The sequence below is a fragment of the Lithobates pipiens genome, unplaced genomic scaffold (genome assembly GCF_037356315.1).
Source record: "Lithobates pipiens isolate NorthernLeopardFrog02 unplaced genomic scaffold, aLitPip1_a1.2 Scaffold_22, whole genome shotgun sequence".
In the NCBI taxonomy this organism is placed as follows: domain Eukaryota; kingdom Metazoa; phylum Chordata; class Amphibia; order Anura; family Ranidae; genus Lithobates; species Lithobates pipiens.
In genome coordinates, this window is record NW_027507784.1 from 306,370,800 (window position 1) to 306,659,157 (window position 288,358).

The window sequence follows — 288,358 nt, forward strand, 5'->3', positions numbered from 1 at the left end:
AAACTGGGCCAGTGCTCAGGATCAGTGCTGCTTTGTCTTCAGTCTCCCATGTATCATACAGTATCTTACAAAAGTAAGTGCACCCCTCACATTTTTGTAAATATTTCATTATATCTTTTCATGCGACAACACTGAAGAAATTACACTTTGCTATAATGTTGAGAAAGGGAGGCATACGCACAAAAAACATTTTGGATGTGCTGTGCCCCAGTTTTTTGAAGGACTATCTTGATACCACAAAAAAAACATTTAAGATTTAAATTTTTATTACATAGAAAATTAAACAATATTATATCATACAAAGAAAAAATATAAATTAAAAATACAGAGCCTAAAAGAATGCTTTGTCACATTCATGTAGGTATACAACCATGATGCAGAGGCGTCTCCAATCTTGTTGTACAGGAGAGGCCAGTGCTTCACAATGAAAATTGATGCCCAAAATCAAAGACGGTGTCAATTGCTCTCAACTAGTTTCGCGAACAGTAGTCGCTTCTTCAGGAGATATCTAGGACATATCTATTTTGGGTAGATAATAATTTCCAGTTAAAAGCAGGAAAAATTGGAGATTACAATAACAACATATGAATCATATATATTAATTATAGGGAGTTTTAGTAAGAAAATGCATTGACACAAAGAGAGGTGAGGCTTACCGGCCAGGGACACCACAATGGTCGCACAGCTAGGGTGATACCCAGGTATTAGGCTGGGTTAACCACCCTTGGGGGCGGACACGGGAGGACAAGATAGTTGTCCAGGCACATAAACTGCAAGGGAAGTTAAAAATAGCCACAATCAGCAATATGGTGGATTTAAGTGCGTTTGAAGGTAAAAAAATATATAGAGGGGGGATAGGGAGGGGGGGGGGGGCGAGGAAAAGGAAAAGGAATGGGAGAAAAAGGGGAGGATGGGGGAAAGGGGAAGGAAGGAAGGGGGGGAAGGAAAGGAAAAAAAAAGGGGGGGAGGGGGCAAAAAAAGGGGGGAAGGAAGGGAGGGGAAAAGGGAGGGGGGGGCGGGGGGGAAAGGGGAAGGGAGGGGCAACATATTATGCCTATATATATAGGCGCGCCCCGACAGATTGGTACAGAGTGGTGTCCCTGGCCGGTAAGCCTCACCTCTCTTTGTGTCAATGCATTTTCTTACTAAAACTCCCTATAATTAATATATATGATTCATATGTTGTTATTGTAATCTGCAATTTTTCCTGCTTTTAACTGGAAATTATTATCTACCCAAAATAGATATGTCCTAGATATCTCCTGAAGAAGCGACTACTGTTCGCGAAACTAGTTGAGAGCAATTGACACCGTCTTTGAGTTTGGGCATTAATTTTCATTGTGAAGCACTGGCCTCTCCTGTACAACAAGATTGGAGATGCCTCTGCCTCATGGTTGTATACCTACATGAATGTGACAAAGCATTCTTTTAGGCTCTGTATTTTTAATTTATATTTTTTCTTTGTATGATATAATATTGTTTAATTTTCTATGTAATAAAAATTTAAATCTTAAATGTTTTTTTGTGGTGTCAAGATAGTCCTTCAAAAAACTGGGGCACAGCACATCCAAAATGTTTTTTTTGGGTTTTTTTTTTTGTGCGTATGCCTCCCTTTCTCGACTCTATGCATTATAAGGATGAGGATACCTACCCCTAATTTATGATTACAGTTTTGTACCCCAATACTATTATTACTTTGCTATAATGAAAAGTAGTGAGTGTACAGCTTGCATAACAGTGTAAATTTGCTTTCCCCTCAAAATAACTCAACACACAGCCATTAATGTCTAAACCGCTGGCAACAAAAGTGAGTACACCCCTAAGTGAAAATGTACAAACTGGGCCCAAAGTGTCAATATTTTGTGTGGCCACCATTATTTTCCAGCACTGCCTTAACCCTTTTGGGCATGGAGTTCACCAGAGCTTCACAGGTTGCCACTGGAGTCCTCTTCCACTCCTCCATGATGATATCATGGAGCTGGTGGATGTTGGAGACCTTGCACTCCTCCACCTTCCATTTGTGGAGGCCCCAAAGATGGTCAATAGTGTTTAGGTCTGGAGACATGCTTGGCCAGTCTATCACTTTTACCCTCAGCTTCTTTAGCAAGGCAGTGGTCATTTTGGAGATGTGTTTATTTTTGTTATGTTGGAATACTGCCCTGGGGCCCAGTCTCTGAATGGAGGGGATCATGCTCTGCTTTAGTATGTCACAGTACATGTTGGCATTCATGGTTCCCTCAATGATCTGTAGCTCCCCAGTGCTGGCAGCACTCATGTAGCCCCAGACCATGACACTCCCACCACCATGCTTGACTGTAGGCAAGACACATGTGTCTTTGTACTCCTCACCTGGTTGCCACCACACACACTTGACACCATCTGAACCAAATAGGTTTATCTTGGTCTCATCAGACCACAGGACATGGTTCCAGTAATCCATGTCCTTAGTCTGCTTGTCTTGTTTAGACATTAATGGCTGTGTGTTGAGTTATTTTAAGGGGACAGCAAATTTACACTGTTATACAAGCTGTATAATTACTTTACATTGTAGCAAATTGTCATTTCTTCAGTGTTGTCTCATGAAAAGATATAATAAAATATTTACAAAAATGTGAGGAGTGTACTCACTGTAGTGAGATACTGTATATGTGTACCGCCAGTTGGTAGTAGTTAAGCTTCAAAGGCAGTCAGACAGGAGTGAACATATGCTGTAGTCATGATGCTCTTCTTCAGCCAGGGCAAAATCTGCAAAAAAAACTTTTTTTTAGCTCATGGATAGAGTACAGAACAAATTAAATGTTTGCAGGGTTTATTTTTGTTATCTGTGACCCACAGAATGAATATCTCTTCAATTCCTACCCTATAGACACAACAGGAAGTGAGAGGAAATCTATCCTCTCTCAACTGTCACTGAAACAGGTATCCCCATTGTAAAATTTTCAGTCTATTCCTGTTTAAGTAACAACTTACAACTTCAGATTATCCTTTCTTTTATCACCAGTGTTGATGGTCACCGGGGTAGAGCTAGAGAGCGTAAATCTCCAGCAATAAGTGAGACATTAGGGGTCTGTTTAGACCCCTGATATTTAACCAAAGCCCCCAAATGGGGCTCCCAAAAAATGAAAAAAAAAATATTGTAAAAAAATTTGAAAAAAATAAAATTGTAAAAAAGTAATAATAAAAAAATTATAAAAATAAACTACTGACACCAACCTCTGCCCTACTGACATCATCCACTGCTCTACTGACACTGCCCTACTGCTATATACTGTATATATATATATATATATATATATATATATATACACACATGCGCGCACTCATGTATTTTGGGGTGCACAGCCTAATGCAAACACCTATGACAAAACTCCATTCTGACACCTCTGGCTCTCACCCTCTGCTCCCCACTGTCACTTGTAAACACAGAAGCCTTCTCTCCAGAAGCCGCCTACACAGCGAGGTATGTAAAAAGCCACATACATGGATACTAGAGAGAGCCGCTTACACAGGGCAGTACTAGAGCCGTTACAAGAGCCAGGCCAGGTGATGGTTTTGAGGGGAGGGTTGGTGTTGCACACTGTGCATAGTGCACCCCTGAACACTGCACCCTGTACACAGTGGCCCCCTAAACCCTGCACCCTGTACATAGCGCAACCCTGAACCCTGCACTCTGTACATAGCGTAATCCTGAACCATGCATTCTACATAGCTCCCAACTGTCCCTGATTTTGAGCACTGTCCCTCTGTCCCTCATTCCTCCTCATTTGTCCCTCCTTTTGGTCTGATCTATATAGATGTATATAAAATGCACTTTTTATCTATCAAAAAGTGTTTTCCAGCTCTAAACCTTTCATCTGATTTCTAAATTGCTGCATTTGTACATTCCAAAAGCCAAAATAAAGGAATAGTAGTGGTAAAAAAAATCACTTGTGGGTTTAACCAATCCTGTTTTTTTGTACAATTCTCCTTTAAGGGGGCATGGTAAGGGGTGTGTCCTATGCCTGCATACTTTTGCCGATAGGTGTCCCTCATTCCCATTTCAAAAAGGGAGGTATGATTCTGTATGTAGTGAACCCATGAACCCTGCATTCTGTATGTAGTGAACCCATGAACCCTGCATTCTGTATATAGCAGACCCCTGAACTCTGCACTCTGTATGTAGCGTAATCCTGAACTTTGCACTCTGTATGTAGTGCACCCCTGAACCCTGCATTCTGTATGTAGTGCACTCCTGAACCCTGCATTCTGTATGTAGTGCACTCCTGAACCCTGCATTCTGTATGTAGTGCACTCCTGAACCCTGCATTCTGTATGTAGTGCACTCCTGAACCCTGCATTCTGTATGTAGTGCACTCCTGAACCCTGCATTCTGTATGTAGCACACCTCTGAACTCTGCACTCTGTATGTAGCAGAATCCTGAACTCTGCACTCTGTATGTAGCTTAACTTTAAACTCTGCACTCTGTACGAAGTGCACCCCTGAACTCTGCATTGTATATATAGCGTAATCCTGAACTCTGCACTCTGTACATAGCCAAACTCTAAACCCTACACTCTATATGTAGCGCAACCCAGATAATCTGGTCTTTTTAGAGCATACAGCTGATGTAGCCCAAGATGAAATTGAGTTTGAAACCCCTGCTCTAGACATTTCAAATCACCATAGTAGACACTGCTATTCCAGTGATCTCCACTAGCTTTTGGGTACAGTGCCAAGTGTCCTGTTCATTGTGAACCCAGTAGGTCCCATGCTTGGCAGAGGAATCATCTAGAGATCACTTTGCATTTTCTCAATGCAAAGCATTTTATAATTGGATGCAGTGGAGTGGTGGGGCTGTGGCTTCACACTCTTCACCTCATTCAATCAGGGAATGCTCTTTAATCATTCAGAAAATGCAAAGCATTCTCAGAAGGGCACCCATGCCAAGTGGGCAACCTTCTTTGTTCAGTAAGCAACAGGGCAACCGCTCAGTACGGTACCCAGAAGCAAGTGGAGATCACTGCAGTAATTGTGCCTACTACACAGATTTCCAGCTTCTAGAGGGATCCCACAGGCATGGTATATGCTTGATTACATTAGTCCAAGCTAGACTAATGTAACTAAGTAAAAATATCAATATCTGGAATTCTTCTTTAACTTTTCAAAAAACAGGAATTTTATTCGGAGGTTGATAATGAAGGACTGGGAAATTTCCAGGGAAAAAGCTTCAGGGACAGATCTCCAAAGTTTGAAACTGTCCCCGTAAATCAGGAACAGCAGGCATCTATGACTCCCCTTTTTTTCCAGACTTTACACATCACAGCATTTTAAGGAATGAGACAGACATAGTTGCTATTATTTAATATAATTAGTTATATAACCAAAAAAATATTAGCTTGTTGTTTTGAATGCTTTTCTTCCAGTTCAGAGTTCAGTCCAATATTCCATTAGGGATCTGCTTCATCCTTTTAAATCTTCTCTTAAAATCTGAATCGCACCCCTTGAATTTAAATGGAAGCTTATTTTGCAACTGAACAGTCTTGGATTAACCATTGCTCATCCGTACACAAGTAGCTCAATGTCAATAAATTCTTATCTAATTATTTAAAATGCACTAACTATATTGTTTTTTTGTTTTTTTTTAACTAATAACTGACGACTGAAGAACAGACTTCCTCCCTCTTCTGGCAGTCTTGGTTTTGCAGTTATTAAAAAGAATGATTGTGCTATCCAATCAAAATGCTTCTTTCTGCCCACCTTCGGGAAAAAGGTGACACAGAGCCGTATGTTCTGAGTTCTCTGATTGGCTGAGACAGTCTTCATGGATACAGTGTACTTGTCACCTCCTCCACACCTGTCAAAACAGCACTTTAAATTCCTCTCCAAACTTGCGTGGGGGAAAGCACCTGGTATTAATATTCCGAGCACACAAGTTTCGTCCTACAGTTGTTGTTTTTAAAAATAAAAGAAATATGAATGTTAATAGCACAAGTCGTGAGACTTACCATAAGCGAATCTTGACTGTGTTAATTAATCCTCCAAATCAACATAATCTTTGCATACACTTCCACTTTTACAAGATTCTTAATCTTTACCCAATTCTCAATAAAGTCATGATCTAGAATATTAAGGGCTATATTTAGCAGTATAATCATTAGCTTAATTATAGTCCCATAACCACCTTTCGGAAAAAAAATATATATATTTGGTTTATACAGTATTGTAATTTGTTATTTTGTGTTAATCCAATATGATTTTTTTCAGAACTTCACAATAAAATAGCCAGATTTGTTTTGCATTTACTGCTTGGTTGGAATGGTTGTCAAAGTTACGAGGCCTGTGCTAAACTGCACTTAACAATTCTAAAGAGTATACAGCCTAACCGCCCTTTACGATTATATGCCTCCTAGTACTTCAACAGTGCACCTTCAAGACGTACCTACAAAAGGCTTTCTATTTCATCCTAAAAACACAATCACTTAAATAACATATACAATCTCCATCTTTCTAAAGGTTGCTTTTGGAATGTTTCATTACAAGTCATCAAGCCAGAATCGCGTGCCGATTGTGGCATTGTTCCAAACAGGAAGTGATGTGATTTGTGTGTTTTTGTACATCTTGCCTCTCCATGGTTTGTGGTTCTATTGATAGGTTGTGTGTTAGAGCACCTCTGTGTTTTTCTGAGATACACTCCATGTTTAACTGTGCTGCAGGCCCCATAATTCCTTTGGTCACAAACCTCAGACTGGTGTTGTGCGCCTGTTGGAAGGATTGTTATGTAGAGACTCTTTGTAGTCTTTAGGAATTGAGTTGTGAACTTGGAGAAAGTTGTGCTCTCTTTCAGAGTTTAGTAAAGAACCAACAGTCATCTTGGTGGGATCCCGGGCTGTTAATGTATAGAGGGAGATGTCACTGGTGGGAATGGGATTGAAACTTTTGCCAACGGGGGAAGGGTCCCTAGAACGGGGCTCGGTGGAGCGAGAGCTGGAGCGCCGGCGGAAGCGATATCGGTAGCTGGGTATTCGGGTGAAGGCAGATTTCTTGAAGAGGTCGGAGTGGGATTTGGCTCTTATTTGCCGATGCTTTTCAATGAACATATGTACTGCTAGAACGCCAACCATCTCTGCAATAATAAAGGAAAGTGCTCCAAAATAAAAGGACCAGCCATAGGAATAGTTGCTTTTCTTAGAGTCGCTTTGACCGGGGTCACCAGCGTTGGCTGAAATGTAGACAATTATTCCAATTATGTTGCTTAGCCCTGAAACAGAGAAAATATATTAAAGTGACACTAAATTATATTCTTCTTCTCTAAAAATGATCTATACACATCCCCTGCATAAAGTGGTTCTAAAGCCTTAAAGTGATATTAAAGCCTTGCTTTTTTTGTTTAAAAATAACAAACATGTTATACTTACCTGCTCTGTGCAAAACCACCCAGATCCTCCTCTTCTCGGGTCCCTCACTTGCGAACCTGGCCCCCCCTCTTGCGGAGTGCCCTCACAGCAAGCAGCTTGATATGGGGGTACCCAAGCCGAGCTGCTGGTCTGTGTGTCTATTCAGACAACCCTTGAGAAAGTCACGTGATAGTGGCAACATGTTGGGAGGAGCCGAGGCGACGTCACTATCTTAATACTACACCATAAGAAGTTTTTTTTCCTTAATTCATGTGCAATGATCTGAGACGGATTACGCTATATGGAGATTGCTCCAGCAGTTTGATGCTTATTGTCCTTTGGAATGGAGGTGAGTGGCCATTGAACATGGTGGTGGTGTATTTGTGTCTTTAGATCTAGCACTGGATTGTGATCGCTGACACTGGGATTTCTTCTGGAAGCACTTTATTTCACCAATAAGAACTTTATTTGTGTTCACTATTTCATTTTTGCACTGGAATTTTTTATATTCACTATTATTACACCAGATGTGTTTATACATTTTTTTATATTGTATGTCATTGATTATTTTAATGTTTGATTTAGCGACACTCTTTTTATTTTATTTCAACAAACATGTTATACTTACCTGCTCTGTGCAGTGGTTTTGGACAGAGCAGCCCAGATCCTTCTTTTTTCAGGTCCCTTGACGGCGCCCCTGACCCCTTCCTTTTGCTGAGTGCCTCCAGAGCAAGCAGCTTGATATGGGGGCACCCAAGCCAAGCCGCTGCTCTGGGTGTTCATTCAGACATGGAGCCGTGGCTCAGCCCCACCCTCTCTCTCTCCTCATTGGCTCACTGAAGTTGATTAATAGCAGTGGGAGCCAATGACACCTACTACTATTTCAGCCAATAAGGAGGGAGAGCCTCAAGGAGAGCCTGGATAGCCGAGGCTCTCATGCAACACCACTGGATCGAGATGGAGCTCAGGTAAGTATTAGGGAGCTGCTGCACACAGAAGGCTTTTTTATCTCAAAGTGGAGTGCCACTGGAAAAAAAAAAAAGTCAGCAGCTACAAATACTGCCGCTGCTGACTTTTAATAATCAGACACCTGCCTGTCCCAGGATCCAGCAATGCGGGGGAACAAAGCCCTGCTCATCTCTCCCTCCTCTCTGCGGCGCCAGCATTGTAACTGTAGGGCGCGAGCCCCGCGGCACATCTGGGGCCCGTGACATGAAAATCTGCCTTTAGAACCACTTTAAAGTGGAACTTTACTCATAACAATTGATAAAAAATAATGTTCTTTAGCAAGTTACATACATTCCACATTAATAGTTTTGGAACCAAAATGAGTGTGCTGTAACTTAACCTCCAGTATTTTGTTGAAGCCCAGAGCCCTGAGAAGCAGTTAAAGCAGAACTAAACCTAAATCCTTTTCAGCCAAAGAAGCTGCCATTTGTTTGATCTACAACTGCCATGGTGCTGCACATATGATCAGTTATAACACCAGACATTGGATGGTTTGACAGTTTGGTTGAGAACACAAGCAAACGTGACAGTTAGCAATTCCGGCATTCCAGGAATGTAACTGTTTTTTAAAACTGTTAAATTAATAGGTTTAGTTCCGCTTTAATCTTTAGACCAGTGTTTCTCGACAATCTCAAGGCACCCTTTAAAATTATGGACAGTCTCGAGGCACCCCATTCTAAAATATAAACTATTCTAATACTTTAACAGAATGCAGCAACATCCACACCTAGGACACCCAACGTTAGAGGTGATTTATTCTTCCAAAGCAAATACACTTTTGCACACTGGTACTGTCTAGTATTCCTGTGTTTCTCTTCTCCCTCTCTTCTCAGCTAATGTGACCCCAGTGCCGAGGGAAAGGGGCAGAGGAGGGTCAAACAAGGATGCTGTGGAGACAACAGACATCCTTCTTATCAACTGAGGACATCATTGGTTGTTACCATCTAGAAAGTCATAATGAAAACCTGTGGCTAAAAGCCAAACTTGGTCCCCCTGCTGGCTTGTATACAATTTTTGATCAATTTTTAGGCATTTTGCCAAGGCACCCCTAAATAAAAACTGAAGGCACCCCAGGGTGACTGGGCACAGGGCCGTTTTTAAGGCAGGGCAAAAGGGGCAGCTGCCCTGGGCCCTGTCATTGTTGTGGGGCCCAAAGCAGCTGACTCATACTTGCCAACTATCCTGGTTTAAATTCCCTCGTCCCTTGAGGTTTTAGTCCTGTGCTGTTTCTCGATATCTCAGTGTGAAGTGCTGCTACTAATGCTGCCCAGCTCTGCCTTATTGTTGTGTAAAGAAGACTCACCTTCAGACCCTGTGTTTACATGTAAATTACCGGCATTCATATGTAAATAGGGGCAGCCAGCGGCATTGATATGTATATCATGCACCCCTGAGGTCATATCCACAGTAATCTCTAGCAACCAATCAACAAGCAGATCATGTGCTCTAACCTTTAGCAACTGATCAGTGAGCCATAATGTGTGCTGTAACCTCTAGCAACCAGTCAGTGTGTGTTAATGATACACTGTAACCTCTGTCATCCAATCGCAATAGCTGCCTGATTTGATTCAGTAAACTTATTTTGAGTCTAGCTGCTATTTATTTTATGTCTCAGAGCAGGTGGAGAGCAAAAGTGCGTGGGGGGGGGCCAAGAAAAGTTTTGCCCAGGGTCCAATAAATATTAAAGAAAGCCCTGCCTGGGCACCCTGGTTGAAAAAAGCAGATTCAGGCTGTCAGAAGATCGGCCTCTACAAATTCAGCACAGTGCCAAAAAATGTAGGCAAAAATGCCTAAAAATGGAGAGCAACTGAACACGCGCAGAGCAGGGAGAGGCAGCGTTTTACTGGATTTTAAACAGTATAAACACTTATTTTTAATGTTTTACATAACTATACCTGCAAAAGGGGCCAGGCTGGAATGACCTAGCAGGATCTACATTTTCTGACTAAAGTTCAACTTTAAAGGAGAAGTCCAGCCTGACCTCATTCGCTCCAATGGGTCACAGGGGTGCAAATCGTTTTGGGAGTTGAGTACAAATGCACGCCATACTTTTCTGACATTTATTCGTAAAACATTTTGAAAACCATTTATCATTTTCCTTCCACTTCACATTTATGTTCAACTTTGTGTTGGTCTATCACATAAAATCCCAATAAAATACATTTACCTTTTTGGTTGTAAAATGACAAAATGTGTAAAATTTCAAGAGGTATGAATACTTTTTCAAGGTGCTGTACTATTCAAAGTGATCTGACCTGACCTAAGATGAATCTGTAGCACCCTCTAGTGTGTGCTACTAGAAGTGAAAGTAGGTAAATTATTGGCTGGCCCAGGGATAAAACATGACTCATCCTGGCAGCTCTCTAGGGCCTCCCCCTGTTTCTAGAATGCCGGAGAACATTCTAGAAAATAGTGGGAGAAGGCTAGAAGATGTTTCCTTGAATATTTAGGGACCTTTAGCCAATCCCCAGGTTGGGGGCCTGGCAAGGAACTAAAGAAGCCCTTAAATAGATATGAGCCATGCCAGCAGGGGAGTTGGGTGAATGATGGAGAAAAAGTGCTGAGGGAGGCTGTAGCTGGCCCTTGAGGGACCCCTTACTGGGTAGAGGGGGGTTCACCTCAGGCTGGAGCTCAGGAGGTTGGCCTGGAAGGATCCTACCAGAGGAGGCAGTTGGAGGGACCCTACCTGGAGTGGAGCAGAGAGAGCAAGGAGAGACAGTGAGTAGATCAGCACGGTGCAGGGACAGACAAGGGGATAGACTGCCACTAGGTGTGGCTGGTGGCAGCCAGGTGGGCTAGCAATTTCTGCAAGCAGTAGAACTGGGATCAATGGCCATAGGGAAACAGAAGGGGATGTTAACCACTTCAGCCCCGGAGCATTTGACTGTCCAAAGACCAGGGCGTTTTTTGCGATTCGGCACTGCGCTGCTTTAACTGAGAATTGCGCGGTCGTGCAACATGGCTCTCAAACAAAATCAATGTCCTTTTTTTCCCCAGAAATAGAGCTTTCTTTTGATGGTATTAGATCACCCCTGCGGTTTTTATTTTTTGTGCTATAAACAAAAACATAGTGACAATTTTGATATATATGAGAACAGAGCAAGCCATGAAATGAGATGAAATGCCATGTTTTCGACACATTTTTTAAAATATATGGTACACAAATGTAATTTTTTTAACTAGCTTGAGAACTCAGCTGAGATGGGATACATTATATTCCAATTCATGCTACTAATTGCTATACTTTTGTGGCACATACTGTGAAGTAGTGATGAGGTTTCTTATAGGTTCTGATCTATGTTAAACACCTCAGCCCCGATCCATTTTGCTGGCCAAAGACCAGACCACTTTTTGCGATTTGGCACTGCGTCGCTTTAACTGACAATTGCGCGGTCGTGTGACGTGGCTCCCAAACAAAATTAACGTCCTTTTTTCCCCACAAATAGAGCTTTCTTTTGGTGGTATTTGATCACCCCTGTGTTTTTTATTTTTTGCACTATAAACAAAAAAAGCGACAATTTTGAAAAAAAAAAAGGCATTACTTTTTACTTTTTGCTATAATAAATATCCCCAAAAAATTTATAAAAAAACATTTTTTTTCCTCAGTTTAGGCTGATACGTATTCTTCTACATATTTTGGTAAAAAAAAATTGCAATAAGCGATTATTGATTGGTTTGCGCAAAAGTTATAGCGTTTACAAAATAGGGGATAGTTTTATGGCATTTTTATTACAAATTTTTTTTTTTACTAGTAATGGCGGTCCATCAGCGATTTTTATTGTGACTGCGACATTATGGCGGACACATCGGACATTTTTGACACATTTTTGGGACCATTGTCATTTATACAGCAATCACTGCTACACAAATGCACTGATTCCTGTGTAAATGACACTGGCAGTTAAGGGGTTAACCAGGGGGTGGCAGTGTAGGGGTTAAGTGTTCCTAGGGGTGTGTTTCTAACTGTGGGGGGCTGGGCTTTGTTTTAGTGAACACTGATCTCTGCTCCAATCACATGGAGCAGAGATCAGCGTCACTTGTTGCTAGGCAGAACGGGGAGATGCTGTTTACAACGGCATCTCCCAGTTCAGCCGCCCCGTGAGACGATCACGGGTATTCTCGCAGCGATCGAGTCCGCGGGACCCGCGACCGGGGGTCCCGACCGGTCCACGCACCCAAAGGCAGGGCGGCATTTAAAAATGGACGTACCTGTATGCCAATATGCCTGCCCGTGCCATTCTGCCGACGTACATCGGTGTGCGCCGGTCGGGAACCGGTTAATATATATTTTGCTCTATTGCTGCTTATCTTGTAGTACCTAGAACAGTGATGGCGAAACTTGGCACCCCAGATGTTTTAGAACTACATTTTGCATGAGGCTCATGCACCCTGCAGTGTAGTTGAGCATCATGGTAAATGTAGTTGCAAAACATCTGGGGTGCCAAGGTTCACCATCACTGACCTAGAACCTAAGAAGAGTTATTTTTCCACATCTCATAAAAAAAAAAAAAATCCCATTTTGTGCACATCTATCACTTGCACATATGCAATGGTCCCTCACTTTTATGAGCCACTTCTGGAGCTTACCTGCTGAGACGAAGAAGATTCCTGCACTTAGGATCACATTGTGCTTATTCTTATAAAACTCACTGGCAGCCACACACAGTCCTCCAAAAAAGAGAAGACCCACACTAAGGATAGGGAAGATACTGGAAGCACGTACAGCACCTGAACGGAGAAGAAGACATGCATTATTAATATAGTAAGGAAAGACGCTTTGAGTCTAATTTACGAGTGTTTGTCTCTTTCCACCTCATTGCACTAATGGCAGGATCAATGTGATGTGATTATTAGCTGGAAGAGATTTTCCAGTTGGTTACATGAACAATTGCCATTGTGTTCATAAAATACTATTTTCAATTTTTTATTTTTAAATCTTAGTGTTGCTGATGTTCTCCAGCCTCTTTCAACCACTTCTTGTAAAGCAGTCTCTACAACAATAGTTGCACATCATTGCTTTGGCTTCCTGATAGTGATGATGGCTGACAATGCCTGCACAATATACATTCAACAACCAGCACTTAGAAAATGTCAATTGTCCTTAAAATCACATCAAAATGCTCTCACAATGGTCTTCATCAAATAAAATGAGAGCCTCTTCATTCATGAATCACAATAAAGTACAAGTGTGATGAATAAAATGTGTCCTGTCTCTGTTTCTCCTTTCCTCCATGAATTCAATACAATTCTTCATATTATTTTCTTCCTTCTATACCCACAGGTGACACTCAAAAAAAAGAAAAAATACAACATATAGTGTAGTGTGTTCAAACAAAAGTGCACTGTAATGCTAGTCAATGTGCTCACATTTCAATTGTGTGATCGAGTGCCATGCATCACCAAAACATTCGTCTCATGCCGCGTACACACGATCGGAATTCTCGTCGGTAAAAGCTCTGATGGTTTTCCCTTCGGAATTCTGACAGAATTTCACTCAAACTGTCTTGCCTACACACGGTCACACCAAATTCCGAAGGTCAATAACACCGCGACATACAACACGTTCGGCGGCACTATAAAAGGAAAGTTTAATGCTTCCGAGCATGCGTTGAATTGTTTCGGAGCATGCGTCGAAATTGCAATCACATGATCGAAAAATCCGATAGAAAGGTTTTCCGTCTGAAAAATTAAGAACAGACTCTCAATCTAAAGACCGTCGGAAATGTCGACAGAAAAAGACTGATGGCCATACACACGGTCGGAAAATCTGATGAAAAGCTCCCATCGGACTGTTTCCATCGGAAATTCCAGCTGTGTTTACGCAGCATAAGAGCCAGATTTAGACCTTGGGGGCTCAGGGCACTTTAGGTTCAGGGGGCCCATTATACACAAAATTGGTTTACATTCTCAATGACAGTAACACTTTTTTAAAGGGGAGGGCCAGCTTAAAAAAAATTTTTTTTTAAGTCAGCAGCTGCAAACACTAGCTGTTGACTTTTAATAAGCAGACTTACTTGTCCAGGGCGCCCACGATGTCGGCCGCCCGAGGCTGACCCGTCCCTTGGCTCTTGGGTCCCGGCGCCGCCATTCCAACTAAGGGAAACAGGCATTAGAGCCTTGCAGCTTCACTGCCCGTTTCCTACTGCGCATGCGCGAGTCGCGCAGTGCTCTGTGAATGGGGCGCGCTGTGTTCTGGGACAAACAGTTCCCAGAACACACAGCGCCCCATTCCCCAGAAGACACCGCACGAAGGAGAGAAGACCGAAGATCACCGTGGAGTAGGAAGAGGCAGATTAGGACGATATGCCTAGCAACAGGCATTTCTGGTAAGTTTAGAAAAAAAAATTCTTTTTTTTTCATATTTTTTGCAAAATTTTAATGTACTTTTGTTTTTCAGGGTGGCCCTCCACTTTAAGATGCATGATACAATGTCACACACACAGTCATAGTCCGCTATGTGTGGTTTGCTTGAGCTGCCGAAATCATTTTTTGAAAAATGAAATATACCAGTCCAGAGTTTTACAGATGATGGCTGGCAAAATATTAATTCCCAAAACACATTTAATAAAAGAAAGTACTTTTTTTTAATGATACATTTTATATCATTTTATTATTATTTATACTGTATTATTTTATACATATTTTTGTAATATTGTTTTAAGTAATTTTTGTATAGAGGGGGACCCCTTCTGTCAGGGGGGTCAATTGCCCCTCTTACCCCTTTATAAATCTAGTCTTAGTGCGTCCTCTTGTGACAACTCTTATGCCGTGTACACAGGATCGGAATTTCGGCCAGAAAAAGACAGATGAGAGCTTTTCATCAGAAAATGCGACCGTGTGTATGCTCCATCGGAAATTAGCTGGCGGAATTCCCGCCAGCAAAAATTTGATAGCATGTTCTCAATTTTCCAGATGGAAAAACTTTCTACTGGAAAATCCCGATCGTGTATATGCAATTCCGACGTGCAAAAACTCACGCATGCTCAGATTCAACTACGAGATGGAAGGTATTGGCTACTGGGTATTGAACTTCCTTTTTCTAGTCCCGTCATACATGTTGTACGTCACCGCGTTCTTGGCAGTCGGAATTTGGTGTAACCGTGTGTAGGCAAGACAGTTTGAGTGAAATTTCATCAGAGCTTTTTCCGACGAGAATTCCGATCATGTGTACGTGACATTAGTCCTTAAATATCTACCTTTTCCCCCTGGATCATCATTCGCACTTGATATAAATCCACTACCACAGAGAAAGGAGAAATTTCTTAGAAAGTGGTTCTACTAGCACAAATTTGTTTTCTCTGAGGAATACAAGGAGCTGCTGACCTAAATCCCTTAAGAACATATTACTGGTGGTGGGGCATGTGGCCTTGGAGCACTGGCGGATGGACTGGTTCCCTTTCTTCCCTTTATCCTCTCCCCCCCCTTTTTATTCCTCTCTCTCTTTAGTTCCCCTTTGATTTCTGCTACCCTACTCTTCTGTCTTCCTCTTGTTTTTTGTCTTCGTCGTTTCGTGTGACACAAGTGGTCGTCCCCTTCATTCTCCTTTTTATAATAATGGCACTTGCCATGTAAAAAGACATACGGTGTACAGAGACTCCTCAGTACTTGGCATTCTGGGTCGTTCCTTTATGCATTTATCTGCCTAATTTGTACATATATACTGGTTGACATTTTTTTTTGGAATTGTTCCATTGACGTTTTGCCAGAATTGTGGTTTCTATACTTACCGTGTGTTTCTTTGAAATAAAGTATTGGAAAAAAATATAAAAAATCCACTACAAATTCTTCCTTCCAGAATAATCATCTTCCCTTTGCATTCACTATTAGAAGTTCCGAAAACAAAATAACAAAATATAGTGTAGTACGTTTTAAAATAAGTAGCCCATAGAGTACATAATTGTGCCCACATTTCCATTATGTGCTTAGTGCCTTACTAAACCAGTGACAGGCGTTCTCAAAAAAATTTGCTTCCTCATGCAACTATTGAATTCCTTCAGTATCTTCCCTTACCTTTGAAATGACAAATCGTGTGTTGTATATCACTATACTAAAATAAAATAGTGTCATACCACTTTAAGAAAGCTATTACCAAAAAGTGATAAACCGTAGCTCCCAACCGTCCCGGATTTCGAGTGACTGTCCCTGATTTGGAGCAATGTCCCTCTGTCCCTCATTCCTCCTCATTTGTCCCTCATTTTGGTCTGATCTATATAAATGTATATAAAATGCACTTTTTATCTTTCAAAAAGTGTTTCCCAGGGCTAAACCTTTCATCCAATTTCTAAATTGCTGCATTTGTACATTTTAAAAGCCATGGTAAAAGAATAGTAGTTTTAAAAAAAAAAAACACTTGTGGATTTAATTAACCTTTTTTGTGGTTAAGTCTCCTTTAAGGGGGTGTGGAAGGGGGCGTGTCCTATGCCCAGGGCATTTTTTTCAGGAACGCAGTTCTGACACGGGGTGCTATGGTGTGTTGGAGGGTCAATTGATGCCGGCTGCTAGGGGATCTGTTGTTTCTGGAAGAGATCTATTATTGCATGCCGGTCTATTGTTACTAGTAGGGAATCAATTATTGCTTGGGGGGTCAGTTGTAGCATCTAAAAACTATGGAATATTTTTATTTATTTTTTACTAGCAATGGTGGCAATCAACGACTTATAGTGGGTCTGCGATATTGCGGTGGATATTCTGACACTTTTTGGGAACCACACACTAATACAGTGATCAGTGCTAATAAGTCGCTGTACTAATGACACTGGCTGGGAAGGGGTTAACATCAGGGGCAATTAAAGGGTTAACTGTGTGCCTAACCAGTGTTTTACTATACTGTATGAGGTGCTTTTACTAGGGAAAGATATGGATCCTAGTGCCTGCTTAGCAGAGGCATGGGATCCATGCCTTCCCTCCTGTCAGAACGGCAATCTGTCTTGTCTGGCTGGTGATCGTCGGGTGCCGATCAACATCAAGTTCACGGGAACCGCTGCTCGGCTGTGTTTGATCACAGCAGGAGGGAGCCCCCTACCCAGAAGTGCCGGATCATGTAAATATACATGACCTGGTACAGAGGTGCCACCCTGTTGTAGAAAATCTGCTACAGGGCGGACCTTAAGTGGTTAAGGACAATTGGCATTTGCTGTTTGTTAAATATATATATATCTTTCTGCTAGGGAGCAGAGACAATCCAGCATCTGGAGTTCGTTTTTACTGCTTAAAGGATTTTTAGTCCTTTTGCACAGATATTTTGGTAATATAATGCCTGCACAATGTACACAGCTGCTTGTGGTGTTCAAAAGGGATGCAGTCTCTGATGGTTTTAGCAACAAACCTGGCTCCCTTAGTACCCCCCACCACTCGAACGATTGCTCAATCGATCGCTCATCTCCCGCCAGGATGCCCATCAGCCCCGCACTTACCCCATCCAGGTCGCGGCTTCGGCAGCTTCCCCCCTGCATCCCCTCCTGAGTCCCGGTGGTCGCTTCTCCTCCCAGCCTTATGGTCTTAGGACTCCCGGCCAATCAGGTCTCAGGAACCACTTCCTGATTGGACGGGAGGAGAAGCAGGAAGTGAATATTATTTTGCTGCCACACAAGTTGGTGGGCTCGGGGTGCAGTGCTCTGTGCCCGGAGCACACCCTTTTTGAAGCCAATTAAATTTTCACGCACATGGTTAGGCCTTAGGCTTCAGGCCTCACCCAACGTTGCTGTTCCTCACACATCCACACCAGACCAAGGTCTGGCCGGGAGGACCCTGATCACTTGACAGCCCCAAATATATATATATATATATATACAGTGGTGTGAAAAAGTGTTTGCCCCCTTCCTCATTTCCTGTTCCTTTGCATGTTTGTCACACTTAAGTGTTTCGGAACATCAAACCAATTTAAACAATAGTCAAGGACAACACAAGTAAACACAAAATGCAATTTGTAAATGAAGGTGTTTATTATTAAAGGTGAAAAAAAATCCAAACCATCATGGCCCTGTGTGAAAAAGTGATTGCCCCCTAAACCTAATAACTGGTTGGGCCACCCTTAGCAGCAACAACTGCAACCAAGCGTTTGCGATAACGTGCAATGAGGCTTTTACAGCGTCCTGGAGGAATTTTGGCCCACTCATCTTTGCAGAATTGTCCTAATTCAGTTACATTAGAGGGTTTTCGAGCATGAACGGCCTTTTTAAGGTCATACCACAACATCTCAATAGGATTCAGGTCAGGACTTTGGCTAGGCCACTCCAAAGTCTTCATTTTATTTTTCTTCAGCCATTCGGTGGTGGACTTGCTGGTGTGTTTAGGATCATTGTCCTGCTGCAGAACCCAAGTTCGTTTCAGCTTGAGTACACGAACAGATGGTCGGACATTCTCCTTCAGGATCTCTTGATAGACAGCAGAATTCATAGTTCCTTTTATCACGGCAAGTCTTCCAGGTCCTGAAGCAGCAAAACAGCCCCAGACCATCACACTACCACCACCATATTTTACTGTTGGTATAATGTTCTTTTTATGAAATGCAGTGTTCCTTCTACGCCAGATATACTTGGACACACACCTTCCAAAGAGTTCCACTTTTGTCTCATCGGTCCACAGAATGTTGTCCCAAAAGTCTTGGGGATCATCAAGATGTGTTGTGGAGAAATTGAGACGAGCTTTGATGTTCTTTTTGCTCAGCAGTGGTTTTCTCCTTGGAACTCTGCCATGCAGGCCATTTTTGCCCAGTCTTTTCCTGATGGTGGAGGCATGAACGCTGACCTTAACTGAGGCAAGTGAGGCCTGCAGTTCCTTGGATGTTGTTGTGGGGTCTTCTGTGACCTCTTGGATGAGTCGTCGCTGCGCTCTTGGGGTAATTTTGGGCGGCCGGCCACTCCTGGGAAGGTTCACCACTGTTCCATGTCTTCGCCATTTGTGGATAATGGCTCTCACTGTGGTTCGCTGGATTCCCAAAGCTTTGGAAATGGCTTTATAACCCTTTCCAGACTGATAGATCTCAATTACTTTCTTTCTCAATTGTTCCCGAATTTCTTTGGGTCTCGGCATGATGTGTAGCTTTTAAGGATCTTCTGGTGGACCTTACTGTGTCAAGCAGCTCCTATTTAAGTGATGCCTTGATTGTGAACAGGTGTGGCAATAATCAGGCCTGGGTGTGGCTAGAGAAATTGAACTCAGGTGTGGACAACCACAGTTATAGTATGTTTTAACAAGGGGGGCAATCACTTTTTCACACAGGGCCATGATGGTTTGGATTTTTTTTCACCTTTAATAATAAACACCTTCATTTACAAATTGCATTTTGTGTTTACTTGTGTTGTCCTTGACTATTGTTTAAATTGGTTTGATGTTCTGAAACACTTAAGTGTGACAAACATGCAAAGGAACAGGAAATGAGGAAGGGGGCAAACACTTTTTCACACCACTGTATATATATAAATATATGTAGTACTAACCCCCGAAGGAGCTGTTGGTTTTTACTGGGCTCACCTCACCTGCTCACTGTGTCCGTCTTAGGGGTCCCGTTATAGAGTGGATTAAAGAACATTAACTCCGACACTTTGTCCTTTTTCTCAGTATTTATTTAACAAGAACACACACTTTTGCAATAGAGGGGTAGAGGATAAGGGAAATTCAGGTACCTTTGTAGTTTTCCGGGTTAAAGGTATTTTCTTGATCCAGAGGACAAACGATTTCCACAAGCTGGATCTAGCAATCACCGGATTTGCCTCTCTCACTGACCTAGCAGCCGGTGAGATGCTCGAACAAGGTCTCTGCCACAGACTTGATAAATTTAGCGATCTTGTCATGCAATCCTCTGCCACAGGAAGGCACGATAAGCTTCTGGTTGAAAAGATTAAAGAATTTCCCCACAGTACCTGATTCTTTCAGCCGACACAACGATACTGTGTGATAGACAACCCAGGATGCATCCTCCAACTGAGTCTCCAGGCTTCTCCACGAGGTACCAGCCTTATTGTTCGGTCCTCCTCAGAAAAGTCCTCCCTTGGATCCTCCAGTTGCTTTGCTTCTCCCCGCAGGCAAGACAGCACAGAATCATCTCTGGATCAGTAGGCCCCAGAGCCACTGGGTCTACCTTTCAGTTGCAGAGCCTCAGGCCAGGAGGGCCACGAGGTCAGGAAAACGAACCACTCTTCTAGATAATATGGCGTCGGTACCTAAAGTACCTCTACCCAGAATGCACAGCGGGCAGTCCACTCCCACCGGGCTGTTTCTGAGTAAAAGGGGTACCCAATACATTTAGCTTGTTGCATTTCCAACACTTACCAGTGGTGACAGCGGCACCCACGGTCAAGTGGAAACTAACACAACTCAGCCAAACTGGTACAGAAGCCAGAACTTTAGCTTTAGACAAATACTAGCACTGGTATTAAAAATACCAGTGCTACATATATATATATATATATATATATATATATATATATATATATATATATATATATATATATATATATATATATATATATATACACACACGCACGCACGCACGCACACACACACACACACACACACACACACACACACACACACACACACACACACACACACACACACACACATTCTCTCCCAGCATGCTCAGTGGCCAAGAAACTCCTACTGATTGCCTGAGAGAAGTATGCATATTCATAACTCCACAATTAACCCTGCCACTGATACCAACAATGGGGCCATATTCCTTCCACTAATATCAACACGGGGCATTATTCCCATTCAAATGGTAACGCCAATTTTGTACATATAAAAATAGCAAATAAAGAAAAAATAATATAGCGTATACAATTGCTACACAATATTGTAATTGAATTACGCTTTAAACAAACCACAGGTGCTAGGCTATTTTTACTCCCATGCTCAACAACCCTGGAACTGACCACCAAGCCTGGGCATTCTGTACTCCCATTGGCTCCCCCAAGGGCTATAGAACGGTGTTCCTTTGTTTAGAAAGTTTGAGGATCCCTGCGTTAGTGAGGGCTCCGATGTCTCGGGGAAGTGGAAAAGGAGCATAGATGGTTGAGTACAACTTTCTGAGGTGTAATAAAAGCTCCAGATTGAAAAAGATTGAAAACGACATTAATATATCAAAGCTTGTATTAGATTAGTGATTAGGTCTTTACATGCAATTTTTTAAGAGTGGTAGAGTCCTGTTATAAATTTTGCAATGTGTCCCGGGGAGTTAGAAAGACTATGCCCTGGACCACATAACATTATCGCCCAAGCGATTTTGCTTCAACTGCAAAATATTCCCCCCATGGTTTTACCCAAGCAATTCTACTTGCTTCCATGAAAGTTTCAGGATTGAAAAATAGGGCAATACTAGTCATTTTTAATCATATTCCGCTAACTGTAGCACCTACGACGATTGTACTGCAAGCCTCTGAAATCTGTATGTAACACCACGGGTAAACCGCTTTTGACGGTGCATATGAGTGCCTGAATTTGCATTCTGTCTGGAGTATCCCTTTGACAATCCAATTGCGGGTTACATTTTTCACCTGGGTGACATAGTAGGACCATGGCTCCTCTGATGTATATTTTCCAGCTGTGACAGCATTGCCTGCAGGCCATCTATCCTCAGTGCTATGTCTACCTCTATCCTATCACTGATGCAGAAGAAAAAGGTTTGCAGAGTTTCCAGGATATCAAAGACACAAAAAAAATAGACATCTGTCTCATAATAAACTGGATCTCTCTGTAGCCATCCCTAGAACTGCCAGGGGGCTCCAGAGTCGCAAGAAACCTGTTAGAGAATATCTTTATTTATCCAGAAATCCAGCGAGCATCTCGCTCTTATCAGCCAGGTCGCTCGGGGCAGCTCTGTGCGCTCCACGCCATTGGTTCAGAGCTGGCAAGCTGCATGGACGAGGATGTCATTGATTATTGACTGTTGAGTGGCTGAGCTTTAGAGCTTGTTCTCTGCGTTCTGGCTATTATTTAAATGCAACCAGCTCAATAGCAATATGCAGAACCATTGATTTGGTGATCCGATGAACCATGTCCCCACTGTGAGGCATTGTGTTATAATGACACCTTCTGTCTTTTTTTTCTTCCTAACATTTAATTTGTGTATGGGCATCAAAGATGATGCAAAATTCATCTTATTCTTAAAGTGAACCTTTTGTTTTGGCGATTACCAAGCCACAGGTTCAATGAAAGTAGATCCAAACCCAATCACTACATTTTCATACAAGTCTTAAAGTGGATGTAAACCCAATGTCATCCTTTCTAAACTACTGCCATAGGGGTTATCTAGAGGGATATACATGCCTCCTGCATGTATCTTTACCTGTCAAATGTCTCCCCTCTGTCTGTTATGAAACCCGAAAAACTGCAGATTTTGTGGGTGGGTCTGTTGTTTGGAGCTTGATGGGTGGAGTCGTGATGTCAATAGACTCCCCACCCACCTCTACACTCCCCTTGTCAATATGCATTTTCTCCTGTGTATTTCTTACACTGAACTCCTGTTAGGATCTCTAACATCCAGTGAAAAGACAGGAAAGTAACCACATGAGGAGTGGGAAGGAATTAAAAAATAATGCATGTCTTAGGCTAGTGCACGAGATATGTAAATCACCTGTCACTCACAGCAGGGGGGGGGGGGGATTTCACAAAGTTTTTCTCTGTTTGTCAAGATTTATCTCACTGAACAATAAAAGGATTGCTCAGAGCTGGATTAACTCTTTGTGGCAAGACTGGGCTCAAATGAAAGGAAATCTTATACTCTACATCATGACATAAAAAAATAAAATAAATAATAATTCGGGTTTACATCCACTTTAACATGTTATGGCCTGGTTCACTCCTATGCAGGTTGCAGTTTGCATATTCCAGCTGCATTTTGTGTTTTTCAATACAAATTTTTGATCCATTGACGTCTATGGAACCAAAAACACAACCTGCTGGTCCTTGGTTCTTTCCATAAAATGCACAGACGTGAACATGACCCATAGGAAACCATGTTAAATGAACTGTAGTGTGTTTCCGCAAAACGAAAAATGCACGAAAAAATGCATAGCTGTGAACCAGGCCTTAAGTAATGTCAAAACTAAATATTTTTCTAGTTTACACTTTAAAGTGATTGTAAAGGTAAAATAATAATAATAAAAAAAAAACATAACTAACATATCATACTTACCTCCACTGTGCAGTTCGTTTTGCACAGAGTGGCCCCGAACCTGCTCTTCTTGGGTCCCCCAGTGGCTCTCACGGCTCCTCCTCACATCTGATAACCCCCTCGGAGAAGTGCTTTTTACCTTGCGGGCACACTCCGAGTCCAGCATTCGGCATCCATAGAGGCAGAATGCAGGACTTGGCCCCGGTGCTCGCATTGGATTTGATTGACAGCAGCGGGTGCCAATGGCTGCGTTGCTATCAATCTATCCAATCAAGAGCCGAGAACCCCGGGCAGAGAGACAGCGCGTCCCCGTGGGTAAAATTCCAGGGCTCAGGTAAGTAAAACGGGAGGGGGGGGGGGCTGGGGGGCCGGAAGGTGATAGGTGTTCTTGTTTTTTGTGTTTTATCATAGGATGCATTAAGGTGAATAAATATGAAGGATTACAACCCCTGTAAGGCCTCGTTCACACCTATGCAGGTTGCAGTTGATGCATATTCCAGGTGCACTTTGCAATTTTCAGTACATGTTTTTCATCCATTGAAGTCTATGAATCCAAAAAAACAACCTGCTGGTCCCTGGCCCTTTCCATAAAATGCAAAGGAGTGAACTACATCCATAGAAAATCATGTTAAATGGAATGTAGTGTATTTCTGCAAAACTGAAAATGCACTAAAAAGGCATGGATGTGAACCAGGCCTAAGGCTCGATTCACATCTATGCATGTTGCTTTTGAGCGTTTCTGCAGTGCTTTTTGCTGTGCTTTACGTGTTTTTTTAATGGGATGCAGCATCAGAGGAGGGTCGTCGATGGAAGCGACAGCAGAGGAAGAAGAACACCGAACTAAGAAGACAGAAGAAAGAAGAGTGGAAGAAGAAGTAGGAGAAGGAGAAGCCCAAGGAGGAAATGTAGGAGAAGATGGAGGAAGACCGGAGGACGAAGCGGGGAAGAAGAAGAAGATATTTTTAATAAAAGACTTGTCAAAAACTGTGTACTATATTTTTTCACACAACACTACTTTTTTTGGTGAATGGGTAGGGTTATTGTACCCCATACTCATTCACATAGGGGGGGGAGGCCAGGATCTGATTCTGATAAGCCCCCCCACAGACCCCGACAACCGCCATCTAGGGTTGTCGGGAAGTGGCCCTTGTCCCCATCAACATGGGGGCAAGGTACTTGCCCCAAAGCACCCACCCACCCATGTTGAGGGCATGTGGCCTAGTACGGTTCAGGAGGGAGGACAATCGCTCATCCCTTTCCTTTCCTGACCTGTCGAGCTGCATGCTCGGATAAGGGTCTGGTATATATTTTGGGGGGGTGGCCCACGCCATTTTTTTTTTACATTTTGGTGTGGGGGAGGGGAGTCCCCCTCCGAATCCATACTAGACCCGAAGGGCCTGGTACAGACCTGGGGGGGGAGGAGCTGTTTTTTTTCATGATTTTTTTTGCCGGCAATTCTTTTTTTACATTCAGCAGAAGCCCGCTGACATCTGATGACTCATCAGTTGTTAACCACTTGCCGACCGCTGCACGCCGATATACGTTGGCACAATGGCAGCGGTGGACAAATAGGCATACCTGTATGTTCCCTTTAATTGGCGGGGGTAGCGGCCGTGTGACCCTGCCCGTGGGTCCCACGGACTTGATGTCCGCCGGTGTCTGGCGATCGTTTCACGGAGCCGCAGAAAGGCATTTCCCCATTCTGCCTAGTGACTTGACAGGGATCTACTGCTCCCTGACATCGGGAGCAGTGATCGCTGTCATGTCAGTGTCAGCCCATCCCCCCCCCACAGTTAGAATCACTCCCTAGAACACACTTAACCCCTTGATCGCCCTCCTAGTGTTAACCCCTTCCCTGACAGTGTCATTTACACAGTAATCAGTGCATTTTTATAGCACTGATCCCTGTATAAATGCCAATGGTCCCAAAATTGTGTCAAAAGTGTCCAATGTGTCCATCATAATGTCGCAGTCACAATAAAAATTGCAGATTGCCACCATTACTAATAAAAAAATGAATAATAAAAACGCCATAAACTATCCCCTATTTGTAAGCGCTATAACTTTTGCGCAAACCAATCAATTTTTTTTTTACCAAAAATATGTAGAAGAGTACGTATCAGCCTAAATTGAGGAAAAAAAATGGAAAATTTATATCAAATACTTACCGTAATTTTCCTTTCCTGATGGGCTCCATGGCAGCATACGTGTGGGTTAGCCCCGCCTCCATAGTTACCCAATAGGACCTCTACTCCCATAAATCTTTGCTCCAAGCTGCTATCCGTGTTCCGTAACTAGCCTACTCCAACATTTGGGAGGGAACTCCTGCTGCCATGGAGCCCATCAGGAAAGGAAAATTACGGTAAGTATTTGATATAAATTTTGCATTTTCCTGACAGGCTCCATGGCAGCATACGTGTGGGAAATAACTCGCCAAACACACCTGGGTGGGCTAAAAATGTTGAGCAAAGAAACTAGAATTTTATTTTTCATTGTCCACTGACAATACTTGTAAACCAAAATTAACAGAAGAAAGCGCAGCTGGCTCTACACAATAATGGGAAACAAAGGTATTAATTGAAGACCAGGAAGCTGCTCTACAGATAACTTCTGGTGCGACATGTCGAACTGCTGCCCAAGAGGTCGAGATGCCCCGAGTTGAATGAGCCGTCACTGCCTCAGGAGGAACCATGCCCTTTGCCTTGTATGCCCTTTGAATCGTTTGGACCACCCAAGATGAGATTGATCTTACTGATGCTCGCATCCCTTTATTTTTGCCATGAAGAAGGACAAAAAGAAAGTCTGTTCGTCTGAACGAGGCTGTAGCGTCCAGATATTGTTTCAAGGTGCGACCAACATCCAGGGGATGAATCTCTTGGTTGTCTGACATTCTAAACGTAGGTAGCACGATCTCCTGATTTTCGTGAAATACTGATGTGACTTTTGGATTTGATCCAAGCATAGGGATCAGGACCACTCTGTCCGGAAAGAAAGTTAGAAATGGTTCAACTGACCCAAGATTCCTAATTTCCGACACCCTTTTGGCTGAAGTTATTGCCACCAGAAACACCGTCTTGATAGTGAGATCTCCTAAAGACAGGGGAGCATCCAAACCTTTCCCAAGATCAGAAAGAAAGTCCAATACTAACGGAAGGTCCCATTTGGGAAACCTGGGCCTCTTTTGAGGCCTAAGCCTGATGGCTCCTTTAAAGAATTGTTGAATTAAGGTGTGATTCGCCCACGAAACTCCTGTAAAGGCTGAAATGGCTGAAACTTGTACTCTAAGAGAGCTAACTGCCAGAGACAAGTCTAACCCTGACTGAAGGAAAGACAAGATATCTTGAACTGCTGGAGAATTATATGAATTTGACCTAGAGGACATGTGGCCCATAAACCTGGCCCATATACGTTCGTACACTTTATTGGTACTCTTCCGTCTGGCACTAAGAAGGGTTGGAATCGCTTCTTCTGGGCAACCTAGAGCTTCTAGCCTTCCCCTCTCAAGAACCATGTCCGAAGGAACTGTAGGATTACAGGAACTGGAGGGAAGGCATAGGCTCTCTGGAACTTCCAACAATCCGTGAGAGCATCTATCCGGAACGCCTGAGGATCCCTGAACCTCGAGTAGTATCTGTGCATCTTGCGATTGTATGGCGAAGCGAACAGATCGACCTCTGGAGATACTCCCAGAGTCAGAAGCCACTCGAAGACATCCCTGTGAAGGGACCACTCGTTGTTGTCTATTTTGACCCTTGACAGAAAATCTGCTTGAACATTCTGGACTCCTGGGATGTATACAGCAGAAATGTTGACCACATTCTTCTGAGCCCAGTTCATTATCGGTTCTACTTCTCGTAATAGAGACCAACTGCGAGTCCCTCCTTGTTTCTTTATATAGGCCACTGCAGTTGTGTTGTCCAGTCTTAACATTACTGACGACCTTGCCACCAGATGGCGAAATGCTATGAGTGCTCGAAAGGCTGCTCTCAACTCCAGGATGTTGGAGACCACATACCGCGACGGGAACGACCACCTTCCTTGAGCTACTTCCGTAAGGCAATGGGCGCCCCAACCTTTGTTGCTGGCATCTGAGGTTACTATTATCCAGGAAATGGGGACTATCGAAAGATGGTTGCGTAGATTCTTTCCTTGAAGCCACCAGAGGAGAGACATCCTCATCGCTGGTGTAAGGCGTATGCGCTGTGTTTGATTGGACGAGTCCCACTGTTGCAGAAACCCTTTCTGGAAGGGACGAGTGTGCCACTGGGCCCACTTCACCATAGGGATGGTGGCCGTCATTGTGCCGATCACTTTCAAGCATTGTAGAGCCGAAAGATGAGATGATTCCCAAGCCTTGTGAATCCTGTCCCGGTTCACACTGATTTTTTCCTCCGGCAGGGAGATAGTGCCTTTTAATGTGTCGAACTGAGCCCCTAGAAACACGATCACTTGAGTTGGAACCAGATGGCTCTCTCTAGGTTCAGGAGCCAACCAAACGTCTGCAGAGTGGAGATGACTAAACTCTTGTGTTCCAGAATTTGATCTCTGTCCTGAGATAATAGGAGCAAATCGTCCAGATAATGATGGAGACGAACTCCTTTGACTCGTAAAAGAGCTACTATCGCTAGGAGTACCTTGGAGAAGACCCGAGGAGATGTCGTCAACCCGAATGGGAGACAGGTAAACTGGAGGTGTTGATCGCCAACTGCGAAACAAAGAAATTGCTGGAAATCCCTTGCTACTGGCACATGAAAGTATGCGTCCTTCAAATCGATTGAGATTAACCAATCCCCTAGCTGCACTGACTGTTGGATTGTAAGAAGAGACTCCATCTTGAACTTTTCCTTGCGAATGAAGGAATTGAGGTGGGTCAAATCTATCACCGGCCTCCATGCGCCATTTCTTTTCTGAACCATAAACAGAGGAGAATACATGCCTTCGCCACGTTCGTCTTCTGGCACGGGCACGGCTGCACCTTGATCCAGCAAACAACTTACGTAGGTCAATAGGACCTGTTTCTTTTCCTCTGAGCCTGGAATTGTTGTGGGAATGAACCTTAACCTCGGAGTGTTGATGAAAGTCCACTTGTGACCCGAGGAAACCGTCTTGACGGTCCAATAATCTTGAATTGAGGCCGCCCAAACATGTCGGTAGTGAAGAAGGCGAGCCCCCACCTGACATGTTTGAGCGGGCCCAATTTCAAAAAGATTTGGTAGAATCTTGATTACCTGCGGAAGCCCCCTTTGAGGTTTTCTTAAGGGAGGATTGTCTGGACCTCCAAGATCTAGAGAACTCCCTGCCAGGCCTATAACTGCGCGCTTCTCTAGCGCGATCCGAGGTCTGCCTTCTTGAGAAAATACGTTTTTGGTTTTGAAGACGTCTGTCTTGAGGGAGGAACACAGACCTCCCACCCGTGGCCCGGGATATGGCGCTATCTAGTTTATTACCAAACAAGGAGGTACCCTCAAATGGTATACGACACCATGCCTGCTTAGATGTTGGATCCGCCAACCAGGGACGGAGCCACAAAGCACGGCGTGCCGAGACTGCTGCCAACATAGCCCGAGACAGAAGGCGGGTAATGTCAATAGATGCCTCCCCCAAAAAAGCTGATGCCATTCTGATCTCCTGAATAGGAGAGTCTTTAGCCGTATTCACTGAGATACCTCTCAAGAACTCTTCAACATTGTCGGCCCATGTCTCAATAGCCTTTGAGACTGCGGCTAAAGCCAAAGTTGGTTTACAAGCCATCCCTGAAGTTAGATAAATTCTTTTCAGATCTGAGTCAATTCTTCTCTCTAACGGATCTTTGAAAGATACCGTGTCTTCCAAAGGGAGAGTCACGTATTTAACTAAACGCATAAGTGCTGCGTCTACCAGAGGAGCTGATTCAAGGTGCTTCACATCATCCTCCTTAAAGGGGTACAATTTAGACACCTTTGATTGCATGGAGCTCTTCCTATCAATCTTGCTCCACTGTTCAGTAATGATTTCTCCCAATTCAGATAGGAAAGGAAAATGTTGCCGTTCCTTTTTGAGTTGTTTGAAAAACTTTCTTTGTTTGGGGAGGGGGGAAGAAGTGGGTTCTTCCCATTTTAAAGCTTCTTTCACTGCCTTGACAAGAGCAGGTACTAAAGCATAATCAAATCCTACTCCTGGATCCTCTGGATCCGATTCGCTGTCAGACAAGAGCACAGAGTGGTGGCTTGGTTGAGAAGATTCCCCAGTCTCTTGTAAGAGCCCTTCACCTCCTAAAGGACATAATGGGTCTGAGGGGGATTCCATAGCGTGATGAGCTTCCCTCTGCTGCAGGGATTCCTTTACCACTCTTCTCACCATAGATTCCAAGCGTTGATCCGCACCATCTCTTTCATCTGCGACTTTAGAGAAGCAATGATCACAGAGCGATTTGTCTGATGAAATGGGCATCTTAAAGCCCCAACATGAATTATCTGGTCCTCTGCTTGAGTGCGAGTGACCACTGCGTTGTCCAGATCTGGAAGACCTGCGGTAACCAGACTTTGACGATGATTTGCGGTGGTGCGATTTTGACGATCCACTGCGACTATGCGCACTGTAATGCGGTTCAGACCTAGAAGGGCTATAAGGAAATATACAAGAAAGAGAGAGAGATACAGACCAGGCTGGTATCAAATGCTAAGGAATACTCCACATATACACAGCAATCCAGCCATGCACATACCTGTTACAAGCGGGCAGGTCACTAGTAGGCAGTGAGGCATCCATGACTAAGAACACTGACTGTAACAACAATAGACCCTCATAAGCAGCCATACAAAAACACAGGAGCAATAATACATCAGAGCAGATCATAACCTACCTTACACCGACCAGAGAATGGCCCCGGGAAGTCGCTGAATTTCCTGCAATCATTCCCAAATTCTGACATCTCTCACTGTGTTTTAAATATGGCGCCCATGACGTCATCAGCGGCGTCAGACGCGAGATGCCCGCGCGCATGCGCGGGAACCAAGCCTCGCTTTGGATTTGGGTCCGCGCATGCGCAGAACGCAGCGCTGGACCCGGAAACAGGGGGAGAAAGGCTGCTGGAACGCGGAAGCGTCAGCGCCTATGCACAAGAACCAGCTGGCATATGAAAGACACAGATAGAAAAAAGAAAAACACATAAACACTGCTGCCATGAAAAACGGAATTTTTACAGCTCACCACTCCACCAACGATCGTCTGGCCGAACAGGTTCAAGCACACACCACCGATCCACCGGGCAGATAATGGCCACCTTACATAGCAGGTAATAAGCCGTGCGCACTTTATCTTCGGACAAACCAAGCCTTCAGCGCTACTCTGCCATACACTCCATACCCATGCTTAACAGACAGGGCCTATCGGAGGAACAAAAGCTTGATAGTCGGCCGACTTGATCGTAGTGAAGATCTCTTCAGATAGGAAACACCTGTCCTATGGAGGAGGACAAAAAAGGAACACGGATAGCAGCTTGGAGCAAAGATTTATGGGAGTAGAGGTCCTATTGGGTAATTATGGAGGCGGGGCTAACCCACACGTATGCTGCCATGGAGCCTGTCAGGAAATATATTTTTTTATATATTTTTTGGAGATATTTATTATAGCAAAAAGTAAAAAATATTGCTTTTTTTTTTCAAAATTGTCGCTCTTTTTTTGTTTATAGGACAAAAGATAAAAACCACAGAGGTGATCAAATACCACTAAAAGAAAGCTCTATTTGTGCGAAAAAAAGGATGTCAATTTTGTTTTGGTGTAACATGGCACGACCATGCAATTGTCAGTTAAAGCAACGCAGTGCCGAATTGCAAAATGTGCTTTGGTCAGGAAGGGGGTAAAATCTTCTGGGGCTGAAGCCGTTAAGGACGCGGCAGCCCCCTCCTTAGAAACCAGTTATATACATTGAATGCACAGCAAGTACTTGCAATTTGGATGCGGGTCCATTGAAGTATATTACATACAAAACGCTGCATTTTGCAGGAAAAAAAGTCCCCGAAATGCAGAGGCACACAAATGCATTGATATGAACGTGTTCCATAGGAACTCATTTATTTCTGCAAAATGCATCAAAAAACGCATTATGCTGGATTCACACCTATGCAATTTTAGTGCTTTTTGCATTTTGCAGATTTGCACTGCAGTCCATTTAACATTGTTTTCTATGGAACACGTTCTGTAGTGCAAATCAGCAAAATGCAAAAAGCACTAAAAATGCCATAGGTGTGAAACCAGCCTAAGTGGGAATCAAGCAAAACAATTTTTTTATAAAAATGTAGAAACGTATACAATAAAAAATAACTGAAATATAACTGACCCCATTTTAGTTTCCTTTAAGAGTCTGTTTTAATGTCAAACGAAATTACTTTTCAACATCTACATTCACAGACAGCTGCAAAATGCGTAATAGAATTCTTAGTCAATCTTGTACTCTTGACTCAGAGAGTAGTTTCCTTTGTTATTATAAATAGATAAGGATGTTTGGGTCTGCCTATGTCACAACCCCACTCCTTCCCAATCGCTCCTTTTCATTCATCCAGAAATTGCTAAAGATCTATGTGGTGCTTTTCTCTCTATGCCCTGCATTGAGGTTGAACAGCAAACAGCACGATCATGCAAAGTAAAGTCCTTACGCAGTAAGTACTCCGCCGTGTCCTGTTCATAATCGGCATCCTCAGGAAAATGGTCAATTTTCTTGCACATTCCTCGGAAGGCTCCTGCAGGAGAGAGATAACTAGTTACACAAAGGCAGCAACTGGGCCAAAAATCACACTGGGACTTAAAATTCTCTCTTGCGAGATGAGTTGTCCTGCGAGGCATTAACGCACACAAACACAAAGCAGAACTAATCTCCCGTTTAACCCTTCTATACTAACAGTACTTCTTAATTTTATCTGGTTCAGAAATAGGACCGAAGACACTAGTGGGCCTTGTTTAGTTACATAGTCAGGTTGAAAAAAGACACAAGTCAATCTAGTTCAGGGGTCAGCAACCTGTAGATCATGATCTACCAGTCGATCGCGGACAGGTGACTGGTAGATCGCGGTCTGGGCTTGCTGATCTGCCATCAAACAGAGTGCAATGCAGAGGGACTATTTAAAGTTAGAGCTTTAGTAGGAAGCAAGAGTCACATAAGCCGATGCCTCCTCTGTAGTGCTGTGTACACATATTGCAGCCGCAGTCAGGTCCATTTTTAAGGCAGGTCAAAAGGGGCAGCTGCCCTGGGCCCTTTCACTGTTGTGGGGGCCAAAGCAGCTGCCTCATACTTGCCAACTATCCTGGTTTAAATTCCCTCTCCCCTTGAGGTTTTAGTCCTGTGCTGTGTCCCAATATCTCAGTGTGAAGTGCTGCTACTAATGCTGCCCAGCTCTGCCCTATTGTTGTGTACAGATGACTCGCCTGCAGACCCTGTGTTTACATGTAAATTACCGGCATTCATATGTAAATAGCGGTGGCATTCATATGTAAATAGCGGCGGCCTGCATTGATATGTATATTATGCCCCCCTCAGGTCATATCCACAGTAATCTCTAGCAACCAATCAACAAGCAGAAATCATGTGCTGTAACCTCTAACAACTAACCAGTGAGCTGTAATGTGTTCTGCAACCTCTAGCAACAAGTCAGTGAGCAGTAATGATACACTTTAACCTCTGGAAACCAATCGCAATAGCTGCCTGATCTGATTCATTAAACTGATTTTGAGTCTAGCTGCTATTTATTGTCTCAAAGCAGGTGGAAAGCGAAACTGCATGGAGGGGGGGCCCAAGAAAAGATTTGCCCAGGGTCCAATCAATATTAAAGAAGGCCCTGGCTGGAGTTATATGCCCTGTCATGGTTGGTGGGCATAGCACCTGCCGAGCATGACCCATTCAAGTGAATGAATCCACTCTGCGAGTACCCTGCAACCTTGTGAAGTACAACAAACAAGGGGTTAAAGCAGGCAGCGTTGTGTTGCTTTTTCCCCATCCGCTTCGACCCCGCAGAAGCATGCAGTTTTGGGGCGATTGCAGAGTGACACTACGCCATTGCAGTGCATTGCTGGCTCATGATTGGCCAAGCATGCACTGTGACCCCGCAAATAGGCCATTAATGCTGCATAACGAGGAGTGGACTTAAAATCAAGCCAACATACCCAAATCTTAGTGAAAGTGGACTGTGCATTGGGGGGGTTCACAGGTAAGGTCCTCCATTGCACAGATGTGGTCTACAGCCTGGCAGCACCCTTTCAGAGGAGGAATATCCTGTTTCTTCCAGTATAGGGGAATCAGGAATTTAGGATTGAAAACCTTTTTCTGGTTTTCATTATGGTGGTGTTGCCACCTGCTTTTTTCCCATCTGCCCTTCCTCTCGTATAGACATTAGCGCTCAGTTGACCCATGTGTTAATGTTTATGCGGCAGGTTGCATCCAAAGAAATCTAGAGATGATTTAATATTGCCTGTACATCTGACTGTGCTCTCTTACCTATGGTAGTGATTTTGATGGGTATAGGTGGCTTAAGAAGCAGATTGCTTGGCACTCGACAAAGCTAATTTTTGGAGATTGTTCATCTCCTCCAAACTTTTGATAAATAAGAGCCACTTTAAGGTAATTGCAGTTAAAGATGAATTCCAGACAACACCCGAAAATAAGTATGCACTGACAAAAATGTAGTAAAAGTGCACAGTACCGTTTGAGCAGTGTCCTCAGTAGGCAGTGATTAGGGATTGGTAACAAGTATAAACAGAGAGGGATCCATATACTAAAACAATCGGAAAAAGAGATAAGAGTGCATGGATTCCGTTCAATAAAAATTGTACATTTATTGGTTTTAAAACACACTGGCAACATACAACTCCTTTAGAGGAACAGCCTATCTCAGCCCAGAAGAAGGCAATCAATTATAGCTCATATACCATGGGCAATGGTGGGGTAGAGTACAGTTCTGTGTTGCTGCCAATTCTTCCAACCATACTTGCTCCAAGAATCTAAGGCAGTGATGGCGAACCTTGGCACCCCAGATGTTTTAGAACTACATTTCCCATGATGCTCATGCACTCTGCAGTGTAGTTGAGCATCATGGGAAATGTAGTTCCAAAACATCTGGGGTGCCAAGGTTCACCATCACTGATCTAAGGGGTACTGTCAATCTCTTTCTCATGATGGCAACCCTAGGAAAAAAATGGGTGCAGGCTGCTTCGGAATGGAGGGCTAGGCAACACATTTCAAGCTCTTGCTGCTCTTTTTCAAGCTTTAAAAAAGGCCTCCCCCCTCTTAGATCCTTGGAGAGGGTAATGTTGGAATAAATGACAGCTGCAAAGAACTGTACTCTAACCTCTAGCCTAGTACTCTGGCCATGACGTGCACGCTATAACTAACTGCCTTCTTCTGACCTGAGATGTGCTGTTCCCCAGAAAGAGATTTTGAAATGCCATTTTGTTTTTAAAATGGTAAATGCACTATATATAATTGCACAGGATCTGTGTATTCTTCACCCGTTTTACTCATAAAGCATCAGGACACCTCATATACACTCGTCCCTGACTTACTACGGTAAGTAAAAAAGCAAGAATAAGGATGTATATATGTATATATATTTTTAGCAGACATCCTATGGAATAAAATGGTGGTTGTTGCAACTTTTTATGTTACACGGTATTTGTGCAGCAATTTTTTAAACACGTTTTATTTTTACAAAAAAAACTTTCATGACTAAAAAAAAAAACCCACTAAAGTTAGCCCGATTTTTTTGTATACTATGGAAAATGATGTTACACCAAGTAAATAGATAACTAACATGTCACGCTTTAAAATTGCGCACACTCGTGGAATGACACCAAAGTTCAAGAACTTTTTCTAGGTTACATGTTTAGAGTTACAGAGAAGGTCTAGTGCTAGAATTATTGATCTCATTCTAACATTTGGGGCGTATGTAACCTGTGTGTATCTGGCTCTGATACTAGCCAGTGCCTCACAAGCCACTGACCCTACCGCATGTTCCTGCTGCAGATTAGTGGGAGGGTTTTAGCAACAGAGGCAGTGCTGTCAATCCAAAAAACAATGTGCAGGACTAGACGTGGCCGGGTGTTGATTGACAAGGTACAGGTTTGTGAATTAGTAATGATGCTGAGAGCCATGTCCCCTGCACTTCATCTCTTCATCCCACTGTAGTGCAAGCAGGAACAGCCTACATGGGAATGACATATCTGCTCTGAATTCAGGAGCAGGGCAGCATTGTTGTCACACTACCACAGAAAACCCTATAAGGTGGATTTCACTGCCAGACTCAAGAGTTATTTGTGGGACTTTATATGGGGGCTAAGAAAAAAACATAAGTGTAGATGCACTTATTACTAAAGCAGACCTTCACCCTCCCCAGCCATTCTCTTTCATCTCATCCCTAGGCCCTCCTCACTCAAAATGGCTGTTTCAATGTCTTTTAAAACTTCCCACACTTCCTAGGTTCTTGCCTAGATGAGAATGATGTGCCAATTGTCCACAGCTTTAAAGAAAGCCCCTGAGTGCGTTACTGTGCATGTGCCATGGTGCTTCATCAGGGGGCTGGATGACTCTTTTTGCAATTTGCAGCTGGACAAAGGTGAAGAATGGCAGCACAGGTACGCAGCAGCAGTGCAAGAGATTCTTACAGAACACCACTGGAATGCTGAACATGTATGTTTTTTGTGGATTATTCAGCAAAATAGGTAAAGGGGGAAGAGTGAGTGGGGGAGTGAAGTTTTTATTAGAGTGCTGCAGTGTCCTATTTGTGTTTTCAGATCTCCAACGAACAGTAGATGTAACTCATAGATTGTGATGTCATCTTTCACAAATCAACAATAAATCAGTGCTGTTAGTGCATGCATGTAAACATCACATGCAGTGGCCAGGGCAGTCTTTAATATTGATTGGACCCTGGGCAAAATGTCTTGCCCCCCAACCCCCCCCCCCCCCCCCATGCAATTTGGCTCTCCACCTGCTTTGAGACATACAATAAATAGCAACTGGACTCAAAATCAGTTTACTGTATCAGATCAGGGAGCAATTGCGATTGGTTGCCAGAGGTTACAGTATATCATTACCGCTTACTGACTGGTTGCTAGAGGTTACAGTACACATATGGCTCACTGATTAGTTGCTAGAGGTTACAATGCATGATTTCTGCTTGTTGATTGGTTGCTAGAGATTACTGTACTGTAATACTGCTCACTGATTGGTTGCTAGAGGTTACAGCACACCATCTCCCCACTGCCTGCACACTATGGACTGGGGTGGTGAACAGACCCATCAATAGACAGAAAACTCCAAGGGATCCTAGAACTCTGGGGATCAGTGGCAGTGCTGTAGGGGAGAGGAGGGTGTGATCAATGGCAATGCTGATTTTTTTTTACGGACTACAAATATAAAGAGGAGTTTCAACACTGGTCACCAATGTAATAGGGGTTTACACTGACCACTAATGTAATAGAAGCATTCACAGTAACCACTAATGTAAGGAGGGCTTTACACTGGTCACTAATGTAAGGGGAGCATTCACACTGGCCATTAGTGTGACTGAAAGGATTCTACACCAAGCCCCAATGTAATGAGAAGATTTACACTGACCACCAATGTAACTGAGACATGTAGCCTGCGTCCACATGTATTAGTAGCAGCACTTCACACTGAGATATCAGGACACAGCACAGGACTAAAACTTTAAGGGACAAGAGAATTTAAACAGGATAATTATCATGTATGAGGCAGCTGCTTTGGGCCCCACAACAATGCAGGGCCCAGGGCAGCTGCCCCTTTTGCCCTGCCTTAAAGACGGCAGAAGGTTAACTACAAGGCAAGAAATAACAAAATATCCTGGTTATATAATCACTCCTATTTGTTAGAATAGTTTAACAGCCTGCAGTAGAGTATGGACACGTTAGAGAACAACAAAGTACAAGCTGGAGTTTCCACTTCCCTTGGTTCCAGGAAAAAAATGTCCTTTTTTTTTGCCTTGTTAAAATAGATTTGCAGTGATGCTGTAGCTTTTACAATGCATGTATTATTGGAGAAGGGGAATGGTTAATCCAGTCGAATACTCCAGCATTATCATGTGCTTGGGTACCTTCCATTGTGTGTGAAGAGAGAGAGAGAGGAAAATCAATTCTGTGCTGGAGGGAAGGACAAATGTAATGAACCGGACAGAGTTCTGAAGTGCCCACATTTTTGTTGCGTTAAGTGGGATGGCATTCCTTCCTCTTATTTGTATGTTGTTTACAACCACGTCAGCAGCTTTGTCCAATCTCACTGGTTTTGCCTGAAGATGGGATACCGGCCCATTCTCAAAATAAGACATGCAGTGCCACATCTGTCCCACCAGGACCGAGCCAAACATTATCGAACATAAATGAAGAGTCAAATGAAAACATATCTTATGCTGTCAAATAGCTGTTCTTAGTGTATGGCTGTATGAACCATACATCAGAGGTCTCCAAACTTTCTACACAAAGGGCCAGTTTACTATCCTTCAATCTTTATGGGGGCTGGACTGTGACCAGTGGGAGAAGAAAATGTTCTGGCGTCAGTGGGAATAAACAATGCTCCATCATTGGTATTAGGGGGATTAGTAGTGCCCCATATTTGGTATTAGGGGGAATAATAGCACTCCATCTTTGGTATCAGTGGGAGGAATAGTGCTCCATCATTGGTGTCGGGGGGAATAGTGTCCCATCGTTGGTGTCAGTGGAAAGAATAGTGCCCCATCATTAGTGTCAGTAGGATAGTGCCCCATTGTTGATGTCAGTGGGAGGAATAGTGCCCCATCGTTGGTGTCAGTGGGAGGAATAGTGCCCCATCGTTGGTGTCAGTGGGAGGAATAGTGCCCCATCGTTGGTGTTAGTGGGAAGAATAGTGCCCCGTCATTGGTGTCAGTGGGAGGAATAGTGCCCTGTCATTGGTTTCAGTGGGAGGAATAGTGCCCCATCGTTTGTATCGGTGGAAGGAATAGTGTCCTATCGTAGGTGTCAGTAAGCAGACTAGTGCATTGTTGGTGTCAGTAGCAGGAGCTTTTACCCCGCTGTTGCTGATAGAGAAATGTACCAAGGGCCAGATATAAGCAAGCAAAGGGCCACATACGGCCCCCGGGCCACAGTTTGGAGACCACTGCCATACATAATTGCCCAGGACTAGAGCCAGATCATACACAAGTCAACATATATTGTGCAGAGTATTGCAAAAAGCGCTGGAAGCTTCTTGGATGCAGTAATACAGCTTTACTTTCATGGAAAAATATATTACATGTTTTACTGCATGGAGAAACATGAACAGGAAGCAGGATGTAGATAATACATCCTGTTATATCATAGAAAACATGAACTATACACTATAATACTACAGTGCCACCTGCTGCATAGATAGCTATAATGCATACAGTATTGTAGACATGTGCACACTGAAATATTTTGTTTCGGAATTTCGTTTTCGTCTGAAAAATACATTTATTTAGTTACTCCCGAAATTCGTTTTTATTTATTTCATTTTTCGTTAAAAATTGCAGTCCGATAATCCAAATGAATTAAGGTCGAATATGTCATTGAAGGCTTATGGTGTCTGTTGAATGTTCAAAGAAGATTCGACGTAGCAGCTAAACTATACAGAGTCATACAGTTTAGCTGCTCCATTGAATCTTCTTAGAACTTTTGACAGATACTATAAGCCTAAGATTTGATGTTTTTCGCTGCTTTGTCGAATCTTTGTGATTTATGTTGAATGTATATAGTTCAAACAGAAAATGGACTGGTGATAGTGATCACTGATCAGACAGGTAACAAGATAGGGTATATAGAATCTATATAGAATCTCAATCTATAATATAGAATCTATAATAATAAATCCCCCCTCCCACAACATGGGCAGCCTCCGAGGCTCTCGCAAAACACTAGCAACACTAGTATCACTATCAAGTTCACAACTCTAACACAATAGCAGCAGATTATTATGAAAAAGTTAAGTTGAACTAAAGCTTCCTTCACTATTGTTCTGCTGCTGTGCTTATGTTTAATTGATAAATAATTCAGAGTTCTCTGACAAACGGACCAGCTAAGATTGACTGTCTTCTGAAATGATTCAGTGTGTGTGTGTGTGTGTCTCTCTCTGCTAGCAGTCGTAAGTGAAAGTAAGTTGGCTGTACGTGTGTACTCCTCCTCTTTGGTTACAATCAGCCACATTCATCATCATCATTTTTATTTTACTTCCCCCACCCAATTCAAGCAGCGATCTTTTCTCTATGTCGAATCTTTTCTCTCTGTGTCAAATCTTTTCTCTCTATGTCGAATCTTTTCTCTATGTCAAATCTTTTCTCTCTATGTCGAATCTTTTCTCTCTATGTCGAATCTTTTCTCTCTATGTCAAATCTTTTCTCTCTATGTCGAATCTTTTCTCTATGTCAAATCTTTTCTCTCTATGTCAAATCTTTTCTCTCTATGTCAAATCTTTTCTCTCTTTGTCAAATCTTTTCTCTCTACGTCAAATCTTTTCTCTCTATGTAGAATAATCCTGGACTAATAGAGTTAAGGTTAGGCACATTTGACCACAGGTTCGATAGACACAGATTGTTATTGTCAGCGTAATGTTGAATCTCCTATCTATATCGAACTGTTGTCACAACGAAAACAAAAATAAAGCATTTGTTTATGTCGGATCTTTTGTTTTTTGGATTCTTCACTTTCGTTATCGTTTGTTAAAATGATAACGAAAATACCTGAAATTCGGACGAAAATGCATTCGGACAAAAACGAATGCACATGTCTACAGTATTGTCAGTTTATTAATAACTTTACATTCCATGCTGTTGTTCTTTTTCAACACCCCTTCTCAACAGCATGAGCTTTGTCAAATTATATTCACCTTTTTCTGGAAATAACTATGGCGTTCCTTCAATAAAGGCATCAGCAGTCATCTCCTCTGATGGGCAGTATTGAATGTCAATAACACCTTGCTCTTGATTGTCCCTCAGTAGGTAATACTTGACATCAATATGTTTGGTCCTAGGATTGACCCTTCCCACAGCCAAACAGAAAATGAGAGGAAATCCCTGCAAATTAAGGGAATTCCTTGAGGACCCCCAGGTAACCAGAACTAGTGTCCCCACTGGAAAATGTCCCCTCTATTACTTTTCTGGGGACAACCCAAGATTTAGAATTTTCTTTTAGGCCGCGTACACACGGGCGGACTGTTCGCCCAACCTTGTCCGCTGAACAGTGTTTGGGCGGACAGTCCGCCCGTGTGTGGGCTTTCAGCGGACAGTTTCAGCGGACAGTTGGACGGACAAAGTCTTTCGGAAATTCCGAAAAACTGTCCGCTGAAACTGTGTTTGAGCGAACAGTCCGCCCGTGTGTAGGCTACTTTCGAAATGAGCAAACTGTTCCCGCTCGGAAAGTCCGCCCATTTCGAGCGCGTGTACAGGTAGGCGGGGCCCGCGAAGGAGACGTCGCGGGCTCCGCCGCCTGGAATGGGCTTAAAGGGGAACCCCAACGCCGAAAAAAATCGGCGTGGGAGTTCCCCCAAAGTCCACACCAGACCCTTGTCCGAGCACGCTACCCGGCCGGCCAGGAAAGGGGGGCGAGCGAGCGTGCCCCCCCTCCTGAGCCGTACCAGGCCGCGTGCCCTCAACATGGGGGGTGCCTTGGGGAAGGGGGGGCCGCGCGGCCCCCCCCACCCCAAAGCACCTTGTCCCCATATTGATGAGGACAAGGGCCTCTTCCCGACAACCCTGGCCGTTGGTTGTCGGGGTCTGCGGGCGGGGGGCTTATCGGAATCCGGGAGCCCCCTTTAAGAAGGGGGCCCCCGGATACCGGCCCCCCACCCTATGTGAATGAGTATGGGGTACAATGTACCCCTACCCATTCACCTGTGAAATAAAGTACAAAAAAAAACACAACACAGGGAAAAAATATTTTATTGCACAGCTCCGGGGGTCTTCCGTCTTCGGGGGTCTTCTCGCCGGACTCCTCCGCTATCTGTGTGTAGCTCTTTTACTAGCGGAGGAGTCCGGCTTTCTTCCTCCCCGCCGCCGGCCTCTTCTCCCGACTTCGGGGGTCTTGTCCCCCTCTTCGGTTCTTCTGCCGGGCCACCGCGCCTTCTTGTAGCTCTTTTGCAGGCGGTGGCCCGGTCTTCTGTCGCCGCTGCCTTCCGTTCTTCTGTCGCCGCCTTCGGTTCTTCTGCCGGGCCACCGCGCCTTCTTGTAGCTCTTTTACAGGCGTCGCCGCCGCCGCCGCCTTCCGTTCTTGTCCTTCTTCTTGTTGTTCTTCTTCTTCTCCTGGAGATGTTGACTCGATGAGCTCTCCGGCCGGAATGCCAGGGACACGCTCCGCTGCCACTTATATAGTGACAATGGGGCGGTGTCACATGGTATATGTCACATGGGTTGGTCACATGGTGACCCCGCCCCCTTACGATGTCATAGTCCCCATGTGACATCAACCCATGTGACCAACCCATGTGACATATACCATGTGACACCGCCCCATTGTCACTATATAAGTGACCGCACAGCGCGGCTCTGGCATTCCGGCCGGAGAGCTCGTCGAGTCAACATCTCCAGGAGAAGAAGAACAAGAAGAAGAACAAGAACAAGAACGGAAGGCGGCGGCGGCGGCGACGACAGCGGCGACAGAAGACCGGGCCACCGCCTGTAAAAGAGCTACAAGAAGGCGCGGTGGCCCGGCAGAAGAACCGAAGGCGGCGACAGAAGAACGGAAGGCAGCGGCGACAGAAGACCGGGCCACCGCCTGTAAAAGAGCTACAAGAAGGCGCGGTGGCCCGGCAGAAGAACCGAAGAGGGGGACAAGACCCCCGAAGTCGGGAGAAGAGGCCGGCGGCGGGGAGGAAGAAAGCCGGGCTCCTCCGCTAGCAAAAGAGCTACACACAGATAGCGGAGGAGTCCGGCGAGAAGACCCCCGAAGACGGAAGACCCCCGGAGCTGTGCAATAAAATATTTTTTCCCTGTGTTGTGTTTTTTTTGTACTTTATTTCACAGGTGAATGGGTAGGGGTACATTGTACCCCATACTCATTCACATAGGGTGGGGGGCCGGTATCCGGGGGCCCCCTTCTTAAAGGGGGCTCCCGGATTCCGATAAGCCCCCCGCCCGCAGACCCCGACAACCAACGGCCAGGGTTGTCGGGAAGAGGCCCTTGTCCTCATCAACATGGGGACAAGGTGCTTTGGGGTGGGGGGGGCCGCGCGGCCCCCCCTTCCCCAAGGCACCCCCCATGTTGAGGGCACGCGGCCTGGTACGGCTCAGGAGGGGGGGCGCGCTCGCTCGCCCCCCTTTCCTGGCCGGCCGGGTAGCGTGCTCGGACAAGGGTCTGGTGTGGACTTTGGGGGAACCCCCACGCCGATTTTTTTCGGCGTTGGGGTTCCCCTTTAAGCCCATTCCAGGCGGCGGAGCCCGCGACGTCTCCTTCGCGGGCCCCGCCTACCTGTACACGCGCTCGAAATGGGCGGATTTGCCTCCTCCTTACGTGGGCGAGTCCGTTCATTTCAAAAGTTGAGCGGACTGTTTGGCAAACAGTTCGCTGAAACAGTCCGCTCGTGTGTGGGCAAGTCCGCTCATGCAAATTTTGAGCGGACTGTTTGCCGAAACTGTTTGACGAACAAGGTTGGGCAAACAGTCCGCGCGTGTGTACGCGGCCTCACTTTCATTTTCAATGATAAAGGTAAACAGGACAAATAGAGCGGATTAATCAATGGGGGCGCAGACAGAAATAAAAACTGGCAAGCATTCTAATCCCTCTCAACTCTATCTAAAATGTAAAAAAATAAAAAAAAGTTCTGCCTTTAGTTATTTATTTATTTTTTTGCAAAATCATTTTTATTAGATTTTTCATTGGCATACAAACTTGCCCACGCAGGGGCCAAACATGCCTTTAGTTATTTTTTAAAGTGTCACAAATGTAAAACTTTTAAAAAATTTTGGATAGGGTAAAAGAGGGTTATAACTCCTGTCAGGTTTTTTGCTATCTCTGTCCTATTGGGCAGATTTCCCTTCACTCCCTGTTCCATAACCAAAAAAGGAAGTGACAGGAAATTGCTCAGAAGAGAAGGAATCCCAGTGTGTCACCAGAACTAGTGTCTCCATTGGAAGATTTGACCTATTCTTATTTCGATGTCAACCCAAAATTTTGAATTTTCTTTTACTTTCAATGATAATGGTAAACAGCACTAATAGAAAAGAAGAATCTCCATGGAGGGAGTACAGACAATAGTGAAAACTGACAGATGTTCTAATTTCTCTCCACTCTATCCAAAACTAAATAGCAAAATAAATATGATCGGCTATTGGGGAGGTACCACATCCATGTTAACTACTATATATCAAAAAAACACCTTGTTTGGACTTTACTGGTACCCCAGAAGGACAACCACACCAAATTGTAAAAAGTTACATTGTATTGCAAATCATTAAAAAAGCATCTAAAAACACAGAAAGCCAATCCCTTTGGTTTGGTTTACTATGCGCTGTATGCCAATATGGTTAGGACTTATAACATATGGTTATAACATCCAAGAGGTTGACGCGTTTTACATCTACATGCTTCCTCTGGATATTTTTATCTTGGCAGCAAAGAGAAATAAGCTAACTGAAGAAAGACATACCAAAATAGTACATGACAACATCACTACATATATATTAAAGAGTGTTCTATATGTTCAACTTACACATCGCTTAAGAGATATAACCTGAGGATGCTTAGTACAAATGAGTAGCCAGTGTATAAGTTGAGACAGAGAAAATCCAAAGCCCAGTGAAGACTTAGCTCAGAGGAAGATAGCACTGGACCCCATGAGCTGGTACGTATTATTTCTCAATTCAATCTTATTTTTATTGAGATAGAAAAATCGAGATCGAAAAATTATACAATAGACATATACGTCTTACATTAACACATAAACAGATATATTTAACTTTGCTACAGTGGTGTCACACTGTCTCATGTTTTAGGTGATTTTTGAGCTTCGGTTGATTTAGTGTGGTACATGAGCCTGTATACCTACAGCGTCTAATCTGAATTATTGTGGGTATGTGCGCACCACTATCTACTATCTACTCAGCGAATGGTGCCCACTCATTACAGGTAGGCTAGGGCTTTTGTTCCTATGCTGGACATGTTCTCTCCGAGGGGGAAGCTCTGTGTGTGCCACCATTCCGGTCTGATGACACTAGAGATTGTGAATGAAATAATCGGGTAATACTGCAACATTTAAAAGGGAAAGGAGAAAAGGAGAGAGAAAGTAGGGATAGAGGGGTCAGGGCAGTAAAGAGTTTTAGGGATCAAGAGGTAGATATTCCACTCTGGTTACACAGGGGCATCGGTGAAGTCCTCTGTGGCCCATAGAATAAATTCTGAGGAATATCGTAATTCGTTCCACTTCAATTGCCCAATCCCCCAGGGAAGGCATGCTCGTCGACTTCCAGTTTCTGGGCAACACCGTTCTAAAAAGTGATGCAGAACGTCTTTCTTGACCGACTTAAGCGGTCCCGGGAGCAGAGATAGCAGAACTACCACAGGAGAGGGTGTGATTGAGGTCGCCATGGGTCTGCAGTACAAATCAAGGACCCTTTGCCAGAACTTCCTCAGAGGGGGGCATTCCCACCAAATGTGAAGTAAGGTTCCCTTGGATGACAAGCAACGCCAGCAGGTATCCAGAAGCGCAGGGTTTATCTGGTGCAAAGTCGAGTTGCATCTGTACCAACGGGTCAACAACTTGAATCCCTTTTCTTGAGATTTGGAGGCTAAGGATATTTTGTGAGTCAGGACGAACGTACTATTTCTTAAAAGTCATCAGCTACAGTATTTCTAGCCACTGACTTTTTTTTTTTTTTTTTTTATTGAGTTCCTCTCTTAAGCCTAAGTACAGCCAAAAAAAGTAGGATGTGTCCCTTGTGCTGATACCTCTTCTATTAGGTGAATTAATCCTCCATCCATGCCCTCGCAGCACCGCCACTGTATTCTTCCAGCTTTCATCAAGAATAGCCTGGTCTTTTCACCAAGCCGCTGCATTCATAAAAGCCATGCCACAGCTGCTATAAATGATGCACAATCTATGTATGGTGGGGGGAGCTATCAATCATCCACCTGTCCTCCATTCATAGATCACTTTCTCTTCATACAAGCTTTATTACAGATTCTATGAATCGTTGAGCTTGGCAGCAAGGACAGGCATGGTCTGGCACTCTTAATGAAACTCTGTGACAGTCTCTTAGTCCCTAACCACCCTTAGTTGGAGCATGGATGGAGGAGGATTTCAGCTAATAGAAGAAGCATCGGCACAAGGGACACATACTACTCACTGTAAGTCATGCCTCTTTCTCCATCAGTCCCTCGGGCTGATTTTTGTATTTTTTTTTGGCTGCACTTAGGTTTTAAGCATGCAGGCATGACCAATGGGTTAATAGTTGTGTCAAGAGTTTCAGTTGCTGTTTAGAATAGGGAAGATGTGGGATGAGCAACTCTGACCATGAAATGATTGTTGATGCCTGAAGTGGTGGATGCCACATTTCAGAAACAGCTGATATGTGAATTTTATCGGTTATAGCCTTTAGCGTTCCCAGAGAATGATGCAGAAAAACTATAATAAGAGCATTTATAAGGGCAAAACACCTTGATAATGAGAGAGGTCAACAAGGAGTAGCTAGAATTATTCATATTAAGTCACCAGCCTTCTGAATTACTGCTCCATACATGTCAAACCTTGAAGAGAATGAACTACAGCAGCCCAGGGTCAGGCTAGGTTCAACTCCTGTTGGCTAAGAATAGGCAAAGGAGGCAACATTGGGCAAGGAACATCAAAACTGGATGAATAAAGATTGGAAACATGCTACCTCCCCTAAAGAAATATCAAATGCAGAAAAAGAAGTTAATGCAACAAATTATGCATTATGAAGTTCACACGGAGGAGCTCCCAAAAAAATGTATCTAATACTTTGTTCACTACATGACTTAAAGAATTCAGACAGTTCTTGAAACAAAAGACCCGATAAGATTGATGTCCTAAACAAATTGACTACTGAGTGTACATTATATGTCAAGTAAACATGCCAACCACTCACATTGATTTATACCTACTAAATATGAATGGTGTATGGGCTGTACAGTCCACGAACCAATACAATACAAAAAATACCAGCTAGGCTGCACACAAACTAAAGCGCAATGTGATCTATTAAAATTTGTTATTATTTTTATACGTGCCTAAAAAGTCTATTATTTCCAATTTCAGTATTTGCAGATTATGTAGGATGTGGCGCATTTATACTTAAGGTGTTTGATTGCCACCTCAGAGCATTGCAATCAATTGAATTTTGTAAAGAGCAAACAATGCACTCACCCGCATCTCCCCGGCAGTCGGATGGTCACCAGTCCTAACCTTAACCCATCTATCTGTAGTGCTTCCTCCAGGTGATGGGCAACAGCTTCCCCTGCGTCTCCTCTGCATCACGGTGGCTTCCGCCTTGTGTCTCCCTCCTCCTAGGGGGGCAATAGGATTGCTTCTCCTTTGGGTGAATCAAGTGACGGCTCTCATGACCCACTTCCTGACTGGCCAGGAGGAGAATCAGGAATACAATAGCAAAAATAATTCTCTATTGTCACACAACTGGGTGGGCTCGGGGCACAGTGCTCTGCGCCCCGAGCCCACCCTTTTTTGAAGCTTATTAGAGCCTCTGGATTTCTCCAGCGGCATGCTGTCTCTACTGAGAGGGATTCCATCTTTGTCTGGTCTTCTCTCTGGGTTCTTGGGCTCCAGTCGTTTGGCCGAACTGCGATGATGTAACTCCCACGCATGCGTGTGGGAGTCATGGTCACAGCACAGCTCTCAATGGATGGTATGCTGTCCATTGAGAAGACAGTGCACATGTGCCGGAGCTATCACCGGCTGCTATGTTTAGGAGATATTCACTGTGCCTACAGGTAAGCACTATTACAGGCTCACCTGTAAATACAAAATAAAAAATGGAGTGTACTATTGCCAGATCAGTTCGTAAATGGTTAAATAGAAGGAGATGATACATGGATTATCAGAGAGAACTGGCAGTGTAGGGGAGAAGAAGCAAAGTTTCATAGGTCAGGAAGCAGTCTGGGGGAGAGGAGTAGGAAGCCCAGCTACATAAAGCACACTAAACTGCACTGAGACAAGATAAAAAGCAGCTAAGGAACCAGTGTAACAGTAAATTCTTCACCCCATGGGAATGCAGCTGATCAGCTGTGGCTGTGTCAGGGAGAGAGAGCAACAGGGAGAGAGACGAAAAAATATACAGGCTGGGCAATTGGAGCTCCGGGATAAGAGAGACAGGGAAGATGAGATGGGAGGAACAGCAAGGAGAGAAACAAAGTTACAGAGCTAACAAACTCACCTAGCAGAGCTAACATTAGAGACAGCGCTGATAGGGGGGGCCCACACAGGGACGGGGATAAGTGGGAGACAACAATTGCTTTCATCCGGGGAGAGTTGGAGAGACCAGCTTTCATTCGGGGAGAGGGGGAGAGACCAGCTTCCATCCGGGGAGAGACCAGCTTTCATTCGGGGAGAGGGGGAGAGACCAGCTTCCATCCGGGGAGAGATCAGCTTTCATTATCTGCTGGATGAAAAGAGAGGCACAGTTGTCATCCCTCACTAATTCCCATCCTTGTGTGGGCCCCCTGTGTACTCGGGCCCACTACAAGAGAACTGGTGGTCCTCCCCTATCAGCGGCCCTGAACATTAGAGTCACTGAATATTATCTGTGGCCCATTTGGCGATGTCACACAGAGAATTTGAGGCCCTCTTCATGAGTGAGTTGACCACCACTGGCACACACACTAAGTATTACCCAGTAAAAAGTTCACTTAACCCAATATTTCACACCCATCATTAGTCATGTGGCAGCACAGTGGTGTAGTGGTTAGCACTCTCACCTACTAGTAAGAAGGTCACTGGTTCAAATCCCAACCATGACTCTACCTGCCTGGAGTTTGCCTGTTCTTCCTGTGCATGCGTGGATTTCCTTCGGGTACTCTGGTTTCCTCCCACACTCCAAAGACATGCAGGTAGGTTAATTGGCTTCTGTCCAAGATTGGCCCTTGTATATGAATGGGGACCTTGGATTGTGGGCTCCTTGAGGGCAGGGACCAACATGAGTGTGCAAGGGATAGGGACAATTGTAGACACTCACTCAGGATGGACTGGTGTCTTTATTCAACCTAACTAACTATGAAACTATAAACTATGTGAGCAGTTTTTAAATTCCCCTGATTTGACGTGAACATATATTTCCTGGGCTATGCAATCTATCTATTCTTTTTGTCCATAAAGCTCTTTTTTTTCAGTACACTTTGTGTTCATTTTCTATGCAGTGTTTTTGTGACCTTTTGTTGCTCATTTTCCAAGCACTGCATATATCTGTCTTTTCTATAACATTTCCTGTTTATTTGAATTGGAAATCCATCATCTGAACACATAGCTGCTGGTCCTAAATTGTGAATGCACCAAAGCTACTTTTATGTAGCGCAGCCCCTAAGGAGCCGCAAAAAGACTGGGATCCCCCACCCTGCACAGCCAGCCACACCCAATTTTCACAGTCTCCCAGAGTCAGAAAACAGTTTAGTACTTTGTTTTTGTTATTTATTGGAGGGATTAGAACTTGGATGGGATTTGGGAATTATGGGATGCCCATTTCACTTTGGAATCAGCTTCAGGGACACTTCTATATACAGCTCCAAGTCCTTGCTATGTCACTTTAAAAGGATTTGTAGCAATGGCCCATTACAGGCAGGGACTTGAAGCCCGTATACTTGTAGAAAGTTGGAGTGACACAGCTAATACATTTCCAGCAGTTCCTCTCTGTGGTCACTAGGCCCAGTACCACCTCTTTGGGCACTTCCAGCCTGTCTGGCTGCAGCTGCTCCTTTCAGTAGCCCTCCCGGATAATTTCTCCACAATCCTCCCATCCTGACACTCTCTCCACAGTCCTCCCAGACTGATCACTCACCAGCCCACCCAGCTGACTTCTCAGGAGATCTCCCAGACATGCTGACCTGCTCCCACTGTCCTCTCACTTGCTCCTGTGCCCAAGCTCATCGCTCCCCCCCCCCAAAAAAACTAGGTGGCACCCTCAAGGGCCACAGACAGCCTCCTTAGCACTCTATCACCATCTTCCACCTGACTACCCCTGCTGTCATGACGCATGTCTATTTATGACGAGGGGACCTCATAAATATGCCACACAGCTCCTCCTAACCTCCACCCACTACATCTGGAAGCTTCTCCAAGGTTCCAAAAAACAGGGGTAGGCACCAGAGAAGCTGTTTGCTGAGTCACCCAGCCTCCTTGAGTCATTCAACCCTGACCCAGACTCAACCCAGACCTGGCTCTCAGCAAAAAACTATTTTCCTACACTAACAAACCTATTTACATCTAGCATAGTAGCTAGAGGGTGCTACATGCATGTTGGAGGTATTCAATATTCAGGACTGCAGCAGCATGAACCCATTGTACATTTCTTGTTGACAAAATTAGAATGCAAATAACCCAAAGCATTTCACACGCCTCAAGTAAAACAGAGGACAGACTATTTGAAATATTTGAATTTTAAAACAAACCATAAGAAGGCTGCCATTGCCAAGCTCTCCTTCTGAAAATGCTAGTTGTCTGGCTCTCAATATTTTTCTTGATGAGTTCTCTTTAATCCTGGCTCAGAATCAGATCAGGACTATCATGCTGTTGGCATATCCTCATGTGATTTACTGGAAACATAATAGTTATGCTGGCCATACACGGTTCGAATTTCAAAATAATTTTCTTTCGAAAATTGCATCTAAGAATTTTCGGACGATTTCCGCACCATTAGTGGGCTGCAGCAACAGCTGATTTTCATGCAGCAATCAAATTTGAAGAATCAGACATGTTGGAAACTTTTAGAAAAACAAACGATTTTCTAATCAATGATGGGAGAACCATGGGAGAAATGTAATAAGAAGAAAAATGCGCATGTGCAAGAAAAGAAAAATTTACGGAGAGAAAAGAAGATTTCCGTCCACGAAAATTATTTTCTGTGGCAACATGAGGTGAAATTTAAGGCTTGGTCGGCCAAATTTCAAAACTCAATGGTGGCATCATCGGATCACAAAAAAATTAACTTTCTGATTTTGAAAAGAAAATTACTTCGAAATTCGACCACGTATGGCCTGCTTTACTGACATCTCATGCAGAGAAGGTTGTATTTGGACCTGCTTTCAAACAAACCTAAGAGGTCAGTGTGTTCCCATGCAGTGTGGGAAACATGCATGAATGTGGACATTTCCCGCACAACAAGTGGTATGAATGGGTCCCAAGGGCTCATGCATACAGCTGAAAGGGGGCCCCACGGCATGCATGAAAGCCCAGAACCTCTTTAAAAACATCCCTGTACCCACTAATTTGCATGCCCTAAGGTCAGGTGGATAAGGGTCTATAACATGGTCAATTTGGTGTTACATATGAATTTATGAAAAGACACTTGGGAGGTGCTCCTACACAAACCTACCAAGCGAGAGCGCACTCTTGTGACCAATATATTTTCAGACACGAAACAGATGATTGCAAAAGCGTGGAAGATGCCGATTTTCAACTTCTACGAAGTGAAAAGTCGGGTGCACGGTACCCTGGTGAATGTGATATTGATAGAGATATTTCCTCCAGCACACACTTGCTTGGATCCCAGCTGTGTCACTCTAAAAGGATTTGTAGCAATGGCTCATTACAGGCAGGGACTTGCAGCCCGTATACTTGTAGAACGTTGGAGTGATACAGCTAAAACATTTCCAGCATTTCCTCTCGGTGATAAATGATACATTCTTACGTATCTGGTAGCCCTGGATAGATTAATTCCCATCAATGCTTTATGGAACTGTATTTGAATATGACATGTTAACATATGCATATTGATTCTCCGGGACAGGGACGTTCTCCTCCTCTTCCCCCTCCCTTTTTCTCCTCTCTTCTTCCCCCCTTCTTTTTCTTTTTCTCTTACCTTTTCATCTTTCTCTTCTGACCTTCTTCTTCTTCTTGACCCTCTCTGCCTCAGTACTGTCTTTTTGGTCCCATTGATGGCTGTACTGCTCTAACTAGCTCCAGGGCCCCCACTTGAATGGCCTTTTTTTGGAAGAAATGCGCATCGATCATCTAATGCCGCGTACACACGAGCGGACTGTATGGCGTACTTAGTCCGTCATACAATCCGACGGACAGTCCGTCATACTTTCCACTGAACGGACTTGACCACACACGGATACCCAAACAGTCCGACGAAAGCTTGCGCGATGACGTGTACAGCACGTACGACGGGACTAGAAATAGGAAGTCCAATACACAGCAAAGCACCCTTCCGCCGTGTAAATCCTTTCTGGGCATGCGCCATTCTTAGTCCGTCGAACTAGCATACTGACGAGCGGATTGTCCGCTGAAACCAAAGTACGACGGACAGAATTTCAAAAAATCCGAAATTCTTAGTACGCCGGACTGCACGCTGAAAAAGTCCGCTGAAGCCCACACATGAGCGGACTGTCCGCTGAAATGTGTTTCGACGGACTAAGTACGCCATACAGTCCGCCCGTGTGTACGCGGCATAACAATTCAATATTGCTTGGACCTATTCTCTTTAATTTCTACATTGTTTATTGCTCAGTTTCTGTGGAGGGAAACTTCGTTTGAACTTGTTCATGCTCTCGCATAGTATTTTTGTAATTATCTACTTTTCTTATAATTTCTAATAAAATTCAAGTTAAAGAAAAGCTACCCAGGACCCACAGCTGCTGTATACAGCCACCCAAAGACAGCAATTCAAGAAGTTGTGCACTGGCATGGACCAGTACTTGCATGAGCACATGTATATAGATATGTGCCACACTGCAGACAGTCTGCATTTGAGGCATATCTCTATGTGTGACCCTGTGCTTTATGTATCTACCAGCAGTTTTTTCTTTTTCAGAGAATGGGTGCAGGAACTCCCCCTTCTAAGTCATTCCATGTATCTGTCCCCTACCCTTGGTTCCGCCCTTACCCACCTCTGAGCACCGTACATTGGTTCCAACCCCTACCTGGCTCCCAGTATGGCCCATTTTAGAGAATATACAGCCAAGTATTGTTTTGTAGTGCTAAGTAATTTGTATGGAGGTTGGTAATGATAACAAGAAAAGCAATAAAATAGATCCCCTGCAGCAACAATAGAACTCCAGCAGCAACAGCAGATCTCCCAGCAGCCAGCATCAATAGACTCCCCATCAGCCATCAACAGTAGGCCTCTTCTTAAAGAGCAGAGATCCCTTCCAGCAACAATTGACCCCCCCAGTAATAAAAGAGTCTCCACCAGAAACAATAGATTGCCACGCAAAAATAGATCCCCTCCAGGAATAATAGATAACCCCAGCATCCAGCATCAGTAGATCCTCCATTACACCACAGCACCTCTTGCCATTGCATGCATTCAGTGATGGAGGTGCCGGTGTTCTGTTGAATAGTGCATTCAGCCAAAAAATGCCTCAGACGATCAGCTGGCGTGGCGTCAACACTGCGCATGCGCAGATCATTGGAGGCATTATCTGACGATCAGCAAAGCGCGGAGGCAGAATCTGATCGTTGCTCTCTGTGAGCTGGGCGCAACATTGGCGGTAATGGGGTTAAACCGGGCGCTAAGAGACAGAAAGTAAATAGGGGCAACAGGCATAAACTGGGCACAAGATAGGCGCTATTAGAGGTAAACAGGGTGTAAGACTGGCACCAAATGAGCACAAACCAGGCGATAATTAGACGTCCGATAAACAAAAAATTAGCAATGTGCATGAATCCAGGGACTTCGATTAGCTGTCCTGCAGATCCGTTATCACCTTGCATTGTCTGCAGCTCCCAGAGTGAGGCAGAATCTGACAAGCACATTCATTCTCCGCACTTTTCTGATGGTCGGATAACGCCATGACGATCTACCCATGCGCAGTGTTTACGTCACGCCAGTTGATTGGGAGATGTAATGAATGAGTCAGTGCCCATATATAAGCCAGATTGGGAGGAGCCCAGGGGCAGTTGGGGCATGGGAGCCAGAGACCCCAGCAGTGTGCAGATGCAGTCAGCTAAGTGGAGCGCCTGGACAGGGCTGGAGGGCAAGGAGAGGTAGACCCGTATCTAGAAGAGCCGGCTGTAGACTTCCTGACCCTTATGGTGGTGGAGACTAGGGTGGGTTGCAAAAGGTCTTTTAGGCCAGGCGTTCCCTGAAGTGAGGCTATCCCCCTGGAGCACATGGAAGAGGTTACATAGTTGGTCAGGTTGAAAAAAGACACAAGTCCATCTAGTTCAACCAAAAAAATATATATATATAATCCTATATACACTATCCTTCACCCACAGTTGATCCAGAGGAAGGCAAAAAACCCCAGCAAAGCATGATCCAATTTGCTACAGCAGGGAAAAAAATTCCTTCCTGATCCCCCGAGAGGCAATCGCATTTTTACTGGATCAACTTTACCTATAAATGTTAGTGTAGCACCCTGGGATTTAGTCAGGGAGCTCCCCACAAATTTACTTGCCAGGAGTAGTTACATAGTAGATGAGGTAAAAAAAAGACACAAGTCCATCAAGTCCAACCTATGTGTGTGATTATATGTCAGTATTACATTGTATATCCCTGTATGTTGCGGTCGTTTAGGTGCTTATCTAATAGTTTCTTGAAACTATCGATGCTCCCCGCTGAGACCACTGCCTGTGGAAGGGAATTCCACATCCTTGCCGCTCTTACAGTAAAGAACCCTTTACGTAGATTAAGGTTAAACCTCTTTTCTTCTCATTTTAATGAGTCTTATTAAACTCCCTTCTGCGAAAAAGTTTTATCCCTATTGTGGGGTCACCAGTATGGTATTTGTAAATTGAAATTGAAATCATATCCCCTCTCAAGCGTCTCTTCTCCAGAGAGAATAAGTTCACTGCTCACAACCTTTCCTCATAACTAATATCCTCCAGACCCTTTATTAGCTTTGTTGCCCTTGTTTGTACTCGCTCCATTTCCAGTACATCCTTCCTGAGCACTGATGCCCAGAACTGGAAAGCATACTCTAGGTGCGGCTGGACCAGAGTCTTGTAGAGCGGGGGAATTATCATTTTATCTCTGGAGTTAACCCCCTTTTTAATGCATGCCAATATTCTGTTTGCTTTGTTAGAAGCAGCTTGGCATTACTAAATATGTGTGCAGTAATCCTATCTCAAAGGGACTATCTGCAAGGAACAGTGAGTGGACACAGTCTAAAGCCCCGTACACACGATCTGACTTTTTGACAACAAACATGCAAATTAGCTGTTTTAAGGCAACATTCGACCATGTGTACGCTCCATCGGACAAACTTTTTCGGTTTTCATGGGACATGTGTTGGCTGTGCGAACAGACAAACTTTTCGACAACATAAGTCCGATGGAGCAAAGTCCGATCGTGTGTACAGAAAACCATCAGACTTTACAAACACGCATGCTCAGAACCAATGCAAAAGATCAGACAACAATACAGAAGTTGGCCAAAGGTGGCGGTAAAGAGCAAAAAAAACACGTGATTTGGTGAAAGTTGGCTGAAAAAGTCAGATTGTGTGTATGCTTAACAAGTTCACAGCCGATGCCCTTTGTACAGAAATCCACAGGAAAGTTTGTTTAAAGTCCGATCGTGTGTATGAGGCTTAAGGCAAACCAGGACCTCTGAGTGAGTATTAATTACCCCGGGTGGAGAAAGACTGAGATAAGGAACATGGCTTGCTATATGTGCTGCTGGATCCTTTCACATGTGACTGCTACTGATCATCCACTATATGTGATAGTATGTTGATGTGATGTGACTGCATTTGCCATTTTTCAACTACCTCAGTAAAGTACAATAAACCTACTTCTGTGTGGACATTCCTTCCTTTGGGATATAAAGGTTAATGGCAGCAATTTTCAAGAGGAAACCTCTGGAAAGGCCTCTGGAGAGGACACAAGATGGCAGAGAGTTTAAGCATCAAGCAGGTGGGTTGTTGTTCTAAAAAGGGAAGAAGCGGGGCAGGAACTTGTTCCATTACTTGGCTCCATTACTAGCCATTCGCAAGCCCCTTACAAGGGTGAAATGTATTCATAAACAGGTTGCGGCGGTGCATATTGTTTACATCTGGGCCCTGAGTTTACTAGGTGCAGGAAAACAATACATAGTAGGCATCTCAACACATATGGACGTGTGTGTATTGGCCCATACACACGATCAGACTTTTTGACAAGCATGTAAATTAGCTGTTTTAAGGCAACATCCGACTGTGTGTACGCTCCATCGGACAAACTTTTTTGGTTTTCATCAGACTTTTGTTGGCTGTGAGAATGGACAAACTTTCCGGCAACAAAAGTCCGATGGAGCAAAGTCCGATCGTGTGTACAGAAAACCATAGGACTTTTGTACAAAGTAAAAAAAAAAAGACAGAAGTCCAACCTATGCATGTGATTATATGTCAGTATTACATTGTATATCCCTGTATGTTGCAGTCGTTCAGGGGCTTATCTAACAGTTTCTTGAAACTATCAATGCCCCCCCGCTGAGACCGCATGCTCAGAACCAATGCAAAAGATCAGACAACAATACAGAAGTTGACCAAAGTTGGCGGTAAAGAGCAGAAAAACCACATGATTTGGTGAAAGTTGGCTGAAAAGGTCCTGCTGTGTGTGTGCAATACAAGTTCACAGCAGCCTAGGCTAGTAAATCGAGACACCGTGGATTACCAAAAATCCCAGTTTGTCTGCTTTTGGGGCTGCATCACCTTACCCGTCTAATTGGAATGTGCAGGTGTTTCCACACAGCCGCTGCATCTCCATTCACTAACGTACACAATTTGCACGCAGCTTCATAGGTATAAGCAAATGCTTCATTTGTGCTGTATATCTGGCCATAGATGGATCAAAATTCAGCCAGTTCAGCAGGGACCAGCCAAATTTCCATCCATCTACGGCCATTCTCACTCAACAACAGTCGATCTAACAATCGAGTCCCTGCTGTCATCCACACAAGCATTTTTTGTTTTTTTATCAGCCCGCTTAATGAAAATGACCCATCTATGCCTACCCTAAGTGCCTCTGCGCCCATGTCAATGAGGCCAAAGAGTTTTGTTTTTTTTACAATTACAATTTGTCATGTTGATCTAAATTAAAACAGAATGTAGGTAAGTCATGTTTAACAAAGCAGTGCAAGATCTGGTGTGGAAAGATGAATAATCTAAAGCAGCTAATCAGAATGATCAATAATAGATGGCTGCTGACTCAACTTCATATATTGCTCCTTGTCAATGACCCCGCTAGACCGGTTTTTCAGCTGCTTCCTTGAAATTTCCCCATCAGTGTCATCACATCAATCCACCCAAAGACGTCCCAGAGCTCCCCTCCGCTGCCCCGATGTCTCATCCACAAGAGCACATTAGAGCCTCTTTGGGGACCCAGAGTCGTGTGCTCGGCGTTGGTGAGATGCATGTGACCTCCTGTCACATCAGGGTGAGATTTCCACAGAGCCGGCGCATTAAAGCAAAGCTCCTTCTTTCAGAATGGTGACCTTTAAATGATTCAGCCACATTAGAGGATTTAAAATAAAATAACCCTGGGGCAAGCCGTGCTGTAGATTCGTGCTGTATCGCTGCCGAGGGAGAGCCGGGTGATGGAGAGCAGGCGAGAGATATATTGCTAACCCTGCAGTAGTAGGGATGCCGATAGCAAAGAAGAACAAGAGAACCGTACATTTATTTAATGGAGAATTTAATGGCACACTCCAGTCAGACATGGGAATTTCGCATTTAAACCGATGCACAGAACTCAGCCATCTTCTTCAACATTTCTAGATTTCAACCAGGTTTCTATCTGCTGCACTTGTTTGTCTGCTCACTTAATCCCAACAGTCATCAAGACCTTTGGAATATCCCTAAAATTAATAAGTAATGGGAGTGGAGTTGATTTACTAAAGGCAAATAGACTGTTCACTTTGGAAGGGAAATTCTACTTTGCAAATGAAGTTGCACATTGCAAGGGAATTTTCCACAGAGCTTAGTGAATGAGAAGACTGCCATCATCCAGTCATTTTTAAAGCAGAGTTCCACCCAAAAGCGGAACTTCCGCTCATTTGTCTCCTCTCCACCTCCAGTGCCACAATTGGCACCTTTCCGGGGGGGAAGGGGGACAAGATACCCGTCTTTGACAGGTAACCTGTTCCCACTTCCTGGAGTCCGGGTCACGGCCTGTGACGTCACCGTGGGGCTTCCTCCTCCTCTCCCTGTCGCTGGGCCAGTAGGAGAGAGGAGCGGGGCTTCGCGCATGCGTAGTAGGGTTCCCGGCATGAAGCCGTAGGGCTACACTGCTGGGTACCCTTACCCGCAATAGCGGGGGCAGCAGCAACCGACAGCTGATGCAAACTCAGCTGCAGTGCCAGGACAGGTAAGTGTCCTATTGTTAAAAGCCAGCAGTTGCAGTATGTGTAGCTGCTGGCTTTTATTTTTTTATTTTTTTGGGTGGAACACCGCTTTAAGCAAAAATGCTGTTTTTTTCGCTGCATATGATTGGGTATTTTTTGCAAAGTGAAATTTCACCACATTTACTAAGCTGTGGGGAAAATTCCCGTGGAAAGTGAACAGCCTGTTTGTCTTTAATAAATCAACCCCTGTGTGTTCACTGGTTTAGCCCCTTGACGCTGGCTCCTGCTGGCCCTTTAAAGGGTTTGCCATTCCAGAAGGTGGGGCCACATGATCGGAAAACTCCCAATCGTAAGCTTTTTGTGAACCGCCGGTGACTGTGCCGGGAGCGCTCAGGGCACGCGCTCTCCACACAGCTCTATTGGCGCTAATGCACGCAAATATGTGGCCCCAAGGCCCGGCCACCGAGAGGCCACATTTTTGCATGCAGTCAGGGCCTAGGGTTAAGGAACATTTTCTATAGGGTGGGATTACTAAAGGCAAATAGGCTGTTCAATTTGTAAGAAATCTAGTGAATATGAAGACTGCCTTGCAAAGTGCAATTTCCACTGCAAAGTGAACAGCTTATTTGCCCTCACCCACCTGCAGCTTCATTTGAACACATTGGGGTTGATATACTAAAGGAAAATAGACTGTTCACTGTGCAAGGGAAGTTGTACTTTTCAAGAGATTTTACCTTCAAAGCTTAGCGAATGAGGTGCTGACTTCCATCATCCAATCATGTGCATGCAAAAATGCAGTTTTTTTTTTCTTTGCTTATGATTGGGTACTCTTTGCAAAGTGAAATTTCAGAACAGGGGTGGACTGACAACTCATGGGGCCCCCAGGCAATCAGAGATTATGAGGCCACACAGTATACACAAACACAGTATACACATACATGTACACAGTATACACAGACATGTTTCTATTGACTGAGAAGGCACTGGAGAGGTGGGGCAGCTATGATCTCAGGATTTTTACATACTGCCCCTGGTTTTACTGAGGCTAGCAACCCTGATGGGGCCCCCTAGTGGCCCGGGGCTCTCGGGCAGTGCCCGAGTGGCCGAGTGGTCAGTCCGCCCCTGTTTCAGAACTAATGCTAACCTCTGGGAAAAGTTCCCTTCCATAATGCATGTTGTCATGCAAAGTGAACATCCTATTTGCCTTTGGTGAATCAAACCTATTGGAACAATATAGAGAGAGATGTAAGAATCAAGTAACAAAGATGCAACAGTCCCTGGAAACTGAGTATACCTTTATATTTGCACAGTTCCAGTGGATATCAAAAGTCATCAGCTATTGAATTGGAGAGTTGTTATGATTTGTGTTTTACAGAAAAAAAAAGGTATTTGAACAGTGTTGTTTTGAAATTTTTGGAAAGTCCTTTTTCATCAATACGATATTATATATTTTTATGAAGTAGATTATATAATAATCAAAGATTTAGCTAACTAAATGTCATCCATTAGGGTTTGGATACCTGGTGTCCAACATGCAGCCTGCTGGCTCTTGAATTGTGACCCGTTATGTGCTGGATTGAGTCTGCCACCTGTTGGGCACCAGGAGGCAGTGGGGTACAAGGCTCTGAAATGCCCTCCATTTATTAGTACTGATTTAAAGACTGTACTATCTGGTGGAGTACAAGTAAAATCCTGGCCTCCTTGGGGAAATGGGGAGAGAGCGGTGGAGGAGAGCGTGATGAGATAAGTAACCTCCTTTTGGTAGGGGGGGGGGTCAATTTCACAGCCACTAACCACTAATGTGTGTGTGTGTTGGGGGGGGGGGTTAAAAACACTGCCTCTGACCTCAGTGTTGGGAATTTTAAATAGCACTGTTGGTAACAACCAATGGGGGGGGGAGGGGGGGGGGCAGGGATTTAGTAGTACTGCCACTGTCACTAATGCTGGGGTTATTATTAAGGTCACTTACCAACAATGGGGTTTATTATTGCAGTCTCTGACATGAAGTCTGGGAGTTATTATTGAGTCCATTAAACCAAAGCTGGAGGTTATTATGGAGGCCACTGACAGCAATACTGGAGTTCATTATTGTGACCACTGACCAATGCTAAGGGTTATTGTTGTGGCCACTGACCAATGCTGGGGATTATTGTTGTGGCCACTGACACCAATAAGGGGGGTTAATTATTGTGACCACTGACCAATGCTGGGGTTTACTGTTGTGGCCACTGACCAATGCTTGAGGTTATTATTGAGGCCACTGACCAATACTGGTGTTAATTATTGGTGGCGCAGGTTTTAGGCCATTAAGTGAACAAAAAATGTGCATGTGCAACACACACTAAAAAGTGCAGTTAAGAGTGTGCTTTGTCTACCCCACAAAGGAGTAGGACCTCTACCCAGATCCCCCGGGACCGAGGGCTCCTGACAGGGGCATAGGGTATGACTGGTCTGCCTAGCCAAAAGGCCTGGCAGACCTCGTTCTTTCAGATTAGCTGAAGCTGACCTTTGATTTCTAGGTTGAGGGGCTCCCACGAAGAGAAACCCACCCAGAGTCAGAAGAGGAAGGAGCCTGAAGGCCACACATCCTCCCCCTGGACATTAGGGCAAGCCTGAGGACTCACACCTGTCATTTAAGTGAACAAACATAAAAGTGAGTGACAAACGTGGGGAGAAAATAAATGAAGATAAATAAGTGACTGTGCAATAATTGCTCCGGACTTAGCCAAATGGTCCAGCCCTAAAAGGCGCACTGCAGAAAAAGTTTTGTGACTGTGACCGTGTGCCTGTTCACACAGTGAGGTCCAACACCCAAGTGTTACTAAGAAAACCCTAGGGCAACCACTCCCAGGGGGCACAGACACAGTGGACTCTCTAACTTCCCAGCATATACTTTCCTCTTCAGCAGTCCGCATGTCCTGCCTTCCCCTTGTTCAAATGCTGCAACCTCCATAATCTTAAATGGCATTCAACACTTCGGGAATATCAGATTCCTGTGTACCTTGCTTTACACTGTGTTTCTTTCCTCCAACCCTTCTGTCACTAAGACAAAGTGGTATTTGTAGGGACTGGAGAATGGAACCACATCACATAGGGTGGCAGGGGACCCAGGCATCACACCCGAATGTGCAACATAGCTCTTCAAGCCATCAAGACATACATTTCCTTGAAAAAGTATTCAAACCCCTTGAGATTTTCCACATTTTGTCATGTTATAACCAAAGATGTAAATGTATTTTATTGGCATTTTATGTGATAGACCAACACAAAGTGGCACATAATTGTGAAGTGGAAGTAAAATGATAAATGATTAAAAAAATGTTTTACAAGTAAATATCTGAAAAGTGTGGCGTGCATTTGTCTTCAGCCCCCTTTGCTCTTATACCCCCAATTTAAAATCTAGTGGAACCACTTGCCTCCAGAAGTCTCTTAATTAGTAGAGTCCACCTGTGTGTAATTCCATCTCAGTATAAATACAGCTGTTCTGTGAAGCCCTCATAGGTTTGTTAGAGAACCTTAGTGAACAAACAGCATCATGATGGCCAAGGAACACACCAGACAGGTCAGGGATAAAGTTGGGGAGAAGTTTAAAGCAGGGTTAGGTTATAAAAAAATTATCCCAAGCTTTGAACATCTCACGGAGCTCTGTTCAATCCATCATCCGAAAGCGGAAAGAGTATGGCACAACTGCAAACCTACCTAGACATGGCCGTCAACCTAAATTGACAGGCCAGGCAAGGAGAGCATTAATCTGAGAAGCAGTCAGGAGGCCCATGGTGGAGGAGATGCAGAGATCCACAGCTCAGGTGGGAGAATCTGTCCACAGGACAACTATAAAGCCCCGTACACACTATCAGATTATCTGCTGAGTTTTTCCTTCAGATTTACCAAAACCATGTAGTAGAAGGGCCTGCCTGATTGCATACACATTGAAACTCCTAAGGTTTGTCCTCATATTATATGGTTTTGATAAATCTGAAGGAAAAACTCAGCAGATAATCTGATAGTGTGTATGGGGCTTTAGTCGTACTCTCCACAAATCTGGCCTTTATGGAAGAGTGGTAAGAAGAAAGCCATTGTTGAAAGAAAGCCATAAGAAGTCCCATTTGCAGTTTGCGAGAAGCCATGTGGGGGACACAGCAAACATGTGGAAGAAGGTGCTCTGATCAGATGAGACCAGAATTTGACTTTTTGGCCTAAAAGCAAAACGCTATAGGTGGCAGAAAACTAACACTGCACATCACCCTGAACACACCATCCCCACCGTGAAACATGGTGGTAGCAGCATCATGTTGTGGAGATGCTTTTCTTCAGCAGGGACAGGGAAGCTGGTCAGAGTTGATGGGAAGATGTATGGAGCCAAATACAGGGCAATCATAGAAGAAAACCTTTTAGAATCTGCAAAAGACTTGAGATTTTGGGTGGAGGTTCACCATCCAACGGGATAACGACCCTAAACATACAGCCAGAGCTACAATGGAATGATTTAGATCACAGCATATTTATGTGTTAGAATGGCCCAGTCAAAGTCCAGACCTAAATCCAATTGAGAATCTGTGGCAAGACTTGAAAATTGCTGTTCAAAGACGCTCTCCATCCAATCTGACAGAGCTTGAACTATTTTGCAAGAAAGAATGGGCAAAAATTTCACTCTCTAGATGTGCAAAGCTGGTAGAGACATCCCCAAAAAGACTTGCAGCTGTAATTACAGTGAAAGGAGGTTCTATAAAGTATTGACTCAGGGGGGCTGAATACAAATGCACGTCACACTTTTCACATATTTATTTGTAAAACATTTTGAAAACCATTTATAATTTTCCTTCCACTTCACAATTATGTGGCACTTTGTGTTGGTAATTCCAATAAAATACTTTTACGTATTTGGTTGTAACATGACAGAATATTGAAAATGTCAAGGGGTATGAAGACTTTTTCAAAGCACTGTAGGTGGCTGGACAGGTAAGTGGTATACCTCTTCTATTATGGGGCTTTTATTTTTATTTTTTTTATTTTTTTTGACAGCCGCGCTTTAACTGCATTGTAATCTACAGGGAAGTCTAGGACCTGGATAATATTTCTGGCAGAGGTGCCTAAACCATAAAACAGAATTAAAAATTTGCACAGAATTAAAAATATTGCAGTAGTTTATAAACAGAGCAAGAGTGAAGTGACAGAACAGATTTTTACATAATGTAATGTACACACGACCGGACTTTCCAGCAGACTAGGTCTGACGGTTAGTGATGGACGAACCTCCGACGGGACGTTTCGCGGCCAAAAGTTTGCGAACCGCAAAGTTTGCGGCGGGCCCCATTGACTTTAATGGCAGGCGAACCTTAAAAGCCTACAGGTCATATTTTCAGCCACAAAATACTTACTAGATGTGCACACATAGTCCCACCACATGGACACTGACATAAATAAAAGTATGAAGTGAATCTGGGATCGACAACGACAAACATTCTTTTTTTATCTGTGAAATTTTGACAATTCAGGAGTGCATGAAGGCCATGGAGGAGAGGAAAGGTCAGGGCAGGCTATGAAGATGGTGCAGGAGATGATCACCTGAACCGTGATAGAGAGCACTGACACCAGAACCCAGATAGAGAGCACTGACACCAGCACCCAGATAGAGAGCACTGACACCACACCAGCACTGTGATAGAGAGCACTGACACCACACCAGCACTGAGATAGAGAGCACTGACACCACACCAGCACCGTGATAGAGAGCACTGAGACCACACTAGCACCGTGATAGAGAGCACTGACACCAGCACCATGATAGAGAGCACTGACACCGGCACCGTGATAGAGAGCACTGACACCAGCACCGTGATAGAGAGCACTGACACCAGCACCATGATAGAGAGCACCAGCACCATGATAGAGACTGTCCCTCAGTCCCTACACTGATAAAAGACAGCTGCAGAATCGGGCAGCAGTCAAGTATAATATTCTTTCTATATTTGAAAGAAAGTAGATTATACGTGTACAACCCTATATACTGTACACCTATACCAGTCCTTAAAAGGACCTTTGTTGACCTAGTAGCTAGTGATTTTCAGACTGTCCCTCAGTCCCTACACTGACAAAAGACAGCTGCAGAATCAGTCAGCAGTGCACTCAGCAATCACCAGCACAGAGTGCACCAGAACCCTATATACTGTACACCTATACCAGTCCTTAAAAGGACTTTTGTGGACCTAATAGCTAGCGATTTGTGTCACTACAGACTCTCCCTGCTCCACACAGCAACCTTTCCCTACACTGACAAAAGACAGAATGTAAAATGGCCGCCAGATCAGGTCTATTTATAAGGTAGGGGGAATGTCCAATTGTCCATGTGCTGAAATGTCTCAATTGGCTGTCCTGTACCCCATGATGGATGTGTCATCATGGGTCAAAGTTCTTTCACAATGTAAACGCATATATCCGCCGGGTGAACAGCGTCAGAAGTTCGCCGGTTTTGCGAATCGCGATCATGCAAAATTCGCTGCGAAAACCGACCGTCGGCGAACCGCAAGGTCATCTCTACTGACGGTCTTCACGACAGACTTTCTGAATGAACGGACTTGGCCACACACAATCACACTAAAGTCTGACGGTTTTGACCGTGATGATGTACGACCGGACTAGAATAAGGAAGTTCATAGCCAGTAGCCAATAGCTGCCCTAGCGTCGTTTTTTGTCTGTCGAACTAGCATACACACGAACTGATTTTTTGAACAGACTCGAGTCCGTCTAAAAAATTTGAAAATTTGAAACATGTTGTAAATCTAAAGTCCGTCTGATTTTTTTGACAGCAAAGGTCAGATGAAGCCCACGCACGATTGAATTGTCCGACGGATTCGTTCCGTCTGACTTTTGCTGTCGAATTGACCGGTTGTGTGTACGCAGCATAACATTTTCATTGACAAGGTGTGGCAATGATCACATTATCAGGAGATACACTCAACTGGTTCCTAATGGAAATAGAGTAAGGGCTGGTTCACACCACAAAAAATGCATTCCATATGCGTTTCTGCATGCGTGTTTTTAACACATTTTTGGCACGTTCTGGTGTGTTTTTGATGTGTTTCCGGATGCGTTCCAGATGCTTTTTTTCACTGTACTGAGGTCTGGTGCATTTTTAAAGTGTGTCAGTGCATTTTGGTGCATGTGTGATGCGTTTTACCACGTTCCAGTACAGTCCAGTGCTGGGAAAATGCAGCATGTTCTACTTTTTCTGGAACTGGAAAGCCCTGGAACTGACTGCACTGGTGTGAACTATTCCATTGGAAACCATATAACCTACTTTCCATGTGTTTTTGATGCTGAAAAAAAGCCGCACTTGACTGTGTGTGGTGAACTGGCCCTGAATAATTTCCAGTAACAACATCAACAAAGATGTCAAGTACACAACCTGGAATCCTTGACCTAGACTATACTGTATATACATGTAGCGCATTACCCCCTTGGGAGCTGCTGATTTTGTTCATTTTACCTTATGCCAGCTTGTTCCGTTTCCAATCCTCCCACACGATTCTGTAGAAGTAGCACTTCACACTCTGAACTTTTTAAATGGCTTTATTTGGGACACATTTGTAGGGCAATAGAATGAAGCATATGAGATGCCATGTTGAAACTCAAAGTCCTAGACCTCACCACCTATTTCCGTGACTTGCAGTGTCCAACCTCCTCCACTAACCCCAAGAAGTGTTTCATATTGTGGTCCTTGGATACACAGCAAAGAATTTCTGAATAGCTCCACTGGGTTTACACTCCCTTTGCACTTTCCCAACAACAGTCCATGTTCTACTCATAGAAAGCTATTCCCAGTATTCTTCTTCCGCTTAGCTGCTACTTCCTCCTGCGTTACATGATGACTCCTGCTCCAGGGAACCCGACCTTGGCCTCCCTAGAATCGCCTTTGGCTATCTGACTCCGGGATCTCGGAACGTCCGGGCCTTCCAGCCTCCTCCCCGGAGGCACCGGGGTCTCTGAACCGAACCTCTGGACCTCGAACCCTTTCCTGGAAAAATCTCCCGAGGACATGTGACCCCACCCCCTTATTGAGAGACCTCCTTCCAGACCACAAAGATTAAATATTGGTCACTTCTCTCACATGGAGTTTCCTGCCACTCAGATCTCAGTCCATCCTCTCTTGCCACTCCCAAGCAGAGGAGGAGTCCAAGTGTAGAAGGCCACACCCCCTTCTACTCTATTACTCCCAACCTCAAATCCACAACCAGGCCCAGCAAAAAACACATAGTCCTGGTTAAATTGACCTATTTCTACCTCCTACACTATCAAAAACACCACTAAGAATCTACCAAAATGATAGGGGCGCTACATACAGTTGTGCTCATAAGTTCATAAGCTCATAAGTTTACATACCCTGGCAGAATCTATGATTTCTTGGCCATTTTACAGAGAATACGAATGATAACACAAAATATTTTCTTTCACTCATAGTTAGTGTTTGGCTGAAGCCATTTATTATCAAATCAACTGTGTTTACTTTTTTTAAATCATAATGACAACAGAAACTACCCAAATGACCCTGATCAAAAGTTGACATACCCTGATGATTTTGGCCTGATAACATGCACACAAGTTGACACAAAGGGGTTTGAATGGCTATTAAAGGTAACCATCCTCACCTGTGACCCTTGCATCTTTCATCCAGTGTTGTACTGACGTTTCTGGATTCTGAGTCATGGGGAAAGCAAAATAATTGTCAAAGAATCTGCGGGACAAGATAGTTGAACTGTATAAAACAGGAAAGGGATATAAAAAGATATCCAAGGAATTGAGAATCCCAACCAGCAGTGTTCAAACTCTAATGAAGAAGTGGAAAATGTGGGGCTCTGTTGAAACCAAACCACGGTCAAGTAGACCAACTAAAATTTCAGCCACAACTGCCAGGAAAATTGTTTGGGATGCAAAGAAAATCCCACAAATAACTTCAGTTGAAATACAGGACACTCTGAAAACATGTGGTGTGGCTGTTTCAGGATGCACAATAAGGAGGCACTTGAATAAAGATGGGCTGCATGGTCGAGTCGCCAGAGGAAAGCCATTACTACGCAATTGCCACAAAGTATCCCGCTTACAATACGCCAAACAGCACAGAGACAAGCCTCAAACCTTCTGGCACAAAGTCATTTGGAGTGATGAGACCAAAATTTAGCTTTTTGGCCACAACCATAAGGCTACTTTCACACTGAGGCGCTTTACAGGCGCTACAATGCTAAAAATAGCACCTGTGTAGTGCCTGTAAAGATTCGCTCCTGTGTTCACACTGGAGCAGTGCGCTTGCAGAACGGTCAAAAAAGTCCTGCAAGCCGCATCTTAGCAGCGCTGTAGGAGCGGTGTATTCACCGATCCTAATGCGCCCCTAGCCATTGAAAACAATGGGGCTTTGCTGGTGCTTTCAACCCTTTTCCGGGCCGCTAGCGGGGGGGGGGTTAAAACTGCTAGCAGCTGAATAGCGCTGTTAAAATGAAGGTAAAGCGGCGCTAAAAATAACGCCTTTGGGATGATCTAGAGTGGAGACTGTGAGCCAGGCCTTCTCATCCAACATCAATGCCTGACCTCATAAATGCGATTCTGGAAGAATGGTCAAACATTCCCATAGACACACTCCTAAACCTTGTGGACGGCCTTCCCAGAAGACTTGAAGCTGTTATAGCTGCAAAGGGTGGGGCAACTCAATATTGAACCCTAAGGACCAAGACAGGGATGCCATTAAAGTTCATGTGCGTGTAAAGGCAGGTGTTCCAATACTTTTGGCAATGTAGTGTATATAATGTACAGCGCTGCATAAATTGTTGGCGCTATATAAATACCTGTAATAAATAAATAATAATAATAAATAAATAATACATACAAGTATCTTTTTATCACGTCTATCAACCATGAACAGTTGTAAAGGGCTCATGCATTTTTAACCTGAGCCCATAATTTGGGCGCCGCTGGTTTCCGGCGCATTACAAGGCCGTGTCCTCATTAAAATTCCAAGACTCCAGAAAGCGGTTTTGACGGATGCTCTTTGGGTTGAGTGTGTTTTCTCTCTGTGTGTTTATAACTGTCACTGTCTGTTTACAGTTTGCATGTAAGAAAGATGCACATGAGTGTGCCCTAATACGGAGTGCCACGGTTACCATGGCAACTGGCAGTCATTACCGATGCAGCGTTAACTCCCAGCTTGCTGACAGGCTCAGCATATTTTAATTAATATTGCGATCTCTCCTCTCCGAGAGCTTGTTACCTGTCGGCTTTTAAATACTTGCCCGCTCGCACTTTCAGGTTGAATTTGCTGCTTTGTGTGACTGGGAGACGAGGAGGACCCCGGGCTTTGTTTTTTTAACAGAAGGAGACACACTTTTCTCGCCGCAGTCTCATACATGTTCAACTCAATTATATACAAATGAATACCCCTTAACCATCGTCTGTACCATCGCTGTCAAAAACAACTTAAAACGGCATGGAACCCAAAAAAACTAAATTTTATTATATCACAGCTTACCAGTTCTTAAATGTGATGGCTGCATTTGTTTTCTTTTTTAGTCCATCTTTTCTTTTATTTTCAGCTGTTGATCCTGCCACTAAGTCTGTTAGTTTTTTGCTTCATTTAACAGACAAAGCTGTACAGCATTTTTATTTTTTTTATTTTAGTAATGGCGGAGATCAGCAACTTATAGTGGGACTGTGTGGTAAGCAATCTGACACTGAGTGGGAACTGACTAACTGACACTGACAGTCATACAGTGATCAAATGTGCTAATACTACACACTGTCACTGTACAAATGACACTGTATTGGAAGGGGTTAAAGTGGAGCTTCACCCAAAAGGGAAAGCTCCGCTTTCCTGCCTCCTCCTCCCCTCTCCACTGCCACATTTGGCACCTTCTTGTGGTGGGGGGAGGGAGGAGCAGGTACCTGGTTTTGACAGGTACCCCTCCCTCTTTCAGCTAAGTTCGCCATGGCAAAGTGAGCCGAAAGTTTGAACCTCCTTCCCTCCGTAGCCGGCCTATTCAGAGAGCGTAGCACGATCTGCGATTGCACAGTAGGGTTCACCACCTGTTTTGATTGGCAGGCATCCATTGTGGGCACTGATTGGTATCCATTGTGGGCACTGATTGTTATCCCTGGTGGCCATGGGTGGCATACCTGGTGGTGACTAGTGGTGGGCATCCCCGGTGTTCCTGGTGGCGTCCCTGGTGGTCCAGTGTGGGCATCCTCGGGGGGGGGGGGGGGAGGCTTTGTGCTAATAATCAATCAGCACAGACCCCGATCGTCTCTCCTCTACTCACATCTGTCAGATGCAAGTGAGGAAAAGCCGATCAACAGCTCTTCTTGTTTACACTGTGATCAGCCATGATTGGACATGGCTGATCATGTGGTAAAGACTCTCCATTAGAGACTCTTTACCTAGATTGGAGTTGCGGTGTGTCAGAGTGATAATCACCGTGATACGCACCCCCGGTGGCGCGCAGCGGCTTGTTATCCTGAAAGATGTCATAGGATGTCCGGTCAGGGTAACACAGCCACTTTGCTGATGTCTGTTTGTGTCTGTGTATAAATAGTCAATGAGTTTGTTAGCTGTCAGATGGATGCACTAAGCAAGCTAGATACTGAGCCATGAGGAGGTAGAAAAGAACAGTCAAAAGACCTGCATAACAAGATAATGAAACTTTACAAAGATAGAAAAGGAAATAAAAAGATATCCAAGTTTACACTAACCATGAGTGAAAGAAATGTTTTTGTGTTATCATTCATATTCTCTGAAAAATGGCCAGGAAATCATGTAAACTTATGAGCACAACTGTATATGCATGGGGCAATCTGCAAGTGGTTCATGATTGGTAAACTGCAATATATAGCAATTTTGTTTTGGGGATTTATACTGCTTTAAACAAGGCTTTAAATGGAAGCTGTAATGTATTACTACTGACATACATTGGTGGTAATTATCAGGGTTTTTTTTTTTATCAGAGAATAAAAGGCAGGTACTATACCCCTCCTGCCCAGAAACAAAAAATTATTGTAAGGGTTTTTTTTTTTTTTTTTTAAATAACAAACATATCATACTTATCTTATCATACTTACCTCCACTGTGCAGCTCGTTTTGCACAGGGTGGCCCCGAACATTCTCTTCTGGGGTCCCCCGGTGGCTCTCACGGCTCCTCCTCGCATCAGATAACCCCCTAGGAGAAGCGCTCTCCTGGGGGGGTTACCTTGCGGGCGCACTCCCGAGTCCAGCATTGGGCATCCATAGCTGCCGAGTGTAGGACTCGGCCCCACCCCCGGACACCTGCATCATTGGATTTGATTGACAGCAGCAGAAGCCAATGGCTGCGCTGCTATCAATCTCTCCAATCAAGAGCCAAGAACCCCAGGCAGAGAGACAGAGCGTCCCCGCTGGATGAAGTTCCAGGGTTCAGGTAAGTAAAATGAGGGGGCTGGGGGGTCGGTCACTGCAAGGTGAATTTTGACCTTAATGCATAGGATGCATTAAGGGGAAAAACACAAGAGTTTACAACCCCTTTAATTAACAATAGTTCCCTAGAATACCTTTAATTTTTTTTTAATACAATTACAGAATCGCGGTGGAACGTTATTTCTTAATGGCACCCTAAACGTGGTGCGATTTTGACGCAATTGTCAGCGACAAATCGCGCTACGCTCCAGGTTCTGTGCCAAGGTTTGGTACGTGAGCTTCTTTGGAGTGGAAGAAGGGCCATTCAATTGAATAGTGCCGCTCCAGAATTGTGCTCTAAAAAATTTAATGAATTTAGCTGCAGCAGCAGTCGCTGTGCTACGCTCAGGTGTGAATGAAGCTTAAAGCGGAGGTCCACCCTAAAGTGGACCTTCCACTCATTGGAACCCCCCCCCCCCCCCCCGGCGCCACAATTGGCACCTTTCAGGGGGGAGCAGGTACCTGTACAGTACAGGTATCTTCACCCACTTCCGGCATAGCTATCTGCGGAAAGGGGCGTAGATTACGCCCCTTTCCGAAAGTCCCCCGCTGCCTGCTGGGAAACACACAGATCCCAGAGGCAGCGGGACCATCCTTATTGCGCAGCGCGACTCGCGCATGCGCAGTAGGGAACCGGGAAATGAAGCCGAAAGGCTCCACTTCCTGATTCCCATACCCAAGATGGCGGCGGCAGCACCCGAGAGACGATCGAGAGATCGGCTTCGGGTGCCGACATCGCGGGCGCGCTGGGCGTGTAAGTGTCCTTATTTTAAAAGTCAGCAGCTGCAGTATTTGTAGCTGCTGGCTTTTAAAAAAAAAAAACGGCGGAACTCCCAGCGGACTTCCGCTTTAATAGAGTTTTAATGAATACATAATAGTCATTTTATATATAACTAGATTTCAGTTTTCATTTCTTCCTTTTCTTTCTTGGGTTATTTTTCATACATTTATAAAAATGTGTTTTTATGGTTGGTGCACAGGGATTTGTTACATTTTCTTCAGTATAATGCATGCGTAGGTCTTCCAAAAGTAATATTATAAAACTCATTAAAATAAAGGTTTTGCTGAAAGGGGGCAATTGGTAAAGAAAGGGTTACCAGCTGTAAAATGGAGTTAAAGCGGTATTAAACCCAAAACCAAAAATGTGTTATATTGCAGCTCACCAATCACTAAATATGGTGGCTGCATTAGTTTTCCTTTCTTTTGTTTTTTTTTCTCTCTTTTTTTCATCTGGTGATCTGGTCAGTAACATAACTCTTGTATTATAGTGTCCCCACTCTGGAGCACGGCAACATTGTCATTCTGAAGGGGGCGAGTGTTAAAGCGTAACTCCACTTTTGTTAACAAAAAAACATTCCCCTCTGGGTGACCTGTGTACTTTGCAAAGATTTTACCAAACTTTGTTGCAGATTCCTACCGATTGTTAATCTGAAGAAATCAATGTTTGTTCCTCTGTGCCCAGGGTGGATAAAAATCAATGATTTAAAAAAATATATATATAAATAAATAAAAAAAATAGTTTTTGTTTTTTTAATCAGGTTTTTTAAATTTAAATCACTTTTGTTTAATTTAAAATGTTTTTTGTCAAATTTCTTTAAATAAAATGTTTTTGGAGTAAAAATCTATCTAAAGATAGTTTTCTATTTAAGATGCATTAATAATTTAGTTTATTCAGCATGAAATGGAGCTTATTTATATAGTATGAGGCTTAATATTCTGCAATATTTATGTAGCGGCAAGCTCCTGAAGAGCACGCGCTATGCGTTTTTTTAAATTAAAGCGGAGCTCCACCTGAATTTCAACCTCTATGCCCTTAAGATTGTAATAGGGTGTAATTTCAATATATCCCCATTACCTTGCTGCTACCATCTTCTGTGTTCGTTTATTTTTCTATTTCCTGGTCCTGGAGTCTCCGGATATGGGCGGTGCGGCTGCGGCTAGGGGCGGGGTTTCAGCGGCAGGTCTGCACTTCCTTTTGGGATCCTGGGATCCTTTTTTCAAGTTTCCAGGAGTCTGTGCGACAGCCAGTTATTGTCAGCGCTCGGATTTATTTGATCTGCGCATGCGCGAGATCGGGGCTTGAGCGGGCGGTGCATGCTGAGACATCAGCAGCACAGTGTCCCGGAAGAGAATGCCGGTGGGCTTCACATGCCCACAAGCAAGATGGAAACTGTCAGGAGACAATTTTATCAAGTCTGAACAAGTCGGAAAAAAGGCAGCATGAGAGTTTTATAATGGAACAAGTAAGTGGAACAATTCAAAATCGTACTCCTTGTCATTTCCTAACAGAAAAAAAAAAAAAAACGGCGGTGGAACCCTGCTTTAAATTTTACCAAACTACAGTTTGGTTTGGGTCTATTTGCCTAAATTTGACTTCTGTGTCAATCTGACTGGGCTGTAAGATGTTCAGCCTGGCCACAGGGGGGTGCTGTCTCTGGTGGCAGGTGTAGAACTATGGTCTGGTGAGGCGCTTAAGTTACTCTCTTTCAGAGCCAGGTCAGTGGGAGTGGCCCTCTCGCTGTGCCCTCTGGGAGAGGGTATTTAAGATATGGACGTTACGTGGTTCAGGGTTCCGGTCCAGTATGATGTGCTGATTACACGGTCCTGGTCCTCCTGACCAGCCCACAGGAAGGCTATGGCCTGGGGTGCGGTTCCACCCAACTTTAATGTCTCAGGGCTGGCTAGCAAAAGGCAAGGAAACTAAAGGAGAATTCTGAGGTGGTTGGGTGCTGTATCCAGTTCGGGAGAGACCCATTGTACTTCGAGCATTCCAGGGGAGGACTCTTTAGAAGAACACCACGACGGGTTGGTTTTCTTAACAAGAGCCTGGAAGGGCTGAAGTTACTGAAAGAATCCGGTCTTGTGGATATCGCCAAGCAGGCGGAAAAATACAGGTATCCTACAAGTGTTCTACAGCTTAGTTTCCTACGTGTTCTGCAACAATGTCGGTGATAAAGACTTTGTTCCTGAGTAAACACCTTGTTGGCTGCTAGGCCTTGTGAGCGAGGGACTGTCCAACCTGAGTGATCAGGGCCGTCTTTAAGGTAGGGCAAAAGGGGCAACTGCCCTGGGCCCTGTCTCTTTTGTGGGCCCAAAATAGCTGCCTCATACTTGCCAATTATCCAGGTTTAAATTCCCTTGTCCCTTGAAGTATTAGTCCTGTGCTGTGTTCCGATATCTCAGTGTGAAGTGATGGTACTAATGCTGCCCAGCTCTGCCCTATTGTTGTGCACAGATGACTTACCCGCAGACCCTGTGTTTACATGTAAATAACTGGCATTCATATGTAAATAGTGGCGGCAATACTAAGTAAATAGCTGCAGTTGGCGGCATTGATATGTAAATAAAGGCGGCATTCATATGTATATCATGCTCCCCTGTAGTGAGGAGATGATGTGCTGTAACCTCTAGCAACTAATCAGTGAGCCGTAATGTGTGCTGTAACCTCTAGCAACCAGTCAGTAAGCAGTGATGAAATGCTATAACCTCTGGCAACCAATTGCAATTGCTGCCTGATCTGATACAGTAAACTGATTTTAAGTCTAGCTGCTATTTATTGTATGTCTCAGAGCAGGTGGAGAGTAAAAATGCATGGGGGGGGGGGGGCCCAAGAAAATGTTTGCCCAGGGTCCAATCAATATTAAAGATGGCCCTGTGAGTGATCATCCAGCTACGAATGGCTATTCTCTGGATGCAGTCAAAGTAAGTTCCATAACGTTTATAGACTTTGACATTGAGAGTCCCTGAATTCCTTCCCAACCCTCTGATCCCAAGTCTCAAGACTGTTCAATGGTTTGAGTCTTTGCAAATAAAATCCATTCAAGTGGATCTATTGTCAGCCTCAAGTTACTGGGCCATCTACCACGGGACATCCCCTAGACGTGCACAAAGGAGAACGGAAGGTAACGGTAAGCCCAAAAAATAACCAGCAGCTCCTTCGGGGGTTAGTGCTACATTTACATTTCTGGTAAACTCATTCAATAAATCCAAGCTCTGCAAGCTGAGATAACATGCACTGCATTGATGCATTCACACAATTTCACAGTAGTCAAGTTCAGGAATATTCCTTTATCCCATTGTTTTGCAAATCTATGTACACTACAAACTGTATGATTAAAGCTTATTATTCTAAATAGGAAACTTCATTTTGTTTGCAAACATTAAAGATTCTAATTACCTTACTACATTTAAAGAGCAGCTGTGATTTCAAATCCATCATGACCGCACCTGTTAGCGACATCTACTCAACTGCTGCCACCACATCTCTCACCTTATTGTGTCATTGCCGCATCACCAGCCGTCCCATTAAAATGAATGGGACTGTCGGTGAGTCAACGGCGGGTCAGAGGAGGAGGAGCTGCTGCAGGACAGAGATGACAGTTGCTCATTAACCACTTGCTGCTCAGCCACTACAGTCGTACTTTGTAACGTTGCTTTCCCCTGTGGCCACTAGGGGCACGCGCACGGCCCCTGCTCGCCCACGGAGCCGATGCGAGTGCCCGGTGGTCACGATCACCGCTGGGCTCCCGTGATCGCTCGGGGGACACCGTTAACTGGGATCTGTGTGTGTAAACACACAGTTTCCGGTTCTCTGAGGGGAGAAGCGACAGATCGTCTGTTCATACAGTGTGAACAGCGATCTGTCATCTCCCCTACACAGTCCCCTCCTCCCTTCAGTTAGAACACACACTAGGGAACACATTAACCCCTTGATAACCCCCTAGTGTTAACCTCTTCCCTGTCAGTGACATCTTTACAGTAATCAATGCATTTTTATAGCAGTGATCGCTGTATAAATGACAATGGACCCAAAAATGTGTCAAAATTGTCCGACGTGTCCGCCATAATGTTGCAGTCCCAATAAAAATTGCAGATCGCCGCCATTACTAGTAAAAAAAATAATTAATAACAAAAATGCCATAAAACTATCCCCTATTTTGTAGACGCTATAACTTTTGCGCAAACCAATCAATATACGCTTATTGTGATTTTTTACCCAAAATATGTAGAAGAATACATATTGGCCTAAACTGAGAAAAAAAAATGTCATACATTTTTTAGGGATATTTCTTATAGCAAAAAGTAAAAAAGTTTTGAATTTTTTTCCAAATTGTCACTCATTTTTTGTTTACAGCACAAAAAATAAAAATTGCAGAGGTGATCAAATACAACCAAAAGAAAGCTCTATTAGTGGGGAAAGGTGCAACGTCGCACAACCACGCAATTGTCAGTTAAAGCGATTCAGTGCCGAATCGCAAAAAGTGCTCTGGTCAGGAAGGGGGTAAAATCTTCCGGGGCTGAAGTGGTTAAAAATTATGATTTAAATCGAGTTGATTTAAATCAAGCCTTTTTACTAGTGATTTAAATCACGATAAAGTCCCCTTTCACACTGAGGTGGTTTTCAGGCGTTTTAGCGCTAGAAATAGCCTCTAAATAGCACCTGAAAACCGCCTCCCAATCATTTCAGTGTGTTTTTCAACACTGGGGCGGTGCGCTTGCGGGAAGATAGGAAAAGTTTTGCAAGCAGCATCTATGGGGTGGTTTGGGAGCACTGTTTACAGCGCTCCCAAAACACCCTGCCCATTGAAATGAATGGGCAGCGCTTACAAAGCGCCTGAAAAGTGGTTCGGAAGCGCCGCAACACGGGTGTTTTAAACCCTTTTTTGTAGTTAAAAGTGCCCCACTAGCAGCCGAAAAGCGTCGCTAAAACGGCTAACGGCCGCAGCTCAGTGTGAAAGGGGTCTTAAATCGTGAATTCGTAAATCCACCCTTTGCAGAGTGGCCCCAGTCCTCCTCTTCTGGGGTCCCTCAGTGGCGCTCCTGGCTCCTCCCCGCCTCGAGTGCACACGTCAGAGAAACGTTCTCCTTGGTAGAGACCCAAAACCTTGCACAGAGCAGGTAAGTATACAGTTGTGCTCATAAGTTTACATACCCTGGCAGAATTTTTCAGAGAATATGAATGATAACAGAAAAGCTTTTCTTTCACTCATGGTTAATGTTTGGCTGAATCCATTTATTCTCAATTAACTGTGTTTACTCTTTTTAAATTATATTGGTAACAGAAACTACCCAAATGACCCTGATCAAAAGTTGACATACCCTGGTGATTCTGGCCTGATAACATGCACACAAGTTAACACAAAGGGGTTTGAATGGCTATTAAAGGTAACCATCCTCACCTGTGATCTGTTTGCTTGTAATTAGTGTGTGTGTATAAAAGGTCAATGAGTTTCTGGACTCCTGACAGACCCTTGCATCTTTCATCCAGTGCTGCACTGACATTTCTGGAGTCATGGACAAAGCAAAAGAATTGTCAAAGGATCTGCGGGAAAAGGTAGTTGAACTGTATAAAACAGGAAAGGGATATAAAAAGATATCCAAAGAATTGAGACTGCCAACCAGCAGTGTTCAAACTCTAATCAAGAAGTGGAAAATGGGGGGTTCTGTTGAAACCAAACCAGGGTCAAGTAGACCAACTAAAATTTCAGCCACAACTGCCAGGAAAATTGTTCAGGATGCAAAGAAAAACCCACAAATAACATCAGGTGAAATACAGGACTCTCTGAAAACATGTGTGGCTGTTTCAAGAAGCACAATAAGGAGGTATTTGAAGAAAGATGGGCTGCATGGTCGAGTCGCCAGAAGAAAGCCATTACTACACAAATGTCACAAAGTATCCCGCTTACAATACGCCAAACAGCACAGAGACAAGCCTCAAACCTTCTGGCACAAAGTCATTTGGAGTGATGAGACCAAAATTGAGCTTTTTATCCCCAACTATAAACGCTACATTTGGAGAGGAGTCAACAAGACCTATGATGAAAGGTACACCATTCCTACTGTGAAGCATGAAGGTGGATTGCTGATGTTTTGGGGATGTGTGAGCTACAAAGACACAGGAAATTTGATCAAAATTTATGGCAAGATGAATGCAGTATGTTATCAATACTGGAGGCAAAGTTCAGTTAACCCGTGGGATAGACACAGTTCATCCTCTTCCATCTGGCTGGATCAGATCGGAGGGCCCATAGAGTAGCCGTACCTGTCATCTGCCAACTCCGCTCATTGTTGCCCCGCGACTGGTTACCAAGTTGCTTAAGTGGCCCTTGCTCTTTAAAAGGTTGGGCACCCCTGATTTATATTCTCTGAAAATTGCCAAGAAATCGTAAATTCTGCCAGGGTATGTAAACTTATGAGCACAACTGTAACATGTTTGTAAAGGTTTTTTTTTTAAATAACAATCACTTTAATTCGTCATTTTCTTACAGCTGCCCCCTCTGTTATTGCTAGATTTTGGCGCCAACTGGCAACTCCCTCTTTAGCTGATTAGGCTTGTGAAATAGACAAGGTTGAACACCTAGAACATGTGGCTATCATATGTTCTAGGTGCTCAAACTTGTCAATTTCACAATGATGATGCTGGGATGCTGATAAGAATAAATCCCATACCATTATGTGGACAGTGTGGTTACATGTCCGGTTTTCCTCTGGTTTTGAAGTTTTGTAGCAGATAAAATGGACAATGCTTCCCCTGGAACCTCCCATGTCTAGGTGGCTTCCCTTCCTTTACCTATGATAACATAAGGGACCTTTATGTTATCATAACCCCGTGCTTTTTAGACCTCTTATTACTATGGTTTTAATGTATACCTATACATTCTCTGGACATGGACTACTATGTTTATACTATGTACTGTTTAACCACTTAAGCCCCGGACCATTTTCCAGCTAAAGGTCCAAGCCCCTTTTTGCGATTCGGCACTGCATCGCTTTAACAATTGCGCGGTCGTGCGACGTGGCTCCCAAACAAAATTGGCGTCCTTTTTTTTCCCACCAATAGAGCTTTCTTTTGGTGGTATTTGATCACCTCTGCGTTTTTTGTTTTTTTTAGCGCTATAAACAAAAATAGAGCAACAATTTTTTAAAAAAATTCAATATTTTTAACTTTTTGCTATAATAAATATCCCCCAAAAATATATAAAATAAACTTTTTTTCAGCTTAGGCCGATACGTATTCTTCTACATATTTTTGGTTAAAAAAAATCGCAATAAGTGTTTATTGATTGGTTTGTGCAAAAGTTATAGCTTCTACAAAATAGGGGATAGTTTTATGGCATTTTTATTAATATTTTTTTTTACTAGTAATGGCGGCGATCAGTGATTTTTATTGTGACTGCGACATTATGGCAGACACGTCGGACAATTTTGACACATTTTTGGGACCATTGGCATTAATACATCAATCAGTGCGATTAAAAATGCACTGATTACGGTAAACATTTCACTGGCAGTGAAGGGGTTAAGTGTGTGGGGTTTTTTTAACTGTAGGGGGGGGGCGTGGCTTGGCGTCTGACGTCACTGATCGTCTTTCCCTATAACAGGGAACAGACGATCAGTGACACCCTCACTAGGAAGCACGAGGAGAGGTTTGTTTACACTTACCTCTCCTCGTTCTTCAGCTCTGTGACCCGATCGTGGGACACCGGCGGCGATCGGGTCCGCGAGTCCCGCGGCCATGGTCACGGAGCTCAGGACCGGGTCGCAAGTGCACCGCCGGCGGCGCGCTCGCGATCCACGGCTGGGCACTTAAAGTCAATGTACAGGTACGTGATTGTGCCCAGCCGTGCCATTCTGCTGATCTATATCGGCGTGAGGCGGTCCTTAAGCGGTTAAAACGTAATAAACAGATTCAACATAAAAAGGAAAAAAGAAAAAGGGGACTAAGAGTAAATTGGATGCGCTTGCCATTGCATTGCTTTGCACCCTCTGACCATATTTTATTCAGCAAATGTACCAACTAGCAGAAAACACGATTGTATAATCTTATTCCAAACCTTTCTATAAAATGCAAATTTAATCAACATTCACTAAAAGAATGTCCTGTGTCTATTAATATGCTGCATCCTTGGTCTCGTTGACCTGTATTTCCGTTGATTGCCCATGTACATGAATTCAGCTCCCTTTTGATTGGATCGTCACAGGCCGTTGATTTTTTGTTCTTTGTCAGGCAATGCGCCAGAATTATCCAAAGGTTTCTCCTGCTAATCCTGTTACATGAGTGGTCAGGCTTTGATTGTTACAATGTAATTTAGGCCAATATAGAATAGGTCACATGTTCAGCATGGAAGATTTGCTGAGCCCCCGGGCATACAGTGCAGCCAGAATGTCTGTTATAGAAGAGAATATTTTACTGAATGCTGACAACAGCTGAGAAAGGAGAAGATTATTGAGACTTATTACATCATGGTCTGTGACATGGAGTTTGCTCCACTTAAATCTCTAAAAGGGGAACTCCAACCTTTTTTTTTTTTTGATTGATTGATTTAGGATGGAGTTGCTAAGGGTAAAAACTACTGATGGATTTCGGTTTCTGTCTAAGGGCCCATTCACACCAGAACACCGTGAAATCGCGCATTATGCGCTTTTCCCTTTCCGCATTCAAAACCATTGAACCAGGGACCCAGTGCTGACCTGAGAAAAAGAAGTAACGGTACAGAGAAGAGTAAAGGTAAAGAAAGGGGGGCAATGATGATGGATAGGAGAACAATAAAAGGAAGGGAGTCGGAAAAGTGGAAAGGGAGAGAGAAAGGGAAAGAATGGGTAAGGGGGTCAGACAGGTCTTGCTAGGTCCAGAGCTCATCAGATAGTGAACAATGTTTGGTCAAAGCCATGGCATCTAGACCCTTGGAAATTTAGGCATTAAGTCATGCATTATCGCAGAAAGCTTCACATTTGTCAAGTACCAAGACATTTATCGAAGAGTGTGAACTTTACATTGTAATACAGTAGATGTGCAGATCACAGGACAAATACCATCACAGGGTCAGGGCCATATGGCTGATATATACGTCGAAGCAAAAGTAGCCTAAGCCCACTTAGTCTGCCAATGCATTAAAAGAGATCTATGGGGTATTTTGTTATTTTTTTTAAGATTCTTACTTACCTGGGTGGATGCAGCTTCAGTCCCCCCGTGCCTCTAACACTGAGAACTGAGCAATCAAACACTGCCGATCGCTCGGTATTCACAGCTCTGTGAGTAGAGAGCTGGTGACTGTCAGTCAGCACCTCTCTGCTCTTCCCCCTCCTCACTTACTGGAGCGCTGGGCTGTGGAGGGGGCAGGAGCGTCCGGCTGAGGCACTTAGGGGCTCGCATGCAATCCAGGCATGTGGGTGGATCCCAACCCATGCCAAGACCAGTTCTGTGATGTCGGCCAAAAACGGGTCACAGGAGTGCAGAACGAACTGCACTCCTTTGATTCACAGGAGACGTACAGCCAAACAAGCTTTAGCTGTACTTCTCATTTAAAGCAGAAGTAAGGCCTACCCTTAAGCTTGTGGGGGTAGGGGGCAGAGGTCAAGATGACAGGGTGGTCGTCACGTCCTCCATGTTTCATGGGGCACCAAGCAAGGGTTACATGAGAAGCCTACCCCAGGGTGGGTTTTTCTAAGCTAGGCTAGGCACTTTGTACAGGGTCACTGACATACGCATAGGATATCCTAACTTGAGTCACATTCACGACCCGGACAGATGACTAAACATGAGCATACTCTAGTAGACTCTCTTGATGTCATATACACCAATATGGTCACTTGAGCATTTATGAGGGACATGCAAAGTCAGTGCCCTCTCCACCTGTCCATTGTATCATTGCTACCTCACTCCCAGTAATGGTATGGGGTCCCGCCATGCACCTTGTGCAGACTCCATACGTGCACTTCACTTACCTCTTTCTCTTTGGTACCTGTGTATAGGATGAGGACCCCAGTGGTGCAGATCGACTCCTGTTGCTATGGGAGACAGATAGTGGCTGAGTGCCGACAACATCTCCCTTGCTGCAAGAAGCTGTCTCACCTGCCACATGTACATGCTTAATGACAGGCTGCTAAAGAAACCTTTGTTAACCTTGGTAACCAATGTATCTTCACACTGTGTTAACTATAGTACAGATGTCTTCTTTAGAGGTCGACTGATATATCGGCCGATATTTGGCGTTTTTTAATTAATCGGCATCAGCCGATTGTGCTGATGAAAAAGGCTGATTATCAATTGCAAAAGACTTCTGTAAGGCCCCTATCACACATATGTCCGTATTTCATCCATCCTTTTTGGGGATGAAATACGGACATACATGCATCCCTATGGGATAGCGGGAGTGGGTGTCTGCGGATGATCATCCGCAGACAGCCGATATCGTCTGTCTCCGCTATGATCCGATTCTGCAGACAGAGGAAAATCCTATTTTTCTACCCGTCTGCAGAGCGGATCGGATGAACATGGACAGACGGTCCGTGCTCATCCGATCCCCCATAGAAGAAAGCGGAGATCTGACAGGGCGGTCCCTGCACAGTGTTCCGAGACCGCCCTGCAGTGGCGGCTGGGGAAGTTTTTGGATGGGGGGCGCCAGACCCCCGCCCATCATGACCCCGCCCATCATTTTGGCCCCTCCCACTTCTCATAAACCACGCCCCTTATGTAATCTGAAAAAAAAAATGGCGTGGGTTCCCCCCTCCGAGAGCATACCAGGCCCTTAGGTCTGGTATGGATTCCAAGGGGAACCCCCTACGCCGAAAAAACGGCATGCGGGTCCCCCCCAGATCCACACCAGACCCTTATCCGAGCACGCTACCCGGCCGGCCAGGAAAGGGGGTGGGGACGAGCGGGCGCCCCCCCTCCTCCTGAGCCGTACCAGGCCACGTGCCCTCAACATGGGGGGGTGCCTTGGGGGAAGCACCTTGTCCCCATGTTGATGAGAACAAGGGCCTCTTCCCGACAACCCTGGCCGTTGGTTGTCGGGGTCTGCGGGCGGGGGGCTTATCGGAATCCGGGAGCCCCCTTTAATAAGGGGGCCCCGGATACCGGCCCCCCACCCTATGTGAATGAGTATGGGGTACAATGTACCCCTACCCATTCACCTGTGAAAAAAAGTACAAAAAAACACAACACAGGGTTAAAATATACTATTGCACAGCTCCGGGGGTCTTCCGTCTTCGGGGGTCTTCTCGCCGGACTCCTCCGCTATCTTCTTGTAGCTCTTTTGCTAGCGGAGGAGCCCGGCTTTCTTCCGACTTCGGGGGTCTTGTCCCCCTCTTCGGTTCTTCTGCCGTGCCACCGCGCCTTCTTATAGCTCTTTTACAGGCGGTGGCCCGGTCTTCTGTCGCCGCCGCCGCCGCCGCCCGTTCTTCTTCTTCTTCTCCAGGAGATGTTGACTCGACGCTCTCTCCGGCCGGAATGCCAGGGACGCGCTGCGCTGCCACTTATATAGGGACAATGGGGCGGTGTCACATGGGTTGATGTCACATGGGTTGGTCACATGGGTTGATGTCACATGACGACAGTCCCAGCATCCTCCGGGACTGTGACATCGTAAGGGGGCGGCGTCACCATGTGACATCAACCCATGTGACCAACCCATGTGACATCAACCCATGTGACACCGCCCCATTGTCCCTATATAAGTGGCAGCGCAGCACGTCCCTGGCATTCCGGCCGGAGAGATCGTCGAGTCAACATCTCCTGGAGAAGAAGAAGAAGAAGAAGAAGAAGAACGGGCGGCGGCCGCGACAGAAGACCGGGCCACCGCCTGTAAACGAGCTATAAGAAGGCGCGGTGGCCCGGCAGAAGAACCGAAGAGGGGGACAAGACCCCTGAAGTCGGAAGAAGAGGCCGGCGGCGAGGAAGAAAGCCGGGCTCCTCCGCTAGCAAAAGAGCTACAAGAAGATAGCGGAGGAGTCCGGCGAGAAGACCCCCGAAGACGGAAGACCCCCGGAGCTGTGCAATAAAATATTTTAACCCTGTGTTGTGTTTTTTTTGTACTTTTTTTCACAGGTGAATGGGTAGGGGTACATTGTACCCCATACTCATTCACATAGGGTGGGGGGCCGGTATCCGGGCCCCCTTATTAAAGGGGGCTCCCGGATTCCGATAAGCCCCCCGCCCGCAGACCCCGACAACCAACGGCCAGGGTTGTCGGGAAGAGGCCCTTGTTCTCATCAACATGGGGACAAGGTGCTTCCCCCAAGGCACCCCCCCATGTTGAGGGCACGCGGCCTGGTACGGCTCAGGAGGGGGGGGGGGCGCCCGCTCGTCCCCACCCCCTTTCCTGGCCGGCCGGGTAGCGTGCTCGGATAAGGGTCTGGTGTGGATCTGGGGGGGACCCCCACGCCGTTTTTTCGGCGTAGGGGGTTCCCCTTGGAATCCATACCAGACCTAAGGGCCTGGTATGCTCTCGGAGGGGGAACGTCAATTTTTTTTTCAGAAATTTGGCGTGGAGTTCCCCCTTCAGAGCTCATTCTCTGATTGGCCACGGCAAAAGTCGCCTGGCCTGGGGAAACCTTTCTGGCTGTGAAAGCTTTTTTTCCATTCATTCAGCTAAATGCATGAACATTCTCAACAAAGTAGAAGCTAGAAAGCCTTTATGCAGTGACTCACCTCCTACCTCACTGTCTTGCAGCTCCGCTCGGGCTGAGGAACGGAGCTGCGGACGTCACTTCCGGGTTTCGTGAAGCAGCCGAAAGCCGGAAGTGACCTGCCTGTCTAAGAATGACAATGCTCCCGCCCGTAGAATCACAGTGATTTTACGGGCGGAAGCTAGTCGGCGTTCTGCAGTGCGCCGCAAGGCGGGTTTTTAACCCGCAAATGAAGCGCCATGGATGCAATCTTGTGATTGCATCGACGTGGCGCTTCTCATAGTGCACTGTGACCGGCGCCACAGTACACTATGTTAAATTGTTAAATGACATATTTTTTTTTTTTAAATGTCTTAAAGGGCCCGTTTTTTTTTTTTATTATTATTATTTATTTATTTATTTATTTTTTTTACACCTAGGGGGAGGGGGGGCGGCGCCCGGGCGCCCCCTATGGGCGGGCCGCCACTGCCGCCCTGTCATCCGCCGGCTCAGCGAGGATAAACTAAGCGATCCCCGCTGAGCAAGCGGATCATCACTGGGCGGATCATTATGGATCTGTCCTGTGTGAAAGAGGACTTATAGAAGTCAATACAAGTTGCCTGAAGTCTGTGGAGTGACTTCTCCTCTCTGGGCAGTCTGCTAAGAAAAGAGCAAAGAGATACAATGTTTCTTCTTCTTCAATGAACTGAACTCATAAGGAGTTCATTTAAAGACTAAATCTTTTCTGACACTTGTTGCTTACAAGTAAAAATCCTGTATTTTCTGCTAGAAAATCACTTAGAACCCCCAAAAATGATATATATTTTTTTTTAGCAGAGACCCTAGGGAATAAAATAGCCGTTGTTGCAATATTTTATGTCACACGGTATTTGCGCAGCGGTCTTTCAAATGCAATTTTTTTTTTTTAAATACACTAATGATTAAAAAAAAAAACTAAAACAGTAAAGTTAGCCCATTTTTTTTTTCGTCCAAAAGTTTTTAGTACCTGTTTTTGTGTATTTAATATTTAATATATAGTTTTTTTTTTTTTTATCTAAATTATACATAAAGTGAACTGATTGGAGGTTTGTTTTGTTTAATAAATGTTTAAATGTAAGAAATTTTCTGTATCAGTTATTACTTAAGGCTGCTTTCACACTGGTGCGGGCGGGTGTTGATGGTAAAACGCTCCTAGTTTTAGTGGCGCTTTACCGTCATTTTAGCGGCGCTATTCGGCTGCTAGCGGGGCACTTATAACCTAGCTAATGGCCGAGGAAGGGGTTAAATGTGCCCATGAAGCGCTGCTGCCAAATCGCATAGCAGGCGCTTCGCCAGCAGTGCCCATTCATTTCAATGGGCAGGAGTGGTGGAGGAGCGGTATACACTGCTCCAATGATGCTGCTTGCAGGACTTTTTTTAACGTCCTGCCAGCTCATAGCCTCAGTGTGTAATCACTCGGGGCTTTCACACAGACTGCAGGGGAGCAGTTTTGCAGGCACTTTACAGGTGCTATTTTTAGCCCAAACGCGCCTGAAAAACGCCCCAGTGGGAAAGGTGTCTAACTGTTAGATTTTATGAGATGAAGGGGAAAAAAAAAAAAGGCCTACCATATTGGCTCAAAAAAATCGGCATCATATATCGGCCGGCATCGGCCAGAGAAAAACCTATATCGGTCGACCTCTAGTCTTCTTACACCAATGTGTCTAGTGACCCGAGCTGTAACTATTAGTGATGGACGAACGTTTCGCCCGGCGGTCGTTTCGCGGCGAATTTCCGACATTCGCGGTCCGCACGTTCGAACGCCTTTTTCCGTCGTTCGCCGCGGCGGACTTACGTGTTTAATGTATACAAGAACTTTAACCTTTGGTGACACGTTTATCATGTGATACAGGACAGCCAATTGAGACATGACAGCACATGGACACTTGTACATTCCCCCTAACCTATAAATACACCCGATCCGGTGGCCATTTTACATTCTTTCTTCTGTTACGATAGGGACAGGTTCCTGTGTGGAGTAGGGAGAGATAAACCACTAGCTATTTGGTACACAAAAGTTCTTTTCAGGACTGGTATAGGTGTTAGGTGTTGATAGGTTTGCTGTGCTGCTGATTCTTGCAGCAGCCTGAGTGTCTTTTGTTAGTTTAGAGAAAGGGAAAGGACGGTGTATGCTACAGGGACAGCCAGATTAGTCTTTCATCATCATCATCATCATCATCATCATTAGCTGTTACTATCAAGGTCCACAAAAGAGCTGTTCCAGTAACCACTAATCGTTCTCTTTTTTTGCCAATTTGTATAGGGACAGGAAGGAAGCAGTGTTGTCAGGCAGTGAGGGTAATTTTAAAGACTTGCTGTTATTATTAGTTCCACAAAGGTTCTTTTCAGGACTGGTATCAGTGGTACAGTAATAGGCTTGTACATGTATAATATTCTTTCTTCCAAATATAGAAAGGATATTATACTTGACTGCTGCCCTTCTGCTGCAGTCTGCTAAACATTCACAACTCACTTGTTCCACAAAAGTTCTTATAAGGACTGGTAACTTGGTATAGGGTGCTACGGTACATAGGCTTGAGTGCGGTACAGTCTGCTGTTCTGTAAGGACCGCTATCGGTCCACAATAGATAGGGTTGACGTGCACCACTGCTGACCGCTCACCTATACTGCAGCAGTCCTTCAGCGGTATAGGGACTGACGTACAGTCTGCTAATCACTAACACACAACCTGCTTGTTCCACAAAAGTTCTTATAAGGACTGGTAACTTGGTATAGGGTGCTACGGTACATAGGCTTGAGTGCGGTACAGTCTGCTGTTCTGTAAGGACCGCTATCGGTCCACAATAGATAGGGTTGACGTGCACCACTGCTGACCGCTGCCCTATACTGCAGCAGTCCTTCAGCGGTATAGGGACTGACGTACAGTCTGCTAAACACTAATACACAACCTGCTTGGTCCACAAAAGTTCTTATAAGGACTGGTAACTTGGTATAGGGTGCTACGGTACATAGGCTTGAGTGCGGTACAGTCTGCTGTTCTGTAAGGACCGCTATCGGTCCACAATAGATAGGGTTGACGTGCACCACTGCTGACCGCTCACCTATACTGCAGCAGTCCTTCAGCGGTATAGGGACTGACGTACAGTCTGCTAAACACTAATACACAACCTGCTTGGTCCACAAAAGTTCTTATAAGGACTGGTAACTTGGTATAGGGTGCTACGGTACATAGGCTTGAGTGCGGTACAGTCTGCTGTTCTGTAAGGACCGCTATCGGTCCACAATAGATAGGGTTGACGTGCACCACTGCTGACCGCTGCCCTATACTGCAGCAGTCCTTCAGCGGTATAGGGACTGACGTACAGTCTGCTAATCACTAACACACAACCTGCTTGTTCCACAAAAGTTCTTATAAGGACTGGTAACTTGGTATAGGGTGCTACGGTACATAGGCTTGAGTGCGGTACAGTCTGCTGTTCTGTAAGGACCGCTATCGGTCCACAATAGATAGGGTTGACGTGCACCACTGCTGACCGCTGCCCTATACTGCAGCAGTCCTTCAGCGGTATAGGGACTGACGTACAGTCTGCTAATCACTAACACACAACCTGCTTGTTCCACAAAAGTTCTTATAAGGACTGGTAACTTGGTATAGGGTGCTACGGTACATAGGCTTGAGTGCGGTACAGTCTGCTGTTCTGTAAGGACCGCTATCGGTCCACAATAGATAGGGTTGACGTGCACCACTGCTGACCGCTGCCCTATACTGCAGCAGTCCTTCAGCGGTATAGGGACTGACGTACAGTCTGCTAAACACTAATACACAACCTGCTTGGTCCACAAAAGTTCTTATAAGGACTGGTAACTTGGTATAGGGTGCTACGGTACATAGGCTTGAGTGCGGTACAGTCTGCTGTTCTGTAAGGACCGCTATCGGTCCACAATAGATAGGGTTGACGTGCACCACTGCTGACCGCTGCCCTATACTGCAGCAGTCCTTCATCGGTATAGGGACTAAGAGTTTTGTCACAGGGTCATTTAAAAAATGACAGGCAGAGGAAGAGGCAGGCCCTTCCGCAGGGGTGGTAGGGGTAGGGCAGGAGCAACAGGCTTGAGCCAAAGTGGGAAGTTGCAGAAGGTGCGTTCAATTACTTTAAAGGATGCACCAGACTTGGTTGAGTGGCTCGCTCAGCCTTACTCTTCTGCACCCTCCTCATCCTCTCGATCTGCACCCTCTTCTTCACTCTCTGCTATGTGCACCCCCAAAGACACTACCACCAACAACACGACCACCACCACCACCACCACATACCTTCCGCTTGAGTCACTGGAATTATTTTCCGATCCATATCAAGAGGACATTTCTGATGCGCAGCCACTCTTGGTATTGGATCAGGAAGAGGAGGTAGCAACAAGCGCTACTCAGCAGTCTGACGCCAGTACCCAGATCAGCCCAAGGAGGAGGTTGGTCCCCGGTGTTGCTGCCTACTCCGAGATCTCTACTTATAGCGGTGGGGAAGGTGACGTTGATGATGACGTGTCTAGTGATGTCACGTGGGTGCCCACAAGAGAGGAAGAGGAGGGGAGTTCAGAGGGAGATATGGACCAGCAGATAGGGAGGAGAAGCAGCAATGACTTACATTGCACAGCAGGGACAAAGCAGACTGCAAATGTATCAGGAGCGAGTCATCGACCATGTACGGTCACATCTGGCGCTCCCAGGACACCGGCACATGGCTCCGCAGTGTGGGCTTTTTTTAACGTGTCCGCTGCTGACAATAGCGTTGCCATCTGCAATCTTTGCAGTCAACGCGTTAGTCGCGGTAAGCCCAATACTCACCTAGGGACGACCGCCTTAAGAAGGCACATGAGCAGCCATCACCGAGCCCAGTGGGAGCAACGGAACACACAAAGCCACACTGCAGGCTCTCACCGTCCAGCCTCGTCTTCTACTTCTCCTTCTCCTCTCTCCTCACAATTGTCCTCCACTCCACCTTCCATCACGCCAAGCTCACATTTTTCTGCAAAAAGGCAGGCTTCCGTGGGCCTAATGTTTGAGCGTAAAAAAATGATGACGCCGGATAACCCTCTTGCCCAACGGTTGGCGGCTGGCTTGTCAGAACTCATAGCCCGCCAACTACTGCCATATAAACTGGTGGACTCGGAGGCCTTTCGCAAATTTGTGGCCATTGGAACACCACAATGGAAGGTCCCAGGAAGGAAGTATTTCTCAGAGAAGGGCATCCCAGAGCTATATGGCCATGTTCAGCGGCAAGTGAATGTATCTCTGGCACACAGTGTCGGTGCCAAGATACATCTGACCACAGACACGTGGTCTAGCAAACACGGGCAGGGAAGGTATATCAGTTTTACTGCCCACTGGGTGAACCTTCTGACGGCCGTCAAGCATGTAACCCGTGGCACCCGTGTAGATTTGGTTTTACCGCCACGGATTGCATGCAGGCCTGACTCTTCTTCTCCTCCTCCTACTCCATCCTCCTCCCTCTCCTCCTCAGCTGCCTCCTCCTTTTCCGCTGCTAGCGTCTCTTCCACTGCACCGCCCAAGCTCCCCAGAACCTATTCCACATGCCAGGTGAGACGTTGCCATGCCGTGCTGCGTCTGTTGTGCCTGGAAGCAAAGAGCCACACTGGCCCGGCACTCCTTTCAGCTTTGCGTTCACAGGCAGATGAGTGGCTAACACCGCTCAATTTGACAGTTGGTAAAGTGGTGTGTGACAACGGTGCCAATCTGCTTAGCGCATTGAAACAGGGCAAAATCACGCACGTGCCGTGCATGGCACACGTCTTAAACTTGGTCGTGCAGCGATTCCTTGTCAAATACCCTGGGGTCCAGGACATCTTGCGGCAGGCAAGGAAAATCTCGGCCCATTTCAGAAGATCTTACACGGCCATGGCTCGCCTTGCTGACATTCAGCGGCGACACCATCTGCCGGTCAGACGTCTTATTTGCGATTGCCCGACGCGATGGAACTCAACCTTCTATATGCTTGATAGGCTGCTCCAGCAGAAACGTGCAGTTAACGTCTACCTGTATGAACTCTGCGAAAGAAACGGTTCTGGGGAGCTGGGTTTTTTTTCACCGCGCCAGTGGCTGCTCATGCGCGACACATGCAGACTTCTGCGGCCATTTGAGGAGATCACCAAACTGGTCAGTCGCAGCCATGGCGCCATCAGTGACATGGTACCTTATGCCTTCTTTCTGGAGCGTGCATTGCGTCGTGTCATTGATCAGGCTGTGGAGGAGCAGGAGCGGGAAGATGAGGAAGTCGCAATGCTGGATGAATTCCCAGGGGGGGCTACTCTATCTGAGACAAGTCAACAACAGGAGTCTGATGAGGAGTCAGAGGAGGATGGTGCCGGGGCGGATGAGCAGGAGCAAGAAGAGCATGCTTTAAACCTTTCTGGGATCCCTGTTGTGCGAGGATGGGGAGAGGAGAATGAAGAGGACGACATTATCCTGGATGATGAGCAGGAGCCAGGCCACCACACCGCTTCCACTTTAGTGCAAATGGGGGCCTTCATGCTCCAGTGTTTTAATAGGGACCCCCGTATAAAAAGCATGAGGGTCAAGGACCAGTACTGGGTGGCAACGTACTTAGACCCCCGGTACAAACACAAAATGGCGGAAATGTTACCGCCGTCGCAGAGGGCTGTCAGAATGCAGCACTTCCAGGCCTTGCTTCGAGAAATGCTGCATTCTGCTTTTGCGTGCGCTGGCAGAGGAGCAATTCCCACTCCCAGAGAAGGATTTGCGGGTACCAATCCAACAGCGCCTGCAAGAAGAGGCCGGTTTGAAGATGTGTTGGTGACTTCGGATATGAGGTCATTCTTTCAGCCGACCCATCGACAGGTGTCATCCGGATCCAGCATCAGGGAACGCCTAGACCGTCAGGTGTCCGACTACATTGGGTTAACGGCCGATGTGGACGCTCTGAGGAGTGATGAACCCCTAGACTACTGGGTGGGCAGGCTTGACCTCTGGCCAGAGCTTGCCCAATTTGCAATCGAACTGTTGGCTTGCCCCTCATCCAGTGTCCTGTCCGAAAGGACGTTCAGCGCAGCAGGGGGGATTGTGACCGATAAGCGTACTCGCCTAGCTCACCACAGTGTTAACTACCTCACATTTCTAAAAATGAATGAGGCATGGATCTCGGAGGAATTCAACACATGTGACCAGTAGACCATGTATATGTCTATAAACTATTTTTTTAATCAAGCACACAGACCTTCTTAATTCATTTGGCTCACTTCCTTGACCCAAAAAAGCACACCGTACTATATGCCCCTACCCTCCTCTTTGAAGAGGTTGAGCGGTGTCATATTTCTACTGGGGCTGCTTATGATATCCCTGTGCTGTGCTGACTTCCTCCTGGGGGTTCTTATTATGAAGGGATCACACTATCCCTGTGCTGTGCTGACTTCCTCCTGGGGGTTCTTATTATGAGGGGATCACACCATCCCTGTGCTGTGCTGACTTCCTCCTGGGGCTGCTTACGGTGCTGCTGTCAGTGCTGTATGTCACGGTGCTGCTGTCAGCGCTGTATGTCACGGTGCTGCTGTCAGCGCTGTATGTCACGGTGCTGCTGTCAGCGCTGTATGTCACGGTGCTGCTGTCAGCGCTGTATGTCACGGTGCTGCTGTCAGCGCTGTATGTCACGGTGCTGCTGTCAGCGCTGTATGTCACGGTGCTGCTGTCAGCGCTGTATGTCACGGTGCTGCTGTCAGCGCTGTATGTCACGGTGCTGCTGTCAGCGCTGTATGTCACGGTGCTGCTGTCAGCGCTGTATGTCACGGTGCTGCTGTCAGCGCTGTATGTCACGGTGCTGCTGTCAGCGCTGTATGTCACGGTGCTGCTGTCAGATGCCTCTATCACGGTGCATGTGTCATTCCGGTATGTCACGCTGCTGGTGATCATCTCCTGCACCCTCTTCTTTGCCTACCCTGGTCCCTGACCTTCCCTCTCCTCCATTGCCTTCATTAGCTCCATAGTCCTGAATTGTTAGAACAATTTCCCAAATAAAATAAAAATGCTTGTAGTTATCGATCCCAAATTCACCTCATACATGTATTATGTCATTGTCCAGATGGTGGGACTACGTTTTACCCCCTAATAATTACCACGTGGCCGCAAATTCGACATGAAGGTTTGCAAAGTTCGCCTCCCATTGAAGTCAATGGGGCCCGCGGCGAACGTTCGGTTTCGCGAACGTTTGGGTCCGTTCGCATTTCGCGTTCGCGAAACGTCCCGTCGGAAGTTCGTCCATCACTAGTAACTATATGCGCTGGTTACTTGCATTACACCCCTTTGGTAACTTCAGACCAGAGGAAGGCAGCTTCAAAAGCTTTACATGAAATACAAATTAACAAAATAATATACACAGGTAACAGTTCAGAATAAAGTGCAGACATTTCCGTAACAACCATAGTCCTTAACTCGGGCTTGTGGCTGCCCCAGCATACCTGCATAGGAAGAATTCAATCTTTGGCAGAGCCTGAGTCCCCCCAGGCTCTGGGCCCTCATCCCTTTTATAGCACACAGGACCGGAGTGTCAGACTCAAGAAAAAGCCGCCAAGAAAGAAAATCCAGGAATGCAGTTAACCCCTAACTTCTCTCTGGGGCAGCAGAAATCCCCACCTGCCTACAAAACTGGTCATAGATGGATCAAAAGCTTGCCAGTTCAGCAGAGACCAGCCAAATTTCGATCCATGTATGGCCATCCCCGTTCAACCCAAGTTGATTAGATTGACTTCTGTTAAATGACAATGTTAGGAAACTTTTGATGATGAGTTGCTGATCAGTGTATTCTGACAGTGGAGGTGTCCCGCTGTCAGAATATAATCTCCCAGTGGGGAGGATTCCTCATCTATGGCCACCTTTAGTCTGCCTATACATTTAAGCAAAAGTAAGCCTACCACTTAGTCTGCCTATACATTTAAAGAGAACTAGACCTATAACTTAGCCTATAAAAAACACCATGGTGTCAAAATCATTAGGCCGCGTACACACGGGCGGACTGTCTGACGGACTTGGTCCGCTGAAACGTGTTTCAGCGGACAATCCGCTCGTGTGTGGGCTTCAGCGGACTTTTTCAGCGGACAGTCTGGCGGACTAAGCCTTTCGGAATTTCCGTAATATTGTCCGTCCAAACTTGGTTTCAGCAGACAGTCCGCTCGTGAGTAGGCTAGTTCGACGGACTAAGTATGGCGCATGCTCAGAAAGGATTTACACGGCCGAAGGTTGCATTGCAGTGTATTGGACGTCGTATTTCTAGTCCCGTCGTACGTGCCATACACGTCATCGCGCAAGCTTTCAGCGGACTGTCTGTTCGTCGTGTGTGGTCAAGTCCGTTCATTCAAAAGTAGGACGGACTGTCTGTCGGATTGTCTGACGGACTTAGTTGGACGGATAGTCCGCCCGTGTGTACGCGGCCTATCTCTACATTTAAAGAGAAAAAGACCTATAACTTATCTATACATTTAAAGAGAAGTATGCCTACCAACTTTATTTTTATGGAAGGATTTCACAAAGAAAAGAACAATGACAATAACGATTCTGAGCAATACACAATTTCTGCTATAGGAAGTACTCATATCAACTATAGAAAAAGTTTGCGTTTTTATTCAAACAAGAAAGATCTTGAACGGTCACTGCAGCACTTCTAAAACGCAATATGCGTTAAAAAAAAAAATGAATAGCACATATTAAATGCGTTGCAGGCAGCATATAAGTGGTGAATATCTGGTTGTTAAGGACGCCGTTGGGTGTTGGCTCCTTAAAGTGGGGTACCCCCTAAAAAAAAAAAATTAAAAGTCAGCAGCTACAAATACTGCAGCTGCTAGCTTTTAATAATCGGACACTTACCTGTCCCAGGGTCCAGCGATGCGGGGGAACGAAGCCCCCCCTCGCTCCCCGCTCCGCTCGCGGCGCCGTCATGCATACTGTGGGCACCCGGCTGTGGCTTCACAGCCGGGCACCCACTGCGCATGCGCGAGCAGCGCAGGGCGCCGTGATACGCTGTACAGTCACCTGGGACACATGACAGGTCCCAGGTGAATGTGCGGCGTGAGGGGAAGTGATGTCACCAGCCCGGGCAATGAGGAAGGCAGATTACGAGGGACCCCCTAGCAACCGGTATTTAGAGGTGAGTAAAAAATTTTTTTTTTGCCAATTATTTTATTTTTATTTTTTTAAATAGTGTGATATGACCCCAAAAATGCACCAAAAAAAAAACACACCTTGGGTGTGTTTTTGGTGCATTTTTGATGCGGTTCCCATTGACTTCAATGGAAGGTGCATCTTTTGTACGCTTTTGGAAAGTGCACCAAAGATGCAGCACTCAGGACTTTTCAGAATGCAAGGCAAACGCAGCGAAAACACTGCACAGCGATGTCAAACGTCTCATAGGGTTTAAAGGGAAATAATTCTGATGCGTTTTTGGCATGCTGGAAAGGTGCTTTCTAGTGTAGCAAAATCATATCCCTGTGAAGGGGTCCTAAGGCCACAGAGGAGAAGTCAAGACATATACCCAACAGAGAATAAGGAAGATGAGGGAATAGGTGGCATACAAGGGGGTAAATGAGTAGACAAGAGAAAAGGGTCACCTGGGCAACAATTTCTCATTATTTGTTATATTTTAGTGCTGCCGGTATCTTCCACCCTCTTTCTATCTACATAATTGGAAATAGAAGTCAAGACCTGATGCTGAAATTTCATTCCAAGTCTTCAGACTAGTTAGTTTGAACTGTGCTATATTCTTCCATACGAAGCATTCTGAATTACCCAGCAGATACATGGAGACCTGTTCATTCTCCTCTCTACCTCTCTGCACTCAGGGCACAATTAGAGGGAAGATGAGAGGCAGCGATCCTTGGTGACATGTCTCTCGGAACAGCTAAAGCATCTGTGGTGCCGGTAATGGGAATGAGAAATGTGAAGAAGCCTTATCCCCTGACATATGTCATTTCTACAGGTTTGTCAAGTCAGTGGATGTATGCAGCAGTCATTTCTAGAAGGAAAACTATAGTGTATATGCATCCTTCCTGATATATTACTGCAACTTTTACCTGGAGGTAGTTTATAACAAATACATTTTTTTTGAACAGGTATGCTTACTAATAGTGTTGGAGGAGCAGTTCGGACCAAGCATAAGTTTGGCTCGAACACCGCCTGTTCGGAAAACCCCCGACTTTGTGGGGCCCTCGGCAGGAGGTTCGCTCTGTCTAAGCCCTGATTGGGCAAAGCTTTTCCCAACCAGGGCATAGTGAGTAGTTGGTTGTTAAGGAAGCCAGCTGCTGGGACCTTAACAAAGTTGAGTCTTCAGCTGTCAATGGGCTTTTCCGCTGACAGCTGAATGCAAAAAAAACATTGCTGGCAATAGAAAAATGTGAAAAAAATGGCATTCCTCCCCAATTTATACCAGGTCTTTTGGGTCTTATCAGATTTTGGCGGGGACCCCACGCCGTTTTTTTAACATTGATGTATTGCCGGCAATGGTATTGCATTGCCAGAAATTTAAATGTAATTTTTTACTTTATTTATGTCAGTTTTGCTGCAGCAGGTTCTATACGTGGTACAGATGCACCACTTTACGGGTAGACCAAGGGGACCCCCCAGGCACTATATTTAAAGGAATTGTTCATTTTTATTGTTTCACTTTAAGCATCATTAAAATTACTGCTTCTGTAAAAATTATCTTTAAAAAATAAATGTTTTGCATTGATGCATGATCCCCAGTGCGGTCCCCAGGCCCACATAGCCTTTGGATGGCCAATAACTTGCACATAAACCTTCAAAATAGGAACTTTTGATTTTTCCAGTTCAATTCGGGGCAGAACTTTTTACATGTTCGGGAGTTCAGGTGCAAACCGAACCGGAGAGGAGGGTGGTTCCGGCCAACACTACTTATTAAAGGTTTTTTTCATCACAAAACATATAAAAGTACAACAGAGTACATAAATATCTACATACGATATTGGTACAGAGAGAAATAGCATAAAACTATTTTCAAACATTGAAGCAGAGGTACATACAGTAGTAGATGTGACATGACATAAATATTACATTGATACTTTGTCTGATGTTTAGTCTGCATATAGGGGGGAAGGAAGGAAGGAGGGAGAGAAGAGAAAAAGAAAGGTGGGGGTTGTAGAACGAGAGCCACAAAAGCTCATTGTGGCGTGGATGCAGTCAATACCTGTGGACATATCCCTAACATGAGTCTTGACACAGCCTATACAGGAGCTATGTACTGCACATCAAGATAATAAGAAATTGCAAGTCCCCCACATCATTCCAGTTTGCCCATAGTTTATCAAATTTTTAGTGCAACTTTGGCTGGAGTAGGTACGTTTATAGAGGAGTAGGACCCTGTTAAAAAACACCCGCCATGTGTGTACTGTAGGTGGAATAGTAACTTTCCATTTTAGCAAGATCTCTAGTCTAGCATAGTAGGCCATATCAAAAATAAATAATTTTAGGTAGTGGCTAGCCTTGATATTATCTGTTAGCCTAATAATGGTGCTTGTCTGCACCTAGCATTTCCAGGAGAGGACTAGGTCTCCGTTCCTGGAGGATGTAGCAGGAGCCATCCATAACCGCCTGAACTCGCTATCCCCCCCCCCCCCATCTCGGCTGTAGTCGGATGTATGGGTGAAAGAATAGGCACTGTTTGGGATTGTGACAGCGGGGGTTAAGTCAGCTCGCGCCACGCTACTTGCCTGAGTCCTTTCCGTGCCTGAGTCCTGTCTCTGCTGTGCTGTGGAGGAGAGCGTATTTTTCCCGGGACGGGGTGCCGTGTGGTGGACGGCCCCGCTGGATTGATCAGTATATCCTGAGATGCAAGCAACTGAATTTATATGCATTTTTATTTTTATCCCACCTCCAAAATCTCCCAATTGTCTGCTGAGGCAACCCAACCCTAGAATTAGCAATAGGATGGTTTAGGAAATGGAAAAGGAAGGGGCCAAGTTCGACTTTTACAGGAAAGGTCAAGATTGGCATATCATTCTGTTGCCTTCGATGCATACTAGCCCATTATGCTTTTACTTTTCAGTGTTACAGGGAACAAAAGAGGAAGTAAAACCCATCAGGACACCCGGGCGCCGCCCCCTCTCTCCAGCCCCCCCCCCCTTGATATGACTAATGGATAGATTCATGCATAACCACCGCTACCCCCCCCCCTATTTAGGCATCCTGCCCCTTTCCGGATGCCGGGAGCCTGAATTACAGCAGTGGGGGTGTATTTTGGAAGCACCTGATTGGAGCCATAGGCTCTAATGGGCTTCAAAAATGGTGAACTCGTGGCGTAGAGCATTGTGCTACGAGCCCACCCAGGTGTTACAACAGCGAATGAATATTGATCCTCAACCCAGCCAATGAGAAGCAGGTCTGAGACCTGATTTCTGTTTGGCCGAATAGAGAATACTCTCGATTGGCCGCCCGTGGAGTGCACGGGAAGGAGGGAGGAAACAGAAGCCGTAGCCAGGAGGGAGGAAACTGACGGAGAGCTGCCACTGCTACTGCCGCTGAAAGAGCCCGAATTGCTGATTTCTTTGGGTGAGTCAGTGCACCAGACTGGCCGGCCAGCCAACCGATGGGGGGTGAGGTGGGGGTGGTGTTACTGTTAGCCTCCAAAATAAAACAGGAGATGGTCAGAGACTATAAGCATGCAGGAGATGGTCAGAGACTATAAAATGCAGGAGATGGTCAGAGACTGCAGTATGTTACAAAAGATGGTTGGAGACTTTAGTATGCTAAAATAGATTATCAGTGGCTGCAGTATGCTATAGAAGATGGTTGGAAACTACAGGCATGTTACAAGAGATGGACAGAGACTGTTGTAAGCCAAATGAGATGGTTGGAGACGCCAGTATAAGGCTGGGTTCTCCGCATCCAATTTGCAATAGCAGGAGATTTTGACCAGCTCTCTATGGAGCCGGTTCACATATCTCCGCAACGGATCCAGTGCAATTTGCTGTGTGTCTTGTGGTCCGTTGCAGGTCCAAGTTCAGCCCAAAATTCAGCCTGAAACCGGACCTGAAACAGTGAATCAGGACGCACCGGACCCCTGCTGTGAGCAGCATGCGGCTCAAATGTGAACCCAGCCCAAAGGTACTTTCACACTGGGTGGGAGTCCATTAGCGGTAAAGCGCCAATAGTTTTAGCAGCACTTTAGTGTCATTTTAGCAGCGCTTTTTGGAGGCTAGCAGGGTGCTTTTAACCCCTGCTAGCAGCCAAAGAAAGGGTTAATGGCGCCTATGTTGCAGCTCTTCCGAAGTGCTTTTCAGGTGCTTTGGAAGCGCTGCCTATTCATTTAAATGGGCAGGGGTGGTGTAGGAGCACTGTATGCAGCGCTCTTACACCGCCCCAAAGATGCGGCTTGCAGAACTTATTTTCCTGTCCCGCAAGCGCACCGCCCCAGTGTAAAAGCACTTGGGCTTTCACACTAGGGAGGCATGAGAGGCGCTTTACAGGCGCTATTTTTAGCGCTAAAACACCTGAAAAGCACCTCAGTGTGAAAGGGGTCATAAACAGAAGATGGGCAGAGACTACAGGCATGCTACAAGAGATAGTCAGAGACTGCATATACTAAAAGATATGGTCAGAGACTGCAGTATGCTATAGAAGATGGTCAGAGACTACAGTATGTTACAGAAGATTGTCAGAGACTGCAGTATGCAACAGAAGATGGTCAGAGACTGCAGCACTGGCGCCCCGCCCATAGGGGACGCAGGGGTGCTGCCCCCCCCCCAAAGCCAATCGTAAAAAAATAAATACTGACCCTTGTGTGTGTGTGTGATGCCAAACACATGGGTGTATGGGAAGAATGAGGTGCTGCAATCACAGAAAAAACGAAATAAAAAAAATAATAATGGCCTTTAAGTGTGTGCAGGGCCCCGGACACACAGCTGTTATGGAAAGCATGACGTGTTTTGAATCACGTGATTGCAAACAAGAAGCTCTATTGGCTTCCTTTAGAAAGTCCTCGGGGCGCTGAGCTCTGCGCCCTGAACACTCCCTCTATCATTGTTCCCTGCTGTGGTGTGTGATTGGCAGGTCCTGTGCCTTCACTTCCAGTTTCTCTGACTTATTGCGGCTGGTCCAAAGGTGGATGACAGGTAGAGATGAGCTGAGCACCCCCTGGTTCGGTTTGCAGCAGAACATGCAAACAGGCAAAACATTTGTTCGAACACCGTTAACCACTTACCCACTGGCCACTTAAAAACCCTTCTTAACCTGACCAATTTTCAGCTTTCGGTGCTCTCACATTTTGAATGACAATTACTCAGTCATGCAACACTGTACCTGTATTACATTTTTGTCCTTTTTTTCACACAAATAGAGCTTTTTTTTGGTGGTATTTAATCACCCCTGGGTTTTTTATTTTTTGCGCTATAAAACAAAAAAGACAGAAAATTCTGAAAAAATTTTTTTCTTTGTTTCTGTTCTAAAATTTCGAAAATTTGTAATTTTTCTTCATACATTTTGGCCAAAATTTATACTGCTACATATCTTTAGTAAAAAAAAATAAGAGTCCAAAAGCTATGGTTCCAATCTCTGAAAATTGATCACACCTGATGTACTGAGAGCCTATCTTTTCTTGAGACCCTAACAAGCCAGGAAAGTACAATTACTCCCCAAATTACCCCTTTTTGGAAAGTAGACATTCCAAGGTATTTAGTAAGAGGCATGGTGAGTTTTTTGAAGTTGTAATTTTTCCCACAATTCTTTGCGAAGTCAAGATTTTTTTTTCCCACAAAATTGTTATATTAGCAGGTTATTTCTCACACACAGCATATGCATAGCACAAATTACACCCCAAAACACATTCTACTACTCCTTCTGAGTATGGCGATACCACATGTGTGAGACTTTTACACAGTGTGGCCACATACAGAGTCCCAACATGCAGGGAGCACCTTCAGGCATTCTAGGAGCATAAATTATACAAATTATTTTTTGACTACCTCTTATGCCCTGTACACACGGTCGGACTTTCCGACGGAAAATGTGCGATCGGATCATGTTGTCGGAAAATCCGACCATGTGTGGGCTCCATCTGACTTTTTCCGTCGGATTTTCCGAAAAAGTTTGAGAGCAGGATCTAAAATTTTCCCACAACAAAATCCAGTTCCACAAATTCTGATCATGTGTAGTCAATTCAGACAGACAAAGTGCCACGCATGCTCAGAATAAACGAAGAGACTAAACCTATTGGCTACTGGCCCATTTATAGTGCCGATGTCCGTGTTTGATGTCACCTCGTTCAGAACGATTGGATTTTCCAACAACTTTGTGCGACCGTGCGTATGCAAGAAAAAATCTGACAGATTTTGTAGTCAGAATGTCCGACTGTGTGTACAGGGCATTACACTTTTGAAGGCCCTGGAGCACCAGAACAATGGAAACGCCCCAAAAATGACCCCATTTTGGAAAGAAAACAACCCAAAGTATAATCTATGAGGCATAATGAGTCTTTTGAACATGCCATCTTTTTCTACAAGTTTTTGGAAAATGTGTAAAGAAAATGAAAACGCATTTTTTTTTTTTACACAAAGTTGTCCATTTATACAATATTTCTAACACATAGCATGTACATACCAAAAATTACACCCCAAAATACAGTCTCCTACTCCTCAAGAGTATGGCGATACCACATGTGAGAGACTTTTACGCAGCCTGGCCACATAGAGAGGCCCAACATGCAGAGAGCACTGTCGGGTGTTCTAGAGGCATACATTTTAAATCTAATTTCTGATGGTGACATCTAATGTAAAGTAGGAATCTGATGGTGACCTCTAATGTAAAGGGGGGCTCTAATGGTGACATCTAATGTAAAGGAGAACTCTGGTGGTGAAGTCTAATGTAAAGGAGAACTCTGATGGTGAAATCTAATGTAAAGTAGGAATCTGATGGTGACATCTAATGTAAAGGGGGGCTCTAATGGTGACATCTAATGTAAAGGAGAACTCTGGTGGTGAAATCTAATGTAAAGAAGAACTCTGATGGTGACATCTAATGTAAAGGAGGACTCTGATGGGAACATATAGTGTAAAGGGGGGGGGGGCTCTGATGGTGACATCTAATGTAAAGGAGGACTCTGATGGAGATATCTAATGTAAAGGGGGGCTCTGATGGGGACATCTAATGTAAAGAAGGACTCTGATGGGGAAATCTAATGTAAAGGAGGGCTCTGATGGGGACATCTAATGTAAAGGGGGACTCTTATGGGGAGATCTGATGTAAAGGGGGACTCTGATGGGGACATCTGATTTATAGGGGGATGCTGATGGGGACACCTGTTGTAAAGGGGAGCACCTGCTGTAATGGGGGACTCTGTTTGGTACACCTGATGTATAGGAGGACTCTGATGAGGACACCTGCTGTAAAGGGGGCTCTGATTGGGACAACTGATGTAAAAGGGAGCTTTGATGAAAACACCTTATGTTAAGTGGTTTTATTATTTTTTACTTGAAATGTGGATGTGATTGGCCTACTGTGATGGGCACAGTGAGGCTGCATATGATGGGCACAGTGAAGGTGAAATTGATGGGCACAGTGAAGGTGAAATTGATGGGCATGGTGAAGCTGAAATTGATGAGCTCAGTTTTATCTAGTAGTAATGATATATAATCGCCTGATAAATGGCTATTTACAGTCCTACATTACTAACAGTTTAAATTTTGAGCACCAACCGCCACTGGACTGCAGTATGCAACAGAAAATGGTCAGAGTTTCTGACCATCTCCTGTAACATACTGTAGTCTCTGACTCAGAAACTACAGTATGTTACAGGAGATGGTCAGAAACTGCAGTATGCTACAGAAGATGGTCAAAGACTGCAGACATGCTACAGAAGATGGTCGGAGACTACACTATATTACAGGAGATGGTCAGAGACTGCGGTATGCTACAGAAAACGGTCAGAGACTGCAGTATGCTACCGGAGATGGTCAGAGACTACAGTATGTTACATGAGATCGTCAGAGATTGCAATATGCTACAGAAGATGGTCAGGGACTACAGTATGTTACAGGAGATGGTCGGAGACTGCTGAAGACCTACCCCATCACTGGTCAAAATTTGGGGCTCCTACGACTTAAGGTTCCGGAGATATGGGGCTCCTTGCACAGCCTGTCAGAAGCTAGATACAGAGCAGCCAGTTTAACCACTTGCTTACTGGGCACTTAAATCTCCCTCCTATCCAGACCAATTTTCAGCTTTCAGCACTGATGCATTTTGAATGACAATTGCACGGTCATACAACACTGTACCCAAATTAAATTTTTATAATTTTTCCCCCAAATAGAGATTTCTTTTAGTGGTATTTGATCACCTGTGTGATTTTTAGTTTTTGTTAAAAAAAATATAAAAAAACAGAAAATCTTTTTTTTATTTTGTTATAAAATTTTAAAATGGGTCATTTTTGTCCTTCATTGATGTACCTGTTGAGGCGGCAGTGATGGGCACCGATAGGTGGCAGTGATGGGCACTGATCGGTTACACTGATAGGCAGCACTTCTATGTGGCACTGATTGGCACCACTGGTGGGCATTGATAGGTGCCACTTGTGGGCATAGATAGGTGCCACTTGTGGGCATTGATAGGTGGCACTTGTGGGCATTGATAGGTGGCAATTATGAGGCATAATTGCCTCTTCCGTTTCGGGACCGATGTCTCTTTAAGATGAGCCGGTGATCAGGTTTTTTTTCTCCTCCGCCGCCATCGATCACCGAGCTTTTGTTTTGATCATGTGATCAGCTGACAGCTGATCACATGGTAAGGGGCTGGGACCAGATTGGTGATTACCCGAGTCTCAGTGACTCGGTGATCACAGCTGCAGGGCGCACGCAGGGAGCGTGCACAGGGGAGGCCGTCATATGACAGCCTCCCGGGAATTCACATCCGCACTGTGGCCATCATTTGGCCATAGCACAGATGCCAGGTGGTTAAATACAAGCCGGCACACTCTGTTTGCAGAAGACAGAGGATGAGCTCACAGTGCCTCTCCTCACTTCTTGTTAGAGGCACTGAGCTCAATGGACAGCTTGGAGTCTTGGACCAATGGTAAAGTACCATTGGCCCCAGGTGTCCAATAAAAATGCTGCACCGTGTCATAGAAGGAGGCGTCTTTGTAAAAGACAAATGCTCCCTTCCAGGCCTCTTAAATAGAATGAAAAAAATGTGTTTTTGTGTATAGGATTTACCCACAATCCCATGTTTTTCTCACATGGTTAAGAGGGAGAATGAGAATCTGCTGCAGAAAAGTACAAGCTAAATCATATATTATTATGCAATATGTTATAAGATATTTTATTATTTATCTATTTACTGTGAAATTACTAGTTGGAAGTTATAACTTCAAACTTCAGGAATTTGTCCGTTAAGCCAACTGCTTGAGTTCAGTTTTTGAAAATATAGTAAATTAATAAAAAAAAAATATATAATCATTATTTGTATATTACTTACTTATGGTAATTAACCCCTTGCCACCCAGGCCAATTCTGACACTTCTCTCCTACATGTAAAAATAATTTTTTGTTACTAGAAAAATTACTCAGAAACCCACACATTATATATATTGCTTTAGCAAACACCCTAGGGAATACAATGGTGGTTGTTGCAACTTTTTATATTACACGGTATTTGTGTAGCAATTTTTCAAACATGCTTTTTTTTGGAAAGAAACTGTTTCATGAATAAAAAAAAGAAAAAAACACTAAAGTTAGCCTGATTTTTTTGCATAATGTGAAAGATGATGTTACGCCGAGTAAATAGATACCTAACATTTAAAATTACGTACACTTGTGGAATGGTGGCAAACTTCAATACTAAAAAATCTCCATAGACGACACTTTACATTTTTTTACAGGTCACATGTTTAGAGTTACAGAGGAGGTCTAGCGCTAGAATTATTGCTCTCGCTCCAACGATTGCAGCGTATATAATCTGTGTGTATCTGGCTCGGATACTATCCAGTGCCTCACCAGCCACTGACCTCACCGCAAGTCCCTGATCCAAATCTTAAAAATACATTTGGACAGGGCTGTACGAATGCCGTAGCTGTGATGCTTTACTTCACAGCTGCAACTTTTTTTTTATTTTTTTTATTTCTTTAGCTGCAGCATCTTTAACTCAGCCTGCAGAGTTTGATAGGCAGCATCACCTGTCAAACTTGCCTATTGATTTCAATGGGGCCACTCTGTAACAGCAAGCCAAACTCGCTTGCAGTAGTAGCATAGTCCAACAATGTAAAACTACAATTCAGCCATGTAAAAAATAAAACAAAAAAACAAGAAGGCGGCAGTAGCACCTCATGAACGCCTGTCAGCTGCCGCTATACCACTCTTTGAAAAGCAATTTGCCACAGATCATTTTTCAGAGGGCAGTAAGCATTATCAAATGTGAAAGAAACTTGAAACACATCATCCATTTCACACTTCCCACCAACCAGACAACTCCGCAGCCACTTCCCGTGTTAGCCATCTCCCTTCTACTTAGATCACAGGTGATCATTTCCCAACCTGCAGATGACAGACCCTACTCCAAAAGATATCACTCCCAGTTACTCCCCCCACCTGATGATTGATATCCCTCCATGACCACCTCACACCCCCCTGCTGATAGACCTCTCTTCCCAGCCTGTCCCCACACACCCTCTCATCTGCTGACCTGTGGATGGGGGAATCACCCCCGCAGTGTTATTGTGTTCTGCCGATGGGGAGCGTTTTTCCTACCTGCAGAATACAATAATCAGGGTTACTAACTATAGCTGGCAGCACTGATTGTTTTGGTAAAAACCTGACAGGCTGGTTGTACTCAAGTCGATTAATAGATTGACTTGTGAACAACCAGCTAGCCCATACATAGATCGACTATGGCTGGTCTCTGCTTAATTGGCTTAATTTACTTAATTTAAATTCATGTATGGCCTGCTCAACCACTACGCATGCATTCTATGCATTAAGGTGAAAAAAAACGATATCATGTTTATACTGTTCAAATATTCATTGTGCTACTTTTCAATAGGAGTTCTGTCATTTCTCAAGTTGCCAGTAAAAAATGTGCTCCGCCAGTAAATTTTCCATGTTTTGTCACTAAAATATTAGGGAGGTTGGCAACCCTGATTGGTCTGCGCAAAATTTAAAACGTCTACAAAATAGGGGATATATTTATGGCATATTTATTATTATTTTTTTTTACTAGTAATGGAGGTGATCAGTGCTTTTTAGCAGGACTGCGACATTGCAGTGAACAGATTGGGCACTTCTGACACTTTTTTGAGACCATTGACATTTATACAGCAATCAGAGCTATAAATAGCCACTGATTACTGTATAAATGTCATTGTCAGGGAAAGGGTTAACACTAGGGGGAATCGAGGGGTTAATTGTTCCCTGAGAGGTGTTTCCAACTGTGGGGGGAGTGGACTGACTCGGAGTACAGACAGATCGCTGTTGCTGATCACTAGGAAAAGCAGATCTCTCTCTACTTCCCTGACAGAACGGGGATCTGTCTGTTTACATTGACAGATCCCCGTTCTAGCTCTCTGAGGAGCGATCGCGGGTCCGGGGGAGCGTGCCCCCTATACCTCTTAAGGCGGCTGCCATACACCTATGGTGATTCACGCAGCCATGCCAACCTGCTGTAGTATAATGACGGCGGCTGGTTGGCAAGCAGTTAAAATTGATTTAATTGAAAGTACTAATAAACATATGTTTAATCCTATCAGCTATTTATACTTCAATTTTTTTTGAGTTGGCTGGTAGGGGCCCTAGTGCATTACTTTGCCCAGGGGCCCATGATGCTTTTAAGGCAGCCCTGCTGCATATTGCTCTCGTGATGGGTTTTCCTTGAACTCTGTAGAATAAAACATGGTGCAGTGTCACTCAGAGGGCATTAGTGAAAATCCCAGATATCATATTTAATCTAAAATCTCATGATTAGCTGCTGGAGTGATACAGAGGCCCCAGATTTATGAACTGTGAAAGGTCAGAGATTTACCGTTTCTGAAAGCGTGAAATGTTACTCAGTCAGACCAAAATAAAGAAGAATGTCTGGGTGATCGGCCAGACTGGACTTTGGTATGAGCCCCACCACAGCAGACCAGGATGAGATGGTCTATCACCCAGAATTTTTTTATGCCATTTATTATTTTCATGGATCTGGTTGGAAGCGTTTTTTTTTCTTTGTAGCAATAGATCTCTACAATAATTCATGACTTCTCAGTCTTCTATGCAGACTAAAAAGCTCTAAGCTTGCCACAAATCTGGGCAATTCAAACCGAGCCTATGATGAAACAATACTTAAAGTGGTGTTCCATACAAAAAAAAATGATTAAAATTGCTAAAAAAAAACAAAAATGATAAAAATTCCTAAAAAAAAAACAAAAAAAATATTGAATTTTTTTTTTAACTAACCTCGAAATGGCTGTTGCTAGGGAGTCCCTCGTAGTCTGCCTCCTTCAGTGCCTGGGCTGTTGACATCACTTCCCCTCAGCACAGGAAGGGCTCAGCTCTGCCCCCTCCCTCCTGTCAGTCATCTGGGACACGTGACAGGTCCCAGATGACTGTGTGGCCAATCACGGAGAGCCTGGCACCCGCTGAAGCCACAGCCAGGTGCCCACAGTTGCAATGCCAGCGCCGCCGAATGGAGGGGGGGACGAGTGGGGCTTCCTTCCCCCGCATCGCTGGACCCTGGGACAGGTAAGTGTCCGATTATTAAAAGTCAGCAGCTGCAGTATTTGTAGCTGCTGACTTTTAATTTTTTTTTTTAAGGGGAACATTTTGAAATGGGAATGAGGGACATCTACCAGCAAACGTATGTAGGCATGGGACACGCCCCCTGCCACACCTCCTTAAAGGAGAATTAACCCCAAAAAAAGGTTAATTAAATCCACAAGGGCTTTTTTTGCCACTACTATTCTTTTATATTGGCTTTTAAAATGTACAAATGCATTTACTATTTGGATGAAAGGTTTAGCCCTGGGAAACACTTTTTGAAAGATAAAAAGTGCATTTTATATACAGCTATATAGATCAGACCAAAATGAGGGACAAATAAGGTGGACAGAGGGACATTGCTCCAAATCAGGGACAGTCCCTCCAAATCAGGGACAGTTGGGAGCTATGCTTAAGTAGAGCCCAAGATACAGTATATGCAGCTGAAGTCATATGCAAAATGGAGATTTTTAACCACTTCAATACAGGGCACTTTCGCCCCCTTCCTTCCCAGCCCAATTTTCAGCTTTCAGCGCTCTAGCGCTTTCAGTGACAATTGCGCAGTCATGCTACACTGTACCCAAATGAATTTTTTATCATTTTGTTTGCACAAATAGAGCTTTATTTTGGTGGTATTTATTCACGACTCCGTTTTTTATTTTTTGCGATATAAGCGCAAAAAAGCGGAAATTTGGAAAAAAAAACAATACCGTATTTTCTTTTTTCTATTTTAAAAGAAATCCAATAAAATCAAATTTTGTCATAAATTTAAGCCAAAATGTATTCTGCTACATGTTTTTGGTAAAAAAAATTCCGTTAAGTGTATAATAATTGGTTTGTGTGATCACGGACATATGTACGCAAATGATCATGTACATATGTGTGCAGGTGATCACGTACATATGTGTGCAGATAATCATTGGGACATGTGATTTTAGTGGGACATATGTGGGGGACATGTGTTTTTATTATTAGGGACATGTGTTTTTATTATTTGGGGACATGTGTGGGGACATTGTGTTTATACTGTGTGGTGTGTTTACTGTGTGGTGATTTGTGTGTACACTAGACTGATGATCAGTGAGTAAAAAGCTGTAAAAAACAGCTCATACTCACTGATCATCAGCCGGCTGCAGCGATCCGCTCTCCTCTCCTCAGCGATGACTTCTGTGCCAATTGCCTAGCAACCGGCTGTTTGTTTACATCACATGACGGCCGTGATTGGACACGGCCGTCATGTGATCAGGAGGGCCAATCACAGAGCCCTCCTGCCGATCTGAGATGCGCCGTGTCCGGGTGACACGGGCGCATCGGGATCGCGCCGCTGCGCGGGCACGTGCGCGGGCACGCGCGCGCGCGATCCCGCTACTTCTGATGGACGTTCCTGAACGTCCTATCAGGAGTAGACGGCTTCCACCCGGCCGTATATGTGCATTGGCCGGGTGGGAAGTGGTTAAGCACCGTAGTCTGGCGCCATTCCACAAGTGCGTGCAATTTTAAAGTGTGACATGTTAGGTATCAATTTATTTGGCGTAACATCATCTTTCCTCAAAAAAAAAAAAGCGTTTGAAAAATTGGTGCTCAAATACAGTGCAACATAAAAAGATGCAACCAACAAACACCATTTTATTACCTAGGGGTGTCTGCTAAAATAAATAAATTAATTAATTAATAATAAAAAAAAAAAAAAAAAAAAAAAAAAAAAAATATATATATATATATATATATATATATATATATATATATATATATATATATATATATATATATATATATATATATATATATATATATACCTGAATTGGGCACTAACTCTTGCCAACCACCATGACGCACATATGGCTGCTGATCATGTGACCCATGTGACAATCACAGGGATCATGTGATTAGGAGTCAGCCTCAGCCTCCCAACATTAACACCTACTTAAGGTGCCGGTGGCAGCTGGAGGCATAGGGTTAAGAATAGGCAGCAGCTGGAGCCTTAGAGTTAAGGATAGGAGGCTGGTGAAGGGATAGGATTAAGGATGGGTGGCAGCTGGAAGCATAGGGTTAAGGAAAGGTGGCAGCTGGAGGCATAGGGTTAAGGATAGGTGGCAGCTGGAGGCATAGGGTTAAGTATAGGTGGCAGCTGGAGGCATAGGGTTAAGGATAGGTGGCAGCTGGAGGCATAAGGTTAAGGGATAGGTGGCAGCTGGAGGCATAGGTTTAAGGATAGCTGGAAGCTGGAGGAATAGGGTTAAGGATAGCTGGCAGCTGGAGGCATAGGTTTAAGGATAGGTGGCAGCTGGAGGCATAGATTTAAGGATAGGCGGCAACTGGAGGCATAGGGTTAAGGATAGGTGGCAGCTGGAGGCATAGGGTTAAGGGTAGGTGGCAGCTGGAGGCACAGAGTTAAGGATAGGTGGCAACTGAAGGGATAGGATTAAGGATGGATGGCAGCTGGAAACATAGAGCTAAGGATAGGTGGCAGCTGGAGGCATATGGTTAAGGATAGGTGGCAGCTGGAGGCATAGGGTTAAGGATAGGTGGCAGCTAGAGGCATAGGTTTTAGGATAGGTGGCAGCTAGAGGCATAGGGTTAAGGATAAGTGGCAGCTGGTGGCATAGGGTTGAGGATAGGCAGCAGCTAGAGGCATAGGGTTGAGCATAGGCGGCAGCTGGAGGCATGGGGTTGAGGATAGGTGGTAGCTGCAAGCATGGGGTTGAGGATAGGTGGCAGCTTGAGGCATAGGGTTAAGGATAGGCGGCAGCTGGATGCATGGGGTTGAGGATAGGTGGCAGCTGGAGGCATGGGGTTGAGGATAGGTGGCAGCTGGAGGCATGGAGTTGAGGATAGGTGGCAGCTGGAGGCATTGGGTTGAAGATAGGCGGCAGCTGGAGGCATGGGGTTGAGGATAGGTGACAGCTGGAGGCATGGGGTTGAGGATAGATGGCAGCTGGAGGCATGGGGTTAAGGATAGGTGGCAGCTAGAGGCATAGAGTTAAGGATAGTTGGCAGCTGGAGGCATAGGGTTGAGCATAGGTGGCAGCTGGAGGCATAGGGTTGAGGATAGACAGCAGCTGGAGGCATAGGGTTGAGGATAGGTGGCAGCTGGAAGCATGGGGTTGAGGATAGGCAGCAGCTGGAGGCATAGGGTTAAGAATTGGCTGCAGCTGGATGCATGGGGTTGAGGAGAGACAGCAGCTGGAGGCATGAAGTTGAGGATAGGTGGCAACTGGAGGCATGGAGTTTAGGATAGGTGGCAGCTGGATGCATGGGGTTGAGGAGAGACAGCAGCTGGATGCATGGGGTTGAGGATAGGCGGCAACTGGAGGCATAGGGTTAAGAATTGGCTGCAGCTGGATGCATGGAGTTGAGGATAGGCGGCAACTAGAGGCATGGAGTTTAGGATAGGTGGCAGCTGGAGGCATGGGGTTGAGGATAGGCGGCAGCTGGAGGCATGGGGTTGAGGATAGGTGGCTGCTGGAGGCATAAGGTTAAGGATAGGTGGCAGCTGGGGTAACATTGGTTACTATACTGAAATTGACATTTGATAATGCAATGTTTATTGCAGTAATGCCTTTAAGAGCCTGTGCATTAAATGTGTTCAATTTGCTTTTTCTGAAAAAAAAAGATAAATTAAAATTTTGCTAAGTGAGGCTCTGAGATCAAAATGGTAGATCAAAGAAACCAGCAAAAGGAATGGTATGACCAGAAAAGTCTAATAAGCCCTAGTCATAAATTAGTTACTAAGTATTTTCTGGTTGCTATGGGCTATTGCACATTGCCTTACCGGAGAAACCTATTACTGTCTTCGCTTGCCTGATAGGACATGGAACAGGTTGGTAAACAACTGCCAGATAAATAAAAGATTTTCCCCGCGACAGAAAACAGCAGCAGAGCTGTTCGGTATTTGATCATAACTCGAGTCATGTCTGCTTTGCTTCTGTACCACGAATCCATAAACAATCTGATCTTTTTTTATGCAAATGCTGAATCTAATCATCATGCGAGGCTTGGAAGCATAAGAGCAGACTTGCAAAAAACGGAAGAACCAGACTAAGGTTAATACGACAGAAAGCACGCAGTGCTGTGGAACAAGATAGACGGCGATGGAAGTCCAGAGATTGAAGAAATTGTGCTGCCAGTATTTGTGATGAGTAACAAGCAACCATGTCCTCCCTTCTTAGGTCTGGCTGCCTGCCGGGGCCACATGCAAAGCTGCAGATCACGCGCCACCCTTGTGTAAACATTGCGTGGCAACGTCTCTGTCACCCATTAATAACATGCTTGTGTGGGCATGGAACGTGGCTGGGGGGATTTTAGCGCTTCCATTAAAGAACATGGGATAACATTCTGCCAATATTCAGCTACAAAAAGTGTCCTCGATACTTGTACAAATCCCGTCATCTGGCTTTTACATTGTCCTGGACTTCTTTCTCAACCACGGTTCTGTGGAACCACATTGTTCTTCCAGAGGATGATAGGTGTTCCTTGAGAAAAGAGATTAATCTCAGTGCTAACGCTGACCACCAATGTAAGGGGTCACTTCTACACTGACATCAATGTAAGGGGACACTTCTACACTGACCACCAATTTAAGTGGACACTTCTACACTCACCATCAATGTAAGGGGACACTTCTACGCTCACCATCGATTTAAGGGGTCACTTCTACACTGACCATCAGTTTAAGGGATCACTTCTGCACTGACCATCAATGTAAGGGAATACTTCTACAATGACCATCAATATAAGAGGTCACGTCTACGTTGACCGCCAATGTCATGGGTCACTTCTTCACTGACCATTAATGTAAGGACTCCTTTTTACACTAGCCACCAATATAAGAGGCCTCCTCAACAATGACCACCAATATAAGGTATCACTTCTACATTGACCACCAATGTAAGGGGTCATTTCTACATTGACCACCAATACTCTGACCACCAATGTAAGGGATAATTCCTACACTGACCATCAATGTAACAGCCAATTCTACACTGACCACCATTATAGGGGGTCACTTCTACAATGACCACCAATGTAAGGTGTCTCTCCTACACTGACCATCAAAATAAGTTCTACGCTAAATTGAGCTCTGTCATTTCAAAGCCATTGTTTCTAATTTTTAGGGACTCGTTAATGACTGGAATTATACCACTGTGTTGCCGTAGGGCCAATGTGGTGCCTATATTTAACCACTTAACAACCGCCCCATAGCCGAATGATGGCTACAGGGCGGTTTCTTAACTCTGAGAGGCCGTCATATGACGTTTTAGCACAAAACTATTTTGGAAAAATTGCTGCGCAAATACCGTGCGAGATAAAAAGTTGCTACGACCACCATTGTATTCTCTAGGGTGTTTGGTAAAAAAACATGTATAATGTTTTGGGGTTCTATGTAATTTTCTAGCAAATAAATGATGATTTTTACATGTAGGAGAGAAATGTCAGAATTGTCCTGGGTGCTCCAGAAAGCCTGATGGTGCTTCCTGCATGTTGGGCCTCTGTATGTGGCCACGCTGTGTAAAAGTCTCACATATGTGGTATCGCCATACTCGGGAGTAATAGCAGAATGTGTTTTGGGGTGTAATTTGTGGTATGCATATGCTGTGTGTGAGAAATAACCTGATAATATGACAATTTTGTGAAAAAAAGTAAAAAAAATATTGATTTTGCAAAGAATTGTGGGAAAAAATGACAACTTCAAAAAACTCATGATGCCTCTTACTAAATACCTTGGAATGTCTTCTTTCCAAAAAGGGGTCATTTAGGGGGTATTTGCACTTTTATGGCATGTTAGGGTCTCAAGAATTGAAATAGGCCGTCAGTACTTCAGGTGTGATCAATTTTCAGATATTGGCACCATAGCTTGTGGACTCTATAACTTTCACAAAGACCAAATAATATCCACCAATTTGTACTAATTTGTACTTATTTTTACCAAAGATATGTAGTAGTATAAATTTTGGCCAACATTTATGAAGAAAAATTACTAATCTGCAGAAACGAAGAAAAATTCATTTTTTTACAGAATTTTCAGTCTTTTTTCTTTTATAGCACAAAAAATAAAAAACCGAGAGGTGATTAAATACCACCAAAAGAAAGCTCTATTTGTGTGAAAAAAAGGACAACAATTTCATATGGGTCCAGTGTTGCATGACTGAGTAATTGTCATTCAAAATGTGAGAGCACCGAAAGCTGTAAATTGGTCTGGTTATTAAGGGTGTTAAAGTGCCTAGTGGTCAAGTGGTTACAAAGGTATTAAAGTCTTTACCAAGTAACTATAGACCTGTTAGTTTAACTTCTATAGTCGGGAAGATACTGGAGAGTATAATAAATGACCGCATACATTATCTCACAAAAGTGAGTACACCCCTCACAATAACTTTTCATGTGACAACACTGAAGAAATGACACTTTGCTCCAATGTAAAGTAGTGAGCGTACAGCTTGTATAACAGTGTCAATTTGTTGCCAGCAGTTTAGACATTAATGGCTGTGTGTTGAGTTATTTTGAGGGGACAGCAAATGTACACTGTTATACAAGCTGTACACTCACTACTTTATATTGTAGAAGTGTAATTATTTCAGGGTTGTCAGATGAAAAGATAGAATAAAATATTTACAAAAATGTGAGGGGTGTACTCACCTTTATGAGATACTGTAGATGAGTTCTTGCTGGGAAAATTTTTTTTAACTGCTTGCCAACCAGCGAACGCCGATGTACATCAGCAGAATGGCGCTGGTAGGCAAAAGGATATACAGGTACGTCCCCTTTAAGAAGCGGTGTTGTGGGCGCGCACCAGCCGCAGTCTCCGTGACCGCAGGTCCCCTGGACTCGATGTCTGCCGGATGCCCGCGATCGTGTCACGAAGAGGAAGAACGGGGAGAGGCTTTCGTAAACAAAACATTTCCCCGTTCTTCCTAGTGTCAGGACAGAGATCACAGCTCTCTGTCATCGAGAGCAGTGATCACTGTTCTGTGTGTTAAAGCCCAGCCCCGTAACAGTTAGAATCACTCCCTAGTAGAGCTGCACAATTCTGGGAAAAATGAGAATCACAATTCTTTTGCTTGGAATGAAGATCACGATTCTCTCATGATTCTCAAAAAACAGTTTTATTTGAAAAATTTACAGGCAGGGTATTGCTGAGTATTGGCAGGAAGGGTATTGGCAGGGTATCACAGAGTATTGGCAGGGTATCGCAGAGTATTGGCAGGCAGGGCATTGCAGAGTATTGCTAGAGTATTGGCAGGGTATTGCAGAGTATGGCTAGAGTATTGGCAGGGTATTGCTAGAGTATTGGCAGGGTATTGCTAGAGTATTGGCAGGGTATTGTAGGGTATTGGCAGGGTATTGGCAGAGTATTGCTAGAGTATTGGCAGAGTATTGCTAGAGTATTGGCAGGGTATTGCAAGAGTATTGCTAGGGTATTGCTAGGGTATTGGTAGAGTATTGGCAGAGTATTGCTAGAGTATTGGCAGGGTATTGCTGGTTACTGCAGGGTATGGAGATGGCTGCTTCCATCTCTGGATCTCTCCCCTCCACTGTACAGATTAGTACAGAGGAGGAGAGAGGAACCGGCGTCATGACATGACGCTGGTTTGTTTACAAGTGATCGCTCCGTCGGAGCGATCACAGTGTAAACAGCCTGGGTGTAGAAAGATGGCCTAGCTCCGAAGCGGCGGCCTTTCCTAAGGCCGAGACCGCAGAGCGCTCAGTGGATCGCGGCATGTGCCGATCCGAGCAGGGTGACCCATTCGGATCACGGATCGGTGGCGATCCGTTGCACCCCTACTACTGTGTATAGCAGTGCACACTCACACTGCTGTTTCCCGGCCACTGTACCCGCCCACAACCAGGCAGCGGCAAGCCACATCGCACGCTCCAATGACTGACGTCAGTTCCGGAGGCTGACGTCAGTTCCGATATCCGCCATTTGCGTTCCACACTGGTTACGTGGAACCGGCGGCACTAAAAGAAAATCGCGGGTCACCCAGAACATAGATCGCGTGGGGGGGTGAATCGAGATTGCGATCGTTTCGCGATTAATTGCGCACCTCTACTCCCTAGGACACACTTAACACCTTCACTGCCCCCTAGTGGTTAACCCCTTCACTGCCAGTGCCATTTACACAGTAATCAATGCATTTTTATAGCATCGATCGCTGTATAAATGACAGTGGTCCCAAAATAGTGTAAAAAATGTCCGATGTGTCCGGCATAATGTTGCAGTCCCCATCAAAATATCAGATCACCGGCATTACTAAAAAAAAAAAAAAAAAAAAAAATGTAAATAAAAATGCCATAAAACTATCCCCTATTTTGTAGATGCTATAAATTTTGTGCAAACCAATCAATATACGCTTATTGAGATTTTTTTTTTTTACCAAAAATATGTAGAATACATATCCACCTAAACTGATGAAAAACATTTTTTTTAGATATTTTTGGGGATATTTATTATTGCAAAAAGTAAAAAATATTGCGTTTGTTTCAAAATTGTTGCTCTTTTTTTGCTTATAGCGGAAAAAATAAAAATCACAGAGGCGATCAAATACCACCAAAAGAAAGCTCTATTTGTGGGAAAAAAAGGACGTCAAATTTGTTTGGGTACAACGTTGCACAACTGCGCAATTTTCAGTTAAAGCGACGCAGTGCCGAATTGCAAAAAGAGCTTTGGTCAGGAAGGGGGTAAAATCCTCCGGGGCTGAAGTGGTTAAAAAACAGATAGCATAGATTCATGAAAGACAGAAGTTGTCAAACCTGATTTCTTTTTATGAGGAGGTAAGTAAAACCTTGGACAGGGGGGTGGCTGGAGACGTGGTATATTTGGATTTTGCAAAAGCATTGGACACAGTTCCCCTCACACATGGCTCATGTGTAAGGTAAAGTCTACAGGCTTGGAAACATGAGTTTGTAAATGGATAGAAAACTGGCTAAAACATAGATTTCAGAGAGTAGTGGTTAATGATTCTTACTCCGAAGTGGTCTAAGGTTATCAGTGGTGTACCCAAAGGTTCAGTGTTGGTACCCTTACTTTTTAACCACTTCAGCCCCGGAAGGATTTACCCCCTTCCTGACCAAGCCCTTTTTGCGATACGGCACTGCGTCACTTTAACTCACAATTATGCGTCACACAAAGTTGTACTCAAACAAAATTGACGTCTTTTTTTCCCACAAATAGAGCTTTCTTTTGGTGGTATTTAATCACCTCTGAGGTTTTTATTTTTTGCGCTATAACCAAAAAAGGAGCTATAATTTTGAAAAAAAGCTATATTTTTTACTTTTTGCTATAATAAATATCCCCCAAAAATATATAAAAAAAACAATTTCTTCATCAGTTTAGGCTGATAGGTATTCTTCTACATATTTTTGGTAAAAAAATTGCAATAAGCGTATATTGATTGGTTTGCACAAAAGTTATCGCGTCTACAAAATATGGGATAGATGGCATTTTTATTAATACATTTTTTTATTATTAGTAATGCAATTTGTTTTATCATGACTGTAACATTGCGACAGACAGTGAAGTGACGGGAAGTCACGGGAATTGACGTAACTCATAGGATACCGGACGTGACGCCTACACCCGAGCGGTCCGCTCGTAGTCTGTTTAGTTGAAGTCACTGGAAGTGACGTAACGCGTAGGATACCGGAAGTAACGCCTACACCCGAGCGGTCCGCTTGTAGTCTGTTTAACTGTGTGACTCACCCTTGCTGCTTTGTGAGTAGTTCTAATTTTTAAATAAAATCGTCAACTTTTATATTTACTACACTATGGCTGGCTTTATATCTATTCCTTGAGCATCTGCTGGCCTCATCTACGGAGTAGTTATACGGACGGTGGTGACGCTATAGGAGTTTGAAGTCCCCTTCCTGATTTCCAGTGTTTCTCTGAAAGGGCTACATATATGCTGTATACCTTACAGCAGTGAGGTAATTGCCTGGTGTGCCTAGCGAACACATGGACATCACTGAAGTGGAGAGAGAGTTTTGCACTGTGAATGCACTATGTCACTTTACTATTGCATTTGACATTTTCACTGCAATATTCACCATTGGATTATTTTTTGTTTTGTTTTGTTTGCTATATGCACCTAGCACTTTAATTTGTTTGACCACTGGTTTTAGATTACATCACGCATTACATTTTGTTGTTTGTATATTAATTGTTTTATTAATATATTTATATATCTCTTATTTACTTGATCTTACTTTATTACCTACTTAATTTATATGAGAGTGTAACCCATGAAAGTGTTCGCAGTATCCAGCTAGTTAGAATAATCAGTATTCTGTTTCTATATACAGCGCAGGAGCCCTAATATATACTTATTGCGACAGACAGATTGGACACTTCTGACACTATTTTGGGACCATTGGCATTTATACAGCGATCGGTGCTATGAAAATGCACTGATTACTGTGTAAATGTCACTGGCAGGGAAGGGGTTAAACACTAAGGGACGATCAAGGAGTTAACTGTGTTCCCTCAGCGTGTTCTAACTGTAGGGGGGGTGGGCTCATTAGAACATGACAGAGATCACTACTCCAGATGACAGGGAGCAGTACATCTCTGTCATGTTGTTAGGCAAAACAGCGAAATGCCTTCTTTACATAGGCATCTCCCCGTTCTGTCTCTCCGTGACACGATCGTGGGCCACCGGCAGACATTGAGCCTGCGGGACCCGCTACGCACGCCCGCTAGCCTTGGTATGTTGTTTTGCGCACCCATGCCACTTTGCTGATGTGTATCGGTGCGAGACAGTCGGCGAGTGATTAATATCTTTATAAATGATATAGGGACAGGAATTAAAAGTGCCATTTCAGTGTTTGCAGATGACACCAAGCTATGCAGTGGAATAATGTCCTTATAGGATGTCTCCAACTTACAAGATGACCTCAATGCTCTTTTTAACCACTTGCTTACTGGGCACTTAAACCCTCCTCCTGTCTAGACCAATTTTCAGCTTTCAGCGCTGTCGCATTTTGAATGTCAATTGCGTGGTCATACTATACTGTACCCAAATGACATTTTTATCATTTTTTTCCCACAAATAGAGCTTTCTTTTGGTGGTAATTGATCATCAGTAGAGATGGCCTTGCGGTTCGCCCGGCGGTCAGTTTGCGGCAAATTTTGCGTGTTCGCGATTCGCCAAACCGGTGGACTTCTGGCGCTGTTCGCCCGGCAGACATATGCATTTGCATTGTGAAAGAACTTTGACCCATGATGACACATCCATCATGTGGTACAGGACAGCCAATTGAGACATTTCCGCATATGGACAATTGGACATTCCCCCTACCTTATAAATAGACCTGATCTGGCGGTCATTTTACATTCTGTCTTTTGTCAGTGTAGGGAAAGGTTGCTGTGTGGAGCAGGGACAGACTGTAGTGACACAAATCGCTAGCTATTAGGTCCACAAAAGTCCTTTTAAGGACTGGTATAGGTGTACAGTATATAGGGTTCTGGTGCACTGCTGTGCTGGTGATTGCTGAGTGCACTGCTGACTGATTCTGCAGCTGTCTTTTGTCACTGTAGGGACAGGACGCTGTGTGAAGCAGGAACAGTCAGTTTAATCACTGGCTATTACTATTAGGTCAACAAAGGTCCTTTTAGGGACTGGAATAGGTGTACAGTATATAGGGTGCTGGTGATTGCTGAGTGCACTGCTGCCCGATTCTGCAGCTGTCTTTTGTCAGTGTAGGGACTGAGGGACAGTCTGCAAATCACTGGCTACTAGGTCCACAAAGGTCCTTTTAAGGACTGGTATAGGTGTACAATATATAGGGTTGTGGTGCACTGCTGCTGACTGCTGTGCTGCTGATTGCTGCCCGATTCTGCAGCTGTCTTTTATCAGTGTAGGGACTGAGGGACAGTCTGCAAATCACTAGCTACTAGGTCCACAAAGGTTCTTTTAATATAGGTGTACAGTATATAGGGTTGTACACGTATAATCTACTTTCTTTCAAATATAGAAAGAATATTATACTTGACTGCTGCCCGATTCTGCAGCTGTCTTTTATCAGTGTAGGGACCGAGGGACAGTCTCTATCATGGTGCTGGTGCTCTCTATCATGGTGCTGGTGTCAGTGCTCTCTATCATGGTGCTGGTGTCAGTGCTCTCTATCATGGTGGTGGTGTCAGTGCTCTCTATCACGGTGCTGGTGTCAGTGCTCTCTATCTCGGTGCTGGTGTCAGTGCTCTCTATCACAGTTTGGGTGATCATCTCCTGCACCATCTTCATAGCCTGCCCTGACCTTTCCCCTCCTCCATGGCCTTCATGCGCTCCTGAATTTCACAGATAAAAATAGAATGCTTGTCGTTGTCGATCCCAGATTCACTTAATACTTTTGTTATGTCAGTGTCCATGTGGTGGGACTATGTGTGCACATCTAGTAAGTATTTTTTGGCTGAAAATATGACCTGTAGGTTTTTAAGGTTCGCCTTGCATTAAAGTCAATGGGGCCCGCCGCAAACTTTGCGGTTCGCAAACTTTTGGCCGCTTTCATGGTTCACTTTCGTGAAACGTCCCGTCGGAAGTTCATCCATCACTAATCATCAGTGCCGTTTTTAATTTTTGTTAAAAAAATGTAAAGACACCAAATTTAATATGATTATATTTTTGTTCTAAAATTTTAAAATAGGTAATTTTTCTCCTTTATTGATGTACGCTGATGAGGCGGCACTGATGGGCATCGATAGGTGGCAGTGATGGGCACTGATGGGTGGAAATAATGGGCACTGATCGGTTACAATTATACGCAGCACTGCTAGGTGGCACTGATTGGCACCACTGGTGGGCACTGATAGGTGGAACTTGTGGGCATTGATAGGTGGCACTCATGGTCTTTGATAGGTGGCACTAGTGGGCACTGTGGCCACTGGCAGGTGGCACTGGCAGGGGGTACTAGTGTGCACAGATGAGGCATAATTGCCTCTTCCTCTTCAGGGCCGATGCCCCTTGCAGATGAGCCAGTGATCGGCTTTTTTTTCCACGATTACCAAGCTTTTGTTTACATCATGTGATCAGCATTGGCTGACAGCTGATCACATGGTAAGGGGCTGGGACCGGCTCCTTACTCGGATCGGTGATCACCCAAGTCTCAGTGACTCTGTGATCACAGCGCGCTCCGCGCGCAGGGGAGGCCGTCATGTGACGGCCTACCGGAAATTCAGGTCCACGCTGTGGCCGTCATTCGGCTATAGCGCGGACGTCAAGTGGTTAATTGGACAACTGTGTAGCAAACAAGGTTTAATGTTGATAAATGTAAAGTTATGCCCTTGGGGGCTACGAATATGCACGCATCATACATACTAGGGGGAGTACAACTAGGAGAATCCATAGTGAAGAAGGATCTGGGGGTTTTGGTAGATCATAAGCTTAACTACTTCGGCCCCAGAAGAATTTGCCCCCTTAATGACCAGGCCATTTTTTGCGATAGGGCACTGCGTCTTTTTAACTGACAATTGCGCGGTCGTGCAACGTTGTATCCAAACAAAATTTATGTCCTTTTTTCACCCACAAATAGAGCTTTCTTTTGGTGGTATTTGATCACCTCTGCAGTTTTTTTTTTTGCGCTTTAAACAAAAAAAAAGAGCGACAATTTTGAAAAAAAGACAATTTCTTTAACTTTTTGCTATAATAAATATCCCCCAAAATATATAAAAAAAATTTTTTTTCCTCAGTTTAGGCCAATACGTATTCTTCTACATATTTTTGGTAAAAATCGCAATAAGCGTATATTGATTGGTTTGCGCAAAAGTTATAGCTTCTACAAAATGGGGGATAGTTTTATGGCATTTTTATTATTATTATTATTTTTTTTACTAGTAATGGCGATGATCTGTGATTTTTATCGTGACTGCGACATTATGGCGGACTTGTCTGACAATTTGGACACATTTTTGGGACCATTGGCATTTTTACAGCGATCAGTGCTATACAAAGGCATTGATTAATGTAACAATGTCACTGGCAGTGAAGGGGTTAACCACTAGGGGAGCGATCAAGGGGTTAATGTGTTCCCTAGTGTGTGTTCTAACTGAAGGGGGGAGGGGACTGTGTAGTGGAGATGACAGTTCGCTGTTCATACTCTGTATGCACAGACAATCTGCCTGTTCTCCCCTCAGAGAACCGAGATCTGTGTGTTTTTCTACACACACAGATCCTGGTTATCCATGTGCCCCGAGCGATCGCGGGAGCACGACAGTGATCGCGGCTGCTGGGCACTTGCATCGGCTCCATGGGCGAGCAGGGGGCGCACCATATAGAAGTGATGTAATGTGACGTGGCTCCCAAACAAAATTGACGTAACTTTTTTCCCGCAAACAGAGATTTCTTTTGGTGGTATTTGATCACCCCTGTGGTTTTTATTTTTTGTGCTATAAACAAAAAAGGAGCGACAATTTTGAAAAAAACGCATTATTTTTTACTTTTTGCTATAATAAATATCCCCCAAAAATATCTAAAAAAACGTTTTTTCCCCTCAGTTTAGGCCGATACGTATTCTTCTACATATTTTTGGTTAAAAAAAAAAATCGCAATAAGCGTTTATTGATTGGTTTGCGCAAAAGTTATAGCATTTACACGAACACATCGGACGTTTTTTACATATTTTTGGGACCATTGTCATTTATACAGCAATCAGTGCTATACAAATGCACTGATTTCTGTGTAAATGACACTGGCAGTGAAGGGGTTAACCACAGGGGGCAGGGTAAAGGTTAAGTGTGTCCTGGAGCATGTTTCTACCTGTGGGGGGCATGGCTACATGTGACACATCACTGATCTCTGCTCCTGATCACAGGGAGCAGAGATCAGTGACACTGTCACTAGGCAGAACGGGGAGATGATTGTTTACATTATTCACTTATTCATATATTATTGTTTTTTTTTTTAATCATTATTATTGGTATTTATATTTACACTAGTGAGGATATTTTCACATAGCTCTGAATTTCTTTGATTAATTTACTTTTTACACAGATTATTGGAATGCGATTCAATTCGTTTCTCCTTAATGCTTGTAAAGATATTGGTGGTGCAGTAGTCATCGGTACAGGAAGGCACAGACCGCCATTAAAAATAGGAACCCATTATAGTGTCTAAAGATTCACATTTTTTCTCCCTTACTGTCCCAAACATATTCACATATATTATCGTATATCTTTACCATTATATATATATATATATATATATACAGTGGTGTGAAAAAGTGTTTGCCCCCTTCCTCATTTCCTGTTCCTTTGCATGTTTGTCACACTTAAGTGTTTCGGAACATCAAACCAATTTAAACAATAGTCAAGGACAACACAAGTAAACACAAAATGCAATTTGTAAATGAAGGTGTTTATTATTAAAGGTGAAAAAAAATCCAAACCATCATGGCCCTGTGTGAAAAAGTGATTGCCCCCCTTGTTCAAACATACTATAACTGTGGTTGTCCACACCTGAGTTCAATTTCTCTAGCCACACCCAGGCCTGATTATTGCCACACCTGTTCACAATCAAGGCATCACTTAAATAGGAGCTGCTTGACACAGTAAGGTCCACCAGAAGATCCTTAAAAGCTACACATCATGCCGAGACCCAAATAAATTCAGGAACAATTGAGAAAGAAAGTAATTGAGATCTATCAGTCTGGAAAGGGTTATAAAAGCATTTCCAAAGCTTTGGGAATCCAGTGAACCACAGTGAGAGCCATTATCCACAAATGGCGAAGACATGGAACAGTGGTGAACCTTCCCAGGAGTGGCCGGCCGCCCAAAATTACCCCAAGAGCGCAGCGACGACTCATCCAAGAGGTCACAAAAGACCCCACAACAACGTCCAAGGAACTGCAGGCCTCACTTGCCTCAGTTAAGGTCAGCGTTCATGCCTCCACCATCAGGAAAAGACTGGGCAAAAATGGCCTGCATGGCAGAGTTCCAAGGAGAAAACCACTGCTGAGCAAAAAGAACATCAAAGCTCGTCTCAATTTCTCCACAACACATCTTGATGATCCCCAAGACTTTTGGGACAACATTCTGTGGACCGATGAGACAAAAGTGGAACTCTTTGGAAGGTGTGTGTCCAAGTATATCTGGCGTAGAAGGAACACTGCATTTCATAAAAAGAACATTATACCCACAGTAAAATATGGTGGTGGTAGTGTGATGGTCTGGGGCTGTTTTGCTGCTTCAGGACCTGGAAGACTTGCCGTGATAAAAGGAACTATGAATTCTGCTGTCTACCAAGAGATCCTGAAGGAGAATGTCCGACCATCTGTTCGTGTACTCAAGCTGAAACGAACTTGGGTTCTGCAGCAGGACAATGATGCTAAACACACCAGCAAGTCCACCACCGAATGGCTGAAGAAAAACAAAATGAAGACTTTGGAGTGGCCTAGCCAAAGTCCTGACCTGAATCCTATTGAGATGTTGTGGTATGGCCTTTAAAAGGCCGTTCATGCTCGAAAACCCTCTAATGTAACTGAATTAGGACAATTCTGCAAAGATGAGTGGGCCAAAATTCCTCCAGGACGCTGTAAAAGCCTCATTGCACGTTATCGCAAACGTTTGGTTGCAGTTGTTGCTGCTAAGGGTGGCCCAATCAGTTATTAGGTTTAGGGGGCAATCACTTTTTCACACAGGGCCATGATGGTTTGGATTTTTTTTCACCTTTAATAATAAACACCTTCATTTACAAATTGCATTTTGTGTTTACTTGTGTTGTCCTTGACTATTGTTTAAATTGGTTTGATGTTCCGAAACACTTAAGTGTGACAAACATGCAAAGGAACAGGAAATGAGGAAGGGGGCAAACACTTTTTCACACCACTGTATATATATATATATATATATATATATATATATATATATATGTTATACTTATTATTAGCAGCGCCAATATTCCCGTCTTTTGATTATTTAATTGTGTGATGACCAACTGTTGGCCTAAAATCCGACCATTAGTATGCTCCTTCAGACAATTGTCCAACTTTCCGCTAACAAATATTGGAAGACAGGCTAGTAAATGTTGGGCGGACAGCGGCCTGTTGTCAGATTTTCCTATCGTGTGTCCGTCACACAAAAGTTGAAAGTACAAACACATATGCTCGAAATCAATGCTCACCAAACACGACATTATCAGAAGGAGCCCAAAGGGTGGCGCCCAAGAGCCAAAATTCCACGTAGTACATCACTACGTTCGTGTTTGTTGGCCGACAATTGTGTACCGTTTGTATGCAAGACAAATTCCTGGCACACACCCTTCGTACAAAAGTCTGACGCTTTGTTGGCCAACAATCTGATCATGTGTACAAGGCTTTATAGTAGGACTGTGATAGTGTGTTACTCAAAATGACACTATCTGACACTGGGTGGTAACTGATATCACCAGTGACTAATACAGTGCTCAGTAATAATACAACACACTGTCACTCGCGCCCCCCCCCCTTTTTTGGTGAGAGACAAGGCTGTTCCACACACACACATACACGCCTAGGGGGGAAATTAATACGAAAAACTCTCCCACCCCCCCCCCCCTCCCCAGTGAGATGGACGTCCCCTTTACCTGCCTGGGATGACTCCGATCTCCCCTCCTCCTCCCACCCCTGTCTGAGCCGGGGAGTGCTGGATGGCATCCATGTCACAGTGGCGGCTGGTTGGTGGGTCGGTCTTCTCCCCTGGCCATACTCTCCTCTCCTCCCCCTCCTAGGCATCCAATAGGATTGCCTGATGTTTTGGCCAATCGGGAGACGGGTCTCAGGATCCGCTTCCTGATTGTCCAGGAAGGAGATTTAGTGTTAAAAAAGGAAATATGAATTCACTATTGTCACAAAACTGGGTGACGCCATCCTGTTTTGAAGCCTATTAGAGCCTCTGGTTCTAATCACATGCTTCAAAAAAAACACCCACCCCATTGTAATTTATGGTCCAGGGTCTCTGTATGTAGATCTGGGTGCCGGGTGAGGGGGCGGTGCCCGTGCGCCCCTAATGAACAGGCCACCACTGCTGTCACTGTACTGACACTGGCTGGGAAGGTGTTAACATCTAGGGACAATCAAAGGGTTAACCGTGTGCCTAACTGTGTGTAATGTGAGTAATATGTGCTGCTTATATGCATTTTATATAACTGAAAAGAATGTGTAGGACTTGGGAACAATAAGATGTCCTATATGCACATGTACTGACATGCTGACAGGAGAGAGCAGAGAGATGACCTCATCAATCTGTTGCTGCTACTTTACTGTCCAATCAGAGGCTGGGGGGTGACTCAACTACTTATATAACTGCAGTAAACTGCTGCTTTATTGTTTAATCACAGGCTGTGAGGAGGGGGTGTAGTGTCACAGTTTGCTGCCTATCACAGGATGCTGCGGAAGTGACGTTGTTGCGTACTGCGCATGCGCGATGCGTTCCAAACGCTTGCGCCGTGCGTTCCAACATAGTTTCGGCAATACAGTTCAGCGTAACCATCACATAATGTTACGGAAGTGATGTTACACACAACACAAACACTGGGCCGTTCGTTACAACACTAATACTTCCCTTGTTACCTAGTAGGTTTTGCATTGCTGGGACTTGTAGTGCCTATCCTGAGCTACATGCTTCAATGTTCAGTGTTCTCATCCTTATCCCCCAGCTTCAATGTTCAGTGTCCATCCTTATCCCCAGGCTTCAATGTTCAGTGTCCTCATCCTTATCCCCGAGCTTCAATGTTCAGTGTCCATCCTTATCCCCGTGCTTCAATGTTCAGTGTCCTCATCCCTATCCGCGAGCTTCAATGTTCAGTGTCCTCATCCCTATCCCATCCCTATCCGCAAGCTTCAATGTTCAGTGTCCTCATCCTTATCCCTGTGCTTCAATGTTCAGTGTCCTCATCCCTATCCGCAAGCTTCAATGTTCAGTGTCCTCATCCTTATCCCCGTGATTCAATGTTCAGTGTCCTCATCCCTATCCCCCTGCTTCAATGTTCAGCGTCCTCATCCTTATCCCCGAGCTTCAATGTTCAGTGTCCTCATCCTTATCCCTGTGCTTCAATGTTCAGTGTCCTCATCCTTATCCCCGAGCTTCAATGTTCAGTGTCCTCATCCCTATCCCCCTGCTTCAATGTTCAGCGTCCTCATCCTTATCCCCGAGCTTCAATGTTCAGTGTCCTCATCCCTATCCCCCTGCTTCAATGTTCAGTGTCCTCATCCCTATCCGCGAGCTTCAATGTTCAGTGTCCTCATCCTTATCCCCCTGCTTCGATGAGGACACTGAACATCGAAGCATGGGGATAAGGATGAGGACACTGAACATTGAAGCTTGCGGATAGGGATGAGGACACTGAACATTGAAGCACAGGGATAAGGATGGACACTGAACATTGAAGCTCACGGATAGGGATGAGGACACTGAACATTGAAGCAGGGGGATAGGGATGAGGACACTGAACATTGAAGCTCGGGGATAAGGATGAGGACACTGAACATTGAAGCAGGGGGATAGGGATGAGGACACTGAACATTGAAGCTCGGGGATAAGGATGAGGACACTGAACATTGAAGCAGGGGGATAGGGATGAGGACACTGAACATTGAAGCTCGGGGATAAGGATGAGGACACTGAACATTGAAGCACAGGGATAAGGATGAGGACACTGAACATTGAAGCTTGCGGATAGGGATGAGGACACTGAACATTGAAGCATGGGGATAGGGATGAGGACACTGAACATTGAAGCACAGGGATAAGGATGAGGACAGTGAACATTGAAGCTCGCGGATAGGGATGAGGACACTGAACATTGAAGCATGGGGATAGGGATGAGGACACTGAACATTGAAGCACAGGGTTAAGGATAAGGACACTGAACATTGAAGCTCGCGGATTGGGATGAGGACAGTGAACATAGAAGCACGGGGATAAGGATGGACACTGAACATTGAAGCTCGGGGATAAGGATGAGGACACTGAACATTGAAGCTTGCGGATAAGGATGAGGACACTGAACATTGAAGCATGGGGATAGGGATGAGGACACTGAACATTGAAGCATGTAGCTCAGGATAGGCACTACAAGTCCCAGCAATGCAAAACCTACTAGGTAACAAGGGAAGTATTAGTGTTGTAACAAACGGCCCAGTGTTTGTGTTGTGTGTAACATCACTTCCGTAACATTATGTGATGGTTTTGCTGAACTGTATTGCCGAAACTATGTTGGAACGCACGGCGCGAGTGTTTGGAACGCATCACGCATGCGCAGTACGCAACAACGTCACTTCCGCAGCATCCTGTGATAGGCAGCAAACTGTGACACTACAGGGGCCTAGCTTTGTTGCTTAACAGTATGTGCACATATATTGGTCTCCGGCCTCCTTCAGTCTAATGAGAGCCCCCAGGGCCAGAGATATCTGACATCCTTCTGTATATGGTGGGTTGTGAGGCATGGTGGGGGCAAGGTGGATAAAGTTATTTGGCGCCAGACACTTCTTCAATGCAAAAGAGATATTTATTTCTCTCACAAACTTTTGGTGAAAAGAGGGTTCAATAGAAAGACAGCTTTGCAGGGAAAGGCCTCCAGCAAGAAGCCACATCTGCATGTGCAGGAATGCTGTCTCCTTCAGGGCCATCTTTAATATTGATTGGACCCTGGGCAATTTCACTCTCCACCTGCTCTGAGACATACAATAAAAAGCAGCTAGACTCAAAATCCGTTTACTGTATCAGATCAGGCAGCAATTGCGATTGGTTGCCAGCTGTTACAGCATATCATTACTGCTTACTGATTGGTTGCTAGAGGTTACAGCACACATTACGGTTTACTGATTAGTTGCTAGAGGTCGATTTCTGCTTGTGAATGAATGAATAATTTGTATAGCGCTACAATGCGCACTGAATCGCCTCAAGGCGCTGGATTCATCCTGTGTTGTCAAGCTTCTTAGAAGAGATAGGTCTTGAGTTTTTTCCTGAAGGCCTGATGGTTCTCTTCCATGCTGACATAAGTCGGTAGAGCGTTCCATAGCCGTGGTCCTTGGACTGTGAATCTCCGTTCTCCCTTTGATTTGTAACGGGATTTGGGAATGAGGAGGTTAGATGATCGAAGGCTGCAATTGGGTGTATAGTGTTTTATTTTCTCGAGTAGGTATTGAGGAGCGTCTCCATGTGTGCATTTGTGGGTGAGGCAGAGGGTCTTGAATGTGATCCGATTCTTTACGCTTAGCCAATGTAGGCTCCTCAGGGAAGGGGAGATGGATTCCCAGGTTTTTTTTTTCCTGTTATCAGTCTTGCCGCCGTGTTTTGGATGAGTTGTAAGCACGCAAGTTGATATTGGGGTAGTCCTATGTAGAGGGAGTTTGCGTAGTCGAGTCGTGAATTAATGACTGTTCCAACTACCGCTGCTTTGGCCTCTTTTGGATTGGAGGGGATGAGTCTAGCAGGCGGAGGAGATGGTGAGATCCGCTGACTACTGATCCTATTTGTGCATCCATTGACATTTCTGAGTCGCTAGAGACTGTACAGTAATAATGCTCACTGATTAGTTGCTAGAGGTTACAGCACATCATCTCCTCACTGCAGGAGGGGCATGATATACATATGAATGCCGCCTTTATTTACATATCAATGCCGCCGGCCGCAGCTATTTACATATGAATGACGGTTATTTACATGTATACACAGGGTCAGAAGGTGAGTCATCTGTACACAACAATAGGGCAGAGCTGGGCAGCATTAGTACCAGCACTTCACACTGAGATATTGGGACACAGCCCGGGACTAAAACTTCAAGGGAGAAGGGAATTTTAATTGGGATAGTTGGCAAGTATGAGGCAGCTGCTTTGGGCCCCACAACAATGACAGGGCCCAGGGAAGCTGCCCCCTTTGCCCTACCTTAAAGATGGCCCTGTATGGCAACAGTTCTTAACACAAAGCATAACAGTTCTTTCACATTCACTACAACTTCTCCTTGTAGTTCTTCAGCCCACTAAGCTCCCAGTCTCTCTCACTAGACCCTCTGATTCACCGCCACTGACTCCCTTGAGCTCCTCCAATCTTCACTGTAGTATCTTCCTCAAGCGTTACCCCCGTCTCTCTGCTGGGTCCCTAGCTTGACACTCCAGATGCTTCCCAAGCTTCATCCCCACTGGCCTGCTCGGTCCTTGGTTTGACACACAAGGCTGCTCTGCAAGCATCACCTCCGCTGGTTGGTTCCCTGACTTGATCACCGCCTAAAGTTTCCCCGATTTTCCACCGTGCCCATTTGGTGAGAATACTGCTCCGGTACTTGCTTCAGTTACTCACTGTGGTCCCTGGTAATAAGGTGGTAGGTCCCTTAGTGGCGGCAGCTTACCCTCTACCTCCGACCATGACAGGTTCTCCGGCCGACCGTCATTTCTGGTTGGGCTGCAAGTTGTTCTCTTTCTTCTGGATAGGCCCTCAGATAGCCTAACAGTCAGATGCCCTGGGATAGGCCCAATCTCAGGCCTAGCAGCCCGGAGCAACACGACATACGTCCACCCAGACAGTCGTCCAGGTGGCACAGAACACTGATCATCTGACTCCACCCAATTATATATGCTCTCCCAGCAGACCAATGGATTTAAGAAAACCCCTATCCATTGGATGAGATACCCCATATACCCATAACTTGACCTTGAGTTGCCCTTCTCATATCTAATACCACCAAGTACCTGGCCACCTAGTGGTAGAAGAGAAAGGTGCAACAAGGCCAAACTTGGGAGGAATCATTTGATCTCTAACAATCAATCAGGATAACTACTCCTGGCAAGTAAATTTGTGAGGAGCATCCCTGCCTAAACTACAGGGTGCTACATATTTTTTAAGATGCACCGCACACCGTGTGTTATTTTGTGTTGTGATGCACAGTAACGCATGTGTTTTGCCTTAGTGCATAAAAACTATGTGGCACAGAAATGTAGTGCAAATGACTGAACACTAAATATCAGTCCAAGGTGCCACCATTATGATTCTAGATACTTGGTGATCATGGCATTACTAGCAGCAATAGTATTATGATGTAGAAAATGTCACGCAATGCAATCTTTGGCACCTAATAACAATGTGCCAGATTATCAGCTCTTAGAAAACCTGCACTGAAATCTCTTATCAGAATCAAACACTAGACGGGACCATATTGTCTCTCTGCAGATCTGAGGCTGAGTCTTGCCATGCAGATCAGCTCACACAATCACACGATTGTCTCTCGAGAACTTTTCTTATAACTTTTGCAGTTTACGGTCCATTAGTACACAAATCTCACTTTATGCTTCCTTTGATTATTCATGAAAGCGTTCTTCGGCGCCCAACGCTATCCGTCTCCTCGGCCTTTTTCTGCCAGAGCTTCTCTCCAACTCACATCAACATATGTTTGGAATTTAAAGAAACCAATTAGATTTATTTTTTTAATTATTTACAAGGAGGTTTTGGCTGTGTGCCCGGAATTGTACCTTTAATGAGCAGTCTGACGTTCCCAGAAATGTGGTTGCGCAGGGTTTAGATGTGCCGCATTACACAAGTTAACGCTGGCGGTTGCAAGTTATTGGGAAGCCTGGCTCGCCCTATGGCCTACTTCCAGTGGTGATGGGAAGAGAATTATAGATTACATCGTCTGTAAAATGAAACATCAGGATTGCCCGGGAAGAATGAAGTGCCATGTATTTCACACACATAGCATTGTTACCGGAAGCATCTGGACTGATTATCAGGCGTGAGATGTTTCAGAGGGACATGAAGAATTTTAGGAACAATAAGAGAAACAGATTTATGTTCTAACCAATAATCAAAAACATCTTAACTATGAGAGGCAAGGACAGAGAAGAAAAGTCGAGGAGAGGAGAAGGTGAGAAGAGAGAAGGTGAGGAGAAGAGAGGAGAAGGTGAGGAGAAGAGAGGCAAAGGTGAGGAGAGGTGAAGGTGGGGAGAGGAGAAGGAGAGGAGAAAGAGAAGGTGAGGAGAGGTGAAGGTGGGGAGAGGCGAAGGTGGGGAGAGGCGAAGGTGAGGAGAAGCGAAGGTGAGGAGAGGAGAAGGAGAGAAGAAAGAGAAGGTGAGGAGAGGAGAAAGAGAAGGTGAGGAGTGGAGAAGATGAGAGGAAAGGAAGAGGTGAGGAGAAGGAGAGGAGAAAGAGAAGGTGAGGAGAGGAGGAGAGGAAAGGAAAAAGTGAGGAGAAGAGAGGAGAATGTGAGGAGTGGAGAGGAGAAAGAGAAGGAGAAGAGAAGAGAGAAGGCCAGGAGAGGAGAAGAAGAGGAGAGGATAAAGAGGAGAAGGAGAGGAAAGGAGAGGAGAGGAGAAGGAGAGGAAAAGGTGAGGAGAGGAGAGAAGGTGAGGAGAGGAGAGGAGAAAGAGAAGGTGAGAAGAAGAGAGAAGGCGAGGAGAGGAGAAGAAGAGGAGAGGATAAAGAGAAGGAGAGGAATAGGAGAAAGAGAGGAATAGGAGAAAGAGAGGAGTAGGAGAAAGAGAGGAGTAGGAGAAAGAGAGGAGAATGAAAGGGTAGGAGAAGGAGAGGAGAGGAAAGACAAGGACAGGGGAGGGGAGGAGAAGGTGAGGAGAGGACAGGAAAGGGGAAGGAGAAGAGAAGGTTAAGGAAAGGAGAAGATAAGAGAAGAATCAGGGGAGTGTGAGGGGACAAGAAGAGAAGGGAAGGAGAGGAGAGGAGAGGGGAGGGGAATGAGAAGCGAGGAGAGAAACAGGGAGAGAAGAAGCAAAGGTGAGGGAAGGATAGGAGAGGGGAAGAAGAAGAGAGAAGGAGGGAGAGCAGAGGAAGGCCATCTTTTTGCATGGACACCCCATGGGCACCCCTGGGCGCAAGGTGCATGGGGGGCCCCTGCAGTCCCGTCCCCCCAAGCTAGGGGAATCACATGTGGATAGAGCAGTTGATCGGAATCGTTTCAGCAGGTGGAGGAGGTAACTTTCAGGTGCTGCAGGGAAAGCCACAAGAGATCAGTCGCAGTATTTTCATCCACCCAACGCACTGATCAATATCAGATAATTCTCAGAACCTGAAAACACTGCCAGCTTTCCTTCTCTCCTCTCCTCTCCCACCGGCAGCAGCTGCGGGCACACAAGGTTATCTTCTAAACATGTTGTTTACTGGCCCCTTCCTTTTTTAAGTGAACACAGTGAGTGATCGGTACCGATCTCTCACTGTATTCATTCTTAATTGAAGCACAGCAAACTGTGTTTACTATGCTTCGGGTCACAATCTCCCTGGCAGGAGGACCAGTGCATTACTTTGCCCAGTGGCCCATGATGCTGTTAAGGTGGCACTGGAGGAGAGGAGAAGGAGAGGAGAGGGAAAGGAAAAGGGAGGGGGAGGGGGAGAGGGAAAGAAGGAGGGGGAGAGGGAACAAAGGAGGGGACAAACCAAGAGGAGAGGAAAGGAGAATAGAAGGGAGGGGAGGAGAGGGAAAGGAAAGACATTAAAGGAGAGGGGAAGGGGGAGAGGGGAGGGAGGAGGGGGGGAAGGGGGAGAGGGAAAGGAGGAGGGGGGAGAGGGAACAAAGGAGGGGACAAACCAAGAGGAGAGGAAAGGAGAATAGAAGGGAGGGGAGGAGAGGGAAATTAAAGATATTAAAGGAGAGGGGAAGGAGGAGGGGGGGAGGGGAGAGGGGAAGGAGGAGGGGGGAAGGGGGAGAGGGAAAGGAGGAGGGGGGAAGGGGGAGAGGGAAAGGAGGAGGGGGGAGAGGGAAAGGAGGAGGGGGGAGGAGGGGGAGAGGGAAAGGAGGAGGGGGGAGAGGCAACAAAGGAGGGGATAAACCAAGAGGAGAGGAAAGGAGAATAGAAGGGAGGGGAGGAAAGGGAAAGGAAAGACATTAGAGGAGAGGGGAAGGAAGAGGGGGGAGAAACAGAGAGGGGAGGAAGAGAAGTAATAAGATTGAGAGGAGAGTGAAGGAGAAAATGGGGAAAGGTAGAGGGGATGAGAAGGGAGAGGATAAGAAAAGGGGAAGGAGGGAGATGAAGAAAGAGGAGAGGAGAGAATGGGAGGGAGACGAGGGAAAAGAAGGTGATGGTGAAGAAGAGAGAAGGGGAGAGGCAATAAGGGAGGGAGGTAAGAGGAAAAATAATTGTGGCAGGTATATGAAATATGAAGTGAAGATCAATAACTCAACTATTGCTAGTAAGTAAGGGGGGAGCACATCATATAGGTGGAATGTAGACAGACAAGTAATGCGTAGTTAATCACAAAGAAATATTAATAATGTATTATTAGTATACAGTTTAAAGTGTCCTTTCTAATATTAAAACCGACATGCTGTTTCCAGAGGACATTGCGTCTTCTACTAAAGGTGCCCCTGGACGTAGTAGGACATTCAGCTGTTCAGACTCGATCTAGCCGCCATCTGGCACCTCTGACAGCTGCCGCTGCCATAAACACAAATGCTCGGCTTAGTTTATTGCTATGAAGGAGAAAGGGGAGGAAGAGAGCGGTGCACGCACTGCTAATGACACTTTTCTTAGGGGGGCACAGTACCAAGATTTCTAACCTGTTGATGCCCCTCCTGATTGGCTAGCGGGTGTCTGTCAGTCCCAGTAGACATGAGACTGCCATACCAGAAATGGCCTCCTCATGTGGCAGACCTGAGAGCTTAACTCCTAGACAAAACTCTGAGTCATCTTTTTGTTTAAGTCTTCCATCTGGGTACGCCTGAGATGTCTGGCCTTCCACTATAATTTATGCATCATTTACATAAAGCTTTGCATTTCCCACAGCCACCTATTCATGCACATTGGCTGCAGTATATATGTAGTCATAGAATAAACCTCAAAAAATGGGTTTTTATGGGAAATTGAAAAAATATATATGAAGAACTTCACATATAGAAAATTTAATTATAGAAAAAAAATTGTTTTAAAAAGTCTCATAGTAATAATACAAAACATTGTAAGAATCGTACTATCAACATTCCATAAATGATGTTTGTAAACATTGCACATTTGGCTGTTTGGCCATGAAGTGGTATTCCCCATCTACTTACTGTTCCCTTGAGTCATAGATTTGGACAAGGAATACTGCAGAGGGGGATACCAACGCGTTTCAAAAATATTATTATGAATCTTCTTCAGGAAATAACACCACTTCCAAAAAAACAGCTTAACTTAGTAGAACATTGATACAGATTCATATGTGAATATGCATCTAAATTACCATTGATACTTACAAAAAATGTGTATGTTTAGCAAAAGCACTACTCCAAAAGACATGGATGTCATATGACAGCCATCAAAGGCCTACCCTAGGTGGATGCCAGTTGTCCACGTCCAAAAACTGCCAGCTATCACTACCCTGAATGGCATGAAGGGGTACTGTGAGCTGGGGGAAAAAGAAGACAAAAAAATTATGATAAATCCCCGGGAAGAAAATTCGTTTCAATTCCAGGGGACGAAGGGTCAGCCTGGAATTGACACTTATTTTCTTATTATTCCCTGAAGAAGATTCATAACAATATTTTTGAAACGCGTTGGTTATCCCCTTCTGCAGTATTGCTTGTCCAAATACATGACTCAAGGGAACAGCAAGTAGATGAGGATTACCACTTCATGGCCAAACAGCTAAATGTGCAATGTTTACAAACATCATTTATGCAATGTGCAATGTTGATAGTACTATTCTTACAATGTTTTGTATTAATATGAGACTTTTTAAAACAAATTGTTCTATAATAAATTCCATTTTCTATATCTGAAGTTCTCTATATATATTTTTTCAATTGCCCATAAAATCAAATTTTTTGGTTTATTCTATGTATTACCAAGGGATGGTGGCAATTCACATGTGTGGTCCGATTAATCACTTAATTATCGTATATATGTAGCTAGGTCTGTAACCCTGACAAGAGGAAGATTTTTGTGTCTGATCAGAGACAGTTTACAGGCATGGCTGCAAGAGGAGATTTCCATTGCAGAACATACAGTAGATTAGCCAGTGTTCAGCTACCCTCCATCCACTAGGGGGCGAACCCAGGATGTAGAGTAGACTGTTAGAGACTTTGAGAGAAAATGCGGAGGACTGTGGGAACTGTAGTTCCCAAAGAGACTTGCATTACAGCTTTGTTTTGAACTTCAACTCCCAGAGACACTGAGGAGACTGTGTTGCAAAGAGGAAGAGGGGGCATTTGGCAAGGGAACTGAGGGTTGCAATGGAATGCTGCACCTGAAGGAGACAGACAGACACAGTGGCAGCCATTCCAGAGTATGTGGGGACGTCCTGAACTTCAGCCATTTCAGAGTTTCAAAGGATGCCCTGAATGCTGGCTGAGCCTGCTGCTTAATCCGGGTACTGAGGACACCATGGTGCATTTTGCCAGTGGCTGGTAGGAGATCCCCTGTTGGCACAAAGTGGTAAGAGTCTGCTGGCCAACCCTACCTTAAACCGTGCTAAAGTGAGACAGTTGTCTACAAGAACTACAGTAGCTGTGATTACATCAGTTCTTAACAACCTCCAGTCCAGGCCAATTCTGATATTCCTCTCCTACATGTAAAAAACATAATTTTTTTGCTAAAAAACAACTTTGAATCCCAAAGCATTATATATTTTTTTCTGTTTCAACATTTTTATTGCGGTTTCAAAAATCATAACAGGCCATGGTTTGCCCACGCAGGGGCGACATCGAACAGGCATGTAAAGAGTAACATAACAGTAAACTGTTATCAGGGCCATAGACCAGGTTGCAAATTAGGCAGATATATCACAGGCTAAATGACTCTGTTCCCTGGAGGACACCAGGCTACATTGATAGTCTTCATATCAGGAATTAAGAGAAGATGGAGGAAAAGGGAAAAAAGGGAAAGAGAAAAAAAGAAGAGAGAAAAGGAGAGGGGCCCAAAGAGAGGACCTATTCAAGCAAGGTATCAAGCCGACCATAGCTGGCCAGGGACAGGAAGGAGTAAGTTATCCATGCGAATCCCTCAATATACTGGACATCTGCTCATTAACCATCAGAGTGATCATTCTGGTTTGTACCCCCTGGAAAGCAACAGACAGGTATTCCAGGCATGGACAATGGTTCATTTGGTGTAGATAAAAAGATATAAGGCCAGTATTCCACACCGACAGCTAGGGTCCATGTAAATGGCCCCCTATCGAATGCCTTCTCAATCAAACGGAAAGCACCAAGGTTGTCCCCTCTCTCTCCTGATTTTTTCCTCACTCTCGAGCGCCTACTTCGATACCTTAGAGCACATCCTGACATTAAGGGCATACTGATAACACAGCAAACTTACAAATACAGCTGCATTCGCAGATGATATCCTTCTTTTCCTTTCTGAACCATGGATTACAATTCCCAATTTGCTTAAAGATCTCTCAAATTTTACACTTTTAACCAATCTGCAAATTACCTTTTCGGAATCCAATGCCTTAAACATTATGTTATCTATAGGGGGTGTGTCCTATGCCTACATACTTTTGCTAATAGGTGTCCCTTGTTCCCATCTCAAAAAGTTGAGAGGTATGTATAGGTCTGTCCTCATATTATATAATTTTAGTAAATGTAAAGGAGATTTCATGGGGATTATACAACCATATTGTAGTGTGTATGGCCACTTGAAAGGAGACTGTACAATCAGATTGTAATATGCGTGGTGAGCCTAAGCCCACGTACACACGGTCGGAGATTTTGCCAACCAAATCCGTCGGATTTTGCCCGTCGGATTTAGTCAGACGGATTGTGTCCGAAACTGTTGCATACACACGGTCGGGCTAAGTTGTCGAAAAATCCGATCTTTCAGAACGTGATGACGTAATTTCGTTACGATGGGACTACATTCAGGCTAGTAGCCAATAGCTTTGATGTAGGAATTTGATCTGAGCATGCGTGGCACTTGGTCCGATCAAAATTCGCTACACATGATCGGATTATGTCCGATCGAACCAGTTGGTCAGGAAATATTTCCAACATGTTGGAAAATTGGGTCCGATGGATATTCGGACGGAATTAGTCCGATGCATACCACACACAGTCGGATTATCCGACGACACGGTCCGATAGGACACATTCCGACGGATTCTCCGACCGTGTGTACAAGGGCTTAGACAGTTGTTATTGCAAACAGATGTCCCCAATGGAAGATTTCACCTCTATTTCTGCTCTGGTGACAACTAAAAAGTTTGGATTTACCACTGCGCAAAACTGTATCCAAAACGTAAAAAGTTTTGGTTTTAGGTGCGTTTTAAGGGCAGGTTCACTTTGATACATAATGCCTTATTGCTTTCAGCTTGCTGTCTGCTCTGTACATTATATTCTCATTATTAAAACTTTGAGAAAACAGCGGCATCCACAAGGTGTAAAGTACAGTTTGCTAAAATAACAAAATGAGCATAAGGTGGTAAGATTTAATGTGTGATCGTGTCACCGATCCTTCTGCTCCCGTATCCTTTCCTGTATTCATACATTCATTCAGGGGAAAGGTTTTCATGATCTTGTGAAAGCACACTAAATTTAAACTCCAGTCAGCTCTGCTGTATTACCCATGTTTGAACTCTTTAACTTTTGCTCTCCAAACATAATTCCCAACTAGCACAGAGCTGCAGATTGTAGAGCAGAATTTGGCTACACTCCACCCAGTTCGGGTTCACACCAGAACTCTTGGACAATGGAACATCGCAAAAATTCAGACCCAAACTTCGAACCCCATTGAAGTCTATGGGGCTCAACCGTGAAAAATCAAAAGTCCCCATTTTGAAGGCTTATATGCAAGCTATTGACCATAAACATCGGTATGAGGGCCCGGCTACTGCCCTGGGGGCATGCATCAATGCATTTTTTTTTTAAAGATAGTTTTTAAAGGAGCAGTGATTTTAATGATGCCTAAAGTGAAACAATAAAAATGAACAATTCCTTTAAATATAGTGCCTGGGGGTCCCCTTAGTCTGCCTGTAAAGTGGCACATCTGTACCATGTATATAACCTGCTGCAGCAAAACTGACATTTATAAAGAAAAAAAATATTTAAATTGATTTTCCCTGCAAGCTTTCTTTATTTAGTAAACAACGGCATGGGAATCCAGTCTGTATGATGAGACTATAACTTAGTGCAAGATTAGAGATTTTTGGGATAAATTCTGGTATCTTTGGCAGACTTCAGATGGAAATAACTAATTTTTGCACCATAGTGAGCAAGTCTTATGTGAAGAAGCCCAGTTATAGTACTCTCGCCAAGATGAACAATTTTTTGTTGAAGTCAGTGACCTCATCATCATCATCTCCTCCATCCTGACTGCCAATTTGTTGTTTACCAGTGTTCTCCCCTCTCCGTGAGCTCATCTTCCTACCTTCCTCAACCTCATAACAGAACCAACATCAGAATCAAGTAATGCCTGTGCATCCTCAAGAAGCAAGTGGCTAATGCTGTGTTCAAATAATTCAGCTGACTCCTCCATGCATGATGATGGGGCTATGGCAAGAGTAGCTGTGGACAAGGAGGCAGAATAAGCCATTTTGGCACCTGCGGGGGAGGTGGTGTTTGGTGAGCTTTAAATTGAGGACTGACGCTGACAGAAGTGTAAAAACTGCATTAAAAAAAAAAGGGGGGGGCAGTGTTGCAGTCAGAAACACGGCAGCTGACAATTTAAATTAAAGAGGGCAGGCGGGGACAAAAAAAAAATGTAATAAAAATAAATAAAAAACACCCGGCAACCAAAAATGAAAGGGTAACCAGCACTGTATACAGCACTAAATGTTATGTAATGCTCTGTTAAACACTGCACTAAACTAACACACTATAATCACACTACACTATACTCACAAACTATACTTACACACTATACTCACACTACACTATACTCATACACCATACTCAAACTACACTATACTCATACACCATACTCAAACTACACTATACTCATACACCATACTCAAACTACACTATACTCACACACTATACTCACACACTATACTCACACTACACTATACTCACACTACACTATACTCACACACTATACTCACACACTATACTCACACTACACTATACTAACACTACACTATATATGACTAATGGTCAGCAAGTCTCATACGCCCACACTTGAAGTACCACCACTGCGCCTCTAAAAAATAAAACAAACTGCCCTGTTGCCACTTTAATGATGTAAAATATAAACTGTATTTTTAACCCCTATCTAGACTAGTGGGGTCTAGATAGTGACCCCAAAACCCAAAATGTGGGATTTTATTTCACATTCACTCTCAGTGATAACGGTCACAGTTAGAGAGGGTGAATCTCCCTAACAGGAACACAGACTGCAATAAAAACCAACAGATGGACGCTCTCCTTTTTTTTGTAACCCAGAAGGCGACATCTATGATATCACTTCCCGATCAGCCTCTTGGTGTCACCGGCTAGCATAGAGTGGCATACCTCCCAACATTTGGAGATGGGAATGAGGGACCCCTACTAACAAATGTATGTACCGTATTTGCCGGCGTATAAGACGACCTTTTACACTTAAAAAAACTGGCCGAAAATCGGGGGTCGTCTTATACGCCGGATCAGCCCCTCCGATGCCTGCTGAGGGTTCGGTAATACTGTATGTAGCTTCGGCTACATACAGTATATACCGCTGAGCCAATCCCAGCGAGCGATGTATTCAAATGAATACAGAGCCTGCTCGGATTGGAGCAACAACCTCTGCCAATCCGAGCAGGCTACTCTGTAGCCTGCTCGGATTGGCTTTGAGAGTCAGAGGCGCGGGCTGATGATGATACAGCCTCTGCCAATCCAAGCAGGCTTTGTATTCATTAATAGAATACATCGCTTGCTGTGATTGGTTCCAGCAAAAGCAGGAAGAAGAATATGGCGCCAGCTCCTGCTTCAGCAAGGACGGACGGAATATCAAGCGTCGGAAGCCTTGGAAGGGGGTCGTCTTATACGGTAAGTACAAGAAAAAAATGCTTATACAACAGTAAGATTAGGGGGTCGTCTTATATGCCCGGTCGTCTTATACACCGGCATATACGGTAGGCATAGGACACACCCCCTGCCACACCCCTTTAAAGGAGAATTAAACAAAAAAAAAAGGTTAATTAAATCCAGAAGGGCTTTTTTACCACTATTATTCCTTTATATTGGCTTTTAAAATGTACAAATGCACCAATTTAGAAATTGGATGAAAGGTTTAGCACTGGGAAACACTTTTTGAAAGATAAAAAGTGCATTTTGTATACAACTATATGGATCAGACCAAAATGAGGGACAAATAAGGGGGAAAGAGGGACAGAGGGACATTTCTCCAAATCAGGGACAGTCCCTCGAAAACAGGGGCAGTTGGGAGCTATGCAGTGGTGAAAATAATTATTTGATCTTCTGCAGATTTTGTAAGTTTGTCCACTTACAAAGAAATGAAGGGTCTATAGTTTTTATCCTAGGTGTATTTTATGTGAGACAGAATATCAACCAAAAATCCAGAAAAACACAAATGTTATAAATTGAGTTGCAGTTTAGTGAGTAAAATAAGTATTTGATCCCCTACCAATCAACAATAATTCTGGCTCCTCAGACTGGCTACAGTATGGGCCCATGTGGTGCACAGATTAGTCCCGTCAAAAAGCGCTTCTAACGACTACTCATTATGTGTATAAACTACACCTGTCCACAGAATCTCTCTTCCATTCAAACTTCACCATCATGGCAAAGACCAAAGAGCTGCCAAAAGGACATCAGGGACAAGATTATAAACCTGCACAGGGCTGGAATGGGCTACAAGACCATCAGCAAGAAGCTTGGTGAGAAGGAGACAACCATTGGAGCGATTATTCGCAAATGGAAGAAATACAAAATAACCATCAATTGCCCTCGGCCTGGAGCTCCATGCAAGATTTCACCTTATGGGATAAGAATCATGAGAAAAGTGAGGGATCAGCCCAGAACTACACGGGAGGAGCTTGTGAATGATCTCAAGGCAACGTTTTGCAATGCAATCTGCACTGCAAAACATTTAGAGGAGCCTCTCTTAGACCTTTTAGACCCTGCATGTCTCAATAAAGAGAACCTATCACTAAAAAATCATCAATTATGCCGCGTACACACGATCAAACTATCCGATGGACTGCATGTGGGCTCCGGCGGACTTTTTTTTCCCAAAAGTCCGGCGGACTTAGAAAGTAGTTTTGACTCAAAAATTGTCCGGCCGTGTGTGTGCTAGTCCGCCGGACTTTTGAAATGAACGGACTTTCCCGCATGGAGAAAAGTCTGTTCATTTTGAACGCGGCTCCAGGTAGCCGGGAATAGAGAAGGAGGGGGGCGAGATTGACACGTCGCTGGCCCCGTCACCTGGTATGGATTTAAAGGGGAAGCCCTATGCTGAAAAAACGGTGTGGTGTCCCCCCCAAGGTCCATATAAGACCCTTATCCGAGTGCGCAACCCGGCCGGTCAGGAAAGGGGGTGGGGACGAGCGAGCGCCCCCCCCCCCCTGAGCCGTACCAGGCCGCGTGCCCTCAACATGGGGGAGGTGCTTTGTCCCCATGTTGATGAGGACAAGGGCCTCTTCCCGACAACCCTGGCCATTGATTGTCGAGGTCTGCGGGCGGGGGGGCTTATCGGAATCCGGGAGCCCCCAAAGGCGGCGACATTGACCTCCTTCGCAAATCCCGGCTACCTGGAGCCGTGTTCAAAATGAATGGACTTTCCTCCGTGTGTGGGCAAGTCTGTTCATTTTCAAAAGTACGGCGGACCTCCGGTTGTGTGTGGGCAGGTCCGCTCGTTCGGAAAGTCCGACGGACCTCCGCTTCAAAGTCCGGCGGTTTGTCAAAGTCTGGACAGTCTGATCGCGTGTATGCAGCATAAGGGGACATTTTTTTTCCCTATGTGATGAAAAAAAAGAAATGTTAAGGAAAAAAGTTACACCCAAGTACATAAAATCCACACCCCCAAATCAAGCCCCCCTTACCTCCACATAAACATATACTCACATATAAACGTAAACATATGCGTCAGGGGCGCCTACGTGTAAAAAACGTAAATTGTGATACACATGTTTCATATCGCCGAGCACGCCGGATTGAGGGCAATAATTCTAGAACCAGACCTCCTCCGTAACACTAAACTGACTACCTATATAAGGGGCTTTTTGAAGAATCGCCTATAGAAAATATAGACTACTGAAGTGTGTTGCCATTTCACGGGCACAGACAAATTTTAGGTTTGACATGTTGGGTATCTATTTACTCGGTATACAGTCGACCCCCACAAAGTCGTGGTTGAAAGTTGGTGGCCTCAGTCATTCACGGATTTTTCCACTCCGGCAGACGCAGCCCAGCATTCCCACATCATAACAGTTTACCGCTTGTACCCATCTCTAGTGTTTCGTTGAGTGTTCTTGTGTTTTTCCTTTTGTTCTTCTTAAAGCCCTAAGATGCTGCCCAAACGTCCTGCACCTTCTAAGGCCGCGTACACACGGGCGGATTGTCTGTCCAACTTAGTCCGCTGAACCATGTTTCAGCGGACAATCCGCTCGTGTGTGGGCTTCAGCGGACTTTTTCAGCGGACTGTCTGACGAACAAAGTCTTACGGAATTTCCGAAATTTTGTCCGTTCAAACTTGGTTTCAGCGGACAGTCCGCTCGTGTGTAGGCAAGTTGGACGGACTAAGTATGGCGCATGCTCAGAAAGGATTTACACGGCCGAAGGTTGCATTGCAGTGTATAGGACGTCGTTTTTCTAGTCCCGTCGTACGTGCTGTACACGTCATCGCGCAAGCTTTCAGCGGACTGTCTGCTCATCGTGTGTGGTCAAGTCCGTTCATGCAAATTTTGAACGGACTGTCTGTCGGATTGTCTGACGAACTTAGGCTTCTGGCAATGAACCTAAGCACCAGAAGAAGTTTAAAAATAGGAATTTTTTTGACCACATCCAAAATTTGCGTTTTTTCATAATTTGTGGGTACTCTACGAATGTAACCCGGGGGTGGACTGTAATCTCATCTTTTATATTTTACCAAAAAATTGGGTAGTTATTGCACTTGTTTGTCATAAAATTTAGTTTAGTGTGTTTTTTTTACTGAAATATTGCGTTTCTTAGCCCTTGTACACACGGTCGGAGATTCCGACGGAATGTTTCCTATCGGACCGTCTTGTCGGATATTCTGACTGTGTGTGGTCTGCATCGGACTGTTTCCGTTGGAATATCAGACGGACCAACTTTTCCAACTTGCCGGTAAAATCTTCCGACAAAATGCTCCGATCGGACATACTCCGATCATGTGTAGCCTACTCCAACGGACAAAGTGCCATGCATGCTCAGATCAAATTTATAGACCAAAGCTATTGGCTACTAGCCTGAACGTAGTCCCGTCCTAATGAAATAACGTCATCACGTTATGTACAATCGGATTTTCCGACAACTTAGTCCGACCGTGTGTATGCAACATCACTTCCGGACCTCTTCCGGAATTAATCCGTCTGAATTACTCCGACGGATTAGTTGTCGGAATCTCCGACCGTGTGTACAAGGGCTTAGACGTTTGCGGTAATATCGCGTGACATCAAAAATTGGAACTACCACTATTTTATTCTCTAGGGTGTTTGGTTTCAGAAAATGTTAATGTTTGGGGGCTTTACATAATATTTAGGGCTAAAATGATTTTTTAACCATGTGTGCAAAAAAATGCAAAAACGGCTCTGGCAGGGAAAAGTAATTTAATTGCGGTATACATCTACTTTAACTAGCGCAATGTTTGGTGACTATCGGAAAAAACAAAAAATAAGTGTTTCTGTATTTGTCTGGGGTTGTTCTTTATAGTGGTGGGGTACAGTCCTGGCATCAGGCATGGATTAACCTTCATCATTTGCATAAGACGCCAGCGTCAGAATCATTCGTCTCCAGCTCCTCACCTTCTCTGACACATCAGAGAAGACTGATGGAGACAAAGCTTCCGTCAAACACTGTAAGCCACCTGAATTTTTTTTTCCCCGCGATATCACATAATGCCACAGAAAATACACCTCAAATAAGATTTGTATTAATCTCTGGAACTGTGCAGATGAAATGAGTCTTCAGTGGGATTAGCTAAGTGTAATAGACCAGCTGCCAGGATATAGACAGAAGTCGGCAGCGGAAGATCTGTCCTCCTTTCATGAATTACAAACAAAAAATAAATACTGTATTGTAAGCCTGGGTGACAACACGATTGTTTAAAGGGAATACAAGAGAAGAGTGCCATAACAAGAGACATTTTGCTGATCAGATAAATTCCCCCGAAGATGTCAAAGACTGCACTTGTAAAGGAAGCTCAGCCTGTACAAGAATAGCGTCTATATTTACCTTTCCGGCGGGCCGTGTCTTCAAACGACGAATTTCACTGAATTGTGAGAATTAGAATAAAGGCACCATTACAAATGTTGTAAAATGCCAATGTAAAAATAGTTACTGTTAAATGTGGCATTTTGCTGATCGGATAGGCCCAGGCTGCGGCCTAAGGGGCACATGCAGCCAGGAATCATATTGTAATGTAATGTACAGTGTTTGGTGGGAAAATCAGATGTCCACACACCCGGGAAATACCTGCTATGGCCAGAGAGCAGCAAAGTGACTTGAACTGACGAACTGAGCTGCTGGAAAGGCAAAAATAAATGCTATATGTTTCTTTTAACAAGTGAATCTGTGGTGACACAATCACGTTAAAAATAAATAAGAGGTTTTTTAAGAGAACTGGGGGAATAGAACCTCTGTCAGGTTTTTATTGATGTCTGTGCCCCCACTAGGGAAAGTTAACTCTCTGTACTGTATTTCTCCTGGTAACCATTGTCATAGGTTTTGGAAATGGTCAGAGACTACAGGGTACATGAGATGGTCAAAGACTACAAGCTACAAAAGATGGTAAGAGACTACAGGCTACAAGAAATGGTCAGACATTACAGGCTACAAGTGATGTTAAGAGACTACAGGCTACAAGAGATAGTCAGAAACTACAGGCTACAAGAGATTTTAAGAGACTACAGGCTACAAGAGATAGAAACTACAGGCTACAAGAGATGTTAAGAGACTACAGGCTACAAGAGATAGAAACTACAGGCTACAAGAGATGGTCAGACATTACAGGCTAAAAGAGATGGTCAGAGACTACAGGCTAAAAGAGATGGTCAGAGACTACAGGCTAAAAGAGATGGTCAGAGACTACAGGCTACAAAATATGGTAAGAGACTACAGGCTACAAGAGCTGGTCAGAGACTACAGGCTTCAAGAGATGGTCAGACATTACAGGCTAAAAGAGATGGCCAGAGACTAAAAGCAACAAGAGCAATTGCCATTGGTTGTGGAGATGGTCAGAGACTACAGGCTACATGAGATGGTCAAAGACTACAAGCTACAAAAGATGGTAAGAGACTACAGGCTACAAGAGATGGACATAGACTACAGGCTACATGAGATGGTCAAAGACTACAGGCTTCAAGAGATGGTCAGAGACTACAGGCTACATGAGATGGTCAAAGACTGCAAGCTACAAAAGATAGTAAGAGATTACAGGCTACAAGAGCTGGTCAGACATTACAGGCTACAAGAGATGCTAAGAGACTACAGGCTACAAGAGATAATCAGAAACTACAGGCTACAAGAGATGGTCATACATTACAGGCTAAAAGAGATGGTCAGAGACTACAGGCTAAAAGAGATGGACAGAGACTACAGGCTACATGAGATGGTCAAAGACTACAGGCTACAAAATATGCTAAGAGACTACAGGCTACAAGAGCTGGTCAGAGACTACGGGTTTCAAGTAATGGTCAGACATTACAGGCTAAAAGTGAACGCCAGAGACTACAGGCTACAAGAGATGGTCAGAGACTAAAGGCAACAAGAGATGGACAAAGACTACAGGCCACAAAAGCTGGTCAGAGACTACAGGCTACAGAAGAGCTGGTCAGAGACTACAGGCTACACAAGCTGGTCAAAGACTATAGGCTACAAGGGATGGTCAAAGACTATAGGCTACAAGAGATAGTCAGAGACTAAAGGCTACAAGGAGTGGTCAGAGACTATAGGCCACAAGAGATGGTTAGAGACTACAGGCTACAAGAGATGGTCAGAAACTACAAGCTACAAGAGATGGACGGAGACTACAGGCTCCAAGAGATGGTCAGAGACTACAGGCTCCAAGAGATGGTCAGAGACTACAGGCTCCAAGAGATGGTCAGAGACTACAGGCTACAATAGATGGACAGAGACTACAGGCTACAAGAGATGGACAGAGACTACAGGCTACAAGAGATGGACAGAGACTACAGGCTACAAGAGATGGACAGAGACTACAGGCTACAGTAGCTGGTCATAGACTACTGGCTACAAGAGAAGGTGAGAGACTACAGGTTACAAGAGCTGGTCAGAGACTACAGGCTACAAGAGATGGTCAGAGACTACAGGCTACAAGAGCTGGTCAGAGACCACAGGCTACAAGAGATAGTCAGAAACGAAAGGCTACAAGAGATAGTCAGAAACTAAAGGCCACAAGAAGTGGTCAGAGACTACAGGCTACAAGAGATGATGAGAGACTACAGGTTACAAGAGCTGGCCAGAGACTACAGGCTACAAGAGATGGACAGAGACTACTGGCTACAAGAGATGGACAGAGACTACAGGCTACAAGAGATGGACAGAGACTACAGGCTACAAGAGCGGGTCAGAGACTACAGGCCACAAGAGATGGTCAGAGACTACAGGCCACAAGAGATGGTCAGAGACTACAGGCTTCAAGTGATGGTCAGAGACTACAGGCTTCAAGTGATGGTCAGACATTACAGGCTAAAAGTGAAGGCCAGAGACTACAGGCTACAAGAGATGGTCAGAGACTAAAGGCAACAAGAGATGGACAAAGACTACAGGCTACAAGAGCTGGTCAGAGACTACAGGCTACACAAGCTGGTCAAAGACTATAGGCTACAAGAGATGGTCAAAGACTATAGGTTACAAGGAGTGGTCAGAGATTATAGGCCACAAGAGATGGTTAGAGACTACAGGCTACAATAGATGGTCATAGACTGCAGGCTATGAGAGATGGTCAGAGACTACAGGCCACAAGAGATGGTCAGAGACTACAGGCTACAAGAGCTGGTCAGAGACTACAGGCCACAAGAGATGGTCAGAGACTAAAGGCTACGAGGAGTGGTCAGACACTACAGGCCACAAGAGATGGTCAGAGATAACTGATTACAAGAGATTGACAGGCATTGACAGAGAAGCAGAAATTATTTTTAGGAGCTGGTAAGAGACTGTGAATATGCTTTAGGAGACAGCCACAGACAGGTGACACATTATGCACTTATGCACACTGGCATACAGTACTCTGCATTCAGATCCATAATTTATATTGGTCTAAATGCATTATTGTATTCTATAGGCTCATGCACACCCCAAAGCACTGTAATCTGTATTCAGCGCTACAAAAAAGTCTATTCCACGCTCCTGCGCATGGACAATAGTTTACATTGTGCACATGAAAACATTTGTGCTAATGTTTACATGCATGCAATGCACAGCAGAAATTTGTTGGAGCTGACTGCATCCTAGCAATGAATGACACTAGGCTGGAAGAGTCGCCTGCATCCTAGCAAAGAAAGACGTTAGGCTGGAAGAGTTGCCTGCATCCTAGCAAAGAAAGACGTTAGGCTGGAAGAGTTGCCTGCATCCTAGCAAAGAAAGACGTTAGGCTGGAAGAGTTGCCTGCATCCTAGCAAAGAAAGACGTTAGGCTGGAAGAGTCGCCTGCATCCTAGAAATAAAGAACATTGGGTTGGAAGAGCTACTTGTATCCTAGAAATGAAGGACACTAGGCAGGAAGAGTTGCCTGCATCCTAGCAAATAAAAACGTTAGGCTGAAAGAGCAGCCTACCTCCTAGCAACGAAGGACACTAGGCAGAAAGAGTTGCCTGCGTCCTAGCAAAAAAACATTAGGCTGGAGAAGCAGCCTGCCTCCTTGAAATGGAGGATGCTAGGCAGGAAAAGTCGCCTGCATCTTAGCAAAGAAAGACGTTGGGCCTTCTGAGTCCTAGCAACTAAGGACACTTTGTGTCCAGGTGACAGGGGACACTAGTGTAGACACTAATGTTTACATGCATACAACACACAGTGGAAATTTACTCGGTTGAAGCTGACTGTGTCCTAGCAATGAACAAAATTAGGCAGGAAGAGTCACCTGTATCCTAGCAAAGAAAGACATTAGGGTGGAAGAACTGCCTGCATCTTAGCAATGAAAAACGTTAGGTTGGAAAAGCCGCCTGTGTTCTAACAATGAAGGATACTAGGCAGCAAGAGTCACCTGCATCCTAGCAAAAAAAAAGATGTTAAGCTGGAAGAGCCACCTGCCTTCAAGGAACAAAGGACACTAAGTAGGAAGAATTGCCAAAAAAGACATTACCGAAGAGCTGCCTGCATCTAAGTAATGAAGAACATTAGGCTGGAAGATCCGTCTGCATCCTAGCAACAAAGTACGCTAGGCACAAAGAGTTGCCAGAATCCTAGCAACGGAGGACATTAGGTCTTATGAGTCCCGGCAACTAAGGACACTAGGTGGCAAAAGCTAAATGAATCCCAACAATGACTGATGCTTGGAGGCAGTAGTCACTTGTGTCCAGGTGACAGAGGACACTAGGTGGCAAAAGCTGCCCTTATCTTAGCAACCAATAGGGCCAATACGGTACATTTTTGCTATGCGCTCTTAAACTTTAGCACACATTATGCGTACAATTTTTGATAGGATCTTATTGCAAGCAAGATCCTATGTGAAATTATACGCTCAATGTGCATAAGCATTACATCAGAGTGCTACAGATTACTACTATTGCTGTCCCTTTACCAATTAATGCTTTCACATAAATGCTCCACACAGACCCCTTAAAAATGAATTGTGTCACTTTGATATTTTTCTTTGTAAAATCCATCATAAAAGATCAAAGGAAAAATGCTTAAAGAGAGAAAAGCGACATTCGGCATAGAAAAAAGCAAGACAGTGTAAAAGAAATCTACCAAGCCATTTAACTACTAGAACCCAGGCTAGAGAATACCGTTCCTTTTAGAGATGTGCACAAAGGAAAAAAATGTTGTTTCTGTTTTATTCGTAAATCATTTTGTTTTGTCATAATCGTTATGTTAGATTTATTTGTTTCCTATATTCAGACATGTTTCCTATAGTCATTGTTCCGAATCAATTCTGATTTTCGGAAGTTCTGTGTATTCTTTTGTTATTTCGGAATATTGGCTATACCCCTGCTAGTCCAACCCACAAAGAGAAATGGAATGAGCTGATTGGACGATATCGACTGGAGTCACATGCTTCCAAAAGTAACTAATGGAACAAAATGGATTTTGGATCCATTCGCTATGGTATGATTCAGAGATTCTGATGGATCTGCCTCCATCCAATCCAAACACAATATAAATATTTAATTTTTATACCTTAATGTATTTATTGCAATATGTTTCCATTTCATATGTAGTATGTTTTTTATAATAATAAAAAATGTTAATGCAAAAAGAATCAGCTGATTATCCATGATTCAAAAACTAACGCACTGCTCTCATCCAAAAAAAACCCCAAAAACAAATATAACCAAATGAATATGTATTTATTTGTTATGTTATTAATTTTAATTAATTTCCTTATTCCCAACTGACTTTGTTTGTTCAGCCACGCATATACATATTAAATAAACACTCAACCCCCAATACAAAAATAATCTTATTAGAATATTCACGCTATGCTCACTACAATAAAAACGAATGGATCCGAATAATTTGTTATTAGACTTGTGCACAACGGAAAATTTTGTTTTGTTTCGGTTTGTTGTCAATCGTAAAATACATAATTTTGTTCTGATATCTTCGTTATGTTATGTTAATTTGTTTTCAGATAATTTGTTATTTCTGTAGAGTGTTGATATTCGTTATACTGAATGTCGAATCATGTCAAATTCATTTGTTATATGCGCTATAATTTTGTTCGTATTAGTTGAAATTCGATATTTATGTATATATATATATATATATATATATATATATATATATATATATATATATATATATATATATATATATATATTGTGATAATGATTCGTAGTTTGGAAAGTCATTTGTTTATTGAATCTTTTAACACACACAATGACAATATCTCTTCTCCTCTGCTCTAATACAATACAACACCCTTCTCACTCAGTTCTCAGGAACGCACTTTGCCAGTAATCCAACCTCCAGGACAAAATGAATCAGCTGATTGGACTGTAAGATTTACTTTGAGTTTACCTTTTGTTTCATTAGATCTTTAGCGAATTACCGAATCATGTCAAATTCATTTGTATCCTCTATAATTTCTTTCGTATTAGTTGAAATTCGTTCTTTTTTTATTCGGATGCATCCGAATGTCTGAAAGATGCAAAATTCAGCCGATATTCAATTCATTATGAAATGAATTGCACAAGCCTATTTGTTATATCGTTACGTTATTTCGGATGCTTCAAACATTAACAGAAGGTCCAAATTATCGCATCTTGTCATCCAAATAAAATTCATGAACATGAATGGATTTATTGTTTTCATTATAATTTATTTCGGATCCGTTGAAATTTGTTACTGCTGTGATCCGGAGATTCGGATACATTAGAATCTCAGAATCACGCAAATTTAATCAGAATTTTGATGTCTAGGAGTGACTGAAGCAGTGGCAGCTGGTGGGCTTTTCTTCTGGGGAGGCATCAGACAACCAACCACCCACCTCCTCTGGGCGGCGCGGCACTGATGCATCCCCCCCCCCCCCGCACCAGAGGTGGCTTGCGGCACTTTTATTGCTAAAGTTTAAATGAACAAGCTGAGGTTAGAAGCTGATTGGGTTATATGCAGAATTGTGACTCATTTTGCCCTTTAGTAAAAAAAAAAACCTGAGTGTCAACTTTCCACATCACATTATTCATTCCTCTACATATGCCTTGCACACTTTAAAACCCAAATCCAGGAAATGAAAAAAAACTTCTTTGCAGTGGGGCTGTGCCCATTCTACAATGGTTAATTTCTTTTTGTTAATGGTTAATTTTGCTGATCCTCAGTGCTGCTAGACCGGTCCTGATATTATCAAAACCAATGCAGGGTTCATAGCCTTGCACTGGACACGAGGACACTGAGGGACAGTCCACCTCCAGAGCATGGAAGAGTGCTATCTGCTGTGGAGAGAAGTACCAGGCAAGTTAAAGTGCTTCTTCTTCTTAATTCCCTGGAATTAAATGATCAGTTACCCCTCACAGCTTTCAAATTTGGCCTTTAAAGCAGAATCCTAACTGAATGACATTTAGTTTGCTAAATACATATGTAGAAAAAAATGCATTTTTTTAATATCATATTTTCATATTTTCATTTTTTTAAATGTTAATGCATCTTGGTGAGGCTGATCTTCTCCATCCTTTTTCAGACACTTCTTATCTATATGCAACTGTCTTCCTGATAGTGACAGTGTAGCTGATTGTAGTTTCCACCAGGGGTACATGTGACAAGGTGACAATACAGAAGCACAATTGGGAACAGGGGCATACCTACAGGGGTTGCAGGGGTCGCAATTGCAACCCAGCCCCATGAACCAGGGGCCCGTGAGGCTCCCCTGTACACAGGGCCGGACTGGGAATAAAAACCAGCCCTGGAAAAAAAATTCATACCAGCCCGAGCATTATTATACAAGCCCAACAGCATAACGTCATTATTTTTTTGTTCATGAAAGGGAAAACCATACATTTTAAAGCACATTTGATGAAGAGCGTATTATATATAGATATGAAATCACATAGGGATATATATATATATATATATATATATATATGCAAATTCCAGTTAAAAATGGTAAGTGGACAATCATCAAGGGGGACCCCAGGAACTCAGAACGTGGGGGACCACCTTCCACAGAAAGAATACACTAAGGTAAGGGGGGTGGGTGCCCACCAAATGCAGCTTTACTCTGCCCATGAATGCAGTCTCACTGTGCCCACCATTGCGGCCTCACTGTGCCCACCATTGCGGCCTCACTGTGCCCACCATTGCGGCCTCACTGTGCCCACCATTGCGGCCTCACTGTGCCGTGAATGCAGCCCACTGTGCCCATGAATGCAGCCCCTCCTGTGCCCCATGTCCCAGTCTGCAGTCCGTCTGTGGGAAGGTGTGTTGTTGATGCTCGGTACGGTACCTTGCATGCCAGCAGGATATCCATGACGGACAGCAGCAGGCAGGGTCTGTTCTCATTTTGGATGGGGATGGTGCTCCTTCCAGAGGATCTGTTTGCTGTGAGATGGAGTGGTCCCTGGCCACCTGCACCTTCAGCCGTCCCCATTTTCCGGCCCCAGTCAGCCTGTCCTCTGGTCCTGGGGAAGTGGAGAGCACTGGGTGGGAGCTGGAGAGAAGGGGGAGCAGAGAGTACTGGCAGGGTTGGAGAACACATGGGTGGGGGCAAAGAGCAGGGGGTAGTGGAGATCACAGGGGTGGGGAGCAGAGAGCGCTGGGGGGGCCAAAAAGAACAGTGGTGGAGAGCATGGTAGGCGGAGAGCACTGAGGGGGCTAAGAGTGTGGGGTGGCAAAGAACACGGGGGGGGGGGGGGCAGAAAAACAAGGGTGGAGAGCACGGGGGCTGAAGAGTACTGGGGGGGGGGTACAAAGAGTAGGGGGAGAGCTCAAGAGCACCAGTGGGGGCCAGAAAGAACAAGGGGGAAAGCACGGGGGACTGGAGAGCATTATGGGAGGTGGAGAGCATTGGCAGGGTTGGAGAGCACATGGGTGGGGGCAAAATGCAGGGGGGAGTGGAGAGTACAGGGGTGTGGAGTGGAGAGTGCTGGGGGGAGCCAAAAAGAACAGGAGTGGAGAGCAAGGGGGAGGGTAGAGAGCAGGGGGGGCTGGAGAGTGATGGGTGGAGCTTCAGAGCACCAGGGGGCCAGAAACAACAGGGGTGAGGAGAATGGAGGGCTGGAGAGCACTGGGGTGGGGGCTGGAGAGTGATGGGGAGAGCTGGAGAGCACTGGGGGGGGTGAGAAAGAACAGGGGGGCAGAGCACTGGGGGGAAAAGAACAAGGGGAGAGCACTGGGGGGGAAGAAACAAGGGGGGAGAAAAACAATAGCAGAGAGCACGGGGGGGGGGGGGTAGAACGGGGGGAGCACTGGGGGGAGTGAAGAGCACTGGAGGGGGAAAGAATGGGGGGGAGAGCACTGGGGGGGAAGAACAGGGGGAGTGGAGATCACTGGGGGGGTAGAACAGGGGGAGAGCACTGGGGGGAGTGGAGCGCACTGGGGGGGTGGGGGAGAACAGAGGGGAGAACGGGGGAGCACTGGGGGGAGGGGAGCACTGGGGGGAGTGGAGCGCACTGAGGGGGGGAGAACAGGGGGTAGAGCACTGGGGGGAGTCGAGTGCACTGGGGGGGAGAACAGGAGGGGGAGCACTGGGGGGAGTGGAGTGCACTGGGGGGGAGAACAGGGGGGAGTGGAGCGCACTGAGGGAGGGGGAAACAGGGGGTAGAGCACTGGGGGGAGTGGAGCGTACTGGGGGGGAGAACAGGGGGGAGAGCAATGGGGGGAGTGGAGCGCACTGGGGGAGTGGAGCGCACTGGGGAAAGAGCACTAGGGGGAGTGGAGTGCACTGGGGGGGACAGGGGGGAGAGCACGGGGGGAGTTGAGAGCACGGGGGGAGAAGAGCACTGGGGGGAGAAGAGCACTGGGGGGTGAAGAGCACTGGGGGGTGAAGAGCACTGGGGGGGAGCAGAGCACTGGGGAGGGGGGGTGAAGAGCACGGGTGAGAGCACTGGGGGGTTGAAGAGCACTGGGGGGTGAAGAGTACTGGGGGGAGTGTATAGCACTGGGATGGTGGCTAGAGAAGGATGGGGAGAACTGGAGAGCAGGCTGGGGTTGGGGGGGCAGAAAGAACAGGGGTGGAGAGAACTGTGGGGGGGGGGCAGGGAGCACAAGGTGAACTTGGGGGGCAGTAAAAGAAGTTGGATAGGAGGATCAGCAGGGGGGCTGCATATAGAGGAAATGAGCTTTCTATATTCTTCCATGCAGCCACTGAATGCTTGATTCTCCTCCTCTCCCTAGAAAGCTAATCTCCTCTATATGCAGCCCCCTGCTGATCCTGCTGATCCTCCTATCCAGGCACACAGGGCGGGCTGTGCGGGCTGCATGTCACCCTCCTGATAACAGCGCTGGCTGGCTCTGTGTTTCGGCGGCTGCTCTGCAACACGGCCCCGCCCCCCCAGACCGGCTCATGTGATAGGCGGAGCGTTGATTCTCTCTACTATCACACTAGCCGGTCTGGGGAGGGGGCGGGGCCGTGTTGCAGAGCGGCCGCCGAAACACAGAGCCAGCTAGCGCTCTGTGATCCATAGGCAAGAGCACAAATGCAGCTGCAACTAAAAGCGCCCCCAGGGCAGGCGGCCTACTGGGAAATCTCCCGTTATCCCGGTAGGCCAGTACGGCCCTGCCTGTACACATGGACAGGAGGGACGGCGGAGGCAGCAGCATATAGACTAACCCATGCCTCAGTATTCCTTCTGCACCCACTGAAAGCCAGTTTCTCCTCCTCTCCTACCCAGGACTCAGCGGCTGCAAAAGGAAAATGGAGGGGATTGGTTCTTCTATATCAGGGGTCTCCAAACTTTTTAAAGGAAGGGCCAGTTGACTGTCCTTCAGACTTTAGGGGGGCCGGACTGTGGCCACTGGATGTAGAAAAATGTCCTGGCATCAGTGAGAGTAAACAATGCCCCATCTTTGGTGTCAGTGAGAGGAATTGTGCCCCATTGTTGGTGTCATAGGGAGGAACTGTGCCCCAACTGTTGGTGTCATTAGGAGAAATTGTGCCCCTTTGTTGATGTCAGTGGGGGGAACTATTCCCCATTTTTGGTGTCAGAAGATGAAACATTGCCCCAAGGGCCAGATAAAAGCAAGCAAAGGGCCGCATCTGGCCCCCGGGCTGCAGTTTGGAGACCACTGTTCTATATACTGCCCCTCCTATCCAGGTCCTGCCCCCCTCAGACCCATATGTGCCCCCCCTCCCCCCTCCCACAACAGCATTGCCAGCTTCCCACCTCCCCTTTCCCACCGGTGATTGCAGGGAATATGCCAGAATGGAGAGTGGGGGAAGGGGCCAAGCAATATGTCATTGACCGGCCCCATATTTTTCTTAATGGACAGAGTTGAGTATCGGTACCGATCACCGGCTCTGTCTATAACTGAAGCCTAGTAAACTGTGTTTACTAGGCTTCAGCGTGTGAATGAAAGAGAAGCTCTTTACAGAGCTATTCCTATCCATTCATTCTGTGCAGCTGAGGCTGCAGAGATGAAGATTGAGGGCTGTGTTCTCAATCTCTTTTCTGTCTCAAAGGTAAAACATTAGATGTCTGTTTAGACCCCTGATCTCTCACCAAAAAACCCCAATGGGGCTCCCAAAAAATTGTGAAAAATAATAAAAAATACAATAAAAAAAATAAATAAATAAGATGGTAAAAAATAATTAAAAATAAAATAACAAGAATAAAAAAAACTACTGGCACCAGTGGCAGAACTACAAGCCTTGGAAAGGTCACACTTCTGCACTGGCGTTCTGCCACCACGGGTGAGGGCCCCAAGATGCGCAGGACATATGAAAGGGTCTCACTTTATTAAGGTCCAGTGACTGGAGTAAGGGCCCCAGGATCAGTAGGTATGGCCCTACCCGGGGGGTATGGGGAGCCCTTTGTGGTTTTAGTTCTAGTTACACCTCTGATTGGGACGGGGATAGAGTGTTGTCACCCTACTGTAGGATGTTAATGAACAAGAAATTTCCTGGCAGGATCACCAGGTATTAGCTTATGTACAATACAGATTTCAATCAAAGAAAATAACTCCTGATCTTTTCTTCCTTTAGCAAACCTACAGTGCTTTGGGGATCATTTGTCATGAGACAAATGATTATTTGTAAACAAAGATTGAATATGTTTATTATATTGGCAGAAGGCATTGGATCAGCATGACAGCCCGGCAATCTGTATGTTCAGAAGGACAGGTCAGCAATGGGACCATCAAAAGTCCTACCTCAGGTGCTCTTTAAGGATGCCTAGCCTACAATTCATTTAAATATTCGCTTACATATAGTTAATCATTTATGCCTGGGAATTCTATATCCCATTTTATTTATGTTGATTTGTAGACACAGCAGTTTTAAAACCTTTGGCACTTGCATGTAAAAGGAAAAAGATTTACAAGAGCAGCCATAAAATAGTAAATTACTACTTGGCTATGAAAAGATATTGTGCAAGTATAATTAAGTTCCCGGGACATTTACCTTTTTGTTGTTTTATATTGTGTACATATCGCAATGTCTTTACTTGTCAAGATCAACTGTAAGTACATATATCTTTGCTAGTTGAATTGTAATGTTTTGTTTTTGGTTTGTTTTATATTGTCTGTTTTGTTTGTTTAATACAGTATAATAAAATTTAATTTATTTTTATTTGAATCAGAAAAGTTTGTGATCGTTGATAACACATAGTAAAAAAAATGTGAAAGGTGTTTCTGGGGAATTTCGTATTGCATTGCCAACAGGGCTGGTGCAAGGATTTTTGACACCCTAGGCGAAATCTAATTTTGACCATCAAATGCAGCCTCACCAGCGCCCATCAAATGCAGTCTCACCAGCGCCCATCAAATGCAGTCTCACCAGCGCTCATCAAATGCAGCCTCACCAGCGCCTATCAAATGCAGCCTCACCAGCGCCTATCAAATGCAGCCTCACCAGCGACTTTCCCCTATCAAATGCAGCCTCACCAGCGCCTATCAAATGCAGCCTCACCAGCGCCCATCAAATACAACCTCACCAGCACCCATCAAATGCAGCCTCACAGTGCCCATCAAATGCAGCCTCACCAGCGCCCATCAAATGTAGCCTCACCAGCGCCCATCAAATGCAGCCTCACCAGCACCTATCAAATGCAGCCTCACCAGCACCCATCAAATGCAGCCTCCCCAGCGCCCATCAAGTGCAGCCTCCCCAGCGCCCATCAAGTGCAGCCTCCCCAGCGCCCATCAAATTCAGCCTACCAGTGCCCATCAATACAGCCTACCAGTGCCCATTAATGCAGCCCACCAGTGCCCATAAATGCAGCCTACCAGTGCCCATCAATAAATATTTGCTTGCTTTGATTAATTCGGGAGCCGGGACACGAACACAGTCCTCCGCCGCCACTGCGCCTCTGACACTATGTGCAAATAGTGAAACTTAGTTGCTTGAGAAGAGAGTAGGAACACCAGTGGCCAAGCGCCCTAGGCAGCAGTGCGCCCTAGGCAGCAGTGCGCCCTAGGCAGCTGCATAGTTTGCCTAGTGGTAGCACCAGCCCTGATTGCCAATTTAATAGACTACCCTTCCCCATGTTTGTACACCACCCATTTTAGTTTAAAGTAGAGGTAAACCTAATCATTAAACTACTATAAGTTTTGAAATGTTGATGTCATTTCAAAAGTCATTTTCAATGTTATGTTATGAAGTACAGCTTTTGTTGAAATATTAGCTTGTAATCCTGCTTAGCATGGGGGTCATTAGAAATATGAACCCATCACACGTGTCCTACATCACTTGCTGGGTGCCCCTAGTCCTAACACAGCGGTTACCTGCTTTAAAGAAAAAACGAATCTCAACTATCACCTCTAGCTCACCACCTTGGCCAACTATATTGTTTCTTATAGGTTCTCACAGCTGTTCTTCCCCGCTGGCAGAGAGCTATCCCCTTCACATGGGCGTCCGCAGGTAGGGGCAAGGGGGGGCAAGTGCCCCCCTGGAATCAGGGATCAGACCAGGAGCGATGACCCTCATCACCCCTCTCTGTCACCCCCTCTCTCTCTCTCTCTCTCTCACCCCTCTGTCTTTTTCACCCCCCCTCTCTCTGTCACACTCCTCTCTGTCACCCCCTCTGTCTCTTTCTGTCACCCCCCCCCTCTCTCTGTCACCCCTGTCTCTCTCTGTCACCCTCCACATGTATGCAGTCTCTTACAGTCTCTTAAGCCATGTATGCCATCTCTGACAGTCTCTTGGGCCATGTCTGCAGTCTCTGACAGTCTCTTGGGCCATGTCCGCAGTCTCTAACCATCACCTGTACTACGTCTGCAGTCTATGACTGTGATAATGTCATTGTCGAAAAAGGGTCAGAGAATGGGTGACCTTAAAATGATGCCCCTCCCTGAAAAAAGTTCTGCGGACGCCCATGCCCCTTCATGTATAGCATGTGGCCTTGTCCAACTGTGGCTGCATTGTAAGTGTAACAAATAAGGAGGGGGGTACATATTGCAAAGATGGGTGTGAAAAGGGGCTGTTTTATATGTGTGAGTGGGGAGGGTGGGGTGGGTGGTAACTGCATTATATGCATGTAGGGGGGGGGCTGCACTGTATGCTTGTGTATGTGGGAAATGGAATGTGGTAAGCAGGCTTCATTGTGTGTGTTTGCGTGTGTTTGTGTATGGGGAGGGGAGGAGGGAGGCTGCATTGAATGTACACAATATTGTCAAAAGTATTAGTACACCCTTCCTTTACACACACAAACTTTAAAGGCATCCCCATCTTAGTCTGTAGGTTTAAATATTGAGTTGGTCCACCCTTTGCAGCTATAACAGCTTCAACTCTTCTGAGAAGGCTGTCCACAAGGTTTAGGAGTGTGTCTATGGGAATGTTTGACCATTTTTCCAGAAGCGCATTTGTGAGGTCAGGCACTGATGTTGGAAGAGAAGACCTGGCTCGCAGTCTCCCCTCTAATTCATCTTAAAGGTGTTCTGTCGGGTTGAGGTCAGGATGCTGTGCAGGCCAGTCAAGTTCCTCCACCACAAACTGGCTCATCCATGTCTTTATGGACCTTGCTTTGTGCACTGGTGTGCAGTCATGCTGGAACAGTAAGGGGCCGTCCCCAAACTGTTCCTACAAAGTTAGGGACATGAATTTTTCCAAAATGTCTTGGTATGCTGACACCTTAAAGAGGAAGTAAACCCTGATGGGTTTACTTCCTCTTTCATTCCCTGCAAAGGCAAAGCATAATGGACTACTATGCATCGCATAATAGCCCATTATGTGTCACTTACCTGACACAGAAGCCAGCGAAGTCACCGCTGTCCCCTGTAGTCCGGCGCATCCATTTTCTCGGTGGGATCTCACAGCTCCGCTGCTGTCATTGCGGCTTCGCCAAATTGACAATGCCGCGCTCAGTGCGCCTGTGCTCCGCTGTCTACGGTGCATGCGCCGTAGACAGTGGTGCCTGTCTTCGGGCACCGCTCCTAAACCGTATAGGTTTAGGAGATATTTCTTGGACCTACAGGTAAGCCTTAATCTAGGCTTACCTGTAGGTCAAAGTGGTTTGTAAGGGTTTTCAACCACTTTAAGAGTTCCCTTCACTGGAGCTAAGGAGTCAAGCCCAACCCCTGAAAAACAGAATTTTGGAATACCCCTAGTGGTGGACTTTTAAGGCACGTATAGTAAATATAAGATTTGAAAGATATAGAAAAGTTTTTTATTAACATTTTTTTTTTAGAGAAATACATAAAACAAGGAATGCATAAATACACTGATGATCTGTACATATATTGATTATTTGAGATAAGCTACGCGTTTCGGAGAGACTGAATCTCCTTCTTCGGGGGTATGGACAATTGTAAAAGATAATATATTCAGAACAGTGTGTTGAATGGACATTCCATCAAATTTGTAATTAAATACACGACTAGGAACCAGGGTGGGAGTCGCCGATGGTTGTTTTACCCCCTTGAAGCCTTCCAATGTGGTCACTCCGACAGAGAAGGCCAAGAGACTGGCAAGATGTGGAAAAAAGACCAACCCCCTAACATTGATGGGCAGTTGGAGCTAAAGGCTCCCAACCCAGGAGAGACACTAGGGCAAAGCAAACGGTCCTGAGATATAATGAGTAATCCCAGGGATGATGTTGACAAGCAGAGCGGCTCCTTAGTGTTACAAGTATCCACCCGTCCGTCACGGCATCCAGCAACAAAATGTGAAGGATGAAAAACAACCCCACACCATAATCCCCCCTCCACCAAATGATTTGGACCAGTGCACAAAGCAAGGTCCATAAATACATGGATAAGCGAGTTTGGAGTGGAGGAACTTTCGAAAATTCATCCAAATTTATATTCGGACTGAAACAAATTGCACTTGTCTACTTCAGCTGCTATCCAATACCTCTGAATGCGTCAAAGTCTGTCACCTACTAGGTGTTGTGGATAAAATATGTTGCTTTTTTCAAAGGGCAAAGCTCTATATTCTTGTATGATCACATAGAAAAGCAACACTTCAGGACCATGCAGTGACCCTTCCTCAGGCATGTGTTGTGGCATGTGATAACATGTGATGTGTGAAGTCTTCTTGCTTGGCCCTGAAACATTTATTTTCTATGTGATCATGCAAGGAAGAATTTTGCATTTGTCGATGCGCTAGCAACATATTTTATCCCTCGTGTACACTACTGAAAGTCATTGCAGCCACTTTTAACCACTTCAGCCCCGGACCATTTTGCTGGCCAAAGACCAGACCACTTTTTGCAATTCGGCACTGCGTCGCTTTAACTGACAATTGCTCAGTCTTGCGACGTGGCTCCCAAACAAATTGACGTCCTTTTTTTCCCACAAATGGTGGTATTTGATCACCCATGCGTTTTTGTTTTTTGCGCTATAAACAAAAATAGAGCGTCAATTTTGAAAAAAACACATTATTTTTTACTTTTTGTTATAATAAATATACCCCAAAAATATCTAAAAAACATTTTTTTCCCTCAGTTTAGGCCGATACGTATTCTTCTACATATTTTTGGTAAAAAAAATCGCAATAAGGGATTATTGATTGGTTTGCACAAAAGTTATAGCGTTTACAAAATAGGGGATAGTTTTATGGCATTTTTATAAAAAATTTTTTACTAGTAATGGTGGCAATCAGTGATTTTTATTGTGACTGCGACATTATAGCGGACACATCGGACATTTTTGACACATTTTTGGGACCATTGTCATTTATACAGCAATCACTGCTATACAAATGCAGTGGTTCCTGTGTAAATGACACTGGCAGTGAAGGGGTTAACCAGTGGGTGGCAGTGTAGGGGTTAAGTGTTCCTAGGGGTGTGTTACTAACTGTTGGGGGCTGGGCTTTCTTTTAGTAAACACTGATCTCTGCTCCAATCACATGGAGCAGAGATCAGCATCACTTGTTGCTAGGCAGAATGGGGAGATGCTGTTTACAACGGCATCTCTCCGTTCAGCCGCCCCTTGAGATGATCGTGGGTATGCCCGCGGCGATCGAGTCCGCAGGACCCACAACCGGACTCACAGGGGTCCCGACCAGCATGTGAGCGCGCTGCCAGCGGCACGCGAGCGATGACCGGGGGCGGCATTAAAGATTGGACGTATCTGTACGTCAATATGTCTGCCCATACCATTCTGCCGACGTACATCGGCATGCGCCGGTCGGGAAGTGATTAACTACATGGCTGATTTCAGTGTGGTGGATGGGAGGAATATACCACATCCCTGCTGGGTGTTGTGGTTCGCCTGCATGTTACAGTCTTGCTATAGGACAGTGTTTCTCAACCTCAAAGTCAGTGTTTCTCAAAGTCAGCAGCAGCATCTAAACACATAGGAAAACCAAAGTTAGGGGTGATAATTTCTTCCGAAGCAAATACACCTTTGCACGTTGGTACTGACTAGTATTCCAACATTTCCCGTCTCGCTCAGCTTCTCTCCCTCTCCAGAGAGGGGTTGGGGAGGGGGAAACAAGGTCATTCAGGTGCCTGACGACCTCCTTGTCAACCTGTGATATCATCAGTTGTTAGAATGCTGGCAGCTGGCCTGCATGGTACCCAATGTTATAATGCTGCCCAATAAAAACCTTTAGCTTTGTGTAACAAAAAAGGCAAGCTTGATCAATTCACCAACATACTGACCATTTTTTAGTAATCTGGGCCAATTTTTAGGCATTTTGCTAAGACACCCCTGAAGAACCCAGAAGGCGCCCCAGGATGCCATGGCACCCTGGTTGAAAAAGGCTGCTATAGGACATAGTAGTGTTGTATTAAACAGAAACAACAACATCCAGTGGGGCAAATGCTATCTGACAGGAGTCAAATAGCAGTAGTTCCCAAGGTCCTGCAAGGGAGAAAACAATGGACCAGTGGCGGGTCTAATAAGGGCCCATGGGCGCTGCCCCCTCTCTTCTGCCAACCCTCTAGCACCAATAGATACATTCATGCATTGCATGAATCTATCTATAGCCGCCACTGCCACTCCCTATTCAGGCGCAGGGCGCCTGAATTACAACAGCGGGGGGTGGTTTTAAAGCACCTGATTAAAGCCTTAGGCTCTAATAGGCAGAAAAAAAGGTGATCTGCGAGCGCTATGCTGGGCGCTCGCAGGTCACTCAGCAATGTTAGAAAAGCGAATGAATATTCACTTTCCTAACACTAAACCGCCTTTCCGCCAATCAGGTGCTCGGATCTGTTACCCGTCACCTGATTGGCTGAAACAACAAGTGCTGTGATTGGACGGCAGGTGTCCAATCATAGCAGAGGATGGGAAGAGAGGATGGGAGTAGACATCGAGGAGCTGTCCCACCAAGACGGGTAAGTGCAGCCGACGGGGGGCACACTGGCAGCATTTGATATGGCACAGTGGTTGCGTTTGATGTGGCACAGTGGGGGCAATTGATGGGTACAATGGAGGCAACTGATGGGCACAAGTGGCTACATATGATGGGCACAAGTGCCTGCATATAAAGGGCACAAGTGGCTGCATTTGATGGGCACAAGTAGCTGCGTTTGATGGGCACAATGGCTGCATATGATGGACACAAGTGGCTACATATTATGGGCACAAGTGGCTGCATTCGATGGGCACAAGTGGCTGCATATGATGAGCACAATGGCTGCATATGATGAGCACAATGGCTGCATATGATGGGCACAGTGGCTGCATATGATGGCACAGTGGCTGTTTTTGATGAGCACAATGGCTGTAATTGATGGGCACAGTGGCTGCATTTGAGGGGCAGTGAGGCTGCAATTGACGGGGGGGGGGGGGTGTATTTCCCAGTTTGTTTGCACCCCACCAAAATTTTGAGCACCAGCTGCCACTGCATTGGACTCATCTCTCACTTGACTTGTAGGGATTCAGCATATTCTTTTACAGGGTGCCTTTGTTTAACTTTTTAAAAACTTTTTTTTAAAGCTTCCAGATATGGATTATATTGTAAAGCAGCATCTGGTTTTGACCAATGTATGTATGCATATGCCATTATGCGGGCTCATTATAAAAGTAAATAACTGTAACAGTCTCTGTCTTCCAGGTACAGTGCTGAGCAGGCGGCCATGCGTCATAGTAACCTTAGGGGTTACCAATCCAGCTTCCACAAGGGTAAGTATGCATGCTTTCATTGATCCAATGCTGGACCAATGTTAGGCCGACCATACATGGAGCAAATTTATTTCCTGAAAAAAATTCCTTTGATGCCCCCATCAACACAGGCAGTGTTGACACAGGAATCCCTCCTGCTGGCCCATTGTCCTCTCCCAATGGGGGGACGGGCTGGGGAAGCCACAACCGTTGGGAGAAGACAGTGATTATCGCTAGCGCCTGCAATATATTTGCAAGAGAATCCAGCAGGCTGGTTGTACCCGAGTTGATTGATCGATCAACTTGCTACATTCAGCCTGCCCATTATTCAGCAGAGATATGAACCATATATGGCTGGCCTTACTGTGCAATAAAATCCATACCTGGAGTTCAGCTTTAAAACGAACTTTGAAGCATACTATGACTTTGAAATAGTTTGTCCAGGCCAGCTTGGCCCAAGTCATGACCATCATGACTAGTCATGACTATTTAAAGCCATAATAAACCTAGAGTTAGGCTTTAACCTAACAACAGGTTCACTTTAATTCACCTTGATTATCATAGAGTCACAAGCAGTTCCATAATTTATTATAAATTATTTTCAGCCCACAGTAAATTTGAGTACAGAGTATGATAATATCATATCCAAACACTAAGACCCATTTTATACTGTGTTCCACCCGTGCGTTTGTTGTAACGCGCCACTCGTTTTAGCGGCGCTTTGGCGCTAGCGGATAGCTCTTAACCCCAAAAAGGGGTCAAAAAATCCCATGTTGCGGCGCTTCCAAATCACTTTTCAGTGCAATGGGCAGGGGATTCATTGCAATGGGCTGAGGTGGTGTAGGAGCGCTGTATACAGCGCTCCTACACCGCCCCAAAGATGCTGCTTGCAGGTCTTTTTCTAACGTCCCGCAAGCGCACTACCTGGGTGCAAAATCACCCATTGCAATGAATGGCAGGCAGTTTACAGGCTTATTTCTAGTGCTAAAATGCCTGAAAACTGCCTCAGTGTGAAAGAGGTCTAAAGATTATGGCTGGCATCTCGGAACTTTTTGTTCTGCCCTGTAGACACAAGCATCATTTTTCACAGTCAATTCTTTATCAAGGCTTTCACTGAGGAATTTATTTTTTAATTTTTAATCTGCCATATAATTTGTGCATCGTATCCATCAATCCTGCTTCTCTCTACAGCTTTTGTCAGTGTTTCTGTGATAGGCAACAATATGGACATTTTTCTTCTTTTTCTCTAGGCATGTATCTTGTTTTACAGATATTCAAGAGAGTGAAAAAATGTGTTCATTCACAAGTCAACCTACCTTGTAAATAGAAGACAAATTGATGTATTTTGAGATGTATTTTATATTCAGTGTGCCTAAGGCATGGTTTGGGAAAAGGAGCTGCGGAATGCGGGAAAGGAGCGTTCTGTGTGTGTTTCTCGCACCATGTTCAAATGCACTGACATTGCGATCTGCATGCAGCTACCAATGTATTATTAACAGCACCTCAAACGCAGGCTGCAAGTAAGTCCGCGGGCAACAAATCGCATGGTACCACTGTGCCATGTGGTTCAGCGTGGTGCATTTATAAAAGTAGCGTTTGGACTACTTTTTCTGTTCCAGTGTGATTTGCAGCCCATTTGAAAGAATGGGCTGCAAAATCACACCACACGGGAAGGAACCGCATGGGAACATTCCAGTGCGATCACAGTGTGACCCTAAAGCCCTAAAGTTTATCACTGTTCTTGCACCAGAAAAATGGTTTGGCATTAAAACAGAACCGCTCATATGATCAACCCAGCACAAGAGAAAAGAGAGAAGCCCCCATAGTGTAAAACCTTCATTTATTTAATAAAACATGACAAGCACCAAGCCCAACATATAGTGCCACTCCTGTACCTTGAGCCTCCCAGCCATCATCTAAGGAAATTCTGCCCCTGCCCTCTACTCCGAACAAATTTGTTGATGTCACTTCTGTGCTGCTCTCTGTTCTGCTTGCTGGAGTGCAAGGTGTACCTGAGGACCTGCAGTGCAAGGATCCCCCTGCTTCTGATTTATCAATTCTGTGGATCTGTGTTTCCTTCACCTTCTTGAATTGTCACTCACCAGTCATTAGGAGCAACTCAGACATGAGGAAGCAAAGCCCTGGTTCTACCAAGCTGGCCTCCTCCACATAGAGAAGGGCAGAACAAGAGGAAAAAAATCATCTGCAGAAAGCAATGGGCAATGTTGCGGGCAGAACTACAGGAACCAGTCCTTTTATTCTCTGCTTGCCCTTTTGGGCAGACCTTTATAGTCCTATTTAAGTGGCATGACACAGCTGGCAGCTATGATGAGTGTACGATCGAAAATAGATTTAGAGCATTATTAAGTGTTGCTAAAATGATCATAAATGTAATTTATTTAAATAATAGAATGATAACAGCTTAAGTGAAATGACAGATGAGTTATGAGTGCTATTTAAAAAAAAAAAAAAGAATGCCCAATATTAAAATTGCAATGTTAAAAACAGTTTTAAAATATTTGTATTCTGTTTTAAAATCCCTTCTCACCCAAATACTGACGTGCATACTAGGTCATAGTAAATTTGTGCGCTCATGTGTGTGCACTACATTTCATTTGAGGAAAACAGAACAAGAGCTAGTGTACATGGTTTGGTTTATATATATATATATATATATATATATATATATATATATATATATATATATATATATATATATATATATATATATATATAAACATTTCTCCTAAATCTTTCACAATTAGCACAGGGTACATCCATAATACTGGATTCACAGAACACTATAGGTTTTCTTTAGTGAGAGCACAGCAGAACCTGTTTGCTTTCAGACTCTCTTTCTCTCACTGGACCTCAATGCCAAGCTGTTTTTAGGCAGGCAGAGAGGGCAGAGAGAGTGTGTGAATTTTAGTTTGAGCTATTGAGCTTTGTAGACCACAGGCATTTGTTTGTAGCAAAATACATTTTGATAGTTTTGAACACTTATTAAAAGGAGCCACATGGTACATGGGTGGCCGAGGGCAGTTAAATGGAAAACATGATGGTTTGGTTAATATATATATATATTAATTAGGTATACCCATAATACTGCATTCACAGAAAAATATAGGTTTTCTTTAGTGAGAGCACAGCTGTTTGCTTTTAGACTCTCTTTCTCTCACAGGACCTCAATGCCAAGTAGGCAGGCAGGGAAGGGAGAAATAGTGTGTACATTTCCTCACCCCAATACCGGCATGTGTACTAGGGCATAGTAAATTTGTGCCCTCGTGCGTGCACTAGATTTTGTTTTAGGAAAACGGAACTACAGCTAGTATACATGGGTGCCTGGGGTCAATTAAAGGGGAAACATAATGGTTTTGGTTTTATGTTACTATTTTTTTTTTACTATAAAATCTTTGTTTTTTGCGAACAAACAGTTAGCACAGGGTATACCCATAATACAGGATCCGCAGGAAACTGGGTTTTCTATCATGAGGGCAGAGCAGAACATGCTTGCTTTTTTAGATTCTCTTTGTCTGACTGAACCTCAATGTCAAGCTGTCAGTAGGCAGGTAGAGAGGGAAGAGGGAGTGTGTGAATTTTAGTTTGAGCTATTGAGCTTTGTAGATCTCAGGCATTTATTTTGAGGCAAAACAAATTTGGATAGATTTGAACACACTAAAAGGAGCCAGCTAAGTAAAAAATTAAATGACTAAATATTTATATACTTTTGCAAATTTACTTGACTTGAAAAAAGAAAAAAAAGCTAGGAAACAAAATATTTAATAGAAAATTGTCCCACTTCTGATAACCCCCCCCCCCCCCCCCCATTCATACTCATCAATCCATGCTCTCTTACCACCTCCCTACTCTGTTGGCATATTCACTTAGTTGCTGCAGCAGAGCGAGGCTTCTGGAAATGGGGGAGCATGTGACCTCCCTTATGGGACAGTGCATAGGCCTGAGTAGCCAATCATCACATGGATGCGGAGTGACATCATCAAACTTGGAAAGGGCTAACACCATTTGACATGAGGCTGTGAGGGAGCATGGATCTGTAGGTATACAGACAGTCTCCGGGTTACAAACATCCAACTTGCATACAACTCATACTTACAAACAGAGGGAGACAACAGTAAGTGAGAGAAAATCTCCCCTAGGATATTCACTCCTGTAAGAGTCATCATGGGAAAAAGGTGTCTCCACTGAAGCTGTATCACCAATCCTTGTTTCCACGACAACCCAAATTTTCAAAATCCAATTGGATAGAACGTGAGGTGAAATCTTCTCAACAGGGGCACAGACAGCAAAACAAATATTACAGGGATGTTAACCCTTCCCTACGCTATCCCAAACATAAAAATATATTTTTTTGGCTGGAGTTATACCTAAAAAATGTACCTGTTCCACCTTACATACAAAGCCAACCAGGGGCGGGACAAGGGGTGGGCAGGAGGGGCGGTTGCTCTGGGCACTGTGGTATCAAGTAAGGTGGGGGGTGCCACAAGGAGATTGGGGGGGGGAGGATTTGTGTTGTAAGGTAGAATTTAGGGGGGCGGAAGGGGATAGGAATTGTTGTAGAAGGGGACATTTTGGAGGGGGGGGGGGGTGCTAGGAGTGGTGATCTAGAGGAATTTGTGTTTGGAGGTGGTATTTGGGGAAGACGATTTGTGCTGGGGGGAGGAATTTGAAGTGGGGGAGAGAAGATGTGTACTAGGAGGGGAAATTTAAGGGGTGGAGGATTTGTTCCAGGAGGGGTGAATTTTTTTGGGGGGTATTTCAGCTGGGGAGATATGAGGCAAAGATTTGTGCTGAGAGGAGAGATTTCTGCAGGGGGGCAAATTTGTACTTGTGGGAGGAGGGGGAATTTATGCTTAGGGGGTAAGCATGCAAATTAGTGCTCACTGTTTTCAGGGCAGTCTTTAATATTGATTGTACCTTGGGCAAACATTTTCTTGGGCCCACCTAAATTCACCTATCAACTATTTTAAGGCAGTACAGGCTCAAGGGGCAGCTGCTTTTGGGCCCCACAACAATGACTGGGCCTGGGGCAACTGCCCCTTTTGCCCTGCATTAAAGATGGCCACGGCTGTTTTTCTGGGTGGAATTTTGCTGACATATAATGCTTATACTTTAGGGGGGCATGTTTGCCCTGGGCTATAGATGACCTTGCCCCGGCACTGAAATCCACCTATGAACAAACCTACAGAAGGAGATCTTGTTTGTAACCTGGGGACTGCCTTGCTGGAGAGGGAAGGCTAACAGAAGACACTGAATGGACAGATAACAGGGTCCGTTTGAAATCAGCATGTGCTTTCTTGTTCTATTGTTTCCCCCCATTTAAGTCAATAAGACATATAGTTATGACAAGGCAAAATCATGGTAAACACATGGCAAATGTACATTAAATGCACTTCAATTGCACATTCAATGTCTACATATAATAGCCCCAAGGGAGCCTTGCTGCGTTGTTGAATAAGATTATGACTTTAGTAAATCAGGTCAAATTTGCAGGATTGCCTTGTCAGCCTACAGATTGAATTTCTGAGTTGCTCTATAAAGCAGCTTGTAATTTATGTTTAGTGGCCCTGTAATAAGCATACAAATTAAATACAGTTTAAAATCTGTTATATAGTAGGATCTAGGGAGGCTGTCAGCAACAATGATTCCTTGCTATACTGATGTCTTTTGCTTATATAACATGCACAATTTTATGTACTGTATCAAACACTGCATCCTGTGCTATATCCTCTGTTGAGTATAACGAAGGAATAACAAGCCACTGAGGAGTTGTTAGACCATGTAAGGATGAGACACCACCAGCCACCATTTAATTCAGGACATGGAAGGCCGGGGTGACTTGCAATATCCCTGTCATTTGCACTAGATGCCACATCGCTGTGTGTCGTATTGATCTGTCAAGCATCTGCCTGACAGGCCTGAAAGATAAAATGGCTTTAATCCAATATCTATACCGCGGCCGTTTTTCTCTGTAATAAAGAGGCCTGTGCAATCTGGGAAGCACAAATCTATGGTCAAATGACAAAGCGGGGTATTATTTAAAAACGAGGAGCTGCCCAATCAATAAGATTATTGAAAGAACAGTTTATAATCATGCAGTGAAATGTACAGTAATTGTCTTTACTCTATTTTAATAACTATCCATGCCAATGGCAAACTTTCCAAGGGGTTCCAACTCCACGATTCACCCCAGTTTAAATAACATTACCAAGTTTTTTGTACAGGCACTATCTGGTATCATTCTCTCCAGGCCAGCCTTCCTCAACCTTTTTAACAAGGAGGAACCCTTTAATGAGAGTGTATGTTGTTGCGCCTAGTGTCGTTAGCAGTGTCAATAATGCCACGTACACACAACGGGACTTTCCGGCAGAAAAGATCCGACGGACTTTCGGCGGAGTTACGATGGACTTTCGAGCGCACAGACTTGCCCACACACGAATGGACTAAAGTCCATTCATTTTGAACGTGATGACGTACAATGGGACTAGAAAAGGAAGTTTAATAGCCAGTAGCCAATAGCTGCCCTTGCGTCGTGTTTGATCCATCGGACCAGCATGCAGATGAACGGTTTCCCGATAGGAATTGAGTCCGTCGGACAGATTTAAAACATGTTCTATTTCTAGGTACGTCTGAATTTTTTAAAGAATAACAATCGGACTATCCCACACACGATCGGACTATCCGAATTATTCCGTCTGACATATTCTGATGGAAAGTCCGGTCATGTGTACGCAGCATTAAAAAATACTAAGGGCACTAGGCGCAATAACATACACACTCATTATTTGAATCACATTGTGGAAACACAATTAGGTTGTATGCAGCCACCCATCACAAGACAAGTCATATATCAATACCTACAAGGTAGTGCAGGATATCCTACACATTTTTTGTCACACAGAGACCCTTGAAATAACTCTCTGGGCTCCGAAGACCACTGCTAAGAATTATTATATCTACATATCACTGTACATTAGTGTGAGGTCAGTGGGAAGAATGCTCCTCAAATTGGTGTTCTTTGTGAAGAATTATCCTCTTACAGGTAGCTGAAAAAGATCATTGTTGATAGTGATTACTCATTTGAGAGACAGAAATTGCTCATTGCTTAAAGAACCCCTAGAAACCACTGGAAGAACCCTTGGTTGACAAAGACTATATATTCCAAGAATGGGGTACCTACCCATTGCCCTTTCCTTTACACTCAACATTGTACTCATGGACAAATGGATAAGGCCATAAAACTTCCAATTCCTGAGAAAGAAAAGTCTCTGCACACCAATGACATCACTGCACAGATAGTCATAGTAGCAGTCCCTGCCTAAGGACCACCCACTAAAGTATTTCAGCCAGTAAGGGTTAGTTGTAGAAAATATATGACTAAGCCCTATTGGGTAAAAAATGTTAGAGGGGGTAGTCCTTAGGAGGGGACCTATACTATGGCTATACTGTGCAATAAACTTACATTGATGTCATTGGTGTGCAGTAGCTAGAGTGACAGCGGAGGAAGAAGTTTCATCTTTTTATCCCCTGAAGCTACATTATTTTAATTACCTTTGTGCCCTTGCCACCAACATGTGTTCAGCATACACTAATATCCTACATTGTATACTGTACCAAACCTTCAAATGTTATTTAGGCTTGCAGACCTCTTCTATAAAACTATTGAAACAGATATTCAGGGGGTGCTGGTATGCAAGCCAAGGAGGAACTGTTGAATCAGTAATGATATGGCAAGAACAGCTGACTTTTTAAATTGAAATGGGGTAGCTAACATGAAAATAAAGTACTTGTCCACACCACTACATTGGCAACATGAGCACATGCAAGATCAGAGCTGGGGTCCTATTGCATCATTGTTTATTTCCAGGTTATCATGCACATGGTCCAGAATTTAAAGAGGCAGTAAACCCTGATGGGTTTACTTCCTCTTTCATTCCCATCAAAGGCAAAGCATAATGGACTACTATGCATCGCATAGTAGCCCATTATGTGTCACTTACCTGACACAGGAGCCAGCAAAGTCACCGCTGTCTCCTGTAGTCCGGCGCATCCATCTTCTCGGTGGGGTCTCGCAGCTCCGCCGCTGTCATTCGGCGAAGCCGCGATGACGTCACTCCCACGCATTCTGTATTCTGCAAAAAAAACGGTTGATTCTGCTGCTCTCTATCTCCCCCTCTGTCCTTGTCCCCAATTAGGGTTGTCTCCTAGGGACACTGCAGAGCAGTGTTGGCAGATCTGCACATGCTCAGTTTTCAGTGAGTTTCTATGCTGAGCATTTTCTCCCCATTACATCTAAGCAGCCCATGTGACTATAGAGTCATACATGTGGGCGTATACACAGTAGTAAATGACAGCCCACTCCCTCCCTCCTCCTCCATGTCCACTAACCAATTAAACACAATGGGGTACTTGGCAGTTGAATGACTCCCTTCTATTACCTATTACCTATTACCCAAACTATAGCTCACTTCCTCTCTGACCATCAGGATGATAAAACCCCTGCTTCCACTCAGTGGGAAGGGCTGAAGTGTGTGCTACGAGGCGGTCATTAAACATGGGGCAAGGCTAAAGAGGGACCATCTTGCCCAAATTTAATACTTCTCGCATTTCCACTTTGGAACAATCTCACAAACGTAATCAATGTTGGCCCTCTCTAATGCTAGACTGAAACTATTGGACCTACTAAACCAAAAAACGTTGCCAGCTAATAAGCCACAGATAATGCTTACGATGGCTTTGCATGCAAGGAACAGTCTTACTTCTATCCCAAAACTTTAGCATTCTGACGGTCAGCTTATCCATCCTCCCAAGGAAATGAATAGCTTAGTTTGATCCTTTTATGGTAAGATGTATAATTTGCCATCTTGTCTTGCTAACATGACTCCAGGTGACTTTGCCCCTAGAATTAAGAAAAACATTCTTGGACTGCCCTCCCTACAATTTTGTCCTTGACTGTACAGGATCTCCAACAACCCTTTTCAGAGGAGGAGCTCCCTGTGGCATTATCCTCTCTACAGAATAATAAAAGCCTTGGCCCTGAAGGGTATACTGTCCAGGTATACTGTCCAATTATAAAAATATTTCAGGACCTTCTTATCCTGATCCTGACTAAAATGTATACAATAGAACCCTGATATTCAAGGTATTACTGTAGGTCATCATCAGTATAAGCTCTTCCTATATGCAAACAATCTTTTTCTCTACATAACTAATCTCCTGATTACTGATTCCATCTCCTATAAGGATAGTTGAGGAATTTGGGATGTTAAGCAATTTTAAAGTAAATTATGATAAAGCAGAAGCCTTAAATGTGTCTCTATCCCAATTGTCTGTTTGCTACCTCCGTAGTACTTATGCATTTAAATGGCAACAGAAGGCTATCAAATACCTAGGCATTCAAATCCCATCTGTGCTGTCCACAGTAGAGGATTTTAACTACACACATCTCCCGAATTGGGTTCACATCTGTCTCAAATGATACGATAAGCCAAATATATTGTGGTTTGGACGTATAAGCACTCTCAAAATGGGCATTCTACCAAAACTATTGTATACCTTCCAAGCTATTCCTGCTCCCCCACCTCAAGGTTTCTTTTCTTCCCTTAAAGATATTTGGGTCTTTTATTTGGCATTTCAAGAAACCCAGGATTCGTCAAACAGTCCTGTCATTACCTAAAAATAGGGGAGGGGTGGCTTAGCCCCAGCTACTGCTTTATTTCCATGTGGCCTTCCTGATTAGGATGGTTGATATGGTATCATGGTGCTCCCATCAAATTGTGGACTCGGTTGGAAAATTATCTTTTCTCCCCTGTGGTCACCTCCTGATCCAGCTCATCGACACCCGAAAGACCTTATGCCGTATACACATGACCAGACAGAAAAAGTCAGACGGTCTTCCCGAGGGATTTCCGGCGGACTTTCGATGGAGTTACGATAGACTTCCGACCGAACGGACTTGCCCACACACGAACGGACCAAAGTCCGTTCATTTTGAACGTGATGACGTACGACGGGACTAAAAAAGGAAGTGTGTACGCGGCATTAAAGTTCATGCCACGCTACAGATACGGGATGCTTATATTGGTAAGGGCCTGCTCCCCTCTAGGCCAAGCCCCCTGACTCTCTTGTTTGGGATTGCTTTTTTTCCCCCGACAGCAACAAATTCCAATTTCCTATGCTGGCACCAACAGGACAACATTTTCTTGTGCTATGCCCTTATGGGTCGAATTCTCCTTCCTCTTTCGAGGATACTACCTACATGTCACACTCCTTCAGGCTCATGGGTGGAATACACACAACTGAAACACTGTATGGGAACCCAGTCAAAGAATCCCTGATGCGACCTTCCACTGATTTTGAATTTCTATTATCTCAGTCTTCTAGGCCTGGACATTCTTTATCTCAGATATATCAGATCTTGATGAGGGGGTCATACCCCGGACCCACCTCCATTTCTTTCTAAATGGAAATGGGAATTGCATGCCTCATCAGACGATATGGAATGGGACAAAATACTGACAATTACATACAAGATGTCTATCTCCTCCTATGTGCAAGAATGTAATTATTGTATCTTATCTAGATGGTATCGCTGCCCCATGCTTTTGCATAGAATGAATCCCATTATCCCAGACACTGGCTGGCACTGTTTATGGGGTCCTGGCAATATGACACATATTTGCGGTACTTGCCCAAAAATTCTCCCATTTGAGATAAAATCTTACAGTTGTATGATAAACTAGTTGGGGATAAATTCCCAAATGAACCCCAGATTACTGTATTAACCATGCTGCCAGGCTCTTAGCATGCTACCCATGCTGAAGCCCCATTATTGGCTGAGTGGGCCTGTGAAGTGAACCAGATAGACTCTGTGGAACATATGATTGTATGGGATGATGACAGATCTGAATCCTACAAACTCATGTGTATGGTGTGGTCCCACTTCAGATATTCCTCTGCTATTGACTGCTTTGTTTCTGCAACAAGTTGAGGATCTGGTTGTTCCAGGGGCTGCCCATGTGTGCTGGCCATCCTTGTTCTTCCCATTATCCACGTTAGTTTATATCAGGTATTAGAACAATTTTCTTCCAACAATGTTAGTGCAAGTGTATCCCTACATACTATGGAAGGAGTTAGGCCTACTGAATTCTCAGACTTTCTTATTGTTTCTTCTGCCGTACTTCAGCTAGAAATTATTGCAAATATTGCTTGTTTACGCGCTTGACAGACATGTATGCCTTCTAAGCAAAGACCACTCTCCCATAATTTCACGCTGTACTCTAATGCCCTGTACACACCTTCAGACATTCCGACCACAAAATCCGTCAGATTTTTTTCCGACGGATTTTGCCCAAAACTTGTGTTGCATACACACGGTCGGACAAAGTTGTCGGAAAAGCCGATCGTTCGTGACGTTTGTTGCGTACGACGGGATTACGTAGAGGCTAGTAGCCAATAGCTTTGGTCTCGTAATTTAATCTGAGCATGCAGGGCACTTTGTCCGTCGGAATTCTCTACGAAAAATCGGAAAAAGTCAGATCGGATTTTGTTGTGGGAAAATTTTGGATCCAGCTTTCAAACTTTTTCCGACGGAAAAAGTCCGATAGAGCCCACACACGATCGGATTTTCCGACAACATAATCCGATAGGACCCTTTCCATCTGAATTTCCGACTGTGTGTACAGGGCATAAGTGTTTTGTTCTTGGTATATGTGTGATTTGCTGTATTGTTGTATACATGTACAGGATACATGTATGGTTGTGTTTTTTTTTGGATTACCTGTAAGGCTCAGTTCACACTGGGGCGACTTGTCAGGCGACTTAGCCACCTGAAAAGTTGCACTCCATTCAGTGCAATTGAACCGTTCTAATCAGAGCGACTCAAGTCACTCCGACTTAGAAAAGGGTTCCTGCACTACTTGGGGGAAACCTCAGAATGGTTTGCATTGCCTTCTATTAAAGAAGACATTTGTAAGCCATGCTTAAGTCACGCTGTACAGAGCGACCTCCAAGTCGGGCAATTTTGAAGCCAACCCAGTGTGAACCGAGCCTTATGCTTTAAAACTCTTAATAAAAAAATATTCAACATAAACCCAATGGGGGCAGGATATTACATGTAAATTGATGGAGGTTTCCCTAACCTATTATTCTTAGCCCTTGTACACACGGTCGGACATTCCAACAACAAAATCCATCGGATTTTGTCCAAAACTGGTGTTGCATACACACGGTCGGACAAAGTTGTCGGAAAATCCGATCGCCCGGAACGTGATGACGTTATTTCGTTATGATGGGACTACGTTCAGGCTAGAAGCCGATAGCTTTGGTCTAGGAATTTGATCTGAGCAGGCGTGGCACTTATTTGATACTATGGATATTCCAACGGAAACAGTCCGATGGAGCCCACACACAGTCGGATTATCCGACAACACGGTCCGATCGGACATTTTCCTTCGGAATGTCCAACCGCGTGTACAAGGGCTAAGACACAAGCTGTAGGGTAGTGACACAACCTATGACTGGCGGAATTCCACCTATACCATGTTATTGCCAAAAAATAATAAAGATTTAATTTCAAATTTATATCTATATACGACAATATAAAACAGTTTATTGATATCAATTATTCATTTTTACTCTGTATTCCAAAGGCTGTTTTTTTATTTTGAACATGTGACCAGCAACTAGAAGCTCCTCCTGCTTATGTTTCCCTGCAGACAGGCTGGGAGAGAGCTGAGTCATGTGACAGCTGTATATTGATTAGGAAAAAGGTTATTAGATGTTCTTTTGAATTAAAATAACTACAGTGCCATCATCCATATACAAAAAAAGAGTGGACAATGTAAATCAAACAGTATGTGTTTAGTATCACGTTAAACATATGCACATGCACCCATGCATCTAGAGAGGCATGTGAGCATTATAACATATTTTAAAATCGTAAGCTTTATAACGTGAGCAGGCGACTATGCTAGTTACACATGTGGAGTTCTTTTACTTTTATAGATGCAACAGATTTTCTTTTACAACATGAATTAATTCTAACTTTCAAAATATTAAAGTGTAATAATAAAGGTAGAATGTAAAAATAATCTACTTTCACAACACAATCTGTAAATACAAATATTATATATATATATATATATATATATATATATATATATATATATATATATATATATACAGTGGATATAAATGTCAACACACCCCTGTTAAAATGGCAGGTTTTTGTGATGTAAAAAAAATGAGACAAAGATAAATCTTTTCAGAACTTTTTCCACCTTTAATCTGACTTATTAACCGTACAACTCAATTGAAAACAAACTGAAATCTTTTATGGGGTTGGGGGGGAAGCAAAAATAAAACACTAAAATAATGTGGTTGCATAAGTGTGCACACCCTCTTATAACTGGGGATGTAGCTGTGTTCAGAATTAAGCAATCATATTCAAACTCATGTTAAATAGGAGTCTGTACACACTGCCATAATTTATAGTGCCTCTGATTAACCCCAAATAAAGTTAAGCTGTTCTAGTAGGTCTTTCCTGATATTTTCTTAGTTGCGTCCAGCAGCAAAATCCATGGACTGCAGACAACTTCCAAAGCATCAGAGGCATCTCATTGTTAAAATGTATCAGTCAGGAGAAGAGTACAAAAGAATTTCCAAGGCATTAGATATACCATGGAACACGGTGAAGACAGTCATCATCAAGTGGAGAAAATATGGCACAACAGTAACATTATCAAGAACTGGATGTCCCTCCAAAATTGATGAAAAGATGAGAAGAAAACTGGTCAGGGAGGCTGCCAAGACGCCTACAGCAAGATTAAAGGAACTGCAGGAATATCTGACAAGTACTGGCTGTACAGGTAACAACAATCTCCTGTATTTTTCATATGTCTGGGCTATGGGGTAGAGTGGCAAGACAAAAGCCTTTTCTCACAAAGAAAAGCATCCAAGCCCAGCTAAATTTTGCAAAAACACATCTGAAGTCTCCCAAAAGTATGTGGGAAAAAGTGTTATGGTCTGATGAAACCAAGATTGAACTTTTTGGTCATAATTACAAAAAGATATGTTTGGCACAACACTGCACATCACCAAAAGAACACCATACCCACAGTGAAGCATGGTGGTGGCAGCATCATGCTTTGGGGCTGTTTTTCTTCGGCTGGAACAGGGGCCTTAGTCAAGGTAGAGGGAATTAAACACAGTTCCAAATACCAGTCATAATTGCCACAAAACCTTTAGGCTTTTGCTAGAACGCTGAACACAAAGAGGAACTTCATCTTTCAGTATGACAATGACCCAAAGCATACATCCAAATCAACAAAGGCGTGGCTTCACCAGAAGAAGATTAAAGTTTTGGAATGGCCCAGCCATAGCCCAGACCTGAATCTGATTGAAAATCTGTGGGATGTTCTGATGAGGGCTGTGCACAGGAGATGCCCTTGCAATCCAACAGATTTGGAGTGTTTTTGCAAAGAGTGGGCAAATATTGTCAAGTCAAGATGTGCCATGCTAACAAACTCATACCCAAAAAGACTGAGTGCTGTAATAAAATCAAAAATTCAACAAAGTATTAGTTTAAGGGTGTGCACACTTATGCAATCACATTAAAAGGTTTCAGTTTGTTTTTTAACTGAGTTGTACAGTTTATAGGTCACATTAAGCCGTGGTTCACATTGAGTTGCGGGAATGAAGCCGTGTGAGTTTAGCAGAACTCACACAATTTCACTCCCGCATGTAAGTCTGGATTTTGGCCATGATTTCAGAGACATCGGTGCAGGTTTCTGCACCAATGTCAATGTAAATCGCAGCCTGAAATCGCAAAAAGTAGTACAGAAACAACTTTTTTTTTTAAATCGGTGCAGCGCCACAGATGAGGCGTCGCACCGATTAGGATGGTGCCATTGACTTCACTTGCCGCTGATTTGACATGCAATTTGACATGTCAAATCGCATGTAAAAACACTTCGGTGTGTGTGTATATACTGTACAGATATATATTGTTTTGTCTTTGTGATTTGATAAGTGACTCTGCTGTAGCTTTTTTACAATGTAGTTGAGATAATAATGTTAACAACAAAAAAAAAAGAGATTACTGCACAGAAAAAGTAAAAAAATAAAAATAAAGCAGTCATTTTTTCATTTCAGCAGTATAACTGTATTACTTGCAATTTATTCCCCATGTGAGCATTAAATTCTGCTATTAAACATCCTGCACTGTGTCCTGAACATGGAAAAGCAATATCTCTTTTGTAGTTACATTGTATCTCATTTGGTATGTATAAGGGGAATGGATCCAGAAGTCAAAACACAGGGAGATTGGAGAAAGCTTGATTAATCTGTGCACTGAAAAGAAGATTAAATACAGGGGAATCTGTGACTTAAGCAACACAAGTAGTTTTAGCGTCGTGTTAACCCTTCCCAGGGTGCTGACTGACTGACTCAGAGCTGAATGTGGGCAGAGTACCCATTTATGTGTTCGGTTACTGAGGGTTTGTTTAATTCCATTACCATTCATCATGTTTTAATTCATGCTTGCATGAGGAGTTGTATGGCCCACAAATGTACATACTACCCTTCCAGCTGGCCACTCAGCAAAAGTCACCCCATAGTGTTTTTTTTATTTTATAGTGTAGATGACTTTAATCAGCTTACTCCATTCTTGGTGCAAAATCTGTGGCAAGAGCTAGATCAATAGACTTTTAGTGGAAATGATATGTCTTATATCTGACTTATCCTGAATGTGATTTGCTTGCATCAGGTGTTTATTAAGGGTTCTGATTGCAAATTCTGGTGTACAGATGTAAAGAAAAATAAACGTGTAGCGCTATGATAAAGACAAAGAAATAAAATTATACGAATCACCATATAAATCAGTTAAACAAGAAAAACATATTCCTAATGTTAATTATACATAGGGACCAAAACCATATTTAAAAAAATTAAATAAACATTGAAATGTACACATAAGTGAAAAAATATAAGTGAATAATAATCATTAATAGATGATAATCAGAAAATAGTGCTTGTGCCAAATAAGTCCCAAACTATGATGTCCAATGGTGAATTAGTAGAGAGGTCACGCATTCAGAAACAATGCGTGCTCTTCTAACGCGCAACACCGCCACCACCGTGAGAATGGGGAGGCTTACCAGAGGACTTGGACTTAGTGAGACATACGTCCCCCAAGTCTTATGGGCTTTGTATATGGAATCTATCCGATGGATATGGATATTCCTTGGACTCAGCTTGTACCACCACGTCAAAATAGGTGAGAGAATCGCTACTGTCCGATGCGAGATAGAATGATAATCTCGTACATGGAACCATAGAAACAGAAACCCGACATAGCGTAATATTGTCACGTAGAAATTTTGAATAATTAAGAGTAAAAAAACTCACATTTTGATGGTATTAAAAAGCGACATGTACATGAATATAGACATAGCGGTGTCTGCAGAGGAATCCACCCAACGCGTTTCAACTAAGGAGTCGTCATCTGGGGTCCAGATGTGTTTAGGAAATATCATTATAAATATTAAATGAGTGCATTGATGTGTGAGAAGTAGATGTTCACCTTGGATCTCCAGTTTACTAGCGTGTGAATGGACCTGATGAATTTTCTAAAGGAGTCAAGCATTTTAGGGAAGGAATATTTAGGAAATAAGAAGGTACTATTGATGCCTATAAGGCAATTTATCAAATATCAAGAATACTCATCAACATTTGTGCTCTAGGCGTGCACCTAAATGATCAATCTAGTGAATTCTGCCATATCGAATGCTGAAACCACAAAGCTTACTGCTAGAACGTAACCAGGATATTTTACTGATTTTCAGTTTGGAGCAAGGATCTAACAAAATCTTGGGAAACTAGTGGCCTGACTAGTAGAACATGTTTTTCCATAACTGGAATCCTAGCTGCTGGGGAATCAGAGGACTTTATGCGGTATGGGGTTTATGGGGTAGGGTGCTAGGAATCATATTTTTACCATAGCAGTAGACTTGTTGTTATACTATGTCTAGGGTTGAATGGGCAAGTATTTCACCAGAGCAACCGCAAATAAGTTATCTAGCCGACTATTCTTTCTTAGCTAGAGATTGAGACCAGGCCACAACCTTCTCCATTGACATGTAGATGCTATGCATATATGGTGAACGCATCATTCCCTTCTCCACAAAGAAAAGGAAACTATAGGCTTCAGCTCACACAATAAGTTTCCTGTGTATTGGAAAATCTGTGTAAGCAATAACTAGAATGTCGGATGTACATAAATGATTGTTATTACTGTCTAATGCACTCACTGAATAGCTTAACAGTAACTTTGTCATTGGCAGTGATGGCTGAATTGATTTCTATCCTTTGTGACTATAGTATCCTGCATGATCACTCTTTGACCTATAGCTTCTCTGCAGGTGGGCAAAAGCTTTCAAGGTGTGCATGAACATGTAGTTCCTCCAAACCTGGAGGCCAGGCTCATTGGGTAAGCTGGGTAACAAAGTTCCTTAAAAGCTAGGGGACATCCTTCCTGAGGACTGGTGCCCAGAACTGGACAGCATACTCCAGGTGAGGCAGGACCAGAGTGTTGTAGAGTGAGAAAATTATTGCTTTATCTGTGGAGTCAGTCCCCTTTTTAATGCATGCCAATATTCCGCTTGCTTTGTTAGCAGCAGCTTGGCATTGTATGCCATTGCTGAGTCTATCATCTACTAGAACCCCCAGGTCCTTTTCTATCCTTGATTCCCCCAAAGGTTCTCCCCCTAGTGAGTAGATTGCATTCATATTTTTGCCACCCAAATGCATTATTTTAAATTTTTCTACATCAAACCCCATTTGCCATGTAGTTGCCCATCCATTAATTTGTTCAGATCTTCTTGCAAGGTTTCCACATCTTGCGGAGAAGTTATTGCCCTGCTTAGTTTAGTATCATCCCATACAGTGATTGAACTGTTTACCCCAGTAGCGGCCCATCCATAGGGGGGGCGCCGCCCCCCCCCCCCCCCCCCCCGGCAGTAAGACAAAAATAGAAAAAATTTTCTTTAAGTGCACTGTGTTCAGGCGCCGGACACAGTGCACTATTGGAAGTGCTACATCAATGCAACCACGAGCTTGCAGATGAGGCGCTTCATTTACAGGATTTTTACCTGCTTTGTGGCGCATTCCATTGTGCCAAACAACTTCCACCTGTAGTATCACTACGAGCGGGTGCTTTGTTCATTCGATTTAAGACATTACTTCCAGTTTCCCTATGCCAGAGGGAAACTGGAAGTGATGTCAAAAGCTCCATGGAACACACGGCCTGAGCGAAGCTGGTAAGGCTGCAAAATAGATGAACTGCGAGTGCCATGCTTTGCGCTCGCAATCCACTCAGCTGTGTTAGGAAAGCAAATGACTATTCACTTTCCTAACATTGAACTGCCTCCCCGTCAGTCTGGTGCCTGGGTCTGTTACCTGTCACCTGATTGGCTGAAACAACAGGCGCCGCTATTGGATGCCTATCAGGAGGCAGTAGACGCATGAAGAACCCCGCTCATCGCCATCATCTGCTGCCTCACAGACACAGTATAAGTGCCGGTCAGAATTTAATGGGCACTGACTGGCAGAATTTAATGGGCACACTGGCAGCATTTGATGGGCACGCTGCCAGTGTTTGATGGGCACACTGGCAACATATGGGCATACTGGCAGCATTTGATGGGCACACTGGTAGCATTTGATGGGCACACTGGCAGCATATGATGGGCAGCTGGGCACAATGGCAGCATTTGATGGGCAGTTGGGCACACTGCCAGCATTTCATGGGCACACTGGCAGCATATGATGGGCAGTTGGGCACACTGGCAGCATATGATGGGCACACTGGCAGTATTAGTTGGGCACAGTAGCAGCGTTTGGCACACTAGCTGCGTTTGATGGCACAGTGGCTGCATTTGATGGCACAGTGGTTGCATTTGATGGCACAGTGGCAGTGTTTGATGGCACAGCGGGTGCGTTTGATGGCACATTGGCTGCGTTTGATGGCACAGTGACTGTGTTTAATGGCACAGTGGCTGTGTTTTATGGACACAGTGGCTGCGTTTGATGGCACAGTGGCTGCGTTTGATGGGCACAGTGGCTGCGTTCTATGGGTACAGTGGCTGCAATTGATGTTTTTTTTCTCACATTTTTTTCAGTTTGTTTGTGCCCCCCCCCCCAAAAAAATTTTTTGAGCACCAGCCACCACTGGTTTACCCCATCCTCCAGGTCGTTTATGAACAAATTAAATAGGATTGGTCCCAGCACTGAACCCTGGGGGGAACCCACTTCCCACCCCTGACGATTCCAAGTACTCCCCATTTATCACCACCCACTGAACTCACCCTTGTAGCCAGTTTTCAATCCATGTAACCCTATGGTCCACACCAATGGACCTTACTTTGTACAGTAAATGTTTATGGGGAACTGTGTCAAATGCTTTTGCAAAATCCAGATACATCACGTCTACCGGCCTTCCTTTATCTAGATGGTAGCTCACTTCCTCATAGAAGGTTAATAGATTGGTTTGGCAAGAACAATTCTTCATGAATGCTGATTACTGCTAATGATACTGTTTTCATTAATAAAATCCTGTATATAGTCCCCTATCATCCCCTCCAAGAGCTTGCATACTATTGATGTAAGGCTAATTGGTCTGTAATTCCCACGGATGTATTTTGTCCCTTTTTTAAATATTGGTGCTACATTGGCTTTTCTCTAATCAGTTGGTACCATTCCAGTCAGTAGACTGTCAGAAAAAATTAGAAACAGTGGTCTGGCAATTACTTGACTGAGTTCCCTGAGTGCCCTCGGGTGCAAACCATCTGGTCCCAGTGATTTATTAATGTTACATTTCTCAGGCCGGGTTCACACCGCTGCGATGCGGGAACGCCGCGAATCCGCAGCGTTTTCCCGCATCGCATTACTCCCGCCGGCAGTTCACACTGCCCTATGCGGACGGCTGGGAGTGTCAATGATATGTTAATGACACCCCCAGATCCGTCCGCATATCGCAGTGCGATCTGCCGACTCGCACAGGAATCGGATCGCATGGTGTGAACCCCCATGCGATCCGATTCTGTTGCGGACCAAAAAAAGGGTCCCGTGCGAGTTTGCTGCGGGACCGATGCGAATTCAGCCATACTATCTGTATGGCTGTACTCGCATCGCTACGGAGATCGGATGTGATTTGCGGTGCGAATCACATCCGGATCTCCCCCCGCAGCAGTGTGAACCCAGCCTTAAGTCTTATTCTAATTCTGTCCTCTGTTAGCCACGAGGGTGTTTCCTGTGATGTGTCATGAGGATAAACACTGCAGTTTCGGTTACTGAAGCCCCCCAATTCCCTCATGAAGACTGAGGAGAAGAATAAATGCAATGCCTTTGCCATCTCCCCATCCTTTGTAACCAGATGTACTTCCTCATTCTTTATGGGGCCAATATGGTCTGTCCTGCCTTTTTTACTGTTTATATACTTACAGAATTTCTTGGGATTTTTTTTGGCCTCCTCCACTATACGTCTTTCGTATTCTATCTTAGCCACCCTAATTGCACCCTTACATTTCTTGTTGCATTCTTTGTAAAGTTTGAATGCTGATGATGATCCCTCACCCTTGTATTTTTTGAAGGCCTTCTCCTTTGCTTTTATATGCCTTTTTACAATGGAGTTAAGCCATCCAGGACTTTTGTTAGCTCTTTTAAATTTATTTCCCAATGGGATGCACTGCCTAATGCCCTTATTTAATATGCTCTTAAAGCAAACCCATCTCTCCACCGAGTTATTTGTTCCTAAGATTTTATCCCAGTTTATATCTTCTAGCAAGGTTCGTAGTTTAGGGAAGTTGGCTCTTTTGAAAATCAGAGTCTTTGTATTCCCCTTATATGTTCCCCTTATGTTTCCTATTTGTGCGATTTATACTGAAGCCAATTGACCTGTGATCGCTGTTTCCTAAATTGCCCGTAGTTCCATATCCGTGATCAGGTCTGTATTGTTGATAATCAGTATATCTAGTAATGTTTTGTTTCTAGTTGGTGCGTCTAACTTCTGACCCAGGAAATTGTTCTGCAAGACATTTAGGAACCGGGGAGCCTTAAACGAATGCATGGTGCCCTCCACTCATTCTGCGTCTGGATAATTAAAATACCCCATTATGATAACACTTCCCATGCTTGCTACTAATCCAAATTGTGATAGGAGGTCAATCTTCCCCTCCTCCCTCAGGTGGGGGGCCTATAGCATACTCCCAGTGTTATTTTCCCTTTAGCTTCATCCCTGTGGAGCTCTACCCATAAGGATTTCACCTCCTCCCTGGCTCCATTATTGATGTCATCTCTCTCATTCACTTGTACATTATTCCTGATATATAGGCACAACCCTCCCCCTTTTGTACCCTCTCTATCCCTGCGATAAAGGGAATACCCTTGAATGGTTGCCAGCCAATCATGAGAACTGTTGAACCAGGTCATGTTCATAGGATAAGCTGGGTAACAAAGTTCCTCCAAAGCTGGAGTACAGGCTCTCAGAGTTTATTTTGATCTAAAGTACCTCTGCTTTTGGAAGTCAGGTTCTCATCCCTCCACACCTGAATAAAAGAGCTTTCTAGATATGCAGCAACAAGGTAATGATTCTGTAATGGATGACAGGATCTCAGGTTGTTCTGGGATTTTTAGCTTTTCCGCAGCTGGACATACAGTCTGCTGGGTATACTGCAACAAGTAGCTGCTTCAATGATGGAGAGTAGTATCAAAAGAGTATGCCGAGACTTGTACCCCCTCCAGAACTAGTGGATAACTTTGAAGGATATCTCAGGTTAACTTTGGCTTTTAGGTTTCTTCACAGATGGAAAATGGCCCACTGGGTATCCCAAGACTTGGCATTTCTCTACATTTAAAGAAACCTAGTCTACACCACCCTACAAATCAGTAATATGAAGTAAATAATCACAGTAATCAGTTGTCAATTTGAACAGCTAATAAAGACATAAACATTCTATAATGCATACAAGGCCATGACTGACCATTGCCTATTTGGACACACTGGTACTGAAGCAGTAACCCTTTCAGTTAGACAGAACTCCTAATAAATTCTCTGCTAGGTATCTCCCACACACAAGCTAATATTAGAAAGTATCCCATATTGAAAAAAAAAATCAACATAGAAACAGGAGTTAGTTATTGTGCAACACAGACTTTATATACAACTAGATGAGAGCTGGAGATGAATAATGATAAAAGCAATCAGGCAAACAATTTTGCAGCAATAAATACATGGAAGAAAACATGAATGTATCAGATAGGCTTGTCTATCCGAAAGTGAAATTTCTTCTACATAACAGTTGTTTAGTCATCCACTTGCTTTTAAAGTACCCTAAACACTCAAATGGCAAGAATAAAATAATTCAAAAAGAATTCAAGCCCAGATTCTCCCCCATGATCTGGGATCATTATGAATAGAGTCCTACTCCATTTTTAAATATTTCAATGATGTACAATGCACCAGAGGCATTGAGTGTCAGCCTACTGCAACAATATAATTGAGACTGCATGTCTAAGATCCAAGAACTCTGATACTGAGGTTCCACGATAGCAGTCTTCCGGTAAGAAGTATACATATTTTTGAGTATTTTAAAATATTGTAATGAACTTAGGAAACAGTATATGGAAATACTAAATAATAATTTGTGGGTATCTGACTCTTGTGGAAATAGAAGTCAGGACCTACTATTCTTAGGGAAATACAAGTCAGGACTTCCACTGCAAGCATGGGACTGGCAATAGAAGCTGATACTTTGGCTGTCACAATAGCTGGAGACCTACAGGTTGACTAATCCAGCTAAATTAACCTTTATAACAAGCTTAGGTTGCAAGCCCCCTACAGTGTAACCAGAGAAACACCATATGTGGTGTGTAAGAATATGCTGGTACTTGTAGTCCTACCAAAGTTAGAGACAGGAGAGATTCCTGAAGGCTGCATTTTTAATTACAATAACAAGGATAAGTAGGAAGACAGCCTTCAATTCACAAGTGTGCCCTGTTAGATGATATTCTGTTTATGCTGGTGCTTGTTGTTCCACAACAGTTGCCAGGAGATGTCTCCAGCACACATGGTTCTCAATAAATATTCAGGTTAAAATTGAGGAAATTACTGGGAATGTAAAATGAGCAGCAACCTAAATCAACTAATACGATTTTGGTTTAGCTCACACCAGTGAAAATTTGATTCTGATTGCTTAAATAAGCCTAACATGCTGAAATTAGATGTTAGAAAGCGTATTTTTCCTTCTCATCTGAGATATACATTTGGTAATACACAGTCAGCCTGCAAAAGGACTACACTTATTAGCATGCCCTAACCATCAAACATTACTGTGAATCCACACCAACCAAAGAGTTTTAGGTTCTTCTATGAGAACATTGAATAATACATAAAGTGATGCATCACCCTTTTGGGCTCATAGGTCAAAGAGGCCAAGTGCTTGCAGAGCAGATATCATACCTTCAAGGCAGCAGGTTCTCCATAATCCTGAATGGGTCATCACCTCTTCGTTCTTCTTGCTGGTTTCATTGTCATTAGTGGACTTAGCTTTGCAGACCCCTCTTGAATAAAGCCAGTAATCCGTGCCCACAGCAATGGTCATCAGACTGAAAGCTGCAAAGGCCCCCACTGTGGTAATGAGCATCTGAACACCTCTGTCACACATCCTCATACTTGGTCATGATAATTGGGCCTCTTTTTTTCTTTAGCCTGGTAGACTGGGAGACTTGGGAGACTTTCAACAGGTACCAAAGGTATATAATTAAACAGTCCTAGTCTAGGGTGTTTCTGTATTAGATCAAGATGGCGTTTTGGTAGACATTTAGATTCTCCAAAATTGTATCCTGAACCAAACTTCCCATGACCTTGACAACGTCTGTTTAATTTTCCAGGCTAATGCTTGAGAGCCTTGTATGAAAAAAAGAAAAATTAGTGATTCCAAATTGCTAGACTTTCTAATCAGCCAATAAAAGTCAGTAAACTTTAAATTCCTCTTGTGATTGAAAGTAGATGCCGCATGCTGCTTGCATGGATTCTGCTTGTCTTCTCCTCACTGGGACTGAGACCATAAATGTGGTCCTGAAGGGACAGCTCATATCCAGCCACTGAGCTCAGAGAAATATCCAGTGTGGCTCTGAAGGGTCAGCTCTTGTTCTCAGCTGAGAATCCAGCGTGGTACAGCCCCCAACCTGTTTATCAGATCTACTCTACTTGTGCTGAACCGAAAGATACCCCCCTGCATCTGAGGGCAGCTAAGGAACCCAACACTGCTAAAGGAACAACTCTGTCCCGGAGTCTGGGGACTAAGGTCTCGGAGTGGTACAACTGCCGACAATCAGACCAATTCCCGGGGTGGTGCTGAAGGGACAGCTCCTTCCTAGAGCATGGGAATCCGCTGAGGACCTGGAGTGGTGCTGAAGGGACAGCTTTTTATCCTAGGAATCAGGACCCTGAGGGGTGTTAAATGGACAGCTCCTTCTTAGATGCTGGGAATCCTGTCAGGACCTGGATTGGTGCTTAGGGGGCAGCTCTTTCCAAATCTTCAGATGAAGTAGTTCTAAAGGAACAATTCCTAAGATCCTAGAATCAAACCAGGACAAGGAGTGTTGCTGAACGGACAGATTCTTCCTAGATCCTAGAACCACACCAGGAGTGATATTCAAGGGACAGTTTCCTCCTGGACCCTAGAATCAGATCAGGACTAATAGTGATTCTCAAGGGACAGATTCCTCTTGGACGTAGAATCAGATCAGGACCAGGAGTGATACTCAAGAGACAGCTCCCCCTGGACCCTAGAATCCGATCAGGACCAAGAGTGATACTGAAGGAATAGCTCCCTCCTGGACTCTAGAATCAGATCAAGACCAGGGGTGATATTCAAAGGGACAGCTCTCGCCTGGACCCTAGAATCAGTTTAGGACCAGGGGTGATACTGAAGAGGCAGCTCTCTCGTGCATCCTAGAATTAGATCAGGACCAGGAGTGATACTCTAGGGACAGCTCCCTTCTGGATCCTAGAATGAGATCAGGACCAGAAGTGTTATCAAGGGACAGTTCCCTCCTGAATTCTTGAATCAGACCAGGACCAGGGGTGATACTCAAGGGACAGCTCCCTCCTGGATCCTAGAATCAGATCAGGACCAAGAGTGATATACAGGGGACAGCTCCCTCCTAGATCTTAGAAACAGATCAGGAGTGGTTCTGAAGGGACAGCTTTTTCACAGCCTCTGACATCTAGGTGAGGACTTGGAGAGGTTCTGAAGGGAAGCTCCTACCCAGCCTCTGGAAGCTAGGTGAGGACATTGAGAGATCCTGAAGGATGCTCCTACCCAGCCTCTGGAACCTAGGGGAGGACCCGGAGAGGTCCTGAAGGAACGCTCTACCCAACCTCTGAAATCTAGGTTAGGACCCGGAGAGGTCCTGAAGGAACGCTTCTACACAGCCTCTGGAATCTAGCTAAGGACCCGGAGAGGATCTGAAGGGACAGCTCCTTCCCAGCCTCTGGACTCTAGCTAAGGACCGGAGAGGTCCTGAAGGGACAGCTCCTTCCCAGCCTCTGGACTCTAGCTAAGGACCGGATAGGTCCTGAAGGGACAGCTCCTTCCCAGCCTCTGGAATCTAGTTAAGGAACCGGAGAGGTCCTGAAGGAACGCTCTACCCAGCCTCTGAAATCTAGGTAAGGACCCGGAGAGGTCCTGAAGGGACAGCTCCTTCCCAGCCTCTGGACTCTAGCTAAGGACCCGGAGAGGATCTGAAGGGACGCTCCTACCCTTAGTCTGTGAAGCGTGGAGATGATGAGCGTCTGGATCCCAGGCTACACAAACCTCTACTGATCGCTGTGTCCTTGTGCGGCTCCAACACAAACCAAAAGTCCCTACTTCCTATAATACGACCTTCACTGCAATAAGTTCCCAACTAGCGCTGAACACATGTTCCTGGGTCATCGTGTAGGCATCAAGTGGATGCAAGGGACTGCAAGCTCAAGGTGAGGTCCTTCCAGGTAAAAGCCTAAAACGACCCTGACAGGTGGCACCTTCTATATATCTTCACGTTCAGTCCGTGCAGAAGCGATCCATCCATCCAAGGGCATCATCCCAAACTGAGAGGCAGGAGGCACTTTCATCCTCTGGAGCACGCTTCAGTCTAGACTGGTGGAGGATGCTCCAAGGCAGACGTGACAAAGGTGAAATCCGAAATCAGGCTGACCCCCAGTGCCCATTCCAGCAGGAAAGTTTAGATGTTTCTGGAGGAAAGCACGTTCCTTTGGGGCAACCTTCTCCTGGGCTCCACTGTCCTTAAAGTCTATAGCTCTTTGCTCTAGTTCTCTGTCATTGCCTTTCTTCTGATGCGCAGACAATCTTCTATGTTCATCCTGCATACAGTTCCTCCAATCTCAGCCTCCTCTCTGCCTCTCACCCTCTGTTCTCCCTCAGCCTCCCATCCCCTGACCCTGTCTGTCCTCACCTCCCTCTGCCATTTGGTATTGCACTCCTCTCCTCCAGCAGCTTCCTATGCCACTCAGACTTTCATTATGCAAAAAAAAAAAAAAAATGAAGTCTACTGATGCAGATAGAATGAGACCCGAGAGAAAGCACATACAATTTTTTTTTTAATCTTTCTTAAAGGGCCAGTATGCCCCTGTGATTGGGGGGCTTAGTGATCAGAGGAGCAGAACACACCCATCCAATGTATAATAAGAATTGCCCTCATCACATTCCAGAGCAGAGCCTGCCTTCTCCTCCCCTGTGATGACTGCTGAATGTCAGTTGTAGAGCTGGGCTGTTGCATAATGTCAGAGAATCTTCAGCTGGCTGAGCTGTGTGTCATCAAAGGAAGATGATGTCCAAATAACAGAGATTATGCCAGAATGTGTTTGCAAATAGCGAGGGTGACTGAATGCAAATGATATTGCCATGTCTGTCCATACTTCTGTATGATCCACAGTGCAGCTGGTGGGTTCTGGGTTTACAGCTGACATCCAGCCACAAAACAGTGATTTCTATATATTTTAAAATAGCCATAGAGAAAATAAATCCACTTTGCCTGCACAAAATGCCTTTGCAAACCCAGATATTGCCTTGTAAAAGTAGCAATGACCTCATCCCTGTGCTGTACATAGCTTGTGCAGAGAGCAAAGGTGTGGGAGGGACTCAGAAGGCTCCACCCACTACAGGTTGTCTGCAGAAAATTACAGGAAGGGGCGGAGACAAGACCAGTCACTCTGTGGATGGTGAGAGGGCAGCAGTGATAGGTCTTTATTATGGGATTGAAGTGCAAAATATTCGTCATATAGTGAAAAAATTTAAATAGTAACAACTCAAATAACTCATATACAAATACAGTATACAAAAGTCAGTGTATTAGAACTCCACTGCTGTGTAAATGTCAAATAGCAGTTCATATATTTTTTATTCCAATGTGTTTGGTGCCCACTACCTTCATATAAAGTGCCTGCTCTCTGAAATAAGAGGTTGGATGTGTTGCCTCCCGACCCAAGACACAGATTGCTCCCAGATAGGATGTCTGATTTCGTTGGTCAACACCCTTATCGTAAGTTTAGCACTCAATGATAAAGTCCACTTGTGATCTTTGTGGGTCAGTGTACTCATATAAACGATCGTCCGTTGTTTGTTCTAATGTATAACAGAAGGTACCAATGTTTCCCTATTTTCTTATCTGTTCATACTTTTTCTATGAGAAAATTCAATAAAAAACTTCTGAAATTAAAGTGCCTGCCCAGTGCTCACCTCCAGTATCTGACCCCAATACAGAGTCATCATGGCCTTAGTGAATTCCACACTAGATGGTACTGTAACACTCCTTCTCATATCATCCCTGAACCTCACTACTTCACTTCTTGCTTCTCGATCATCAATAAGACATGTCATAGAATACAAATAGAGAAACCATAGTGCTCTCTGCTTCCAAATATTAATATTAAAACTGAACAAGGGATTAAAAACACTCACATGGATATTTAAAAAACAAGCATATAATCAGCTCAGCACGCTGATAAATGGCAAGCAATGACGTCATGGACTCCTTCCATCCATACACGTTACGCCCTCCTGATGGGCTTCTTCAACAGGTCTTTATTATGGGATTACTGCACAGATCTGGAAGAAATGCGCAAAGCACACCAAGAATCTTAAAAAGAATACACATGATTCTTATAATTGTTTCTCCTGGAATTCAGATTTAAATTGAAAATCTGCATTTACACCTTCAGAGAAATAAAGTGCCTATAGATGCAGCTTGTGTACTCTTACACATGTTCAGTGACCATTAGGTACATTATTAGGCATGTCCATGTGAAAAGCCAAGCGATGAATTGTGTCGCTGCGTAAAGCATGCAGATATAGTTTACGTGGTTGTAAACCCATAGCACAGAAGGTCTTTCACCTTAACCACTTCAGCCCTAGAAGATTTGGCTGCTTAATGACCGGGCTATTTTTTTTGAGATACGGCACTGCGCTATAAACAAAAAATTAGCAACAATTTTGAAAATACCACAATGAGGGTTATTTACTAAAGGAAAATCCACTTTGCACTGCAAGTGCACTTAAAAGTAAAGTCGCTGTAGATCCAAGGGGGGCATGCAAGGAAAATAAAAAAAAGCACCTGATTCCAGTCACTTCACTGGGAATATGTAAGGGTTCATAACGACTTTAAAACCACTTTAAAATTTTCAGTTGTTTTAAACAATCGATTGTGAAAGACTTTAAAGCGACACAAAACTGTGGTTTAAAAATAAAAAATCTATTCAAGTTTTTATTCTTAAAGCGGAGGTCCACCCTAAAATGGACCTTCCGCTCATCGGATTCCCCCCCCCCTCCACAATTGGCACCTTTCAGGGGGGAGGGGGGTGCAGTTGCCTGGATAATCCAGGTAACTGCACCCACTTCCGGGCTAGCTCTCTGCGGAAAGGGGCGTACATTACGCCCCTTTCCGCAAGTGCCCGCCCCCTTCCGCAAGTGCCCCGCTGCCTGCTGGGAAACACACAGATCCCAGAGGCAGCGGGGACCGTCCTCATTGCGCAGCGCGGCTCGCGCATGCGCAGTAGGGAACCGGGAAATGAAGCCGAAAGGCTCCATTTCCTGATTCCCATACCCAAGATGGCGGCGGCAGCACTCGAGTGTCGATCTAGAGATCGGCTTCGGGTGCCGACATCGCGGGCGCGCTGGACAGGTAAGTGTCACTATTTTAAAAGTCAGCAGCTGCAGTATTTGTAGCTGCTGACTTTAAAAAAAAAAAAAAACGCGGAGTCCCGGCGGACTCCCGCTTTAAAAAAAGTCCCTTCTATTTCTCTTAGACTCTGAGGCCAGGTTTACACTGGTGTGACAAACACTCCGACATTGGGAGCTCATGTCGCATAACGTGTGAAAATCAATGTTTCCCTATAGGAGCCATCTTAACTGGTCCTACATGGTTTAGGAGATATTTGCAAAAGACAGGCACTGATGTCTACGGTGCATGCACCGTAGACAGTGGCTCGCAGGTGCACTGAGCGTGCCATTTCTAATGGCAATCATGCCGTTAGTTGCCGCTCCCACGCGCATGCGCAGGCTCTGGCCAGTCACAGCGCCGAAGCCGCAATACACGGAAGTCACTCTGGGAGATATGGCGGCGACGGAGGAGGGGAACGAGGACTGCTGCAGGGGCTTTGATCTCAGGTAAATAATTTATAATGAGCAAGTATGCTATGCATACTAGCTCATTATGCCTTTGTCTTGCAGGGTGTTTATTATTTTTTTTCCAGAAGGTTTACTTCCTCTTTAAGGGGAACCCCATACTCTGTAAAAACGACGTGGGGTCCCCCCTAAATCCATACCAGACCCTTATCCGAGATACGCAGCCCAGCCGGTCAGGAAAGGGGGTGGGGATGAGCGAGCGCCCCCCCCCCCCTCCTGAACCGTATCAGGCCGCATGCCTTCAACATGGGGGGTGGGTGCTTTTGGGCAGGGGGCGCACTGAGGCCCTCCCACCCCAAAGCACCTTGTCCCCATGTTGATGAGGACAAGGGCCTCTGCCCAACAACCCTGGCCATTGGTTGTTGGGGTCTGCGGGTGGGGGCCTTTAATAAGGGGGCCCCAGATCCCGGCCCTATGTGAATGAGTATGGTGTACATCGTACCCCTACCCATTCGACTGGGGGAAAAAAGTGTCAATAAAAAAACACACTAGACAAGTTTTTAAAGTAATTTGTTCCTCCCTCCGTTCTTCTTCCATTGTTGACACAACACTCTCTCCCGATGTAATACCGTAAAATAAGCGAGGTCACCGGGCGATGTCATCTGATACACCCGCCCTATATGACATCACGCCCCATCATGTCCCTGGGTGGTGATGTCATAAGGGACGGGGTCACTGGATGACATCACCTGGTGACCACGTCCCATGCCTATATAAGTCGTTGCGCACCGCACACACGGCATTACAGCCGGAGAGAGCGCCATGTCAACATCGGTGTAAGAAGACCGGAGGGAAGAAGACGACGGAGAAGACCGGGCTAATGCTACCAAGAGAGAGGGCAAAAGAGTAGAAGATAGCGGAGGAGCCCAGCAGAAGACCCCGGAGAGCTTTAGGGTGGGGGGCCGCAGGGCGACCCCCGCCCCAAAATACTCACCCCCCATGTTGAGGGCATGCGGCCTGGTATGGTTCAGGAGGTGGGGGGCGCTCGCTTGACCCCACCCCTCTTCCTGATCGGCCAGGCTGCTTGCTCGGATAAGGGTCTGGTATGGATTAAGGGGGACCCCCAAATACTCACCCTATCTCTGTGGCTGTCCCCAGCGGACTAATCTTTCTTCCTGAAGCCAGGGTGTCAAGGACCCGCCCACTGAATGCTGCAGGGAACATTAAGTAGGTTACCACTACTCTGGAGTGCCCACCACAGGAGGACAAAGAAGGAGAAGAGGACCCATGACGTCACATGACCAGACAGAACATCATATGTATCAGAGGGCTCTGAGGAAAAGGGGGTTCAACAACAACAAGCTTGGTTTTAAAAATCAGGAAGCCATTTGCCTTTTATAAATACAATTTTCTGCTGTGGCATGCAGATGGTAGGGTCAGGATTTGGCATACACAGCTTGAATCCTTTGGGATGACTTGGAACAGGTGGTTCACGATAAGAGTGTGTGGCCAACAAATTTGCAGGAACTGTGTGATGTGACTAATCTAGCCGATTCCCAAGAAACAATTCCAGAAACTGCCTGAATTCATGCCACAAAGAAGTCAAGTCATTCTAAGGCCTCATGCACACATACATAATAAATAGGCATAAAAACTCTTTGTTTTATCGCACCTGGGGAGCTGCAGGCGGGGAGTACAGAAATCAATGGCTGTACACCCTGTAGTCATGTAAAAGTGATGCTCGTATGACATATTTTCCAAAATGCAACACAGTTCATTCTATGACAGGCTGTACGCCCCACCTGCACCTCCTTGGGCACGGGAGTTTTTTATGCTAGGCATATTTGATGCTTATATACGTTTGTGTGCGTGGCCCCTAATATGGAATCAAAAATGTCCGCTGTCTGCATTGTTTGGGTGTGGTTGTATACCCAACAGACTCCAAATATTTTATATTAAACTGCTCAGCAAAGTGCTTTCAGAGTGCAGGCGCCCAAATACATGATATTACCAAAAGTATTGGAACGTCTGCCTTTCCACGCACATGAACTTTAATGGCATCCCAGTCTTAGGACGTAGGGGTTCAGTATTTGGTTGGCACACCCTTTGCAGCTATAACAGTTTCAACTCTTCTGGGAAGGTTGTCCCCAAGGTTTAGGGGTGCCTATGGGAATGTTTGATCATTCTTCCAGAAGTGCATTTGTGAGGTCAGGCACTGATGTTGGACAAGAAGACCTGGCTCATAGTCTCCTCTCTAATTCATCCCAAAGGGGTTCTGTCGGGTTGAGAAGCAGGCCAGTCAAGTACCTACACCACAAACTCGCTCATCCATGTCTTTATGGACCTTGCTTTGTGCACTGGTCCAAGTCATTTGGTGGAGAGGGGGTTATGGTGTGGTGTTGTTTTTCCGGGGTTAGGCTTGGCCCCTTAGTTCCAGTAAAGGGAGCTCTTAAGGCGTTAGCATACCAATACCTTTTTGGACAATTTCATGCTTCCAACATTGTGGGAACAGCTTGGGGATGGCCCATCCTGTTGCAACATGACTACACACCAGTGCACAAAGCAAGGTCCATAAAGACATGGATGAGCAAGGTTGGGGTGGAGGAACTTGACTGGACTGCACAGAGTCCTGACCTTAACCCCCATAGAGCACCTTTGGGATGAATTAGAGTGGAGACTGCTAGCCAGGCCTTCTCGCCCATGCCTGACCTCACAAATGCACTTCTGGAAGAATGGTCAAACATTCCCATAGACACACTCCTAAACCTTGTGGACAGACTTCCTGGAAGAGTTGAAGCTGTTATAGCTAGCTGCAGGGAGGGCCATCTCAATATTAAACCCTATGGACTAAGACTGGGATGCCATTAAAGTTCATGTGTGTGTAAACGCAGGCATCCCAATACTTAATATAAGAAAGTGCTCAAAAAATTATTCCATGCATTATAATGTGTATATAAAAAAATTTAAATCCAAAAATGTGAAAAAAGTATTGTTCTTTCCAAAATGACTCCAAAAGAGATGACAAGAAGAAAGGGCTCCCCAAACATCCATTAGAAGTGAAGCTGAAGGTGGCTGCTTACCAGAGGTTATTGGCTTTCAAATGAATGAAAAGCCAGAAGCACTTTAGGGGCTAAACCCCAAATGGACCAAACACTGATTGGACAGACAATCCTCAGCTCCTCGACTCCAATCTCAATATAAGGGGGCATATATCACATAAAAGCTCATAGTGTAGTATGTACTGGTAAAAGTTTAATAAAAAGCATAACATAGTTCACTCACATTTCAGAAGAAAATTACGTGTCTCTATATCGTAAAAGCTGTAGCTAGCAAAATGTCCTTCCAGCCAGCAGCTGCTGTAAATGGTGACATTAGGTTAGGCACCACCCAACAAGCTTCATCATAAGTTTGACGTTGTCAGGGGCATGGCTAGGGCACTATTACTTCCACTAATACCAACCATGGGGCATTGTTGACTGATGCCAGGACATTTTCTTCTCCAACGGGGCACAGTCCGGCCCTCCTAAAATTTGAAGGACAGTAAACTGGCCCCTGCTCTAGACCATAGGTCTCTAAGCTACAGCTAATATGTCAAATCCAACATGCTAAACGATTTTTTCCGACTCACTGCTAGGGTAATAGGGTGTGTAGAGGTGGAAGATTAAGGTCAGGAGGGGCTGCCTATGGTCTCCGCTTCAACCCCCAGTGGAAGAGGGACTCTGATGTAAGGAGTGACACCCGATGGAAACCCTAATGTAATGGGTGAAATACTATATTTTTTTTAAATACAGTATGTAGCTACCATACTGAAAAGTTTTTATACTCTTGAGCTAAACTACGTACAATCTGGCTGGGTAAGAGGAAAGGTCTTTCAGTTTTGGGTAGGTGTTGCCATCTTAACTAGTGATGGCCGAACGGTTCGCCCGGCGGTCGTTTCGCGGCGAATTTCCGACATTCGCGGTCCGCACGTTCGAACGCCTTTTTCCGTCGTTCGCCGCGGCGGACTTACGTGTTTAATGTATACAAGAACTTTAACCTTTGGTGACACGTTTATCATGTGATACAGGACAGCCAATTGAGACATGACAGCACATGGACACTTGTACATTCCCCCTAACCTATAAATACACCCGATCCGGTGGCCATTTTACATTCTTTCTTCTGTTAAGATAGGGACAGGTTCCTGTGTGGAGTAGGGAGAGATAAACCACTAGCTATTTGGTACACAAAAGTTCTTTTCAGGACTGGTATAGGTGTTAGGTGTTGATAGGTTTGCTGTGCTGCTGATTCTTGCAGCAGCCTGAGTGTCTTTTGTTAGTTTAGAGAAAGGGAAAGGACGGTGTATGCTACAGGGACAGCCAGATTAGTCTTTCATCATCATCATCATCATCATCATCATTAGCTGTTACTATCAAGGTCCACAAAAGAGCTGTTCCAGTAACCACTAATCGTTCTCTTTTTTTGCCAATTTGTATAGGGACAGGAAGGAAGCAGTGTTGTCAGGCAGTGAGGGTAATTTTAAAGACTTGCTGTTATTATTAGTTCCACAAAGGTTCTTTTCAGGACTGGTATCAGTGGTACAGTAATAGGCTTGTACATGTATAATATTCTTTCTTCCAAATATAGAAAGGATATTATACTTGACTGCTGCCCTTCTGCTGCAGTCTGCTAAACATTCACAACTCACTTGTTCCACAAAAGTTCTTATAAGGACTGGTAACTTGGTATAGGGTGCTACGGTACATAGGCTTGAGTGCGGTACAGTCTGCTGTTCTGTAAGGACCGCTATCGGTCCACAATAGATAGGGTTGACGTGCACCACTGCTGACCGCTGCCCTATACTGCAGCAGTCCTTCAGCGGTATAGGGACTGACGTACAGTCTGCTAATCACTAACACACAACCTGCTTGTTCCACAAAAGTTCTTATAAGGACTGGTAACTTGGTATAGGGTGCTACGGTACATAGGCTTGAGTGCGGTACAGTCTGCTGTTCTGTAAGGACCGCTATCGGTCCACAATAGATAGGGTTGACGTGCACCACTGCTGACCGCTGCCCTATACTGCAGCAGTCCTTCAGCGGTATAGGGACTGACGTACAGTCTGCTAAACACTAATACACAACCTGCTTGGTCCACAAAAGTTCTTATAAGGACTGGTAACTTGGTATAGGGTGCTACGGTACATAGGCTTGAGTGCGGTACAGTCTGCTGTTCTGTAAGGACCGCTATCGGTCCACAATAGATAGGGTTGACGTGCACCACTGCTGACCGCTGCCCTATACTGCAGCAGTCCTTCAGCGGTATAGGGACTGACGTACAGTCTGCTAAACACTAATACACAACCTGCTTGGTCCACAAAAGTTCTTATAAGGACTGGTAACTTGGTATAGGGTGCTACGGTACATAGGCTTGAGTGCGGTACAGTCTGCTGTTCTGTAAGGACCGCTATCGGTCCACAATAGATAGGGTTGACGTGCACCACTGCTGACCGCTCACCTATACTGCAGCAGTCCTTCAGCGGTATAGGGACTGACGTACAGTCTGCTAATCACTAACACACAACCTGCTTGTTCCACAAAAGTTCTTATAAGGACTGGTAACTTGGTATAGGGTGCTACGGTACATAGGCTTGAGTGCGGTACAGTCTGCTGTTCTGTAAGGACCGCTATCGGTCCACAATAGATAGGGTTGACGTGCACCACTGCTGACCGCTGCCCTATACTGCAGCAGTCCTTCAGCGGTATAGGGACTGACGTACAGTCTGCTAAACACTAACACACAACCTGCTTGGTCCACAAAAGTTCTTATAAGGACTGGTAACTTGGTATAGGGTGCTACGGTACATAGGCTTGAGTGCGGTACAGTCTGCTGTTCTGTAAGGACCGCTATCGGTCCACAATAGATAGGGTTGACGTGCACCACTGCTGACCGCTGCCCTATACTGCAGCAGTCCTTCAGCGGTATAGGGACTGACGTACAGTCTGCTAAACACTAATACACAACCTGCTTGGTCCACAAAAGTTCTTATAAGGACTGGTAACTTGGTATAGGGTGCTACGGTACATAGGCTTGAGTGCGGTACAGTCTGCTGTTCTGTAAGGACCGCTATCGGTCCACAATAGATAGGGTTGACGTGCACCACTGCTGACCGCTCACCTATACTGCAGCAGTCCTTCAGCGGTATAGGGACTGACGTACAGTCTGCTAATCACTAACACACAACCTGCTTGTTCCACAAAAGTTCTTATAAGGACTGGTAACTTGGTATAGGGTGCTACGGTACATAGGCTTGAGTGCGGTACAGTCTGCTGTTCTGTAAGGACCGCTATCGGTCCACAATAGATAGGGTTGACGTGCACCACTGCTGACCGCTCACCTATACTGCAGCAGTCCTTCAGCGGTATAGGGACTAAGAGTTTTGTCACAGGGTCATTTAAAAAATGACATGCAGAGGAAGAGGCAGGCCCTTCCGCAGGGGTGGTAGGGGTAGGGCAGGAGCAACAGGCTTGAGCCAAAGTGGGAAGTTGCAGAAGGTGCGTTCAATTACTTTAAAGGATGCACCAGACTTGGTTGAGTGGCTCGCTCAGCCTTACTCTTCTGCACCCTCCTCATCCTCTCGATCTGCACCCTCTTCTTCACTCTCTGCTATGTGCACCCCCAAAGACACTACCACCAACAACACGACCACCACCACCACCACCACATACCTTCCGCTTGAGTCACTGGAATTATTTTCCGATCCATATCAAGAGGACATTTCTGATGCGCAGCCACTCTTGGTATTGGATCAGGAAGAGGAGGTAGCAACAAGCGCTACTCAGCAGTCTGACGCCAGTACCCAGATCAGCCCAAGGAGGAGGTTGGTCCCCGGTGTTGCTGCCTACTCTACTTATAGCGGTGGGGAAGGTGACGTTGATGATGACGTGTCTAGTGATGTCACGTGGGTGCCCACAAGAGAGGAAGAGGAGGGGAGTTCAGAGGGAGATATGGACCAGCAGATAGGGAGGAGAAGCAGCAATGACTTACATTGCACAGCAGGGACAAAGCAGACTGCAAATGTATCAGGAGCGAGTCATCGACCATGTACGGTCACATCTGGCGCTCCCAGGACACCGGCACATGGCTCCGCAGTGTGGGCTTTTTTTAACGTGTCCGCTGCTGACAATAGCGTTGCCATCTGCAATCTTTGCAGTCAACGCGTTAGTCGCGGTAAGCCCAATACTCACCTAGGGACGACCGCCTTAAGAAGGCACATGAGCAGCCATCACCGAGCCCAGTGGGAGCAACGGAACACACAAAGCCACACTGCAGGCTCTCACCGTCCAGCCTCGTCTTCTACTTCTCCTTCTCCTCTCTCCTCACAATTGTCCTCCACTCCACCTTCCATCACGCCAAGCTCACATTTTTCTGCAAAAAGGCAGGCTTCCGTGGGCCTAATGTTTGAGCGTAAAAAAATGATGACGCCGGATAACCCTCTTGCCCAACGGTTGGCGGCTGGCTTGTCAGAACTCATAGCCCGCCAACTACTGCCATATAAACTGGTGGACTCGGAGGCCTTTCGCAAATTTGTGGCCATTGGAACACCACAATGGAAGGTCCCAGGAAGGAAGTATTTCTCAGAGAAGGGCATCCCAGAGCTATATGGCCATGTTCAGCGGCAAGTGAATGTATCTCTGGCACACAGTGTCGGTGCCAAGATACATCTGACCACAGACACGTGGTCTAGCAAACACGGGCAGGGAAGGTATATCAGTTTTACTGCCCACTGGGTGAACCTTCTGACGGCCGTCAAGCATGTAACCCGTGGCACCCGTGTAGATTTGGTTTTACCGCCACGGATTGCATGCAGGCCTGACTCTTCTTCTCCTCCTCCTACTCCATCCTCCTCCCTCTCCTCCTCAGCTGCCTCCTCCTTTTCCGCTGCTAGCGTCTCTTCCACTGCACCGCCCAAGCTCCCCAGAACCTATTCCACATGCCAGGTGAGACGTTGCCATGCCGTGCTGCGTCTGTTGTGCCTGGAAGCAAAGAGCCACACTGGCCCGGCACTCCTTTCAGCTTTGCGTTCACAGGCAGATGAGTGGCTAACACCGCTCAATTTGACAGTTGGTAAAGTGGTGTGTGACAACGGTGCCAATCTGCTTAGCGCATTGAAACAGGGCAAAATCACGCACGTGCCGTGCATGGCACACGTCTTAAACTTGGTCGTGCAGCGATTCCTTGTCAAATACCCTGGGGTCCAGGACATCTTGCGGCAGGCAAGGAAAATCTCGGCCCATTTCAGAAGATCTTACACGGCCATGGCTCGCCTTGCTGACATTCAGCGGCGACACCATCTGCCGGTCAGACGTCTTATTTGCGATTGCCCGACGCGATGGAACTCAACCTTCTATATGCTTGATAGGCTGCTCCAGCAGAAACGTGCAGTTAACGTCTACCTGTATGAACTCTGCGAAAGAAACGGTTCTGGGGAGCTGGGTTTTTTTTCACCGCGCCAGTGGCTGCTCATGCGCGACACATGCAGACTTCTGCGGCCATTTGAGGAGATCACCAAACTGGTCAGTCGCAGCCATGGCGCCATCAGTGACATGGTACCTTATGCCTTCTTTCTGGAGCGTGCATTGCGTCGTGTCATTGATCAGGCTGTGGAGGAGCAGGAGCGGGAAGATGAGGAAGTCGCAATGCTGGATGAATTCCCAGGGGGGGCTACTCTATCTGAGACAAGTCAACAACAGGAGTCTGATGAGGAGTCAGAGGAGGATGGTGCCGGGGCGGATGAGCAGGAGCAAGAAGAGCATGCTTTAAACCTTTCTGGGATCCCTGTTGTGCGAGGATGGGGAGAGGAGAATGAAGAGGACGACATTATCCTGGATGATGAGCAGGAGCCAGGCCACCACACCGCTTCCACTTTAGTGCAAATGGGGGCCTTCATGCTCCAGTGTTTTAATAGGGACCCCCGTATAAAAAGCATGAGGGTCAAGGACCAGTACTGGGTGGCAACGTACTTAGACCCCCGGTACAAACACAAAATGGCGGAAATGTTACCGCCGTCGCAGAGGGCTGTCAGAATGCAGCACTTCCAGGCCTTGCTTCGAGAAATGCTGCATTCTGCTTTTGCGTGCGCTGGCAGAGGAGCAATTCCCACTCCCAGAGAAGGATTTGCGGGTACCAATCCAACAGCGCCTGCAAGAAGAGGCCGGTTTGAAGATGTGTTGGTGACTTCGGATATGAGGTCATTCTTTCAGCCGACCCATCGACAGGTGTCATCCGGATCCAGCATCAGGGAACGCCTAGACCGTCAGGTGTCCGACTACATTGGGTTAACGGCCGATGTGGACGCTCTGAGGAGTGATGAACCCCTAGACTACTGGGTGGGCAGGCTTGACCTCTGGCCAGAGCTTGCCCAATTTGCAATCGAACTGTTGGCTTGCCCCTCATCCAGTGTCCTGTCCGAAAGGACGTTCAGCGCAGCAGGGGGGATTGTGACCGATAAGCGTACTCGCCTAGCTCACCACAGTGTTAACTACCTCACATTTCTAAAAATGAATGAGGCATGGATCTCGGAGGAATTCAACACATGTGATCAGTAGACCATGTATATGTCTATAAACAATTTTTGGAATCAAGCACACAGACCTTCTTAATTCATTTGGCTCACTTCCCTGACCCAAAAAAGCACACCGTACTATATGCCCCTACCCTCCTCTTTGAAGAGGTTGAGCGGTGTCATATTTCTACTGGGGCTGCTTATTATGAGGGGTTCCCACCATCCCTGTGCTGTGCTGACTTCCTCCTGGGTGTTCTTATTATGAGGGGCTCCCACCATCCCTGTGCTGTGCTGACTTCCTCCTGGGGGTTCTTATTATGAGGGGATCACACCATCCCTGTGCTGTGCTGACTTCCTCCTGGGGCTGCTTACGGTGCTGCTGTCAGCGCTGTATGTCACGGAGCTGCTGTCAGCGCTGTATGTCACGGAGCTGCTGTCAGCGCTGTATGTCACGGAGCTGCTGTCAGCGCTGTATGTCACGGAGCTGCTGTCAGCGCTGTATGTCACGGAGCTGCTGTCAGCGCTGTATGTCACGGAGCTGCTGTCAGCGCTGTATGTCACGGAGCTGCTGTCAGCGCTGTATGTCACGGAGCTGCTGTCAGCGCTGTATGTCACGGAGCTGCTGTCAGCGCTGTATGTCACGGAGCTGCTGTCAGCGCTGTATGTCACGGTGCTGCTGTCAGCGCTGTATGTCACGGAGCTGCTGTCAGCGCTGTATGTCACGGAGCTGCTGTCAGTGCTGTATGTCACGGAGCTGCTGTCAGCGCTGTATGTCACGGAGCTGCTGTCAGCGCTGTATGTCACGGAGCTGCTGTCAGCGCTGTATGTCACGGTGCTGCTGTCAGCGCTGTATGTCACGGAGCTGCTGTCAGCGCTGTATGTCACGGAGCTGCTGTCAGCGCTGTATGTCACGGAGCTGCTGTCAGCGCTGTATGTCACGGAGCTGCTGTCAGCGCTGTATGTCACGGAGCTGCTGTCAGCGCTGTATGTCACGGTGCTGATGTCAGTGCTCTGTATTACGGTGCTGCTGTCAGTGCTCTGTATCTCCTGCACCCTCTTGTTTGCCTACCCTGGTCCCTGACCTTCCCTCTCCTCCATTGCCTTCATTAGCTCCATAGTCCTGAATTGTCAGAACAATTTCCCAAATAAAAAAAAAATGCTTGTAGTTATCGATCCCAAATTCACCTCATACATGTATTATGCTATTGTCCAGGTGGTGGGACTACGTGCTACCCCCTAATAATTACCCCGTGGCCGCAAATTCGACCTAAAGGTTTGCGAAATTCGCCTCCCATTGAAGTCAATGGAGCCCGCGGCGAACGGTCGTTTTCGCGAACGTTTGTGTCCGTTCGCGTTTCGCGTTCGCGAAACGTCCCGTCGGAAGTTCGTCCATCACTAATCTTAACTCATTTACCAGCATATTGTATCTCTTGGGGAATTCTTTCCAAAATTCTCCCACTCTCCGTGATAAAAAGGTCTTGTTTTGAAGTTCAATTAATATAGAGTGAATGCAGTAGGAGGAAGTAAAGTAGATCCAAATCAATTAAGCTCAATCATTTAATCTCATTACATTTTTTGACATGTAATTTCAAATGTCACTTTGATCTTTTAAAATCTGCAGCTTTTATTCAAATAATACCTCCCAGGTCAATTTTAAGGCAATTCTTCTTATAGGGTGGCAACTCTCTGCCAATATCCCTCCATAAGATATTTCATCCTCATACCAAAGAGAAGATTTAAGAAAGTCACTTTTTTTGAATCACAAGAACATGATACAGAGTGCAAGATTTCAAGGCAAAGCAGGACCCCTTTCATTAGGACATGAAGCTCTATCTCTGCCTCCCAACACTGTTCCTGTTTTGTAACCCCATCACACGGGTATCCAATGGAGACTATAAGTTTCCATTTCAACACACATTGCCACAACATTGTCCACTGTTGTCACCATCAAGTAACTTGCCCTGAAAAATTCTGTGCAGCCATCACTGGAATGCATGTGAACATGAAATGGCTGCAACAATGCTGCAGATGAGAAGCATTGACATGTAACAAAGGCAGAAACAGTATCTTCTAAAAGAAAAATTGCAGTTCATTAGGACACACATTGCTTTGGCAAACCAAATATCCGGTTAGGCTTTAGGATTTCTGTGTTTGACTTTGTAACATCCTCTAAGTCAGGTTAAGAGCCAATAGAGTTTTAAGATATATTATCAGTTGGTGAGTGACTCAGCCCAACATCCCATCTGGAAATAAACATTGAACAATCCTCACCTACCCATTGCTCTGGTCTCCCTTCAGTTCCTGGTAAACAGGCACAGCTGCAGTGGTATGTAATGCACAGCATGCAGGGGTCAGGAGTGTGTAAAGCACATGCACATGCTGTGAATGGGTGGGATCTGTATTTGGGGATACTAAAACATAGGAGAAATAAGAGTATCTCACCTATATCAATAGTCTATCATAAGATTTATCCACTTGAAGACCAGGCCTATTCTGACACTTTTCTACCTCTAAAAATCTGTATTTTTTGGCTAAAAAATTACTTAGAATCTCCAAACATTTTACTTATATATATACATTTTAGCAGAGGTCCTACAGAATTAAATGGTGGTGCACTTTTTTATGTCACACAGTATTTGCGCAGCAGTTTTGCAAACAGATTTTTTGGGGAAAAAATACACTTTAATGAATTTTAATGTGAAAAAACACAATTTATAATCCAATTGGCAAAATATAAAAAATGATGCTACGCCGAGGAAATAGTGCAGGAGCATGTCACGCTTTAAAATTGTGCACATTTGTGGAATGGCGACAATTTGGATACTTTTAAATCTCCATAGGTGATGCTTTAAAAATTTATAGGTAACCAGTTTAGAGTTACAAAAAGGTCTACCATTGGAATTATTGCCCTCGCTATGATGTTCACCTCACATGTGTGGTGCGAACACCGTTTACATATGTGCGTATGCATTTGCCTCTGTGCACGAGCACAGGGGGATGGGTGTACTTTAAAAGATGTTTTTATTATTTATTTAATTAAAAATATATATTTTTACATTGTCCTTTTAATTTAGTTTTTGTTTAATCACTTTTATTCCTATCACAAGAAATGTAAACATCCCTTCTGATAGAAATAAAGCATGACAGGTCATCTTTATGGGTGAAATCTGGGGTCTATTAGACCCAGATTTCTCCTCTACACTTGAAAGCATGAGATAAAAAAAAGACATTGATCTCATGGCAAAAAAAAAAAAATGGCAGTGTTTATATCTGCCCTAACCGGAAGTGATGAGAATTATTATTATTATTATTATACAGGATTTATATAGCGCCGACAGTTTACGCAGCACTTTACCAACTTGAGGGTAGACAGTACAAATACAACACATTTTAAAACAGTAGGAATCAGAGAGCTCTGCTTGTTAGAGCTTACAATCTAAGAGGGAGGAGACGAAAATGCTTGTCCCTTCCGGTCTCGCAGACCATAGAGCTGATCGGAGACAATCTGGCTTCCAAAGACCTCTATTGTAAGCTGGCACTAACAGGCACTTTTCCATTTTTATTAATGATTTTAAATGTATTATTGTTATGATTAGACATGTGCAAAAGCAAAAAGTCGTTTAGTTTCGTTTCGTTTTAAATCGTTAATTCATTAATTTCGTTTAGTTATATTCGTTAACTTCCTTAACCACTTCCCACCCGGCCGATGCATATATACGGCCGGGTGGGAGCCGTCTACTCCTGATAGGACGTTCAGGAACGTCATTCAGGAGTAGCGGGATCGCGCGCGCGCGCGCCCGCGCAGCGGCGCGATCCCGATGTGCTCGTGTCACCCGGACACGGCACATCTCAGATCGGCAGGAGGGCTCTGTGATTGGCCCTCCTGATCACATGACGGCCGTGTCCAATCACGGCCGTCATGTGATGTAAACAAACAGCCGGTTGCTAGGCAATCGTCTCTCCTCTCCTCACACGGAAGTCACCGCTGAGGAGAGGAGAGCAGAACGCTGCAGCCGGCTGATGATCAGTGAGTATGGGCTGCTTTTTACAGCTTTTTACTCACTGATCATCAGTGTAGTGTAAACACACAACACACCACACAGTACAAACACAGTCCCCACATATGTCCCCAAAACACACATGTCCCCAAAACATACATGTCCCCAAATAATAAAAACACATGTCCCTAATAATAAAAACATGTCCCCCACATATATCCCACTAAAATCACATGTCCCAATGATTATCTGCACACATATGTACGTGATCACCTGCACACATATGTACATGATCATTTGCGTACATATGTCCGTGATCACACAAACCAATTATTATACACTTAACGGAATTTTTTTTACCAAAAACATGTAGCAGAATACATTTTGGCTTAAATTTATGACAAAATTTGATTTTATTGGATTTCTTTTCAAATAGAAAAAAGAAAATATTGTTTTTTTTCCAAATTTCCGCTATTTTTGCGCTTATATCGCAAAAAAAAAAAACGGAGTCGTGAATAAATAACACCAAAATAAAGCTCTATTTGTGCGAACAAAATGATAACAATTTCATTTGGGTACAGTGTAGCATGACCGCGCAATTGTCACTGAAAGCGCTAGAGCGCTGAAAGCTGAAAATTGGGCTGGGAAGGAAGGGGGTGAAAGTGCCCTGTATTGTAGTGGTTAAATTCATTTTCGGATTTCGTTTAGTTCTCTACCGAATCGGCCACATTCGAAAATATTTCAACGAAATTCGAAAATATTTCTACCGGATTCGAAATGATTTCAACATGATTCGACATTATTTCAACCACATTCGAAAATATTTTGTGACCCGAATTTAGGGCCATGTATCTCGGGGTTACTTGGTGCTAGAAACTCCAAATTTTGATATGTTGTAGTGCTAGTACTATTGTGTTTGCATACCAAATTTGGGGTTTCTAGCTATAAGTGACCCGGAGATATGTGGCCCCAAAATCGGGTCGCAAAATGTTATTAGTTAATAGAGCAGAGAATGACATTTTGTGACCCGATTTTGGGGCCAAATATCTCGGGGTCACTTATAGCTAGAAACCCCAAATTTGGTATGCAAACACAATAATATTAGCTCTACAACATATCCAAATTTTAAGTGTCTAGCACCAAGTGACCCTGAGATACATGGCCCTAAAATCGGGTCACAAAATATTTTCGAATGCGGTTGAAATAATGTCGAATCATGTTGAAATAATTTCGAATGCATCCCTGTGGAAGTAAAGAATGTGACTATGACAAAAAGATACATACCTGGAATTCAGCGTTACTTATTACAGGTTGAGAGACAGAGTGGACGAGGGGTAAAATAACGAGTGTATATTATTGAACACTGCTTGAAGACTAATTCTAAGGTAGCTCATTTTAAGCTAGGTTCAAGGTATGAGTGAGGACAACACTGGCGTCTCTACATGGGTTCATACTTCCGGAAGCTTTGACATTTTAATTTACATCTTCATTGCCCCCTAACTCTTCTCATGTCCAGTCTTACCTTCATTAGCATCTTCCTTCTTGTTATAATCTAACACATCATTCTGGCCACCATCTCCATCTTTATTTTCCTCATCATTATCTGCTGGTACTTATCTCTGACATTTGTATTACCTAGTCCTCTTTTTCATTTTTTAAATTACGTTGTCTTTTATATGTTATAAAAGGGAAAATATAGTGTATTTTCGGGCTATATTTAATGCTAGCAGTGTAGATTTAAAGTGTACTGTATGCCAAGCCAAAACTTTTTTCCCTAGCATTGAATTGAGGGTGAGAAGGGTTAGAACAGTGGTCCGGGGGCCAGATGTGTCCCTTTGCTTGCTTGTATCTGTCCCTTGGAGCTTTATTCCCTCCACTGTCAGCAACAGTGGGGGCACACATGATGGAGCACTATTCCTCCCACTGACACCAATGATGGGGCACTTTTCCTCCCACTGACACCAATGATGGAGCACTATTCCTCCCACTGACACCAATGATGGGGCACTTTTCTTCCCACTTACACCAATGATAGGGCACTATTCCTCCCACTGACACCAATAATGCGGCACTATTCTTCCCACTGAAACCAATGATAGGGCACTATTTCTCCCACTGACACAAATGATGGAGCACTAATCTTCCCACTGACACCAGTGATGGAGCACTCTTCTTTCTACTGACTCCAATAATGGTGGCACTTTTCTTCCCGTTGATACCAATGATGGGGCACTATTCCTCCCACTGATACCAATCATGGGGCATTGTTTAATCCCACTGATGCCAGGACATTTTCTTTCTCCAACCAGCACAGTCAGGCCACCCTAATGCCGTGTACACACGATCAGACTTTCCGGCGGACCTGAGTCCATCGGACAATTCGATCGTGTGTGGGCTCCAGTGGACTTTTTCTTCCCCAAAGGTTTTAAGGGTAACCCCCTATGCCAAAAAAACAGCGTGGGGGTCCCCCAAAGTCCATACCAGACCCTTATCTGAGCACACAGCCCGGCTGGTCAGGAAAGGGGGTGGGGATGAGCGAGCGCCCTGCAACCCCCCCACCCCAAAGCACCTTGTCCCCATGTTGATGAGGACAAGGACCTCTTCCCAACAACCCTGGCCGTTGGTTGTCGGGGGGGGTGCGGGTGGGGGGCTTTTCGGAATCCGGGAGCCCCCTTTAATAAGGGCGCCCCCAGATCCTGGCCCCCCACCCTATGTGAATGAGTATGGGGTACATCGTACCCCTACCCATTCACCTGGGGGAATAAGTGTCAATAAAAAACACTACACTACACAGGTTTTTAAAGTTGTTTATTAGGCAGCTTCGGGGGTCTTCTTCCGACTTTCCGGCCTCTTCTCCCGCTCTCTGGTTCTTCTGCTGGACTCCTCCACTATCTTGTTCCAGCTCTTTTACTAGTGTTGGCCCGGTCTTCTCCTTCGTCGTCGGCGTCTTCTTCTTCCTTCTTCTCTTCTTCCGATGTCGACACACCGCTCTCTCCCGCTGTAATGCTGTGGACACGGTGCGCGGCAACCTATATAGGCATAAGGGGCGGGTTCACCTGGTGATGTCACATGGTGACCCTGCCCCTTATGTGTCTGATTGTGTGTATGCGGCATAAGATGTGGAGGACAGTAAACTGGTCCTTGATTTAGAACGTATGGAGACCCCTGGTTTAGAACCTTTGTTCTGTGTTTACTACTATCCCAAGCTCCTTACTTCCTGTCTTGATGACAATGTTTTTTTTTTCTGATCAGGAAGTAAGGAGAACTCTCAGACAGCAATGGGGGGAGGTACGGGTATGGTGAATGGTGGTGGGAATCACATCATGAGAATATGAGAAGTGTATAATAAGAAGGATGGGATTTGAATGATTCTTTACTCAATTTCTTTCATGATTGACAACAAAGAGAATATTTATTAGATATATTTCTGTTCTTATATTTATTATTGGATTCTATGCATCTATATCACAAGGTTGATTGATTGGTATTTATTACCTATATACAATTTGTAAATATCACAGTTTGAAAACACTTAATGGTAATATGCTTTAATAACTTACGGTGACACTTGGAAGTAGGTGCAGCAGCACTTTGCTGTATTTATTTCATTTGTTGATTGGGGAATAGACTTTACTGTTTGTAGCCACTTATTATATATTTGTTTATATTGATTTATATAACATTTTGGTTTATTTGTATATACACTATATCAGTGATGGCGAACCTTGGCACCCCAGATGTTTTGGAACTACATTTCCCATGATGCTTTGGCACTCTGCAGCATAGTGGAGCATCATGGGAAATGTAGTTCCAAAACATCTGGGGTGCCAAGGTTCGCCATCACTGCATTTGACTATATTGTCAAAAGTATTGTGGCACATGAGCTTTAATGGCAGTCTCCGCTTCAATTCATCCCAAAAGTGTTCTATCAGGTTTAGGTCAGGACTCTGTGCAGGCCTATCAAGTTCCTCCACCCCAAATTTCCTCATCCATGTCTTTATGGACCTTGCTTTGTGCACTGGTCCAAATCATTTGGTGGAGGGGGGATTATGGTGTGGAGTAGATTTTCAGGGGTTGGGCTTTGCCCCTTAGTTCCAGTGAAGGGAACTCTTAAGCCATCAAGATATTTTGGACAATTTCATGCTCCCAACTTTGTGGGAACAGTTTGGGGATGGCCCCTTTCCTGTTCCAACGTGACATACGCATCAGTGCACAAAGCAAAGTCCATAAAGACATGGATGAGCGAGTTTGGGGTGCAGGAACTTGACTGGCCTGCACAGAGTCCTGACCTCAACCCAATAGAACATCTTTGGGATGAATTAGAGTGGAGACTGCAAGCCAGGCCTCCTCTCCAACATCAGTGCCTGACCTCACAAATGCACTTCTGGAAGAACGGTCAAACATTCCCATAGACACATTCTTAAACCTTGTGGACGGCCTTCCCAGAAGAGTTGAAGCTGTTATAGCTGCAAAGGATGGGCCAACTCAATATTGAACCCTACGGACTAAGACTGGGATGCCATTAAAGTTCATGTATGTGTAAAGGCAGATGTCCCAATACTTTTGATACTATAACGTATTTTTATCGTGTATACACTGGTTTATAATAGGTTTACAAACTGGTAGCGTGGAATTGACACCTCTTATATTAGTAGTCCAACTATACGTATGTACGTGAAAGCAGCCATATTTACCCAATACATATGCAGGTTCTGCCAGTAATGTTGCACTGCGTGCTCCTGCAGTTTTAACCTCTTTGTAGGCTCCACAGTACCTGTACTGACGATATTTCTTGGATTTTCATGGTATTGAATAAAATTTAATTTTTTTATCAGAAACAAATTAAAATCTCATATAGAATATTAAGGGCTGGCAATTTTTTTTTTTTTTTTCGATGACGCCGACCTACTTGCTACTACAGTGATGGAAAAAGTTCTAAGGAGCAGATCTGTAAAATTTTCTTGAATTAATTAATTCTCAAAGTCAGAGATCTATACCTACCATTTCCCAATAGCTACGGAATGTTGATGATCTCCGTTTAATGGAAGAATTAATATGGAGGAATAGGGGCTGATCATAAAATATTTAAAGACATGGGCAAAATGGTTTGAATTTAAGTCTACTCCATTGTACTATGAAATAAATTCAGATTCCTAAGTAAGGCAGAATATGAGTTATTAACCACTTCAGCCCCAGAAAGATTTACCCACTTCCTGACCAGGCCATTTTTTGCGATACGGCACTGCGTCGTGCGACCTTGTACCCAAACAAAATTGACGTCCTTTTTTTCCCACAAATAGAGCTTTCTTTTGGTGGTGTTTGATCACCTCTGCAGTTTTTATTTTTTGTGCTATAAACAAAAAAAGAGCGACAATTTTGAAAAAAATAAAAATAAAAAACAATGTATTTTACTTTTTGCTATAAAAAATATCCAAAAAAAGAAATACAATTTCTTCATCAGTTTAGGCCAATATGTATTGGTCTACATATTTTTGGTTAATTATTATTAATAATTGTATATTGATTGGTTTGCGCAAAAGTTATAACGTCTACAAAATAGGGGATATATTTAAGGCATTTTTATTATTCTTTTTTTTTTTTTTTTTTTACTAGTAATGGTGGTGTAGCGATTACACTTTGGACAAAGTGTCTGTCATGTACAAATTTAGTTTTTGCCTCAGAACAGTAAAGGGGTTCTGAGGGTTAATTATGTAGGTTTATCTTTGACATCAGTTTGGCTGGGCTGTGTTAGAGTTCTGCCTGGTCATGTGTACAGTGAGGTGCACATGACAGGCTGAGAACCAGGCCCAGTTGGACGTTTTAGGTATCAGCTTTCCCGGAGCCAATCAGTGGGTGCGCCGTGCCCCGCTCGGAAGTCTGGGGAAGGGTACATAAGATGTTGAAGTCACGTGTTCTGGGTTCGTTCGTGAGGCCATAGCTGCCTGTTCCTGATTCTGGACAGGGGTAGCCCCATAAGGGGTCCCGGTCACGGGAGTATCAGTCGCTCCGCATCATGCTTCGGTTGGCTAACCCCAATAGACCCGCCTGGTCTGGGGTAAGGATCCGTCTGTTCCCGAGTCTCGGAACTGGCTGGTCCGAGTGGCGCAGTAACTGAGGGAGGATTCAAGGCGTCCGGGTGTGCTCTCGGCTTGGAGGGGTGTAACTGACCAGGGGAGGACTCCTCGGAGGAGGGCTAACAAGCTGGCATCCTGAGAAGTGCCTGGTTGCTGGGTTGTGAAGGACACTGACGAATCCACGTTTTTTCCAGTACGCCAAGGAGACAGAGAACGTTCCAGGTACTGAGGAAAAAGGTTCCTGTTCACTTCTGTTACAAGTTACTCAACGTCAAAGATTTCACAAGTTCTGAATCAAAGTGCTGACTGCCATAATCTCTGGCTAGAGATTTGTTCAGCCTTGAAGCGGCCAGCTGCGAGTGGCTACTCTCTAGGTGGTATTAGAGACATTCTGATATTCGCAGTTCAAGGTGCCTGAGTTTCTTCACCCTTGCCCTCTGTTCCCATACGAGACTGTGTTTGTTGGATGTTACCCCTGCAAATAAAAACCTTTTCTAAAGGACTTTTATGGTGTCAGCGTCCAAAGTTGTTGGGTACTAAATCTGGGAACCCCCTAGAAGTGGAAGAACCAGCCAAGATGAGGTAACCAGTAGGCCCAAAAATTACTACATGTGGGGGCTCGTAGTCCGGGATTCACAGTTACCTTGCAGGGCCTTGGAACAGAGGGTGAAGATTTTTTTTTTTAACTGCGCCATAAAAGATCAGTGCCATTTTAGAAAGACTTTCACTGAGGTGCGTAAGCATGGGAGGAGCCTGTACTGAAAGCCCGCAAAACTACACAGGAGCCAGCGCCCAGTGGGAGGAGTCTAGGCTGATCTTTTCTCCGCACGAGGCACCACGTGAAAGTGTGTTGTGGAAGGAGGAGGCAAGTCCGTTTTTCTCAGAGTTTGGAGAGAACCTTTTGAAAATGCACTGACTTCTGCACGTATAGCCATCACCTGGACCCAAGATGCCTACAGTGAAGGGTCCAGCGAGTGTACAAATGCCCCGTACAGTAATCACAGATACAGGCATTCGGTTGCTGCCGCAGGGGCGGTTGGTTCTGTGCAACATTGGGGATGTGGAGGCCCTCGGGAGGTTGTTGCGGGATATGTGATGGGTTGGTTGCAAACCCCCGGCCATTCTCAAGGTGTCGGAAGTGCAGCGAGTATGTATTCAGGGTCGAACAGCCCGTTGTGCAACCCCGGGCCTTCCGGGATGATTGGGCCATGGGTATGCCCCAGCATTGTCCTTTGGGGCTCAGACTGCCAGGAGGGATCCTGCCCCTTCTGAGGGCTCAGATACTCTTACAGAGGTTGCGGACGTGACCCCGTGGAAGAAGGCTGCCACTCAGAAAACCCTGCCACCGCAGAGGCAGGCCTGCCTCCTGCACCCCTAGACTGGATATCTGGGGGAAAGTGCTCAATGCAAACCGCAGGGAGCTGCAAGAAAATACACAGAGAATTATTTGCCCACAGGAGATTCTTCACCTGATTCACCAGTTGAAACCGGCTCTGATGAGGGAGACGAATGATATTTTGAACCGAGGTTGCTGTGAGTAAAAGTTTTAACTTTTTAAAAGCTTTTAGATTAAACTCTAATTGTTGCCTGTGCATGGCCACTACCCGTGCATGACGGGGTTGTTAGGTCCCTGAGACTTTTGTAGGTGGGTGGCAACAGAGTATGGACTTGAACTCCTTTTTGTGCTTGGAGAAGTCATGGACATTGTGGAAGCAGTGACATTTTAATAGAGGGATACGTTTATGAGTTATAGAAAGATGTGAGTTAACACTGTTTTGATATTACCTGTGTGTTTTGATATTTTTTCTATTCTGAAATAGTAATACAAAATTATTAAAGGAAAAAAGGAAAAAAAAAAACCTTTCCTCCAAAAAAACAAAACAAAAAGAAAGAATTAATTTTTTTAATTCTTTATTTTTCAAACATATATAGGAACGAAAACAGATCTAATTGCTATCAAGTAAATACAAGTTTCGGGTACATTACACACTTATTCCTGAGTTTAAACAATACATTTTTATACAAGGAAATATAATGGTATTTAGAGCAGAATCACTATTTCACAAATAGTAGACAAAGGTCGAGAAGGTTGAAAATCAAATAGTTCAATAAGTTTCTAGACTTGTATTTTAGGCTAGTCTCATATAATAAGCAGTAATAAATGTGTTTTTTGTTTTGGAAATGATATTCATAATCAAATTTTAAAGGCGAATAAAAATTCAAAGTAGTTTTGGAAGACATTCATCTTCAATGAACATACAATGAAATTTCATACGAACGTTCGTTCAAAAATCTACTAGTGCAGTGGCGGCTGGTGCTCAAAAATTTTGGGAGGCCGTAAACTGAAAAAAAAAAAAATCACCAATTGCAGCCTCACTATGCCCATCAAATGCAGCTACTATGCCCATCAATTGCTGCCATTATGCCCATCAAAACGCAGCCACTATACCCATCAAACGCAGCCACTGTGCCCATCAAACGCAGCCACTGTACCCATAAATTGCCACCACTGTGCCCATCAAATGCAGCCACTGTGCCATCAAACGCAGCCACTGTGCCATCAAATGCAGCCACTGTACCCATAAATTGCCACCACTGTGCCCATCAAATGCAGCCACTGTGCCATCAAGCGCAGCCACTGTACTCATAAATTGCCACCACTGTGCCAACAAGCGCAGCCACTGTAACCATCAGTTGCCACCAGTGTGCCCCATCAATTGCTGCCAGTTTGCCCCATCAATTGCTGCCAGTTTGCCCCATCAATTGCCGCAAGTTTGCCCCATCAATTGCCGAAAGTTTGCCCCATCAATTGCCACCAGTGTGCCCCATCCATTGCCACCAGTTTGTCCCATCAATTGCCACTAGTTTTCCCCATATATTGCCACAAGTTTGCCCCATGAATTGCCACTAGTTTGCCCCATCAAATGCTGCCAGGTCCCCCCTCCCCCCCCCACCCAGCACTTACCTGTCTCGGGTCAGCGCATTCCACCAGCTCCCTCCCAGTCCTCGATTGTCTTCTCCCATCCTCTTCTGCTATGATTGGACACCCGATAGGCATCCAATCAAAGCGCCTGTTGCTTCAGTCAATCAGGTGACAGGTGATCAGACCCCATGCACCTGATTGGCTGAGAGGTGGGTCAGTGTTAGGGAAGCGATTTATTTGATTCCCTAACACAGCACTATGTAAGTAGCAAACGCACAGCAGTGCGCCCTCTGTTTACCAATTTGGAAGCCTATTAGAGCCAACGGCTCTAATCAGGATGCCTATTAGAGCTGACAGCTTTAATCAGGCACTTGGGAAAACACCCCCGCCACTGTAATTCAGATACCCGGCACCTGGCAAGGGGCCGGACACCAGAATAGGGGGTGGCAGCGGCGACAATAGATAGATTAACGCAATGCATGAATCTATCTATTGAAGATTGACGGGTGCAGGAGAAATGGGGTGGCGCTCCTGCGCCCTCTATGGACGCACCGCCACTGTACTAGTGTACAGCCAGCTTTACTCCAAACATCTTTGATTTTATCTGGTGATGGGGTTTGAGCTTCCAGGAAATCCCAGCCACATTTTCTGCGGTTAATTGTGTTTATGTTTCATTTGTATTAATACGTTACAAAAGACGTAGTGTGACCAGAGTGCTGTTCTCATCCATTACTGGCTGTGTACTGTATATTGTTTACCAATTATAATGAATTAAACATGAATAGGTTTTAAAAGCCGTCCTATAATTAGGAATGAAGCCGAGCGTTATAATGAAAAACAAACAAGACGTGTTTGCGGCACTTTAACTTAATGAATATTAAACGTGTCATCGCATATGGAAGCGTTCCACATTAACCTATTTTTTGGCCCTAGCGGAATTCTTTACCAGGAAAGATCTTCTACTTTTATTTCTGGTATCAGGATGCAGTATCAGCCCCCCTGTATCCCCGATCACCATAGAATGGACACTAAGCTATGGGGGCCGAGCAACACAAAATCGCTCTAGTGGGCTCCTCCTTCTTTGTAATGTAATAACACCTTAGTTCATTAACTATATCGAGGCAAATCAAGTACACTGTCAAATGCAGTCTTTCATTTGTTTCTTTCTCTTGCTGTCCTCTGAGAGTTGCAGTGTGAACATTACCGGGTCTTTCGGTTGTGCAGCCAGGGATGGGGGCAGTAAAAGCAGGTGGTTGAGCTGCAGTGTTACCAAATGTCCAACTGTGCGCTTTAACAAGATTATGCAGCCGCTCAGGATTGTACACATGCCACATGTGTAGCTATGTAGTCTGACAATCAGTTGTTTGATTACAGTCTATTAGAACTGCTTGTGGAACAATAATCAAAGTCAGTACCATCCAGTGTCCAGCAGGGAGGAATATGCTTATCTAAAGGGATGCCATGGTGTGTCCTTTCACTCGAGCTCATCACTTGTTATTAGACATGTGCAGAACTAATTTTTTTTTTTTTTTCGCTATTTTCATAAAAAAATATTTACACTAAATTTGTTTCATTTGTTTTCGGAATTTGTTTTGTTTATTCAAATTCAAATCGATTTCGAGTGTGGTCAAATTGAACTCAATTCAAATGAATTTGCAAAATTTTAATCAATTTGAATTCTATCCGAATGGCATTGGAATTGTAACCAAATTACATTTGAAATCAAATTTATTCTTTTCAAAATTCAAAATGGAAGATGGTTATATTCTTTCTATTCCATTCTATTGTATTGTTTTTTTCCTATTATATTATTTTCTATTCTATTTGATTTGATTTTCATAAAACGGTTATATTGCTATATTCTTTCTATTTTGTTCTATTCTTTTCTATTGTTTATTCTATTCTATTCTTTTCTGTTCTTTTTTTCTATTCTATTCAAATTTAAATTTATTCTATTCGAACTTCAAAAGATGGTTATATTCTTTCTATTCTATTGTTTTTTTTTATTCTATTCTATTCATTTCTATTCTAGTCAATTCTATTCTTTTGTTTTCTATTATATTATTTTCTATTCTAATCGAAATTCAGATTTCAGAAAACTGTTATATTCATATATTCATTCTATTCTATTCTATTGTTTTTTTTTCTATTCTATTCATTTCTATTATAGCCAATTCTATTCTTTTGTTTTCTATTATATTATATTATTTTCTATTCTATTCGAAATTCAAATTTCAGAAAAATGTTATATTGCTATATTCTTTCTATTTTATTCTATTCTTTTCTATTGTTTATTACATTTTATTCTATTATATTATTTTGTTTTCTATTCAATTCTTTTTTATTCTATTCAAGTTTACATTTATTCTATTTGAAAGTAGAATATCGGAAGATGGTTATATTCTATTCTATTTTTTCTATTCTGTCTATTCCTTTCTATTCTAGTCAATTCTATTCTTTTATTTTCTATTCTATTCAAATCTTTTCGAATCTATTCTATTCAAATGTATTCTATTAGAATTTTGGGAAATGGTTATATTCTTTCTATTCAATTCTATTACATTTTTGATTATATTCTCTTCTTTTATTTTCTATTCTATTCTATTCTTTTCTATCCTATTTGAATTTATTCTATTCGAATTTTGAAAGAAGGTTATATTCTATTCTATTCTATTCTACACTTTTTTCTATTCTATTATTTTTTTCTATTCTGTTCTTTTCTACTGTATTCAAATTCAAATGTATTCTATTGAAATTGGAATTTCAGAAGATAATTATATTCTATGTTATTCTATTCTATTCCTTTATTTTCTATTTTATTCTGTTCTTTTATTTTCTATTCTATTTTGTGTTCTTTTACTCTTTTACTTTTTCTATTCTATCTCTTTATTTATTTTTCTATTTTTTCTATTTTTTCCATTCTGTTTTTTTCTACTCATTTATTTTGTATTCTGTTCTGTTTTACTCTATTATATTCTATTCTTTTCTATTCTATTATATTTTATTCTCTTTGAAAATTCGAATTTGATTTGAAACTATTTGAATTCGATTTAAAAATGATTCAGATTCTAAAACTATTCGAATTCCATTTGAAAACGATACGAATTTCGTCCGAAATATTGTTTAAAATAGATTATTTGAATTTTATTTGAAAACGATTCAAATTCAAAAAATGATTCAAATTCGATTTGAAAATTATTGGGATTCAAAAACGTTTCTATTTTATTCTGTTCTTTTATTTTCTATTCTATTTTGTGTTCTTTTACTCTTTTACTTTTTCTATTCTATCTCTTTATTTATTTTTCTATTTTTTCTATTTTTTCCATTCTGTTTTTTTCTACTCATTTATTTTGTATTCTGTTCTGTTTTACTCTATTATATTCTATTCTTTTCTATTCTATTATATTTTATTCTCTTTGAAAATTCGAATTTGATTTGAAAACTATTTGAATTCGATTTAAAAATGATTCAGATTCTAAAACTATTCGAATTCCATTTGAAAACGATACGAATTTCGTCCGAAATATTGTTTAAAATAGATTATTTGAATTTTATTTGAAAACGATTCAAATTCAAAAAATGATTCAAATTCGATTTGAAAATTATTGGGATTCAAAAACGATTCGAATTCCATTTAAAAATGATTCAAATTTCCTCCGCAATTTTGTTTCAAATAGACTATTTGAATTTGATTTGAAAAGGATTTGGATTCAAAAGCGATTTGAATTCAATTTGAAAATGATTCAGATTAAAAAATGATTCAAATTTGATTTGAAAATTATTTGAATTTTGCCCACAAATTTGTTTCAAATAGACTATTTGAATTTTAATTTGAAAACAATTCGGATTCAAAAATGTTTTGAATTCGATTTGAAAATGATTAGAATTTCATCCGCAATTTTGTTTCAAATAGACTATTTGAATTCGATTTGAAAACGATTGGTATTCAAAAACGATTCGAATTCAATTTGAATATGATTTGAATTTCGTCCAAAATTTAGTTTTGTTATTTCGGTTTCATTTAAAATTGTTTTTGTAATTTGGAAAATCGGATGCATACAAATTTCCGAATAACAAAACATCTGTCTGAATTTCAATTTGTAACAAAACGAACCACGCATGCCTACTTGTTACCACTTACCCGCTCTGCTTTCAGTACATCTGGGGGGCTACATAGGGAGATAGCGAGACAGTAGACATGTGCGATTAGTTTCGTACGACTCTCAAATTCGTACGAATTTCCCTAAATTCGTACGTTCGGGAGGATCCGAAATACGAATTGCCATGCGTCCGAATTTTGTACGAAATACGAACTTTTGTTTACGAATCCCCAGGAGGAAGTCAGCACAGCACAGGGATGGTGGGAGCCCCTCATCTAACGAAAATTCGTATTTCGGATAGGAAATTCTTCAATGGAATTTCGTATTTCGGATAAAAACCAAACTTCCATCAGCATCGACTGTCATATTGAGGTAGATTTTTGCCTTTAAATTCATCATAAAGAAAGTTCGTACAAGTTAACGAACCTAAGGACAATTCGTATTTCGTACGAATTGAAATTGAATTTCGGACACGAAATATGAAGTACGAATTAATTCTAATACGAACCGCAACGGAACGGAACGAAACGAATTTATTGACGGTGCCCATGTCTACAAGACAGCAGAAAGAATTAGAGATACGAAACCAAAACCTGAGATATTTATGGAAATTTAATGTACACAGAATTTAAAAGAAACGCGACAAAATCATTGAGAATGATCATTGAAGTGTCCTTTTTTGTTTCGTGACTTTAGTTACGCTTTATTTGGAGCTTCCATCAAAGGCTTCTCCTTTGTGACAGATCCTCTTTATCCGATGGTCCAGAAAGAACACCGAATTCTCAGCTTCTCCGTCCCCAGCGATATGAGATGTGTGACTTTGAACTGTGATAATTTGTGTTATAAAGCCGCGCTGTAAAGCGCGTAGGGTTCACTTTTGATTTTCTGCAGTATCTCTACTGTAAAACACAATGGCCACGCACCAAGAAATTCCCATTATCTTTCCACAAACTTGAGCTGTTTAAGAACTGGCTGACTTATCTTCCCGTTTTCACTGAATTATTATTTATATTCTGTTATCTGAGCCGTATAAAAAAAAAAAAAGAATAAATATAAGACAAACTTCCATCACAGCAAAGTGCTCCTTCATTCCAGGGTTATCCAGCACTCAGGGCGAGGAGGCAAAACTCCGCCCCCTATGCATGACGTAGAGCAGCTGTACCGCGCTAACAGCTCTGCCCCCGGGGCTCCTGCCCCTCCTTGTGCCGGCCCTGCTTCCATTCGTCCTCTCCTAACCTTAAATGGTATTTTAACATTTGCCTTCAGAGGCGTGTGCACAGTAGACATGTGCGGTTCGTTTCGTACATAGCGAAAAATCGTACAAATCAAAAATGCGTATGAATTTCCAAAAATGTGTACATTCGGAAGCATCCGAAATACGAATTTCTATGCTTCCGAATTGTATACGAAATTTAAAATTTTGGATCCAAATTCCGTTACAACGCAAACGTGACTGGTGTTTTGTTGACCAATCAGAGGTTTTCTTCTGCTGCGGAGTGAGGGTTGGGAAAATTACCCTTTTTAATATGGGAGTGGGAGACTGGTATTGGTAGTCGATGGGAGATTCAGAATCGGACAAAATAGGAACGTTCGTTAATATCGTTTTATTATTGTCATAATTACAATTATTCGTTATGATTAAGTTAAAAACCCAGAAAGTCAGCACGGCACAGGAATGGTGGGAGCCCCTCATAATAGGCACGGCACAGGGATGGTGGGAGCCCCTCATAATGAGCACAGCACAGGGATGGTGGGAGACCCTCATAATGGGCACAGCACAGGGATGGTGGGAGCCCCTCATAATGAGCACAGCAAAGGGATGGTGGGAGAACCTCATAATGAGCACAGCACAGGGATGGTGGGAGCACCTCATAATGAGCACAGCACAGGGATGGTGGGAGCACCTCATAATGGGCACAGCACAGGGATGGTGGGAGACCCTCATAATGGGCACAGCACAGGGATGGCGGGAGCCCCTCATAATGAGCACAGCACAGGGATGGTGGGGGCCCCTCATAATAGGGCACAGCACAGGGATGGTGGGAGCCCCTCATAATGGGCACAGCACAGGGATGGTGGGAGCCCCTCATAATAAGCACAGCACAGGGATGGTGGGAGCCCCTCATAATGGGCACAGCACAGGCATGGTGGGAGCCCCTCATAATGAGCACAGCACAAGGATGGTGGGAGCCCCTCATAATGGGCACAGCACAAGGATGGTGGGAGCCCCTCATAATGGGCACAGCACAGGGATGGTGGGAGCCCCTCATAATGGGCACAGCACAGGGATGGTGGGAGCCCCTCATAATGAGCACAGCACAAGGATGGTGGGAGAACCTCATAATGAGCACAGCACAGGGATGGTGGGAGCCCCTCATAATGAGCACAGCACAGGGATGGTGGGAGAACCTCATAATGAGCATAATGAGTCGACCACTGCCATATTGAGAAAGGTATTTTTTTCTTTTTAAATTTATCGTAACAAAAGTTCGTAATTGTTACAAAAAGTTAACAAAACTAACGAAAATTCGTATTTCGTACAAATCCAAATTGAATTTCGGACACGAATTAAGAAATATGAATTAATGGCTAATACAAAACGGAACGAAATGAAAGGAATTTATTGAGCTTAATTGGTTAAAAAGCATAGACCCAAACTTTCATTTATTTTTATTTTTTAAAGAGAAAATGTTATAAAAGGTTAGAACCCCTGTGAGGTTTTACTTTTATGCAGCAAGGAAACAAGTATAAAAATATGACAGAGAATATAGAAACTCCCTAATTAACCACTTGCTTACTGGGCACTTAAACCCCCCTCAGTCCCAGACCAATTTTCAGCTTTCAGCGCTGATACACTTTGAATGACAATTGCGCGGTCATACAACACTGTACCCAAATGAAATTTTTATCATTTTTTTCCCACAAATAGAGCTTTCTTTTGGTGGTATTTAGTTACAGCTCGGAGTTTTATTTTTTGCTAAACAAACAAAAAAAGATGCAAAAAAAAAAAATCATGTTTTAATAGTTTGTTATAAAATTTTGCAAACGGGTCATTTTTCTCCTTCATTGAAGTGCGCTGATAAGGCGGCACTGATAGGCTGCATTGGTGGGCACTGATGGGCTGCATTGGTGGGCACTGATAGGCTGCATTGGTGGGCACTGATAGGCTGCACTGGTGGGCACTGATAGGCATAGTTAAGGCGGCACTAATAGGCACAGATAAGGCGGCACCGATGGGCACAGATAAGGCGGCACTGATGGGCAAAGATGGGCACAGATAAGATGGCACGGATGGGTGGCACGGATAAGTGGCATGGATGGGTGGCACGGATGGGCACTGATAGGTACCACAGATAGATGGGACTGATGGGCACTGATAGGTGGCACTGATAGGTGGCTCTGATAGGTGGCACTGCTGGGCACTGATGGGTGGCACTGCTGGGCACTGATGGGCGGCACTGCTGGGCACTGATGGGCGGCACTGGGGTGCAGCACCTTTGAGGCAGATTGGGTGGCACTGTGGGTGGCACTGTGGGTGGCACTGTGGGGTGGCACTGTGGGTGGCACTGTGGGTGGCACTGTGGGTGGCACTGTGGGCACTATGGGCACAGACGGGGGGCACTTACTTTTACTTTTATTTATCCTTCAGGATGGCACTGCGGGAGGCAGGTGGGCACTGGCAGGTGGCATGTGGTGCCTTGCATTGCTGGCCGTGATCGGGACTGATGTCCCGATCACGGCCGCCGGTGATCGGCTTTTTTTTTTTCTCCTCGCGCTGTCAGCGCGAGGAGGAATAATAGCCGATTACCGGCTCCGTTCTATCACATGATCAGCTGTCATTGGCTGACAGCTGATCACGTGATAAGGGGTCGGGATCGACCCCTTGCACGGATCGGTGATCAGGCGAGTCTCACAGACTCGCCGATCACAGAGCGCGCCGCGCGCACCCCTCAGGGGGCGCGCAGGCCGCTCGTAACCGGGACGACGTCAATAGACGTAGTCCCGGAAATCTAGGTCCGCGCTAATGCCGTCATTCGGCAATAGCGCGGTATCCAAGTGGTTAAAGCAATACTAAAAACCCAAAACTAAACATTTATTATATTGAAGCTCACCAATCCTTACATGTGATGCCTGCATGAGTTTTCTTTTTTTTAGGCTTTCTTTCCTTTATTTTGGTCTGGTGATCTGGCCAGTAAGTCTGTTGTTTTCCAAAAGAACAATCTCTCTTCTAGACCTATCAGTGTAAAGGGATGAGGCAAACCACTTTCCACTGACAGGGGTGTTTACAATCATCGTTTTTTTTTTTTGTATTTATATAAAAACTTTGTCCCAAAAGGGGAATTTTTTTTTTTGCTGTAACTGATTATAAAATGTGAGCTGGAGTTTGGCTTCAATTTGTTATCGTATTTAAATCTGCTAATGCATCTCAACACTCCCCTCCCCCCAGACTGACAATGCTGCTGTTTGCTGTGTCTCGCCTCCTCTGTTCTTTCATCCAGAGTGGTGTCCGTATAATATAGAAGGTATTTTACTGGCCAGATCACCAGGTGAAAACAGAGGGGAAAAAAACAAAAACAAATGCAGCCACTGCATCTAATGATTGGTAAGCTGCAATATATTTATATTATATTTTTGGTTTTGGATTTAATACCGCTTTAAATCATATCAGAACTTAGGAAAAATACTTGAATATAGTGCAGCTTACAAGTCCTTGATGTGGTGGCTTCATTTGATTTTCTTTTTTCAGTGTATGTACATTTTCTAAAAGTACAGAAAATATCTGCTAATCATATCAGAAATGATGTGCCCTTGTAACTTTCTTTGGACGAAATGAAATCTTAAACAATGTAATCAGCTTCCTCGGCCATCTTCTGTAAAATACAAGCTGAAGTAAAATTGTGTTGGATTTAACTTCTCTATCTTATTGAAGAGTTAAGCTGCCTGTGGATAGTGCCAGTCAGCAAGTGACCATATTGTTTGGGCAGACCAGGTCTTAGCCCTTGTACACACGGTCGGACATTCTGACAACCAAATCCGTTGGATTTTGTCAGACCGATTTTGTCCAAAACTGTTGCATACACACGGTCGGACAAAGTTGCCGGAAAATCCGATTGTACATAACGTGATGACGTTATTTCGGGACTACGTTCAGGCGAGTAGCCAATAGCTTTGGTCTAGGAATTTGATCTGAGCATGCGTGGCACTTTGTCTGTCGGAGTAGGCTACACATGATCGGAGTATGTCCGATTGGAGCATTTTGTCGGAAAATTTTACGGACAAGTTGGAAAACTTGGTCCGTCGGATATTCCAATGGAAACAGTCCGATGGAGACCACACACAGTCGGATTATCTGACAAAACGGTCCGATAGGACACATTCCGTTGGAATCTCCAACCGTGTGTACAAGGGCTAAGAAGGTGTACAATGTAACAAAAAGGCATTTGAAACAGTATGCGGTCACTTTATACAGTGTATACGGAAAGTATTCACATCACTTCACTTTTTCCACATTTTGTTATGTTACAGCCTTATTCCATAATGGACCTTCATTATTTTCCTCAAAATTCTACAAACAATACCCCATAATGACAACGTGAAAGAAGTTTGTTTGAAATCTTTGCAAATTTATAACAAAAAAAAAATCCCATGTACAGAAGTATTCACAGTCTTTGCTCAATACTTTGTTGAAGCCCCTTTGGCACCAATTACAGCCTCAAGTCTTTTTGAGTATAATGCTACAAGCTTGGCACACCAATTTTTGGGAAGTTTCTCCAATTCTTCTTTGCAGGAGTGTCGGTGATCAGCTATTTTCAGATCTTTTCAGAGATGTTCAATCGGGTTCAAGTCTGGGCTCTGGCTGGGCCACTCAAGGACATTCACAGAGTTGTCCCATAGACACTCCTTTGTTATCTTGGCTGTGTGCTTAGGGTTGTTGTCCTGTTGAAAGATGAACCTTCACCCCAGTCTGAGGTCCAGAGCGCTCTGGAGCAGGTTTTCATCAAGGATGTCTCTGAACATTGCTGCATCCATCTTCCCCTCAATCCTGACTAGTCTCCCAGTTCCTGCCGCTGAAAAACATCCCCCACAGCATGATGCTGCCACCACCATGCTTCACTGTAGGAATGGTATTGGCCTGGTGATGAGTGGTGTCTGGTTTTCTTCAGACAAGACGCTTGTCATTCAGGTCAAAGAGTTCAATCTTTGTTTCATCAGACCAGAGGATTTTGTTTCTAATGGTCTGAGAGTCCTTCATGTGCCTTTTGGCAAACACCAGATGGGTTGTCATGTGTCTTTTACTGAGGAGTGGCTTCCATCTGGCCACTCTACCATACAGGCCTGATTGGTGGAGTGCTGCAGAGATGGTTGTTCTTCTGGAAGGTTCTCCTCTCTCCATAGAGAAACGCTGGAGCTCTGTCAGAGTGAGCATCTTGGTCACCTCCCTGACTAAGGCCCTTCTCCCCCGATTGCTCAGTTTGGCTGGACAACCCCCTCTAGGAAGAGTCCTGGTGGTTCCAAACTTCTTCCATTTACAGGTAGTGGAGGCCCCTGTGGTCATTGTGACCTTCAATAATGCAAAAAAAAAATCTGTACCCTTCCCCAGATCTGTGCCTCCATTCAATCCTGTCTCGGAGGTCTACAGACAATTCCTTGGACTTCATGGCTTGGTGTGTGATCTGACATGCACTGTTAAAGAGGAAGTAAACCCTGATGAGTTTACTTCCTCTTTCATTCCCTGCAAAGGTAAAGCATAATGGACTACTAATGGACGATAATGCATCGCATAGTAGTCCATTATGTGTCACTTACCTGACACAGGAGCCAGCGATGTCACCGCTGTCCCCTGTAGTCCGGCGCATCCATCTTCTCGGTGGGTCGCGCTGCTCCACCGCTGTCATTCGGCGAAGCCGTGATGACGTCACTCCCATGCATGTGCACGAGAGCCGCCACTCGCGGCATATCAGTGTTGACGGTGGCGCGCTCAGTGCGCCTGCGCGCCATTGTCTGCGGCCATGCGCCATAGACAGCAGTGCCTGTCTTTCGGCAAATATCTCCTAAGCCATGTAGGTTTAGGAGATATTTCTTGGACCTACAGGTCAGCCTTAATCTAGGCTTACCTGTAGGTCAAAGTGTGTTGTAAGGGTTTACAACCACTTTAACTGTGGGACCTTATATAAGTGTTCCTCAAATCCAGTCCTCAAGGCGCCCCAACAGGTCATGTTTTCAAGCTTTCCATTATTTCGCACAGGTGATTTGATTGGTTTCACTGCCTTAGTAATTACCCCAGCCGTTTCATCTGAGGGAAACCAGTAAACTGGCCCTTTGTGTAGAACGTTAGGAGACCCTTGACATGACCTGTTGGGGCGCCTTGAGGCGTTGAGAAACACTACCTTATATAAGACAGGTGTGTGCCTTTACAAATCATGTGCAATCAACTGAATTTACCACAGGTGGTCATCCATCAAGTTGCAGAAACATCTCAAGGATGATCAGTGGACACAAGATGGACCTGAGCTCAATTTTGAGTGTCATGGCAAAGGCTGTGAATACTTATGTACATGGGATTTTTTTTTTTTTTCGTTTTTTTTTTTAAATAAATTTGCAAAGATTTCAAACAAACTTCTTTCACGTTTTTATTATGGGGGATTGTTTGCAGAATGTTGAGGAAAATAATGAATTGAATCCATTTTGGAATAAGACTGTAATATATCAAAATTTGGAAAAAGTGAAGCTCTGTCTTGTATAGGCCAGAAAACCTGTAAGCCCTTGTAGACATGGTCGGAGATTCTGACGGAATGTGTCCTATCGGACCGTTTTGTCGGATATTCCGACTGTGTGTGGTCTCCATCGGACTGTTTCAGTCGGAATATCCGATGGACCAAGTTTTCCAACTTTCCGGTAAAATTCTCCGACAAAATGCTTCGATTGGACATACTCCGATCATGTGTAGCCTACTCCGACGGGCAAAGTGCCACGCATGCTCAGATCAAATTCCTAGACCAAAGCTATTAGCTACTAGCCTGAACGTAGTCCCGTCGTAACGAAATAACGTCATCACGTTATGTAAAATTGGATTTTCCGACAACTTAGTCCGACCGTGTGTATGCAACATCACTTCCACACCTCTTCCGGAATTACTCTGACGGATTTGGTTGTCGGAATCTCCGAGCGTGTGTACAAGGGCAAAGACTTGTTTATTCTCTGGTATAAATTCTTATTACAGTTAATTGCCTATCACAGCCAAGCATCATTTTATTGAACTTCTTTTATATCTCTTTGATATGGTTTCATTGAACGCTGAAGCACTAGACAGCGGATTTGTAGGAGGCTCTTCAAGAAAAGTCGGTTGCTCCTGATTATCTGCAGCGCTGAGCGTCCTTTGTCAAGTATCATAGGGATGTTTGCTGCAGTTCCGCTAGGCTGGAGAGCTGAAGTCTAGTTTTCTCTCCCTCTGTTGGCTCCTTCCATCACAGCACTTCACTATGACCTTCAGCTGGTGAGTATTGAAACAAATCTTCAGCTCTATTGTCCATCCAAGATTTGAGTTTTGTACCTGAACAAAGCAATCAGTATCTGTGTAACAGACAGTTATAATAAGTTCCTTGTAAAAGTGGATGGACCATGAAAGTGACTGCTTTTTATGAGCTGCACTACATCTATAGCTGATGATATATTTGAGTCTGTAAACAGAACCATACAGGAAAATGTTGATATAATTGGTGCTGGGTAACAGTTAAAAGGGGCACGCCGGGAAAAAAAGAAAGACGTTGATTCATGCAGGTATAACGAGCAACGTTTAGATCAATAGTCTCTTTTTCAGCCTCTGGCTCTAATGTAGGTGTGATTTTAGGTGCACCAGACCAGTGGTCTCCAAACTGTGGCCCTTTGCTTGCTTATATCTGGCTCTTGGGGCATCTTTCCACCCACTATCAGCAACAGCGGGGCACAGCTCCTGCTACTGACACCGACAATGCACTAGTCTGCTTATTGAGATCCACGATAAGTCACTATTCCTCCCACTGATACAAACGATGGGTCATTATTCCTCCCACTGACACCAATGACGGGGTACTATTCTTCCCACTGACACCAATGACAGGGCACTATTCTTCCCACTGACACCAATCATGGGGCTCTATTCCCCTCCACTGACACCAATGATGGGGCACTATTCCTCTGACTGACACCAATGATGCGGCACTATTCTTCCCACTAACCCCAACGATGGGGTACTATTCCTTTCACTGACACCAATGATGGGGCACTATTCCTTCCACTGACACCCACAATAGTTCAGTATTCCTCCCACTGACATCAATGACAGGGCACTATTCTTCCCACTGACACCAATGATGGGGCACTATTCCCCTCCACTGACACCAATGATGGGGCACTATTCCTCCCACTAACCCCAACGATGGGGTACTATCCTCCGACTGACACCAATGGTAGGGCACTATTCCTTCCACTGACAACAATGATGGGGCACTATTCCCCCCGACACCAACGATGGGGCACTATTCCTTCCACTGACACCAATGATGGGGCACTATTCCTCCCACTGACACCAATGATGGGGCACGATTCCTCCCACTAACACCAATGATGGGAAACTATACTCCTACTGACACCAACGATGAGGCACTATTCCTTCCACTGACACCAACGATGGGGCACTATTCCTTCCACTAACACCCACAATAGCTCACTATTCCTCCCACTGACACCAATGACAGGGCACTATTCTTCCCACTGACACCAATGATGGGGCACTATTCCTCCCACTGACACCAATGATGGGGCACTATTCCTCCAACTGACACCAATGATGGGACACTATTCCTCTCACTAACCCCAACGATGGGGTACTATCCTCCCACTGACACCAATGATGGAGTACTATTCCTTCCACTGACAACAATGATGGGGCACTATTCCCCCCCGACACCAACGATGGGGCACTATTCCTTCCACTGACACCAATGATGGGGCACTATTCCTTCCACTGACACCAATGATGGGGAACTATTCTTTCCACTGACACCAGTGATGGGGCGCTATTCCTCCCATTGAGACCAAAGATGGAGCACTATTACTCCCCCTAATACCAATGATGGAGCATTGTTTATTCCCACTGACGCCAGAACATTTTGTTCTCCCACTGGTCACAGAAGATACTAAAGATTGAAGGATAGTAAACTGGCCCTTTGTGGAGAAAGTTTGGAGACCTCTACACAGAACAAAATCATTGTTAAAGTGTAAATTCCCATTTACCAAAAAGCACACTATGCCATCCCATATGGGTAAAGCGGTATGTAAGCAGGTGGATGTCAAATGCTTTATGTTTTGTTGAAGATGTTTACCTATTTCCTAGTTGAGGTATGTAGTTGATTTCTGTATGGTAGTGTAAGTATGTTGCACTGTTTGTATTTTCTCTGCTGAGGTTTTACTCCCTGCGAGGTAAGAGTTAACTCTTCTGGCATGGTTTTCCTGGGCTTTTTTGGGAAGTAGCACCCTCTTCTGGGGATAACACGTAAAAAGGGAGGGAACCACATGGTGCCGCAGTTATTAAGACGGGTGGAGGATCAGATCCAGGTCTCCTCATTCATGGAACAAGTATGCCGCTAAGGATGCAGTCCACTATTTGCACTTAAAGCAGTAGTAAAGTAAAAAAAGAAAGGGTTCCCCCTTGCAGGTTTAAGCCATAATGTGCTAGTATGCACTGCATACTAGCATACTATGTCAGACGTACCTTTAAAATGGTAAGTCTGACATAATAAGCGGCACCTTGTCACTGCTGACAGGGATTCCATCTTCACCCGGTCGTCTTCCAGGTTCATGTGCTCCAGGGCGTCTGATTGGCTGGGCCACATTGGCATCACTCACACGCATGCCCCAGGCCGAGCGCAGAGCTCTGAAGGAATGGCAGGGGTATGCCGTTCCTTCAGAGTGCATGTGCTGGTGACGTCACCCACTGCTGCCCACTAGAATATCTCCTAAATGGTGCACGTTTTGGGGTTATTCATTTTACTTACAGATAGACTTTATTATAAGCCTACCTATAGGTAAAAAGGGCAAAAAATTGTTTACTATCACTTTAACCAGCCTCTGTAAGAGCCCAATGCAAGCAGAAAACCCCACTCCAGGTGAGATAATGTACGGTTTGAAGGCGCTAACCACTCCAGTGCACACCGGAAGGTGCCGGTCTGGTTAACGGCCTGGAAAAACTGGATAGAAGGAAAGCGGATAACCACACTCAATGGTCGAAACACTCTAAAAAACGTTATTGTAGTTCCATAAAAGCAGTTAACACGTTTAACACTACAAGTGCTTACTCATAATTTATGACTCATAAGTTATGAGTGTTTGTAGCGTGAAACGCGTTAACTATTTCCCTACTTGTTGAACTGTTATTTTGTGTACTTTTATGGAACTACAATAATGTTTTTGGAGTGCTTCAACCCTTGAGTGCAGTCATCTATTTTCCTATTATCTTTGCTTTAGACCAGGGTTGTCAAACTCGATTGTATCCTGGGTCACATCAGCAATATGGTTGCCCTCAAGGGGCCGGTTGTATCTGTAAGACTAGATGTCCAGAGCACCCCACCCCCCTTACATCAGATGTCAAGAGACCCCACCAACATAAGAAGTCATGAGTTTCCCACACTCCCTTACTACATCACAAAGCACTCCCCTTACCATCTGCTGCTGCCAGGAAGAAGCTGGGAAGCAGAAAGTGTAGGGTATGGAGGAGGACCAGCGGAAGGCTGCAGTCAGCTGCCAGAGTCTGCTGAATGCTGAGACAAGGGGAGGCGGAGACTAGGGGTGCCATAGAAAGGCACAGGATCTCTAGGAGGAGTTCTGTCCTCTTCTCTTCTGCCAACTGCTGAAACATGGTGGGGAAAGAGAGGAGGGGGCGCCATAGCTGCAATAGAGGTGCGAGGGCCAAATGAAATGGCCTGGCTGGCCGGATTTGGCCCCTGTGCTTTAAACACAAGGACTTTAAGAACTTTTCACCCCTATTCCAGGTATGACTTGGCATAGGTGATGGAGGTAGTGAAGGAGCTTGTGTGTTTTGACTCCCTCCCTAGCGACTGGTTCCCCAATATGGATATCCTAGGCATCCTAGGCATCCAGCCTGGAAGTCATAGAAGTTTGAGTGATTCCTTGGGAGAATAAACATGGGGTGTGTACAAATATGAGCTTCTTAGTATTCAAGTGGAATACACAAACTGATGTTACTGGGAGTGAGGTGACGGGTTGCTGGAGTTTGGTGCAGGCTCATTAGTACTGGCTCACAAATGCTGCACAATACAGAGAGAAGAGTTACAAGGCTCTTGAAGAATTGTAATCCATAGTGCACAGAGTGTAATGTGCAAAAGAAATGTGCCACAAATTACAAGGAGTTAATTGTGTCCCTATGGAGAAGCATCGCTTGTAAGTTGGAGTGCTGCCTTAACATTTGCCCTGTGTTCATTGGCAGCCTTAGTCCACCTCTGGGGGCACTAGCGAGCATTTTCTCTGGGTTCCCATATGGTTGTGGAAAGCCCTATCCTCAAGTATAGTGTTCCAAACCTACATTCCAGCCAGGGCCCTCTTCTGTAAAGTCCACAACTGCTATTAGAAGAAGCTTCTTCCAAACCTTTGTAACCAGCGATGTCTCCGTCCTGAGTTATTGTAGGGATGGAGCAGCCATTGGGACCAGCACCCTGTAGTACCATGGGGTGGAGCGCTGTCCTGTTCTTTTGGGCCACACATGCACAGTAAGTACTCTCTCCTGTTGCTCATGCACATTTACCTAGCAGCCTACTCTGAACTAGGAGGGTGCTATACTGTCATTTTAGCAGCACAATGCCCTGTGCAAATATCTGGCCAAAACCAATTCTCCCCTCATATTTGGGGTGGACTGTGAACTTTCAGCCTGGCTGCTAAACACTCGCCTTTTGTTGATGAGATGCTGCAGTGATTGATGGGCTTGTTAAAAACTGAATGGTGTTCTTAAAGAGGAAGTAAAGGCTATTTAAAAAAAAAAATGCAACCTGCAAGGCAAAGGCATAATGAGCTAGTATGCATAACATACTAGCTCATTATGAATAACTTACCTGAGAACGAAGCCCCTGAAGCGGTCCTCCGTCTTCATCTTCGCCGCTGCCATGTATCCCAGAATGACTTCCAGGTCTCGCTGCTCCGGTGCTGTGATTCGCCGGAGCCACGATTACGTCACTCCCGCACATGCGCACAGGAGCCGACACGAGCGGCATATAGCCGTGATCTGCCGCCTGCTCAGTGCGCCCACGCCGATGTCTACGGCGCATACGCCCTAGACAGCGGTTACTGTCTTTTTGTAAATAAAAATGAAAATAATACGGTTTAGGAGATCACCTGTAGGTCAAAGTGGTTTGTAAGGGTTTACAACCACTTTAAGAACATGGTCTATTGTGACAAGAATGTAAGCAGGTTGAAAATATGCTTTCCCAGTTCTTTTGATGGGATTTTCTCTGGGTCCAACCCACTGTGATATAAAACAGAGACAGTAGCCGGGAGTGTGGGTTCAAGTTCTAGAGGAAGGTCCTGTGCCTGTAAAGAAGTGAGACAGAGAGCAACACTTGAAAGGATCAGAAGGATGCCACTCACTGCTATCTGGATGTAGAGTCAACAGAACTCGGGGTTCACCCTGAAGACTCCAGCTGCTGAAGAATGCCTCTGATGGACTTTGTAATGACATGAAAACTACCTTTGCATGTATGACGTGGGCAGCACACAGCCAGAGTTAGGGTTAGGGATGTTGGAAAGAATTATGTCTCTGAATATTGGACTTTGCACTTTTTCAAGTAAGTTTTAAAACCTTGTTGCCACCTGGTCTGAATCTACTAAAAGGGTGTAATGTAAGTAACCAACACCATCCCATGGGTAAGGTCACTAATGTACTTGGGATATGAAGACATCAGTACATGGGTAAAGTAGGGTAAAGACACAAGTGTTTCATTGGAAGTGCAACAAACAGCCTTTGTGGAGAGGGCCTGTTGCAGGTGGAATGGCCTCTAGCAGCAAGTGAGATGTTGTCAGCACTCCTTCCACCAGCAGTCTGTCTCCCAAAACAACAGGAGGGAATTCATGCCACAGATATCCTGCACAGAAGTACAGAGGTTCAACAGTTAAGTGCACATGTTGAGCCCTTGCAAGGTGTAGGCTGGGGTCCACTCTTCTACTGAGGAAAGATAATGGAAAACGATGGTCAAGCAGATAATAACAAGGCTTAGCATGTCCCTCCTAAATGCAAGTTATGGTATACATGGTCATGGGGAACCGAAAGTTAACTCTAGAACCGTTGCAGTGCAAGTGTACATGGGGTATAATAATCTTTGAGAGTAGACAGCCTCAGTCTTGTCCCATGGCATTGATGAAAACGGCACAAAAGTAAAGGTACCCCATGTGTAGTAAAGTGATCTTGTCACAGGTGCCTAGCATAGCCCAAAATAACCCACCCAGGGTAGGCCTTTCATGTGACCCTTGTTTGGCACCGAGCAAGAAGGCAAACATGGGGGACGTGTTTACCAACCACCTCACCTATCCTACACACCTCTTTGGACATTTGTGAGTATAGAATGAACTACTTTATGAGCTGAACAAGAATCCTGCTTCGTTGTCATGGACTCGCCTAAATACAATACTAAATAAAATACCATGTCAAAACACATTATCTGTCACTGACTGCAGTTTCTGCTCTTATTGAGTTCTGCATGAAGGAATATCTGCACTCTGAGCCACCAAACCCCCCAAAAATCCTAGTTGTATTGGTCTACAGGGCAAATGCCCCCCCCCCCCCCCCCACACACACACACACACATACACCTCCCAGCCCAGTCTTCCCCTACCTCATATTATATTATCAACATATAAAGAAGCAGCACCCTGTGCCACACAGTCTTCATTTCCTTTAGCCTTAAAGGTTAATGGACGTTGGTCATCCTTTCAAAAAGAGCACCTAAAATCACAACGCAGACATGGGCAACCGGCTTTACAGTTTACATATTCATGAATGTATTTTGTACTTTCCTTCAGTTCTAACATGTGGTGGAGAGATCGGAACAAGGCCAGGGAACAAGGACTCTGTCAAGTGAATATATACTGGGTTCCCTGCAACCTTTGGAAGAGAAAAGCGACGACATGTCTTGACACTTCCAGGTAAACAGATTCTTCTCTTCGGGGAAACAATTCATGCTGAGCAGAACTGGCTGCATTAGTTGTTTTGTGATGCTCCACTTCCTCCTTGCAGCGGTGCGATCATCTTATCAAGGCGATTGCAGAGTCTCTGCGCATCCTGTCACAACTGACTGTCAGGAACATAACACATCAGGCGCAGATGATGCAGATGAATTCTATTATTCTCTTGTCTCTCTAATTCTCTTCTGCAGCGTTGCTGGATATGAAAGCAGAACTCCAACCAAACGTCACGAATACATGTCTGAAATGCATATAGGTTGGCTGTACCTTAAATATTTGTCAGTCTCAGTGGTAGCTGGTGCTAAACTTTTTGGGGCGGTGGCAAACAAACCCCCCCCCCATGTCCACACACCCCTTCCATGGTATTGATGAATGGAAGTCCAATCATTTTCTTTAATCTTTTTGTTAGGAAATGAAACCTAGACGCAAGTCTTTGTGCCATGTCATCCATCATCAGTACACCTGTTGAGTTTTGCTATCTCCCTTCTGACCAGTTCTTGGTTTTTTAATGTTTTTCCAGTCTGCTGTCCTGGAATTCTACTGAGTGCCGCTGTACTTATTGTCAGATTATGATAATGGCCTTTACACACACATGAACTTTAATGGTATCCCAGTCTTAGTCCGTAGGGTTCAATATTGAGTTGGCCCATCCTTTGCAGCTATAACAGCTTCAACTCTTCTAGGAAGGCTGTCCACAAGGTTTAGGAGTGTGTCTATGGGAATGTTTGATCATTCTTTCAGACGCTTATTTGTGAGGTCAGGCACTGATGTAGACAAGAAGGCTTGGCTCGCAGTCTCCGCTCTAATTCATCCCAAAGGTGTTCTATCAGGTTGAGGTCAGGACTCGCTCATCCATGTCTTTATGGACCTTGCTTTGTGTACTTGTCCAAATCATTCGGTGGAGGGGGATTATGGTGTGGGTTTGTTTTATAGGGGTTGGGCTTGGCCCCTTAGTTCCAGTGAAGGGAACTCTTAAGCCCCGTACACACGAGAGGACTTATGTCTGAGAGACTTCCGAAGGAGTTCCGTCGGAGTTCTGCTGGAATTCCGACGGAGTTCTGACTGACTTTTCGGCTGAGCGGACTTGGCCACACACAATCACACTAAACTCCGACGGATTCGAACGTGATGACGTACGACTGGATTCGAATAAGGAAGTTCATAGCCAGTAGCCAATAGCTGCCCTAGCGTCGGTTTTAGTCCGTCGGAATAGCATACACACGAGCGAATTTTTCGAAGGGACCGGGTCCGGCGGAGTTCCTTCGGAAAAATTTGAAGCATGTTCCATATTCTAAAGTCCTTCGGACTTTGGCGAGTCAAAAGTCTGTTGCAGCCCACACACGATCGAATAGTCTGACGGACTCAGTCCGTCGGACTTTGGATGTTGAAAAGTCCGCTCGTGTGTACGGGGCTTTAAGGCGTCAGACATTTTGGACAATTTCATGCTCCCAACTTTGTGTGAACAGTTTGGGGATGGCCCCTTTCTGTTCCAACATTACTGCACAAAGCAAGGTCCATAAAGAAATGGATGAGCGAGTTTGGGGTGGAGAAGCTTGACTGGCCTGCATGGAATCCTGACCTCAACCCGATTAGAACACCTTTGGGATGAATTAGAGCAGAGACTGTGAGCCAGGCTTTCTCGTTCACATCAGTGCCTGACCTCACAAATGCTCTTCTGGAAGAATGGTCAAACATTCCCTAAGACACACTCCTAAACCTTGTGGACGGCCTTCCCAGAAGGGTTGAAGCTGTTATAGCTGCAAAGGATGGGCCAACTCCATATTAAACCATGCGGACTGAGACTGGGATGCCATTAGAGTTTATTTGTGTGTAAAGGCAGGTGTCCCAATACTTTTGGAATATAGTGTATGTATCTATCCTTTATATATTCTATATGTCTATATTTAGCCCCCAAAAAGGAAGGGGGTGGTGGGTTGTCCTTATTTTGTCTTTTTCTGCTGTGAACTGGTTTTATCATTAAAAATTTTAACATGGTACATCATTCACCCAAAACACTTTCTTATTTTAATGGTCCTTAACTTAAAGTAGAACAAAACTTTTTTTCATTTTTGGATAGAGTAAGGGAGGGTTATAACCCTGTCAGATTTTTCTTTTGCCACCTGTGGCCCATTGGGGAGACTTTTCTTTACCTCCTGTCCCATAATCAAAACAGGAAAGGAAATCCCTGAAAATAAAGGCAATTCCTTGGGGCTCCCCAGGTCACCAGAACTAATAATGTCCTCACTGGAAGATTTCACCTCTATTACTTTTCTGGAGACAACTCAAAATTTTGGATTTTCTTTTACTTTCGATATCAATGAAAATGGTAAACAAGGCAAATAGAGAGGATGAATCTCCTTAACGAGGACACAGACAGTAATAAAAACTGACAGAAAAAACGTTAAAAAAAAAAAAAGTTTTGCCTTTAGTTATACTTTAAGCTGGCCATACACTAGTAGAATTTAATTCCAAATTCTAGATGACTTCAGGCTGGCCTCTTTTGCAGGTATAGCGATGTAAAACATTAAAAATAAGAGCCTTTACACTTTATGCACTTATATTAACTTTGTAATTATTTAAATGATAATCGGTTATTTTTAGAAATTCCACCATTTATTCATTTATGGTATTTGTTCACTTATTTCCACATCATGTGGGTTTAATTTTTTATTTGCTAGTGCTGCTCCTACTTGTTTACTATATCTAATGTTTTAGTACTTTTTTTGCAGCAGCTGCAATATTTCACTTATGATTATTTATTTCACATGATACATTACTTCAGCGTCAGTTATTTGTTTCTATAATTCGGCAATTAGCAATCTTGACATTCCAAGAATATAACTTTTTTTTAACCGCATGCCGACCAGCCGCCGCAGTTATACTGCGGCAAAATGGCTCGGCTGCACGAATCGGCCTGAGGGGAGAACAGACAAATCGTCTGTTCCTACAGAGTATGAACAGATGATCTGTTGTCTCCCCTGCACAGTTCCATCCCCCCTTCAGTTAGAACACCTATTAGGACACACTTAACCCCTTCACTGCCCCCTAGAGGTCACCCCTTCACCGCCAGTGACATTTTCACAGTAATCAATGCAATTTTATAGCACTGATCGCTGTAAAAATGCCAATGGTCCCAAAAATGTTTCAGAATTGTCCGACATGTTGGCTATAATGTCGCAGTCCCGATAAAAATCGCAGATCGCCACCATTACTAGTAAAAAAATTAATAATAAAAATGCCATAAAACTATTCCCTATTTTATAGACGCTATAACTTTAGCGCAAACCAATCAATATACGCTTATTGTGATTTTTTTTAACAAAGATATGTAGAAGAAATGTTTTGGGCTCATCCCTATTCTCATCCCTATTCTACAGCTGTAACACCCATCCCCCCCCCGCCCCGGTTCGGTTCGCAGCAGAACATGTGACAGGCAAAAAAATGTTATTGCCATAAAAAGTGTTTGCGGACCCGAGTCCTGCCCCAAGGGACATAGGTCAATGCAAAAAGAAGTTTTAAAAACAGCAGTTTTTTTGGGGAGCATTGATTTTAATAATGCTTAAAGTGAAACAATAAAAATGAAATGTTATTTAAATATCTGCCTGGGTAAAATCCATACCAGACCCTTCAGATCTGGTATGGATATTAAGGGGGACCCTGCACACAAATTAAAAAGAAAATGGCGTGGGGTCCCCCAGGCACTACATACTCTGAACAGCAGTATGTATACTATACGGCCTGCCCTATATACTCTGCAGAAAATTGGGCCTCAGGTGATGGATGTACTCTTGTTGGGCACAGGAACGGGCCCTGCTATGAAATATTAGATCAAAAATTGTAATTGCATGCCCCTGTTAAGCAGGGGCAGAAATATTGGGCCTTGGGTGGTGGGGTTGGTGCCCTATACCAAAAATATTGTTGGAAGCTTGCATCATCAATATTGAGGAGGAATAGGATAGTTGGCATAGGCAGTCTTCAAGGGATCCCACATCCATAGCACATTCAATCAGTTACATCAGCATCAGGTGCTTGATAGCTGCTGATCCAAGACTGATTCATTTTTATGAATGTGAGCCTATCAATGGAGTCTGTGGACTGCACACTCTTTGATCCGTTACAAACCCTCCAGCAGTACTGAATGTGCATTCAGAAAGCACGCTGAATGCAGGACAGGCAAGTAGCTCAATTGCATATTGAGCAAGTTCTGGCCAGTGGTCCATCCTCAAGACCCAGTAACCCAGTGGATGCTCTGTTGTAAAAGTCTCCAAGTCTGCTCTTGCCCCTAGATATTCCTGCACCAAGTAATGTAGACGGTGGCGATAGTTGCTTGAACGGATCAGACCTTGGCGTTGAGGACTGAAAAATTGTTTAAAGGCATCGGTCAGCTTGCCACCTTCTCCACCGCTCTTCCTCTGACTGAACAAAGCCTTAGCAACACGTTGTCCAACACCAGGAAATGGTAACCTCCCAGGGTCTGAAAATGCATCACACAAACCTTTCTTCAAGGCCTCCTGAAGATGTTTCATCCTCTGCTCCCTTTGTGAAGACAGGATGAGTTCTGCAACCTTACCCTTGTAACGCGGATCAAGAAGGGTTTCCAGCCATCCCTTTCCTTGATGCCACAAATCCTAGGGTTCTTTCGCAGGCTTTGCAGAATCAGAGAGGCCATGCACGTCCTCTGGGTAACTAATGATAACATGATCCGTAACTACCTCCTCCCAGCCACATACAACTCCTTTGGTTTCTGGGAACTGAAAATTATCCCTTGAAGACTGCTGCTGAGTGCTATCCTCTACATCCATGCTGACACAATCCTCCTCTTCTTCCTGTGTGTTTGGTGGGCCCACAGGAATGCTATCTGGATAAAAGGGGCCTTGAGAGGTAAGGAAGTTCTCCTCTTCCTCCCGCTGTTCTGCCTCAAGTGCCCTGTCCATGATTCCATGATGCATGTGCTCCAAGAGGAAGACTAGATGGACAGTGTCACTGATGCATGCATTGTCACTGCTCACCATCCTTGTGGCCTCCTCAAATGGTGACAGGACAGTGCACGCATCTTTGATCAGTAGCCACTGTAGTGGCAAAAAAAGCTAAGCTCCCCTCACCCTGTCCTGGTGCCATACTCGCACAGGTGCTCATTATTTTATGAAGATGTATTGGATGTCATTTTAATATATATTGTAATAAGTCTCCCCGTGTTCGTACTCCCCCAGCCCGCTCTAAAGAGCTGACTGGGGCAGACTGACGCTGGTTGAGATCCATTGGGTTGTGGAAAACTTCCTGGGATTGGAAAGAGGTGTTTGCAGAGTGGGGGTATGTCCGCCAGCGAAAGGGCCCCTGTGCATTGCACAGACGATCGTCTGAGGGGATATGCTTGCTCTGCAAGGATTGGTTGTGGGTGGTTGTTCGCTCATTGTCTCTGCTGTGTCTGATCAGCACATGTGGGGATTTGCAGCGCACATCTGTGGATAACCTTCCATCCACAAGAAAGTGTAGAATAATCCAGGTATACATTGTTCTCTGGAACAATGTATAGTAAGGATTTCTATCAATGGAATTGTAGTCATCAGTCATTGGTTAATACAAATGCCTGATTGGCTGTCTGTGGAGAGACCACTTTCTTCTGTATTGTATTGCTTCCTGTATTGTTAAATTAATTTATTTGGTTATGTCCTTATATTGTCATTCACATCCTGTGTTGCTCCTGTGAGATCACAAGCTTTGTAGAAGGCGTTTAGCTGTTGGAGGCAAACCCTATATATATTACCTCTTGTATCTCTTGACCTTTCCTCTTAGATTATAAGCTCTAAAGAGCAGATTCTGATTCCTACTGTATTAGTGTATTGTATTTGTATTTTGGCTACCCTCAAGTTGGAAAGCGCTACATAAACTGTTGGTGCTATATAAATCCTGTATAATAATAATAATATACTAGACTGACTGTGTATATATATATATATATATATATATATATATATATATATACACATTACACTGCCACAAACTGAATAACCTGCCTGCTTAACTCAAGCTATCTCCATGCCAACAACACTACACGCGGCCGTGCGGTGTGGACTTAGTCCCCCTGAACCATGATTGGCCAAATGCACCCAATTATGGCTCACTCAGCAGAGCGCTCTGTGATTGGCCGAAGCATGCAGGTCAGGTGCATGCTTTGGCCAATCATCATACAGCAATGCACTGCGATCTTCTTTGAAAAAAGGTGGAGGTTTTTTAAATGATCCTGTTGCTGTATATTGTGATATTGGGGGTTATTTACTAAAGGAAACGCCACTTTGCACTGCAAGAGCATTGGGAGGTAAAGTCTCTGTAGATCCGAGGGGGACATGCAAGGAAAAGAAAAAACAGCATTTTAGCTTGCACATGATTGGATGATAAAATCAGCAGAGCTTCCCCTCATTTCAGATCTACCTCTTAGATTTAGAGCGACTGCACTTCCAAGTGCACTGTTAGTGCAAAGTGGATTTGCCTTTTGTAAATAACCCCCTATGTGTTATAAGTCAGAAATGTATCCATGCAACTTAAAGCCCATCTCCAGGAAATAAAAAAATGATCCTTTGCAGTGGTGCTGCACCCGGAGGCTACCTGCTCATTAAAGTGATACTAAAGGTATATTTTTTATTTGTTCAAAATAACAAGCATGTCACACTTACCTCCTTTTCTTTTTGGTTCCCCCATTGGTGGTCCTGCCCCCCCCCCCCCCCCCCCGCTGAGTGCCACCAATAGCCAGCCTCCTGCTATGGGAGCACTCGAACAGGCTCGCTCGTGAGCCATGTTCCTGTGGATGAACATTGTCCATTCACACACAGAGTGTGGCTCGGCTCCACCCCCTCTCTCTTCTAAATGGCTCACTGGTTGTGATTGACAGCAGCGGGAACTAATGGCTCTCACCTGCTGTGTGAGCCAATGAGGAGAGAGAGACCCAGGAGAGCCGATGCTCCATGTACATCGCTGGATCGAGATGGGGATCAGGAAAGTATAGGGGGGAGGTGGAGCTGCACCCAGAAGTTTTTTTACCTTAATGCTTAGAATGCATAAAGGGAAAAAAAAAACCTTGTAACTTTAGAACCACTTTAATTCTAGGGAAGAGGAGAAGCTCTTCTACTTACGTGATCCTCCATTACCCTGGCAGATGGTGCCCCCAATGCTCTGGTGGTGGACTGCCCCTTGGCATCATCATGTCCATTGTAGGGCTATTGGTCTTGATGATGGCAGCACCTTAGACCACTGAAGCCTGGGGAAGAAGGCGTTGTGGGGACCAGTCTAGCAGCATGGAGAATCAGGCAAGTAAATCTTCTTTTCTATGCCCCCTAGACCTAAATTATCAATTCAGTAAGCACAGTCCCCACTTTACATTACCCTAAGTTGGGCTTCAAAGTTACTGAAAGGCCAACTTTAAAAAGTAACTTTTGTGGTCTGATTTTAGCATATCTATGTGGTATGTAAGGTCTCCAGGCCAGAATTAGCAGCTTGGTGCTATTATGTGTTGTCCATGCAGGTTTTCTCTGTATTAATAATGAAGCCACGAGTGCTTCACATTTTGCCTGTGGGGCTCGTGGGACGCATAACTATAACCTGAGCGTGAGAATGAATTGCCTTCTTTACATTCCATTCCATCTTTTCTTTCCTATCTGTCACCCAACAGACAAACTGCTTTCATCTATATACATTAAATCCTCACCACCCCAGCCCTCGCCTATCTCTCCATCTCCTCATCACATTGCTCCTTTCTCTGCTTTCCTCCTCCACCCCTCCCCACCATTCACTCCCTCTATCCACCCCCACTTCCCATACCCAGCCTCGGGCACTAAGAGTGACATCTACCAAGTTTAGAAGTGGCTTCTTCTAGCCTAAATATTTGATTAATAAAACATATAAGCAATTATCGCAACTCAACTTCAGATTTCCTATGATTAAAGGAGATTATAATATCCCATGGGCATTTAAAGCCTTTTGTGCTTACCATTTTAAATTGTCAATCAACGTTGCAAAGGGTTGTGTTCTGAAAATATAAAATTACGCATTTGATTGCTATGGGTTGACACGATGAACGGGGATGTGGGTTTCATTCGTTAGTCCCTCTTTCAGCATTATTCTAGTTTTGGGAAGAGTAGAGAAAGTTTATGGCCAGGGATAAGCTTGGTTTCAGTCCGAACCTGGAAGGAAGCTGCATTAGGTCAATGTTACTTTGTCGGCAACCAACCATACAAAAATAAACACTTATTTTAAAAATACTAAAATTATTTTCTTTATTGATAACATTTCATAAAAATCACCACTTTGGTGGTTGGTATCTTATTAAAAACATATTGGGTACATTCATAAAAATAACACAGGATCAATATTGCAAAATTATACTTGACAGATAGTGGTATAACCAGTTGTTGCCCGCTAACTGGGATGCCACTTCTAAATTGCGCTTCAACTTGGTTGCCGACAAAGTCCCATGAGAGGTTTTCAAACAAATTCTATTTAGACTTATGAGGGATGGTGGCAACCTGTACTGATTTTCAAAGGGATAGAATAACTTGCTCTAAGGCAATGTTATTGATCCAATATGGCCACGTGAACCCCATGAGCTGCAGTCCCATTTGATGGGGTCGGTACTGATTGCTTCCTTCTGGGTTTAGCAAAACATAGGTTTGGATTGAACCCAAGCTCATCCCTAGTTATCCTAAATATATGATTAATAAAACACATATATTGTAAAGCGCTGCGTAAATTGCTGGCACTATATAAATCCTGAATAATAATAATAATAAGCAATTATCAAAACTCCACTTCAGCTTTCCCATGACTAAGATGATTGTCATATCCTATGGACATTTAAAGTGTTTTGTGCTTACCATTTCTTTTTTCTTATTCACACTTTTTAAAGGTGGAATTTGTTTTACTTTAAAGAGGGCAGCTTCACATATCTCACTAATATAAGTATACACCTTACACGTATACAATTCTAGTTTTGAGTAGAGTAGGGAAAATATATGGCCAGGGATAAGCTTGGGTTCAATCCCAACCTGGAAGGAAGCTGTCAGAGAATTAGGTCAATGTTATTAAACCAATATGGCCATGTGGGCCCTATCAGCTTTGGGGGGGAGAATGCACTGGCCCCATTTGATGGGGTCAGTACTGACTGCTTCCTTCTGGGTTTAGCCAAACATAGGTTTGGATTGCATCCAAGCACATTTGATTAATAAAACATATTAGTAATTATCAAAACTCAAATTTCAGCTTTTCCATGATTAAAAAAGATTATAATATCCCATGGACATTTAAAGTGTTTTGTGCTTACCAGTCTAAATTATCAGTCAATGTTGCAAAGGGTTGTGTTGTGAAAATATAAAATGTTTCATTAGATTGCCATGGATTAACACAATGGACCGGGATGTGTGTTTCAGTCATGAGTCCTTCTTTTAGCACGGTTGAGTTTTGAGTAGAGTAAGGAAATGTTATGGCTAGGGATCACCTTGGGTTCAGTTCAAAGCCAAAAAAAGCTGTCAACACATTAGGTCAATGTTATTGGCTATATTAGGTCAATGATGTCATAAGCATCGTGGCCTTTCTTGTATATGTGCAGCTGCAGGGCGGTAATGTACTGGCTGCAGTTGATTGGGCCGGTACTGACAGCTTCCTTCCAGGTTCAGCCAAACATGGGTTTAGGTTGAACCCAAGATCATTCCTAAGTAGGGCTGTGGAAATTAAAGATTAATTCCTCGATAAATCGCTACATTTTTTTTATTGATCAAAATTCTTTTGATCGGTACTCACCTCTCCGCCGGCTTCCGGGTCTTCAGGGAGTTCTGTCAGAGATCCGGTGATGTCACGGACATCGACGTCACCGGACTCCTCCCCCTTCCCCATGTGCATCCCTCTGTTAAAACAAAGGGAAGGGGGGAGGAGTCCGGTGACGTCAAAGTTCTGATTAAACGTAACGCATACGGGGGATGAACTAGGCATGACATCACCCACTGCTGCCCTACGGAACTAACATGATTGTCGGCTTTACATGTTGTGTTTTTATCATCTTTATGTGAGTAGTTTTTGTTTGAACACAAAAATTAAATCTTCTACTTAATCGGTGAGCACTTAGATCTTTTCTTTCTACCCATGACCTGGCGTCCTTGCTGAGATCTAAGGAGACGTGAGAGAAGTTTATGGTCCGTGTTAACCCTTTTAATACCCTCTTGCATGACCACCTGTTTTCACAGGGGTCCATGCCATAAGGTGAGAGTGATTAGTTAGACCGGAGGTGGAGGGATTGTCACGCTACTGTGTGAAAAAATTACTTACGTCAGTGTTACAGTTTGAATTTAAAACGTATTTGTGTGAACTGTGAAGTTAAGTCATTGATTGTGGAAACTAACTAGTGTTGGGTGATTGTATATAGTGTATACCACATTTACCACTGACTAATGACGAGTTGCAATGCAAGGAGATCAGCTAAAGGTAGTTGGATCTGTATAATTAATCTAAATTAGTCGATTAAAAAAACATTGATTAATCGAACACGAACATTTAAATCAGTAACAGCCCTATTCCTAAGTAATTGATTAAAAAAAATATAAGCAGTAACTAGATTTCAACTTAAGCATTCCGATAATTGAAGATAGTATCATATCCCATGGACATTTAAAGCCTTGCAATTTAAAATTGTCAATCGATGTTGCAAAGGGTTGTGATGTGAAGATATAAAATGACTCATTAGATTGTTATGGGTAGGTACGATGGACAGGGATGTGGGTTTCAGTCATACATAGTTTTGGCACTGTTCTAGTTTTAGAGTAGAAACAGGTCATGACTAGGGATGAGCTTGGGAAGGATGCTATTGATGCATTAGATCAATGTCCTTTATGGACTATAGCCACATGGCCATATTCGATCAATGGATTCAAGTATCACCTTTGTGTATGTGCATCTGCAGGGCTGGGAACGATCTGCTGATTGGGCCAACACTGACAGCTTCCTTCCTACCAGTGTCGGCTGAACATGGGTTCAGATCAAACCCAAACTTGCCCCAAGTTATAACACTTGTTAAAAAAAAATCTCTTTGGTTCCATCAGGAACATTTTCCTTCACTTCCTGTCCCAGGGACAGATCAGCAAGTAAGAGGAGATCTCTCAAAAGTGTGCAAATATTGACTTTTAGACAGTTTTCATGACAATCCAGTTTTCAGTGACAACCCAAAAAATGTGGCTTTCCCATCACCTTCTGTGCTGACTTCAATGATCACCAATACAAATACTGGGGATTAATATCCATCAACGGGGGTACAGGAAATACATTGATAAGCCATAACATAAAGATCACTGACAGGTAAAGTGAATAACATTGAATATCTTGTTCCAATGACATCTGGAAATTGGTAGGATATGTAATGCAGCAAGTAAACATGTTGTCCCTGAAGTTAATGTGTTAAAAGCAGAAATCAATGGGCACCATAGTTTGTTGTGTATAGGGCTGTGTAGCTGCAGAGCGGTCAGGGTGCTCATGCTGACTTGTCTCCACAGCCAAAAATGTCTACAGTGGGCACGTGAGCATCAGAACTGGACCACAGAGCAATGGAAGAAGGTGGCCTGGTCTGATGAATCGTGTTTTCTTTTACATCATGTGGATTGCCGGGTGTGTGTGCATTGCTTACCTGGGGAAGAGATGGCCCTAGGATGCAGGATGCAGTATGGGAAGAAGGCAAGCTGATGGGGGCAGTGTGAAGCTTTGGGTAATGTTCTGCTGGGAAACCTTGATCCTGCCATTCATGTGGATGTTACTTTGACACATAACACCTACCATCCATTGTTGCTGACCAAGTACACCTTTTCATGAAAACGGTATGGCCTGATGGCAGTGGTCTATTTCAGCAAGATATTGCGCCCTGCCACACTGCAAGAATAGTTCAAGAATGGTTTGAGGAACATAAGGAGTTCAATCCATGGACACCTTGCAGCTTACAGGACTTAAAGGATCTGTCAACTGGCAGCTTGGTGCCAAATACCACAGTATACCATCAGAGGTCTAGTGGTGTCCATGTCTTGATGGGTCAGGGCTGTCTTTGTAGCAAAAACGGGACCTACTCAATATTAGGAATGGGGTCATAAAGTTATGGCTGATTGAAATGCATCTCTTACTTACTCTATCAAAAAACCCCCCCAAAAAATGTTTTGCCTTTACACACACTTTAAAGGGGTTGTAAAGGTTTGTGTTTTTTCACCTTAATGCATCCTATGCAGTATCATCTGTGACATCATCTTGTATCTGCCTCCTGTTTTTTGTGTAGTGTTGTGTTTTGTGCTATCAGAGCTTTTTCAGGCATGTCTGCTATGCCAATTTCTTACTAGGTGAACAAACTGCACTCACACATACACTATATTACCAAAAGTATTGGGATGCCTGCCTTTACACGCACATTAACTTTTTTTTGGAATCCCATTCTTAGTCCGTTGGGTTCAATATTGAGTTGGACCAAACAGCTGTTTGTTTCTTCGTGTCTAGCCAGCAGGCGCTGCATGCAGGCAGCTCATTGAAGCCTATGTGGACACATCTGCTTGTGTCACTATTACAGGCTTGCAGGTTAGGGTTTCCACCTTTTCTTCAAGTCAATTTTAGCACTTTAACACTTTTGCGGCACACAGCAAGTGGGTCCACAGGGTTTGCCTTTTACATCTGAATCTGCAGAGTTCCCCTTTACATCTCAATCTGCAGAGTTCCTCTTTTACATATGAACTCACAGAGTTCCCATACACTGCAAGGGGGGACTCTGCAGACTCTGATGTAAGGGAGAACTCCGGGGACTCTGACATAAGGGATGTTCTTGGAACCCTGATTGAAGGGGGAACACTGAGAACTCTGATGTACGGCGGGGACTCTGATGTAATGGGAAACACTGTGGCCTCTGGTGTAAAGGGGAACTCTGATGTAAGGGGTGCTTTGAGAACCCTGATTTACCTTAGTGTACTCACTCAGAGGCAGGAGAGAGAAGAGACTTCAGCTACAGACAGGGATAGATGGTAAGCTCATTCACCCCTTAGCAGTCAGCACCTCTCATTCGGTATCTGCGGCTGCTGGGCTTCAAATTTCCTACCCTCCACTTTCCTTTTCTGAGGCACAATGCTGGGGTTTGGAGTCTGGGTAGACACAGAGGGGTAGGAGCGGAAGGAAGAGAAGCAGATTGAGCCCTCTCTGCTCTCTCATCTGTGTGTGTGGGGGGAAGGGACTGTTATCGCTGGCTTTGGGCAGTGTGAAAAAGAGTGTAACAGAAAACCCTGCTGGGCAGCCATAGTCCGGTCTAAATAATGTCTGGGTTTTAGTCAGTCTGAAAACCAGATGCATGATTCAAAACCTGAACTGTCCGGGTGAATCCTGGACAGGTGGCCACTCTATTGCTGGTGCGAGTGAGTGGCCCCGAATGCAGACGCAAGGCCACTCACCTTCACACACATGCCCGTCACATTAGGACAAGCAGCGGTGCATTCTCATAGACCTGAATGAGCTGCCTGCATGGAGTAACTAATAGCCTGTTTAGCATGTACTGGCATCAGCGCCTATGTGAACAAGGCCTATAGTACAAAAAATTGTATTGAGTGTTTTCATGCACTTTTGATCGGAGCGATGGGGCCAATAGCACGCAAATACATACTTGCGCACCACTAAATATAAAGGGAATCATCATGTTGAATGTTGTCACGTTTAGAAAAAATGCACAACAAAAAGCTCAGATGTGAATAGGGGCTCATAGTTCAGTTCTTTTTAAAGCAGCTAGTAAAAAGGTCTGCTCCCTGCCAGCAGCAGCAGAGCAGGACTCTTGTTCTTTGTAGGAAAGCAGTGGACTTTCTGCCCCCTACTAAGTCAGACTCAGAGTTCTGCCTTCAGCAAAGCTTGTGTTCCCTGCTGACTGCAGAACTCTGGTCCTGACTCAGAGTGTCGGATCTCTGCAGAGGGAACACTGCTTCACCACAAAAAGCATGGTCCTTCTCTGAAAGAAGCTGGGGACAGGCTTTTCTACTCAAGCTGTGGCTGCTTTTTAAAGAAAATAAACCATAATCTTATGCACAGTTTTTATGTTGCTACGGCTAGAATGTATTTAATTTATCTAAACAGAACGTTCAGTTGGTGTTTATAATATAATGCTATTACAAGCCACATATATTGAATATCTAAAATAATGTTTCTCAAAATGATCGTTTTCCTTTTCCATCAGTGTGGAGTTTGCCATTAATTCTGCATGGACAGACATAGGTAGACAAGCAATGCAAGTTGATATTAATTCTACACTCCCCGTAAAATTATTATTGCTATTTCAAGGAGAGGGAAACCCTTCAAGGTATAGGAAGATAACACACCTCATTTTCAGAAGACTAAAATTAATGTACTGTGCAAAATAGGAATGAATTGGTGATACATTTCCCCCATTGGGCTAAAGGCTGTGCGAGGGATTCACTGCTGAGAGACAGATAAGGTTGTCTCTGGTGAGGAGGAAAGTTAATTAAAGGGATATTAGAAGAAATCTGGATTGGATGTAATGATCTGGAATAATAAAAACAGAAGTAAATTATTACTAACCATGTTAACTGCATCTTATAAAAGTGAAGCATTGAGGGAAATAGTTTATAGTTTGGAGACACTGATACGCAGAACCTTGTGGATTCTCTGCAACAGCGACCTATCCGAACCTGGGATCTGCTTTGGTGTGCAGATTGTTTTTCATGGATTGTTGGCTAAAAATTAACCAATTAAATGGTCTGTTCCAGCCCTTAGCAGTCATTCTTATAAATCCCATTTACACTGGCCCCTCAGGTTTCAGCAGCCAATAGTGAGAGCATTGATTTGTAGAGGGTCTGTAATGTCAGTGTTTTCTAGCAATCTCATGTTACATATTTCCAGACTGTAATATTCTCCTGCAACATATCTCATAACATAACTACATCTGTAGCATGCCACCATTGTCTGATCATCTCCAGCACCATGCAACCAGTCTCTGACCATCTCTGGCAGTGTGCCATAAGTCTCTAACCATTCAAACATAGTCTGTGATCAGTCTCTGACCATCTCCAGTAGTGTGTAACCAGTCTCTGACCATCTCTGGCAGTGTGTGACCACTGACCAGTCACTTACCATCTCCAGCAGTGTGCCACCAGTCTCTAACCATTCAAACAGTGTGTAATCAGTCTCTGACTATCTCCAGTAGTGTGTGACCAGTCTTTGACCATCTCCAGTAGTGTGTGACCAGTCTTTGACCATCTCCAGTAGTGTGTGACCAGTCTTTGACTATCTCCAGTAGTGTGTGACCAGTCTTTGACTATCTCCAGTAGTGTGTGACCAGTCTCTGACCATCTCCAGTAGTGTGTGACCAGTCTTTGACCATCTCCAGTAGTGTGTGACCAGTCTCTGACCATCTCCAGTAGTGTCTGACCAGTCTCTGACCATCTCCAGTAGTGTGTAACCAGTCTCTGACCATCTCTGGCAGTGTGTGACCAGTCACTTACCATCTCCAGCAGTGTGCCACCAGTCTCTAACCATTCAAACATAGTGTGTGACCAGTCTTTGACCATCTCCAGTAGTGTGTGACCAGTCTTTGACTATCTCCAGTAGTGTGTGACCAGTGTTTGACTATCTCCAGTAGTGTGTGACCAGTGTTTGACTATCTCCAGTAGTGTGTGACCAGTCTCTGACCATCTCCAGTAGTGTGTGACCAGTCTTTGACCATCTCCAGTAGTGTGTGACCAGTCTTTGACTATCTCCAGTAGTGTGTGACCAGTCTTTGACTATCTCCAGTAATGTGTGACCAGTCTTTGACTATCTCCAGTAGTGTGTGACCAGTCTTTGACTATCTCCAGTAGTGTGTGACCAGTCTTTGACTATCTCCCTAGTGTGTGACCAGTCTTTGACTATCTCCAGTAGTGTGTGACCAGTCTTTGACTATCTCCAGTAGTGTGTGACCAGTCTTTGACTATCTCCAGTAGTGTGTGACCATTCTTTGACCATCTCCAGCAGTTTGTGGCCACTCTCTAACCATCTTCAGAAGTGTGTGACCGGTCTCTGATCACCATCAGCTGTTTGACCAGTCTCTTACCACCACCAGCATAAATCCAAAATCAAGTGGATATGAAGCAATTGACTTCTATCAATCGGGGAGTATTGGTTGGGCTTGATGACTTACCTTGGCAGCTCTGCTATAAAACAGGAGCCTCCTTAAGGGGACATGGCCTCCCAAATTGAGAAAACAAAATGAAATCAACATAAAAGAGCACAAGATGGTCTTCAAAAGCATTCTTATTCATTTGTTGCTGACAACTGTAAACTAAAAAGGCTTCATGCTGGTGATGCGGGATGGGAGCTGGACCCCAAGAACAGCTGGGGGAGGCCATCCTGGAGAGGTAGCTTTGGCTCCGCACTAGAGTCTATGCTGGAGGTTCAGCTGAAGTTGTATTTCCAGCAGCGGGCGTAACCATGGGCAGGTCATTATGACCAATTTCACTGATGGTCTCTTCTTTGAACACAAGCTGGAATAGGGCTCTATCACAGACATGACACCAAGCTCCTCTTGTATATAGGGCAGAGGAAACTTTGCTTGGGTGCCTGAACAGCAGAGAGCAAACCCATACACCGGTTGATACTTTTCCCCGGTATTGGAGAAAGGAGGAATCTGTTTCCATGGGAGCAGTGGGCTGGCCATAGTGGCCGGCAGCAACACACGTAGAGAATTTAAGCATCTTTTCTTGGTCCGGTTGCCATATACACCCCTTAGTAGGATATCTGCCAATCTGGTGCTGGAACCTCATGCAAGAGCCAATCAGGAAGCAGACATGTGTAGTTCATGTGAATTATTGCTGGGCAAGCCTGGACAAGCCTGGACAAGTTCTAAATAGGTAACTAGAGGCAATCTTTAGGTGTAGGCAGTAGGTGTACGCCCTTGTTGGGTGCCAGATTGTAAGGGTAGTGTGATAAGGTGGTTGTCACATCCTCCGTGTTTCCCTCGTAGTTGGGCACCAAGCAAGGGTCGCATGATAGGTGGGTTCTTCTGGGCTACACTAGGCAACTTGTAAAGGGTCACAGTCTTACACAGGGGGTACCTTTACTTGAACAGCCAACTGAACACTAACAAACTCTCGATGCAATATACACTACCGCGGTCACTGATGCATTTAGGAGGGACACGCAGACCCAATGACCTCTCCACCTAAACAGCGTATCAATGCTACCTCACTCCCAGTAACGGTATGCACCTAGCACTCACTATGCATGCACTTCACTCAACTCCTCCTGCTAGAAGCTATTTGTCAGGCCTGGACTGGTTGTTGAGTTAAACTGGGAATTTTCTTTGTTTTTGTTTGACACGTGTCACCCTTCCATGTGCTCCTTGCTGCAAAGCCTAGTTATAGGTGGGAGCAGTGGCCATTTGTTTGTACTGTTGAAATACTGGTGAGGGGATGCACTGGGCACCTTTGCTGCCTGTGTGCTATATGCTGGGTGTCCAGTGCGCCGCTGTGCCTTTATGGAGCGGTGGACTCCCTCCAGGCTTAACTTTCCTCTATCTATCCATTATTATACATTTGCTTCCACTGTGGAGGCTTTCAAAAATGTATAGAGTTAGGGCTACAGAAAATATTGGGGTGACGTGATGTGGCTCTGCAGCTAATGCAAGTATTTGCAAATGTGTGCAAATAAAACCCCTGTTTTTAACGCAGACTGTAAGACAGGATAATTTGGTTGTTTGCAGGCTGGTTGGTAACTTGAGCTGGGAATTTTCTTTGGTTTTGTTTGACATGTGTCTGGCAATGACTCTTCTTGGTGAGCTATCTGAGATACTGGACTCACCCTGTCTGATCCATTGGACAATTCTGTCTTGCTCTGTGCCTTGACTTCTGCTTAACCTTGAACTCTTTGCTCCTCCCCCATAAACTTCCTGATTTAAGCCATGTCTCTGCACTTCCTGTTTGCCAGATTATTGTGCTCTCTTAAGCCAGTATTTCGCTCTTGTCTTCTCTGCTGCCATCCATAGTTTGCTACCACTTGTTATTGGCCCTTGGCTTGCTCCTTGACCATGCTTCTGCCTGATCCCAACCTGCAACTACTCATTGCTCATTACAGCACACTCCCAGCACAGAGACTGGGTCTCAGCAGGAGCCCCCCGGGTCTCGTACTAACAATCGGTATGCGGAATTCCCTGCTCCGGGTCAGCTGATCACTATGATAGCCTTCCACCGACTATCAAAATGATTAGCCCTCCCTTATGTTTCCCTCTCTCTGTAAATGGAAAGGATAGATACATTTTATCTCGCTCTCTCCTTGTAGAGAGAAAAAAACAACTGTGTGTAGAAAAATATATTTAAAAAAATAAATAAAACAAGAAATACATTTAAAAAAATATCTAGATCAAGGTTTGATCTAGGTTAGTGCCAGGCTTAGTGTTTGAATCAAGTAGGGGTCAAATGTCAAGGTCAGGGTCAGTATATTTTGGGCAGGATTTGCAGGACATGCAATAATGACTTTCTCCTAACTAAACCTAACTGTGACTGTCCCACTGGTGAAATCTCTTTGAGAAAGGTCCATGCTTGGCAATGCTCAAACAGAGAAGTCCATGTTCTTGGGGTCTTCTGGCAAATCAGCATTCCAGAGTGGATCACAGGTCCCAGTGACTGTAGTTTCATATGTTCCCTTATGCATTTCTCCAAGCGTTCCCCAGGGCCCCTAAGGATCTGGACCTCTTCCCTTTTAAAGAACACGGGAGGGAGGCTAGGCCCCAGATAAAGCCTGAAAACACACCAGGGAAAGGCAGCAAAACATTAACCCTTTCCCCCTAATGGGGGCAGCCGAGTGCTAACTACATATTAAGTAGGCTACCTGCCTCCATACATGCTTTATATAGTGAATTCAGTCACATGAGTTACACCTAAAAAGTGTCCTCTGAGCACACACTACAGAGCGCTGATTGCGGCCCTGCTGTGGTATTGTCTGACCACATCTGGATTTCAACCCCAAAGACTTACATGATTCCTGGATGTTTACCTTAAACCCTTGCTTATCTCCATCCCCAGTTCCTGGCATTTCAGTGAGTGTAAATATCTCTGCCGTTCAAATTGGGCCGTGCTACAATTAAGAATGACGCAGATTCGTGTTTTTTTTCTGGGGTTTTCAAATCTATGTAAACAGAGCTGTCACAAGTATAAGTGACACCAAGGCAGACTTAATTGACTGAAATTGTAAAGCAAATTCCATCTCGTCGTAGCTTGGAGAGGCTGAGGAGAGACGTCAGTCTAAGTCGCTTAGGATCTTCAAGGGAACTGGCTCACCCGAAGACTGTTAACACTTTCAGTGCAATGGCTTATTCAGTTGTATCTAAGCCCAAGCACTATATACAGTATAAAGATATAAAGATAAAGTGTAACCATTGTGGCAGCACGCAGGTAAAGTCACCTGGTTGTATCCAGGATGGGAAATATGTGTGCCCTAGATTCAGGCTTTATGCAGACTTTTACAATTAGAGGGGAAGAGTTAATGAGCCCAGCTGAAGTAAGTGGGCTCATTAAGACCTCTACAAAAAACCCCAGCATGCTTAGGGAGATGCTCCATCCTGGAACCAGTTTTGTGTTGTATAGACTGGGGAGTGTGATATCTGTTCTGTGCGGTGAGTTAACGCCTGTGTGGCAAACCTCTACAACAGAGACAGGGACTGGTGCAGCACAAGGCTGCACTCAGTTGTTAGACAGGGAATCTAAGTGTGTAGTTAGAGGTCAAGCTGACCAGGATTTATTTTCATGTTTTATTTTTGTTTGGCTGTTATATGTATCACTGCATGTAGCATAAATAAACCGCATCTTTTGTTTTTTGCACCTACAACGCTGTCTGCTGTGCCTGATTTTGTGTTGTGAACCCATCCAGGGGGTCACACACACCCGCTGCCGAGCTAACCCCTCACACCATATAAGATATGTATCCAGAAGTGATCCACCTAAAATTGTGCTGTTTGTGTGAATACATATCCAATAACACTGCACCACGTGATGTCCATCACCAGAAGTCCTATGCACTCACTTCCATGATAGACCTTAATAGGTCACTGCACGCCTTCCCCATTCTGGGGGTAAAATCCACTGGTATAGGATATTGTCTGCTTCACCAGCAATGAAGCAGTAGTTGGTAGTACTAAAGCAGAAGGGGGTAGCGCTACACTTTTTTTTGTTATTTTGTTTTTTCAGTATTGGTGTGAGAACATATTTCAGTAATTACCAGCAAGCCCATTGTTTCTTTTGGCCAATTTTTTTTTTTATCACAAATACTAGCATGGCGGTATTTGCACATAATATCCAAAAGAGAACATGTCCACACAGTGTCAGTTCACAATGATAGAAAACATGTGGACTTTGCTTGCCTTGGAAGATGTCATTCATGACAAAACACATAGGATGGAGCCGGCGCTCATGACGTCACCACACCTTGGGAGTCTGCGTTATGCCAGGACTGATTCCTATTCTACAAGGCTGTTGTTTTTAAATTATATGCAAGTACCTTTTTGTATTTTAATAAAATATTATCCAATGGTTTTACACTATGTGGTGCCCTTGATTTCCTATTTTCCCATGAGCATATTTGAGAGCCGGAGGGGACCATCATACCTAAGGAGAGTCATAATTGTACTCAAAGACATAACCTTATTGGATTGGATTTGCATCAAGCGATATATGACGCCTCTGGTATAGAGGGTCCAATTTTTCTGGTAAGCCTTCTTGATGAGGCATTTGGTGGAGGAACACATAGGCAATGTGGTTCACAGTTTGATGGGGGTTTACCATAGGCTTGTGCAATTCGTTTCGTAACGAATCGAAATTCGGCCGAATTTTGCATCTTTCGGACATTCGGATGCATTTGAATGTCCGTATAAAAAAATAACGAATAACAACGAATACGAAAGAAATATAATGAATGAATTTGAATGAATTCGACATGATTCGGTAATTCTTTAACCACTTCAATACAGGGTACTTAAACACCTTCCTGCCCAGACCAATTTTGACGGATTGGCATGGATGGGCGGCACAGATGGGCATGGATAGGCGGCACAGATGGGCATGGATAGGCGGCACAGATGGGCATGGGTGGGCACTGATAGGCGGCACAGGTGGGCACTGATAGGCGGCACAGGTGGGCACTGATAGGCGGCATTGGTGTTATACTGTACTAATGGATGCCAATCAGTACCAAACAATAATGCATGCCAATCAGTGATGCCCATTGTGGGCACTGATTGGCATCCATTATGGGCACTGATTGGCATCCATTGTGCTGACTGGCATCCCTGGTGGTCTAGGGAGGATTACCTTTTGCTGGGCATCCCTGGTGGTCTGGTGGCGTCCCTGGTGGTCCAGTGTGGGCATCCTCGGGGGGGCTGTGCTGATAATCGATCTGCACAGACCCTCCCTGTCAGAGGAGCAGCCGATCGGCTCTCCTCTTTTTGCGACTGACAGACGCGAGTGAGGAAAAGCCGATCACGGCTCTTCCTATTTACACTGTGATCAGCTGTGATTGGACACGGCTGATCACGTGGTAAAGAGTCTCCGTCGGAGACTCTTTACCGAGATCGTAGTTGCCGGGTGTCAGACTGACACCCCGCAACAACGATCGCCGCGATGCGCGCCCCCGGGGGCGCGCAGCGGCTCATAATCCTGATCACGTCATATGACGTCCGATCAGGATTATGCAACCACTTTGCCACCGTCAATTGTCTATAGGGCGGGCGGCAAGTGGTTAAAGATCTAATGAAACAAAAGGTCAGCTCAAAGTAAATTTTATAGTCCAATCAGCTAATTAATTTTGTTTACTGGCAAAGTGCATTCCTGAGAACTGAGTTAGAAGGGTGTTGTATTGTATTTGAGCCGAGGAGAAGAGACGTTGTCATTGTTTGTGTTAAAAGATTCAATAAACAAACAACTTTCCAAACTACGAATCATTATCACAAATGTATATATATACATAAATAGCGAATTTCAACTAATACGAACGAATGAATTCGACACTCTACGAATAATAACGAATTATCCGAAAACGTATTAACGTAACCTAACGAATATAACAGAACGAAATGATGTATTTTACGAATGACAACGAACCGAAACTAAACTAAATTTTCCATTGTGCACAAGTCTAGTTTACCATAGCTTTGCACTTGTATGAGGAGGACACTGCCAGCAAAGTCCACCTGTTTTCCATGATTGTGGACTGATGCTGTGCGGAATTTTTTTTGGGGCGTTTATCATGCATTTTTGGTTTACTTTTACTATATGTTTTCTATATACGTATATTTTTTATTTTTTCCTTTGTCACCCCTTTTTTTTTGGTTACTTGTATAGTTCTAGTAATCAGTACTAGCAGTTCTGGACAACATTTGTCCCTTGGAGTCCACTGCAGAACTTTGGTTTTTTAAGTTGACTCTTCTCTATTTTGCTTTTATATTTTATTTTGGAGACTTGTTTAAACTAAATTTGACACACTTTACTATCTGTTTAGTCGGTCCTTGAATGCCCCCTATGGTCGCCTGTATGGTTCTTTGGACGCGGTTAGAAACCTGTGAACCTTTAGCGATTTGACCAATATTTCAAGAGACCAAGGCAAGGAGTGCTGTCCTGATAATAGATATGCACATGTATAGATTAAGGTTGTTATGTAATTAAAATTAAAATACTATGTATGTGATACTATGGTTAGGAATTAACTGTTGATGTAATTATGATATGTATATGTTTTTTCAATAGAAGGCTTGTACCGCTAGCTGGACAGCATCCTCCGAAGAAGCCCGATATATAGGTGAAACATGTTTGGAATTCTATCCTTCTATGCTGTGTATATGTTTTTTCAATAGAAGGTTTGTACCTCTAGCTGGGCAGCATCCCCTGAAGAAGCCTGATATATGGGTGAAACATGTTGGGAATTCTATACTTCCAAGCTGTATCCATAAAATCTTGTTGATTTGTACTTGCCAATTACTGTGTTTTTAATAATTTAGATTTTTTTCTAAAAAAAAAATCCCACTTTCCTCCTTCTATATATAATCTATCTAAGCCCTTGTACACACGGTCGGACATTCTGACAGAAAATGTCCGATTGGACCGTGTTATCGCATAATCCGACTGTGTGTGGGCTCCATCGGACTGTTTCCATCGAAATATCTGACAAAGTTTTAGAGCTGGGCTATGAAATTTTCCGACAACATGATCCGATGGGATTTTGTCCTATCGTTTGTAGAGAATTCCGATTGGACAAAGTGCCACGCATGCTCAGATCAAATTCCTAGACCAAAGCTATTGGCTACTAGCCTGAACGTAGTCCCATCATAACGAAATAACGTCATCACGTTCCGAACGATCGCATTTTCTGACAACTTTGTCCGACCGTGTGTATGCAACACAAGTTTCGGACAAACTCAGTCGGACAAAATCCAACGGATTTTGTTGTCGGAATTTCCGACCGTGTGTACAAGGGCTAAGGGATGTGGTGCTATTATTAAGTTGATTTGTCTGTGATCAAAAAAACTCTTTCTTCTATATGTTTGATATATTTCATTGTATAATCTCCTGTATCAAAGTTTTGTAATAGCGTAGAACTCTTTTATGCAAATTCTAAGGCTTGTCCATTTTTCATGTTTTCATGTTCACTGTATCCCATCTACTTTCAGGTACCATTGATAAGGGATAATCAATGTTACCCGTCAGTGGTCATAATGTTATGGCTGATCTATGTATATTTTATAAATTTTATCTGTGTTTTTTTTTCTTTTGTGCTTTACAATGGATGTTAAATTTAGGTCCCTTGAAGCCTTATCCACAAAACTGCAGAATCAGAGAATATCTGCAATGCAAAACCCTAAAAAAGAACACGATTACTTTTGCGATTGAACTCCGTTAAAGACACGCTGGAGCTTGTAGTGCCTCAAATCACCCAATAGACGAATTATGCCTGAATCAGAATATTTCATGTTCAGTTCAAAGCGGCATCTTTTTTTTTTTTTTAACTCTCCCTTTCACTTGGGACTGCCTGAGGACGGCGCAGCCTGCTGTCATTTGGCAATCACCGCCTTCCCGGAAAATCACGGGCAGATTTTGAAGGAAGAGGAATCTTTTAATATCTTGACATTTTATTGCCTCCTCCACTCCCCCGTTGCAGAATTTCTGTCACGATTACATGCGACCAACAAGTGCACGAAGAAGTGCGCCCAGGTCCAACTAATGAGTACAAAGGCTTTTCGTGCCACCTTTTTAATTGATTCCAAGCCGGTGCATTGAAGGAGGGGTGGGGGGGGGGAGTTAAATAAAGAATAATGAGTGGAATAGCATGGTAGTGTGGATGAAACATCTATGAGATGGCCTGGAGGGGGAATCCGGCTGAAGGTCAGCGGCGGATGGGGGAGTAAGGCCGCAGCTCGCTATCTCTAATGAGCGTTCCGTCTACACATCTGCTTTGATAATCTGACGAGCTGACAGCCGTGTTTCGCCATGGCAGATTCCGATAAACCAGTTCTGTCTTTCAGCGGAATACTTGAAAGTGCTGTTTCTGTATGATGGCATCACCTCCCATCCCCCCCTATAGAATTAATTCAATTTTTCTGAAAGGTGTTACATAGCAGGACCTGTTCTATAAAAAAAAACAATGAGGGTCTTATTTGGTGGTTGCAGGGCAATACAGGGTCAGCAGATGTGTATGCAGATGTTAGTAAAAAAAAGTCAGGATTCAGTAATGATTTGTAGTTGCTTACAGACATGTCATTGCAGTACGCTTATGTTAGCACTTTGTGAGTACACCAAGTTTGACCTGAAGCAATAAGCATATGCTAATAGACTGGGAATGCTTTCATTAGCTCGGTCTTAAAGCAGAACTCCAGTCCACTAAATAAGTAGCCCATTAAATGATAATTTAAAATGTAGCTTATGCTGCCCATCTTCATTCGGAAGCTGTCCCCTGCAATACTTCTTTCCACCACTAGATGTCCTCAGTCTGGTGGACAGCATCATTCAACCCACATGATAGCCGAGGCCGTCATGGACCCACCCCAGCCTGTGACAGTGAAGGAGGAACAGCACAGTGATGAGCTCATCCCTCGCTCTGCATTCTCCCCCTGACAGCATGAACCGATTGGCTCTTTATGCTGCATCTCCTGCAAGCAGTGGCGGCTCGTGCACTGTGGGCGCAAGGGCGGTGCCCCCCCCCCATCCATGTGCCCGGCCCCTTTCAGGACGCCGGATGCATGGATTCCTATGGCGGGGGTGGGAGGGGGTGGTACTTTTTGAAGTACCTGATTAGAGCCAGAGGCTCTAATAGGCTTTAAAATAGGGTGGGCTTGGGGCGCAGCAAGTGTGCCCTAATCCCACCCAATTGTGTGACGATAGTGAATACATTTTTGCTATTTTCACACTAACCTTCCTTCCCGCCACTCAGGAGGCAGGGCGGCAGACCTGTTTCCTGACTGGCCAAAGGACCAGGCCACCCTATTGGACCTGGAACTTAGGAATAGGAGCGGAGAAGACATGCTAGAGGAGCTGCTGCGGTCAGTCCCCTCAGCTAGAATGAGCACAGTGGCTACATTTAATGGGCACAAGTGGCTGCATTCATTGGACGGGCACAAGTGGCTGCATTTGATGGGCACAAGTGGCTGCAGTTGACGGGCACAAGTGGCTGTATTCAGTGGCTGCATATGATGGGCACAAGTGGCTGCATTTGATGGTCACAAGTGGCTGCAATTGACGGGCACAAGTGGCTGTATTCAGTGGCTGCATTTGATGGGCACAATGGCTGCATATGATAGGCACAAGTGGCTGCATTTAATGGGCAAAAGTGACTGCATTTGACAGGCACAAGTGGCTGCATATGATGGGCACAATGGCTGCATTTGATAGGCACAGTTAGGCTGCAATGATGGGGGGGGAGGGGGTTCAGTATTTTTCAGTTTGTTTGCAACCCCCCAAAAATTTTGAGCACCAGCCGTCACTGCCTGCAAGACGCTGATATCAAGTCACATTCAGGCACTTACACTTCTTGCATTGCAGAAAAACACATTTAATGATGTATTATTTAATACAAAAGTGCCTAAAGCCCAACTCCAGGTAAAACATTTTTTCTTTTACCCACCGCACTACCTGTACAGCCTACCTGAATTTTACCCACTTTCATACCGCTGAATGTCATATGACATCCTAGGCTTTCAGTGGGGATGTCTGAATGATGCCTGCAGCTACAGGCATAATTCAGGTATCGTTTAGATAAGCCATGACGGCTATACCCTGAGCTCTTAGGTTTGCCAAGAGAGGGTCCAGAATCTTTGTGAAGACTCGAGGGGCCGTAGCAAGCCCGAACGGCAAGGCCACAAATTGAAAACGGCGCCGCTCTACCGCGAACCTTAGAAATTTTTGGTGTGCGGAAAAAATTGGCATATGGAGATATGCATCTTTGATGTCTATTGATGCCATAAATTCTCCCCCTTGCAGGGAGGAGACCACAGTGCGGATTGACTGCATTCGGAAGGACCGGATGCGTAAAAACCGGTTCAGATCCTTCAGATCTAGGATAGGTCTGACACTTCCATTTGGCTTTGGAACGGTGAAGAGATTCGAGTAAAACCCTGAACCCTGTTCTTTTGGGTCCACTTCTACTATCACCCCCTGGGATAGTAAGTGATCTAAGGCCAGAAATAGCGGTTTTTGCTTTACTGGATCCCTGGGGATCCTTGACCTTAGAAAGTGAGAAGGTGGAATCTCCTGAAACTCTAGCCTGTAGCCCAGAGATACCGAAGAGATCACCCACTTGTCCCAGATCTCTTCCCGCCAGGCTCCTGCAAACCGCAGGAGCCTTCCCCCCACTCGGCCGAGCGGGGGCACCCCTTCACAAGGAAGCTTTTGGGTTCTGCTTGGCAGGCTTTCGCCCCCAAGTCTTTTTCTGTCCCTGGGCTCGGCCTTGAGCCTTTCCTGTAGAGGAGGGTTGAGAACCAATTCAGTATAAAACTGCACCTGTTTTCTGAGCGCCTGGGAGGAGGGGACTCTCTCCTCTTCCTCTGATTCATCCGACTGCTCAGGATCCCTGTCCCGAGACCGGGATCTCTCCTCTCTCCTCATTTTCAGAAGAATCCTCTGAGAGAGGAATTTCAGCAGAGGGAGTCCTAAGGGAGTCCTCAGTGACATAAACCGGGGCTGGGACATTAGGAGAGACTGCAAAACCTGGCAGGGGCACTGACTCGTCTTGAGAGGCTGGCTCCAGTCTTGCAGGGGGGGATGGTAACTTACAGGCACTTTTAGAACCCCTGGACCTAGGCGTTGATTTACCAGTGCCTTTGCTACCTCCCCCCGAGACCCTCTTATGAGGAGACATAGTCCTAAGCTACAAAGCAGAGGTACTAGTACAAGTGCAATCACTGTTGTGCTTAAAGTCTCACAATAAATATATATGCTTAAACTGCACAACCTGATGCTGAGTAGGTGTCTAAGGTTTGCCTGGATCCAATCCCCACGGATTCTTACTGCCCACAGCTCCTGTGTCTCCACTTACAGCCCCCTGACACTCTGGGCTTTTTAAATCTGCCGCCTGGCGCCTGCGCAGTACAGCGCCGTGCATTCTGACGTGCACGGCTCACAACCACACTCCCCCCTCCTCCATTAGGCTGGGAACGCGTCCGGCATGCGTGCACGAGGACCGCGGGATCCAGGGGGGGAAAGGAGAACTCCACCGAAGCTGCGTGGGACTCCCAGACTACGTGGGACCCCTGTGTTACCTTGTTGTGGCAGGGACTGCAGTGGAGACGTGAGACAGCTGGAGAACCAGGCTTCACTGAGCGTGTGTACTGAAAGGCATGTAAGTATGCATCAGGCTGCTCTTACTCCCTCTAGTGGTGGAAACCAGGTAAGACATAAAACTACTCACAATGAAGAAATCCATCATATAATTATATATATAGGATTAACTTCCCTTACCTGTCCTCGCCGCAGGAATTGCTGAAACAGACAAATTCCAGCCTTCACCCATCACGGCGGGCAGTGTTAGCCAACCTTCAGGTTTATCTGGGGCTCTTTCTCGGAAGAGCCTCCTACCTGGACTATGTAAAAGCCTCTGCCAGAAACTTTTGTGCGCTCTGTATAAACAGTACACCAAGTCTGGTTTTCCCAGAGCCCAATCTTCCAATAGGAGAGGACTTACAGGCCAAACCTCGCTTCTTCGGCTGACGAGGCCCGGGTACCATACCATCTTGGGAGTCAAATATCGGCCCGAGGTATGGATCCGGTTTGTTATAGCCCTTAGGCCCCCGCAGGGACCTGCACAGAGCTAAAGTTTTACGTGACCATCACCATAGACACTGGCGAAAAAACTGAGGTGCCTTCCATATGGGAGGGGTTATATAGGGGAGGAATTCTCCTTAATTGGGGTCAACCAGTGTCCAGTCACCAGAGGTGCCTATATAACCCACTATGTAATGAAGCTCCTGTGTCCCGTGATGTATGATCAAGAAAAACAATTATAGCAGCACTTCAGCCGCTTGATTGTTTTTACAAGCAGCAGGAGGGGACTTCCCCTTCCGCTGCCCTCTGGTGCTTCTACTGGCTCGCCCGTGCAATCGGAGAGCCAGGGAAGTAGTCTGCCAGTGGCTGAAGTTTACCATAGAGCTGAACGAGGACCAGATGGTCCCTGGTCATCTCTATGACTCTCGGAGGCCGGGAGCGACGTTATGATGTCACGTCCAGCCCCGGCAGTTGTAAACACTGCCATGTGTTCGGCTGGAAAGCCTGAAATCATTTTTTTTATCTTAGGCTTTTAAGCCTAGAGCAGGGGTCTCCAAACTATGGTCCTCCAGTTGTTCAGGAACTACAATTCCCATCATGCTTAGTCATGTCTGTGAATGTCAGATTTTTACAATGCCTCATGGGATGTGTAGTTCCGCAGCAGCTGGAGGTTTTACTTTGGAGATCCCTGGCCTAGAGGAGAGATGTCACACCTTATTCTTATTACAAAAGATGCTTACATTCCTTGTAATAAAAGTGATTGAAAAAAATGTAAAGGGAAAGTGTAAAAATATATATATATTTTTTAAATAAACTAAATAATAAAAAATTCTTAAAGCGCCCCCCCCCCCCCATGCTCACACGCAGAAGAAAATGCATACGTAGGTCACATCTGCATATATAAACTACATTTAAACCACACATGAGGTATCACCGCAAACGTTAAAGCAAGAACAATTATTCTAGTACAAGAACTCCTCTGTAACGCTAAACTGGTAACCTGTAAAATTAAAAAAAAAAATTGTAGCCTATGGAGAGTTTTAAGTATCAAAGTTTGGCGCCATTCTATGAGTGTGCACAATTTCAAAGCGTGACATGTTAGATATCTATTTACTCGCATAACATTAGCTTTCACATTATACAAAAAAAATGTACTGTTTTGTTTTTTCTAATTCTTGAAAGTGTTTTCCTGACGCCTTCATGGCAGCACACACTGGGTTTGACTCCGCCCCCACAACCTGACAGGATTGGTTAACTATAAATTTGAAGGGGAGACCTCCTGCTGCATTCTCTTTTTTATCCTCACCTGACAGGTTGGAGCGTTCGAGTTTCAAAGATACCTACAGATGAATAAGCCTCTTACCGCCTCACCCCAGCAGGTTCAAGCCTCTCCTGTTTGGAAGTCCCTCCTGTACAGTCTCTAAATGAGCTTTATGGAGGGAATCCCCGTTCTGGTGGTCTCAGGGGACATCTCACGGAATTTTTTTATTATTATGCAGTGGGCTCCCCTTTATGTATCCTATCCTTTTCTTTTAAAAAGATACCTTTTTTTCCCTGCAGGAGTGGCTGGGTCTTGCTGTCCTCCAGACAGCTGTCATGGCCGCCGCTAGTGTCCTCGTCGCTCTGCGCATGTCTGTTTGCAGCTGGTTTTTGGTTTTCTTCCTGAAGAGAGGGTTTTTCCCTCTTCCAAGATGGCGCCGGTATCCTTGAGCCGTTCTGCGCATGCGCGGAGCGTCATTCGGCCCCGCTATGGCGCCGTTTTTAAAATCACAGCTGTATGCTTCTGCATGCTGCTGTTTACAAAACACTGCCCTGTATCTCTATTATCGGCTGGATAAGGTAAGAATATTCCTTTTTCTTTTTATACTATCTGCATAGTTTTTTTTTTTTTTTGTGTATTCTACCAAGCTGTTGCTCAATGCTAAGTTCTTAAAGGGGCAGGTTTCCAAAAAAAAAAAATCTTTTTTCTTTAAAAAAAAAAAAAAAAAAAATGTGTGTTTTTTTAATTATTTATCTACTATCGGTATCGCAAGGAAAATTCTTTTTTTCTTCCCTTCAGTCTACTCTATCTACCTTTTTTCATGGAGTCCACTGCCCACGCAGACCATCGACAGCTGGAAAGGTAAGGGGCTCTACACGTCGTAGGTGAGTATTGAAGAGGAGGAAAAAGAGTGCCGACTGCTAAAGATGCTGCTTTTTTTGCAGCCCTACCAGATCAAGAGGAGCAAGTTCCAGGCATGGAAGAGGCTCAAGTCGCACTTCCAGTAGGAGATCGCACAGAAGTCGCTCCAGGTCCTCATCTCGTCAGAGACATGGTCGCTCCCACCACGGTCGCCCTCGGCATAGCCGCTCGGACCACAGGTCTCCTTCCTCTCATCACAGCCATCACACCAGACCCACAGCTAACGCCTGCTGGATATGTGGCGCACCGGCCCTTCCGGAGAAGCTTGCCTGTCGCTCTTGCTTCAATGAAGCAACTAAAGAGAAGGAAGCAGACGCCAGAATTGCGACTGACCTCATAAGGGAATCAGTGCGTGAATCTATTTTGGCAACAGCACCCGCTATGGAGGTGACAGGCCCTAACACATCCACTGCACACACATATCATTCCCAAGCTTCGGAATCCTCCTCAGATAATGACGGCCAGGAAATGTCTGCAGGGTTTGATTTTTCTTTGGTGGAACCATTTGCAAGGTCGGTCAAAGAGGCTATCAGCTGGGAGGATATTATTTCTGAGCCTCAGAAAACCCGCAAGTACTTTCCCAATTTAAAAAGACGACCAGAGTCCTTCCCATTTATTGAGGAACTCGGAGATCTTATTAAAGATGAGTGGGAATCAGACAAACGACCCAGCATAGCTAACAGATTAGCGAAAATGTATCCTCTGGACGAATCAAAGGTTAAACCTTTGATTAATGCTCCCATAGTGGATTCCTCCCTGATGCGCCTGGCCCGTCATGTCACTTTACCCATTGAAGATGCGGTCTCTTTTAAAGACGTACTGGACCGTAAAATGGACTTGGAGTTAAAGAAAGCGTATTCCATGGCAGGGGGCTCCTGCAGGCCGGCTATTACTACGGCAGCGGTGGCAAGAGCTATTTCTGGATGGGCTACTAAATTGGAGAAGTATCTGCTAGAAGGTACAGAAATGGAGAAATTAGTCTCTTCTCTGCAAGAGATTAGATTGGCAGGTGACTTTGTAGCAGAGGCCTCAGTGGACATCATAAGATCCTCGGCCAGAACAATGTTGGCATCGGTAACAGCTAGGAGGGCCCTATGGCTGAAGCCGTGGATGGCCGATACAGCCTCCAAAATTAATTGGTGCAAGATCCCTTACGATGGTTCTAATCTCTTTGGGGCCAAACTGGACTCGGCTATTTCCAAAGTCACAGGAGGGAAATCTGGTCTGATTCCCTCCGACAGAAGACCCAAAGCTCAGAAAGGGCCTTCTTTTAGGCGAAATCTTCCGGACAAGTATAGGGAGTCCAGATCCTATCGTCCCGGCAGAAAATTCAGGAGGGATTGGAAGAATACTAAGCCTTCCTTTCTGAGAATGCAGAAGTCCAAGGCTACACCCGCAGGGGAGCATCCAAAGTCCTTTTGAAAGTTTTCCCGCTCACCCAGCCCAGGTGGGCGCCAGGCTAAGAGGGTTTCTTCAGATCTGGACAAGACATATACAGGACAATTGGGCACTGTCCACAATCAGGTATGGGCACAAATGGGAGTTCATGAACGGGCTTCCAGGAAACCACTTTCAGCCTACCAGACTGCCTTCCACACTATTCAGGAAAAACCTCCTGATAGAATATGTAGCAGATTTAAAACAGAAGGGGGCTATTGTGGAGGTTCCATCAACTCAAAGAGGGAGAGGTTTCTACTCTCCGTTATTTTTGGTAAAGAAGAGGACAGGATATTTTCGTCCAGTACTGGATCTCAAGAGGCTCAACAGAAACATCAAAATAGAAGCCTTCAAAATGGAGAGTCTCCAGTCCATACTCTTGGCAATAAATCTGGGCGATTGGATGCTGTCAGTAGATTTGTCGGACGCCTATCTTCACATCCCAATACATCCGGCCTTTCAGAAATTTCTTCGGTTCGCCATCAATCATTCCCATTTCCAGTTTCGATGCCTTCCATTCGGCATTTCGTCAGCTCCCAGGACTTTTACCAAAACTCTCCTACTATTAGTAGCGTTCCTGAGGGGGAAAGGTCTTCGAATTCACCATTATTTAGACGACATCCTACTGTTAGCAAAAAGTCGAGAGTTATTACTTCAGCATCGGGAAATTCTTCTTTCAACTCTCCACAACTTCGGGTGGATTGTCAATTTGAAAAAAAGCAGTTTACAACCTACGCAGAAGATGGTGTTTCTAGGAGCACATCTGGACACCAAACTGAACAGAGTTCAGTTACCACAGGCAAAGATTCAGCTCCTAATTCAAAAAATGCGGAGACTGCTGTCAGCAAGTCATCTTTCAGCCAGGGTCTGTCTAAGCATGCTGGGATCCATGTCAGCCACCATACCCATGGTGCAATGGTCCCAATGGCACATGAGGATCCTACAAATCTCCTTTCTCAAGCAGTGGAATGGAGTGTCCATGCATCAGACCATTGTCATTTCCAAGTCGGTGAAACGTTCAGTATGGTGGTGGACACACCAGAACAATTTAGAGAAATTCAAGCCAATAGTCCCTCCAGACCCAGAAGTGGTGACTTCGGACGCTTGCCAGAGCGGCTGGGGAGGACACTACCAGGATCTAGCAGTCCAAGGCCAGTGGCAGTTCCAAGCCCTAGGAGTAGTTTCCAATATTTTGGAGCTCAGGGCAGCCTTCCATGCCCTAACGGCATTCACGTCTCTGCTCTCGGGGAAGAGTGTGCTTATCAGGATGGACAAGGTGGCAGTATCTTATGTGCAGAGACAAGGAGGTACAAGAAGTGTTACCTTGATGGAGGAAGTTCGTCCCATTTTAGAATGGGCCCAAGTTCACCTAGCAGACTTGAGAGCAGTATATGTCCCAGCAACGCAGAATGCATTGGCCGACTATCTGAGTCGGAAGCCGTTGTCCAACAACGAGTGGTCTTTGAGTCCTCAAATTTTTTCTTTCCTGGGGGACACCGGAGATAGATCTAGCAGCCACTCCTTTGAACACCAAATGTCACAGGTTCCTGACGAGGAATCCGTTTCCATCAGCCGAGGGAATAGACTGCCTGATACATCCATGGAGTTTCAAGTTGGGGTATATATTCCCGCCTACTCCTCTAATTGCGAGGTTCCTGTCCAGACTTCGGAGGTCCTCAGTAACAGTAATCGCAGTAATTCCATTCTGGCCGAGGAGGCCGTGGTTTACAACTTTTCTACAGCTCAGTGTCCAGCCACCAATTGCTCTGCCACTAGAACCAAACCTTCTCTCACAGGGGCAGTTTCTTTATCCTGCTCCCGAGAGGTTACATTTGATGGCCTGGAAGTTGAAAGGTCTAGGTTAAAGGCGCAAGGCTGCTCCCAGGAGGTCATTTCTACCTTAATGCAGGCTAGGAAAGTTTCCACGAATTCCATCTATACTAGAATTTGGGAAAAGTTCTGCCTTATGGCCCGAGAAAGAGGTTGGAACCCTCTTGCTCCGGGACCGCCTCAAATTCTGGAGTTCCTTCAGTCGGGAATTAACAAAGGCCTCAGTTCAAGCACCCTCAAGGTGCAGGTTTCGGCTCTCTCTACTAAAACAGGCACAAAATGGGCTTTTCATCCCCTGGTCATCCAATTTCTTAAGGCTAGTCTGAAGATAAAGCCTCCTAGGAAGCCTATGTTTCCAGCATGGGATCTATCGGTAGTTCTCCATGCTTTTTCTAGTCCACCGTTTATTCCTGTGGAATCTATTTCACTATGGGACTTGACTTTGAAGCTGGCTTTTCTAATTGCCATAACATCAGCCAAAAGAGTGTCGGAAATTCAAGCCTTGGTTATTTCGGAGCCTTATCTGGTTTTCTTTCCAGACAGGGTAGTTCTTAGACCCTCAAATCGTTTTATACCCAAAGTGGCTTCTTCCTTTCACTATAACCAAGATATTGTCCTTCCATCCTTCACTGACGATCAGGGAGATCCTCATCCGCTGGACATTAAATCCACCATCACCAACTACTTGTCAGCTACGTCCTCTTTTAGGAAAACGGACTCTCTCTTAATTATTCCTCATGGAACTAGACGCGGGCTGCCAGCTTCCTCACGCACTATTGCGGCCTGGTTGGTGAGGGCCATTAAAAAGGCATATTCCACGCAACATTTGGCGATTCCAGAAGACATCAGGGCTCATTCTACTAGGGCAGTGGCTACTTCTTGGGCGGCATATTGCAGAGTTTCTCCAGAGACGATTTGTAGGGCAGCAACATGGTCTTCTGAACATACTTTCATTTCTCACTATAGAGTGAATTCTGCCCATTTGTCCTTGGCAGATTTTGGTAGATCTGTTATTAGAGCCAACTCTTCGGCATTATAGGAATTAAATATATTTTGCATTTACCCACCCGTCTGGCGAGTTATTTCCCAGTGTGTGCTGCCATGAAGGCGTCAGGAAAACGGAAAATTCTATACTCACCTTTCCGTAATTTTCCTTTTCTGACGCATCTTCATGGCACCACACAATTCCCTCCCGTTTGTTTAGTTTATGAGGATATTTACAGAGAATGCAGCAGGAGGTCTCCCCTTCAAATTTATAGTTAACCAATCCTGTCAGGTTGTGGGGGCGGAGTCACAACCCAGTGTGTGGTGCCATGAAGATGCGTCAGGAAAGGAAAATTACGGAAAGGTGAGTATAGAATTTTCCGTTTTTTTTCCCCAAAAATTGCGTTTGAAAAATTTCTATACAAATACTGTGTGACATAAAAAATTGTAATGACTGCAATTTTATTCTCTTGGGTCTCTGCTAAAAATATATATATATATAAAATGTTTGGGGGTTCTGAGTAATTTTCTAGCAAAAAAAATATGATTTTTACATCGCTTGCTATGGAAGCAGTTAATGTGGCTATTGCTGGGTGCAGGCAGCCTATGTCACTCTAAAGCCCCATACACACATCAGATTTTCTGCTGATTTTTGTCTTCAGATTTACCAAAACCATGTAGTGCAAGGGCCTGCCTGACTGCATACAAATTGAAACTCCTAAGGTTTGACCTCATATTATATGGTTTTGGTAAATCTGAAGGAAAAAATCAGCAGAAAATCTGATGGTGTGTATGGGGCTTTAGAATGACAGGTGTCTCCAGCTGCACAAACTGCTCATTCTCACTGTATAGGCTAGAGAACCTGTGTGAATGAGTCTTTATTTATAATTAACGTATTGATCGGTGTATAACACACACTTTTTTCCCCTTAAAATCAGCGGAAAATCGTGGGTGCGTGTTTTACGCCAATCCCTGCTGTCTGTGAGGGCAAGAGGAGCGCCGCCGACATTAATCGAGCCAAGCCGAGCCGAATATACTTGGCTAGGCTCGACTCCACTTGCAGTCCCGCCTCCTAGCCTTTACATCCTGCCATTGGACCGGTGTTGTGTCCATCATAGGAGCCGGGCCAAGGGGTGGGATGGAGGAGTGACTGCGAGCGGAGCCGAGTATACAGTACACTCGGCTCGCCTCGGTCTATGTCGGCGGCGCTCCTCTTGCCCTCAGAAACAGTGGGGACAAGCCAAGAGAAGCCGAATATCTCAGCGGCGCTAAATTTAAAAACCAAACATGATGTAATTTTGGGCAAGGCTGCAGATGGATGCTGTGCAAGGTTTCAGTGATGGGCATTTAAAATGTAAGCTTTTTCCCTAAACTTCCCTCCTAAACTTGGGGTGCGTGTTATATGCCAATAAATACGGTATTTTTTGCAATTTTTTTTTTTTACGTTTTACATCTTTTTTTACAGAGGCTCCTGTTCATTTATAAACAGAAGCACAGTTTGGTACAGGTTTTGCTATAGTATATCCCTGTATTTAGCACCATCCATCTTTCCCTCAACTCTAACCAGTTTCCCAGTCCCACATGCTGAAAAACATCCCCACAGCATGATGCTGCCACCACCATGTTTCACTGTGGGGATGGCGTTCTTTGGGTGATGTGATGTGTTGGGTTTGCGTCAGACATAGCGTTTTCTTTGATGGCCAAAAAGTTCAATTTTAGTCTCATCAGACCAGAGCACCTTCCTCCATACATTTTGGGAGTCTCCCACATGCCTTTTCGCAAACTTAAAATGTGCCATTTTGTTTTTTGCTGAATGTAATGGCTTTCTTCTGGCCACTCTGCCATAAAGCCCAACTCTATGGAGCGTACGGCTTATTGTTGTCCTATGTACAGATTCTCCAGTCTCTGCTGTGGAACTCTGCAGCTCCTCCAGGGTTATCTTAGGTCTCTGTGCTGCCTCTCTGATTAATGCCCTCCTTGCCCGGTCCATAAATTTTGGTGTGCGGCCGTCTCTTGGCAGGTTTGCTGTTGTGCCATGTCCTTTCCATTTGGTTATGATAGATTTGATGGTGCTCCTAGGGATCATCAAAGATTTGTGTATTTTTTTTTATAACCCAACCCTGATTTATACTTCTCAACAACATTGTTCCTTACTTGTTTGGAGTTCCTTGGTCTTCATGGCAGTGTTTGGTTAGTGGTGCCTCTTGCTTAGGTGTTGCAGCCTCTGGGGCCTTTCAAAAAGGTGTGCATAGGTCATGTGACACTTAGATTGCACACAGGTGGACATCATTTCACTAATTATGTGACTTCTAAAAGTAATTGGTTGCACCAGAGCTTTGTATGGGCTTCATAACAAAGAAGGTGAATGCGTATGTACCCATGCCAATTACTTTTTTTAATTTCTGAAAAATAGTTTTATGTATATACTTTTCTAATTTTATTTCTCCAAATTAGACTATTGTGTTCTGATCCATCACATATAATTCAGATGTAAAAAAACATTGAACCAAAGGCTGTAATGTAACAAAATAGGTAAAAAACCAAGGGGGTGAATACTTTTGCAAGGCACTGTAAAATGCATGAAGGTAAAAACCTTCAGATTAGGTAGGCTTTTGGGGGCTCGGGGAACAGGTTCAATCCTCTAATCTATATCAGATGTGTGTTCTGAATGTTTTCATGTTTCTTTTTTCTTTTTCCTATGTTTTATTCTTTATCCTCACAGCCACTAGAAATGTGGGAATCGTCTGTATAATTGTCCCCTACGGACTATTGTAACATATATGTCAGATGTCAACGGTACTGTTATGTTATGGCATCATATAACTGTTTATGACATGTACTAATTCAAGATCACATAAAACCTTTTTTGATTAAAAAAAAAAAAAAAAAAAAAAAAAAAAAAAAAGGTAAAAACCTTCAGTCTTTAGAAACACTTTAACAAGCCTTTGCCAATGGCTGTTAACTCAATCCACTCCAAAGTCTAAATTCAACCATGCACTGAAAATGACCATTAACTTGCACCAAAACACATTCCAAAAAACAAAACAAAAGCATGTTGATGCATGACTATGCCCCTGATGCACACCCATAGATCAAAGTGGGCCATTAAAGTACTTGAGCCCTTAATCAGCATGATAGCCCAGCAATTAGCATTTTCAGAGGTCAGCAAATGTCACTTTCTTGTCATTGAAGTTAAACATTTGTGCCTAATTTTTATGAGCTTTTCCTACACTTCAGACATTTGTCCCTGGAAACATCATTGTTCTTGGACACCCCTAAACCTGATAAAACTTTGCTTTTTGTATGTTATATTTAGGCCTTGGCGATTGGGAATTCAAATTTGGGAGGGGGGTGGCAGAGCTGCTGGGTCACTGTTGGGAACAGGGTGAGCTGAGCTACTGAGTCACTGCCGGAGGGGTGAAGCAGAGTTGCTAAATCACTACTGGGATGGGGGAGCAGAGCTTCTAGGTCATTGGCGGGAGGGAAGGAGGGTGAAGCAGAGTGAGCTGCTTCTGCTGTGAACTTTGAATAGTAATTGCTCCACAGTGCCTGGCACCGCAGAGGTCAGTGAGGGCTTTCCTTAAGGCGCTTTTATTGCTTGTTAATAATATGCAAGCAATTGAATGTTGGCAGGTTCACAATAACATGGTTGCATACGATGAAAACCAGGCCGGTTTTTTAACAGTTCATGTATTTATTCAATGACACAATGACCACACATATAATCTTTTAAAAGTTGATCTTTTATTGATAATATCATACATGCATTTTCCAGAACTAGTACAGGAGGCCAGGGAATAAATAGGTCAGCTGACAATGGAAGACAATGGCGGAATCTGCCATCTGCATACATGGAAGGCCACAGAATTAAAGCTCTAAGTTCAGACATTTGTTTCTAGAACACAGAATGTGTAGGAAGAATATGGACAGACCCTGAAGATGAACATTTTCTAAAGACAGTTGATCATGACATATCCCTTGTCTGCTGCTGGATCCCAAGCCAGGCTCTTTCAACTCATGACCTGCTAGGCTTTAATCTTCTGCTGCTTTGTTATATCATTCATCATTCTATACAATTTCTTACATCCCAGATGCTGAAATATCTATTATTTACCTGGAAAAAGGTGCAAGCCAACCCCTGATGTCATCCCCATGGAACTCGCAGAATCCCATACGTTCTAAATGTCTATTTCTGATGGTTTGCAACACTATATTTAGAGGGAATCCCAACCTGGCCGGGAGGAGATCAGAATCCTCCACTTTAGTTCCTTACCATATGAAGGAATCCTCACATGAGGATCAAAAGAAGACCCTGCCATGCCACATTTACTAAACCCAACACATGGAGATAACGATGGTCATAGGGCACTATTATAGCTGAAAATTGGGGCAGTTACCCCACATGAAGGTGAAGCTGCAGGCAAGTCATATGGTGAATGCTGACCATGTTTAAATGGGTGAAGTTCCCTATTCTTACAAAAAGTCTTCTAAGTCAATAAAATTACATTGCTGTGCTATTGCTTAAATACTGACGTTTGTTCGTGACTAGCGTAAAAAAAAACCCGTGAATTTGGCACAATATTCCATAATCTAGTATCAATGAATGTAGCAGAGAAATTTGTCATTGTTAAACTCCAACACTTTACATTTTATGACAGAAAATGTAAAATAAAGACCAATAACGGCCATTTTTTGTTTGGTATAGAGTAGGGTTGTATAGAGCTGTGTCCCCATGGTGGAGATCTATATATCACTTCCTGTCTCCTCTTTCCAATTGAGATTGAGACATCAGAAAATACACCTTTAGGCCTGGTTCACACCTATGCAGGTTGCAGTTTGCATATTGCAGGTGCATTTTGCGTTTTTCAATACACATTTTTGATCCATTGAAGTCTGTGGAACCAAAACCGGAAAAAAAAGTCCCTGGCCCTTTCCATAAAATGCAGAGGTGTGAACTTCATCCACAGGAAACCATGTTAAATGGACTGTAGTGTGTTTCTGCAAAACTGAAAATGTGCAAAAAAAATAAAAATGCATAGGTGGGAACCAGGCCTTAGATGAAAGAGACAAAAGATCCAGTGACCCCGTTCTCTCATTTCCTGTCCTGGTGTCACAGGATAAAGAGAGGACATTTTCCCAATGGAGTCACAGCTGGCTAAAACCTTATCCAAAACTGCCTATAAAAGAAACAGGAGCACACAGTTTACCCATCAGAACCAGAAACACGCATAGGAGATATTCTATTTCTAAATGCTGGTAACCGTTTTTGTAAATTCATTATTTGCAGAACTAAAATATCAAATTTTAAGCTACTTCAAGTTGAATAGTTAAAAATGTGAGATACATTTAGATTACACTAAACTCTGATTTCAAAATTGAATTATGTTCATATATGTATTTATGACTCAAACAAAATCACTTCTATTGCTATCAGCCTTCTTCAAATCTCCAAATCCTTTTTCTTGTTGTTGCTGTGATGTCACTTCCTGTTGGAAGGTGACATCACTCTCCATGGTCCCACTGTAGGCAGGAAGGTAGCCACCCTCTCTTGCTCCTCCTGAGATGGACTGTAGGATGTGTAGTTTGCATAGAGCATTGTATATGACTGCAACAAACGTGCACTGCTCATTCCAAACAACAGGAAGGGATGGGGGAAAAGGAGAGGTTTGGGAGCTTATGGAGGACATTACAAAAAAAAGCAGAAAAACTGAGAAAAAAAGTTTTTTTATGAAAAAAAGATTACAGGGCTTTTAGGTAGTGAATGTGTAGGGATTCATTTTAGAGAATAAGGACATCAATTAGCATCACTTCCATTATTTTTGGGAGTTTTACAGGCTGCAAGTGTTCCAAGGAAAACATAATTACATCATCGTCTCTAACGGATACACAGCAATCTGTTAATGTGTAATGATGGCCATACATGTAACAAGCTGATCGACTGCTTCTTCAGAATCAGATACTATGATTGAGTCTCTGAATTATCTATAAAAGACACACATTGGGGTTGATTTACTAAAACTGGAGGGTGTAAAATCTGGTGCAGCTCTGCACAGGAGCCAATCGGATTCTAACTTCAGCTTGTTCAAGCAAGCTAAATCTGGAAGCTGATTGGTTTCTATGTAGAGCTGCAGCTAATTTTGCTCTCTCCAGCTTCAGGCCCCTTTCACACTTGTGCGACTTGTCCTGTGACTTGGGACTGCAAAGTCGCATGACAAGTCATTCCCCATGATTTCTAATAACCATTCATATCTGTGCGACTTCAAGTCATGCCGATTTCAAAGTAGTCCCTGTATTACTTTGGTCCGACTTTCATGGGAGTGGAGGTCCATAGACCTCAAGTTTACACAGGCATTCCCAGAAATCAGGTCCACATTGCGGGAAAATTGTGGCAGCAAAATCACGGTTAAGTCGTGACGGTGGGACAGGGGCCGCAGCCTGGGTTCACACTGTGTGCGACTTTGAGGCAGGAATTTGGCAGGAATTGCATGCAACTCCTTTAACAGAAGTCAACGCAAGTCGTACCAAAATCAGACCAAAAGTAGCGCAGGAAGCTTTTAGTTGGAGTGACTCAAGACGCACCAATTAAAACGGTTCCATTGCACAGGATGGGGTCCGACTCCAAAGTCGGGAGAGGTTGTCCCATCAGCGTGAACCGGGTCTTAGTAAATCAACTTCACTGTGTCACCAATTGATTTTTATCAATATTGACCAGTTTTACCACCTTTAGATCTGGAAGCTCTGGAAGGCCATTTTTTATTTAAATTTAGCATTGTGCTACTTTAACTGGTAATTGTGCGGTCAGGCAACGCTGTACGCATACAAACTTATATCATTTTTTTTTTCATGAATATACCTTTCTTTTAGTGGTATTTGATCACCACTGGGTTTTTTTTATTAAACTTAAAAAGACCGTACATTTTGAAAAAACAAACTTTTTTACTTTTTGCTATAAAACATATCCAATACAAAAAAAAAAATCGAATTTCTTCATAAATTTTACCAAAAATTTTTGGTAAAAAAAAAAAAAAAAATCACAATAATTGTATATTGATTGAGTAATGTGAAAGTTATAGTGCAGTGATGGGGAACCTTGGCACCCCAGATGTTTTGGAACTACATTTCCCATGATGCTTCACTACACTGAAGAGTGCATGAGCATCATGGGAAATGTAGTTCCAAAACATCTGGGGTGCCAAGGTTCGCCATCACTGTTATAGTGTCTATGGTATGTATATATGTGATTTTTTTTTTTTTTATAGACTAAACGAGGTGACCATCGACTTATAGTATAATGAGTATGGAAGTAGTTAATTGAAATGATTTTTCTGGACAGAAAAGCCGTAATAGGAAAGTAGATCATTTGATATGATCGTTGCGTATGGTGCATTGTATTTACAATAGGACAGTAAATCTATCAGCCACAATAACAGTTTTATATTAAACAACTAGCTAACCGACAAGGAGGAAATGTATGTAAGGAGCTTTCCATGGTGCTGAAATTCTGGATGCTTACTTACATTAAAAGAAGACCAATTACAGAAGATCAGCCACAAATAAACCACAAAAACCTGATAATACTATGGAAGAAACTAAGCATACATGATGGGAAGTACGGCTCCTCATTCTTCTAATGTATCTGAGAGTCATGAATCGGGATCTCTTCTCTGCATGTAATCATCATTTGTGTCTATTGCATTAGGGTGAGCACCCCAAGGCTCAAACACATATATACACACACACATACATATGAATATATGAAAAAAAATAAAAAAAAAATAATAATATATATATATATATATATATATATATATATATATATATATATATATATATATATATTATATATTATATATATATATATATTATTTTTTTTTTTTTTTTACATAGGTTGAAAAAAGACACAAGTCCATCCAGGTAAACCAAAAAAAAAAAATATATATATATATATATATATATATATGGATGGCAGTATTTGCAGAGTGTCAGCAGCTGTCACACACCTAAAGAACCTGATCTGCCAGGAGGATGGAACAGCGATGGCGTCTATGCCCATCCTTAATGATCATGGCAGGCACAGGATCATGAAAAGGGGCGTATACATTTGAGACGCACCTCCTTTTTCAAGCATTAAATCCCACCCTCTTTTTCGCAGTTATGTCGGGGGGGGGGGGGGGGGAGTCGGGGAATTAAAGCTAGAAGGTTCAGAAGCTGGAACATGCTACATGTTCCAACCTAAAAACAGGTGGAACATGGAACACGTTCTCTCAATCAGTATTGCCCATTATTAATCCTTATGCTGCTATATTTATTAAATAGAGATAGGAAAGTATATTATATTTACTGGTTTGAAACTTTATTTTTATTTTTCTCCATTTACTTCCTGGTTTCTGGCCTAGGCCAAAATGATATCATACATCCTAGGAGTCTTCATACCTGCCTGTATATCTGAGTTATATAGAAAAAAGAGGGCGCACTGGCCTAGTGCATTATCCAACAAACTTATTAAAAATATCTGATAAAACAAAAAAGACCCTCTTCTGCAGACCCTCTGAAGGTCGGTCCTTTGAAATGCGTCAGCTAGCAGGGTCCTATCCAGGACCTCCTCCCTTTGTCTGGTAGTTCAAACAATTTGTGAGAGACTAGCCACACTAGCGAATTTTCATGTTTATATTTGTGAGTAGACATTTTATTTTTTATTTTTTTAGATATGTTTAATAAATTTGTTGGATAATGCACTATGCCAGTGCGCCCTTTTCCTTTCTTATATTCTTGCAGCACGGCCAGGACTACCCCAGTCCTAGAGGGCAGCAAGGCATCTGAGAAATAATCCATTCTTTTACCCAGTATAACAGCACTATATAGTCAGTTCACTCATGCCCAGGAGTATGTTGTTTTATTTGTTGGTGTGATACCCGAGTTAAAGGCAGATGGATTCCAGAAAGTAAATGCTACATTTCCCCTTACTCAAGATGGCCACGGGCAGAAATGCTAGGGGTGTTTTTCAAAATGAATTATATCATTTTGGTTTGTGCTTCTGCGTTAATGGGAGTCCTGGCTGTCACATTAAACAAGCTATTAGCAGGTTCTCAACATAATTAAACTTGAACTTAAGTAATTGTTTTCATCTTTCCATCTATTAAATCTTCTCCCCTTGTTGTTTTAATTTTGGATAGTAAAACATTTTTCTTCTGCCAGTAAATACCTTATACAGCCCACTTCCTGTTTCTTGTCTGGTGAAAAGCCTAGGCTTATGACATCATGGAAGGGAGGGGGAATGAGTCATAACAGGGCCAATGAGAGCTGCAGGTGTGTGTCTGTGTAAATCCTGGAAGTGAACAGGCAGCATCTTCAGCTGCCCACAGTTAAAACGGATGCAGCCAAACTCAGTGAAGGGAGATTTCTACAGCATATTTGGAAAGTACATAATCACAGTATACATAAAATAACATGCAAAGTGGTTGGAGTGAAGCTTCAGAATGGCAAAGATGTTTTTATTACAAATTATGTGAGCAGACTCCAGTTTCTCCTTAAAGCGGAGTGCCACCCAAAAATGGAACTTCCACTTTTCGGAATTCCCCCTCCGGTGTCACATTTGGCACCTTTCAGGGGGGGAGAGCAGATACCTGTATAATCCACTTCCGGGCATAGATAGCCGCAGTATCTGCCGATATCTAACGGATATCTACCCCATATCTGGCCCCTCCTCCGCCCCCCCGCTGTCTTCTGGGAGACACACAGGTCCCAGAAGACAGCAGGGACTCACACATGCACAGTAGGGAACCAGGCTGTGATGGCTTCACTTCCTGATTTCCTTACCAAAGATGGCGGCGCCTCCACCCAAGGGACAGATTGGCTTCGGGTGTCGACATCATGGGCTCCCTGGACAGGTAAGTGTCCATATTTTAAAAGTCAGCAGCTGCAGTATTTGTTTGGCGGAACTCCGCTTTAACCACTTAAGGACCGCCTCACGCCGATATACGTCGGCAGAATGGCACGGCCCATTAAGAGCCCAGCTGTCTCGTCCTCAGCCGTCCTGAGCGCCGTGACCGTGGCCGCGGGACCCGATCGCTGCCAGTGTCCCGCGATCGGATCACAGAGCTGAAGAACGGGGAGAGGTAAGTGTAAACAAACCTCTCCCCGTGCTTCCTAGTGAGCTTGTCACTGGTCATCTGTTCCCTGTCATAGGGAATGACGATCAGTGATGTCACACGCCCCCTACAGTAAAAAAGAAAACACATTAGGTCACACTTGATCCCTACACTGCCCCCTAGTGCTAACCTCTTCACTGCCAGTGACATTTTTACAGTAATCAATGCATTTTTAATCGCACTGATCGCTGTATTAATGCCAATGGTCCCAAAAATTTGTCAAAATTGTCCGACGTTTCCGCCATAATGTCGCAGTCGCTATAAAAATCGCTGTTCGCCACCATTACTAGTAAAAAAAAAATATTAATTAAAAAATGCCATAAAACTATCCCCTATTTTGTAGACGTTATAACGTTTGTGCAAACCGATCAATAAAAGCTTATTGTGATTTTTTTTAACAAAAATATGTAGAAAAATACGTATCGGCCTAAACTGAGGAAAAATGTTTTTTAACCTTAAACAACGTGACACTGGAACAGACAAAATGTTTTCTTAAAGCCTTATAGGCCGTGATGGCCTAGACATGTTTCCGTTTTTTTCTTTGCATTGTCTAAATGCTCATTGTACATTTTATCTGTTAAAATCAATAAAAAATTATTGGAAATGAAGACTTTTTTTATATATTTTTTTGGGGATATTTATTATAGCAAAAAGTAAAAAATATGGTACTTTTTTTAAAATTGTCACTCTATTTTTGTTTATAGCGCAAAAAATAAAAACCGCAGAGGTGATCAAATACCACCAAAAGAAAGCTCCATTTGTGGGAAAAAAAGGACACCAATTTTGTTTGGGAGCCACGTCGCACGACTAAGCAATTGTCAGTTAAAGCGACGCAGTGCCGAATTGCAAAAAGGGGCCTGGTCCTTTAGCTGCAAAATGGTCCGGGGCTTAAGTGGTTAAGTAGTACTGAAGCCTGCTACCCCTGTTTCCCCGAAAATAAGACCTAGCGTGATTGTTGGTGATGGCTGCAATATAAACCCTACCCCTCAAATAAGCCCTACCCTGAAAATAAGACCGACAAGGACTTTAACTATGGCTTATTTGGGGGGTAGGGCTTATAGTACAGCCATCACCGACAATTACGCTAGGTCTTATTATTAGGGAAACAGGGTAGCAGCTAGGGCCAGGAAGTGAAATCTGTCCAATGAGGACACAGCAATAAAAACTTGCTAGATTAACCAACCCTTCCATTTTTTGGATTGGGGCTCCAATTGAACTAAGGCTGTACAAAGAACGTCATCTGCAGTAATTTGATGCAGCCAATCAGATATCGGCGTACTTATCAGATCAGTAGTAGATTAATTCTCATTGGTTGCTGTGTAGTTTGCATTTGATTTTTTTGGGGTCTCTGAATAAGCCTTTGGCTGCCTGTAGAATATGGCGGGCTCCTCTGCTTTTAGGCAGCGCTTAGATGTTAATTAGATAAAGCCCTCTCCGGCGACTTCACGGTTTGTGACTTATGGCGTCTATTCCAGGACTTCATTTACTTTGTATCTTCAGACAAAGCGAAGGATATGGAGCACGTTACATTACCTCCCTGTAATAAACCCCCGATAGCACATTGTACACAGCCGTCACCCGGCATCGCCTATTGATGCTTTCCTCTTTCTATGACAGCTTATTAGGGAATATTGCGGCCCATAAATTAATAGATTCATTCCAGCTGCTGCCTGGGAAGTCTTTACATTAAACTCGCTTTGCACTAATGAGTGTTGGCTGACTCAGAGGAGGAATGGAGACATTATTCGGAAATGTGGGACAGTAGAATTCGCCTCTCCTAAGAGGCTGGTGCAATTCAAGCTTATCAGAGCAGATAATGTGTTTAAGGGGAAAATGAGAAAAAAAAAAGTTTTTTTTTTACGCTTCCATTAGAAATGTGGATATAAGCTGCACAAGGGGTTACATAAGAATGTATGTGGTTTCATCCTCAGTTATTTGTAACTATGAGACAGGTTGGGGGAGCACTGCAGCATTTGCAGAACTGCAAGACCCGAAATGCCTTACGGCAGCCAACACTGGCCCAAGAGTTGTCTTCTTGGCAATCCATGGAGTGATTTCTCAATTTATTAATTTTTTTAGATAATGTCACAAAATAAGAACACCCACGCTTGTAAAGAAAAGGGTTATTACATATGGGGTCCCCTCGCCCACGCCACTGTGGTTCATTCCCTCACCCAGTACAGGATGGGATGTGGTTTCTAGTGAATGGAACCACAGTGTGCCGAGGGGGACCGGGCATCAATTATCATTTATCAAAGCACAGTCACTTATATATATATATATATATAAGATATATTCATTTTAATATCCATATTCATTAAATGGTGCTCAGTACAGTTTACGTGTTCTACAGCCTGCAGTACCAAGTTTTCCCCACTCGTACTCCTTGTTATAGGCTCCACTAGGACAAATAATGTTGTTTTGTGTGTGGGGGTGGAGTGTTATAAAATCTTAACCCTTTGAAGGTACCATCCACAGAGTAATGCATATAAAAGTACAGAAATTATATGGCCTTCTTGAGAAGAGGGATTTGCCGTGTTTGCAGGAAGAAAAATACTGACTATGACCCTAAGCCCTTGTACACACGGTCGGAGATTCCGACGGAATGTTTCCTATCGGACCGTTTTGTCGGATATTCCGACTGTGTGTGGTCTGCATTGGACTGTTTCCGTCGGAATATCCGACGGACCAACTTTTCCAACTTGCCGGTAAAATTTTCCGACAAAATGCTCCGATCGGACATACTCCGATCATGTGTAGCCTACTCTGACGGACAAAGTGCCACGCATGCTCAGATCAAATTCCTAGACCAAAGCTATTGGCTACTAACCTGAACGTAGTCCCGTCATAACGAAATAACGTCATCACGTTATGTACAATCGGATTTTCCGACAACTTAGTCCGACCGTGTGTATGCAACATCACTTCCGGACCTCTTCCGGAATTAATCCGTCGGAATTACTCTGACGGATTTGGTTGTTGGAATCTCTGACCGTGTGTACAAGAGCTAAGAACACCATCCCTACAGTCAAGCACGGAGGTGGAAACATGATGCTTTGGGGTTCTTTCTCCGCTAAAGGTACAGGCTAACTTTGCAGCACCGAGGGGCCAATAGACGGGGCCGTGTATTGTAAAATCTTCGAGAACCTTCTTCCCTCAGCCAGAACACTGAAGAAGGGTGGGTCTTCCAGCATGACAATGACCCAAAACATACCTCCAAGGCAACAAAAGGGTGGCTCAAGAAGAAGCACATTAAAGGTCATAGAGTGGCCTAGCCAGTCTCCAGCCCTTAATCCTATAGAAAAATTTATGGATGGAGCTGAAACTTCGAGTTGCCAAGCGGCAACCAAGAAACCCTAAGGATTTAGAAAAGATCTGTATATTATTATTATACACAATTTATATAGCGCCAACAGTTTATGCAGTGCTTTACAATGTATGGGGACCAAATGTATAGATGTATAGAAGACCAAAATTCTTCTTGGGATGTGTGAAAACCTGATAACCAACTACAAGAAACATCTGACCTCTGTGCTTGCCAACAAGGGTTTCTCCACCGAGTACCAAGTCATGTTTTGCTTGGGGATCAAATAGTTATTTTACTCACTCAACTGCAACTCAATTTATAACATTTGTATTGTGTGTTTTTTTTTTCTGGATTTTTGGTTGTATATTCTGTCTCTATCATTTAAAATAAACCTATGATAAAAACTATAGACCCTTCATTTATTTGTATGTGAGAAAACTTACAACATCTCCAGGGGATCAAATAATTATTTCCCCATTGTAGATACACATAAGCCATCAGTTATTGAACAGTATAATACATCACCATAACATCTATTTTTCATGTCAGTTAAACAGCAATAAGTATAGATATAGGTCATACCCACCCAGAGTCCATACCATGAGGTCAAATATTAATATCGGACAAAAATATAGTCATAAAAAGATGAAGGAATAGTTAACTGGGGATTGATTGCTTGGTGGTAAAAAGCTCACCAGGCTGGTGGAAAGACCAACCAAAGCCCCTTGAAGATACTCCACATCCAGAATAGGGAATAGTATATCTTTCTGTGTAATAGAATCCAAGGTTTTAGAGGGTAGCCCAAAAGGGGGATGGAAAGGGAAATAAAAAAAGGGAGAGGCAGAAAGAGGAAAAGGGGGTATGTAGAGTATCTTCAAGGGCTTTGCTTGGTCTCCCCACAGGCCAGGCCAGGCCTGGCAGGCTTTTTCCCCACCAAAACAATTCACGAACTGGTGACTAATCCATCTTTTTATTGTTATATTTTTGTCAGATATTAAGATTTGATCATATGGCATGGACTCTGTCCATCCTTCTTTGCATTCAGGGTGGGAATTACATATATCTATACTTCTCGTCGTTTAACTGAAATTAAAAAAATATGTTATGGTGATGTATTGTACTGTTGAATAACTGATGGCTTATGTGTATCTATGTATATTGTTACAGTACTCTACAATAGGAGCCAAAGCCCTGATGAAGCGGCTGCCTGTGAAACGCGTTGGCTCAATAAACAGATCCTAATACCAGAAAACGATTCATCATGGATGGCTAACCTATGGAGATGTTTTTATATCTTTTTTTAATATCGGTGATATCTCTAATAAAATGCTATATTTTTTATATATATAATCTGTCCTTGTCTGCATTGCACCCAAGGAGGTATATATAAAGTCCCATACCATTTCTGTACTTTTATAGGACAAATGGTGTTTCTTCTTCCTGATGGATGGTTATCATACAGTGGTATAAACAATGTTGTGTGTATTCATACTTAAATCTTGGTGTGCTTTGCGTATTTCTTCCAGATCTGTGCAGTAATCCAGTGTGAACACTATTTCTCTGTGTAGGAGCTTCCTGTGATAAAGACTAGTCACTGCTGCTCTCTCTCCTTGTGCAGGGTGACTGGTCTGGTCTCCGCCCCCTCCTGTTGTTTTCTGCAGACAGCCGCAGTGGGTGGGGCCTACTGGGTCCCTCCCATGGCTCTGTTCAAACTATGTATAGCACAGTGATGATGTCACTGCTAGATTTACAAGATAATATCTGGGGTTTGCAAAGTCATTTGGTGCACATGAAGTGGATTTTTACACTTTGTGGCTATTAAAGATTATTTTTGCCAAGAGTTTCGTTTGAACTTTTCTCGAACCTGGCAACATATAATTACCTTATTCCCCATCCGCTCCATTCAACCACTGGGAGAAAATAGATATGATGGGTATGGAAAGGCATGCTACCAACTCCCTCTCTCAGAATGAGTGGCGAGAATCAAAGGGAAGATATATGTTAATGAAAAGGAGGGAAGGCAAAGTGCCCAGAGGAGAAATGAAAGCAACATATGTCACTATCATGTACAGTAGTGATGTTTGGGGTTGGCAGGGAGAAGCCACTGAGCACAGTGAGGGGCCAGGATATTGACACTCTCTAAAGCAGTGATTCTCAACCAGGGTTCCGTGGAACACTAGGGTTCCTCCAGAGGTTGCTAGGGGTTCCTTCAGCATTGGGCAATTTCTTCCTCTCAGATAAGTTCCCCCTGACACCATTGATCTTTTTAGCCATCTGTAAGGAGGTAATTCTTCCCAATGACCACAAGTGTAAGGACCATTCATCCCACTGACCATCACACTAATGTATCATGAGTTGTAGATTTCAAATTTTTAGCAGGGGTTCCTCCGAGACCGGAGAACTATTTCAAGGGTTCCTCTGTGTTGAAAAGGTTGAGAAAGGCTGCTCTAAAGCATTGGTTCCTAGAGAGAATTCAGGGGAGGATATCACTGCAATGGAGGGGCAATTAATGCCGCAGGCACCAGGAGAATAAAGTTTTCACCATCTTCAGTACAGGGACAGCTTGTATTTAATTTCCAGGTTTCGATGCACTTTAAATTCATTTAATTGAGCAAAACTGGCCCAAATTAACCATTTCCATTACAAAACAATGTGGCCTTTAGGTGTGCTGTAATGAATTGTATTATTAGCCACATACAGTAAGTGGCGCTGTGCTCCAACAGCAGTACGGGCAACTTCATGTCTGCTGCTAGATATAAAGAGAGTCAGGTGGAGCGTTTATCCACCATTCAGAAGAAACGTTGTATTTTTATCAGTGAATACAAGGCTTCCCCTGACTGACTGAGGTGGACAGTGTGATGTTATTTGCCCGCCTCTGCACCTCAACGAGCTCTATGGCAAGCTGGCAGAAATGCCAACTTTATTTCGGGCTCCTTGGTGGGATGGTAGAGCTTGGAGAAGCAGGCGCCTGTAAAAGCAATCCAGCGGCTAATTAGCCGCTAGGATGTCTTTTACATAAAAACTGATCGGGGTGATAATTGTAGCTACAGGCATCATTCTGGTATAACCACTTGAAGTCAATCACGTACATGTACGTGATTTGGCGGAAATTGGTTATAGGGTAACTCCACTTTTGTGTGCTGAAAAAAAAACGCAAATAATGTTATTGCGTATACAATAGCTACACAAGTAATATTGTAATTGAATGTTATTAAAAATTCCTTTTCCTTTTCAATTTGCAGCCCCTGTAATTTTCTGAAAATGCCATGCAATATGGCTACCTGGAGGTGTTCTGTACACAGAATGTATACTGACCACTCCCCAGAAACATAATTTCCTGCTTGTGTTAAATGCTCACCGATTTTCGCAGAAGTCTGCACTAAGATACAAGTTAGATATCAGGCATCCCCTGCAACAAAAATGCAATTTTTGGTGAGATACTCCCGATAGAAACACGCCTAAGGGGATGTAGGCCCAGCAGCTTTCCACATTATTGCCCTGCTGGTGCACAGCTGATTGAGAATTATGAAGCCACTCCCATTAGACTCGCCCAGAACAGGGTCACAGGGAAACTCACAGGGAATTCTTCAAAATAACAAAAGGTAGGAATCTGCAACAAAGTTTGTTAAAGTCCTTACAATGTACATAGATCACCCAGATGGGAATGCTTTTTTTCTCAACATAAGTGGAGTTACGCTTTAAGGCAAACAATAATAAATTCACTTACTTTTGCAGGAAAATAAATGTGTATTTATTATTTATGACCAGCAGATAATGGGTGCAATATCAGGCTCCTGCACAATCTTTCTCCAACTTTCTGCCCTTCCCATTTTTATGTACTTTAACAAAGAAAACTGGGGGAAAATTCAAGGGGCTACGAGTGCGCGGTTACCAGACTTGTAGTCCATTGAAGCCGTCTGTGTGGCGCGGTGGCAAATAGGACTTACAGTTTAATCAATCACAGATCTCTGTAAACAAACAATGCGGCTGTGCCTGCGAAGCCCCACACAGTTGCGTAAATTTTAAACAGAGACTCAGAAGGACAAGTTTTCTCTGTGGTCATGGGTGTCTGGGCATCCTTTCACAAGTTCTGAGGGTTGCTTTCTCATTTCTTGAAGCTACAAGAAAGGCACTGCACTATTATTTGTTGGGGAACTGGGCAAAATTAGGAAATCTGATGGAGAGATCTAACCAATGTGGCCTCCAAGACGAGCATGAAACCTGCAAATGATCCAATTTTCCAGCAAAGACACAAAGCAGTTTCAGATGTAGTAGGTTCTTACAATGGATCTTCATCCTCCATTCCCCCTTTTTTTTGTACCCCTGCTTAATGGGCTGTGAGTTTCTGAAAAGTTCAGATACTCACCAACCCAGGGAACCCAGTGTTTTTCCTCCAGAATCCTCTTCTCTTCTGCCACCAATTAGGTCCTGCGCCGCCATGTTCTATGTGACATCATCTGGAGGCTGACGGCTTTTCAGGGCTCAGTCGATGGGCCTTTGGAGGCACCTCTAGGCTGCCCCCTCCTTTGTGAATGGAAGACTATGTCTTCTGGGATGTCCCCCCACGCTGTCTTCTGAGAGACACACAGGTCCCAGAAGACAGCAGGGACTACTCAGACCCACTCATGCATGGGCAGTAGGGAACCGGGCTGTGAAGCCGCAAGGCTTCACTTCCCGATTCCCTTACTGAAGATGCCGGTGCTTCCACCTGGGAGCTGAGGGATAGGTAAACTTCTGGTGAGGACACCGCGGGTGCCATGGACAGGTAAGTGTCCTTATTTTAAAAGTCAGCAGCATTTGTAGCTGCTGACTTAATTATTTTTTTTTGGCGGAACTCCACTTTAAAGTGGTTGTAAACTCTTACATATACCAAATGAAGTGACTGACCTCAGGTGATACACAGAGATAAAACAAATCCTCCAACATAAGTTGTACCTGTCTATCTGCAGTGTTCTCTTTTCTAAAATTCAAAGTGCTGAATTTTACTGCTTGTCTGAGACTTCAGAAAAAAGGGGGAGAGCTGAACTCACATTCTGCAGAGCTCAGTGAGGAGAGCTCTGAGAGCTGATTGGAGGGGACGGAAGGGAAGGGACACCCCCTCCCCCCTTCACGCAGCACACAGAAACAGAGCTGAGGCTGTCAATCAGCTTGAGGTCCCTCCCTATCACCAGTTTTCATTTTGGTGTCAGGAAAAAAAATTGTCAGAGTTGATTCAAGCTGATAGCAAAGGAACCAGGCAACAGAGAGAAATTACACTTGGTGCACTGGATTGAGACAAGTACACACTATAGAGGGATATGCTTTGTTCACATTTCATGTCTGAGGTTTACAGACTGAAGTTTGCCACCTCTGACTTCCTAAAACTTTTCAAGGTTACATTGAGAGGGGAGACATGATCATTTTATGGCTTAGCTCTGCAAGAATCACTTAAAGCCATGTAAAATAATGGGAAATGTCCATTGAACAAGAGAGGTAGACAGAGTTGGGCTGATATTGTAACTTGCATAATTAATAGCACTGTACAAAGTAACAGGCATCATTAATGCCAGATTGTGTAATACTACCAGAAGAGTGGAACATTAAAAGCACATGACATACAAAGCATCCCTATAGGGTCTCCAATATCTGTCTTCCGAGGATCTGGTTTCCCCAGGTGCCCATTACACTTGCAGCACATCTCTAAATGAATAACTTTAAAAAAAAGCCTCGGTGTAAAACAGCGGGTGGCTGAGGTTAGCGAGTGAAAGAGATTCTTCTTTTCTGAAAAGAGCCGCCAGAAAATATTGCTTTATCACTCCACTGAGAGCTTATATAGTGATATCCCAGCCTGGTTTAACTCCTCTCC

General features: G+C 44.2%; 1 protein-coding gene across 1 annotated transcript; it reads right to left on the bottom strand.

Moving 5' to 3' along the window:
• Positions 1-5,326: 5,326 nt before the first annotated feature.
• Positions 5,327-189,618, bottom strand: CACNG3 (calcium voltage-gated channel auxiliary subunit gamma 3). The gene is made up of 4 exons (XM_077449334.1): positions 186,337-189,618; positions 32,131-32,214; positions 12,970-13,110; positions 5,327-7,238 (listed from the first exon to the last, which is right to left on the bottom strand). The coding sequence occupies exons 1-4, from the start codon at positions 186,545-186,547 to the stop codon at positions 6,721-6,723; spliced, it is 954 nt and encodes a 317-aa protein (XP_077305460.1). The 5' UTR covers positions 186,548-189,618; the 3' UTR covers positions 5,327-6,720.
• Between the last annotated feature and the right edge of the window lie 98,740 nt (positions 189,619-288,358).

Coding starts and splice junctions, on each gene's coding strand:
- CACNG3 (XM_077449334.1), bottom strand. CDS start 186,547: ATGAGGATGTGTGACAGAGGTGTTCAGATGCTCATTACCACAGTGGGG. Junction 32,215..186,336: donor GAGAACCTGCTGCCTTGAAG/GTATGATATCTG, acceptor TCTCTCCTGCAG/GAGCCTTCCGAGGAATGTGC. Junction 13,111..32,130: donor CACGGCGGAGTACTTACTGC/GTAAGGACTTTA, acceptor TTCTCCGTTCAG/GTGCTGTACGTGCTTCCAGT.